Source organism: Cygnus olor, chromosome 1 (genome assembly GCF_009769625.2).
Source record: "Cygnus olor isolate bCygOlo1 chromosome 1, bCygOlo1.pri.v2, whole genome shotgun sequence".
NCBI lineage: Eukaryota > Metazoa > Chordata > Aves > Anseriformes > Anatidae > Cygnus > Cygnus olor.
In genome coordinates, this window is record NC_049169.1 from 192,604,915 (window position 1) to 192,893,272 (window position 288,358).

Consider the following 288,358-nt stretch of genomic DNA (forward strand, 5'->3'; position numbering starts at 1 on the left):
AATAAGCAGTTAAGTGTGGGGAGAGAGGTTTGTTAGTTTCTCTCTTCCCCTGGTAGAGTTGGTTTCTGAGAGTTGATTCTTGGAATGGCCATTAGAGCTGAGCTGAAGCGCCTGAATGAAGTAATTACTTTTCTTTTAAACGATTTGTTCAAGAACTGGTGCCTGTTTTCTTATGTGTATGTATGTGCATATGTAGATAATTGAAACAACTTGAACTTCAGATTTCACATTTATTCTAAGGAGGGTAGGCCAAGCTGGAAGGCTCTGAACATCTGCTTCTTCTCTGCAAAAGAATGATTCAGTTAAATTTTGAGGTTGTACTGGGGGAAGAATTATTCACACCGTCAGCTAAACTGACCTTTTATGCTTCCCTATTATGCCTGATGTAATATGGCCTCATATTGGTGTGTGAATAGACACTCCAAATGAGAGCTGTTCCAAGAAATGTTTGGAAAACAGAGCACTACCTCCTCTTCATGTACTTTCTCATATATTTATCAGCAACTTCAAAAATCAAGTGGGGAGGCTTTTGTCATCTGAAAACTGGTGGAATGCTTTCAGCTAGACCTCCTCTGATGGTCCACTTGCATAACATAGATCATCTACAGAAAAGATGGGGTGGGAATGCAATTTAGAAGCTCGAGCTGAGCAGGTCTCAGCTATTTACTGCACTAGTTCGAGAGGCATTTGGTTACAGGAATTACATTCTTTCAACTGAAATGAGGGACTAAGAGTGCACTTTGCTGATGCAAAGTGCACTGGAACTGATGTGGCTGAAACTGTGCATAGCTGAAAACTGAGTAGCTACAGCTGCATGACTTTCAAAACTCATTCTGTGTCCCTGGCACATCTAGGAGTGAGGAGCATGTTGCCAAAGAACTGCCAGCCAGTTCCTGTGGGATGACAACGGGGCCAGTGGCCAGACCAAGGGTGAAGTAGTTCTTCTACTTCTAATTTAGGAACTGGAGTCTGAGTAGGTGTGGGAGGAATCTCCCACCTATCCATGCACATGTGGCACAGCTCCCAGGGCGACCAGCAGAAGCAGCAGGTCTGGAGCTTTCCAGAAGTGATTTCTAAAAGCTATTTCTATTGAACAAGACTGAGTAGTTACGTCCAGAACAAACCTGCTGTCAGTAGTGTTCATTTGAACCAAGCTTTGACACGCTCTTAGAAATTTGGTCTTGGAATCTTTGCCATTATGGCAGCCTCATTCTCTCTGTGTGAGGAAAATAAATATTCCTTCCATCACAGAGGTGTTCTGAAGCTTAAGTTATTAGATTTGGAAGATGCAGAGAAAACAGCTGAAGATACATTAGCTACATACAATTTTAGATTCTATACATGATAGAGATGTGCACCATGCATCGCGTGCTGAGTTTGTCTTGGTTACCTTTGCTAGCCCTTAAAGACAACCCTAATTAACTAACATGATTACCAGTGAGGAAACTATTGAAAACATCTGTCTTGGGATTTTCAGAGTGTAGTTATTTGGAAATATTGCTACAGAATGTGACCACTGGAGAATGTTAATCTGTTGGTTCTGAAAAGAAAGACAGCAGGGCCTTGCAGAAGACGGAATTCATGGAGGGTTGAATTCTGGCTTCCATCCTCCCCCACAGCACTGAGCCTTTGGGCATGTCTTTGTGCTTCAAGATTATATAATTGTGGTACTGTGTTTCAACCCTAAATTTTGGACTGAGAAGTTGCTGCAGGGTTTGTATCCACCTGTTTTGTCTCTATCTCTGCAGAAATGGAGCTTACCCATGGCAGTACAGGTTCTAGCAAGTGATGTTAGAAACAGTTGTCCTGGTGGAAAGAGGGCATAGAAGGTACCTCCCTGGCTCACTGAAAGCTGGAGAGACTGAATGAGCCAAGATGTCCCAGGGAAAGTCCTGTCTGGCAGTTCAGAAACAGAATTAACTGCAAAGTGACAACACCAGATGTATAAAAAACATATTTCTCTTTAGCAGGTAAAGTGGAACCTTTCTTAGATTCTTTCTATTTTGATCCAGATTTCTTGCTCTTTCCATGTCCCACCAGAAAAAAACTTTGTAGACCTAAATCAGCTCATAGCCATAGCACCTTACAACATAGTCTAACTTTATGTAGCTTGCTAAGATTTAATGATCACTGCAACAATTCAACTAGTTTGATGAAATTTACCTGCACTAACAATTGGGCCTCTCCAGCAAAGAGTAACAACTATTTTGTTTTGATGACTCACACATGGCCTCTCCAGCATCTTGTATAGGAGAGAAAACAAGTGAAGATGCTGCAATGTTGTAAGGATACTTGTATGAGCTTAATTCATTCTGTGGAAAATAACAACATTTTCAGAGGGAACAGGATGGTATGCATAGTTAAGTTCCTGCACAAGTCCTTGCAGGATGAAAAGACCTGAACAAGTCTGGGATATCCCCTTGATGTTTCTTCTGATCCAACCCCTATGTCTCAGAGGGTGCGAGGGGGGCATTCTGTGTCTGTTCTGTGAATGACTTAGAAGTGCATTGACAAAACTGTATGTTGATAGCTTTGTTAAAATCCATAAAGGGCTGCTCACACCCTAAAGGACAAGGTGTCTTCACGCTATCCGAAACTACTTTAAGTAGTAGGAGTAGGTTAAAAATTAACCTCCTGACATAATGTTGTATATAGAATGTCTTTCACTCCTTGCTCCTCCCTCCAGTGATTTATTTTTTTTTTCATGTCAGTGAACTTTTAGTGGCGAGATAACCATGAGGAACTAAAAAAGAACTTTCCTTCTCAGCTTTTGCTGCTATTTTGCTTATCAAATACACCAAGCTTTATTATTTCTAGTTGATTGCAATGAAACCCACTGCATGGCTGGGAGTGCTATCAAAGTGAAAACATGAAATATACTCCAAAAGTTGATTTGAACATCTTATTTTCCAAGGAGAAAGTGTGAAAATAAATTCCAATTCCTGGCAGTGTTTGTGTTTCACTGCAACAGCCATTTCTGTGTGCTCACTGGGAAGAGCAGTGTCAAGGGGACAAAGCTCTTAATTTCAAAAGAGACTTTCATCTCAGGAAAAGTAGCAACTAAGTGAAGAAAATACCACTTCTATCTCCAGGTGTTTCCAAACAAACAGCTGGGAGCACTTCAGTATTTTATGAAAAAACATAACTGTGTGTCTCCTTGGGGTCGTATTGGAGTCAGTGAAGTTACACATGGATAAAATAGAGGATAAGTGAGAAGGACGTGAACTTAGGAAATCATTACTTCACGATCTACCTGATGAAAAATTTATTTTCAAGTCTAGCAAAATGACTGCAACTTTCCATGTGGGATTATAACACCTCTGCCACAATGCTAAGCAGTTATCCAGCAGTACCTGCTGACTCTCACTCCTATTAGAGGTGCGAGAAACCCACTGGTGTCCTGCTAGACTTTCAAACCCAGCTGGAAGTTTATCAGTGAGGTATCTCAGAGGTGGCTCACATTGAAGGAGATACAGTATCACACTCTTGCTTGTTAAACAGGCTTTTATATAACAGTTATGGTTTCCATAGAAACATAACTAAATCTTTCCTCCAGTATAATCCCAAAGGCTTTCACAGACCTGGAAAATATGCTGTAAGCAGTCAAATCATTTTTTATGCTGACACAAAGGATGCCACAGTTGTCACCCAGTGAAGTTTCTCATGGGGGCAAAATGAGTTTAAATCCCACATTGTGAAATTGCTTTGCAGCATTCAGACGTTTTCTGGTATCCCATTTCCCTGCAAGCTCAGTTTTATAAACCTGTTAATGAAAACTTACAGAACTACGTAAGTTATAGATGGGAAAGACCTTATTATTAATCCATCTTCCTAAAGCACGTTGGTGAGTGCAAAATAAATAAGAACAGAAACAATACCCATAGTGATGATCTTTTTCCCAGGTCTGTCTTGTTTCCAGTTATGCATTTTTTAGGTTCTTCATGTCTAGGGTTTAGATGTTCCCCTTAACTGTTGGCCATCCCACTACGTAACAGGGAGGGCATTCCACAAAATGATGGATTTGTCAGGCAGAAAGATTTCCTCTGCCATTCAGTCTACACTATCCTCGTGTTTAATTTAATCCAGATCTCTTAGCACTCTGTTCACTTTTCTAGGTCTTAATCGAGGATATTTACTGATACTCCTCCATGACAGAAATGGGGCTGATCTGTAATAACTCTTCCATAGCTTGTGGGCTTCTTTATGCTTTCAACTAAAGCAGAGACAAGCAATAAGGTGGATCCTGACTATTAGATCCTCCTCATCTTCATTTTGACAGATTTTTTTTTTTAATTTATTTTATTGCTATTTCTTTTTTAGTGGATGGATAATATGAAAGTCAAAGTTAAAATAACTGAGTTTTTGGACTCTGTGGTCTGCCTGCTTGTTATTTCAGTGCTGAGGTGTGCTGGTTTCATGCCAGCTGAACAGCCAACTGAAAGAAAACCATGGATGCTCAAGGCTTTACTGTCTTTGTGCTTCCCCAGTTGGTTTGTAATGTCTGTGCTATCAGGGTATTTGGAGAGGTCCTTTATGTACTGTTTCCCACCTATTTTCCTCCCCACTTAGTTTTTCTGACTCCCACTTTCCATCACTATAAAGCTAAAGAAAGTTCAGAAGACTGACACTGTCTGGGTAACTGAAAACTTTTTACACCATTTCTTCTCACCATTAGATCCCCCAAAAACTAGTGATCTCATCTGAACAAATCTGAATTCATTCTGAGGGCAACACTTGCTGAGTTACTGTTGCTAGATGCATTAAGAAGAATTTCGACATTTTGAAGCTGATTTAGCAAGGCCGTTTATCTGAACTTTGAGATCCCAAGCCATTTGTCATGAAGCCTTCCTGCTCTCCTTGTACTTCTCTATGTTTTTTATTGAGTTCCTGCAAATTTAGTGACTAATTGATCAAAAGAATATTTGAAATGGAGAGTTTGTACCCAACAGAGTTTTCACAGAAGACCTGCAAATATATAAGACCAAAAAATGTTGAGCTTGATGCTGTCTGTAGCAAAAAGCATGTAGCAGCATTCCTTGCTCAGGCAAATCCCATCCTATGGGGGAAAACCTAGGTTATAGGGAAAATCCACCGCAACAAAAAAAAACAACCAACCAACCAAAAAACCACTACTACAAAAAAGTGACGCTACTGGGTATGAGCTGAAGTGGGGGCTCTCCATGGGCTGCAGCCTCCTCCAGGCCACATCCACCTGCTCCACCGGGGGCTCCTCCACGGGCTGCAGCGTGGAGATCTGCTCCATGTGGGACCCGTGGGCTGCAGGGGGACAGCCTGCTCCACCAGGGGCCTCTCCACGGGCCGCAGGGGAACTTGTGCTGCGTGCCTGGAGCACCTCCTGCCCTCCTGCTGCACTCACCTTGGGGGCTGCAGGGCTGCTTCTCTCTCAGCTCTCACCCCTCTCTCCCAGCTGCTGTAGCACAGCAGATTTCCCCTTTCTTCAATCTGCTCTCCCAGAGGCCCAACCAGCATCGCTCATGGCTCATCTCTGGCCAGCGGCAGGTCCCTTTTGGAGCCGTCTGGAGCTGGCTCTGATCTGACCTGGGGCAGCTGCTGGGCTCTGCTCACACAAGCCAGCCCTGCAGCCCCCCTGCTACCAAAACCTTGCCACATAAACCCGAAACATCTGCCTATCCTGCACATTACTCTCCTGGAGGGAGCAGCCTCTTTTTCTGCTACCTGGTGTGGATCATTGTATTGTTGCTGCTCTGGAAGTTTACTGCATTTTCAGCTTTGAGCAGGAGCATTGCTTTGGCCATGTGCTCAGGCCTGCTAGAGGTCAATGGTCAGAAGATATCAGCATGTTTTACTTGAAATCAGTCTTTTTCATTCATTGCAATGTGAAGAGCATTTAACCAAGATTATGACTGTTCTTTTCTGAATGTCCAAGAGCAGACCTGCTACAGGGCTACACCTGTCACTGTTATTTCCCTATAGCAGTGCCTAAAGAACACCTACTTTTGCCATGTAGGTATGGTGGATACAATAGGAGCAATTAGGCATGTGTTAGGTACAATAGATGCCAGGTGATGTAGCTGTTTCACAGAGGCTGTGGTTCAAGTGGGTACAAAAGGGCAAGGAAGGAGAATGTGGGGACTTTAAAGAATGAGAGATTTGTATTACAATGAGAAACAGAAGTGTGAGCATGGTACTTACCTAAATAAAACCTCTTCTCATTCAGGAAAAGGCTGACTTGTCTGTTTACAGTAAGGACTCAAAATGGACTTCGAGGACCTTGAACATATCAGAGGGTCCATAACCCTTTATTGTAATGAGTGAACTCTATACGCAATCAAAAATGGCTTATTGTCCTGAAAAAGGTTGCTTCTCTGCTTATCTGTACTTATGAAAAACAAAACAAAACAAAACAAAACAAACACACACACACACAAACAAAACAACAACAACAAACCAGCATATTTTACCTCAAATTTTCCTTGTTTCACTTTCCTCTACTACATCTTGTCTTGAGGCTCTGTACAACTCTTCTGCTTCTGAGACTATGTATGTTGTTGTCTGTATATTGCTACCTTGCAGGCATGTGTAATCTGTGATTACTGTTCCATTTCTTGCTAATATAAATACAACTCCTTCAGTGTTTTTGTGATTTGTTATTCCCTATGTAAAACCAGAAGAACTATGTGGACTTGATTTCTTTTGACTTGAAATTTTAAAAATAGTTACAGTATTTTAAACAATAGTTTAAGCACCTCTAAAGCACACAAACTAACCTCAGTTCACTGCATGCAAAAATTTTGTAATAGCTGTCAGTAGACAATACATACCAATACCAATCTAGTGGAGCTGGAAATACAATCTTGTGCATTCAGAAACTTTTTGCACTCTGAATGTAGCAGGTTATAAAAATTGCATGCAGAAATAAGCATTTACTGTTGGAAAGATAGAGAGGCTCCTTATAAGCAGCCAGACCAGCAATTCTGAGAAAATTTGGGGACCAAGCTGAGATGAAGGGGGGCTTATCAAGGACCTATACATAACTCTGCCTGCTATTTTTGCTCTATTCAGGAATGTGAGCAGAAAGAGATGAAACTCTACAAAATTCAGACAAAACTATTCTGATTCATCTAACTAGCACTGTATAAAGATCCTTTTTTTATTTTTCCCCTGAAGTTTTAAATATATAATGCTGCTGCGCTTCAGTTAAGCAACTGAGGGTAGGCTTAATGCAGGTGCATGAATATTCCTGTCACTTTCAACACTTAAAATTAAACGCGATCCAATGCTTTATTAGAATCAGTCTAAATTTGCTAGCTAAAATTATTTACTATAAATGACAGATATCTGAATTACACTGCCTTCATGTGGAGTATACCTGACTAGTCACAGGCACCTGCAATGTTTGGTCCACACGCTCACGAGTGGCAATGTCCTCTGATCCTTATCTTCTGCTTCTGTTACAGGAACAGCATCTGAGATTTAGTAACAACCTAACCCCCTTCTTTGTTTAAAGAGGAAGACACAGCTCTTTCAGCTTGGTGTTTAGGTGATGTATTCCAGTCAGACAGAGAGAAATCTCCCGAGGAGCTGGTTCAGGGCTGCTGGCTGTGGATGAGCAGTCAGCACTGATGGGAACTGACGGCTTGGTCACAGCTCTCCAGATAGCGGAGAGCACTTGCTGTGCATGCCCTCCCTGCTGTGAAACAGGCAGTCTAGTCCACAGCAAGGAGCTGAGCAAGTTCAGAGCTGGGCGCAGACCTCCCAGACTGTGTACTGCTCAGCCTCATGTGGGAGTACGGCACAGTTGTCAGCTCTCGTTGTGTTCCCGTGGGTGAACCTGCTGGCTTCCCAGCTGGGCTGAGGCCAGGCTGGCTGGCGGGGACCCGAGGAACTGCAGCGACACTGGGGACTTTGCTTCAACACAGTGAAATCCCTCCCTGGTTAGCGATCTGTCTCCTGGGGGTAACACAGTCTCTTGGGAGAAGGCTGCTGAGAGGAGGAGGGGGGCGAGCAGTCCTCAGTAGAGACGGCTTCCTTCAGCCACAGTTAGAGCTGAGGCCTTGAGGAACAGCAGAAATCATCGAGGGAATTAGCCAGGCTTCAGAAGGGATCCAGACACAGTCTTGAAGCTAAACCAGATGGAGAAGCAGCTGTTAGATGAGCCATTGTTTCATGTCTCCATGCTTGTCTCCAAGTATAAGAGTTATTTCCTTAAACTTTATTTTTTATTTAAATGAACTCATTTAAATTGCAACTTAAGGCTCTTTGCTGTTAGGAGGCTCCAGGAAGACTGTTCTTTAGTACTGGTTTGCTCTGGCAAGGCCAGGGACCCCCAGGATCTGGTTGGGATCTCCCCAGGGCAGATCTACACTTCTCTGCATGGGCTGTGTACCTGCCAAGCTGCTGAGGTACCGGGTGAAGGTGCTGATGGAGGAGCTGAGCCCACTGCATGGCATGATCCCACTGCTCCTTTGGGCAAGCCCTGCCTTGAGCTCCTTCCATGTTGTGTAGGAGGAATGGCAAAGGACTATCCCCTAGATGGGGACTGGATGTTTGTGACCCGTCACAACAGAAGGAAGGCTCCTTCACCACCTGCAGAGTTGTAGGACCTCAGCAGATCCATGGTCCTGGCAACAGGTGAGCCCAGAAGGTTGTGTTGAGGAGGTGTCTGGGCTGGGTGAGCCTCATCCATACACTGGAGACAGAAAATTTTGTGTGTTTCAGCTGTGCAGCCAGTGTCCAAGACAGAGCTTAAGCTTTGGTAACTTCCTTAGACCAGTGAGGACAGCTGGGGAAAGAGCATCCATCTGAAAAAGTGGTGCAAGAAAAACTGTGCCAGAAGGCTTGCCAACCTAGTAAGTAGTGTAAACTGGAATTGTCAGGGGATGGTGACAAAAGTCCAAAGAGAGATGGATGAATCCATATATTTATTTCCATTTATTCACCTAGGACTATATGCTGACTTTGTGTACAGCCAGCTTTTTGGGGGGTTAACACAGGGTTCACAGATGCAAGGGCAGCACAAGCATGTATAGCATTTCCCACAGACACCTGGTAGCACTGGTATGAGATTCTGTGCTCCCAGTTAGCTCCTCTCCCCTGGCTTAGGCAGGGTCAATTGTGCTGAACTCTGTTACAGCTATAGTGGGAACTGAACGGTCTGAGAGTAGTAGGTAGAGTTACCCTGAAATGTTTAAAATCATTTTTAATTCAGTCCTATTTCTCAAAACATGCAATATCATGCAGAAAGCTTGGTGAGTTTTTGCCTTTGCGGTACCCAGGTGAGTATGCACGTACCTCACAGCCCTCATGCTCCATGCAGTGGCTAAAGGCTGGGCTGTGTTGGCATACAGCAAGCATATTCATGACTCAGGGCTGTGAGAGAGAAAGTAAAGAGGGTGCAGGGTGAGTGAGCACATGTATAGCATATCTCCAGCTCCAGTGATGGGTACATGATTCCTCTTCTGATTCGAGTGCTTAAAAGACTGGGAACACATTAAGCAGTGCTTCTTTTGTAGATCACCTGGAGGTGATTCTCAAGGTCTACAGGAGAGTAAATCTGTAAGAGAGTTCTGCTGAATTTGGCACAGCCCTTGGTGCCCTCAAGATGGCAGGCAGAAAGATCTCAAGGAGGCTGCTTAATAGATGTCCAGAGAAAGTGTCCAAGCATCCCCTCCAAAAGCTTGAATCTGATTCTGGCCCTTGGCTGAAAGGCAGTCAGCAAAGAGGCACTTGGTGATGCATCAGAAGTTGTTTAATGTCCACTTCAAGCCACAAGGACATGGTGAACAGTCATAGAGGCAGCAGTTATGCTCTGAGCATATCTTTACCATGACACTGGATTTCCAGAGATCTTTGTCCTTTAATATAAGTTGAGATTGGATTCATATATATATATATATATAATATATATATATGAATATATATATATTTTTGTAGTTGTGGTTTCTACAAAGATGGTAAGTATACATCCTGAGTGCTCTGGAAGTACTTGATACGTGTGCCCCAATGTCTAGGGGTTTCAAGGAAGCTGGAGCATGCTGCAGGAGGTGAGGGGCTTGTTATAATCTCAGTAGGGACAGTGATCTTCCTTTCTAAGGCAGATCAAGAATTTCCCTTGTTGCTCCACTCTTCACATGGGAAGGTCCTCCCTTCCTCAGCAGATCTTGAATGACCCTGAAGTCCTGAGTGTGACAGCAGGTGACATCTCCTCACCTCCAGACGAGATGAAGTGTCATCCAGCCCTGGCTGTTTGGGTCAGCAGAAAGGTGAGATCTGATGGATGAAGAGGTGCTGGGGCATCTCCCCTATCCCATGGCAGAGAGGTTGGAACTAGACTGAGTTTAAGATCCTTTCCAAACCAAACCATTCTGTAATTCTATGATCTGTGACTTAAACTGAGTCCCAGAGAACCTCCACCAGAGGATTCTCCTTTTCATAGCCATTATGAAACAGAATAGCTGTAACAACAGGTTTCACATGCTGACTACGGCTTTTTTTATCATTTCCTATAATGACTACCTGTCCCATTTGATGGTGTCATAAACATGCAATGTAGTGGAATGCACTTAAAAGCCTGCAATGTCTCACCTGGCTCTTTCCTCTCAGGCTGACTGAAACACAGAGACCTCTTGTGAGATAGTAGTGAAGAGAAGGCTGTGAGAGGATCACAGGAATTTGTCCCTGTAGCAGTCCCCATGGAAAGGAATCGAAGGATATCATGATGGAGGAAAAGAGACTCGAAAGTGACACAACACAGTCTGCAGCAGGTGCTAGTCCTGGGGGCTCTGTCATCCTTCCCTAAGCACAGAAAGGGAATCCCTCAGCCCCATCCTGCAATGCCAGCCTGCTCTCCTCAGACCTGGTCATCATCACCCTTCCTGTCTGCAGCTTAACTTGCTTAATTGGTTTTCCCTAGGAGATAGCTCTAAAACCCAAGAAAGAGTCATCAGCACTTAGGTCTTGGTCTGTGTGCATCTGGTCTTTAACTAGTAAGAATTTAACTCTGGGATATGCATTTTAAAAAAAAATCTTTTTCCTTTTTCTCACATCCCAGGAGGTAGTATGTCCTTGCCGTGATGCTAGAGAGACACATTCTCTCTGCTGAGCTCTCTGTTCCTTGTTAAATTTGGGTATTTATGCCATATGACAGTGGCTCCTCTAGTTGAATGCTTTCTGGCAGAAAATAGGGGAACTGTTAATGAGGTTGTATCTCTGAGACATACTTTTCATCTGACATCTCACAAAGCCACAAGAGTCCCTGGCTGTGGCTTGCTTTTTCCTGCACCAGGCACCACAGGATCTCCAAGCAGAAAGCCTAGCTGTCTGTACCACTACTGGCTTGCTGCCTCTCCTGCAACGTCACTGCCAGTGTTGAAGTCAAGGACAGTTTTCAGGGCTAATAGAAATAAGACACTTGCCAAGTTTCCATATGAAATGTACTCTAAAATTAATTACATCATTGTATTACTGTTCCTTATTTGTCTCATGAAATTTAGTTCCCCAAAGGAGAATTACAATACAGATAGCATGTTGTAAATTCTTATGGGAAGAGAACTCACGCTCTCCTTGGAAAGAGCATGGGTAACCATGCAGGTTAAACTGTAATTGTCTTTCACTCAAGCCAGGTCTCTAGGCTTCTGTCTCCTTAATGGTGACACCGTGGCCTCCATAGGATGATTCAGACCCACACAACTCTAGACACCGTCTCCTGTGTCTGCAGACTGAGCCCAGACTAGCCACTTGGCCTTAAAGTGCCTACAGATACCTGAGAAGAATGAAATCCTATGTGGTTACTTGGCCTGTAGTGTTGTTCTGGCTTCCCTGGAGTTTCTGAGTGCTGCTCCGATCCTAACAAAGAGGCAGCTCTGGTGTATGCATGACAGATCAGCTCCCATGCTAAAGCACGGCTTTTGCTGGGTGAGGTATTTGTCAAACTCTGATCTAATGTCAGGACTTCTAATTGTCAGTGACATTTTGAATAATAACATAAATTAACTACTCTGAATATGATCTCAATAGGTATGAGGCTGCCATTGTGCAGTGGAGGTTGACTCATCATACATATTAAGGGACAATGTTTTTCTGAGTATTTCACCTGTGTGCACTTATTTGTCCTGTCAGTGAGGCTGAGGCAATTCTAGTGATTATTTTGCAACTGGATTTTATTTTGATGCAAAGAGAATTTTATATTGCTGGCTAGATACTTGAAGGTGTCTGTTGCTGTTAGCTCATTTTACCTCCGTGGTTATTCTTTCAAGGACAACTGGAGACAGGTCATATATTAATATTTATTATATCAAGAATGAGAGTGATTGCAATGTTGGCAGCTCATCTATAGCTGCATTAATATAGTAAAACTTTTTCTCCCTGCTATGGAGATTTCTGTGGCTGTATTTTATCCAATTTTTGTTGTTGTTGTTGTTTTTCTGCGATTAATAATTTACCTTTTTTAAAAAACTATTATTATTATTTTTTAAAGCCTATATCCTTACCCCATCCCCATCAAGCATAATGGAAAGGAAGAAGATTCTTTTTGTCCTTTCTCAAGACAGCAATGGGTATTTTGCCTACAGAAAGATGGAAGAAAGATGCCATGGGTGGTAAGGTGATGGAATATGCAATATATCAACATGGATTATAGAGTATGTGCTTCTGCTATGACTTGTTGCATGGCCAGGGGCCAATGCCTTTGACTCGGGCCCTTGATAACATTCAAGTGCTTACCTTTCACCTGCAGAAATGCGATGGAGGAAGTGTGCAGTTGCTCCAGGCACATCCAGGTGTCAGTTTGTTTCTGTCCGGTCTATCACAGTCTTGGAAGACAACACCTAAGGGTTGTTTTTGCCAGAGAGGAATTTCTGCATCTGTGCAGGCATGGGGTGGTCAGGGAATGGAGCCTGTCTTGGCAGAGGGTTAGTGTCACTCATCTAATTGTCTTAAATTATTGATGATGGATTTCAGACTCTTGGCAGTGATGGTCAACACTGTTTATTGTCTGACCATCAAAAGCCTGTTGTGATGGCAAAACTTTCCGTTATCATCCAGACCTTATTCTCTTTGTTCTTCACTGCAGCAACCTGCTGCTGCAGCTTCTCTGAGCAGCTGACTGCTGCTCCATTTCTTTCCAATCTGGTAGGGTGACTGGTGCTAAACTAGTTAATTCGTGGCATCAAATTGTCAGAACTGACCTTTAAAATTCATACTTCAGTGTAATGAATGTGAGTGAGTGAGATGGGCTGGTCATACCCCTCAGACTTGTTCAAAGATTTTGATAAGCAACCTGGGAATAAAGTAACACTTGCTAATTCTTACAGCTACGATAGAAAATTTTCTCTCTCTATCTCTTTTTAATAAAAATGTATAACCTTGCCTATTGTGTCATATATAACACATAAACAGATTATATTGTTTAAATAACAACCTGTGGTCTGCATCCATGGCCATCCTCTTCCTCCTGCCTCCAAGATGGATACACATTCACAGAAAACACAGGCTCTTTTGTGTCTCTGTGTGAATTCTGGGCTGGATGATGGGGGTTAAAAAATGGAGGTCTTGAGCTGTTGAGTGAGAGGGATGTGTTTGCTTGAGATGATGACTGCTGAATTGGGGGTGACCATATCACAGTCACCATCTGTAACATTACTTTGCTTTTACTAGAGCAGAGACGTTGCAGACCAGTCTGCTAGACCAGACCAGAAATCCAAGTATTTTCTCCTTTAACCTTGCAGACAATCCAGAAACTTTGTAATTTTTAACAATAGCCCGTTTCTCATTCAGAATAATAATTGGAATATTGTATTCCTTAATAACTGTGTTATATTGCTCTTTGCTTGTAGACTCTCGGCAGTGGCTTGATGGCTAAGTTCATCTTTGTAGATTCTGCTCCCAAAGGATCACTGCTGAATTCAAGATGAGTTGCCTGGGAGACCAACTAATGCAATTCAAAATGCAATGTCGTGCAGACTGGTTGCATGTTGACTAGTATATGGCCAAGATTTTTTTCTACAGAAGACCTAATTTCAGAAATTCCTGGATGCTTCCTGCTCTTACACTTTTTCCATTGAACAATCTAATCACGTCTCAAGTATCACCTGTTTGGTGTCTTGTCTCTAAGAAAGGTGAAAGAGGTTTTCTCCTACCAGTGTATTTTTGTGTAGTTATGATTTTAATGGACACCTCCACTGGTGCTATCATCTTCCATTTTAAATGTTCCAGTGAAGATTTCCAGTGTTCGGTGCCATTGGAATCAATGAGAGTGACAGCTTTGAAAATATAACTCTTTAATGCATTAGCTAGACTAACTAGGGAAGTAGTATTACTTGTTGCTTACTAATGTCCAGAAATGTGAATAAGATCTGTGATGCATTGACTGGTATAGTATAAAGGCTAGGATATGTCATGTCTCGAAAAACTGACTATCAAAAAATAAAGCAAGCTCCATGGTCTTCTCCTTCCACTCTGCCTATCTGCCTTTTCTGCACGTAGGATTACCCCGTTTGGGATATTTCATCCTTTTCTGTCATTCTCTCTAATTTTTTTCCAGGTCATTCAAATGTGTTGCATGGGTAGAAGAAGAAAGATCATGAAAATCAGCCTAACCTGCAGGAGCAGCTCTGAGATGTGTTGGCTCTGCCAGGTTGTTGCCTCCAACCCCGCGCACTGGCATTTGGAAAAGAGGAGCATCAGCTCCTCGGTGCCAACAGCTGTCTCATCACGCACTGATTCATTTGTCAGCTGTGACTCTGACGGCTGGAGCACATTGGTGACCTATGAGCTGCCTTCTGCATGCATAACAGACTGGCTGCTTAAACTGACAGGAGATAAGCAGCAAGTATCTAACTTTCCACCCCAGAGCAAGATTCCTCTGTATTGTACCCCCAGAGAGGGTTGGGGGATCCTGAAAGAGGATGGACACAGTGTGCAAATAAAACATGCTTCAGACTCCCTAACCTGGCTTGAAATGGTTTGTTTCATTTTATCTGATAGCATAAGGCACACCACAGACTTCAACAATGTACATGACACATAGCCCCTGCAAACAACAATCCTGCCAGCTTCACCAGTTAATATCTAGGGAAGAACTGTAACAATTTTTCCTGAATATTGGCCAGAAACAAGCTTTATATTGCTGCTATCTGTATGGTCATTTCACTAGTCTGTATTTAGAGGACTGGGAAATGGTGTCCCTACTAAAAGCCAGGCTTAGTACAATCTTGTAACTCTTCTCAGGAAATATGCCCTTTAGGTCCTATTTCTTTTTGGCTTTTACTTAGGTTTATTGCATCAGATGAAAACAAACAACATTTTTATATTTCTCTATGTGCATCCTCATGCCCTTTCCATAGGGTGTGAGTGGTGGGCAAGACTGTGTGGCATCATCCCCACCCCACCAGGAAGCTCCAGGGGCATTAAGATACAGGCACACCAGCAAGATGTAATCAAGGGGAATGTGTGCAGGATGGAGCTGTGTGCCTAGGGCAAAACAGGAAAAAAAAAAAAGGGCATCAACAAATGAAGCCATCAATCCAAGTCACTAGCTGCCTCAGATCAGTGCAGACGTGCTGCAGGTCACTGTCACTGGCTGGCTACCAGTGCAGGGCTCCTTTGCAGAAGGATGCTGGTGTGGAATAGCCCTGTGAGATACGACTGGAGGAAAAAGGTCAAGGGGATGCAAATTGTATGAAAAAGCCTGATTTGGACATGATTGAGCTTAATAAGCACTGGGCTGTGATTTTACTGATGATGCTCTATGCCCAGCTCTGCAAAATGCAGTCGCTTGCTGCTCATTTGTATACAGTGCTCTGCTGTGCTTCTCGTTCCTTCTCCCTTAAATGCAGACCCAGCTTTCCCTGTGGCCTTTCTGGGTGAAAATGCTAGCAAGAGAGATGTGCATTAACTCTTGGTGTCCACAGCCGGCCTCCAGAGAGCTCCTCCAGCCAGCTCTGGCTTTGGCACGCAGGCTGCTGTGCTCCTGCCCCTCCTGTTGCTCCTCTGCTGCCCTGCTGCAGGAGTGCTGCTCTTTGCCTCTGCTTTTTGGGGGCTCAGACCTCCCTGTTCATTGAAGCCAACAGAAAAATCCCTGCCATCAATCAGATGTCAAGGCATGGACCCTTATCAGAGTCGAAGACATGGAGCAACCCATAAACCCATATACTCTTTGATTCCCTGCCTGTGTTTTACTGCTCATCAGCTGCAGGCATTTTACCAGCCATTACCCTGACCACAGACTGTAAAATCATGTATTTATGTGGGTATTTTAACAGCTCAGGCTTTAATTTGTCTGGGTAAGCAAATGTGATCATGTTTTAAATTAAAGGTTTGGCTCACAGAAGGTAAACTGCATGAACATAGCAAAATTTTTAAGGCATTTCGGGACTCTGTGATGTATTCCAACTGCAGCTAAAAGATGTTTGTGAAGAGCAGGTGAATTAAATAGATTAAGCCTGGGCTCACTTTTGGGCCGTGGGCAGCAGTGCACAGGGGGAGGTCCCAGTGTGGGGCTGTGCCTGATGGGATTCTCCAGATGCACCACAAGGTTTCCATCAGCATCCTCACAGCAAGGCTAAAATCAGCGAGCATAAGGAAGTTGTAGGTGAGGGTGGCATGACACCAAGCAGTAGTAGGAACTGCATGGCCAATCAGAGCTGTCAGGAGAATTTGGGTCTCTTCAGGAAAAATCATTTTTCCTCCCTCTTGTGCAGAAGGAGCCTTTGAGGTTGGCCACATGGTTGAGAGCACAGTCAGCCCGCAGGGCTGATGTGGCCGTGGGTACTTGGAGCAGGCTTGAGGAGGCCTGGTGGGAATTCACTGCCGAATCATGGAATCAAAGACCTCCAAGATCACCTGGTCCAACCATCCCCCTGCCACCAATTTCACCCACTAAACCATGTCCCTAAGCACCATGTCCAACCTTTTCTTGAACATCCCCAGGGACGGTGACGCCACCACCTCCCTGGGCAACCCTTTCGAATGTCTGACTGCTCTTTCTGAGAAGAAATGTCTCCTCATTTCCAACCATGCTGCATGCCTCCTGGACTATGGAGCATGAAGAAGAATGATCTGTAGAAGTTATCTATCAGGCAGGCTGGCCCAGGGTCCTTCCCTCAAGGTCCCACTCAGAAGAAACATTTGCTGAGAAGAGAGGATTTGCAGACAGCCCGCGTTCAATCCCAGTTTGGGTTGTCCGTGAAGGAAATGTGTAAGGGAGATGGTGGTGTTTTGGAGTAACTCTCAGCCAAATGGGGCCAAGGTTTTCACACCAAACCCACGGGATGGGGGACAAGCCTAGAAAGCAGACAGGTTGCCCAGAGAGGTTGAGGGACCCATCTCCCTCCTTGGAGATCTCCGAAAGCTGCCTGGACGTGGTCCTGGGCAGCCTGCTGTAGGTGTCCCTGCTTGAGCAGGGGTGGGACCAGATGGCTCCACAGGGTCCTGCCAACATCAGCTGTTCTGTGATGCTGTGACTCTGTGATTACAGTGACATGGGAGTCCATTGTCAGTCCCCTGTGAAATACTTGGAGAAAAATGAATTTTCTGCATGCCTCAAGGGAGGGATAACAAATAAGATTGGACAGGTGATTTTGTCTCTGTACGCATGGCATCACAAAGACCATGCTGAGGAACTGGAAAAGGAAGGGATTTAGATGACAATAAATTTGAGCCAGGTTCTCCTGCTTTCCTCTTGGCCACTGGAGGTGCCCATGGGAAGTGACACATTGCACTCCAACGTGGGCTCTGGGGTAGCTTGAACCTAAGACAATCCATAAATGTTCATTTCTCCCATGACTCTGGGGTGCCCAGAGTCACAGATACAGAGATGACAGTGTGCCAGGTATGTCCCACCCCAGCTGTGTGTGTGGTTTCAAGGGTGTAGAAAGGCTGGTGAAGACACAGCAAAGCCCCATACAAATGATGCAATGTTTAGAGGAAATGCTGCATTGTGTGAGCTTCAAAGAGTTTGGTTCATTCACGCTACTGGAAATAAAACTGAAATATAATTTCATTGTGACCTGCAAAACCTTTACAGGAAGAAAATATGGTTAGCAAATGGCTTGTTAAGCTCAGGACAGGGGAAGGTATAATGAGATCTGGTGTTTGGATGCTGAAGACAGAAAATTTGTGTGAGTAAAAATAAGGCACTAATTTTAATTTGGCACAACTTGCCACAGCAGTGGGCAATGGAGGAAGGAGCAGGCTCTCCACCTCCTGAGGTTTCCCAGAAATGGAGGATATCTCTCTGGAAGACAGTCTTTAGCTCTAGTCGAACACGAACTATTATAGGCTCAGGAAGGAGTGCAAGAGTATTGTGTAATGGCTGTGACAGCTGAGGTGAGGGATCCTACCATTCCCTGAGGGGCTTCAACTTCCTGATCAATGAGCAAAAGGATTAGGAGCTTATTTGGTCTCACAGCAGTCATCGAATGCTTTTTGAAACTCCCCAATTTAGATGTGTACATCAAGCAGAGGAACAAGCAACAAGGCTGGTTAGGTGCACTGCCTGTCACTGCAATAAGCAGAAATCCTACTGGAGTTATAGAAATGCAAAATCTATTTATTAAATTAAAGCAGTCCCACTGAGGTGCCAATAGACACCAGGAGTGTTTTTCAAAAGAAGACTTGTTGTTGGAGCTTCCATTTTCCAGTAAAAGTAGCCATCATGTGCCAAGTATGCCTTTTACAGGTACTCATCCAACCAATACTTGTTCATATAAAGAAATGGTCTGAGCGGGAGATGCAGAAAATAGGGAAGCCTCTTCGAAGGTAGGCAGAGATCACTGAATCATAGAATGGCTGAGGTTGGCAGGGGTCTCTGGAGGTGTGGTCAGTACAACGCTGTGTTGTTTTCAGCATGCAGTTGACACAGATGATGCAGGCGTATCACAAGCCTCGATGTTCCTACTATCTTGGTGACACCCTGCCACTTCCTGCTTGTCCCCAGCCCTGGGACTGTGCTCAGCTCTTTGCCAGGTGGGGGAATTCCTTGTCCATGTGCTGTGAGGGAGGTTGGCAGGGATTTACAGGGAGGACATGGGAGCACCATGGGCATTTGAGATGCCATATTTGCATTCTGGGCTTTTCCCCAGCATTAACCTGCAAAATATATCTGCCTCAGCTTTATGCCAGTGGCTCCTCTACTGTATCAAATTCAGGTAAGGACTTAATTTAACTGTGCAAAAAGGCATAGCTGTTCATCTGGAGATTCATTTGCTGCTCACTTTAGTTTTTCTACTGACAAGACATATGCAGTAATTTAAATATAACATATATATCAAAACTTGCAGGGCTATAATAAGCAAACCCATCTGAAATGATCTGACGTTCTCTGGAGAAAAGCTGAGATTGCTGTTTACTCTTTGAACAAAATCAGCCAAGGATTTCAGGTGACCCAAGCCACGAGTTCAGAAAATAAACTGCCTGTGTTATGCTGAGCCACCCCATTAGTATGGATGCCAAGAGGCGCTCTGCTCATCAGTTACACAGAGAACGAGTGATTTCACATGCTAATGCCCTCTTTCCATCAGTGTCCTACAAATGGAGTCGCAACAGCATCCTGCAGCCTTACTGGGATGCTTGCCTTGTTTAAGAATTACGGTAGAAATCTGCACAGAATCCTCACCCTGGCCACCTGAGAGGAGGGTGACTTTAAAAAAAAAAAAAAAAAGACCCACACCAACCTCACCAGCTCCCCTGGGAGCTGCAGTGCCTTGCTGCAGAATGCTATTATTTCCAGATGAGCTTACAGCAACTTGAATGAATATTTTAAGACAGGCCCCCAGTAATTACAACTACACCAGCTTAATTTACAAAACCCTGTAAATCTGTTGACGTGGTAATAGTGGTATTTCTTCCTGGTTCTGATATTAGATTTCTACTGCTTTGATACCTGTGGTGCCTTTCATTGCTAATTTCCTCCTAAGCACCCTTCCTTTTTTGAAGATGCACAAAGGAAAAATTTTCTTTGAGTCTCAGCTGTGTGGAAATGCACCATGAGAGCATACATATGAAGGTTTTCCTCCTGGGAAAGGGCAACAGTTGTATCAAATGTTTTGTATTTTCCAACGGCTGTGTATTTTAGAAAAAACTAAAATTCTGGGAGAGGAGAGGAGAGGAGAGGAGAGGAGAGGAGAGGAGAGGAGAGGAGAGGAGAGGAGAGGAGAGGAGGAGGGGAGGGGAGGGGAGGGGAGGGGAGGGGAGGGGAGGAGTGGACAGGAGACTCGAGGAGACTCCAGCAGACTCGAGTGGAGGAGAGGAGAGGAGAGGAGAGGAGAGGAGGAGAGGAGAGGAGAGGAGAGGAGAGGAGAGGAGAGGAGAGGAGAGGAGAGGAGAGGGGAGGGAGGGGAGGGGAGGGGAGGAAAGGAAAGGAGCGGAAAGGAAAGGAAAGGAAAGGAAAGGAAAGGAAAGGAAAGGAAAGGAAAGGAAAGGAAAGGAAAGGAAAGGAATGGGAAGGGAAAGGAAAGGAAAGGAAAGGAAAGGAGAGGAAAGGATAGGAAGGGAAAGGAGAGGAGAGTAGAGGAGAGGAGAGGAGAGGAGAGGAGAGGAGAGGAGAGGAGCGGAAAGGAAAGGAAAGGAAAGGAAAGGAAAGGAAAGAAAAGGAAGGAAAGGAAAGGAAAAAGGAAAGGAAAAGGAAAGGAAAAGGAAAAAGGAAAGGAAAGGAAAGAAAGGAAGGAAAGGAAAGGAGGGGAAAGGAAAGGAGGGGAAAGGAAAGGAAAGGAAAGGAAAGGAAAGGAGGGGAAAGGAAAGGAGGGGAAAGGAAAGGAAAGGAAAGGAGGGGAAAGGAAAGGAAAGGAAAGGAGGGGAAAGGAAAGGAAAGGAAAGGAAAGGAAAGGAAAGGACAAGGAAAGGAAAGGAAAGGAAAGGAAAGGAAAGGAAAGGAAAGGAAAGGAAAGGAAAGAAAGGAAAGGAAAAGAAAGGAGCGGAAAGGAAAGAAAGGAAAGGAAAGGAAAGGAAAGGAAAGGAAAGGAAAGGAAGGGAAAGGAAGGGAAAGGAAGGGAAAGGAAAAAGGATAAGGAAAGGAAAAAAAAAGGACAAGGAAAGGAAAAAGGAGAAGGAAAGGAAAAAGGAGAAGGGAAAGGAAGGGGAAAAGGTGAATGCGAAGGGAAAGGAAAAGGGAAAGGGGAAGAGGAAGGGGAAGGGAAAATAATCTACTTTAAGCAACAACCACTCAGGAATTTAGATGACTTGTAAAATGCCAAGGCTTGGCTGTACAAAACTCCGTACCCACAGATCCAGAAGGGAGCTAGTCACTCCTAGATAGCTTTGAGAGTCTGGGTCTGAAAGTCTGATTGGAGAAAACAGTGAATGAAAACCCAGGCTTTCTTTTGCATCACAGTTTGCTCATGGGGGAAACCAGCATATTTCTCAGTACTAATGAGAGCCATAAGTGGATCACATTGTCTGTTTTTGATGCTGTAGTTATTCAACACTTTCTTCAGATTAGTCATTAATTCCCCTGGAAAAAAAAAATAAAAATCAGGCCTTTATATGTTTGTCTTAAAAAATAATTATAATCTACTGTCACCACATAGTTGCTGTCTGTCCCACAACTATTCCTTTAGCAAGAGGAACCATCAGGCAAAGTATACCTGGCCTTACTGCTTGCGCTGCAAACACGAACTCCCAGAAAGCATCTGCAGAGCTCTGCCCAGCTGGCGGTGGTGCTGGGGCTCCCCTGGGTGAGTTTGTTGCAGGAGGAGGCAGCAGCAGTGCAGTGGCTGGGGAACTGAGGGTGACTGGAACATAATCATGAATAAAATGTATGGGAGAAATTTACTACATGATCCAAAATATTTTGAACATAATTAAATTGTGCTTGGAGCTTTCTCTGACATTAATCAAACAGGTTATTAAATGCTAATATAAGTGAACCTTAAGAAAATATGATGACCATAAAATCCAAATATTATAATGTATTTCCCTCCTAGCGCACTATAAACACCATATTAATCTTGCTGCACCGACTGCAAGCTATTTCTACCTTGGTGTTTTTGTCCCATCCCCTAAACTATCGCAATCCATCCACTACTTCAGCTTCCTCTAATGGATTGTAAAAAGTCCTCTGTGTAGGATGCTGAGTGAGTGATCAGAAGAATCGGACTTTTTTTCCTGCCTTTTCAAGATTTTCGTGCATTATCTCTAGTGACTCATGTGCCTCAGTTTTTCCAGGTGTGCTTCAGGGGAGAATGAAAATAACCCACCTCCAGCATACGAGCAGCCTCTCAGGAGAAACAGCAGCTTTTGGTTATTACTCTAAACAAGATTTTCTGCTGCGAAGGATCCACTTAGAGCCATCCCTGTTCCCTCTGTCCTCTGGGTAGGAAGTCTCTGCTCAGGCTGCTAATGGCTTGCTATTTTCTTCCTATGGAAAAACAAGCAAGCAAACAAATAAACAAGCAAAAGACCATAATCAGCAACACTGTTCTTATTACAAATTAAGTTGCCACAGGAAATATATAGATTTTCATATGAAAATTTCATTATATGTGTGTAGATATAAAGATTTTCATTCCTTTCCACATAGCTATTTGCAGATCTGCACTAAATAATGAATTTCAATGCCAGTGCTGTAAAAGTGTCAGTCAGCAGCTCTGTTGCTTCTGGATCTGATGGTAATAGATGGGCTAAGAAATCTGGACACGTTCATTTCGCCAAGGGACCGCGTGCTCCTGGAGGTAATGCACATCGGATGAGATGTCACACTCTCTGGAGAAGTGCAGAGGCATTCAGACAAGCCAAATTCTCTGCTGTTTATATTCTCCTTTACCAATCAGGACGTCAGGATGGAGGCTGAATTTATAAATACTGGAATGGGGTTTGTAACATGACAGAAACTTTTGGAGAAAAGAAATGTGTTAGAGATTTTGCCTTATGTCCCAAGGAAAACTGATTGATTATCAGGGAGTGTAGTGATAGGACAAGGAGTAATGGTCTTAAAGTAAAAGAGGGGAGATTTAGTTTAGATATAAGGAAGAAATTCTTCACTCAGAGGATGGTGAGGCACTGGCACAGGTTGCCCAGAGAAGCTGTGGATGCCCCATCCCTGGAGGTGTTCAAGGCCAGGTTGGATGGGGCTTTGGGCAACCTGGTCTGGTATGAGGTGTCCCTGCCCATGGCAGGGGGTTGGAACTGGGTGGGTTTTAAGGTCCCTTCCAGCCCAAACCTTTCTGTGATTCTATGCTCATAACTTAAATCAAATAAATATGTTTGGATGGGGAAGTAAAGAGATTTCAGGAAAAGAAAAAAGTGCTCCAAGCACCACATAGTGAGGGTAATTCTGCAAGAGAGAGGATTGCAAGGAGGAAAGCAGAAAACAGCATCTGGCTGTGTTTTGTGGGGCACAGGTTTGTGAATGCAAGAAAACAGTCTTAAGAATCCTCACCAGTGCTTTGGAGATAACTGTCTCCAACTAACACCAGTTCTTGACTCAAGTTTGTAAGCTGGTTTTGGGTCAGTGGTAGCTTCCTGATGAAAAAGAAAGAGGAAAAAAAATCTGCTCTGGAATTGGTGAGAGCCAGGGAGAAGGCTGTGATTTCGCTTTGGCTGTGGAAGCATGAGTAGCACAGGGAGGGGAGACCACGCTGGGATGCTGTTTTAGGTTTGGCTGTGGAGCCCGCGTGTTGCAGCGAAAAGCAGATGCAACATTCTGACGTGCATCTCATTTGCTTTCTGCCTTTCCATCTTTTTGCCTATCATGATCTAACTAATCCTTTAAATATATTTTGCATTCATTTCTCAAATAACCAGCAGACATATGGTGTTAATGAGAGCTAGAGAGGTTTTTTTTTTTTTTATTTTAATGAACAAGAGCAGCTGGTAAGCAGAACGTAAAATTAAAAATGGAGGGAAAAAAAATAAGCCCAGGGGGATAGATAAGGTTATTAATCACAGCAGAATTCCTCAGCATTCCCCTCTAATGAGAAGAATCATGTGGGGTAGGATACCGGTGACCTTGAAATAAGTAGGGGACAACCTGTTGCCCTCAGGTAAAAGTAAATGATGGATGTGCTTGGCTGTGTGATGGCTCTGCCCTGTCCCTGTGTGGGCATCCTCATGGGCAGAGGCTCCTCTGGCTGCCCAAGCTACCAGCCCACCACATGTCCCTGCAGACCAAGATGCTCAGGTGGGTTTATTCTACAGAGGGGTGCCCAGGCTGGCAGCAACACGTCTGAAAGGAAAACAATTGGAAATGGGAGAAAAACGCTCCATCACATCCAGGGATAAATTTGCCATTTCCAAGTGGTGCTGCATTGCTGTGAGGGTTTGTGGCAGATGCTCACAGCTTTCTGTCAATGAAAACCATTTCATTTTCTGCTATTTAAACATGTCGTCCCCACCAACACAGAACAACATGAGAACATTCCCAGGACGCACTGACTGAGAGGCAGCCGCTGTCTGAACACAAACTGCCTTTCTGCCCAGCAGCCCACTGTTACTGCTGCACTTATTTTTGAATTTAAGCCTATTTCCATTAATGCTTGAGGCAGACAGAGCCCAACTTACGGTTTGAATGCTAACTTACCTTCACCATGAAATGCATGCTTTCCAAGACTACTCTCAATCAATCTTCTCCTTCCACTCGCTCAACGCATCCTGTTCTCAGTAGGTAAAAGCCTGCCCCTGCTTGAAACCTCCTGCTCCCACAACTGTGGTCAGCCTGCAGTCGGGACACCTCTAAGCTCTGTCTCAGACCACTCCTAAACAAGGGCTGAGGTTCCTATATGCATCATGTGTTCTGTGAGATGGGGAGCCCTGGGCTTGTGGTGGCCCTGAGCACCTCCGGCTGCGTTGGCTCCATGGCTGTATTCGTCCCCTCTATCAGACCCTGTACTCCTCATCATACAAAGCTATGTGTATTGTAGGTGCAGATAACTATTAAGGCTGGTCTGGTGTGCCTATTGTCTTTGTATATGTTTGGCCATAAAAATAGAAATTATCTGGTACAGTCTTAGGTGTCCACATGCGAGCAAATCCCTAGGTTTCTTCTGTAGTCCAAGGACAGATAAAGGTGGTGTGACTTGTCTCCTCCTGATGCAGACATGTGAAGCTAGACAGATTAGTAGCTTCAGAAACTTTTCCCTACTGTGGCCAAATCCAGGACAAAGGACAATCCCAGTCCATCCGTGTGCTCACTGGAGTACCTTTCAACCCCAGTAGCTGTGGGGCAGAAATATAATTGAGGTCCCAATTCCCTGCTCCCCTCAGCAGCCTAAGGACATTTACAAACACTGCTGGCACCTTCAGAAGGTGGAATTGATCCTTTAGGTGCTGGGAATGGTGGGGAGGAATGGGCATAGTCCATGACATAGTCTCTTCTGACAGATTTACAGAGCAAAGCAGCTGGTACATAGGACAAGCATCCACATTGTGCACTTTTCACAGTTTTATCTTACTTCCTACTAGTTCTAGTCTGTCCCCAGGGACTGAAGGCTTACTTGCCATGGTAGTGCATTAGGTGCTCAGGTCCTGGGGTGAATCCTGTAGCTAAACCTTTATTTGAAAGGATCCAGTTCAGACCCACTGTGACCCACTCCTTGATGGCTGCCAAAGCTCAGACAAAGGGGCGACTGCAACGTGTGTTCTTGGTCTGAACTGAAGCACCTGTCTAGACACACCTCAAGAATATTTGCTGGGCTGCCGCACGAGCACTGCCCGTTGCTTGTTTCTATGGCACTATTGATCTCACTATTGTCAAGCTGAGAAATAATGATGATTTACACAAGACAAAGAGTCTTTTTTCAGAAAAACATCTCTGTGAAATTCCTAATCTCTCTAACTTTGTCCAGTGTCACATGGATGCTGCAGAGAAGCAGGAGCTGCTGCTCTGAGCAGGAGCCTGTGCCATGTCCTGTCCTCCTTGAACACTGTAGGCACCTTTAACTCCTCTGAGGCTTAGTAAAGGTTACTTTTTTTTTTTTTTTTTCTTATTATTGAGTAAAATACACATTGTTAAGGCTGCCAAGACACTGGACCAGCCAACATAACAAAAGATTAAGATTCTTTACAAGGTGAGATCATAAAAATCAGGCTGTATGGGAGAAAGCACTTGTTTGAACATGTTATTTGTAACAGTAGCAGGGAGAATATATGCAGCTGAATGACTGTAAGTGGCTTTCTCTGTACAGTGAAATATAAAAAAATCTGCCTAGATGAGCTGGATGAGCGATGGAAGTGCTCCAGCCCTCGAGGGAAACTCCCGCTGCCTTGCAGGATCGGGCTCCTTTTGCATCTGGGAAAGGAGAAATTGAAAAGATAACAGTGGGAGATGATTGCCATTGCTAACAGCAGCAAAGAATGAGTGCAGCTGCGTTGGGCTGAGCCCCCCGCCTGGTAGCAACCTTTCTAGGAACAAAGAGATTCTGTGCACTGTGGGATTTAATGCAGGAGGGGATGAAACTTCATGGCGTAGCTGAAGATGCTGGAGACAGAGAAGGGAACTGCTCCAAATCATGGATTGGACTTGGATCAATCCAAATTATGCCAGCCTGGGAAGCCTTTGGTGGACATGGGCACCTGGCATGCTGTGGCAACCCAGTGTTGTGCCTGTGTGCTCAGCACCAGCAGTCTCCTCCAGAGCAGACTGTGCATGACATGCTCACACCAAGGCTGAAAAGGTCTACTAGGGCTGTCTGTGCCAGAAGATTCCCACCAGCCCTAGTGGGGGATGCAGATTTCCAGGATATGACAGAGTCACTTGCATCTTATTCACTGCCCTGTGAGAATTACAGTGATGTTTTTGCTCCTGCATTGAGAAAGGTCACTCGGTGTGCCTGAGCATTGTACAGCAGCGTGGTGCTCTCCCCTGCTTCTCTTAGGCCCCCATCAATCTCTCAGCAGGGGGACAGAAGCTCACGTAAAAGGGATGTTTGCAATGATGTTATTCCAATGAGCAACGTACAAATAAAATGATATTTAGGCATTGCCTTTGCTTCTCAATAAAATTCTACAGGCAAAATTACCCACAATGGTACTTAAGCCTCCTCAGGGGGGTCCATCGCTGTTGGCAGTATTTTCTTTCCTGTCTGCTAGAGTTCAAAGAGAAAAATACTCCTTATCGTACCTGCATAGTCCACAAGCTTGCTGAACAGATGTGAAACACTTGTCTTAAGAGCACCAGGAGGAGGAAGAGACCTGAAAAACAGCAAAAACCTGCAAAAGGAGACATTTGCAATTATGCAAAATTCATCCCTATGATTTAAATGTTTCCATACCTTGTTACAGAATTCAGCATTTGCAAGCAAGAATAAAAGCTCGCTGCATTGAACAGCAGTTGGACAACGTGTTTGTGCAGAACATAAATATTCTAGGGGCAAAAATCAATACTTGGAGGGGACTGAATGGCTCAGACTATGGTTGAGCATATGGAGGCTGCTATGAAGAGCTTAGCACATTGAAATTGGCTCAGGTCAGTAGGAACAGAAACTAATTTCCAGCTGACACCTTTTCTGCGGCCATTAGTTAGAGTCTGTCAAGTTAATATGACCTCTTTTTCCAATTTCGAGAGGGCAAATGCTTCCATTTCCTATTTACAGTGTATTCACCACTGGGGCAAAAAGCAATCTTAGCTATTAGAGTGGGAAAAAAAAAATAGCCACAGGGATGGAAAGAGTTCTTCCAAGTCAGGGCAATTGCATATAGCTGGCAGAAATGAGAGGGAAATGTGTACAGCCACGATGATGCACTGGACAGCAGTGTCAAGAATAGTCACACTTGCATGAGCTTTTGTGAGCACAGGGTTTGCTTTGTGTGAGGGATGAATAAGTGAGGGAGTGGTGCCACAAAGCACAGGGAACAGGCTGCCTATTTTGCTTTTGCATCCACTTTGGTGTGGGGGAACCAGGAGAAGTCCTGGGCCTCCCCACCTGAGTGAAGAGCAGATGGGCATTGAGTGCAGGTGACCGATGTGATGCGTTATGAACTAGGAAGGCATGAGAAGAACATTGCCAAAAGAAGTTTAAAGAAATGGGATGTTTCTAGAAGTCCTTTGCTTTTTCTGACTGAAAATGCAACTGCTGCTGAGTGGGGACTCACTCACACTCTTTGCTCCAGTGTGGCCAGTTGCTGAACTCTTCAGAGGAAGAAAAACCATGGAGCCCAGCCTGCAGGTTGGATAGCAATTGCAATCGATCAGCTGCTGATAGTTTCAGCACATGCTGAAGCCAGGGGATTTTATCTAACTCTAACTGGGAGCTCGCAGGTGGTAAGCAGGTCTGTCTTTGCCTGCTGGAGGAGAGCTCCTTTCTGCCTTGCTGCAGCAAGATTAATTTATCACAAAAAGTGATGCTTCCCACTCAGAAGATCAAATGGGAAGTGCTGGCTGGGAGAAGTGCTTCAACCTGCAGGTCAGCTGTACTACTGCCTGGCCAAGTCAGACATGCCAGAAAGTTAGGGATGTGACTCATCCGGCAGTGTTTTGGGAGGAAGCCCATTCCAGAAGGGCTGTTGGGCTGTCAGCCCCATGACTTGCAGTACCACTGGGGTGGGAAGGGTGAAAGGTCCCTCTCTGAGCTGCCCAGCTCCAGTGGGAAGATGCCTGTGCCAGGTACAGCTGAGCTCACACGCAGTGGAGAAGGTCACTGGCACATCCTGGTCTCGATGTGGGTGGCTAAGTCATTAGATGTTGTGGGACACATTTGCTGAAGGACACAGAAACTTGTTAGGCTGTACAGGACCTCACGAGTGTGTTTCCCTTCTCCTGCTGAGGCTCAAGCCGGTCCTTTCAGATCCGAGGACAGATTTTTACACATTGGGTCATTTTGGTTTCTCTACAAATAAGCAAGTATAAACATGCTAAAATCCCTTTCCATGCGCTACTCAGGAGAATAACATAAGCAAACACTTCCACAATCTCTAAAGATTTACATATAGTGGTTGCTATTTCTCTTTGCCCACTGAGAAACCATTTGCATTTCCACGGGACACTTGTAGCCTCAGCCTTGACCTAACAGAAACAGCGGACAACCGAGTGTGTAGCATTACTTGAGTATTTTTGAGCCTTCCTCCTTTACTTTTGCACAGATAAACTTTAAATCTCTGTGACCTACTTCCAGCTCTGTTTATCTGCAGCAGATGAGAACTGCCCTGTGTTCCCTGTGCTCCTGCACTTGGTGGCTGTGGAAGCCCTGCTGACCCATAGCCCCGTGTCCCCTGTGTCCTCCCCTCTCACCTTCTGGCAGGAGGTGGCACCGCAGCCAAAATACAAATTAAAACATAACTAATACAAAAACAAAATTAATACAATCTGGTTGAGGGGATCGAGTGCACCCTCAGTAAGTTTGCAGACGACACCAAGTTAGGTGCGTGTGTCGATCTGCTCGAGGGTAGGAAGGCTCTGCAGGAGGATCTGGATAGGCTGGACCGATGGGCTGAGGCCAACTGTATGAGGTTCCACAAGGCCAAGTGCCGGGTCCTGCACCTCGGTGCAACAACCCCAAGCAGAGCTACAGGCTGGGAGATGAGTGGTTGGAAAGCTGCCTGGCAGAGAAGGACCTGGGAGTATTGGTTGATAGTCGGCTGAATATGAGCCAGCAGTGTGCTTAGGTGGCCAAGAAGGCCAACAGCATCCTGGCTTGTATAAGAAGCAGTGTGGCCAGCAGGACTAGGGAAGTGATCGTCCGCCTGTACTCGGCTCTGGTGAGGCGCCACCTCGAGTACTGTGTTCAGTTTTGGGCCCCTCGCTACAAGGACATGGACGTGCTCGAGCGAGTCCAGAGAAGGGCAACAAAGCTGGTGAGGGGTCTGGAGAACAAGTCTTACAAGGAGCACCTGAGGGAGCTGGGATTGTTCAGCCTGGAGAAGAGGAAGCTCAGGGGCGACCTTATTGCACTCTACAGGTACCTTAAAGGAGGCTGTAGCGAGGTGGGGGTTGGTCTATTCTCCCATGTGCCTGGTGACAGGACAAGGGGGAACGGGCTAAAGTTGTGCCAGGGGAGGTTTAGGTTGGATATTAGGCAGAACTTTTTTACTGAAAGGGTTGTTAGGCATTGGAATGGGCTGCCCAGGGAAGTGGTTGAGTCGCCTTCCCTGGAGGTCTTTAAAAGATGTTTAGATGTAGAGCTTAGTGATATGGTTTATTGGAGGACTTGTTAGTGTTAGGTCAGAGGTTGGACTAGGTGATCTTGGAGGTCTCTTCCAACCTAGATGATTCTGTGATTCTGTGAAATACACCACAGAAAAAGCACAGCTGGCACAGAATGAGGCTAATATCAGCTGGCTATATTAGTTTCTTTCCCGAGCCCTTGAAAAAAAAAAAAGCCTTCCTTTCTTTGCAAGCTGACTGTATGTGGTGTAGATTATATCCATCATGCTCTTGTCTGTATTACTCGCATTAATCTGGTACAGTGTGGGAAGAAAATGTGCCCCTGAGACTAAGCATGTACGTAACTTTAACTACCAGCTGCCAACGTGGATGCAAAGTTATATATTCCAACTAGGCATAAAACCCTGTGGATAGTGACACTAAGTAGCTATCTTGTATGCAACACAGGCATTACATTTGTGTTAGTGTGTTGACACATCATTATATTTCTCAACAAGGCAAATTAGAGCAATGATGTGAAATTTTGTCTTGAGAGCATGAATATTTTTTATGGGTCTGGGAACCAGCATTAAAACAGATTCTAAAATGGGATGTAAATATTATATTGATGAGTTATTCCTTCCTGCTTACTAAGAAGCAGCAGACATCATGGCAGAAGCCAGCACATCCCATAAGAATTATTTGCCTTATTTTTTAACAACTGTTGCATATACTGATTGTTTTTAGTTTGTAGGGACCAAAGGACATGGATCCCCAAAGGAAAACTCCCTTCATTTTGTACATGGGCAGCCACGGCTAGCCATCACCTCAGCTACATCCCTTTTTCTGCACTTGCCATGAAGATATCCATGTGAAATCTTCCTTTTCTATCTTTTTTTTTTTTTTTTTAGTTTTTACTTTATTTTTTATTTTTTCTCTACCACAACATATGCTTCAGGGTCTAGCCACATGGCACCTTGTGCTATAGGTGCCTACAGGGATGGATTCCCCACATCCTTCAGATTGCCAAGTGGATGATGCATGTTACCAGAGTCATTGTGGTATACTGTTGGGACTGCAAAACACTTCACCTGCCCTGACCCTCAGAGCTAGGGGCATCATTTTGCCTTGTGGCACCACTGCCTTCACCAAGAAAGAGGACTGGGATCAGGCAGGACAGCAGCCACCGTGCCACATTACCATTTTGGGGCACTACCTCCCCCTGCTAGTGCTGTCATCAAGCCATCTATTTTGATTAGCCAACAGGTCTCCTGAATGATTTCCTAAAATGCACCTTCACAGAAAGTTGAACAACCACGTGAAATCTGAGCAAGCAAATGTAGAAGCTAGTAGTCCAGAGGAGACCTGTTACCATGTGTGCATACCTGCTTGATTTTCCCTCCTTCTGTTTTCAAAGAGGTGTGTTTCAACAAGAAAATATTTAGGGCTGGGTCTCCTGAGATGTTCTTCTGCAAATTCATTGTGCCGTGGGCACTTGGAGTTTGGGTGGCTATGTTTAAGCTTCCAGGTTGCTGGATGTTGGCACCTGCTTGGATTGCACCCCGCTTCCAGAGGGGAATAAATGGGTGAGCACCTCCATGCCCTGTTTTTCACACAGAGAAAACATACAACAGCAGGGCATCATGCTGCGTTTTCATTGCTCACATAAGTGAAGCAATGGGATTTTGTCCTTACATTATTTAGTAGTAGTTTCTGTTCAATAAGTATTTCTGATACCTAATCTGACCTTCTGCTTCACACAGGACTCATTACTCACTTTGAACCCATCCATTTTATTTGATCAGAGTAGGACTTGTATTTTTCCACAAATAATGTTTGCAAAACTCATGCAGTCTTCATATAAAACCACAAAAGGAGACGGAACATACTGTTTCCCTTGGTCGTTTCTACTGTTGGTTAACCATTTTTGTTCTTAAAATTGTATTCCTTATTTCTCATTTAAATGCTTCTGACTTCAGTTTCCAGCTGCTGCAACTCATTTTTTCTCTGCAAGATGAAGGAGACCTATGTGAGAGGTCATATTTCCTCTGTGGTCAGGCCACCCTCCAGCCTTCTCTTTGATACAGGAACTACAAGGACTGCTTCAAGCCTAGTAAAGAATTTCCCTTAGCTCTCAAATCATTTTAATTAATATTTTTTTTGCATCCTCTCCTATTTTTATTTTTATGCTTTAGTTGAGCAGCATATTCCACCAGCAGTTTATGGGAATGGAAATGAGCTGAGGTGCCAGCTGCTGCCTGCTGCTGCCACCCCCAGTGGAACATCACTGCTCTCCAGTCTGTGCACTTTGACTCCTCACCCCGTGTGTTTCAGAAACCCTGCGGACTGCATCTCTTTTTCCCAGATACAAACCTTGATGCTTTACTGTTCACAACACTAAATTTTGTGGTTTGCTTGGTGATAGTTTAAGGCAAAAGCAGAAAAACATTTCAAGAAAAAGACCTTGAATCCAGGTTTCTCTCAATGTCTTCTACCCTCACTACTGGGCTGCAGGGATTCTTTGTTCATTTGCTTTTTGTTTCTTCAAATCCACCCTTGTGACCACAGGAGTCGAAAGTGATTCTGTGGCAGACCCAATGCCATTCCAGAGGTTCAGGTACTCCCTTGGGCAGGAGGAGGTTCAGTCTGAACTTATCCAGGTTGAGGAGGACTCGAATTTGTGTCTGCCCCTCTCTGGGTGATTGCTCTGACCACCAGCCTCTTCTATCACCTTCAGCTTGAACATAAGGAATGCAGGAGTTATATGTATGCAGCAGAAAGGGGAGCAGAATTTTGTCCTGGATCTCAGGCTCCCCTGTGCACCTTGGGAGAGAGGCTTAAATCTGTTTTATAGCAGACCTGGAGTATCTAAATCCCAAACTGAGATGCTCCCCTCCCCTTATTCACTGCAGAGGAGCCTTTGGTGACCAGCCCAGGTCTGTAACCCTGAGGCTGGTGGCCAGGGGTGCTATTTAGTTCTTTCATTGAGCTGGGATCAAGTTCACCACTTAAACATCCCATATTCTTTCTGTAAAACAGGTCTGGCAATGATTCCCCATCCCAGAGGAATGGTGCAGTATGGGATTTGAGATGTGTGAGTATGATGGGGTGAATTCTGCTTCTTAAACGCCATTTACTTTGTGTATAGAGAAGCTTTCAGCAAAAATCTTACATTGTACTTAACCCCTCCCCCCCAATAGTATCTTTTCACTTAATAGTTATTGGTGGTTATAAATTCTTAATTAAAGTAAATAAAACTGCAAAGCCAACGCTATATTCTCCTCTTGTGTGTCTCCATGTAGCTCTGGGGAATATAACACTAGTTCAGTGCTGTGAATGAACAAAATTCAGCCCATGGCTATTTTAGCTTGGGTTTGAAATGTCTTCCTTGATCTTTTGTTAGTTATTTCTCTGAGAGACATGCAAATGTTCCAGAGGTAAAAATGGAAAGACATATGAGTGGACAATACTGCTTGCAGAGTTCCAGTGTTCGTGCATTAAAGTATAATAGCCATTGTGCAGGCTGGCATGTCCCAGAAAATCCTTGGATAGCACAGCTAAGGTAGGTCACAGCAAACCCTGACAGATGACCCATTTGTGTTGTGCACTTTTTTCTTAAAAATGCCAAAATTGTGTAATTTGATTACAAAATGCAACGGAGATACAGAGTTCAGGATATTGAACCACATTTTAGAAAAATAATGAAACAAAAAGAATGCAGACCAGATTTCTAGATCATAGGACTTAAATGCAGTGGTTTTCAGCTATGGAAGCAATTTTTTCCTCCTAATGAGCAGCTGTTAAGACAGGCAGAACAGGAAAACCTTTCCTTTGAGTGCCAGCCAACATTTGATTTCCTTGCCCTTATAGTTCTACGAAAATTAGTTTTTAATCTAGACAGTTAATATCAATGAGTTAAACACTGCTTCCCTGTCTCTCTTCTAAATGACTTTTACATTTCTGACTCAGCCAAGGTCTTCTCAATGAAAAGCAGAAAAGAGTCTCTATCAAATAGCTGAAGCAACTTGTAATACATACATGAGAACTGTGATAAACACCGGGGTTGGTTTTGATACTAGCATTAGGTGAATATGTATCTGTTGTAAATAGGATCACTCAGAGGGATTCAGCTAGTCTGAATTAAGAAGTTATTTTATTACAGTAACTGCAAGTTTGTGTTAGAAAATTTTCAGATTCTTTCCACCATAGTTAAACAAAAAAAAAAGGAAGAGGTTATTGAGAATTTCCTTCACCTTCCACACAGTACAACTGGACAAGACCCGTAGGATATGGTCCATGACAGGAAAGCAGTCAATGACACCTAAAATTTATGAGAATGTTTCTAAGACAAAAGCAGAACAGAAAGTTCCAGGTTTTATTTTGTATGTCTTGTAATTCTCAAATATTGATCTCACCATTTATGGGCTGTCTGGCTCTTCACTCCTGAAAATTTCCTAAGTGCATACAGGGGCAGAGTTAAGTAAAAGTCAAAGCAATTCCAAATAAATAGATATTTGCCCTTAGCATTGCTTTTATTGTTCCAAAGTGAAAGTTTCTAGTGAAAAATTCTCATCAACAACAGCAACAATACATTGTTTATCACTTCTCATCCTGAAAAGAAATTCTTCAGCCCTGTTCGTACTGAAATCAAGGAGATTATATAAGGCTCAATGGATGCAAATCACTATTTGTGTTGTGTCAGCAGAACCAGACAGACCTTTCATTTGACCTGGTGTGTAAGTTTTTATATTCTTATTTAATCTACAGATGTGTTGAACAAAACAAGAAATATTATTTCATTTTGTCTTTTATTTATTTATATATTTTTTGGTAGTTCTGAAGACTAAGAAATTTTATGTCTGTTACACCCTTCCATGAAAATGAATTAGAAATTGCTGTATCATATTTTAAAAGAACCTATTTGTGTATATACTTTGTACATTATATGCAAACAAGAAAATCCATGCTTGAACAAGAATATTTGCTTTCTGTATCCATTAGCCATTATTCAGCATCCTCCTCCTGTTGTGCCATGCAGGGAGCAGGGCTGACATCACCTGACTTACATGGTCAATCACGCAGTACAAAAATCCATTGGCATACATCACAAATCATCAGCTGGCTAAAAATGACTCAGAAGTAATGGATTATATGGATTGTTTTGCAGAATTGCTAACTGAGGTAAGGGCCAGATTCACTGGGTGCATTTACTTATTGCTGGTGAAAAATCAGCTGGGGATTTTTGTGTTTTAAAATCGTTGTGCCTGGGGAAAGCTTCCTCAGCATATTGGTCATAGCAGGCTGGATCCATAGTTTTTCCCCATTTGATTAGGCTGTGGCTCATTCTCTCCTTTTGGCCTCTGCCTAGAACAGGCTCTTTGCATCTCTCTTTCTCATGAGATGAGGGTTTGCAGCCCAGCAGTCCCACACCACCTCTCCTGAAGCTGTCTTTTCAGATTGCGAGAAGTTTAAGTACACTTTTTTTTTTTTTTGCAAGAGATTTCACCATGAGCAGTTTGAATTTACAATTTTCTCTCCAGGGACACCCATGTAAAAGCACACCATGGCCAGGCTTTGTAAAATCTTAAAAAAAAAAAAAAAAAAGAAAAGATCCATTCCGGCTTTAACACAGAGCTGCCCAGCCTGCGACACCACTATAAAACACCTGCACACGATTCAATGCCTCATTGCCCTCTTTGGTTGTGAGTCCCCCGGGGAATGTAAAGCACTTCTGCACACAGCCTCTCCTCCAAGTCACACGTGTCTCCGGTCACTCCTTTTCTCCCTCCTTACCTATTTCAACAGTGACAACATCCTCATTTCTGCAAAGCTGATTTCTCTGCTCTTCTCTCCTGCTCGGGCTCCCTCAAGGTCTTGAAACCCCCCTAAGTTGCTATTTGTTGGGGTGTTGTGGTTTAACCCAGTAAGCAGCTCAGCACCACACAGCCGTTCGCTCACTTCCCCCACAGTGGGATGGGGAGAGAACAGAAAAAAGTAAAAAGTGCAAGAACCCATGGGTCGAGATAAAGGAAGCTTAATAAGAAAGGGGAAAAAGAATAAAAAAAAGCAAGTGATGCACTTGTGATGATTGCCCACCACCTGCTGAGTGATGCCAAGCCAGTCCCTGAGCAGTGGCCTCCCCCCTGGCTGGCTCCTCCAGTTTTATTGCCGAGGAAATTAAACTCTATCCCATCTGAAACCAGGACATGGGGACTTTAATTTTCTTCAGCAAGGGATGAACTTCCTGTGAGAATGTTCACTGACTACTGACTAGTTAGTGAGGAGCTCCCCCGAAGACAATTATATACCCAGAACCATGGTGTTTTTTTACCTTAGGAAACATCTCTTACATGGGTAGTCTTGAAAGCTCACCAGCCCTTCTCTGCTGGTCCTAGCCAGGTGCAATCGCTTCTCCTGCCACCTCCTGGGGATTTGCTTTGGTATGAAGCACCCCATGGAGAACACATGGTATCCACAGAAAATGCTGTAGTATAAAATGCCAAGAATTCAGGTGGTTCTTCAGTTCTGGTAACTTCTGTGCACTGTTCTGTGCTTCAGCCAGAGTGTTTTAAGCAGCTGAGTAAGATCCAGCTGGAGACTGGAGACTGGCTGAAGCACAAATTTTTTTAAAACTCAGTCTTTCTGCAGAGGAAGAGCAGCAGTTTTCAATTTTCAGTCCCTGGGACAGTTTTCATTGAAGTCAATGTGAATATGGCTTTGAATCTGCCCTCGCTCCTCCTTTAGCAAACACATGCCAGGAGCAGCTCAGGCTGAGTTTGATGTAACATTTGTTTTCCTTCATTTACTTGTAACAGGACCAGCTGCTCTAACATGCCTGGTTTGCCCATGACTGCCAACATTCACTCTGCAAAAGGAAATATCTGGCCAGAGGACACCCTTCCACCTTCCTACTGGCGACCGTGGTCACCAAATCCCTGCTTGTTTGGTGTACGCCAGATTAGTTTGTTATAAATGCAGCACTTTGCTTTGAAATCCTGACAGAATACCAGTTGGTTTTACTGAACAGGCAAACTTCTCACATTCCAGCCTCAGCCTTGGGCAAGCTGAAATAAATAAATAAGTCACACACATGGAAAAGCAAGCAGCATAGGAATGGGTGATACTCCCTAGCAATCCTAGCTCTGTCACACCACACAGACTTCCTTTTCTTTTTTCCCAAGTCAACTGCCAGAACTATTTCAAACAGCCATCCTTGTAACCTTTGATACTCCCCACAGATTTTTACTTGTCATAGAGAATCCAAAAGCAGTGCTCTCAAAGAAATAAGAAACCTTGTTTTCTGTAAAACCTATCTTCTTGATCTTTGCCAAGGGAATAGAGTGTAACTGTAAGCCTCTATTCCCGAACAAAATGCAGCTACTGTGACTCGAAGGTAACAGAACGAAAGAAACTTATCTTCTATACTAATTTTATTTTTATTTCTAAATATTTATAAATCTTCCTTTGTTAGCATCTGCACAATTGAAAAAAAAGTGAGAAAAAGCAATGTGAGCTATCTCTTGCTCTTGTCAGGTTCAACTTCTGTAAGAGTATGTGAGAGATCATGGCTCACCCAATAAAAGGTGGACAAGAGACTTGGATTCCCTTAGGTGTCTGCCAGTGGATATCAGCTCATTCACTTTGGACACCACACTCGTGTAAGCCAGTTCCTTCGTGCAGCAGAGACCTGGCGCTCACACAGCAGCCAGGAGCTCGGCGATGTGTCTCTTCTGAAGGACGGCCTCTGGCCAACACTGCAACTTCAGGTGCTGTGAAGAAGCATTGGTTCATAGTGCCACCTACAGAACTGGCATCTCCACTCGGTTCTGAAGTAAGGGGACAAAGTGTGGATTGCCTTTGCTTCCTTTCTCTTTTAGAACATGTAACTCCATTCAGCAGTTTCAATAATATACACCTAAAAAGCTGCAGTCTAAAGGATACCTGTGACAAAAATTTCAGGGACTGGGCTAGTCCAAGAAGGAGCTTGGACTGGCTTTGGTGCATATAAAAGTAGAAGCTGTAGTGGAGAAGGCTATCTAAGCAGCATATTATTATGAAATCTTTTGCTTACTGTCCTTCAGCCTAATAAAAACAAAACAAAACAACAACAACAACAACAAAACAAACAAACAAACAAAAACAACAACCAACCAATAACAACCACATCAACACAAAATAATTAAAAGGAATAGACTGGAAAATAAAGGGAATTTTGGACTTCACATGTCTCCAGATCCTTCTGCTGTTAATTTATGCTTTCAAAAATGAAGACTCCAATAGCCACTGCTAGGATAGAAAGTAAGTAAATAAATAAATAAAAATCATGATCCATCAGTTTTGTTTGAGAAACTTAATGCATCACCAACAGGACAGCCTTATATATCACTTATGTGATCAGCTATTTTTGTGTCAAATGGGAAAGAGGTGTGGCTTTTCCCAGAGATAGGTTGATGCATATGAGAGAATGATTTCAGTCTGGGGCATGTTCTCACCATGATTCTGTTTTCAGTGACAGCTTACACACACAGGTAGTGGCACAGCTGCATGAACATAGAAATGAAGTATAGTGAGGCAACAGAAATTGCTTCTTGTTCCAGGCCAGGCTCTGAAAAAGGGGTAAGCTCTGGTTTAGCTGATTTTGCTCTATACTTCCACACTGCAGACCACATCCTGGAGTTAGTACTCCTCTTGTGTTGGAGAAGTCCCATCTGTCTGTCCAAAGGACACTTCCCAACTTCTTGCATCTATGAATCTACAGAGTCCTGGGAAAACTAATCTGAACACCTCTGAAGAGGATTAGTTGAAAACAATTAAATGCGGAGTCAAAGCATAAAAGAGTTTGAGAGTACCTTTCTGCCAAATGTTACAATTGGAGAACATTTTAAAGTGATTATGGAAGCTCTAGCAGATGAATTAATCAGTGTATGACTCCTTCCCCCATAGAGAGTAGTGCTTGAGTGGGAAATTATTTAAAACTGGCAGAATAGAGTAGATGTTATCAGTCTGACTGTCATTCTGTTCAAATCTTACTTGTCCCTAAGGAAAAAAGATTCACATTCCTTGACTCACTCTGTGCTGGTAAGAGGTGATATATTTGAATTACTGGGAACACGTGTTATATTGGGTAGATAGCAAGGAGAAGGAAGAGCTCCCTTAGTTAGCATCCCACTTTCTGCAGTAGGGCTTAAAATTTCTGAAATAGGAAACAAAGACCAAAGAACTGAGAAAGACAACCTTCTCACCCCCTCTGTGAGTAGCTACAAGCTGCATTTCTACAAGGGCATCAATTCTTACACCTTTTATGCGTGACCTTTTTAATAATAAAGGCCACGATCAGTTCCTTTGGTTTGAACTGCTTGGCTTAATATATGACCAAGTGTAATATCAGAACACAGAATAAAAGGCTGAATTAAAAATACCCTTTTACTGCTATAACACAGAGTGAAGTTGTATATTTCTTTTCATGTTTGCCCTTTAGTTTCTGATGCTCTTTAAATTTATGGTGGAGTGCTGGCCTAAAGTGATAAATGGTGTATAGATACTGGAAAATGGAAATGCTGCTTGTCAGCTTGCATAATATGAGCAACCAGTCTGTGGAAGTGATTCCAGGTTTAAATGTACTTTTTGATGCTTCTTCTTGCCCTGTACCTTTTCTTTCATGCCCCTCTCTGAGACATTACCTTGCAAGGAGGTACTTGCTATGTATTTATGTCTATCTCTGTTTAAGAAAGAATTCTGACTGCCTGGTGGTAAGGTCTGTTGAGTTTGCTTGTGACTCAGCATGAAAACATGATGTTTGACCTTTCCACCAGGACAGTGACACCTTTCTTTTATTCCAGTTTTTTAACAGAATTACAAAAAGCATTTAAAAGAGCCTTTTCATATTGAAAGGATATTGTAGAGCATACAAAAGGCCTCAGTTTTGTCCTGGATAAAAATGTGGATTTATCCTGTGGGCAATGTTACCCAAATACTTCGAAGGTTTGAAATCTATCAATCATCTTGTTATCATTACTACAGGCAAACAAATACATTAGCAGTGTATTTTCTTCCTGATATGGTAGGGATAGATAAGAGAGAAGTTGCTAAACTATTCTGTTTTCATTTTTGATTGTAACTTTTCCTCTGTTTTCTTTAGCATGTAATCTAACAACTGTAGAGGGATACCTATCTGATATTTTGTCTTGGCCACCTGTATATTGGGTGAAATTCATCTGTTTTTGAGGTTCTCTTCTACAGGATAGGAACATTTAAGTTTGAGATATAGATCACTTTTACTGTCAAGGGAGAAGAATGGACACCAATTTTATGGACTTTGAGTGTAACTGAACACAATAGATGTCTACCACTATTGGAGATAAGCAACCCTTCCTGGTCCACAGGTGCCAGTTCAGTGGGATGTGTTTCCCACAGGTCTTACAACACAAGTGGCAGCTTCATGTGGGTGTCTTGGTTATCCTGGGACATCTCCAATGGCAGATTTTTTAGGCTTTTATTCTTTTGATTATAGGGAGAACATGCAGTCAATAAGTAGAAACACATCTTTAGCAAGTACAATCTTTAGTGTGATCACTCTTGACTTACATGAGAATCCAAACACATCAAGTTTCCTTCTAGTCACTTCAGTGACTCTTTAAAACACTGGTCCTTTCTCCTGATTATCTCTATTTGCTAGATGTGGTAACATCTGCTGGTCTTGATATCGAAATGAAAATCTGGTTGAGATAACTGCCCTGTTATATGAAGTGTGCTGAGGAAGGGGTAGGGGCTGTCCTGCACAGTAGACAGCCAGTAGGGTAGAAGAATTTGTCAAGGTGATATGGAAAGTACATGGGAGAGAGGGAGAGGCCAAAGTCATTCCCATGTAGAGTGGTAGAGACCCAGTTCCCATGAGCTAGAGGAGAGTGATTCAAGCCAAGTGCCTGCATAACATTAAGCCTGAACATGGGCAACAGCAATGGTAAAGGCACAGATGTAATACAGGAGTTCCTTAGTTTCATTTGCCTATGAGGCTCAGCTTAGCAGTTTTTTTAGGCTTTTTTAAGCAGGTTTTTTTTTTTCATGATAGACCACATCTATCAACCTCTGCAGAATTACATCCTATACAAAATTCAGCAGCAGACAATATTTCTTTCTACATCAGAGAGTGGATTTCTGTGTGTTATGCAGTTGCTTTCTGTGTGGATATCTTGCTCATGCTGGGGAAATCAGAGGGATTCCTTAGAGGGATCCAATCTGCATTTTACCCTTTGAAGGAAACTGTTCTAACTACCAGACTATAAGCTCAGCTGTGGAAATTACTTTCTATCCCTCCCTGAAGCTATGTACCTCCATAGAAAAACACTGCAACTTAATTGGATCAAAACCTTGGAGCATGAAAGTAAGGATGGTTCTGTTGCTAAATAATCAGATCATTAAAAAGGAGAGGAAGAGTCTTGAGTTTTGGTTTTTGCACTAAGGCCTGTTTGTACATTTTACCCAGAAACTGGGTAAAAATGCATAATAATGTAATATAAACCAGAAACTTCCTGGTGCAAAGACCAGGGCTCACATCCCTCCACTCCAAAGTTAATTCCCATGAAGATGTGGAGTCATGATTTTATAAGTGAAATTCAAAAATACATCATGTAAGAATGGAGCGTCCTGATATGACAACAATGGTCATGGCTTTGATTGAGGAAGCCTGGGCTCAAGGCTCCTTTCTGTCTGGGCCAGAATTCAGTTGTTGTGAAGGTCAACCACATCCTGAGGATATATTTTAAGTGTCAGAACTGGGGGTGGATTTTTCTCATCTGTCCTGGTGTAGCTGGTCCAATTTGCGTCAGTACTTGAATGCTTCTGGGGCCAGAGAACAGACATGAAGATCCAACTTCTTAAATCTCATAGATAGGGCACTCAGTCTGGGGGAAAGGAAATAATATCTTGTATTCAGCCTGTATTCCAAGGGATCTGTCTACATCTGTGGCTGAACATCCCATAGCATCTGTCTTCAGGAAGCTGATTCTCAGTGCAGCTGTTTCTCACAGTTCAAGACAGAATAAGTCTGGTGTGAATCTCAGCCAACAAAAAAGAGTTGGATTGGTTATGTAGAATTAATGTAATTATATCCCAAACTTCCTATGTGTTCTAGCTTCCAAAGGTTCTGAAATAAGAGGGTATTTGTGAAAGTAAAAAATTATGAAAGAATTATCCTTTTTTTTTTTTGCCAAAAAAAGAGGAAGTATTAAATCTCTAGTGATCGGTTATTTGCATACTCTTGAAAACATGAAATGTTTTGTTAAAAAAAACGCCATTTCTAAAATGTTGAAATTTCCAAAACATTTTCCTTCTTTTGGGGGAAAAGAGGGCATGCAGAGGGAGGGAAATGTGAAAACAACATCTTCCCTAAATCTACATAAAATTCCATGTTGATGAAACTGTGAAACGGCAAGTTTAGTAATTAACTGTGGTGGTTTAACACCAATGGGCAGCTAAGCACCATCGTGGTGCTCTCTCACTTCTCCTCAGAAGGACAGGGGGAGAAAATGTGATGAAAAAAGCTCTTGGGCTGAGACAAGGACAAGGAGATCACTCACCAATTACCATCACAGGAAAAACAGGCTCAGCATAGGGAGATTAATGTAATTTATTGCCTAGAAAAGTGAGAAACAAAAAGCAAACTAAAAACACCTTCCCTCCATCCATCCTCTTCCACCTCCTCCCCTTGAGTGGTGCAGGGGAATGGGGAATGGGGGCTGTGGTCAGTCCATGGCACTTCATCTCTGCCACTCCTTCATGGAGCTCCTTCACACCGCTCCTCCCCACTCCCAAATTAAAGAATTGCACAAACTTATAGCTAAGAAAATGACATGCAATTAGTGTTTATCAGGCTCCTCTTATTTGCCTTCAGGTTTTCTTCTGTGAGTTTGTTTACAAAGAACTTGTCTTTGCTGAGACCGAGTTGACCAATGGCACTTTAGATCTTGTAAGAGCAGTCCCAGCACTTAAGCTAATGGAGAATTTTCATTATCTCTCTCTTAAATTACTGTGTTGAAGAGCAGTGGGAAAATGACTATTAATCATCTGTCAGCAGCAGCAGGAGAAATAATTTTTTTTAGTTTTCCTTTTTTTTTTTTTTTTTTTCCCTCCTTAGGTATTTAACAATAGGAGGACAAAAACACCAGTTTGGAAACTTCACCTGGACAGATTGCTCATCTTTTTCCTTTTATTTTTTTTTCTTATACAAATGTCTTGGGTGCTTATTGGTCTCAGAAAAGAGAATTTGCTTTGGAGATGCACTAGTGGTAAATGTGCCTGTGTGTAAGGTGGGTTAGGAGAGAGCAATGTCGATGTTGGAGTAAGGAGAGTGCATGTTGAAGACGGGTCCTACCAGCAGGAAGATAGCAATGAATTTTGCCTCCAAGGGGAGTCGGGAGGTGACCAGCTGGGTGGCTTGAGGACAACAGGGATGAATTATCTGGAAGACCGCTGGCAATAAAAAGCCTAGCCAGAGGACTAAATCTCCTCCAAAGAAAAGAAGGGCAAAAAGAGGTAATTTGGATCCCAGAGGAGTCCAGAAAGGAAGGCTGATATTAGCATGGTAATTCTTAGTAAATATTAAAGAGGTATGGGGAGAAAAAAAAAAGATCTGAGGAAAGTGGCCAATTATGTCCTACAACAATTATATCTCCGACTTGCACTTTGGAGGGCAGGCACCCCTACAGCCCCATGCAAATCCCTGGCTTCACTCCATCTCCCATGGCATAGCATAATCTCCCTCTTCACTCAGGAGAATCACTGAGTTCCTTGTGATTTGTTACCTCTCTGGTCTACCTGAGCTAGTGATATTTTTCAGTATATTTTCCAATATGGAGCCATCAGAAACATTCATAAATGACATATTTCTTTTGTGCCTTATTTTCATCAAACTTTGATCAAACCTGTACAGAGAAGATTGAGGTAGAGTTGCCCTGAGTACAATCACATGTTCTATCCATACCACAGGATTAGTAAGAACAGAGATTTCTGCAGTCATAATTCACTGAGTTCATGAGAAGAAAATATGACCAAAGAGTTCAAATATGGTATTTTTGGCTGCTTAGGACATCAAGCTGAGATATTTCTTGAAAATGGCCCTTTTGTGCAGAAGTCATCATTTTCTACAGGCAAGGTAGCAACTCCTTTTAGTAGCAGACCTCACTGTTATTTAACATGGATGTTCCCTTGGGGGTCTGCAGAAGTGTAAGTATCTGTGTGGGATGTTTCTGAGTGGGATGGAACACATCTTGTGTTTCCTGAGCAGCAGCACTGTGATGCAGTCAAAAAAATACTGCTCTAAGGAAAGCTTAGACTATACAGTACTATCTGTGCCCAAATCCTGCCTGTCTGCTGGGTTTCCAACCTACCCTTAAAAATGTTCCCTAATGGAGATTCACCCTAGACAGCCTATTCCAGTCTTTAACTACAGGTAGACATTTCTTACCTTGCATCAATGTAGACCTGCTCTCAACTGGGGCCTGTTGAAATGCCTTCTCCAAGGCAGCAGTGGGGTGTACCCACCTTCCCATCTGCCCTAGGTATGGTGAGCAGCTCTTGGTGCTGACACCCATTGCCAGGTGCCTAGACATAACTCCCTGACCAACTGCAGCTTCGTGATATGTAAGGCTTTTAAAACGACACTTAAAAGAGTCCTATTCTATCCCTCTGAATAAATTAGTCCATGTGAGCCGCTCAGTTGTCATGAGCTCTGTCACATCACTCCAACACGTATGACTAAAGAAGAAAGGCAAAAATTCATACACATTAAAACATATTTTATGCCTAATGTAGACATGAGCTCGTGGTGATTTCCAGCTTATGAGTAGCTGCTCATGTTAGGCCAAGGTGCCCTAGCACTATTTTTAACTGGGGTGCTTTGCTTTTTCTGCCCTTGCATGGGAATGATGTGCAGGTTTAATGACAGACCCCCCTCACTCCCATGGGCTGAGCTCACCTTGTTGCAAACATGACTGATGCAAGGCTTGTTGGTGACTGCAAGGCTTTACCTTGTTCCCTTTCTCAGCCACTCATTGTCTTTAAACTTGATCCTTACATGAAACCATTCACTTTCTATAAGTTACCAATAAATCAATTTATAGTCATATATAAATCACCTTTTACAATATTTTTAAGTGAAATATGATTAATTAAGTTTGGGTTCTCTTCTTTCCAAGTAGTTTAAATACTTATGAATTGAAATTTAAATAATTATAGCCTTCTCAGATTGTTTTTTAGAAAGATCTATCAAGTACAAAGTTGAATTTTCAATGCTTCATTTAGCATACTGCAAAGAAGGAAAAGAAAGATATTAAAATATTTGGTACTAGAGCTTTAGAATTAAAAAGAGAGACATAGAATTCTGATTACTAATTAAGTTCACATTTAACACAAATAAAGCACCTAGGGTTGTAGGAAATTTTGACAAGAAAAGGCCTACAGAGATTCATATATTTTGTGCTATAATTATACTGATATTTTAATATTATTAAAGCTATTAACTTGTGAATACTCATGAAAAACCATACTAAGTTGATATGGGTCATATATATATATGTTTGTGTGTGTAAAAATGTGAAGAATTGTAAAAATATTGAACCAGATTCTGATTGTACACGATCCCATATCCTCCAACCACTTAATGGTAGCTACTACAGCATGAATTTTACCCTGTGTGTGTGAGCAATTCAACAGAGGTCAACTTGGGGAGAACCTCACTCATGGCTACTTACCCTTCAGCTCCCAGGACTTCCACTAAAATCACCTGCTACAAGCAGGCATGCCAATTATTGATTACAAGCCTGGAGGCTGATATGGGTGTTGAACACTGTAATACTGTAGGGACATTGGTTTGACTTACAGATCTCCACCCACCAACTGTGAGCACAGTGTCTCCTGAGAGATTCTTCACCATTGCTCTTGGCTTCAGGAAATGTACAAGAGAGAACGAAGCTGACAGAGCAAAGTCTGGTGTTGCTTACCATTCCTTGCTTGAAAATGTGTGCAACCATGGACAAGTGAAGCTTGGAGACTGCAGAAACAGCCTAATCATTGTGGTGGTTTTACCGTGCTAGGCAGCTGAACACCACAACTGCTCTCTCACTCCCCCTCCTTAGATGAGGAGGGGAAGAAGTAAAGGAAAGAACAACTCATGGGTTGAGATAAGGATGATTTAATTAAAGGAAAAAAGAAATAATTATTAAGGAAAGATTACTATTAATTAAACAATTTAACTAAACAATTTAACTAAACAATTAACAATTTAACTAAAGGGAAAAAAAAAAGGAAAGGGGAAAAGGGAGGGGGAAAGGGAAAACTAAACAAAACAAGGAAAGGCTATGTGGAAGTGCAGAGGAAAGAAATTACTCTCTACTTCCCACAAATGAGTGATGCTTGACCACATGCTTGAAGCAGGGCCTCAACGCATGTAGCCAGTGTTTGGGAGGAGGACAGACGTTTTCACAATGAGAGCCTACCCCTCCCCTCTTCTTCCTTTTTCCAACCTTTATTACTGAGTGTGACATCATATGGTATGGAATATCCCTTTAGTTGGTTTAGGTCAGCTGCCCTGGTGATGTTTCCTTTCTCAGGTATTTTTGCCCACCCCCTAGGAGGGTTAGAGAGAGTCCTGATGCTGTGCCAGCACTGCTCAGCAGCAGACGCAACACTGGTGTGATACCTCTGCTGTTTTAGCTACAAGTGCAGAGCACAGCACTGTATGGGCTGCTGCAGGGAAAGTTAACATCCGAGCCAGACCCAGTACAGTCATAACCAAGCTGGCTCCAGCAGTGCTGTGCCAAGATTACCCTGATTCAGCAGAGGTGAGAATTGATCCCACTGTGTCTAACATGTTGCTATTCAACAGTCTTCATCATTCTTGCCACTGTTGGTTTTTGTCAGTGCAGAATTTTATTTATTTATTTATTTTGTTGAAGAGGACAAAATTGATTCTCAGGCAAGGCAAGCCCCCATTTTTCAGAATGGACCAACAATGATTTTTAATACATACACTTGGATTTTCCTAGAAAGGCTTTATTTCTATTCTTGTTTGGATTGCGGTATTAAAGTTCTCACTGAGACTATCATCATGCATTTACAAAGTTGCAATGACATGAATGAAGGATGAGGAACACTTTAACTGCATTAGTTGGATAGTGCTGATCAATTACTTGAACTGAAGTTAAAGGCTAACTGGCATCTGGAGATTAATTTGGAAATGGTCTATGCATTCTATTTTCAGACACATCGATGCATTTAAAGAGTGAATAAACACAAACCAATCAAGAAAGAAAGCAGAGGATTGGGGAAGACAACTCTACAATATTATAATATTAGCATTACACTTTCAATATGAGGCTCCCATAGGGTGTATGCAAACCTAGTGGGATTTAATTGAAGAGTTTGTGCATTCAAGTCAAACCAGGTCTCATTTACCCAGCTACAGAAGATGTTCCACAGTATGAGGCTTCATTTACCAAAATTGCAGGAGAGACTCCCTGTCTGCAAACCTGCTCTATCAGCTTCTGATGAAGAAGCTGGCCAAGCTCTACTGGGTATTGGCCTTTCTGCACATCAGGAGAGCAGGGAAGGCCTGTAGTGAGGAGCTGATCAGAGTTAAAGAAAGACACTACTCAATAGCTGCTGTTGCTTTAAAAAATCATAGTTTCTTGGTATCTGGGACTCCAGGTAATTTGCAAAATAAATGAGAATATGCTAATGAATAGTAATATTCCAGTTCTTTCAACAGTGGGAGTTGTCTGTTACAGCCTGCACTTACTTTTATCCCTGTTTTCAAACAAAAGGGAGAAAGTTAAGAAAGATCTAAGCAAGCAATGGGAGAAGCAGGGCCTACAGCAGAACATGTGCTTGGTCTGCTTTTCACTGTTGGCCCAGAAATAGCAGATCAGACTATATCAGATTATTGTCTTTTTATAGATTACAGGAAAAGAGAATCACAGCATCAGAGAAAGGCTGAGGTTGGCAGGGCCCTCTGGAGGCACCTGGTGCCACCCCTGCTCAAGCAGGGACACCCAGAGCAGGCTGCCCAGGACCACGTCCAGGCAGCTTTTAGAGATCCCCAAGGAGGAGACCCCACAGCTTCTCTGGGCAGCCTGTGCCGGGGCTTCGTCACCCGCCCAGCACAGAAGTGCTGCCTGGTGCTCAGAAGGAGCCTCCTGGGTGCCCGGCTGTGCCCATTGCCTCCTGTCTTGGCACTGGGCACCGCTGAGCAGAGCCTGGCTCCGTCCTCTCTGCAACCTCCCTTCAGGGATTTATACACATTGATAAGATCCTCCCTGAGCGTCCTCTTCTCCAGGCTGACCAGAAATTTTATAAAATCTCAGCTCCTGCTTGCCTATGGCTTCCTGTAAGTCTTCTATCAACCACACTGAGGCCCTTCCCTGCTTGACTCTGGTGGGATGAGGATGTGCCTAGAAGACACTGGCTGGGTAAGCTGCAGCTTCAGTGATGTGGGAGCCACATGTATGTTTGCCTGAGCTGTGTTTGCCAGCAAAATGAATTGGGTTGGCTTTTAGGAGGGCACTGTGGACATACATGGGTCCTGGTGAGTATGGAGGGCGCAATCTAGGCCATAGCTGCAAGGTTGCAGACACAAAATGGTTTTGTTTCCAGATAAAAGCATATAAATACATCTTAACCAGCACTATGTACAACTGGATCACTGAATTGACCTAGAGTGATTTATGGTGTGATTCACTTCAGTAAACAAAGGTAATTGACATAACTGAAGGTATCAGAGACAGCCACGTGAAGTTGACAGCTTCATCATTATATCCTTGTAGCAGTGGGTTGTGAAGTGGCGACTTTTTCTCTAGACAAAAAAGTCTTGTCTGGTTCTTGGGACAGCCTATATCCCCAGCTCTGTCCCTACTTCTGATATAGTTATGGGCATGGGACATATCAGCCTGCCCAAGAATTCCTTTCTTCCTTTCTTCCTTTACCCCTCCTATCATTTAGCTCTATCACAGAGCAGGATATCCAGGGGCTCCAAATTTGGGGTATGTGGAGCCCCCAAAAGACATATTTCTGGTCATTTTCACATGAACTATGAGCTCCTGCATAATGTGCAAAGGTTACTCTACCCTTGCTGGCTTTGTGCATGTCACTTACAAGTCTCCATGTACCCCCCTGCTCATGGCCACTCCTGGCCCTTTTACAAGAACCACAAGTAACTTTATGACCGTAAGGGACATCATCTAAGCCTACTGATCAGATATAATACATGAAAAGTATCCGTGCAGCTTGACCAGAAGATAGACTAATGCCTTATGGGGGTGATCACAGTAGACAGCATTTTGGCATAGACCATATATCACAGTCATCCACATCTTAAAAACAAGAAACAGTGTAAGCAGAAGAATGAAGGAAGACTGACTTTGCACAGTTCTGTGGTGGCTAGTAGTGTATGAGACCTCAGTGCTCCCATCACCTTAGGGCAACCAAAAAATTCTCCCTCTTCTAACAAACTTCCTTTTTCATCAAGCCTTTGTGTGCATTACACTTCATATTTGTTTAAAATTGGCCAATGGGTTCAGAAGTCACTGAGGAGACCTAGGGAGGTTCACACAGACAGTGTAATAGCATATGCCACACCTTCCTTAAAAAACAGGCTAATAAAAATGTGATTACTGTAACATGCAAAGCTCTTAGATGAGATTTCAGAGTTAAAAATCTAGTTTAAGACTTTTTCTTCCTTGTGGCTCAAATGAATGATTTTGATGGCATGATCTGTTTCCTAAGGTGTGAGAAGTCTGGCCAGCTTATTGTTCTAAATGTGTTGGCTATGGATTATTACCCGTGTGCTATTAAAATTTAATGGACGGAGGGTTCAGCCCTCATATCATCTCTACGTACTCATCCATCTATTCCAAATGCTGCTCAAGGCATGAACTCTTGAGGCATTGGAACTTTTGGTCTTGGGAAATCCAGAACAAAATCTCTTTGGTGAAGGAATGTGCTTGGAAAACACATTCTTGTTCTTGCAGTAGTAGTAGACAGAAAATAAGGTGTAAGTCTTCTTATATCATATGTGGCTAGCATTGGTAGCTATCTCCACTATGAAATTCTCAGGGTCTGCCTTCTAGTCCAACTTTGTGAACCTTCTCAAACTTACAGTTCCTGTCAGCCTGTATGGTCAGGTAAACATGTAGTGTGCCACCACTGTGGTCCATAGAATCATACAATCATAGAATATCCCGAGTTGGAAGGGACCCATAAGGATCATCAAGTCCAACTCCTGGCACCGCACAGGTCTGCCCAAAAGTTTAGACCATGTGACTAAGTGCACAGTCCAATCGCTTCTTAAATTCAGACAGGCTTGGTGCAGTGACTACTTCACTGGGGAGCCTGTTCCAGTGTGCGACCGCCCTCTCGGTGAAGAACCTCTTCCTGATGTCCAGCCTAAACTTCCCCTGCCTCAGCTTCACACCATTCCCACGGGTCCTGTCACTGGTGATAACGGAGAACAGGTCACCTGCCTCTCCACTCCCCCTCTCGAGGAAGTTGTAGACTACGATGAGGTCCCCCCTCAGCCTCCTCTTCTCCAGGCTGAACAGGCCCAGTGACCTCAACCGCTCCTCATACGTCTTCCCCTCTAGGCCCTTCACCATCTTTGTCGCCCTCCTCTGGACACTCTCCAACAGTTTAATGTCCTTTTTGTACTGTGGTGCCCAGAACTGCACACAGTACTCGAGGTGAGGCCGCACCAGTGCAGAGTAGAGCGGGACAATCACTTCCCTCGACCGACTAGCAATGCCGTGCTTGATGCACCCCAGGATACGGTTGGCCCTCCTGGCTGCCAGGGCACACTGCTGGCTCATATTCAACTTGCTGTCAACCACAACCCCCAGATCCCTCTCTGAGGGGCTGCTCTCCAGCGTCTCATTGCCCAGTCTGTACGTATAGCCAGGGTTGCCCCGTCCCAGGTGCAGGACCCGGCACTTGCTTTTGTTAAACTTCATGTGGTTGGTGATCACCCAGCTCTCCAATCTGTCCAGATCTCTCTGCAAGGCCTTTCCACCCTCATCTGAGTCCACAACTCCTCCAAGTTTAGTGTCGTCGGCAAATTTGCTCAGAACACCTTCTAGTCCTACATCCAAATCATTTATAAAAACATTGAAGAGGACTGGCCCTAAAATGGAGCCTTGAGGGACCCCATTAGTGACCATCCGCCAGCCAGATGTGGCCCCATTTACCACAACCCTTTGAGCCCTGCCCGTCAGCCAATTGCTCACCCATCATATGATGTTTTTGTTTAGCTGTCTGCTGGACATTTTGTCCGGTAGGATCCTATGGGAAACCGTGTCAAAAGCTTTGCTGAAGTCCAAAAAGATCACATCAGCTGGTTTCCCTTGATCGACTAGATGGGTGATCTTATCATAAAAGGAAATCAAATTTGTTAGGCAGGACCTACCCCTCATGAACCCATGTTGGCTGGGACCAATGACTGCATTGTCCCCCAGGTGCGCTTCAATAACTTCAAGGATCATCCTCTCCATAATTTTACCAGGCACTGACTTGAGACTGACAGGCCTGTAATTGCTAGGGCCTTCTTTCTTACCCTTTTTGAAAATTGGCACAACATTTGCCAGCTTCCAGTCCAATGGGACCTCACCAGATTCCCAAGATCGTTGAAAAATAATTGAGAGAGGTCCCGTGATGATGTCTGCCAGCTCTTTAAGCACCCTGGGATGAATCCCATCCGGACCCATGGACTTGTATGGATCCAGGTGGAGCAGCAAATCCCGCACACATTCAGGGTCGGTTGGGAGTTTGTCATTCCCACCGTCATGGTCCTTCAGCTCAGGGTACCCTGGGTCCCGAAGCCCATCATCAGCATTGAAGACAGAGGCGAAGAAGGCATTAAATGTCTCTGCTTTGCCTATGTCATTGTCTGTGAGGAGACCCTCCCCATCTAGTAGCGGACCTACGTTTTCTTTGGTGCTCCTATGCTTTTTGGTTCTCCACGCTTTCTTTGATCCTCTCTCAAAGCCCCAACCTCCTGCCCCAAGACTTTGTAAGATGTTGCAGGGTGAATTAGAAGAAAAACATTTTTCCCAGTGATACCAGAGCTTGTCAGCCTCGGTTCTGAGACATCATTTGAGGCTTCTCCTCCATCAGAGGAATTATGTTCCCCATGCTCTTATCCATGTTTTGCTGATGTGTCAGCACAAAAGTCTAATAAGCAACAGATGCTTAGGCACTCAAAACACTCTCAGACAAGAGAAAGGTGCCATTCTGGAGACCATTTATAGTGTTTTTACCCTTCTGGGCAGCTGAACTCCACCACAACTGCTGTCTCACTCCTCAAAGGAAAAAGGGGGGAAATATGATGGAAAGGGCTCAAGGGTTGAGATAAGGACAGGGAGATCACTCAACAGTTATTGTAACAGGCAAAACAGACTCAGCATAGGGAAAGTAATGTAATTTATTGCCTAGAAAAGTGAGAATTTGAAAACAAACTAAAACCATCTTTCTCCCATCTACCCTCTTCTATCTTCTCCCCTTGAGAGCCACAGCATGGAGATCTGCTCCATGTGGGACCCATGGGCTGCAGGGGGACAGCCTGCTCCACCAGGGGCCTCTCCACGGGCTGCAGGAGAACTTGTGCTGCATGCCTGGAGCACCTCCTGCCCTCCTGCTACACTCACCTTGCGGGCTGCAGGGCTGCTTCTCTCTCAGCTCTCACCCCTCTCTCCCAGCTGCTGTAGCACAGCAGATTTCCCCTTCCTTCAATCTACTTTCCAAGAGGCCCAACCAGCATCACTCATGGCTCAGCTCTGGCCAGCCGCAGGTCCCTTTTGGAGCTGTCCGGAGCTGGCTCTGGTCTAACATAGGGCAGCTGCTGGGCTCTGCTCACAGAAGTGGGACAGAAAATTAGCACAGAGGAGTTTGTGGAGATCTGGATGTGAACAGGAACTGCACAGGAGGAGGAAAAATGATCGGTTGGAAGTGAAAACCATGCTGGAGAGACCATTTAATTGATTTTTGTCCAGGGAAGAAGAATTCCCCCAGCACAGAGAGAAACTGGAACAAATGTAATGGGAGCAGCTCGTGCCACAGTGGCTAACAGGACTGACCCCTGCCTTCAGCAAGCAAATGCCTGCTGGCTGCCCTTGATTTGTTCTTATGCTCTGTCAAATGGTATTTTACACGTTTAGAGCAAGACAGTGAATTGTTAAAAGTTACCCTAGGGGTTTGTCATGCTGGACTATGCACCACAAGGGGCAGAGCTCTGCTTTCACCTGACATCCTCTTTCTCAAAAGCATGACATCAGCCTAACACATGGTTGTGAGTGGCAGGATGATGGCAATGCCTCCCTCATTGTTAATGCATTTGCTTTTCTTAACTCATTGCCAGTATAGTTTGCTGACTGCTGCTGGTAGCTGGTTGGCTTTATTTTTATTAATTCCATGTCAAAACCAGGTAGGAGTGAAAAGTGCTTTGCAGAAAACAGCCAAGCACAAAGGTGAGAAAATAGCATCTCTGGCCAGTTGCAGGGAGTTTTGCTGTGATTCATTGTGCTGCTGCTGGACTTGCAGCTCTCTGCTGATTTTTTAGCTGCTGCAGGCAAAAGCCAGATCAATCTGTTTTAGGTGTTTGTTTCATTGTTGGTATTCTGCACTCTGTCAGTCACAAAGGCAGAGGACACTCACCCAGAGACAAACAGATGATGGTAATTCATGGCATGCCAGACAGGGGTGTATGATTCGACAGTGAGCAAAACTGCTAACTAGAAAGGCAATCAAACAGCAAAATATCTACATTTGCCATATGATTACTTTCTTTTAAATCTCTGCCAGACAAAAAGATCCATGAGCATGACATCGTTTGCATTTTGGAGCATTCCTCTGCCCAACAAGGTACCATTTTTTTATGTGAGCCTTTCTTGGAGGCTGGTACATGTGTTATCTGCCTGATTGAGACTTGGGTGAAAACCCAGCAAGATTTTGGCACATGTGAACAATACCTCCTGATAACATGCTTTCTTTCAGGAAATCTCACCTGACTAAGGAAAATTAAATCTCTGCTTTTGTTGCAAGAATTTATGAAGGCTAAACATACCCTTTAGCTTTGAAACACCAAACTTTGGCAAAAAAAAAAATTTAATCCTACTGTGTAGAACTTAATCTTTCTTCCTTCTGATACAGATATAATGGATTCAGTTTGCTTTTCACACTTTTGTATAAGAGCAAGTCCACTATTACAGAGAGATTGTTTCCAGGTGACACTTGAGGAACTATGCCCAAGGGGATGGAGTCAAAGGGCTGTCATCATCTGAATCCTGCAGACACCGATCCTGTTTCTATGCCCAGACACTAAAGACCGGTAGGGACCAGTTCTCGAGTTCTTTCACCATTATGGCTGCATGGCCATGACTTTCTGCACCCTCACTGGATCTTACTCCAGCAGGTCTCCAGCCCAGGGAGATGACAGGAGCATGTGGTGACCGGCACAGTTATGGAAGCCTGTCTGTCCCTAGCATGAGTTTGAGTTGTAGCTGGAATTTCCATCAAGAAATACTTTCAGATCTGGTAATATGGATACAGTGCCAATTGTCATGGTTGTCTGTGAAGTTACTTGCACTGTGTCCTATGGTGCTGGATGACAGCCTGACCAATGCCTGACTGCCTTTCTCATGGCAGAAGTCCCTTTTGTGTGATGGTCATTATAATCTGTTACGTTGATAAGGTTTGAGGCTTAGGCCTGTTGTTTTTTAATTAGCCACAATACTCACAGCTCCATGTGAAACTCTGAGAGTCCACAGCTCTTGCTCTTGGAGTCCACAGCTGGCTTTCCACACTACATGTACCACAGTGGGATTCTGCCCATGTGCAATTCCTGGTGACTACCTGTCCTCCTGTGCACCTCCCAGGGCTGCTGTGAGGGACAGCGGCATGGGATGTGGCGGTTTCAGGTTCCCCAAGGGCTCCTTTTCTCCACAGGAAGCAACTTGAGCTGTGTCCTTCCAGAGCACACAAAAACAGGAGAACGGAGCAGGAAAGTTTCACCTGGTGGCTCGGAGTGACACCCCACCATTCCAAACCAAGCTGTGTCAACCTCAGGCTGTTGAGGCTGAATGGGGATGAAGCAGAGGAGATGAATTTTGCTCCAGCGATACTGCTTCCCACCAGTTTTTGTTTAATTGTTAGAATTAGGGAACAGTAGAGCTGCTGCAGTTTGAACATCTGCAAGTTCAGTAAGCATAAGCCATGGCACAGTGCAGAAGCCCTCCGGCAGCTTTCCTTTCCATACTTGTCATCAGTCTCTGTATGCAAGTGTTGATGTCAAAACGTAACATCTACAAATGGTCAAAATATTGTTCAATATTTGGCATTCTTCCAAAATGTCCTTGTTTTCACTTACATAGAAATTTTAAAAATGATTGTGTCTCAGACCTTATCCTCTCTCAATATTGACCACAATAATACTGTGTGTTCGTACTGCTTCTATTAAACTCATTACAGGTTATGTAGGCTTGGGTAGTTATATCTACATTGATCTATAATGCCTCCTGAGGCATTATTGTAATTTTTTTTTTCAGTTTCTACTTTAGTATCTGACTGCAGTAAATTTAACTTTCTATTACCTAAGAAACATACATAATACAATATGTTAGGTGCAGAGAATCAAAATCTAGTCTGTGAGCTGGAATAAGAATCCACAGAGGAGCTGTCACTATCTTCATGGGGGATGCATACAAAGATGAAGAGAGGAATCTCATCTTTGCATAGTGGTTGGGAAAGGATCACCTCACTTAATTACAGCTATCTATGGTATAAGCATTTACAATGAAACGAGTAACCCTAGGTTCCTTTCAGAGTTGATCAAGAGAAGTAGGTATTTTCAAGAAATGATTCACTTGACCTATTTGTAGCCATCTATTTTGGGATGAAATAATTCCCCCCTTCCTGCAGAAGTGCCTATTTCTGTGCATTGGCTATAAAGAGCAGTGAAGGTGAAAGGCAAATGCCTACATTCCAAGCTTTTGCTTTTGGCCAAATGAATCAGTGGAGGTTTAGCTTCTACCGTTACTTATTTTTGACTTGCACCCTCACACTATAGTATTCGGGGTTTTGGGGCAATATACTCATGCCAAGGACTGCTCTGTTGCTGCCCATCTCATCACTGTTCTCTGTATCTTCATTTTCTGTTTCTCTTTTCCCTTTCTTTGTCTCTTTTCTCTGCATCTATTTTCAGTCTTTTCTTATTTTATTTCCTGAAGATGTTTTCAATGAAATAATTAATATAAGCCATTCAAATATTAAGATTTTGAATTTATTTGAGTTGTAACAATGTCATACACCTTTTGCTGTGCCCTCAGCAAGTCTCTGACTTCCAAGTGGATAGAAAAATATTGAGGATTTGACACATGCTTGGTAACTGGTCACGTTTATTTTCTTTTTACATAATGGGCTCTCAAAGAAGACTGATCTTCCACATTGCTGCATGCTGCATGGTCATTCTTGCTTCCTAACCTCCTATAATGAATAATAGAATTTTGCAACAGAAACCTTTATGTTTCTGTGCATTTCTTTTTAGAAGAGAGTTCTTGGAAAGTTTTTGCTGCTGTACATATCAATCACTTTCTTCTCCCAGAAGGTGAGGCCTGAAAAGGAGGTCTCCTTGGCTGTTGGGATGAGTAATGCTACCACCATGGGATGCCATACAGTGTGTCTCACACCAGTGGGCAGCCCTCGTGGGAGAGGCATGTGATGTAAGGTTTGTGGAGTTCATTTGACAGCTGCAAAGGTGCAGAAAAGCTGCTGAGCAGGGATGGGCAGAAGTCCTGATGTTCTCCCTACCTCTCCTAGAGCTGAAGTGATAGCCCCCCAGTTTACTCCACTGCACCAAGCCTGGCAGTGTGAACCAGGCTGCAGGGCAGCTGGGAACTGCAGTGCCTGTGAGGGTGCTGGGTGGGTGGCTGGAAGGTGCTGGGTACTGGGACAGGCAGGGGACAGGCATGGCCATGGCAGGGCAGGCTTGCACCCCACGAACCCCATTAAAGCATGAGCAGCCCTGCTGAGACCTAGCTCTAACACAGAATCAGAGAATCATAGAATATCCTAAGCTGGAAGGAACCTACAAGGATCATCGAGTCCAACTCAATGTGTATCATCAGCCCTGGACTGTGATGTTGAGGTGAGCAGTGATGCTCCCTGATACCTTGGGAGCTCTTCTCCCCACCATCTCTACTCTCTCCTCCAGGTTTGAAGGTAAATATTGCTGCTTCTGACATTTTTCCTGCAAGTATAATGGCTTGTTGGTCTTCTCATTCTCACCAAGGTTATGCAAACTCTCCACGGGTCTCCCCAGCAGTAAGATATTTATAACCTCACCTTTTAAAATTCTCTTGCTCTCATGTTTATGATTCTGCTGTTCCCAGTAGAGCTTGATTTTCCTTCTGTTAGTCATATTTGTTTTCTTACCTGGAACAAAAAGCACTCAAAACCAATAAATCCCCTTCCTCTGAAATAATAAAACTCTATTATTAGTGTTGTCTTCAATGTAGAGTCTTATGTATGCATTATGCACATTGGTCTCTCAACAGTGAAATAAACCAAAAGATTTCAGTAGAAGAAATGAAGAACACAAATCTTGTGGTCCTCTCTTAGTCAAATTCCTGTTTTAAGTCAAAGAAAGCTAAGGAAGAGTGTAAGACTTATAATGTTGACTGAAGTTTCCTTTGCCAGAATTTGCTAGCAAAGTGAAGTTTTATACTGTTAAATTTCTTAATGTGGAATTGCATACAGCTACTCAGCTGTATGTAATGATGGGCAGTTTGCAAGAAGCAGAAATTTCCTTGGAGTGACTTCTCATTTCATGTAAAACCAGAATCTTTCTGGATCTTTCAGTAATATCCAAAGAAGACATGAAAAGTGAGCTTGAAGTGGGCAAGTTTTAACTGGCAGAACTTTCTGCTCTGGTAAGTCATATATCTATATTTGAATCCTTTACCTGTCCATTTCTAATTTGCCTCTTGTGACATTAAATCTGTCTCTGTGCCGGTCTCTACCACCTACATTTCTGTTTCACCAAGGCTGAAACTTCTCTAAGCAGTCTCCTCACAAGACCTTTCACACTATTTAAAACCCAATTACCCTGAAAATTCTTCTCTTCCCAGATATGTCTCAAGTGTTCAGATTATGATGAAACTGCTTTGCTCCATAATAACAGGAACACTTGCCTTACCAATAGGAGAATAAAAAGCACTTTGCTGCTGTTTTATATGCCTGTATCCTTATATGAATCAAGATTTTAATGTTTTTAATATTTAATGACCTGTATGTTGACTTTTTTTTTGGTAAGTAAGGGTGAACAGAGCAGGGAAGGAAAGGATGGGAAGAAGAAGGAAAAATTTTGGCATTTGAAATGTTTAAGAATAACTGGCAGCAGCAGACAGGGGCTACCACAGACAGTAGCACAGTGCTTCCATGAATTATTTCCCAGCTTTAAAAAGTTGTTTATTTAGGAACTTTTTGGTTATGCTAATGTTAACTCAACTTTATTTATTTCTGAAGTTTCTTTATTTTCATACAAATGGCAATGGCAGTGTTTCTTATTTCAGAGTTACGGTTATCTTTCTTCGTAGAGGCTTGTATGATTAACTCTAACCCAGCCAGAACCACAACATCTATTCATGTCTCTATATTTTCATTTAATGTGATTTCACATTTTTCTCTTCCATTTTCAAATCTTATCCACATTAAGCCATTTCAATTCATTTGGGGCAAGTAAAAAGTAATTTCTGCTACATAATGAACTGCATAGTTTAATACCACAATGCCACAAACATTTTCCTACTTTTCATCCGCAAGTTCAAGGTGCTTCTCAACATCCAGGGAAATGCTCACCATTTGAGGTAGTGTGGATGTTTTCAGTGTTAACCTGTTTCCTTCTGCTGCAATGAATTTTAATTGTGTTGTGTTTGTATTCAACTAACACAGAAATTGCTTTTTTAACATTTTTGACACCTTATTCATGTTGAATCATATAAAGGGTTAAACTATTGTCAATAGATGGAAAATTTGACACTATCTGAAGAAAAACCTCATGCACGAAGACAAAACAGCGTAGTGAATTTGAGATGTTGCAGCAGGCATACATTTCAGTTCATGGTAAAAACGGCATGATATTTTACAGGTGCTTCGTATTGTGCACGGATTGGTACTAAAAATAGTTCAAGCCAACTATATTAGTACTTTCTTTCATTTTTTTCTTTTGAATCAAATTCTCACTGCTTTGCAAAAGATATTTTTCACTTTTGTGGTTTGACTTTAGCCAAAATAATTGTGAAAAACTGATTTTACAGCAAACTTTAATAGACAGGTGACCAGAACTGTCTTGTTCACTCAGTTTGCAAACCAGGCACTTGGGTGCACCACCACAGTGAAAGGTTAGAGCTACTTTGTCTTTTTAAGAGAAGTATTCCATAAATCTAGCTTACCCATTGGCTTTAACAGCAAAATGTTAAAGATATTCTCTTAAGCCTCAGTTCCATTGTTTCAGGCCCTTAATGGCACTTTGCAGTAAAAATACTTTGCTCATTTGTTCTATTAATTTAAAGAGAACATTTTTTTTTAAAACATTATTCCTTTAGCAGTAAGTGTTGTTTGCAGTTAGACTTTATTTTTGCATTACTACAAGCAGTTGAATTCCTATTATAGCTATATTCACCTTGCCTGTGGATTTATTTATTTTTTTCCCATAAAAATGTTGAGTCTGACTCACCCAGGGACTGATTCAGAGAAGTCCTAAGGTCCTCCGGCAAGGTGCTGAGTGCCTCAGACCATATTGGTAGCGATGAAAACTGCTTGCTGCCTATTGGATTGGGCCCACAATGCTTTTAAATCCACCATGAAATCTCAGATGTTTGCTCAAGCTTATTCACATTACAGACATTTGCTTTGTAATTGCTTGCAAATCGCATTGAGAAGTTTGTAATGAAGCATGCTATGAAAGTGAAATAGTGATGTTATGGCAAATACATTGCAGCTCCCCCAGATGTGTGATTCCCTCATAGTAACCTACCTTTGTCAGATCTTTTTGCACAAAATAACTTGAGAATCAAATAAGAGTATTTTGTAGAGAAAAGATTTGTGCTTTTTTTCCCCATATTTTCCTTTTCTTTTGGTCTCCCCCCACCGTCTCCACCGCTCCGAACATTTTAGTCAGTTCAAACCAAATTTTGAAGCTAAAATTATATATATCATGAAAAAACGTGGGTTGGAAGGGACCTTAAAGAACATCCAGTTCCAACCCCCCTGCCATGGGCAGGGATCCCACCCACTAGACCAGTTTGCCCAGGGCCTTGTCCAATCTATTCTTGAACACCTCCAGGGATGGGGCATCCACAGGTTCTCTGGGCAACTTGTTCCAGGGCCTCACTACCCTCTGAGTAGGTAGTGTAGGTAAGTTCTTCCTAACCTCTAATCTAAATCTCCCCTCTTTTTGTTTGAAGCCATTCCCCCTTGTCCTGTCATTGTCTGCCCGAGAAAAAAGCTGTTCTCCACCTTTTTTATAAGCCCCTTTTAAGTATTCAAAAGCTGCAACAAGATTACCCCTGAGCCTTCTCTTCTCCAGGCTGAACAGCCCCAACTCTCTCAGCCTTTCTTCACAGGAGAGGTGCTCCAGCTCTCTGATCATCTTCATGGCCCTCCTCTGGACCCGCTCTAACAGCCCCACATCCCTCTTGTGCTGGGGGCCCCAGAACTGTATGCAGGACTCCAGCTGGGGCCTCATGAGGGCAGAGCAGAGGGGGACAATCACTTCCCTCCACCTGCTGGCCACTCACCTGTTGATGCAGCCCAGAATGCAATTGGCCTTCTGGGCTGCAAGTGTGCATTGCTTACGTATATATATGTATATATATATTTGGTTCCACTTGTGTTAACATTGAAGATATATTATTTAAACCCTCTCAGTGTATAGCTTTCCCATTAGTATTCATGCTACTCTCTGCAGAGAAATATTCCTCAGGGACATGATGATCTGTTTTGCAAAGAACACAAGAAACCTTGAAATATGAAATTGTGGTGCCCTGATGCTAAGTAACATCAGCCAGAGTGACAGTGTTCTGAGTAACACAAGTATTCATATTTGAAGGTTGCATTCCACCACTAAAAGAAAGTGACAGGAACCAAATGACAGGAAAAGCATTTACCTTAGTATTTACCTGTAGCCATGTTATAAGGAGTCAAGTGACAGAGAAGAATGAGGAAGAAGTTCAACTAAATTTTCAAGAACTAAAAATGCAAGAAAACAGAAGAAATAGACAGATGGATTCCTGGACAGATGCTACAACTTCAGTCACCAGATTTTGCAGCTACTGTAAAAATTTCTCTAGAATATTAGGATTCTTTCTCTACAAGTAGCCATGACATTAACAGGTTAGACAGATGAACATCTGGGAAGTTCCTGAACACCACTAAGTGCTTAAAACCATGATGCAGTGCTAGGTTAGCTTGGCAGTTACAACCTTAGTTGTAAGAATTTCAACCTTAGTTAAAGAGGCTGGAACAGTTCTACCAGCATTGTAAGGAGCAATGTTCATTTGGAAACCTGCTTGCAGAAATTACTTTTCCATTCATTTGCCATCTCTGGGTGAAACAGAATAAATTTTATTTCAATAGACTTTATCTGGAAGCTCAACAAGATTTTTTTTTTAATTTGGACAACATTTTGGCTAACTTTTTCAGGGAATAATACCACATTGGTAGATACTGCATATATTTTTTATTTCTCGTGTACTGTTCAAATTGTTTCTTATTATCTAAATCTATAGGTATGAGCACATTCTCCCTCTCTCTCTCCTGTTGCTGAAGCTATATATAAATAAACCTCTTTATTCCTTTTTGTGCTTCATGGGAGCAAGTCATTGTATACCATTTATTAATCACTTTATCCATTATAGGATACAAAGAAGCTTCCAAGAGATATTGTTCCCACTTGTTATACATTACGAGGTCTCACTTTTAAACAAGTCTGGGTAAAATATTCTGAGATTTCCTGTCATTAGGATAAGAAAGAAAAAGATAATCTAATCAGACAAGATGCCAGTGTGTGTTAATCTTAGACCAGTTGGTTAGAGAACATTAATGACAAGGATACACATTTTGTCATTTTTAAATTTGAAAACATCTAGTAGAAAGTATCAAATTGTTAATAGTGAAATGATGAAGTGTAAAAACAAACAAAAAGGTAACATTTGTGGAAATGACTAGCTTGCTCAGATGACACTACGGAAGATGCAGTACAACACTGTACTATATACACTGGTTTGACCTCCTTTGGAAGGCTTTGTCGGACTCCCAGCCAGGTCCTGGATGAGCTAGTCAAGCAAACCCTCCTCATACAAGCTCTCCTACTGGCTCATCCTCTCCCAGATACTGTGCAGCACTGCTTGCCCTGGCAAACTACTCCAACGTCATTCCCCCTGTAATCAGCTCTGGTGAGGCCGCACCTCAAGTCCTGTGTTCAGTTTTGGGCCCCTCGCTACAAAAAGGACATGGAGGTGCTCGAGTGAGTCCAGAGAAGGGCAACAAAGCTGGTGAGGGGTCTGGAGAACAAGTCTTAGGAGGAGCGGCTGAGGGAGCTGGGATTGTTCAGCCTGGAGAAGAGGAAGCTCAGGGGCGACCTTATTGCACTCCACAGGTACCTTAAAGGAGGCTGTAGCGAGGTGGGGGTTGGTCTATTCTCCCAAGTGCCTGGTGACAGGACAAGGGGGAATGGGCTAAAGTTCCACCAGGGGAGGTTTAGGTTGGATATTAGGAAGAACTTCTTTACTGAAAGGGTTGTTAGGCATTGGAATGGGCTGCCCAGGGAAGTGGTTGAGTCACCATCCCTGGAGGTCTTTAAAAGACGATTAGATATAGAGCTTAGTGATATGGTTTAGTGTAGGACTTGTTAGTGTTAGGTCAGAGGTTGGACTAGGTGATCTTGGAGGTCTCTTCCAACCTAGATGATTCTGTGATTCTGTGATTCTGTGATCAGCTAAGGTTCAAGCCCAGTAAAACCTGTTCAGTACTTTGTGACTGCCCTAATTTTCCCAGGACCTATGTGCTGACTCCTTGTCTCTACTTCCAGGGCTGGCTGATGCTTTCGTGTCCTATCCTCAGCCCAGTGAACACCACAGTGCTACCTGGAAGGTATTATGTGCTGTGTGAAAGACCACCAAAGGGAATTTCTACAAATAAGTTAGAGCCCTGGGACATGAGGGGCAACCTGTCTCATGGGCATCAACTCTGCCTTCCCACAAGAGATGAGCCAGCCCAAACAGACATTTCAGAAAACGTGGACATCTTGGACATTCAGCCTCTGCCTACGACACAAGAAATTCTCAAAATCCTCGTGGACTTGGATTCTTGTGGTCTGTGAAGAGTGCAGGGAGCTGCTCCAGGAGTCTAGAAAAAATGTCTGAACTCCCAGTACAATACAGCTTTAATCTCACATGTAGCTACTATTATATTTTCATTGGTCTAGTCTGATTGATGACATCAATATCCTCAATAAAAACTGTCTGTAGCAGGCAATCTATCTGGAATAAATGTGGTTGCAAGGGTGAAAACAAGTGACTTCTGTAGGAAGCTCTTCTATAAATAGTGGCTTGACTAAGCTACAGAGTGCTGGGCTGAGGTGGCTGTAGACCATGTAGTAGCCCATCACCATCTTCTTGTTTTGCAGCTTTAAACAAATATTGGTGAGGTTCATAGGTAACTCTGAGACAGAAGCCACTGTTACCTGCTGTTCTCAGGGTAAAAAACTCAAAATACACAAGAGCTGCTAATCAAGGAAAGGTTCAATTTACCTCACCCTGTGTTGAATTCAGTAAATCTGGCTCTCTCTGCAAGTCAAATGGAAATAAGAGGTTGTGAGTGCCACGCTGTATTTTTTCTTTTACAATTTATAAATTTTTAAGTCTGAATATTTAGTCATCTCTGTGTTCCTTCTAGACAATTAGTTGAAGCTGTATGCCCTCAGAAATTCTCCCTGAGATTTGCAGTCTCAGTTTGATTTAATCATTTGAGTCAAAGCACTGTTATTTGTGCATTCTTTTTTTTTTTTTTTTCATTTGCCCCCCCTGCTCACTCAGCAGTTTTCTCTGCCATTTTTAATGAAATAAGAGAGCAAATGAAATTGATTCTGAGTAACTTTGTCTTGAAGTTAGATTAGGCAACAAAATTTTCCCAATTCTGCTCTTGATCTACTATGTAGTTTGAGAGTCATGGAATCACTCACCTGTACTTTCTTTTCTCATTCATGAGATTTTAGAGAGTGCTAAGACTAGGGTGTTTTATGACCATTAAGGTCCAGATTCTGCTGCCTTCATTATGTAGGATCTCATCCCACAGTACAAGATTAATTATATACTCCTTCAGTAACACACTGCAACATAATGGACTCAAATATACCTGATTACTAGAACATCAGCTTTCATCAATGTGAATCCACTCTGTCTTGCAGATGAACTTTATTTCTGAGTAGCTGAAACATAAAATTGATCTGTTCTTTAAGCCAATCGTAATTCAACAGATCATTAATGACAAATGGCAGAATGCCCCAGCCGTCCTTCCAGGCAATACTCCAGATGGAAGTCATTGGATAGAGAACAGAAAGGTTTGGCAGAATGTGAAAAAAGAATAAATTTGCTACACATCACTCATTTTGCCTGACTGCAATAAAGTAATTGTAATAGAATGTTGTCACAGGATAATGGTCTCCTGCTGCTTTAGAAATGCTTTGCAAAACAGATGTTTACTTTCTCAGTGGGAGACATTGATCCCGGGACAAAAATCTTTTCTATTAAAGGAAAATTAAGTACTTATATGTTCAGCAGTATTATAAAAAGATTATTATAAAAAGACATATAATATGCTAGATGAAATGATATGACATATTTAAGTGATGTATGTGATATATGCAACTAATCCCTAGGTGGGATTCATTGAAATAGTTTCTTCCGCCAGCTCTGCAACTAGCATGTCCTTAAAAAATTCAGATAGGACAATGAAACACGCTATGATGAAGTTGCTTTTATCATTTTAGTTGTCCAAGGCTTTTTGAACAGCAGAAAAACAGCATTTGAAAATAAAAATGAAATCAAAACTCCAGCATGTGATGCTGGAGAGAAACTTCTGGTGAGAAATGTTGACTTAATAACAAATAGGTAAAAATCACAAATAAATAACGACAAAGTAACATGTTGGAAGTTAAAGATGATGTGTTTTATGTCAGGTCTGAACACAGTCTTGTGAGTATTGCTTACTAGAACCAAGACAAAAATTTGAAAATAGATAAAAATTTAGAAAAGATTTGTGCGTTAAAAAAATATCTTAGAAGCTATCATATGGTAGAGATTTTACAAGAATTAAAAATATTCATATTTTTCTCTGAGCTGTCTGCAAGACATGTGGGACACATAAATTGCATTCTGTTGTGATATGATAGAAAAGTTTTATAGGCACTACTTCGGTGAACCTTATCCATTTTACAGACACATCTGCTATTCATCCAATAATATGCCAACTGCAAATTTAGGCTGGTAAGACATGTATAAAAGAAGAACATTTGTTCTCTTACGTGCTGTAGCTCTCTATGTGCTGTCAAAGGCATTTGACTATCTGACGAAGCAGCCCTCTGTGGTATTTAGCTTTTGCCAAGGTTGTATCTTGATCAGAAGGAATAAAACGAGAAAAACTATCTAGGGTCTCAGTGACTTGTTGGCCTGACAGGCTGACCTCCAGGACCTGGATCCATCATCTTGGATCTTCTGCTGTCCATTCCTCTTTAGCTCAAGACATCTCGTGATGGTGTTTGGTACTTTTCCAGCTGGTGTCTCTAACAGATCTCATGTATTTTAAAATCAGGAATCCCAAACAGAGTTGCAGTAGGCAGATTGCTGACATATCTGACTGCAGCAGCTAGGTCTTCCAGGAGTGCTAAAGGCTAAGGCTGAGCAAAATAGACAATGAACAGCGACACTGAGTCCAGGCTTAACCAAAGTGCTGCTTCAGCTGGAGCAATCGAAGCCTTGGAGCCCTAATTGCATCTTTTACTCTGAATGGTCAACTCCAGTGTCTAGATGCTGAAGGGAAATGTCTTTTATATTCTTGAAATGAATTGCTTTGGTACATGAGTGCATTCATTTATAATAATCCTGACCTCAGGAACATTCACTGAAGCAAAACATTTCCCTTCCCATTTCAGGGTCGCCACATTACAGACACCAAAGGAATATGGCCATGAGCGGCATGAAGAAAGTCATTTTTAATGCTGCAAGGGCAACTCAGAGTGCTGTCAAACACCAATGATAAGTTGCACTGGGAAGTGCTACATTAAACTTTGCTCTGAGAAAAAGTGGAAACGGAAGGCTTAAAAAATGTCAGTTTCGTCTTCTTGCAAGCGTATTTCCCCAGGGCTGAATAAAATGCAAATATGCCCACGAGCAAGTTGCTTACCCTAGTCCTACAGTTGAAGTACTGCACATGGAACCAGTTGACACTTTGGTATTTTAGCAGTTTAGACTTATAAATATGCATTTGCATTTTCAACACCAAACCATGTGGCTCTTGCCCAGTTTTCCCTGTCACTGCAGCCGCCAGGAAACCAGTGGAAGCTTGCTTTGCTGAGGACTGTATGATACGGTCTACCAGAAGGAAATATGTTTCATGGAATTTGAAGCATGAGAGGGAAGTTATCACCTCAACACAGAGCATCCCGTGCTTGTTTGAGTGGTTAGCACCAAAAAGACACCTCCCAGCCTCTAAAAAATGCTGAATCCTAAATGGCCAAATTCTCTCCATGGCAGGAGCTTGGATGGAGGACTGGCAGGGCTAGTGCATCCAGGCCTCATAGAATCTGGCAGAGAGAGCATTTCTTTAGAGGGAAGATGGAAAAGACAGAAAAACTTGTCTTCTATGGGCTAAGGTACCGATGAATATTGTTACTCACTAGAGAGGAGGAAAGACAGAAGAGGACAACAGATCAGAAGGTTCATGTGGGGATTAACTTTCAAGTGGAGACATCTCTGATTCCTGTCCTAATGCTGCCCAGGGCATCACCAGGACTGCAAAAGAGAGCCTGTCTGCATCCCAAGTGTAATATTTATAAGAGACCAGAACGCAGCACGGACCACCCTGGCTTTATTATACATGCTTTCAAGCTGCAGGCTTCAAGCTGCAGAGATTTAAAAACTGTGCCATGGCAAAAGGAGACCCATTGTTTCTCTCACTCCATATATATTCCTACAGAAAGAAGAAAGTTGAAATAGAAACTGGGTGAGCCAAGAGAACCAGGGATGATGACACTGAAACACCCCAGAGAGGGCTGCCTTGTCCTAGTTAAAAGCAGCTTGCTCAGCCACAGCCCTGCATCCCTTCTGGATGCAGACACAGGGTTTGTGCTGCCTCGGGCCATGCTCAAGGCTGCTCCATGCCTATGGAGATCTTCCCAGTCTCTCAGTGGGTTTTTGTTTAGGCTATGCTCAGACATTTAACAGGATGAGGTGGTAAAATGTATGCCCTAATGTAATGGAAAGGTAGAATAAAAACCATCCTAGAAAGATTGCCTTTTAAAACAAGATTTGTTTAACTGAAGATAAGTCAGTGATGGTCTGGATGGCAGGTTGAACCACTGAGATCACATTTCCTTGCAGCCTTTTGCCAAGAACTACAGTCATGGGACAATCACGGCTGCTACAAAACTCTCCAGGTTCCTTCAACCTGCCTGCTTGGGTAGGGAAGGAGACCCCTTGTATTGTCTTTAAGGGTGTCATCCTACATCCAAGCTCCCCTGCTTAGTTTCCTCCACCACTCTCATTTTCCCTCTCGTAGCACAGAGCTGCGGAAGGAACACAGTCCCTTCTTTTTCGGACACGACCCCAGCGTTAGCAGGGATAGGCGGCAGGAACTTTTGCCACTGAAACCTGACGAGCGCGCTGCAGCCTCCCCTCTTTCCCAAGCCGTGATTTTCCCACGAAAAGCCGCTCCGAAAAGTTGTCGGGCGCGGAGGGCCGGCATCCCTCGCCCTCGGAGGCGCCGCCAGCCGGGGCTCGGGGAGCTTTGCAGGGAGCTGTCCAGCACCGCCGGGCCGGCAGGCGGCGGGGCCGGGCTTGGGGTCGGGGCCGGGTTTGGGGTCGGGTTTGGGGTCGGGTTTGGGGTCGGGATGCCCGCAGCGGGAGGGTCCCGGGTGTCTGCCAGCCCCTGCGGGGGGACATCGGCAGCGAGAGGCGGGGAGGGGGGAGGCGGGAGGAGGAGGAGGAGGAGATGGAGGAGGAGGAGGAGGAGGAGGAGGAGGAGGAGGAGGAGGAGGAGGAGGAGGAGGAAAGGGCTCCAAACAACACGTGATCCCCGCGGAGCAGCGAGGGAGCCGGGGGAGGGGAGAGCGAGGGAGGGCGGCGAGGCAGAGGAGGGCAGCGGCCGCCGCTTTAAAGCCTCCCGGCGCCGCACCCGCGCTGCCCGCGGCCGAGCGCGGAGCTGGGAGCGGGGCTGAGCCGGCCCCGGCCCCGACCCCGGCCCCGGAGCCCCCCCAACCGGGGCCACCCCGCGGCCATGCGAGGCGGCCGCCCCCGGCGCCCCGCGGCTCGGCGCTGCTGCCCGCCGCGGCTGCCCGCCGCGCTGCGCTGAGCCCCGGCGCCCCGCGGCACCATGTCCCGCCGCAAGATCTCCTCCGAGTCCTTCAGCTCGCTGGGCTCTGACTGCCCGGAGACCAGCCCCGAGGAGGAGGGCGAGTGTCCCCTGTCCCGCCTCTGCTGGAACGGCAGCCGCAGCCCCCCCGGCCCCTCCGATCCGTCCCTGGCAGCCGCATCCATCTCCATCACCGCCGCCGGCTCCGCCGCCTCCGCGGCCAGCGCCGGTGCTCGCCGCGCTCCTCGCCGCCGCCGGGTCAACCTGGACTCGCTGGGCGAGAGCATCCGCCGCCTGACCGCCCCCGCGGTGAGTGCTCCGCGACCCCCCGGCCCTGCCACGCAACCCCCCGGTGGCTGCGGGGCTCCGCTCGGCTTGTCCCGGGCTGCCGGAGCATCCCCTGCCCACGGTCGGGCCCGCGCTGGGTTGTGGGACCGTTGGAGGATAAGGGGTTTTTTGGGGGGAGAGGGGAATGAGGCACGTCCTGGCAGCCTCTTGATGCATTGAGGAGGGTCGCGAGAACCTCTTGTCGCGACATGGTGCGAGCGACAATTCGGGGTGAAAAGTTGCGTGCGTTTACACGGTGCGTGGCGTGCTCGTTCTTCCTGCACCATACAGGAGACGTGAACTTGGTGCGTTTACAGGGCTTTTCCACACCGAGCGACGTAAAAAGAAAGTTTTGACGTGCCGATCAGAAATATTTCAGCAACAGATTGCCCTGTGCCTCACGGATGCACAGGCATTCCTGAGGGATCAGTTTCTTGTAAGTGTGCTTTGAAATCCATGACTCGTGGTTATCTCGATAGCTACACCTGTAACCGAGAGTCAGTGAAGCATTGTGCAAGCTAAAATAAAGAGTGAATTTGAGTTGAACCCGTCAAGTACGTCGGCATTGCTTTGGGAGACTGAAAGCAATGGCTCAGGAGTCGTGGTAGTTTCATGGAGAACAAACAGAAGGTTGTTCTCCAGCCCTACCATCACGGTTGTGCTACACTCCTATCTGTACCTCTGTGACCATCGCTACATTTCCCTAATAAAGTTTCAGCTGCAACTGAATGCTTGCTGCTTTCTGAGATAACATGTTAAGCCATAAAACGTTAATTGCAACAAGTAGCTTAATCTGTTAGACAGCTGCATCTGCTAAATTTTGTGGCATTGGAATATCTTTTGGCATGTTCTTATTCAGCTTCAGAAATTACTTACAAGTCGAATCACCATCTGCTATCGGTTTGCTTTGGTTATAATGTACACTTTTCTGTTCAGCCTTGCTTGAACCAGCTAGATCAGGGTAGACAAGCAGGGTAGACAAGGGGAGAAGTTAGCAGTGCATTACATAGCTAATAGTTGTCCGGTTTCAGTAAAGACTTTTCTTTCCCATTGATTTTTTTTCTCCCTCTACTGGGAATCTGGGCTTGTAGTGCTGAAATTAATAGACGATATCTCAGGTGGCTTGTCTTGTTTTAGTACAAAAAAAAAATGAAGCTATTTAATTTGATAATAATACAACAGTATAATTAGAGCATGTGTTACCCAAAATATTTGAAGTATTCTGAAGTAGCTCAGTGCAGTATTTTTAGATAACCTTAGTATTTGTATTTTCCCAGCTTTGACTGTTACCTCCTGTAGGGAAATGCTATAAAAGACAACTACAGCTTTACAGCTTTGATGCATTATTGAATTTGTCTGAAAAATAAACACATTCTGTGACTTGCGAGATGGGAACAACTTCAATAGGTCTTACAGTCCTCTTTCCTTTGTGCTCTCAGAGAAATTTCTTTTAAGAACGCAAAAATTTCTTCCAACCTCGCCTTGATGTCCCAATCAACAGTTTCCATTGGCTTCCCTGAGAGATAATTATAACAGCCCATATTGCTGAAATCTGCATATTTTATTTTATTTTAATGTGTGATTCATGTGATACACATTGTTCAAAACCTTCTTTTTTGTCTTGGCATTGTAACTACTGCTTCATTCCCATCTTCCACATTTTGGCATAAATTAATGTGATTCAAGTCAGAAAAGTCATGTTGGCACAGTGATGGTGTAAGAAAAGAATTGGTCCCCCATCTTTTTGTTCTTGACCCTGAGAAATCACTTTTCAGGTGCTTTGCTATTTTGGTGCATTTTTTTCCTTGTTGAGAATCTTTTCTGTGCTGCTGAATATCTGCCTTCTTGCAACAAGTCAAATTACCATCTGTCTAACACTTCAAATCTGATTATTTTGTCGCATCTGCTAATATAAATCAGGAATAACTTCAATTAGAAGTTAAAAAAAATACTTTTCCTATAAAATTAGTGTCAAATGAGAGTCACTCATTATTTTTAAAATTAAAAGGCAAGTCTGAAGGGTGCAGTCACATATGTTCCTTCTGAACGAACCGCTTTAATTCTTTTCTATAGGTGTAGATATGTTTTTATTCCATAATTCTACAAAAATAGATTTCTTTTAAGTATATAAGCATGTACTGATGCACATATGAGTGTGTGTGTATATATGCTATATATATTGCCTGCAATGGCTTGATGTGTTCATTTCCAGCATTAATGCTGCAGTAATCTGTCCCCATCCCAGTGCTGAGCACTTTCAAAGTTGAAGGATGCTACAGGTTCCTGATGTTTGTACTTAGCCTTAATTTTGTGTATTCCTTTGCTGATGGCTAGGACTGAGGTACTGACTAAAATTACCATTTGTGTGTTTTCACTGATAAAAAATTCCCTGTGTGTTTAATACTGCAGAGGTGACGTTGTTTCAGTCTCGGTAGCAGGGGCTACTGAGAGCTGCTCGGGGATGCTCAGAGCCTTGATCTGGACAGGAGGAGCATCCAGGAGGTGAAGGAGTTGTACTGTAAGGGATGTCCATGGGACAGTGTGGCAAGAGGGCTGTGCAAGAGCGCTAGGTCTTATGAGGAGCGGTGGTGCAAAAGAGTGTATGAAAATATTACCTTCTGTGCAATGCATTCATGAGCATGAGTACAAACACACTGTCAGTGGAAAGGCAGATTCTGTAGAGTAAAATGCCGTAACGAAGTATTTGAGATATTTTATACCCAAATACAGTGAAAAGAAGTTACTACATTCTGTATCACTTGCAATCTTGCTCTCAAATTTAGGTGAGCGTGACTGCACAACTATTACTTCTGGTGGAACAATGGGAAAAAAATTAAAAAGTGAAACCTTAGGTTTGCAGGTTTTAATCCAGCCTCTTCTGCTTGCTCCTGGAGGACAGCTTCTAGCACTTTCCAGCACATGTGATTTTCCAACTTTTCTCTTAAATGCATTTTTAGAGATTTCCCTGCCGTGGTTATTCTAGAGGATGTAGGGGCCTGACCCTCAATCACCACAGGTTCGGTTTACATTCCCGTAGATTCTTAAAGGTTTTCTGACATGCCTGGATGGCTGAAGGATGGACGCTGTTCATTTGGAACTTGCTTACCCCAAACCCTGTCTTTTTTAATAGCCAGAAATAGGAGGATAGTAAGGTTCACCTCCCACCAAAGCAGCTGCATAATTTGGAGAAGCGTATTTGGTGGTGAGGAGGATGAGCAGAGCTCCATACGCACCCTACCGCGGGCGTTCACGAGTAGGGCGTGCAGGGGAAGGGCAGGCAGAGCAGTGTGGATGTGAGGAGGGAGGCAGCTTTTGTCCACAGCCTCACCAAGCAGGCAAGCTGTACACATACCAAACAGTGCTTGGAGCTGCTGCATGCATCTCACCTGAAGGCCAACTTCACTGGGCGAGCCGTGGCACTCAGCAGGAGGGCTGAGGCTCGCTGTGCAGCTGGGAGCCGCAGCCCAAAGACTCAGGACAAGCAGCCGTGTCTAGCATGGGCTGTGCTCGGCACCTGGCTGGGAAGGTGATGTTTTGTGGGACCAAACGTGGCCGCTCAGCATGAGAAACCCCAAGTCCGGGTATTGCACACACTCTGCTCTTGTGACTCCTTTATCTCACGAGATCATGGCCAATGCATATTGCTCAATGTCTGGCTCTGCCCTCTAACAGCTTTTCATCCCTGTGATGTTCCCACAAAGCGGACCCTGTAATTGTGTAGGCAGCTCCTACCCACCCTAACGGCAGTCAAGCACCTAAATCATGTTCCTGGCTGGGCAGACATCCCTGCTGTCCTCTGTCCTCTGAACCACCGCCACCGAAGGATCTTAGCTTTTATACCCTGTCAGAGAAATATGAGGCTAGATCCAGCAGCCGTCAAGACAAGTAGGTGCCCTTCTTACGGGGCTACGTTCGCATTTTTGGAGATAAATAATAAAATGCTAGGAACTCGGTAGGTACACTGATTTATGCCCTTGTTTTTAAGAAATCGTCTGCCATAAATAAATGTACATCACAAGAGAATTTAATGATATAGTTTTCTTTTAATTCCAGCTTTATTGTTGTGTTCTATTTTAAAGGATGAATTTTACACCCGCAGTGACATAAATTTTGATTAATTATAACTAGAGATGATGATACTTTCTCCTGTTTATTCTCACCCTCAGTTTTTCTGCCTTTAAGGGCTCCACTATATGGGAATGGTATCCTGGCACCAGTGGACGCAGTTTTATTCTTTATAAATGCCATTTATTATCTTACTAAATTCTAGTTCATTGCAGCAATTTTCACATTTGCTCCAGTTCTATCTTGACTTGTATCCAATACCAGGCTGAAAATAGAATCAAATTCAGAAAAAAAAAACACAATTTGTCACTGAGTTGAAAAGTCAAATACTCTGCTCCCATCTGAGGGGCATGGACTACCCTGAAGGAGTAGAGAGTGATTGGGCATGCATTCAGAGGAGACTGTGTACCCCGAAGCGCTGTGCTGATCTTTCTGGAAAGAGAGTTACAGCATGACACAGCATTAGACAGACTTACATTTCTGGTTGATTTTATTTTCTGAATGGCCTATGTAACATCTCTCTTAAACTGTAAACATTATTAAGTGGAAATCACTTCTGGTATACTTTTCTGTTCATGCAGAATTATTCCTGATATCCTTTAAAGGCTCAGTTGAAGACACATTAAATTAAGAACATTTTTTTTCCTGTTTAAATTAGGAAGCTGCTACTGGCTTCTGCCAAATAGATTGAATTTAAGAATTGTCTTTTTGCTTTTTCCTGATAATGGGAGAAAAAAAAGAACATAAAGACTATCATTTAGGTTCGTGTGCATGCTATTAATTCTGTCACTGCTGAAACTTCAAATTGTTTAATTGCAAATGAAACCTCCAGTGAGCGGAGGTGCGGTTTTGGTGGAGAAGTGCAAATGTAGCAGCTCAAATCAAGCCAGGTTTCATCATAAGCCTCTACCACTTACTCTTAAGGAATAACTACTCTTGTTAGTATCAATAACAAGTTGTTGCCACTAGTACAAGATGTAGTGTTGATTTTTACATGAAAGTTTGAAAAAAGATTGCACACGTCTTCTGAGCTCGTCATGACTCACATTAAGTCATCAGGTATACCCAAGCTTTACTGTTGTAAGAATAACTTCTGCCTAACTTTGTGAATGAAGTAGGATAATGCTAATGATATCCATATCAGCAGTGTGACTGGCTTATTCACTTAATAGCCCATGTTGGATGAGCTTTACGTGAGTAACATCCTTCTCAGGAAGATGGGTGTGAAGGAAAAAAAGCCTTGAAAATGGTGGTGAAAGACACATCCAATGAGAAACTCCTAGTTTCTAATTTCAACAAGCAAATAGGATTAAGTTTTCAAAATAAAATAAAGTCAGACTTTTGCCCAGTAGCTTTGAACTTACCAGAGGGAAAAAACATTCATACATGAGGTCACATGTGCAGCCTGTAGCCAGTCAATTTGCTATTTCATAGCGTGGAACAGAGCCGGGGAACATTCTGGGAAATGTTATTAATATTAGAATCATGATGGGTTTTGTTTGTTTGTCTTGTTTGGTGGCTAAACATCTCATACATCTCATCTCAGCCTTAGCAAATAACATATTTTTTTAAAAATTAATTTAGCTGTACCCAGAGGACTGCGGCCTTCTATTGACCTTGGTGAAATTTTGTTTAGGGTGAACTTGAATATTTCACATCTAGTACTTAGACTGTCCATAGTGATAGCTGCTTTCTTAATGTTTGTATAGTCCCAGGCTGAAATCTTGACTTTGCAGAGCATGGAAAAAAACGCTTCTCTGAAAACATTCATACTTTGCAGGCATCTCTCCTGCCTGAAGCAGATACCATATCAACATATGCCCCTAAATTGCAGTGTACAGTCATAGCTACATCAAAACAAGGGTGAATATCCGTCATCACAACTACTTGAGCAGAGAGGTACCGCTTCACAGCAGCTCAGTGTAGTCCTGGTGAAACTTGGAAAGCCAACACAGAGACAAGCCCTCCTTTCCTCTTGTGCTAATGTTAAGGGCTGTTATATTATGCTATGAGGAAAAGAAATAGATCTCATATCCAAGTCCTTTCTAGACGTGTCTGCTTGCAAACTTTTAAAAAAATAAAAAAATAAAAACATGGTTCTTCCATACAGCTCAAAGCACCTTTGCAGCTGAGCATATGAAATTAGGCCCGGTTATGCTGAGGACAGTCGGTTTGTGCAGCAGAAGAAATTCCTTTAGAAGCACTGACATGTAAAGCCTTCCATTTCCTACCTGTCTCCTAGCATAGCACCAATGATTTTATGTAGTAGATGTGAGTTGCTTTAAAAATCAAACAGGTGGCATTGGAGGTAGATTATCTATTATGCTCTCACCTAGTGAATGTATTCTTTCTGCAACACAGAACAGATCTTCTATTCATCCCAGACATGGCTGAACTTCAAAAGATGAACAAAGTGATCCCAGACGGTATTATAATGGACAGCACGCTGAGATATTTATCCTTCACTGTCGAGGAGTTAGACTAGATGAACTAATAGGCAATTTCCATCCATAATGTCTGTGGTGCTTCTAGTTGAAAGGCAGCTGGGGATGCAGGAGTTATGATTTCTAATTATTAGTTATTTCTGTTTTATTTCTTTGGAGTGTTTGCATTGTTATTGCAATGAAATAGTATGAGGTAAAATTATTGGTCTCAATGTTTATTTATTAAATTAATGTGTTTTCTCTGATGTGAACAAGTATTTCACTGTGAGACTACCCCAGTTTGTACAGTTTGTACTGAGGAGCAGAATGGTCTCAGGTTTCGATACCAAGTGACCCTGAGCTCCAATGCTGTACCTTTACCTCGCCCCATCTGGATCACTGTGTGCTGCTGTAGTCATGCTGGTCCACAAGCAATTGGTACTTTTATATAAATCACAAAATTCTGGAGTCAGAAAGCTGGTTTTCATGAAGAAAAAATAAACTTCTAGCTTGCATAGTTACAGAGAAGAAAAGCAAGTGCATCCTAATGGTTCAGAAGCTAGAGAGCAAAAATAATATATTTTTCCTGATTATTTAAAGCACTGTTAAACCCCCAAAGATGATTCTTTTAAAATTTTCAAATGGTTCCTTATGTTGGGTCTCAGCTTCTCCATTTCTGATTTTCGTCTGGGCCCTTTCATTCCATTCTGCAGCTATTGGGAAGATGATTGGGAGGGATCCTGCCTGTACAGGATCTGTGAGGACCTGCTAGGGAGCCTGCCTCCATTCTGCATCATCAATAAAAATTGTCAGATACCAAAGGAACTTTCCTTTCATTTTTCAGTTCTGTTTTTCCCTAGTAGCAGCAATTTCAATACTTATCTCTGCATGCCTGGCATTTGGGAAATGTTGATAAATGTTTGTCTTTAACTGGAGCCTTGATTCTTTGTTTACTGCCTCTTTAACGTCAATATTTGGGTGACCAGAAGAACAGTGAAAGAACAGCTTTCCACTGCTTTCATGATCCTGGGGTAAATATTAAAAAAAAAAAACAACCAACCAAACATACAAACAAACAAAAAACCCTACAGATATAAAACTGGCTATTTTTCCATTTATTTCCTTCCAGATGGGCCAGGTGCATACCAAATCATATGTGCTTAGAGCTCTGTAATCACCTATGCACAGAAACTTCACTAGAGCTGGTTTTGAAATATGAGAAGTGTTTTTCATTAATGAGAGATGCCCAGCAGTGAAGCTGACAATTAAAATCTTACACATCTGCTGAGTTAGTGATTGAACATTACAAATTTGAAACACTTAAAGCTTTCAGCATCCAAGTGCTGATTTGGCTGAGGTCTGTGGTAGCTTGTCTCTCCTGTATGTGATGCCTCTAGAAAGGACATTGCAACTCCCCAGGGCAGAGGAGTCTAGAGGAGCCCCCTGACTTTACAGACTTCCTTGAAGAAATTCTGATAGAAGTGAAGTGGTTTCTAGCTGAGACTATTGCGCTCTTCAGTGCAACTTTCATGTTTAAAATTTGTAGAAAATTTGTAGCACTCAAGTTCTTAAGAGCATGACTGTTAAACCACTTCTGAGGTTCAGCTAGGAGCCACTTAGCTTTTATCAAGGAAAATCTTTGAGGCCATGTTAGGATTAAGGAGAAACTGTGTGTTTGGCTGTTCTCTCAGCTCAGACCTCCCCATTCCATACAGTTCCTTTCTTATCTGGTACTACCTGGTCATCATAAGATGCAAAAAGAATGGGATGGAGAATACGAAACTGCATTTATGTAAATTTAAACTGAGTCATCTGGAATACTCTGTGCAGTACTGTCACCGCATGGTGGGGTTTGTCTGTCCTCACATAAGCATTTAAAAGATGTGTCAGTCTACAGCAATCACTCAACATCCTACGTAGACAAAAGAAACAGGTATTTCCAAAGACTAAGTCTTGTATTAGATACCAACAGTAAAGTGAAATGAGTCACTTTGGGTACCTACAGTTGGGCAGCACTTTGGGTACCTAGAGTTGGCCATTTATTTCCAAAGGCGTTGCAATCAAGTGAGAGACATTTCAGAGGCAACAGGCTATGGTTAGGGAATAGGCCAAAGTCTCTGTCCTCAGAGAAGAGATTGGAAAGCTTAAATTTGATTGCCTTGGGAAAGACATTTATAGCAAGGGATGCAATTAAAGTGGAAGCCTTTTCTCCTTTGTCTCCAAAACGTGAGGCAATGAAGTTGAAAGAAGGGAAAATTAATCAAAAAAAAAGTTTTTTTTTCAGACAATGTCTGTTTAAACTAGAATTCTTTTTCAAAGGAAGTTGCCTGAGTAAGAAAAATCAAATTGAATACTTCAAGATCATTTAGACAAATATCTTCATAAACATTTTCTTCAGATAGTCTTAAAAACACCTCTGAAGCTATACCCCTAGTTTCAGGTCTTGGACCAGTTTCGCACTACTGTAGAACAGGGTGAGGTCAAGCGAGAAGGGCAGGTTTTCCTCCAAAGGCATCCTGCAAGGCGGGCACTGCGAACAGAGGGGACTGGTGGAGTCACAGTGGCTGTCGCAGTGTCGTGGCCAGAATCCCTGCCTGCTGCTGTGCAACAGCATCCTGCTCTGGTTTAATTGCCGAGTTGCCAGACAGAAGAGCTGTAGGAGGTGGTGAGGGGGCTTTGTAGAGGTCCTGCAGAGCCAAGAGCCTGAGCCCCATGTTGCAAGGAAAGAGAAACAACTAGAGACAATCCTTGAGGGTCAGGAGTGGAAACTCCTAAGATGGGGGAGGCTGGAGGCTTATTACTTCTGGCCACGCACCTAGGCACCCTTTTCCACCTGTGGTTCAGCAGTTATGGAGCAAATGCAGTGCCCTGGGAAGAGGTGGGAGAGATGACCTACCTTGCCATGAGGCATCAGAGCCAATTGAGCCTCAACTGCTAGAGGCTCCAACAAAAAGGAGAGTAGTAGTTATCAGAAACTGTCTCCCGAGGAGACAGAGGCATTCATCTGCCAGCCTGCCCTGCTGCCTCAGGAGGTCTGCTGCTTGCCAGGAGCTCAGACATGATGTTGCAAACAGGCTGCCAAGACTTGTCTGGCCTTCGACTATGAACCCTGCTGCTCGTCCATGTGGGCACCAACTATGCAGCCAGGGGAGACCTTGAGAATATCAGAAGTGACTACATGGTTTTGAGGGCAAGGGTAAAGGGCCTGGGGGTCCAGTTGGGGTCTCTTTAATCCTGCTGATGAGGGGGAAAGGCTCAGGTTGGAGTGGACACATTTAGTGAGGCAGCCCCTGTGGCTGGTGTTGCTGGCAGGGCTTTGATCTCTGTGGATGTAGGGCACTCACTCTCTGAGGAGTAAAGACTACTGAGCAAGAAGGGATTTATCTGACAAAGTGGGGTGAGGATGTCTTTGACAACAGGCTTCCTGATCTTGATGAGGGCTTCAAACTATGTTTGTTTGCAAAGGGTCTACATTGTCTGAAGAGAAGGTGGTGGTGGTGGTGGGGGGGGCAGTGAAAAATATCTGGGGGACAACATGGTGGAAGAGGTTCATGTGCTTACTTTGTGAAAGCAAGATGACCAGGGGCCCATTTTAAGGAACAAATAGGTGACACTGAGCTTGGACCTCATGCGTTAGCACACACATCTTGTGTGGGATGGCTTTCAGGACAGGAGTGCTGCAGGGAATGGACACAAGATGTTCATGACAGACAGGCTGGGAAGGTGAGGAGCACGAGCAGCGCTCTGTGCAAAGGAGTGACCAAAATGTGCAGACAGTTGTCTTTTGATGGGGCAAGTTGGCCCAGAGCTTGTGGTCAGGAGCAGAGGATGGTTTAGCAGAGGTGGTGTGTTGGTACGTGTCTGCTACACATTGGCTGATCAAGAAGTGAAAGTAGAGAAAAACTTCAGACAGCTGAGACAGCTGGAGGGAGCCTCAAAACTGCAGGCCTTAATACTCACGGGGGAATTCAGCCAATTCAATATCAACTGGAAGGGCAATAGAGATGCAGGAGATCTTTGGAGCTGATGGGGCGGGGGGGTGGGGGGGGGTGGGGAAATACTCTGCTGGAGCTATTGCTCAAAAGCAATGAAGAACTGGTTGAAGATATAATGGTTGATGGGAGCCTTGGCTACAGTGATTATGAGATGCTGGAGTTCAAAACACAGAGAGAAGTGGGAAAGATGAGTAAGTGGAATCACAGCCTCATACTTCAGGAGAGCAGATTTTGGCTTGTTCATAGATCTTGGCAGGATCCAACGGGCAACTAGCATGGATGGTAGAGGGACACAGGAAGTTGTTTGATCTTTGGGGACCCTTTTACACCCTCCTCAAAGCTCCAGAATGGTTGATTATGGTATGCAGAATGTCAAAAAAGCATGGAAGAAGGCCAGCATGTGTCAAGAGGTACCTCAGGACAGAGCTCAAATGCAAAAAAAAGATGTCTACAGAAGTTGGAAGCAGGGGTGGGCTGTCCTGGAAGAGTACAGAGGCGTTGCCTGAGCATGCAGGGATGGAGATAGGAAAGCCTCCCAGTCATGGCAATCAGGGGAGGTACCTGATGACTGGAAAGAAGCTAACATCACACTCGGCACTAAGAAAGATGAGGATCCAGGGAACTATGGACAAATCAGCCTAACTCTAGTCCGTGGGACAGTGAAGGAGCAAATCATTTTGCAAACCTTTTATGAGAAAAAAAAAAAAAAGAAAAGAAAAAAGGACAAGGTGGTGATTGGGAACAGCCAGACCAAATTTTACCCCTTTACACCCTTTAATACCCTTTGTATGCTTTTATGCCCTTTTACAAGGATGAATTGTACCTGACCAACCTGATTGACTTCTGTAATGAGATGACTGGCTCAATGGATGAAGGGATGTTGTTCACCTTGCCTTTAGAAAGGTCTTTGGCATGGTCTCCTATAGTGTCCTTAGAGCCAAACTGGTGAGATATGGACTGCATAAGTGGATGATAAGGTGGGTGGAAAATTGACTAGACCTTTGGGCTCAAAAGGTGGCAATCAGTAGCAAAAAGTCAAATTATCAACCAACTACCTCTGCATTTTCTTCAGGGATTGATAAGGGGGCCAGCAAAGGACTACCAGGATGGTTAGACTATGGAGCTGGTGACATCTGAGGAGTGGCTGGGGAAGGTGCATCTGTTCAGCTTTTAAGAAGAAACAGTTTTGAGCTGTATTGCAGTCTACAGTTACTTGTTCATGGGAAGTAGGGAAGATAGAACTGGACTTTTCTCAGGGGTGCACAGTGCAAGAATGAGAGGCAGGAAAGCTGGAAAATGGAAGTTCCAAATCAATATTAAAAAAAAAAAAATATGAGGGTGATCAAACACTGGCACAGGTTTGGATCTCCATTGTTGGAGGCACTCAGAACTCATCTGGAGAAGGATCTGAGCAACCAGTTCTAACAGGTATGACTCTGAGCAGGACATTGAACTATGAAACTTTCAAAGGTTCCTTCAAATGTATATAAACCTGTGATTCTGTGATTTTTTTACAGTTTCCTTTGACACATTAGGGTTAGCCATGGCTTGCTATCTGGATTCAGAGTTAATTCAGGGAAGTCCGATAGCCTCTGCTATGCAAAAGATCAGTCAGATTATTTTCAGTGGTTCCTTCTGCCTTATATTTTATCATTCCAGATGGAGCTTGGACATGATCTGGTATGGCAATTTTTGGATTAATTTACATGTAACAATAGCAGTACTGTCATGTCTAAATTTGGATTGCCCTTAGAAACCTGAACTGATGTAACTGTTTCGCAATGCAGATAAAAGAGCAGTAAATCATTATAATCAAAATAAATCATTAAAATTTACTGTTTTATGTAATAAATGCTATTTTACATTTATATATATATATATATATTTAATTTTAAGTGGTCAAGTTTTAAAACTGCTTCAGTAAACAAGGGCCACTGGGTACCTGCATGGCATAGACTTACATTGCAGCAGAGGAAGTGCATTATTATAAGCTGTCTTTTATCTTCCCTAACAGCAGAAGCTATGCTTCTTTGAGAGATGATGTGTATTATGCTACTAGGAGAAGGTTTAGTTATTTTGTCTTCATGAAGTCTTGCTGTTGGATGCAGAAAAGAGATGGAAATGTTTTCCTACCCACTCTCTCTCTCATAGGCAACGCAGAGTCAGTAGCGGAAGAAGTAGAACACCAAACTGCTTGTGTAGGCAGCTGTAGGCAGGTGTCATTTTTCTTCTCTCCCTTTTATTTAGTCATGACAAGATGGTCATAGTGACAGAATTACAGCTATAGCAAAGGTACATTCACCACTGATTACAATAAACTGAGAAGGTGAGCACAGTGGCTTTTTAACCATGCACAGTGACATGCCATTCTTGTCAGAAATGGAGAAAGACTTTGTGACTCAGGTTGGTTTTCATATTAACTATGGGCACAATGCACAGAGCTCTGTTTATGACCAGTGTTTTAATCTGAAATCCTACTTTTTGCTTTCATATTTTACTAATATTTGTACTTACTTTTTAATTATTTTCTAATATTTGGAAGGATATGCCAGTAAAAAGGTGTATGAGTGTATGGGATTGTATAAAGTTCTCTGACAATACTTAGGCAGATGATTTAGCTTACAGAGGAGAGTTAGTAGTACGTGAGCTATTCTTATTTCATTCAGCACTGTGGGAGAAGGGAGGTGATTGATGAAATAAGCTCAGGACTTGGAGGTTGCTTATATGGTCAAATCTTGAGGTATTCAAACAGGTTTTTCCATGGGTAAGAAGTGCAACATCTGTGCATCAAGAATGAGAAGGGGAAAGACAATCCCCAGAGGACTGCTTAAGTGTCATGAAGCTGCGAAAGTTCTTGAGAACAGAAAAGTGCTATTTTTCTTCCTCTCCACTATGGAACCAAGCATTGCTGCCTTCCATACGCTCGCTGTAAAAGTACTTTGGGGGATCCAGAAATGAGATCTAATTCAACAATCAAAATTTTCCAGTGTTCTATGTTTCATGTCAGAGGAGGTCCTGGTGGAGTACTTAAGTTCTGTGTGTAGGAGTGGGGCTGAGGGAAATGCAGTATGGAAATAGGAGATGGCAGCTGTCTAGACCTCTTTATTTAAAGCCATTTTACTTTGCCTGGTTGGTAGAGTGGGAATTTTCTATATGTGAAGAATGGATTTTTGTGCTTACTGAGCACAGGAAAGCTTTTGAGTTTCTGAGAGAACATGCCGTGAAATACGTTTGTAGCCCATCAGGCCTAAGGACCTCAACACCTCCCATACAACCAAGGAGGGATGAATTTTTGGTATGTGGTGGTTTCATTCATATGACACTTCCACTGTGTTTTGCAAAAGAACACATAACTTTTAATGCCCTTTAGCACAGGAAACCTAGCTCCTGCAGAGATGTGAAGTAATTATCTGATAAAGTATTATCAAAAAATAATAATAATAAAAAACAAACCCAGAAAAACTATTTCAAGGTTGACATGTATTTTGAGCTTATTTTTGCAAATGCATAAATTTCTACACATTTGAATTCAAAATGGAAGACAAGTTCATATAATATGGTATTAATATTTTTTTTTACAATTGCACAAACCTGGTATAGTCTTTTGCATTCCTGCCATCATCAAAACAAATACCTCTTTCTGCAAACTCACGAGCAACGTTAGGAAGAATGGTCAGGTCTTGAAGTGCTGAATCTGCACAGCAGACAGCAAAATCTGAGACTTTCAAAGCTGATGTTGGTTTGAATGAAATCACCTCAAATTGTGGTTTTTCAAGAATGAAAGAGCTCAAATTAAGGGACACTTCAACTATTACTTTCCAAAATAATTAGGTGTCTTTTTCAAAAGGTAGAGAAATACTAAATGTCTATAAAATTTGAGTGTCTGGTGCTTCTGCTGAGTCTGATCAGAATATCCCTGGGTGCCTTTGAGAAAGAAGGAAGGATACTTAAAGCATACTTAAATCCAAGTTGGGTACCTTTGTCTGATCTCTGTCACCAGGACAGAATGTACAGGTGAAAAACTTCAGATTTGGTACAAGCCAGCCATTCTGAAAGAAGGATGTTTTGTCATAACGTCTTGAAGCTGCAACAGGGGTGGTTCAGGCTAGATATCAGGAAAGCGTTCTTCACTGAGAGGGTGGTCGGGCACTGGGGTAGGCTCCCCAAGGCAGTGGTCATGGCACCGGGCCTGCTGGAGTTCAAGAAGCGTTTGGACAATGCTCTCAGACACACGGTCTGATTTTTTGGGTGGTTCTTTGGGGACCCAGGAGTTGGACTTGATGATCCTTGTGCGTCCCTTCCAACTCTGGATAGTCTATGATTCCGTGATTCTGTAAGTGACTTGGAACATTCCAAAGAGAATAACTTGGATTTTACATTTGCTTGATTTACCTGAAGATCGCTCATGTATTAATTCAAAAAAATAGGAACAGCAGCACTGGCAGTAGCAGCAGTATTAGTAGCAGTAGCAGTAGTAGTTGTAAGGAAAACAGACACATATATGAACATATGTATTTTGGTGATTACTGTAGTGGTATTAATAATGAAAATAAACACAGATATGCACATACATTGCTTGGTGAACACCTGTTAAAATGGAACAGCATATAAATGCTTGAAGCATGTCATGATTTTCTTTTGATGAACTTGAGCTTCCTGATGATTTAAAAGATAACTTGGGAGTTACAACTTGTCAGGAAAGCAAGCCAAAATAAATTATGTCTTTATAATCTTCTTTAATGCAAAATGCTCTAGTGAGCATACAAAGTTTAAAAACCCAAATGGCTTTTCCTGGATATACTTTCAGCACAAAATAATAGCATTTTCTTGCAGACTATTTTAAATTAATTATTTTAAAGTAATGAGATAATTGGTAGGTGATAGTTTGGGAGAGCTATTAGTGAAGTGGCTTCTTTGTTATGCACAAATAGTCTTGTTAGCAGTATAAATTATATGTCTTATTGTAAAGTTCATTCTTATTTAAATGGTGAAGTAAGATACAAGGAACGAGTAATATTTCCTATCCATTGCCATGATTGGCACCTGACAGGTAGATAATCTGAGGAGTAAAACTGGGGCAAAATAGTGTATTGGAAGATTTGTTAATTAAACTGTGCTATACTTCCATAATCTTACTTTTTTTTTTTTTTTTTTTTTTTTTTTTTTTTTTTTTTTTTATTCTTCCATAGCCTCAGACTATTCGGCAAACTCTTCAAAGGACACTGCAGTATTTTGAGCATCAAGTTATTGGGTAAGTGTTAATGTGAGGTAGTGAAAGATGCACAGAGTGTTTTCCTTTATGCTTTCAAAGCTATGGCCTTGACTGACAAGCTTTTTAATTTTTCTCACAAATTCTTAGGGAAGCTCTGGAGTAGCAGTACACATTAGAGATGTTAGTGATAAACTGCTGTTCAGTCCTGCTTTCATTCAATCCCATCACAGCATGACTGCTCCTCTAACAGTGACATTTCCTATATAAGGAGAATTAAGGAATCTTTTTATAAAAGTATAGGATCTACTCCAATTTGCTTTTTGTAGAACCACATGAGATTTCTGGAAAATGTATTTATGCTATGACCTGAGGCCCCAGTCTTGCAAAGCCCTACATCATTTCTTGTTATATACATGCGTAAGATTGCATACCATACTTGCAGATTTTTTGCAGAAGCAGGGCAGAAAACCACCTCCTAAGAGTTCAATAAGAAAATTAAGAGATGACTAAGGAGTAAAAGGAAAGTGATAGCAATTATCATCATGAAAACCTGAGCCATTCTCCGAGTGATTGAAATAATCTCCTCTCAAGCTTTTTCTTACCTGCACAAGTATTTTATTGTCAAAGACAGCCCACGTTTCTCATAGAGTCAGAATACAATGGCTGCATGTCTATAGCCCTTAAATGGTGGTGCTATGTGACAAATGAAGAATGCTGTCCTCTGAATTTAATTACACAGATGTAAGGGATTTTTTTTTTCAGGCAGCGCTCAGGGTCTTTTCAGAATTTATGACATTGTTTGAAGCTCAGTGCACTGGAGGAAATTGTCCTTGCATGTTTCTCAATGTTTGGTTAAAATTCAAAGGGTGCCCTAGCTTGGTAGATGACATTTGCAATGTTAGCGCATTTGGCTGGCACCTGAAGGCAGTGAGGGAGCCAATCTTGGCAGATAATTATGATGTCCACCACAGGACAGGCAAAGGGAGAAGCCTTTTGGCTGCCACTTTGATCCTAAAAAAATTGCTTGAAGTCTCATGTTAGGAGACTTCAGTGGGTGAAACAGTGCCTTGCAAAAAGCATATGTGCAAAAACAATGCAGCTTCTAATTTATGGCCACATGTGGTTTACATATCCTTATTTTAATGGACAAAGTTTAAAAATGGGACACTCCGGAAACCTGTAATTCCCGTAACTTATGGCACACTTTGACTCAAGTTTTTGAATGCCAATGTAAATTTAAGTACAACTCAGTGTTGTACAGTCAGTGAAAGTCAAAATTGTCTCTTGACGTCGTATATTTGTCCTGTCTGGAGATCCATACTGCGTATACATACTGTGGTGGGCTGACTTTCGTCAGCTGCAGGCCTCACCCTGCTGCTCTCTAACTCTCTCTCCTCAACAGGGCAGTGGGGGGAAATAAGATGAAAAAAGCTTCTGGGTTAAGATGAAGACAGCAAAATTCTTTCCCAGTTACCATCACGGGCCAAACAGACTCATCTTGGGGCAAATTAATTTAATTTATTGCGAGTGGAAATAGAGTAGGATGGTGAGAAACAAAGACAAAACTAAACCACCTTTCCCCCAGCCCCTCCTTCACAGGCTCAACTTCACTCCTTCATCCCCAGCTCCTTTTCCTCCTCCCTCCATGTGGTGAAGGGGAATGGGGGTTGCTGTCAGGCCCCAATAGCACCTCTCAGCTGCTCCTTTTTCCACACACTTTTGCTCTGCTCCACCATGAGCTGCCCATGGCTGCAGTTTGTTCAGGGCATACCCATCTGTGCCAGCATGGGGTCCTCCCCTGGCTGCAGGGTGTGCAGCTACACACTGGTGCTAGTGCCTGGAGCACCTCCTTCCTCTCTTTCTTCACTGCCCATGCTGTTCATGCAGTTGTTTCTCACACTTTTTTGCCTCATCCCTCACACCTCCATGTGTTTTTTTGCCCTTTATTAAACACGTATTCTCAGAGGCACCACCAGCATTGCTGCTGCACCCAGCCATGCCCTGCGGCAGGGCCACTGAGGCTGGCTGGAACTGGGTGGAGTGGCTGGAGCCAGCTGGGGCTGGCTGGAGCCAGCTGGAACCACCTGGAACCATCTGAGACTGAGATCAGGGTGGTGAAGCCCTGGAACAAGTTGCCCAGAGAAGCTGTGGATGCCCCATCCCTGGAAGTGTTCAAGGCCAGGCTGGATGGGGCTTTGAGCAACCTGGGCTAGTGGGAGGTGTCCCAGCCAATGGCAGGGGGTTTGGAATGAGATGATCTTTAAGGCTCCTTCCAACCCAAGCCATTCTACGATTCTATGAAATGTTCATTAAATCTCCTGTCCCAGTCAAGAGCAGAGGTGAGGTATGGCCGTGGTACCATTCCAGGAAGCCTGTGGTATTTATTGGCTGTGGAGGCCTGCCCACCTGGCTTGGTTGTGGCTTTGGGCTCTGGCTTTGAGCTCAGGCAGTGGGTCAGGATGTGGTGTCCCTCTGAAGCAGGATAAAGTGTTTTTTTTTTCCTGCAACATGGCTTGGTGTCACCAGGGGCCAGTGGTGAGTAGTCACTGCAGTGTGAACCAGCAACCTTTAACCTTGCTCCACATGGAAAACCAGTTTGTTGTTGGAGTAACCATATGTGCAGTCTGAATCCTTTCTAGCCTTTTCCATGGGTGCTGGCAAAACAGGCACTTGTTTTTTTCAGAAGTTAGTCAGATGAGGAGTCCAGTCCTTAAAACTGCTATTCATGATTTATGAAGTATAAACAAAGTATGAAAGCATAACAAAACTGTTAATAAAATGCTCATTAAAAATCTTTGTGCATTGAGCAAAATCAATTATACATTTTTCCAAGTGCGTTATAACTCTGTTGTAACACTTTCTTCACTTGTGTTTCCTCCTCCATCCTCGTTATCACCTGCATAAAGCTTTGTATTAAACATAGTCTGAGCTTCTGTTCTGTTTCTGTTGAATTAAGGAAAACCAATGCGGCAAGGCTAAATCAAATAGAATAATTTAGATGTCAGCTGCTTCCTTGTCAGTCTGAGCACAACTCTGTACCTTTCAGCAATTGTGGGATTTTTTTTATTTTTTCTTTTACAAGCTATAACACAAACTTCATCTCTTCAGCAGATAATCCACAGAGAAAGCTAGGTTTTATACTTGCAGTGCTAACATAATGTGGCATGGAAGATTTCTTCTTATTAGATACTCTCCATTGCCTCATAAACATCCTACTTGGAGCTTACTGTAAAACTCTGTTACAGCATCCAAATGGGAATGAAGTGTGACAGATATGCCTGATACCCTTCCCTCATGCCTGAATCCTTTGGTACTTTTTTTTTTCTTTTAATTCATTTATTCTCATTGCAGATAACGTTCCAGATTCTAGTATAATGTTACTAGTACGCAGGTTACTAATGTGTCATCTGTGTGGGAATATGTATGAAGGGGGTGATGGAGAGAGAAAGCGGGAAGAGACAAGGGAGGCTAGAGGCATTATTTACTACCATTTCTGAAAGGTATTTGTCTATCTTGCGTTTGTATAAGGAGATGCCATAACTTCTTTATTTTTTACTGTAGTTACAGGGATGCAGAGAGGAATTTTCACAATATATCAAACCGATGCTCCTATACAGACTGCTCTGGCAATGAAGAAGCTGAAGATGTCTCAGGAATTCTCCAGTGTACAGCTAATGTACTTGGTATGTATTTTTTCAAGGGAATTTGTTACCTTCAGCTGAAAGGTATACTGACCATCTTATTACCAGCAATGAACCAAGGCATTTTAGTTCTAACAAAGGAAATTTAGGATGTAGGCAGCTACATATCATTGCACTGATATCTTGTGTCTCCTTTTTAACACATATTTTCTACCTTTGAGACAACACAGACTGATTTTTCAGTGGAGGTGCATTCAGTGAAGATGCATCAACTCGGGTTGATGTCAGTGATTGGGGAGGTTTCACAGGGTTTGAGCTGAAGTGAATTTGCATCTGTCCAGGCCTGGGTCTTGGAATTATTTCAAAAAGTGTTTTAAGATCCAGTGATTTAAGAACAACAGATGCTCTTAGGGTCTATGGACCTGATGTGTAGAGGTCCTGAGAAACACAGAGCAGGATGACATGAAACATTTTGGAAACTGACATTCACACTGAAGAATGCTTGCTGCAAGAAACTTTTAGAAATGTTGCATGTCAAGATGGTGTCATCCATCACTGAAATGCAACTGTCTTACTAGGGTGCACCAACAATACACAGCAAACTCCTGAAAATTACCTGGGGAGCCTTAGCTTCCCTCTGTAGTGTCACAGGAAGCCACCTGTTTTGTGCTGATAGCTCCAGTCAGGTGTCAAGGCTTCATTTAGCAGTGCTGGTGAGTTGTATACAGGAGCTAATGAAACAAGTACTTGTGCTTTCAAATTGTGGTGTCAAAACTAAATGGCTGGCTATTTGCATTCACACTTATTATATACCCAAATAACTCTTCTTCCCTAGTTGTTACTAAGTTTTACTGGTTTTCAGTCAGACCTGTGTTGCTGATACAAATCTACCAAGAAAGACAAAAAAAAAAAATAAAAAAAAATGCAGAGCTCAACACTGAGAACTTAAATTTTGATTGGGGTTGTTTTAACTGTTTTAGTTCTATGAAACTGATCATCTTCCTTGTTTTAGAGTAAACTTTACAGCTCAAGCTTTAACCATTAGGCATTTATCTATATTTTACAGGGATCTGTAAGGAGGAAAAGTAGTAACTGCTTTTAAAGTTAATTGTTTGAAAGCAGAAATTCCTGATTTATTTGTGATAGTCATTTGCAAAGTAGAAAAGCCAATGTTACACAGCGCTACTTCCAGGACTGCAGCAATCGACAATAAAATTTTCATTATGTTTTAAGACATGAAGTGGTCTTATATATGAATTATATACAATCATGCCATCTACTACCAAGAAAGTAATACCAATCTTGGTCATGTTGTTGGTTGATGTGAGTTTATCAGCATTATGTGTGTTTGGGCTCAGTCCGGAGGTCAAGTAACTCACCCATTTGCAACACAGTGGCTGAGCTGTTGTAGCTGTCTGTGCCCACTGCTGTCTAGTGTCATTTGTCATCCACTGCTTTCATGGGAGTCTGAAATGGAGAGTTGTTGATGATCCTTCTCTGCAAACAAAGCCCTGGGGGTCCTGATGGGCAGCAAGTGAGTCCTGATAGTAAGTCCAGCAGTGAGTCCTGGCAACAATGATGGCCAATGGCAGCCTAGGCTGTGTGAACAGGGGCAGAGATACAGATTGAGATGAGTGCTTGCCCCCCTCTACTCAGAACATGTTAGACCACATCTGCATTACAAAATCTGGGAGCCCATAAACATGGGTAAGTTAATAAACTGAGGGAGTTCAGTTGAGGCCCTTGAGATGGTGAAGCATGGAGCACCTACCTTGTGAGGCTGGGGGAGCTGGGCTTGTTCAGCCTGGAGCAGAGATGGTGTTTGAAACCTCTGTAGCCTACAAGGTTGTAGGGGAAACAGCCAGGGTCTTCACAGTGGTGCAGAGTGAGAGACAATGGCCTAGATTAAAACTGGAGATGGACAGACTGACTATTCTTCCCCATGAAGACCGTCAGGGAGTGGCACAGGTTGCCCAGAGAGGTTGTGCAGCCTCTGCCCTTGGAGATTTTTAACCACAACTGGGTGAAGCCCTGAGCAACCTGGTCTGAATGACCTGGTAACTTCTGGGATCTCTCCCAGCTTGAAAACTTTTCTGATTCTGGCCCAACACACAGCTAATAGGAAGCAGCTGCTGATACCATGATGACATTTTTGCTAGTTGAGTACTGAGCTTTTTTTCTGAACTTTTATATAGCACTCAGAACACTTGGGACAGTACTTATAATGTCTAAACTCTATTTGCTTTTTCATTGGAGGCCTCAGTAAGCTGCTGAAATTAGGGTGGAAGGTGCAAAAGATGACATTTTGGTTCATTGTAGGTTTCCTCTGACCTGGTAATATACAGGATAAACCTGCAGAATTTTTATGGCATTGTGCAACTGGAGAGTCTTTCTTCAGTGATGCACAGGACTGAAGTCTGAGCTTGTATGATAATTAAAGATGTGATATACCTTCATTGTCAGGTGAATACTCTAGGTCATATTCTGCCCACAGAAAGTCTGGACCACCATGTACTACTGACAGAAAAAATCCTTCTGGATTTTGTATTTGTATATGATTTGCATGTCTATCTTTTCTATCTCAAACTGTTAATCAGACTTGGTACACTCTGTGAAACACCTAACATATTCTAGTTTAGAGATGACTCTGCTTTCCTGTTGGTCAAAGTGCTTTTTCCTTTGTCAAGTGCCTTATCCTGCAAGATGCTAAGGACTGTCAGGGAGGTTCTGAGTGCCTTTTGCTGCTGATCAAAGCCATGGGAAGAGGCTGTGCTTGGCACTTTCCACTTTTGGGTCACTGAGAGAATTAAGAACACATTAAATTGTAAATATATCCAGTATTAGTTATAGAATATTTTGTTTGCATTTTTTAATAACTCAAAGCTAACTCTCAGAAACAAGCGCTGTGAGTGATAAGGCAGGACTAATACAAAATAATGACTTTTCGTAACACCATTTATGTATTAATGCTATTGATAAAACCTGACAAATTAGATATTCAGTACTCACAGCACCATGAAGCAAAACAGTGTTCTAAAAATAGTTATGAATATGTTTTTGTCTTTAGAATGCTTTTAAATCAATATGTTAGTTGTGGTCCCTTAGCATCACTGAGTGATGTTCAGCCTGGTTTTTCAGTGGTTTTCTCACAGTCTATGCATGTCAGGGACAGAACAGACTGAATCACAGTGTAGGAGTAGGAACTAGGCATTACTGTCTTGGGGAATTATTAAAATTGATTTTGTTGAAAATAAGTTCATAGAGATTTACTCTTGGAAAACCTCACATTTTAAAGACCAAATTTGAGTTCAAATTAAAAAAAACAAAAAAAAAAACAAAAAAAAAACCCTCTGTGAGCAAAGCACTAACATAATTTAAAAGCAATACTTTCCTTCTCCCTTATATGGGACAAGAACATAAGGAAATGAGCAGTAAAACCAGCTTCCTCGTTTTAATTGTTAGCTCCTATCACAACAGTAAACAGTTAATGGAGGCTGCATAATTAATTCTCACGTTATTCTTTTGGTTGAATAAGGATTAGTAAGAGATTTTTCTATGTAAGAAGAACATAACCACGTAGATGTGAAATTGGAGCAACTGGCATTCCTGAGACTGGAGACAAGAATGACTCTGACTGTGACAGCAGCTAGTGAATCTGTTGAACCAAATCTGGCTTTCGATTTATTTATATGAGTGGTAACAGGGATTTGCTGTCTAGGGCAGCAAGGAGGTGTTTTCTTAAAGGTGCTTGGCAGCAACTTCATGATCTCTTGCCTTAGATAATTTCAACATGAATCACCTCTCCTGACCCTCTAACTGCCTCTAAAATAGTCATTTAGCATTCCTTATTCATCAGAAGACAGTGAAGGCTGAAGTCATTAGTAAGCCTGGAAGACTGTGAGCAGATGCTTCGCACCATGGTCCTGGTGCTTACACTGCTCACAGCACAGTACTGACTGCATGCTGTACACTCAGTGTGATGTGTGTGGTTTATCATGCATGAATACTGGAATTTTTCTCCTGTCAAGTCGTCACTAAAGTGTGACACTATCTTCCTGCAGTGGATGAGCCTGATTCTTGTCTCCTTGGTAAGTTATTCCTGCTACAAGTCCATAGACATCAATAGAAGTCTTTCTGCTTTAATCCACTGCAATTAAGGGAGCCAAGTCCATCATGCTCAAAAACTGTAAACCATGTTTGATATCAGATCAATGACACAGCTTTCCTTTGTGGTGACAGCTTCCGTGGCTGGAATATTTAATTCTGTATCCTTTTCAAAATAGTCCGGACAGCTTTATGACAAGCTCTGCTTTAATTAATTGGTGCATGTGTAGTTTTTTCAGTGACCTCCATAAGCATATCATCCAAAGGAAAAACAAATATAAATATATTGGAAGCTGGGCAAAAAGAGAAGAGAAATCCTAGTCTTTAAAGGGGGCCATTATAAAGTTTCTAGTCTGAAATAGTATATTTCAAAGAATAAATGCTGGTATGTTTTATCCTGTTGACTCAGATAATGCCTTTAGGAGGCTAGCTGTACGCTGTTCTGAGCAGATTTGTGCTGTTAGTCTGAAATTAATTCAGAAATAATGATAAGAAAAAGATTCCTATGATGAAGTATATTATCTGGATGACTACTGCATTTCTATATTAAGTGACTATAAATTTACACTGAGGTACGTTAGAGAGAAAGAGTGTATCCAAAGAGATTTCTTGTTTGACCTTAGGCAAGTTTTTATTCTTTCTGTGCCTCAATTTCCCATCTGTATAGTGGAGATAACAATTTCTTTTTAATCCTTTAAACCATATGTCAGTGCTGGTTAGATTTTAACGTTCTCAAAGCAAAGATGTTTTCATACCATTTGTACATTCAGCATTTTAAGCAATGATGGCCAAATCTTGTTTGGGACTGTTTTTATCCCCATAATTTAAAATAATTTTATTTCAAGTGAGAGTGCAGCATGCATTTGGACTTATTGCAGCTAGTCAGAGAACAGCAGAGGACTTTCATGGAGCTGCAGATTGAAACTTTGGACACAGGAAAATAAGGATGAAAATGTTTTTAGTAGTTAGTCTGTATAATTCCTACTTAAGAATTTATGTAGGGAATTTTTGTTGTGATAGAAATCCTTCCTGACCTGTCTTCTGCTTATCTGTTGGACAGATATTCTAAGCAGGTATGTGTTACAGAGCTTTGTGAAGCAAGAGAAAAATGCCCATTTTTTTCATTTTTCATCCCCATTGTGTAGTTCTGGTATATCACAATATTATTGAACATCCCAATTGCACAAACTAGATACAACAGCCTTCACCTCATATCCCTGAAGCACTCTTTGCAAACACTGCACGCAATTAATGCAGTCTTTGTGGACATGAACTACACTCTTATTTCAAGCCTTCACAAAGCGAAGGGGAGTTTCATGGAGGGACTTACCTGTTTTCCTTTAAATACCACCAGTATTTCCTTTGGAGCCTCTTTGCAGGAACTGTATAATCTGTCATAACTTTTGATATTAAAGCTAATAGAAAGTAACCTAAATGCATAAATATCTATAAAAATTTGCCATCTTGTGCAAAGTTTACAAAGTGGAAGTAGACGTTCATACCCAGTCCTTAATGACACGGAAGAAATGTTGTCTTTAAAGTCTATTTGCATATTAGAGTACAGTATCTACATTGTATGTACTGCAGCACTGTGCTATATATACTGCATAATTAACACTTTTGCAACACCTTGGGCACAGAGCCTGAAGTTAAAAATGCACTAGTATCAGATAGTTGTTTCAACAAGGAGGCCTGGAGAAATAATTGCAGCTATTCACCTTTTAATTGGTTAAGATACAGAAAAACAGTCTTCCTTTTCTTTTATTCAATATATTAATTTATGCAAAACAATTCTTTTTCATCTATTATAAAAATTTAGCTTCTAAACTCTTAGAACAATAACCTAATTTTCCTTAAAAAATGCACAGCGTAAATCAATGACAGCTACGTCAGCTCCATGCATAGACTTAAATGTATAGCAAAATTTTTTCCTGTTAGACATTTTTAACTTATAGGTTAATTATAATGCTCTCCCTCTTGGTTTTGCTCCTGAGAGTGGTGTGAAGACCTGGCTCCTCTGTCATTTCTAAGTGAATATCTTTTTGGGCATCTTCCATTTGGAGTATGACATGCCATGGAGGCAAGGATTCACAGATGTCCCAGTGATGTATGTGAAATCCTACCCCAGAGCCCTGTCCCATCAGGTAGATAAATCATTCAGCCCCAAGACACTGATGAAGAGGTGGAATCTGTTGTTGGTGCAGGGGTTTAGAGAGCTCTTTCTCTGGGTGAAATTTGCATGTCACCACCAAAGAAGATAGGTGCTGTAGGCAGCTTTATAATGAGTGAATCACTTCATCCCTAAATACATCTGGCAGGTCTGTTCCTTAGTGCAAAGGACATAATTCTATAAAAGTCTTTTGTTCTTCTGTTCAATTTGTCAAAATTGAAGATCTTTGTATCTGAAACTAAGAAAGTTTCAGCTTTTACCCATATTTTCTTGTTACAAAGAAATAAATTCTAGATATTCCTGGTAACTATTTAATAATAATGGTTTGTCATTGCTGAGAAATGATACATTTGAGGAGAAAAGAAATACATTGAAAAGGAGATGCCAGGGCAGATCTCAGCCTACAGTGAGATTAGACCAGATGATGTAACTGGAAACGATAATAGAATCATAGAATCACAGAATGGTTTGGGTTGGAAGAGACCTTAAAAATCATCTCACTCCAACCCCCCTGCCATTGGCAGGGACACCCCCCACCAAACCAGGTTGCTCAAAGCCCCTTCCAATGTGGCCTTGAACACTTCCAGGAATGGGACATCCACAACCTCTCTGGGCAACCTGTGCCAGTGCCTCACCACCCTCACAGTGAAGAATTTCTTTCTTTCTAATCTAAATCTCCCCTCTTTCAGTTTTAAACCATTCCTGTCTTTAGTCTGCCCAAGCAAAGAGTTGCTCTCCATCTTTTTTATAAGCCCCCTTTAAGTAATGAAAGGCCGCAATGAGGTCTCCCCTGAGCCTTCTCTTCTCCAGGCTGAACAGCCCCAGCTCTCTCAGCCTTTCTTCACAGGAGAGGTGCTCCAGCCCTCTGATCATCTTCATGGCCCTCCTCTAGACTCGCTCTAAAAGCCCCACATCCTTCTTGTGCTGGGGGCCCCAGACCTGGACGCAGCACTCCAGGTGGGGCCTCACAAGGGCGGAGCAGAGGGGGACAATCCCCTCGCTCCACCTGCTGGCCACTCCTCTGTTGATGCAGCCCAGGATGGTGTTGGCCTTCTGGGCTGCAAGTGCATACTGCTGGCTCATGTAGAGCCTTTCGTCCACCAGAACCCCCAAGTCCTTCTCTGCGGGGCTGCTCTCAGTTAGTTCTTCTCCTAGTCTGTGCTCCTTTCTGGGATTGCAAGATGGAGAAGGGTTTGGCACAGTGACTGCTCAGCAGGTGCCTGAAAACTGTAAATGCTTATATATTTAAGGTACATAAATTAGTATCAGTTTCCATTTGCTTTCAACTAAGAAGTGCAGATAGTCATTAAAATGCAACTAATTTAGGATACACAGCCTTATTTATAATTAAAGTGGTTGGTTTACAAATGGTGTAAAAGGAAACGTTACATGGCCCAGAGGACTGGCAATACTAATGGATTTTAATAATACTTGGAACTCCATCCTTTGGGGGGTTCTAAGCTATACACACAGGGCTCCTATTATTTAGCAGATGTCACACTACACTGTCAGTGGAAAAGTAGTCTAAACAAAAATCACATAATTTATGTGATTTTAAAACTGAGATGAATACATCTAAATTAGGAAAGAACAAATATTTATATCAAATGGCCTTAGACTTCCCACTCTCAAACCAGAACTATTTATTGTTACAAAGCAGATGAACTAGCAGTAGATAGTGAGCAGTTTCAAGATATGATGTACATTAATATCTTGTAGAAGTCTATTTATAAAGTAGAGGACATTTTGGGCATGACTCATTGACTAACTGTAGGAGTTTGCTGTTATTTTAGCTGCTGTGGGGTATCTGGTGTGGCCTCTGTCAAGCCCTCAAAAATGTGCAGGTCTTATTTAAGTCCTATATCCTGGCAGAAGTAACTATCTATCAGTCCTTTTGTAGATGTCTTGGACGCCTTATGAAGTCTCAAGTAGCACTGGATTTATATATTTAATCAGCTGAATTGATCCCTTTATATATGTGAATAACTATGAAAAACAATTTTGCATTTCACAGGAAATGTTTTTAGATTTCATGGCAATTTTATTCTTTCCAAGAAATGAAGTTCTGCTCCCTATGTGGATTCAATTACATATATATTTAATGCAAAAGCAAATTTAAAACTCATTTTTTATTGCTATTTGATCTCTAGAGTTAACATGAAACAAAATGGTTCTGCCTTACTTTTAGGAATCATCAACATACTGACTGCAATTTTCTTTAGATATACTGTGTGCAAATCGAAGTAGTGAAGTTTCCAGTTCGAGATGGGGGGTATCAAATGATGATTGTCTTGCTTCAGACAGCTTGCTTTTGCCTGCAGGATTGGCTGCTACTGAAAGTGCTGGATAGTGGAAAAAAACCCACAAAACAACATTGCCTGTTCTTTTTAGCTCAGCTGAGCTTCTTGTGTCAGTAGTTTGGAGCAGAATCTTTTACACATAGCCTGAGTACAGGTGATTAGAATGTCACCGAGAGGTGGTAATTATAATGATATTTCTAAGCATAATTTATTAGAGAAGAACCTGAGTTTAACAAAGAAAGAAAACGCCTCATTAAAAATTGGATTAAGCAAGTATTATAAGTGTGAAGAATATTTTTTCACAATAATTCTCATTTTTATTTTATGAAATGTAAGATGTGGGCTCTGTATGGTGTTGTAAGAGAAGTGTAGTACAAATTTTACAGTTGTGTCAAAGGCATACGTAAAGGCATAAGATGATGTTATTGTGTTTATATAAAAGCACTAAAACGGTAGTATGAAAAATACTGTCTGGCTTCCTAGAATGACATAAATTCATCATGATAATCAAGTAAGATCAAAGCCCTTTCTACAGTAATTACATACTGGTACTAGGCTCACTTACAAGCCAAATGATCCATCTAATGTACCTTCAGCATTAGCCTGTACACATCAAAGCCTTTTTTATTGAGAAAATAAATGCTGCTTTTCCTACTGTCTTTAAATTATACCTTGGAATCCTAAACTGCCACCTGGCTTTCTGTCCAAAAGACTGTTTAAAGAAAAGATTATATTCATGCCAAAAATCTGCTAATCCAAAAACATTAGGTTTTTTTTTTTTTTTTTTTTTTTTTTTTTTTTTTCTATAATTAAAGGTGGCAGATTCTGCTTTTGTCCACAGTATGAGTTCTGGACTTTCACTTTGAATTGTTCTATCCCCTTAATATTTGACATTTATATATTCTTAATGGGTATCCCAGGAAAAGGGTATTATTCTATGCCAAAGCTTTCAGATGCTGTCCACTTCACAACCATTGTCTTCATGATTTACCTTAAGGAATAGTTGGATGTCTTGTAATTGCTTCTGTGTGGACTGCAATGGAATTGATTACTTTGACATTTTTATCACATCATTCATCTTCTATTTGTTTCTGAAGAGACTATGATTTGTGATTTCCTTTATGGGAACAGATTTCTATCTAATTTCTCCAGACAGTAATGTACAAATTGCTTAGATATACTACATTAGTTCCTTGGCATTAGTTCCTTGTTGTGACTTCACAGTTTACAGGAACTACTGAAAAGAAAATGAAGAAGGACCTTTTACTAGCATGGTACCCTGGGATGAAGTCATCTATTTTTGCTCCAGTTCAGTGGAATACTTAATTTCTGCTTTGATCCTATGCTTAAAGACTTTGGTCATTTTTGATCTGGCTCACAACTATAAGATCTTTTCTCTAAGTGTCATAGAGCCATAGAATCATAGAATGGTTTGGATTGGAAGGGACCTTAAAGATCATCTAATAAACCACCTTTGAGACACATTTTCAAAGGATAACAACAGACTTTTAGAACTTTTATCATGGGTCTAAAAATAGTTTGTAATAGGGGACCATAGCTGTGCCTTCATTCTAAAGTTGCTTTGCCTTTTAATTTCCTTCTAAAAAGTGTATATTTAATTTCTCTCCACTACGGGCTAGAGTAAAAAATGGCATTTTAAGAGAAAGCAACAAAAAAGAAACTGCTATGGAAAAAAAAAAGTATTAAAGTTCAGAATATGATTTGTCCTCTTGTAGAAGTGGTTTAAGTGGTAGGAACACAGTAGATCACTTTCAAAGAGGAAAGTAAATTAGACTGAAGAATTCGTAGAATTTCATTGAGTATACCAGTAGAAGGCTGGTAAATAGCAGAAGCTCAACATAAGACCAAATGGCTTCAGCTGGGAAACAGAAGAGAGTAATGGGATGAATTTTGGTTTATTTTGTATCACTACTATTAAGTGTCTTGGTGAAAATAAAAGAGACTTTTATTTTATTTTATTTTATTTTATTTTATTTTATTTTATTTTATTTTATTTTATTTTATTTTATTATTTTTTTGCTTACTTAATGATTGCAGGCTTGCACCCATTAGGAAGCCCTATCTGTGTTGATGGGGGCCACCCACAAGGCAATATAGAAGTGCAGTGGCCTCTGTAATTGGAAGTGCTGGGCACACACACAAATCTCAAACCAATATATTTTTTTCTGGGTAGCTGAATATATATATATTTAATTAGAATGCCAGAGTGAAAAAGAAAGAATGAAAATACTAGCTTTTCAGAAAGGGATAGTAAATCATACTGAAAAATACTTTCCATTTTGATGAATGGAAAGTTGACTCACATTTACAGGGCCATCTTCAATGTGAATTACCCACCTGCAAACTTTAAATGAAAACAAAATGAAGATGCACAGAAAGAATATCATGTGAGAAGGGTAAAAAGATTAGACTGTTTATGCAGACGGATAACTTGAAGGTTATAAAGAAGATTATTTTGAAAATTTTATTTGTCTTTTCTTAAAATAAAAGAAAAAAAATCAGGAAATACTGAATATGTTGGAAATGGAAATCATACTGAATGTATGATTCATTTTTTAATGATTTAATTTTTAAAGATCACAATTAGCTTACGGAAGTCTCCAAACATAGTAAAGCATGCACTGTAGAGACAATGAATTCTGTGGATTTTTCTTAAAAAGTGGGATCTTCTATAACAGATAAAATTATCTCTTGACCTAGTAGCTCCCTCCTTTTCACTAAGACAAATATTTACTGTAACAGGAAGGGAGAAGCTTCCTCAAAAACATGTTTGTTCATGATCTTTCAGCAGGTTTCACTTTTTTTTTTTTTTTTTTTTTTTTTTTCTGTAGCGTCTGATACCAGGCACTGCTGGACAATATTTCTGAGCAGCTGCATAGCAGCCTGGTGTACTCTGACGTTTTCTCTCTTCGTAATGATGATCATTTCTATCGTTTCTTGTAGCTAAGCCTATCCAGTCAGTACAGAGAAAGGGGTGGGGGGGAAAATACACAGAAGATACTCAAAAGATTAGGATCATTTTTATTGTACCAAATAAAAAGTTATGATGAAAGATATCTAGAGTTAATGTTTTATGTAAGGTATGTCTGTGCTTCTATTCATCATTTTTTCCAATAGAAGAGTCAGGATTGCTTCACTGAAAATACAGATAAAGTATTTAGTGCAACTTCATACAAGCACAACACTGAAACCAAGAGCAAACAGAAAAAAATAGTTTGTGTTTTCTTGTATAATAGGAATTTAAATAAAGGTTTTGATTTTTAAAAAAATCATCATCCTTCAGGCAAAAATTTACCTCCAATTGGAGAGGCTTAGGGAGAAACTTCCCCAATTGGTAGGTTATACTTGTTTGTTTTAGAAGGTGGTTTGACTTTGTTTAATCTTCTCAGTGTTTCATAGTGTCTATTATTAGAGATAAAATTCCTGGCTAAGACAGACCAGCAGTTTCGTCTGGCTTGGGCATATCCATTTTTCTATTCTGAGCTAATCTAATTTTCTGCTGGTACTGTGTGTAACTGAATTCAGAGCTAAAATGTTTTTAAAAGTAGTGGCACGTCCTCGAGCCAGGTCATTGACATAGGATAATTCATGTTGCTTGGAGTCAGTATGTTACGTCCAGATTGAACAGCCAGTCCTCCAGGGCAGACAACAAGACCAGTCTAAGACAATCAACAAAATCTTAGGCTAAATACTAGGATACAACTCCATTCAATGATAGTAAGACAAGGTTTACATGCGTAGCAGTGAACTGCAGGGTATCAAGTGATCAGTTCTGCATACCCTATTTTCAGTCAGTGGTGCCAGGGCAAGTTATGATTTTATTGTAATGTTATACTTGAAAGACAGCTCCACCTACACTATTGATCTGGCATGTTACATAGGTATGTTCCCATACTTTTGGGGCCTCAGCAGTCTTAAAGCCTTGGGTGCCCCTGCTAAAGTCTTGTGACTGTTCATGTTTACACACATACTTCTAAAGCTATTCAGTTCACTCTACAGAACAGTAAGATTTAACAGCATGTATATGTGTTTGTGTATACGTATGAACATAACTTTTTTATTCCTTGTTATTAATATTCAGTGATGACAATGTTATTGGTATGGGTTAGAATTTAATTCCTTTTGGGTTATAGTGAGCATTTTTAAGGAAGATGTTACACTACTGTTATGCAGATGTAGTGATAATGAATCAGAAGTTGGCACGCTGTCCTCTGAGTCAGGATATTAGGGGGGCATTGTGTACCAGAGGTACTTACTTTTGGCTTAGCTGCAGATTTGACCATCTGTGGTCATAAAAGATCCTGGGAATATTATTGTAATAACTTAGTTTAGTGACCAAATTTGATTATGAGTAATGGCATTCAGATGAACTTTCCCAAATTATTGCTATTACTTCTTTTATAAAATATGCTTTGTCATGCTGTCATGTTGTCCTATTTATATATGTAATTTTATGAATTTTAGTCTGCTATCAATCATGTTGAAGGTCCAAGCAAAACTGTAATTGCAGATTGTTTGCAAAGCCATGGAATGCTCAAATCCCTCGCAAATATTGTTATAACTATGCCTATGCGTATAGGCAGTTCAGACACTGCCTTGAGATGATCAAAGGTTATTGTCTGCAAACAACAGATGAATGACTTCTTCTGTCCCCCTGTTATACCTCTTGGGCATGAAAGTCACTCATTAAACTGTTCTTCCAAATTGCAAAGTCTACAAGCAATCTAAAAAGTGATAAGTTTAGTGATCCACTGGGATCTTATTGATGTTATAAAGCATGCTGAATACATATTAAAATAAAGGTCCTACTGTGCCCTTTGGAGATAAATAATTACTCTTCATTTCTGTTAGAATTCAGGATTGATTTTAAGGTGTTTGACTTGTTCACTACATTGAAAATTAGATTTCAATACACTGGAGGAACTGTATTATTTATCTCTTGTTGAATATTTGTAATTCACATGCAGTTGATTCATATTTCTTTTTCTTCTATCACAGCTTAGTACAACACAAACATACCTGATGAATTTTGTAACTCTGTTATTTGATATAGGGATTGTATCAGATGAGACTTAACATAGCATATCCTTTCTAAAATAAGACTGAGGAAAATGTTTAATAACCATCTCAAAATTATTTTTTTTTCTAGTTTATCTTTAAAAATGTAGATAACAAACTGGAGTAGCATTTGATACACATTTAGATCCAGAGACTTCAATTACAGATATTTCCCCCCTCCTTGTGCAACACCAGCCTTATCACCACTGTAAATCAAACCCTTTTGAATTTCTCTGATGGAGACTTGAAGTGACATTTAGAGCTATCACAGGTCTGTCCCATCTAATAGCAATTTAGAAAGCTCCAAGGGGCAGGGATTTTTCGGAAGGTTGATGAATGTAGATGCCTAAAATAGAAAGGCTTTGCTCTCATTTTTAGGCAACAAAAAAGAAGTAATTATTCCTTTGTATCTTCTGCCAGCGCCCAGTACCTATAATGAGAAAAGTATTCTGTCTGCAGAAAACAACAACAAAACCAACAAAAAACAGCTACTAAAGTGTGAATGAATTGTACAGCTTTACGCTACTTATTGAAAGCCAAAGGCCTGACTTTGCACTTTTGATTGAAAACCAAAGGCCTGAGTCCCAGCAGCTTCTTTTTCAAGCTGGTAAGAGCTAGATGCCTTTCAGAGGCAGTGATGAAAGAGGCTGTAAAAGCAGAAGCCTCATCCATATCTAAGTCAGCCATGGCAGCTATTCACCCTTGGCTGGGTACATTCAGACAATACACTGCTTGTGACACGCAAAAATTAGGGAAATTATACTACATTCTGGTTTTCATCAGGGAAGAGGAGACAGGTAAAAGTATAAACCTCACATATAGCTGGCTAGGACAGGGAGCTGAAACCACAAGGAATTAAAATAGCAAGAAAATACGGCTGCTGGAATGAAGCAGTGTGTTTCAGGCACCCAAGGGTTATTCTTAGCCACTGCAGAAAACAGAGTAGGCAAATATCCGGTGGAAAAGCCATTTTCAATGACTTGGAAAAATACTGGGCAAAATGACAGCAAAGGGAAGATGTGACATGGTAGCAATATTATGCTGTTGACGTGAGTATCTCATTTTCCTATAGGTTTGAAGTTTGAGGAAATGCAAGAAAAATTTGGGGAGGAATTCTTCAATGTCTGCTTTGATGAGAATGAGAGAGTTCTTCGAGCAGTAGGTGGGACCCTTCAAGACTTCTTCAATGGCTTTGATGCTTTGCTGGAGCACATTAGAACTTCATTTGGAAGACAGGCCACCCTGGAATCCCCTTCTTTCCTATGCAAAGAGCTCCCTGATGGCAATCTCATGCTTCATTACTTTCACCCACATCAAATTGTGGGGTTTGCAATGATGGGAATGATAAAGGCAGCAGCAAAGAAGATTTACCGCTTGGAAGTGGAAGTAGAACAGGTCACTAATGACAAGCTATGTTCAGAGGGGACAAACCCAGGTAATTGCAGCTGTTTGACTTTCCTTATCAAAGAACGTGAAAATGCAAATATCACAAAAGCACTTCCACCAGGAACTTCCCAGTCCCCCTTAGACCTGAGGATTAGTATCAGCACCTTCTGCAGAGCATTCCCCTTTCACCTGATGTTTGATCCAAACATGCTTGTTCTTCAGCTTGGAGAAGGTCTAAGGAAGCAGCTCAGATGTGACACTCATAAAACCCTGAAATTCCAGGACTGCTTCGACATAGTTTCTCCTAAGATCAGTGCCACATTTGAACGAGTCCTCCTCAGATTATCTACTCCCTTTGTCATTCGGACCAAACTTGAGGATTCTGGCTCTGAAAGTAAAGACAAGGTAAGAACATTAATTTGGAAGGGCATGTGTATATGTGTGTGAAGGGAGAGGTTATTTGTTCAGAGAGAAGCAGCTCAAGTACTGTGTACTCTGGAAAGCTCACTTATGCTTTCCAAACAGGGCTAAGTGGTATTCCCCAGCAGAGTGAATATTTTCCTAAATTATTTATAAGCTTTGCCTATGAAGTTGTATCAAATCATGACATTGCCATTCAGAAAACTCTGTTTTGTGGACTTACATGGTACAGTTTAAATCAAAAGGGTGAGGAATTTTACAAAATGCCCATATCTAATCCACTCCAGCTATATTATGATAACAATAATAGTTATTAAGCCATTTGCTGGGGAATAGCTTTCACTACGTTTTCTGAAAGACTCTAGCTGCAGGGTTCACACTGTTACTTTATTACATCCTGCTTCCCTGTTTGGAAATGCTGCTTTCCTTTCTGTTTCCTCTTATCTCTCACCCTGCTCTCAAGGGAACCAGAGCTGTAAATGATACCAAGTATCACTTATGCCACTTTTAATGCTTTCCAGTCATTTAAATAAGTATTTGTCCTCCTACTCTGCCTCTTCCCTCAATGCTTTAAAAGAGAGTTACCTAACTAGTGGGCCTTGTGTTGATTTCAATGCATCCCAGGTGAGTTAGATGAGGTCTTCTAGATCTGACCTCCACAAAGACTTGAATGGCATTTGCCTTATTGTGTATCCTTGAATTATGGGAAAACTTTTTGGTGCAAAGCCAGATTCCAGCTTTACCACCAACGCACTTTTACTTTGTTTTTACATTGAAAGCCGATGCTTGGGTGCCCTGGAAATATTGCTGTCCACGTGAAAAAATTATTGATTTTCAAGGTTTTAAAGACTAAGTGCCCAAGAACAGTCAATTTTAATCACACTGGACACTGAGACACCTAAGTTCTGCCTACGGGTGGCTCATAGGCAATTCAGAAGAAGTGGATATGGCTAGAGAGGTTCCACCTTTGTTTTGCGGCCTACATTGGGACAGAGCCAGAATGGCTCCTGTGGTAACTGCATGTTCACTTCTGGTCTCTCTTCAAAATAGAGCACTTCGATCAGCAGTATTTTTTCCATCTTCTCTTTGGCACTGCTCTTCGGCACCAATAAACAAGTTTCTGCTGCATTTCTCCCTGGAAACATGTTCCCCCAAGCGAAGCAAACTAGTGCTTCTCATTTTGTATGAACTGATGTGATTCAACCTGCTTAAAACTGAGGAGTTTATTTTTCAGAATCTGTTCTCAAAATCACCCTAACTTGTAATTACAAAAAGGAAACATTGTTTGAAAAGTGCAAAGGTGTTGGTTCTGAGCTACTTTTTGGCATGGTAATGTCTTTTGAAAGAAGCTTGTGCCATGCTCCTTCCTCCCCTGAGCCATCCCTCTCAGGTGTCTTCTCCTGCCCGTCCCAGCTCTTTGTCAACCTTCTGGTCTCCCACAGTCTGCTGTAGATCACTTTGAAGAGGAAGGAGAAGGTTTCTGGCAGGATGCATGTCTGTGCTAACTCATAGCTTTCCTAATTGCAAGTAAACAAACAGTTTTATACACCTGTGGCTTGCTCCCAGGAGAGGTGGCAGGGAGTGGAGCTTTCTGGAGGTGGGTTTTAGCAGCAGGCTTAGGAAGCAACTCAGATTTCAAAAGCTTCTGTACCATTGAGCTGTGCTGACTTGAGTTCATCCTTGCATCATTTCCATGTTTTGTACCATGTGTATTTACAGGCGAGTCATGCATTGAATCAGCAGTGCCACTCAGGAGAGTGACCCTCTCTATCTTAAAGTCATGTGTAGAGACAATTAAAAGGCAATATCAGTAAAGGAAATCCTTTGTCTGCCAGTAGTTATGAGAAAAATTGTGTATTGAATAGTAAGGTGTAAATAAAAATGTTGATAGCAAGGTGCAGAGGACCTGGGGTAAATGTTGGGCTGCAGGCATGGGAATTAATTTGAGAACATCAGTTTAGAGATATTTTCTTCTGAGTCACTCATTTTATAAGTACTTTCCAAAAGTTTCTGGGAGTAGTTATGCAATTAAACAAAGCTCAGTATGTGATGCATTTTGCTAGATACCTTTTTTTTTCTTTTCATTTTTTTCCCCAAAATGAGAGGTTGCACAGATTCAGAATGGTCATAATTGCCTTGCTTTCATAGATTTTGAGCGGAATGACATGGCAATACCTCGTGCTCAAGTCCTTAATTTTCTCTTGGATAAAAAAAATAAAATAGACTGAGCTTTGGAAACTTCATCCTGTGCTGTTTTCCCAGAGCTCAGGGCACTCAAGAAGCTCATTTTAGAACTTTTCAATACTTGTTTGGAAGCTGAGTGTTGGACCAGTAGGCCAGTGCTGTAAGCCGGGTCACCATAAAAATCGGCAGTAACTGGTTTAGGTATTTCCCTATTTTTCTGTCACACATTTATTCAGTTCTTACTGGAGTTGCATCCCACTTACAGCTATTTATCTTTTTTAGAAAGTTCTGACTCTCCTCTGACCTCAGCAAATCTCAGACTTGGTTACTTTAAATACCAGTTGAAGGGATGCAGCCCAGGTGACTGCTCCAGTTTTTAAGCTGCTCAGATATGTCAGTAGTTCCTCAAGAAGAAAAAAAAAATGTTTCAAAAGGCTTTGTGATGAACACAAGACCTTTCAGCTTCTCTTCAAAGCACTTTTATCTTCATTTCAGTACATAATTTAGATTTTTTTTTCTCAGGTTTGTAGGGAGAAAAACAGAATAACAAAATAGTTTTCATTTAGTTCTGACTCCAGCTCTGCGTTCAGATGAAAGTAAGTCACAGATCGTGATCTTTCCTTAACTCAGCACCTGGAAGACAAATTAAAAAAAACACACCTGTCCTGACTTTCCGGGTGCTTAGTGCTTGTCTCATGTATACAAAGGGTACTTTGATTCACTGTTATTACACAGAATCGCAGAATGGTTAGGTTGGAAGGGAGGTCATGTGTTACAACCCCCAAGGTTTGAACTGCTGAAATAAATGGCTTGGATTGCTAAACCTCTGAGCTATGGCTTGTGAGCTTTTGGGGTGATGGGTTGCGCTTGCTGCTGAGTTGCAAATGCACCTTTGCAGAAGCACAGCCTAAGTTAGTCATTGCAACAAAGAAAGCAACAACAAGAAGGAAGGCTAGGATTTCATCTGATTCTTAGAGGGTTTTGTAAGCAGTGATTTATAAATCATGAATAAAGAGGACAAAGTAAAGATGGCAAATGTTTTCAGGCTTAAAACAGTGATTCCTGCATCTTTTTGTTGTATTCAAAATTTACCCATATATCTTGTTATCAACATTAGTTCACTAAAAAAATAGTTTTTTTTAGAAACATATTTTATTAAATTTCTCACCAATCAGTACTATTTTTTTGCTGTCTTCTAGCAGCTGATTCTGGAGAAAATGCAAACTTCTTCCAGCCTAAAAAAAAAATCTTAAAAAAAAACTTGCAGAATTATGCATGAGAGTTGGGTTTAGCTCCTCAAGGTATTTGATTAATTGTATTGTTTCACTTGTGTAGATGCAATGTTACTCATGGCAAAAAAGTGTTTCTAGTCTTTTAAAGCATCCAACAGCGTTTGTCTGACTTTTCACAACATGTTGTATTTGGCAAGTGCTCCATTAAGAGACTTTTTTTTTTTCTGTTGTAAATTTACTGATGTTTTGTTTCATTGTTCACTGTATTCTAATATTATGAGATAAGAATTTTTAACGCAGTGTCTAAACTCTACTCAGGATTTCACAGAGATATTAAAATGCATCAATATCTCAGCAAAGTTTTATTAATTTTATGTGTCACCAGCTGTTCCTTGGAGCTCTGAGCATTTAAAAGATCCCATTGTTGAAGGGACCAAACAGAAAAATGAACTATCCACCTGAAACACTGTGGACACTATAGCTTTAATCCCAGTTTTCAACACAGTCCATACTTCTGGGTGATAATTCTAATATTTTGATGTTTCTTGGCTGATAATTCAGCCTCCATTATACAATGGACACATTTAAAGGACATGTGAATAGTGAAAATGTTTATTCTGTAAAATAGTAAGCAATTGTATAAATGTATTAGGTCAGCAGTCTCACTGACTTTGCCTGAATTTGCAAGTAAACACCCTTGTAAGTATGTGGAGAGTAACAGAATAAGAACCGAATCATACCAATTAATCCAGAATAAGACAGAATGTGATGGTTTACTTCTTTCTTCCCTTCTTCTCTCCTTCTATTTTGTTGTCTGCAGTGCTCAGGTTACTCACACTGATGCTTTGTTTTTCTTCTAGATCTTATTTTGCTCAAAATTTGCTGTATGAGCACTTGTGACTGTCTTTAGATCGGATTTCCTGGTATACATACAGCTCTTTAGATGTATAAGAACTTATGTGATTGGCCTCTGAGGTTTCCATTTTTCTCATGAAACAAAATTCTTATTGTTGTTTGGTATTTATGATATGGTACTTCCCAGGTGCCAAAGGGAGTATTAGGGCCCTGTTGCTCTACTTGCACTAACATTCTGTTATTTTTCACATTTCACACTAATTTTTACTCACTATCTTTTTGTTTTAAACTGGAGAGCTTCACTTGCATGCAGTCACATTTTCCATGTTATTGTCCCTAAACAACAAGATCACAAATATTGCAGTTTCACCTCTCTAAGGAAACTCGTTCTACACCTCTCTTTCTGGGAGCTATCATTTATTGCAACAATTCAAAATACATTTTTGAATTTTTGCCACCTTCCTGCCTAGCCCTCCTTGGGGCCCTCCTGCCGAGCGGCTGGCTGGTACTCACACAAAGCACAGGGGGTGTCTGCACCCAGGTCTCAGACTAACAGCCCTTTTCCGTCTTTCATATAAGGATACCCATTGGCCTTTGATTTACTGTTAGGGCTGCATACTCTTTAATTCAGAGAACTTGTATAAGAATAAAGCTGGCTCATAAAGCTGTGTTACATAAAGTGGCCAGAATTTTTCTGGCAGAATGTTTTCTATTTGAATATGCCATTTTACTAAAATGACAACTTCCCCAGGAATTCAGAAAAATGTTGTTCTGGAAAATAACATTTTTTTTTTGGTGTGTGCATTAGAATATTTTGTTTAATTATTTTAGACTTAAAATATTTTTTATTAGGAAATGTATTTTTTCATTATAAATTATAACACAACATTTAAAAAATGAAACATTGTTTTTGACAAAAAACATCCTCTGAAAATTATGTATCAGAAGAAGTTCCACATACAACGTATTATTCAGATTTTCAAGAAACACCAACTCTGTAATGATAAAATGTCCAGCAAAATGGAAGCATCAGCTTTTTATAGCTCTACCCATCACGCAGGCTGTCCAAGCAAGCACCTCACCTGTTGTCAGTGGGGAGGAGATGGCTGTGGTAGATGAGCTAGACTGCACCAGCAGGAATTTGTCCCAGTGTACTGTTTTAAATAAATTCATAAATAGATAAAAATAAATCAGTCCAGAGCCAAGATTGTAAATATATATATATATCCAGAAAGTTAGATTCTAAAATGCATAGATAGACATGCAGTAAATGGCCAAAATTTTTAAAATGTTGCTTAACAAAAAACTGTTAATTTTAAAATTTAGGCTGATTCAGTAGAGGTCAGCGGGAATTTCTCCCATTCATTTCCATTGTCCTGTTCAACTATGGAGTAGTTCTAGTCCTTCCACAGTATGAGGAATTACTGTCTTTAGGTCAAGTATTTCCTTTCAGTCACTCAGCTCTATATTTGCTACGTGTGATCAGATCAAAAGTCCATCCAGTCCAGCAACCTGACTCTCAGAGTGACTGTCGGATGATGCTTAATGAAAAAAAATAAGAAAAAGTTCAAGCTTGCAGTGTTCTTTTCTTTAATACACCTTTCCAGCTTTTAGCTCTCCAGGGATGAAAGCACATCCTACTGCAGTGGCATCCAGACAGTGGTGCGTGATAGCTCTCGCAGGACTACTCCTCCATAATTTTCTTTAGCCCCGTTTGAACCAGGGGAAGTTTATAGTGTTGGCTCCCATGGCATCCTGTGGGAGTAAGGTTTGATTTACCAGAAACTATATGAGGATGAGACCTCTCTGGCTGGTGGCACCAGCCACCTTCAGCCAGGTCAGTGGGGACACTGCATGCTGGAAGTCTACTTGCCCATTGCTTCAGCACAGCACTTTCCTTTTGTGTTTGTTGACCATTAGAAAATGTCTGTAAAAAGTAATACTTTTAAAAATCAGGAAGTACTTTGTCCCCTTTTTTTATATTAAGTGTCTATTCTTTATCTGCTACTGTTTATTTATATTCTGGACCAAGTGGATGAAATGAGCAGTCCTGACATTGGGAGACTAATTTAAACACCACCCTGCCCCCCCAATCTTGAACTGTTTTGCTTTTGCTCTATAACAGTGTTTTTCCTCCTCTCCTAATGAAATTCAAATGAAGTCGCCTGAAAGTCATTCTAGCATGAGGGACATCTGTCACTTATGATCTAGAAATTCTAATTTTTCACAGAGCTGATTTCTTCACAGTCAGTCAGCCTTTGACACTTAGCTCCCATTGCTTTGCAGGCTCCTGGAGCTCTCAGAATCAAATTGCATCTTCACTCTCTTCTGAAGCTAATATCCCACCCGTTTACTTGTCAAAATGTGTTTAGACTTTGATGGTTTCCAAGATGAATTGGATTGGCTGTCTTGACAGCTACTAGGGACCATGATGGGTTATGAGAAACAACAGATGACATGACTTTCTTATCTAACTAGTGGCTCTGCATTGGAGAACTTTAATAACACTGTGAAAGTGGCCCAGAGTTTTTAATATTTCTTTTTGAATACAGGCCAATGAAAATGTCATTTTAAAAATGTTTTCAGTGATAGGACTGAAGAAGTATAACTGTCTAAAGATAAAATTCTCCCTTCTCCTTTCCATTAGCTGAAAACTAAAGAAGCTGGTTCGAAATTATTTCTTGGAGTCAAGAGGCTATTAAACCAATTTGACTCCATAGCGAACTCTTCTCTCTTATGATTTGCATTATTTTTTCGTGATAAGGAAACTACTTTTACATGAAAATGACCATCTTTCTCTAATTGATAGAAAGCTTTTGAATGGGTTTCTAAATTACACAGTGTCATAACTGAAAAAAAAACCATTTCATTAATTTTTACATTATATAATCAAAATACTCAGGCACAACTTCATTTGATTTTCAGGAATGCATTTTTTCTACCTGTTTCTTCTAGTGACTAAAATGAATTATTGGTGATTTACAACGTATTTTTATCCTTTCTCTCATTTTCTCATATGAGTTCTAGAGTGACTGTGTTTTTCATGGCATCACAGTCCTCTAATCTGGGTAGGTGTGATGTTAAAAAAAGCAATTTTCCTTGGCATAGTTGAATCAGCGATGTTCAATCACTCCTTACGTTCCTCCATTCTGCCCTGCCTGTTGTAACTGGACAATGTGTGTTGTCAAGCAAAGGCTCCTTTTCCAAGTCTCTTTGCAAAGGCTGAAGTGGCCTTAAATATGTGCAGCCCAGCCAGGCAGACCAGTGCTAGGATGCCTGTGGATTTGCTGCTGTGGGAATGTCCATGCATCACATGTGGGTTTCTAGGATGTGGTAAGACAGAAAAGACAGAAGTTATCTCAGTAACCAATGTATTAGATGTAGGAGTTGTATAAACCACAAAAGTACTGCTTAGAGGGAATACAGGGTTGTGCTGAGATTTTTTCTGCCTGTGCTAGGCTGTCATAGGCAAAAAAAGAATAAAAATAATCCAGAATTCTGTCTTGAGGTTTACTTGATTTTTTGTAGTTTGTCTCAATCATGTGTTTGTGTTTTTTTTTTTAGTCTGCTTTTTATAAGCATGCATATTCATCTTCTCTTCAGCCAGAAATATCTGATATGGTTTCTTCTAAAACGTATATAACAAAAAAAAAAAAAAAATCAGTGTCATTTTGGTTAAAGAAAGTGAAATCAGTTAACCTATAAAACAATATGTATCTTGTTTCTGAAATCAAATTTTGGCTTTTATGAGTGAGGATTTAGAATGAGTATCTGAAAAGAAAATCAAATGTCCTTTTTCCACAGACCCAGGACAAGCATGTGAGATATTCCTAAGACATATTTTTCCCCCTATATTGTTTCAAAACAGAATGAACTTGTTCCTCTTTGTGAGTACAAGCAAATAATAAACATTTATTACTTTCACACCTTGGACAGAGGTAAGCATTTTAAAATTCAATTTCAGGTGAAGAAGCTTTTAAACGTTATGTTGAACACTTTGACCAATACAGTTCCTATCTCCCTTGTGAGAATAATTTATTTTATACTTGACACTGTTTCAAAGAGCTGGAATTGATCTGCTTGTTCACGCTGTACAGCAGCTTTTTGGTAAATATTCTCAGCTGTGGGATCACTAGCAGAACAGGGTCTATGCAGCTCTAACAAGAATATACATGTTATTTCATTTTCATTTTTTACATCACCTTTCTTATTCTTTGAAAATTTAAGGATTGAATCCTTTTTGCCTTAGTCATAGGTCCAAAGACATTGTACTTATAATGGACTTTTGTAAGCATATACTTTGATCTTCATAAAAAAGGATTTTAACAAGTAATTGCTATGTCTTTCCCACAGTATTTTCTTATGAATATGCCAGTGGTTTTAGTAGATCGTTTTTGTGACTGGAGTTGGTAGGATCTGATCATGTCTCAGTATTTCAGTCTAGTACTTCCCTCAAATTTTGAGCTGGTAGCTTTAAAATGTCTGTTCTGATGAAAATATAGCTCTAGTGGATCCTCCTTAAGACTGCATAGGTATTGTTATCAAAGTCTTTAAAAAAGATGGCTTATGTTGACAGGTTACAGAGATAACTGTTCCTGAAAATTCATAAAATAAAAGCTTAAAGTATAAAAATGTTTGGCTTTTGCTGTGTTTGAGAGAATTTGGAGAATGATCCTAAATTTGCAAGGAGTCTATTAATAAATCTGTTCCTTAAGCAGGTATTTTACTGGGCGAAGAATTCAAGTGGCGATAACTTCAGAGACCTATAATAGTGTCTGTTGAAGGGCCAATATGTCAGTCACTTTTTGAGTGTGACCATCCAGACAATTCCTTACCCACAAAGTGGGTCCATCTGTCAAATCCATGTCTCTGCAATTTAGAGACAAGGATATCATGGGGGGCATTGACAAATGCTTTGCACAAGTCCAGGTAGTCAATGTCAGTTGCTCTTCCCCTATCTACCAATGCTGTAACCCACTGCAGAAGGCCACCAGATCTGTCAGGTATGATCTGCCCTTAGTGAAGCCATGTTGGCTGTCACCAGTCACCTCCTTGTTTTCCATGCGTCTTAGCAGAGTTTCCAGAAGGATCTGCTCCATGATCTTGCTGGGCACAGGGGTGAGGGTGACTGGCCTGTAGTTTCCCAAGTCTTCCTTTTTTCCCTTTTTAAAAATGGGAGTTATATTTCTTCTCTTCCAGTCAGTGGGAACTTCACCAGACTGCCACGACTTCTCAGATATGATGGACAGTGGTTTAGCGACTTCCTCTGTCAGTTCCCTCAGGACCACGGATGTATCTCTTCGGGTCCCATGGGCTTGTGCACCTTCAGGTTCCTTAGCTGTCTCAAACCTGATCTTCGCCTACATCATTCTTCAAGTCCCTGCCTTTGCCTTCTGGGGCCCAGGCCATGTGGCTGGAGCTCTTGCTGGTGAAGACTGAGACAAAAAAGTCATTGAGGACCTCAGCCTTCTCCACATCACAGGTGACTAGGTCTCTTGTTTCCTTCCAGAGAGGGCCCACAATTTTTCTAGGCTTCCTTTCATCACCAGTGTACCTATAGAAGCCTTTTTGTTGCCTTTGATGTCCCTGGCCAAATTTAATTCTAGCAGGGCTTTGGCTTTCCCAGCCTGATTCCTGCATGCTCATTGTCTCTGTATTCCTCCCAGGCTGTCTGTCCTTGCTTCCACTCTCTGTAGGCCTCCTTTTCTGTTTGAGTTTGCCCAGGAGCTCCTTGTTCATCCATGCAAGCCTTCTCTATATATTTACTTATGTATAAAAGAGCTTATGCTTTTTTTTTTTTGCTTTATTTTTTTTTTCCAAAACCCTCAGTGCTTTCTGCTTTGTTGCCTAAAAGCTTCCAGCAGAGGGAATGTTTGAATGGGTTACGCCTGGGGATAATTCTCGGCTGCGCTTGCTGTGGCTCTGAGTCATTTGCAGTGCAGGCTTTTGGATGACTCCCTGTTGAAAGTACTTTCTGCCTTCATGGACATTTCACCTGGAAAAAGTCAGGCAAAAGGAGTGGAGAGATCCCCTATTCCCTGAGTTTTATTATGCCAATTAAAGGAGAGCTACCAAAAAAAAAGAATGGGAGAGTCTGTGCTTATTTCAGCTCCACTGAAACCTAAGGGGAAAAATACTAGTGCCTGGCAAATATTAAAGGAGATACTTGGTATTGAAAGAACTTTTTTTTCAATGAATTGCATTTGTTTTTTCATTCTAAAGTAAAAAGGTGCTGTAAAATACTGACTATGGCAATGATGTGAGTGCTGTACAGTATTGTTCAATTTTCACTTGGAAGAAGCATAAAGCATATCATTAAAAGGGCATCAAATTTTCTCGTTCATCTCAGTAGACTGCTGATTCAGTCTGTTTCCTCTTTGCTCATGAAGGCTTCAGATTCAGTTATTGGATAACTTCTGTTCTGTGTCTTGAACATTGAGTTTCTGGCATTTGTTCCTGGGAATATGGGGATAAAATAGTCGAGAATATTTTCTGTCAGCCAAAAAGTGCAGAACTATCTGAGAGGTTTCCTAGCTATGTTCAGCAGCATCAGAGGGTCCTGAAAGGCTTTCAGAGCCATTTTGGGTGATGGGGAACTCCGCAGAGAATTCTGGGGACATGGGAATAACACTGACAAATCCATAAACAGTATTTAAAAATAGCTGACTTATTTGCTCTGATTGTTTTTTCCCATGGTGTCATATAATCATATATGGGCTCACTGACGGTGGTCAACACACAGGGGTATCATATCGGACTAGCAGGACTGGCAGGATCATCCTGTCAGCCTGCCAGTTGTGCTGTCCGGAAATTCAAATTTGTTTTTAGTAGAATATTCTGTGGAACTACTGTAACGACCACAACAAAATAAACCCTACAAATCATTTAGTGCGTGTTGGTGTAGTGAGGTTTGTCAAAGAGTAAAAAGCAAAGAGAAGTGCCAGCAGATGTGGTCAGGATCTCCTGACTCCTAACTGTTAAAATAAATCAAGTTAAAATTCTGATCTAAGTATATTATACTGATACTGTTAGACCAAAATCTGATAGCTTTGTGTGGGATAAGTAAATTTTTACTTCCTGATTTGTCTTACTGGTTTTCATAAGCCTGGTTTCAATACGATTCCTTTGGGAGAAATATTATTTTGAGTAAGGAGACCAAAATACAGTCTTTAATTTGATGTTAAATTGCAGAAAATAAATTTGGTGACTGATCCTACAAATGTATTGAGCATGGAACTCTTTTGGTAACAGAAGCTGTCCATATGGTGTGTTCAGGGAATTAGATTTTTATTTCTAAATAGGAGGCTTTAACTTTGTTAATATTGTATTGTTTTTTTTGTTTGTTTGTTTTTGTTTTTTAGTTTAAAAGAGGTTATTGTAAATAATTTAAAAATTAAAAAACTTCTTTTTCTCTACAAATTCATTTACCACTTAACAAACTGTGACTTAAACAAACCTATAAGCTTTCTTTTTGCGTGTGTTAATTTGATTGACATTTTAAGATTCATTTCTATAGTCACTGCGGAAGTAGAGTTTGTAGTGTTCATTTTGGGAAATGTCCACAAAATACCAATGAATTGACAATAAGAAATGACTAACACATTGTTTTCTACCTATGACAAAGTACAGCTCTTCAAAATTATGAGGTAAATGATTTTTCATCAAATGTTTATTTCTGGATATGTTTTCAGCTTCAAATTGCTATTTGTAGGGCAGCCAAATCCTAGTCTCCTTTCACTGGCAGGATTTACAGTGAAATCATCAAATGCTGTTCTGAGTAACCACTGGGTCAGAATAAAAATTTTGTGTGGAGTCAATGAGAATTTGACCAAGAAATGACTAAGAAAATGAGACAGATCCAAGATATTTTAATCAAAGTAGTTACTTTTTGTTTGCTTGTTAATATTATCTTAATGCAAATATTAATATCTCATTTTACAAAATAATTTTTAAAGTGCTTGTTTACCTTTGAAAATATACACAGAATTAACCTGCAATCTGTCAAGGGAAGCAGACATTGAGCGAGGAGCCTGAGTTCATGAAATGACAATATCTTGCAGAACGTTTGATCTGTTGCCACAGATAAAAATGTCCTTTACAAAATCTTCAGTGACCAAAGCTCTTGATATTAAATCTTCATTCAAAGAAGGTATTGATATGGGGATAGTCTTGCTGGGTGAAACTTTAATGCCCTTTCCTCTTGTGTATTGAACTTTGTGTTGTAAGTATTGTCCAGAAAGGGCATAAGTAACTCCAAAATACCCTGCAGGGTGTTTTCTGGAAAATGTGGATGAGCTCGAACTCTAGCCTGATCCGGCCTGGCCAGCGGTGAGCAAGGAGCCAAGTCACTGCTGCTAGTGCTACTCGATGCCCAAGCCTTGCTGGTGCCAAGGGCTATTTGTGGCTGAGCAGTGCTGCAGCTTTCCCCTGCAGTGGGACAACAAGCCTGTGCAGTGTCAGCAGGAAAGCAACCTCCCAAGGGTCCCTGGGGCATGTAAATTATCCAAAATTCTCCCACAGCATGATCTGCTGGTTTAGAGTTAATGCCATTACAAAAGTTTTGCTGCCTCCACACTGATTACAGAGAAAGGGATGTTGTAGATCTGGATGAACTCTTTTTTCTCATCAGACAGCTCTGTTTCAGAGCTCAGCCTTCTTTGGTATCTCAGCTGAGTGAGGACCACTGCTGCCTGCCTAAATCTTGCAGCAGCATTGTTGCTTTCTCCAATTATTACACAAATGCTTCTGTTCAGCTCTGCCAGTCCCAGCCTTGTTGCAGCTGAGCATTGCTGAAGGAAATCAGTCATCTTCTGTATGAGCAAATAGCTAACTCTACTTCCCTTTAAAAGACAGAGCCGTGATGGAGAATAACTATATGTTGTAGAGTATTCTTATAAATGACTGTATTAATTAGTAAATGATCTGGCTATATGTAAAACAAACGGCACATCTGTCTTGTGCCCTGATGGGACCATGCGCCCTCCTTCTCACCCCTTCTTGTGCTCTCCTCACCTGCACGACCACCTCTGCAGACCAGGATACTGACTTTATTCTTCTTTTGCCATCTGCTCTCCAAATCTAGTCCACCACAACCCCATTTCTAGGTCTGCAGGTGGACCGTGGAGGTCAGACCACATAATCACTGACTGCGTGTTGGCTAGAGAGCTGGGCACTGACAGGAAATGTTCAGAGGCTCTGTGAAGCAATTGTTTGTAGTCTTAATTGTGAGATGCTCCTCGGCATGATTTTGGCTACTGCCAATTAATAATCTCCCAAACTTTTCCTGGGTGAGGGTCAAGAGTTAGCGTGGGCCGGGGACATTTCCCAGGAGGACTCTGCATGTGACCAGTCTGTTTGGAAAGGTGAAGGAGTTCAGTCGTGTGGATCCACGAGTTCCTGCAGAAACACCTGGAAAGACTGGGACCAGCAGCCCACACTCAGATCCTGCAGATGCAAGAGGCAACCTGCTGTTCTGCAGGCAGGTTTGTGCAGGCAGGGATGTCTTTTCCGTATACCTGCCTCTCTGCAGGTGTGCTGCTCTGTGCCCCTGCACTGCACCCACTGAAGGCAGCTGACACAATCTGTTACCGTCTATCCTAGACATCACTTTTAGCTACTGCACTGTCATTGCTTGATGCTCACACTCAGGAGTGTCAGCTCTTCAGTCGTGTTAGTGTGGTATCGGAAAATGACTGTTCTGTGGCAGCGAGTCATCTGAATTAATGAACACACCGCTGTAAATTTGTACCTCCTTGTGAAGTCTTCACAGTAACAGATACCGAGGAGGCTTCTTTAAGCATGGGCACTTTCCTGCTTTGGGTCCTTTTCTGAAAGGTGACTGCAGTGTGACACTTTTCCTGGCTGGGCAATATTCAGACAAGTGTCAGAAATAGCTACCTGCCACATTAGAGACAGCCTCCTGCTTCCCTCTGTTAATTGCTTTCTATGGTGTATTACTACAGCAAACGTTGGTGGTTGCTGTTGAAACAGAGCTTTTGCACATGACTGGGGAAGCAGAAGGATTACACGCAGAGGAAAAGCAGATTTCATTTTTTAAGAAGCTGAAATGTTATTAACATTTTTAGGGTGTCTTCATGTGTTTGTGTATTGCAGACGCTGAACTGAAAATTGTACAGATGATCAGTATTCAATAATTTGCTGTAGAGTTAAAAAAAAAAAGTTTATGATCCCTGCATATATTAAAAAGTATACGAGATTTACTTCTTTAAAAGAAGTGCTGTATGATTCATAAAAAAAAAAATGCCTTGGGAGTTCAAAGCTTAACACATCTTTTCCCATGTACTTCTACAAGCGTTTGTATTTGTAGGGAGTAATCCACCTAAAGGCTTCCTGGTGCTTTCCCATTCGAGTGAGAGAAAATGAACAGAAATAAGTCATTCTGCTGAGCAGTGGGTTATAAAGGACTTCCAGTAAACCTATCTTCCCTTTAGCAGAAGTAAGAATGAGAAATGAGTTTAATTTTTATGTTTATTTGCTTTAAAGAAATGTATCAATAAAGGATATTTGCCAATCTTCTACTGTGGATCTGTGAGGAGAGCCTAATAAGATAACTCTCTGCTCTTGTTCATGAAAATGATCTAGATTTAAAATAACCTCTCCCAGAGGAATGGATGGAGGAGGATTGTTTTAAACTGGGATCAGAAACAGCCTGAAAAGTTTATCTGAATGCCCTAGTTACTGGGACCTATTTACTGTGAATAGGTTTGCTACAGAAATATTTTTTTAAAACAACGGGATTTGGGTAGAGCTAAAATGCTGTAGGAAACAAATGAGCTCTGACATAGACAAACAAGAGGCTCAGATAGCCAAACAGAATCTGGTACTTGACATGGCACTTGAAGAAAAAATTGATGCAAGCTATCATCAATTGTAATTGATGCAAGTGATCTTTGTAGGTAGCAAAGTCCTGTCTCCACTAATTGAGCAGAATTTGTGCAAATGACTTCAAAGGAAGCAGCATTGTTTCTAAGGTATTCAGTAAGATGATTACAGACAAAAATGCATTGCTTCAAGTAGCCTGCTGCTGGAACGAAAGAAATACTGATCTATAACGCAGAAAGTCAAACTGTAATTCAGAAAGTCTGAGTTTCTGTTACCTTGCATTTTGTTTCAGAGATAAAGGACAGTTATTTAGTAGCCTTTCTTATCTGCTCTGCACGGAAGTCTGAAAAGAAAAGGTGGAGAAACATAAATATATTTTTGCTCACACAGTGTAATGCTGTTGATGCCCTGTCAATGTACTTATCTTTAAGAGTACCAGAGCGCTTGATTTTCTTTATAATTTATCATTGAAGGGTTTGCATTTTCTACTTTTAAAATGTCTGCTAAGTAAATAGGAACACATCACCAAAGTCATACAGCACACATTGTGATTATACCACCATTTATATTTGGAAATTCAGATTTTTTAAACTTTTTTTCTTTTTCTGATTGAAGAATTTATAAATCATATTAATATAATATTTGAAAATTGTAGTTTGGTTGATGTAAAATATGGCATATGGCCGTGTTTACTTTTAGAAAAAAACATAATATCTGCAATCAGTGTTTATACTATACCCTTTAGGTAATCGTAACATGTGTACACCACAACACCATGCACCTTCTGCAGATATTCTGATAATGCATGAACAAACTGTACACTGGACTCTGAGACCACAAACATAATTATTAAACATGCTTATATTAGGAAATGCACTGATGGAGATGTTGTGAGTTCACATTGCAGGGATGTGTAGTGTAGCTGTGTCCTGTTTAGACATTTGCAAACAATTATTTTTGAAGTGTTTCCCTGTCAGTGTTAAATGAAAAAATTCCTGTGCTATCTTGCTAAATAGAATCCTATTTATTTCCTATATATTTAGAACATCAAAAGCCATTTGAGATGTACTTCATTGTAAGTATTCTTTAGATAAAATAGAATATTACATATCAGTAATTTAGATTTTTGTTCAGGATGGTAGGCCTTGAAGGAAGCACTCTTGAAATCTAAAATTGCACTTGAAGTTTCATCATTAGCTGGCATACAAGGCTGGTTTGTATTGATATTGGTATTCACTGGCAAATTTCCCTAATGCTTTTACAAGGTGGGTTTAATTAGAAACATAAAATGTTTTCTTCTCTGTTATTTTTTAAAATATGAATCTCTTGACTCGTATATGCCATTTAGCATACAATTTTCTTGTAGAATGAAGTTCTTGATAGAATTATGTGTATGTCACTAACTGGCTGTTTATATTAGACACTGCACCACACTAAATAGAGTGGAGCTTTTATAAGTTTATTTTCAAATCTAAATCACGATATAAACAAATATTACTTATGTGAAAAACAAAAACAAAAAGCCAAAAAAACCTATCCTGAGCCTTTTTATATCAATCCTGACATCTTTTGAGCAAGGACTGGTGAGAGAAGAGCTCTAGCCCTTTGGGGCAGCCCATGGTCTGTAAGGCATCAGGTGTGAGGATTTGTTGAGACTTCAACAACACTTCAGTCCTCATGGCTGCAGGCACCTGCTAGTGCATCACAAATTAGAAAGCTGAGCCTTGTGAAAGAGAATTTTTTTTTTTTTTTTTTTTACTTTCTTATGTCCATACTACAGGTCTGACATAAGTTGCCTTGTTGTGCTGTGTATCTTAGAAGTTTCACTGACCCCTTAGGTAAAAATTCATTGATGCAGTTTTGCTCATATAACTTAGGACTGAAGTTATAACATTTAATATTTTATGTGTTTGGTCAGTTAGGATGTGGCAGTCCAAGTGTTATTTGTATATTAAAGGACTCTTTCACAAAGAAGATAAGCTATAGTAATAAATATGTTACTGGGATGATGTGTTTGGCCATTTCAGAAATCCAATAAGAACAAAATGTTTGCTTTGTTTTGGTATGACATTGTTGGCTAAATACAACATCACGTGATAAGCCATGCTATGTGTTGACATAAGGCCAAGCCAGCAGTCCTGATATCATTTTCACAGTCCAAACCATTTATAGTTTGTTCTCAGATCCAGTCAACAAAGACCTTGAACTGAATCAATTTGCTGGGACAATAGAAAACCCTCCCAATAAAAACTCTTAACAATATCTATTAATACATTAAACATGGTAAGGTTTGTTTATATATATATATATATATGTATATATATATATATATGTATATATTTAAAAATAACCTTTAAGACTCAAAGGACAAACAACAATTGAAAAAAAAAACCAACAAAAAACAAAACCAACCAAACCAAGCCCCCCCAAAACAACAACAAACAAACAAACAAACAAACAACCCAGAGATGTTGTAAGGCACTGATAGACCTAAGAAGCACAAGTGTAAAGCAGTACCACATAAAGAAGCACTTCAGCCAAAGACAGACATGGCAGTGGCTGAATGCGTTTTATAAAAGTGGCTGCTGTTCAGAGTCATTCTTTAGAATTTAATCTGTCAAAAGAAAAGACAATAGAAAACTAAACAAAAATGCATAATAAAATTGTATCTAAAGTTTTCAAAATCCAAAGCAGAAATAGTCTCTGTATATTGCATTTGCAGGTTTGTCTGCAAGGGCAAGCCTTTAAAAGCTGAAACACCATCTGAAATCATGATCAGCATAGCAATATCCTATTCTGTGTTCTTGCATGAATATTTGGTCTAGTGTGAGGAACTAATGATGTGGAGTGGCACAGACATATGTGCATCCTTTTTTTGTCCCCTTAACAATTTAGTTCTTAATCCTCTGTCTAGATTTATCCAGTCTAGATTTATCATTTATGTAGATAAACTATTATCTTAACCCATGCTTATCTCATCTTGCATTTTTCTCACAATATCATTGATTTTGAAAGGGATGAAGAAAGTGAGGAAACAAATAACTTTTTTTTGTTCATGGATTAAAGTAGCTCAGCTTTCAATTTGCACCGAGAATGCGAAGGGCGTGGGCTAATCCCAGCTGTTTGCAGGCTTTATGGGCAGGGACCCGCTGAGACAGCCTCTAACAGCTCCTTCTTAGGGGGGGTCTGTTTTGTTCTCACAGTGAGGTTGAGTCTTAGAAGTATGAAACAAAATTCTGCTTGTAGATATTACCAGGGTAAGTCTGAAGTGCTGGAACTGAAGGCACTCCTTTAATTCTTTGTTCAAGTTGAATTGATTTAATGAAATACAGAATATTTTTGAATCATAATTAATGACTGCATGGAGCATGATCCATTTCAGACAGAGTGCAAAGGAACAAATAAAATTTAGCATAAAATTATGAACTTCATATTCAACAGAGAAAAAAACATAATATGGATTTTTTATTGTTTGAGGCAGCATTATCTTTCTTCTCTGTGTTTATATAACACAACAAACACCAGTCTAAAGCACCACTGTTTCTTAGGCACACTGAAGAGTCAAAAAAAAAAAAAAAAAAAAGAAACTTAATGAATTAAGCCACACATTTACTAGAATCAAGGAAGGTATCATCCATAGATTTTGTTCAGAATTTCCATCCTCATACCAAAATTTACCAACGCTAGCAGTGTAAGCTGGTTCTTGACTGCTGGTATCAGCAAGTGACATTATGGGGTGCTAAGTGAAACCGTTTTCATGGGGAATGCCTATCAGGATGGTGGTACTCTGCTGACATGCCTACTCATTTGGATTTCATTTTATCACATTTGTGACTGCATTTGAATCTGTCTTCAAAAGAGTATTTATGACTCTGTCATACCCCCGTTTCAGGAGCTATATGGCCTGGCCACATTTTTTAAAAAAAAAAAAAGTCTCACTTTTCCTGGCTTTGAATTTTAGGATACTACATTGCTCTTCGTAATGTCAGTTGATGTAGAAGAGTTTTCCCTTTCTTCTTTCCAGGTGATAAAACACTCACCACGCTTTCCATGGAAATCTTTGATTTAAATTGCATTTATGGTTTTAGTAAGGTCACTGCGTTTCCCCTTTTAAGAGATTTTTTTTTTCATAATTAGAAGTAATAATACTTCCTTTTAAAATCTGGAGTTTTGGTTTAAATTTTCTCTGTAGCAGATAGGAGACTGATGGGACACCTTGGAGACATTAGCTGCTTTTCAGATCAGCTCTGTCTAGTAAAATGGGTATTAGTCCCACTTGTACTTAACAAAGCTGTAATTTGGAGAGAGTAAATTAGTTGCTCAGAGCTATGAGGTGAGTAAGTAACATATCTAAGAGACTGTAGTATTATGTTCAGCTCATTTCTTTATCCTTTGGCTATATTCAGCTATTTTAGTACCTTTATTTAGTCTTCCTATTATACCAATCTGTAATTTACTCCTTCTCCAATGTTCCAGGTGTTTTAGTTTTCTATTTGATCCTCTATAAAAATTCTGTTTCTTCAATACTTCTGACTTTGATAAAATGATTTTTTTTTCATTTTATGTTTACTGTTTTTCATTATAATTTCAGTAACAGTGCATATTTTTAGGAACTCAAAGGGTCCAATTTCCTGTGACTGCAGACAACTTTTTCATAAAATGATCAAGTGGCATTTTAAATCAGTTAGATTTTATTTTACCAGCCATTTTCCTATTTGCAAGACTTTTCCAATACTTTATGCCCCTGACAGTCGGAGATGTTTTTTAATTTCCTGTTTACATGTATTTGTTGTTAGCTTGCATGCATTTATTGTTGTGCAGAGAGTGTTGAAGGTACTCCTAACCCACAGTAATCTAGATCCTGATGGCTAGGGAACTCTCTTAGGAGATATGAAATATGAATGGCCATGCTGTGGGCAAAGGAAGATTTCATTAATGTAAAACATTGTCAGATGATAAATGAGACCAATGGGGATGTTTTCTTTTTTTTGTCTTATGTTTAATTGTAGCTTATTCTTTACTGTTTTTATATCACAACTCATTAAGCCTCTGGAAAGCTCAAAGCTTTGAGAATGACATACACAGAAATTGAGTATCACTGCGTGAGTTTGCCATTCTAGATGGTTTGCTTTAAGCATGTGACTGATTGTGTTGTTTCTTTGGCTGCTACTGCAATGTTTTTTAAAAGCCACATTCCATACATAGATTTATTTTTTTTTTTTACTAGGAATTAGCTTAAAAATTTTTACCCTGACGTTTAAGTTGGTGATATTCAGGGTAGCTCAAAAGCAAAGAAATTTGATTTGACGTGCTCTATATACAGGCTGAAAATCTCGGTTTGGATTTGAGGTGTAATTATCTACAAAATTTAAGGCTTGGAATAGACCCATTTTAGAAAACAAAGAATAATTAAAATAAGTCTTTGTGATTAAAACTAATTCCATATTTACAGTCTGAAGAACACATCTTTGATTTTGTATTGATTTTATAACAGTATGACTGCTCATTTCAGAGTAATTACTCTGTTTTGCATAAAATGTACATAATACAAAGATCAAGCCTTTAATGTAGGTCTTACTACTGTGTCAGAAAATATTGCTGACTGAAAGTCACATAACTTTAGTTTTGATGTTTCCAAGGAAACACAGCTTGCTTCCACTGCCAGTTGGTTTCACCATGTGTGGAAGATCTGTATTTTTCTCATTGTGTACTCCTCTGGATTGCTTTAAAATTTCCTTCTGTGATGACTGCATATTTCACTCTGCATCTGCAACGTCTTTGCATTGAATTGAACCACGCTTTCATTCTAATCTTGATTTGCCTGTGTATTGGGCACCCTGTGGTGCTGTCTTCCAGTCATAGTACATTGTAGCTGATTTTACATTTCAGGGCTTTTTATTTTATTTATTTATTTTCCCCACTAAATGCTTCCATCACTCAGGCTCTTTTGCTCCTACTTGCTTCTGCAAAATGGTTCCTATGGTGATACTGCTAATTATCTTTCTGCGTGCCTTGCATTGCCCTGTCATCTTTGCCTTCAGAAGATAAGGTGGTATCACAACATCCCATCCACAATTCTTTCGTAATAAGGCTAAACTAACTTTTTTTGGTGTATTTATATTTTTTTTATGGAGCATTATTTGTGCATTTCATTTTTTATGTAAGAAGGGTCTTAATTAAATGGCAGTATGCATGAATTTTCAGTTCCTGTTCAGTTTCTGTTTCTCTGCCCATATTTCTTCACCTCTGTAGAACTTGGTTTGGTTACTGCTCTCTGCCTGCAGCGCCTGACACTTCTGGCACAAGAGGCACACTCTACAAGCCATGCTCTTAACTCTAAAATGTTTTCGAGGCTTTATTACAATTTGAGTAAATGCTTCATGTTTGTGAATATTGTACTCATACATATTTATATTACTTTAGGGGCCATAGTAAAAAGGTACAAGAATCAGTTGCATGATGCCATGAATCAACTTCATGAAAATATTTCCACAAGGCAGCCAGTATTGATTTGTAGGGCATACACTATGCTAACTTGACAGTTCACCTGAATACTGCTACTGTTTGGGAAATGTCAAGTAACTTGGACAACTTGCGCTGGGAATGATACCTTAGAATCACTGAAAGGTAAAACATGGCCTCCAGTGTAGGTTACGTTATGTCAGCTTGCTTTCTTCGTGGTAAATTTTTATGATAATCATTCTTACACCGACTTGGCTCCAAATGTAATGCTTCCATTAGTTTGTAATGCATTTTAAAAGAGAGAATTCTTAATAAGAGAGAATTCTAATGCATTTAAAAGGGAGAATATTCCTCCAGCAGCATAATAGCATGACAGTTTTGTTTATCTATACATTTTCTTTTCATTCATTCTCTTCAAAGAATTCACTCATTCATTCTGTTTTTCAACTTTATTTAGCCATCTTTCGTACGTGATTTCTATTTAAGATGTATTGTGGTGCTGATAGCATTGCACATGTAAATCATTATTCCTACTGATGCTTGCATAAGAACTTTGGAATAGTTTAAGTGCAGCACAGTTAACTTTTCAGTGAAAGTTCTGTCTTTTTTGAGAGTGATTTCCTTTTTTTTTTTTTTTTTTTGGTATTTGTTGAAACTCTTAATATAGCAGGTAACTATATATAGTCATATGTATATAGTCATGTATAGTCATTTATATTATATATAAGACTGCTTCTGGAGTTTGAACTGGTAGTGGCTTTTGTCAATCAGTTGGAAAAAGTGGCTTTCTGTCTCACAACATAGTTGGTACTTTTGCAATCAATGTAAGGCTAATAATTTCTTTCATTTCTGTATTTCAGGACTGAGAATTTACTACAAAGGGGCATAGCGTCTATCTAACATAGGGAAAATCTTGAAAAGAACAATGTTTTTGTCAAATTTCTCAAATATTGTTATGATTTAGTGTTTTCAGATGGATCATTGCTGTAATTAACTCTATTAACCCAATTTCCTTGAAAATTAGAGTTAAAAGCTTGGAATTAATGTAGGTCCTTAATGTGCCTTTGCAAATACTCTTAACAGTTCTTCATTTTTGCTATTCTTGCTAATACATCTTGCATATTTTTGCCTGTAAAGATTTTCAATAAATGACTTCAGTCTGGAATGCTTTTGCCTGTAAAGTGATAGAAATTTGAAAGCTAGAGCACTGCCTGGTTAACTACCAAATATATAAATAATATTTGCATATGTTAAGAACAGATGCTTGCTGCTGAGCATACCCAAGATAACTGGGGTCCCTAAATGAGTTAGAAATATGCCTTACAAATACCTGCCTTGGGAAAGAGAGATTTTATCTCCTCTGTATACTAATAAAAGAGATTCTGTCTTTATTTTGCCTCTTTTTTTTTTTTTTTGTCCAGAAGGGTAGGTAGTGACAGCACAAAGTAAGCAATCTCCCAGCAATGCCTGTAGCATCCCAGAGCTGGAATTGCAGGTAAATATCTGTTCAACCCTTCACTACAGGAGCCACAGAGCATACATTTGCTAAAAGTTGCTACCAGCTGTCTGATAAACACATTCTTAAAGGGTCTTTGCTTTTGTTAATTTGGATGAATTGACACAGAATGGCAAGACCACATGCCCAATACAGATACTTATGCTCTTATGCACAGAAGTACTAGAAATTACCAGTGTAAGATTTTTGTTTGTTTGTTTGTTTGTTTGTTTTCTCTACTTCATTAGGATTGGTTTGCTTTAACATTGGTCACTTTTTTTTTTTTTTTTTTTTTTTTTTACTGCCCCAAACCATTTTGGTCCAAATTCTCTAATGCCATGATGGCCTGAGGGAGACATTAGAAAAGGAAAATTTCAGCCTGAATTGTTCAAATATGACAAAGTTTTCATGGAAATGGGAAACGTTTGTAATATTCAGTAGTAAAAGAGGCTTGTAATATTGCTTATGATGCAGACAGAACAGCTTCTAGACACTGACTTTTAACTTTCTCAAAATGTGAAGGGTAATGCAACTGAAATGAGATGACATTGGCTCATGACAGCAAACAGTTCTTTACAGGTATAATTAAGCAGATTATGGCCTTTGCCATCTGCTTAGGTTACATTTATGAGAAAAAACACTTTCCCCGTGGTGCAGGGAAACAGATAATTAGGTGTTGATAGCTCAGTTGCATGTTAACGTTTATACTTGGAATTCCTCACTTAAAAAAAAAAGTCACCAGCAAGATAGCATGTGCATCTATATGTAATATATTCACTGCAGTGCCTTAATTCTCTGAAGATATTCAATGATCTCCATACCTGAACCTGTGATGGCTTTGTCACTGCTTCTGACATTAGCTTAAAATGTCTGCCTGAGATGGGAAACCTGTCTTAGAAGGTGATACTGAGGAGAAAAACAGATGAAAATCTCCCTGAGGCCAAAGATGATGACTCCATCCATATTGCTCTCTTCCTGTGGCATTATTTGTAGGAAAGACCCAAAAACCAGTGGCTATAAAGTCTAATGCTAAGCAGTATTATGTGGTGCCTAGTGTCAGGTGGGATGCATGTTCTCTGGGCCTCTCTGAATTGTGTGCCTGTCACACAAGTCTCTGCAGTTGCGAGGTCTGAATTCCTGACAGTCCTTTTCAGTCCAAGGTTCCTGGGATTTCTCACCTCCCAATGAGGGTAATGCCAATATTACTGTAAATCTGTCTTATGAATACCAAGAGGACACCTGGAAGTATCTGACTTGTTGGAGCATCCTTAGGAAAGATTACCGGGCATTTGTATTTTCATTTTGCATTACTCTTTTTTCAGGGGAAAATACCATTATGAAAAACAGCAACAAGTACACTTCTGAATCATTTGACTCTGCTATGTAAATGGTCAATTTCATCCAGGATCTTGTCTCTCTCAATGACAGACAGCATATAAGTGGAGACAGTTAAAAGGTGGAATGTACATTAACATATTCACTGGGGAATTTTTTTTTGATTTTCCATCTAGTGCAAAGTGTCAAGACTATCTAGTATGAATTAACTGGGGATGTTTTCATTATCCATATAAAGGACTAAATGTTTTCTCACTTACTAAAACCTTTGCCTGGATGATTCTTTATGAGAGTTGAACGAGGTTATTGTTCACTGTTAAATAAAAAGAATATCCCTCTTCTGATTTTAATTCTCTTTCTTCTAATGCTGAATATTGCCTTCCTCCTTCATTATGAGATAGGAGCATTAAACTTACAAGCTCAATACCTTTAATGTCTATATTACAGATCCCCTCCAGCTTTTCTGGCTGCTTTACTTTATAGTGTTTAACTATAAGTTTTGACACCTCAACATCATTGCGTTTTTTGTTGTTGTTGTTTGTTTGTTTTTTAGATTATGAAGAAACAAATTCCTTCCCTTACACTACTTGTGAACTATGACAGAATAGTACCCTATCCAGCAGTTACACATCCTTATTATGTTCTTATGAAAAACTGCCAAGGGCTTTCTAAATATTACATATGCTTTCTCCTTTTGCTGCATGTTTATTTCAAAAAGGTTATGTTTTCTTTGGGAAACATTGTCCAATTTACTTTGTTATACCTCTCAAGTTGTACAGTAGTTCTATTTTACTCACTTCATTATGAATGAACTGGTCTAGGACAGAAAAAAAGCTTCACTCACCTACAATTCTTATAGTCAAACACGAAGCTTTATAGCTGATTGAGCTGCTACAAAAAGGAAAAAAATAAATCAATTTCTTCTTGAAATCAGCTGAAAGTTGGTATCTTAACAGTTACAGAACCCCTGACTGGGAACCTTCCCAGCCTGCTGACTGTTGTTATTTAATCATCCATTTTTTTCCAGTACCAACTCCTCTGACATCTCTCTCTCAGTCTGTGCTTCTTTCATCAGGATGTTCTTAGCACCCTTTGTGTGAAAGAAATTACTACAAAGACATCATCTTACTTCCCTAAAAATGTCCTTACTGTCTTTGGTGAAGAGTTTTATATGCTTTATACCACATGCTGGTGTGGTAGACCTACAAATTCATTGCTCCTTCCACAAATAGAAGTGTGAGAGAATGAAGAAACTCACCTGGGTGATTTGGAAAGCTGCCTACCATCTGGTGTGGGCATACCTGGCTGTGGGAGCTATGATGGCAAGAAACCTTAACATGTCTGAGCTCGCCTGGGTCTCCTGTAGGGCTGCAGCAGGTGGAGTTGACGTGCAGCATGTGTTCAAAAATCTAACTACTTCAAAAATGGCACTTCATGCATTTAGGAAAATGAACTATATCATGTGATTGTCTCCAGCAGCAGGGAACTGGGCAAAATTAAGTGACAGATCCTTAATGACCTGTGAAGTAAACTAATGAAAAGGACTACAAAGTGCACACAAAATGCCACAAGCATTTTATATCCACTCCGCCTTAGTGAAATGCACTGTGAGAAGTAGACTGTCTGGTTTTAAGTCTGAGTCTTCATAAGGAAGCATAAAAGCATATGAGACAATGAATTATAATTTCTGTTCTAGAAATCATTTTTTTGAAACTTATATAGATTACTATTACTGAAAAATAAACCTGTATGTGATGTGGAAAAAATATTCTGCCATGTCTCAACTTAATGCCTTGCCAAAGGGCTGAAATATTAAATACTGAATGCCACAGGTTTATAATGGGCTTCATTATAGTTCAGGAATTGCAGAGCTTTCTGGCTTTCAGGAGATAATACCAACTACTTTTATTATTTGCAACCACAGAACATGGTGTGACAAATTGATACTTGAAGGTAAGGACCAAAATCTATATGCTGTGTGGCAATGCAACAGCATTTTCAGAAGCTGCTAAGTTAAGAACAAAGATCAAACTGATGCATAATAGGAGTTTTACTCCTAAATATTTTTTTTGAAAATTCTACCTATAGTTTGTGTTGTGAAACTAACAGAAAGCAGTGATCTGAGATGGTTTTCTGAAGCAGTTATGTATTAGTGATAGGTAAGCAGTACTAGCTAATGGCAGCTGACAATGTGATTATTTGACAGCCAGAAATGATGCAGGGCCTGATTCTCAGTGCTGCAGATCACTCATGGCCATTCAAACCTGGGCAAAGTGACATTCAGCCTGTCAGGAGTGTGCTGCATTCAGTTAGCATTTGAATGAGATGATTGTTTGAATTTTTAGGCAGGAAAGAATTGGGGTCATGACAATTACATAGCTGGTTTCCAAGTTTAGCTTTAGGTACATATGCTAGCAAGTTGGCCTAAATCTAGGCTTACATAACTCAGGAGGTGTAAGTAGCATGCCAAAAAGGGCATGTACAGTTTGGTATACATGAAATTACCTTCCAAGATTATTCATGAATTTTACTCTAAGTGGCTTTTACTCTGGTGGCTTTCTATGATGGAGTGACTGCATCAGTTGACAAAGGAAGACCGACCAATGTCATCTATCTGGACTTCTGTAAGGCTTTTGACACAGTCCCACATGACAACCTGGTCTCCAAATTGGAGAGAGATGGATTTGATGTGTGGGCCATTCAGTAGATAAGGAGTTGGCTTGAAGGTCACACCCAGAGAGTGGTGGTCAATGGCTCTATGTCCAAGTGGAGGCCGGTGACAAGTGATGTCCCTCAAGGGTCTGTCCTGGGACCAGTGCTGTTTAATATCTTTATCAGTGACATAGATGGTGGGATCGAGTGCACCCTCAGCAAGTTTGCAGATGATACCTAGCTGAGTGGTGCAGTTAATACAACACAAAGGGATGGCATCTGAAGGGACCTGAACAAGCTTGAGAAGTGGGCCCACGTGAACCTAACGAGGTTCAACAAGTCCAAATGCAAGGTGCTGCACCTGGGCCAGGGCAATCCCAGACATGAAGACAGACTAGGAGAAGAACTCATTGAGAGCAGCCCTGCAGAGAAGGACTTGGGGGTTCTGGTGAATGAAAGGCTCGACATAAGCCAGCAGTGTGTGCTTGCAGCCCAGAAGGCCAACTGTGTCCTGGGCTGCATCAACAGAGGGTGGGCAGCAGGTGGAGAGAGGTGATTGTGCCCCTCTGCTCTGCCCTCCTGAGGCCCCACCTGGAGTGCTGCGTCCGGGTCTGGGGCCCCCAGCACAAAAAGGATGTGGGGCTGTTAGAGAGGGTCCAGAGGAGGGCCACGAAGACTATCAAGGGGCTGGAGCACCTCTCATAGGAAGAAAGGCTGAGAGAGCTGGGGTTGTTCAGCCTAAAGAAGAGAAGGCTCCAGGGAGACCTCATTGCAGCCTTTCAGTCCTTAAAGAGGGCTTACAAAAAAGATGGAGAGCAACTCTTTGCTCAATCAGATAATGACAGAACAAGGGGAGATGGTTTTAAACTAAAAGAGGGGAGATTTAGATTAGAGGTTATGAGGAAATTCTTTACTCAGAGGGTGGTGAGGCACTGGAACAGGTTGCCCAGAGAGGTTGTGGATGCCCCATTCCTGGAGGTGTTCAAGACCAGGTTGGATGAGGCCCTGAGCAACCTGCTCTAGTGGGTGGCATCCCTGCCAATGGGAGGGGTGTTGGAACTGGATGATCTTTACGGTCCCTTCTAACCCAAGCCATTATATGACATTCTACGATATAAGCATTGGATCAGTAACAGAACCAGTCGTGAGAGATGACTATGTACACTAGCAATCGCTGCTGAGCACTAGAAACAGGCCTAGAGAGTGAAATGATTAGTGTTGTGGTCTCAACACCTACATTATTTGTATTTCTGTGGGTTTTACTGTGGACAGACTTTAGCACAGTCCCATGGACTGGTTGCCCCTTGGAGGCTGGAGTTTAGCAGCGTACCTTCTGGAGAGCAATCTGCTCTCCAAGGCTGTTCTTTCAGGGTTTGCTTCTGAAGTGCAGTCCTGATTGAAATTAAAACACTATTATAGACCCGTCTCATCTGATTCTAACATTTTACTTAAACAATTAAATGATGCATTCATTTTGCTATTACTTATTGAACTATGAACTTTTCATTCTTTTCTGTGCGGGGTTCCAATTTCAATGTGAAAGTTGCAGAAAGTTAGTTCAAACAAACACTGATCTTTCAAGAAAATCTGTGAATGCTTATTCCTGAATCCCGAAACACCTTGCTAGAGTGTCTGCAAACAGGAGAAGTCTTAAATTTCAGATATACCACTGCTCCTAGCAGTCTAGCTGTATGTTTAATATGCAGGCTTTTCAATTGTCTTCTCCAGACGTGCATCTTGCCAGCTCCTATACAGATAGATGGGCACCCAGGGCTTGATTCAGTTGTCCATGCTGTGTCATCTGGTATGACTGTGGTACTCTAAAGCACACCAGAAGTCCTCACAGGGCTGGCAGGAAGTGTGGGAGACCTGTGCTCTTTTGGAGCAGCAGTAGGAAGCCAAGAGTGATACCACAGAGCACCTCAAATGTTGTTAATACCAATGCGTCATCCAGTGAATTAAACCTTCTCATCAGGTTCTGAATGCCTACATTTTATGCTTTGTGGCACCATGACTATTAGATATGTAAGTCCTTGCTTATACATCACCCTGAAACTCATACAATTAGCAATGCTGAAAACAGTAGTGTATGACTGTGAAATACGACTGCGTGCTACTGCAACATAAAATAACACCTTATGGTGATGAAAGTTCATGCAATCAAATGAGTGGTTAGTAGGGATTTGTCATATTCACAACTGCCAAAGTGTCTTTTTTACTTATGCCTTTTTTTTGTGTATCCTCTGTTGGTAGCCATTAGCTGTTATTATTACTTTTTTGTTTGTTTTTTTTTCTTAATAAAGGAAATTTCTTCTCCCTCAGTTTGATAACCCTTCAGTAACCTATACATTCATACAGTCTTATTTACAGTAGCATAGTTCTACTGTTGGATTCTGAGTCTTGCCTACCTCTTTTTTATTTTTTTTTTTATTTTTTTTTCTGGTTAGCAGCAGTTTACTGTTTTAAGAAATGTATCTATTCTATTAAAAATGTTTTTTTTAATATAATGTTATTAGTATTCTGTTAAAATTAGGGTACATTTGTTCCCTTGCTAGGACATTTGCTTCATCAATCAACTACTGAGATACTGAGTAATAGCTTTTTAGTGTTTGTAATAATCAAAAATAAAAGTATGAATATCATGAAGATTGAAGACTTCTGTGATGCTCTTTGGACATCCTTTAGTGATATAAGAAGTCTGTACAAAGATTTTTTGGACATGTTTGATCTTTAAAATGTGTTTTCTAAGAGCAGAACATCCATTCATTTGCTTCAGTTTGGCTTTTCCTCAGTCTAGTATTGATTTTAGTGAAGTACTGCTACCCATCAGTAGATCTATTAGATTTAAGTACCTCCTTGAAGCTTGGCATATGCTTACATGTTTCTCTGAGAAGGGATGAATTGTCCTGAATACACCAAAACTTAAGGATTTGACCACTGATAATATTATTTCCTCTCCAAAAATATATTCATTACAGAAAGGCGGTGTGTTGACTCTTCCATCAACTGGACAGATCAGAACATGTTTAAATTATTTCCTACAGAAAAGATAATAGAATTTTTGTTATGACTAGCAAGTGATAGGCTCAAATCACTACTCAATCTTTGTTATTAATGACAGAATCAAACAGAACAGCATGTTTGGAAAGTGTCAGGCTAGCATATTTCATTTTCTATGAAGAGTAAATGGAGTGAGACACTTATTTGCGACATACTTCACTTCCACAGCAAATCCAAATAATGGTGACATTTAAAAAATAGATTTTTGCAATAATACCATTACAAAATCATCTAGGATTGATATGAGTAGCAGAGGCTATAATAAATCCTTATTGTTATCTATGGGAATATCAGATTTGTTTTAGAGGAGATAAACTGCAATACATTTGTTAAATGTACCATAAAAGCACTGTTAACCAAGGTTTTTATTTTTCCTTTGTAGCAGCCTGGTTTGATGAATTTTCTTGGTTAGCTCAGGAGAACTTTATATTAAAATTAGGTGAGTCTTGCAAGCAAAGCTAGTAACATGCTCAGAGTCATTACAGATTGGTTAATATGGGGAATTAGCAGATCTATCAGCTAGGAAGAGGTATCATTTGCTTATTTAATTTTATTTACCTCATACCCAAGATCATGGTAACTGGCTCATTAGTGAGCTTAGGAAGAACTTATCATTGCCAAAAATATGTACTTTGTTTTGTTGCTCGTCCCATGCTTGCTATACGTTTCCTCTGCTGTACGTGCACATGAGAGCAGAGCCACCACGCAGAGTCACTCCCTCACACCCTGAAGTGCCCACATGGGAGTGGGCTGCCTGCTCCACTAGGGGAATGGCAAAGTGGGTTCTGCCAGCCCTGACCTGCTCTGACAGGTTGTCAGAGGGATGACCTGGGAGAAGTGCCTGGGCTCCCGGGGAGAGGAGGCAGAGAGGAGTCCAAAATGAGCCCTTTGTTGCAAGGCTGAGAAGCAATAGGAAATGCAGACTGCAAGGGCATCATTGGAAATGTCTCATCTTTCTGGAAGGGAGGGCATAAATCAGGGCAAGAAGAGAAAAGACAGAGACAATTTGGGACCTAGAAACCAGAATTCCCTTGGAAAGACAGATGTGAATTTAATCCCTATGGACCGATGACAGCTAGAACCCACATCTGTTCAGGCAAGCGTACAGCAAGAGTGCTGTGTAAAACACTGCATAACAACCACCCCTGCCATATATTTCAAATAGGGGTGTCTGAGAGTGAGAAATCAGTGCTGTCCATGCCAGCAGGTGTACTCGAAGGGCACCTGTCCTGTGAGGCTCTGTAGGGTTGGAGGCTGGGCTTTACTGCTTTTCTGCTTCCCAGTGTGTCTTAGGTTGGCCACTATGGGTCCCGGCCGGAGCACCTCTGGGATGTGTACACAGGCACCTGCAATGTGTTTAGGACCAACAGGGAGATGTGCAGGGAGCTTATAGGCTCCTGCCTACTCTGTGACCCCCGACCTCCTAGCTTGCAGAGTAGGACTTGTGCTGAAGGGATGATGAAGTCCTCTTTTAGGTATCTAAATCCTTTCTTTGAAGCTGGATCTTGATTCTGTCTGGCAAATCAGAATAATAATCAAAGAATCACAGATATAATGACTTTGTGTAGATCACTTCTCAAAAGCTGCACTCTTTGTGGAATGGAGAGAAAACGTATGCTGACAAAAACCAACTTGGTTCAGTTCTCTAAATCAGTGACAGCAGGACAACAAGGGATGTTATAATAAAATCAGTGTGTACTTTGTAATACAGTTCCCATCATGCAGCCCATACTATAAATGGCAGGCTACTGAATGACATTCTCCATGTTGTCATGCATTTTAACTCCCTAATTAGGCTATTCAATTTGAACTACAGAACCAGCAGTCTCTGGATTTTTAAACCCCTTGGCTAATGGAATAGATGGCTTCAGCACTGTCCTAGGAGACAAAAGACATGCTACAGGCTGTGCCAAATTAACTCCATTTCTTTAATTTAAGGGGCACACACTTGCTGCTGTATGAAACCTAGTATGAACTTGGACATGGTTGGCTAACAGTAATGATATAATTTCTCATTTTTGCTTTATTATGGCTGCTAAGTACAAATTTACCTTCAGAGTTCAGTCAAGAGGAAAAATATCGACAACATTAGCATCTGAGGGAAAGTATACTTGTTCTTTTAGCAATTCTTTTTCTTCATTAGTTGCTTTTTGAAGAGACTTAGTTTAAAGAAAATTAATTGTTCCTCTTCTATGGCTGCAGAGATTATATTTTATAATTTTTCTTTGAAGATTTATAATCTTTTAATGGCTGTTTTTTTCCAGACAATGTGACAATAATTGTTAGATTAAAAAAAGAACAGTTTGATCAAGCTTGAATGCTGGTTTAATCCTATTTCCATTGAAGTCAGAGAGACATCTTCAATAAGAAAAGAGCTAGAGTTGGAATTTGCTCTATGATTGTTTTCTCCTGCCAAATCCTCTTTCACTCACCCAAACCAAAGACGAATTCCACATTCAATCACAGTGCTGTAAATCTGGCATAACTGCATTGACTGAGTGGGTTTATATTTTTTATAGATCTGTATAAATGAGAGAAGTATTTGTCCTAGTTTGATTAATGCTTCTTGTTAGGGAGGCAATGTACTATATAATTGGCTCTATCAATAAGACTTTCCCAGTATTAACTTCTTTTTTAGTCTATGTATGGAAACAGATGGAATATATCATATTCTCTAACACACATGAAAGGTACAGTATCCCAGAAAAAAATGTTTTGCTTTGGCTGGAGCTTTTCATCTTTCATCCTGAAATTAAAAAATAGTAACAAAGTGCTAATGGATATTGCTATCCATTGCTCATTTTCTGTTGCTTAACTGTCCTAGGTGTTGTGACCGCTGACAGAATCGTAACTGTTTGAAGGGTTGAATGCTAAAATAAGAAGCATACACAAGGTGTTGTCTATTTTTTATAGCACCCACAAAGTGCTATAGGTAGAAGGCCTAGAAACACATCATTTGCATGTTAGACAACTCACAGTTGTCTAATAAAGTGGAAAATGAAAAATAAGAAGATGATAACAGATCAAAGAACAGCAAAATCAGTAAAAATTTCCATGCTCATAGTTACATTGAAGGTGGGATTTTTGCTTGAAAAAAAAGGTATAGTTTAGATAACAAACGTTCTGTTCTATAGTCCAAAAAAAAAACAGAAAAGGAGAGGGTCTTTTCTGGACAGAGGAGAGTGTCAATATAAAATCTTCGAAAGAACCTTTATATTGTTTAACTTTGTGGAAAATCAGTTTTGAGTGGGTGCTGTGATAATCTGGGAGCTCACAGGCAATCTTATTTACTACATTCTAGAGCCAAGAACTTACTTGGCATGGATTTTTCATATGACTCTTGACGTATTTATTTTTACTGCAGTATCTCCAAACAAGAAGGGATCATGCTTAGACCATGCTTAGAAATCTAGAATATATTTCAACAATAAAAAGGGACAAGGATAATTTTGTTCCGGTAAGTTCTGATATGCTAAATAACTAAGGGTGATACTGATTTTTCTTCTTCACTCCTCTTTCATGTTTAGGCAGATTTCTCTATACTTTATATTTTATCTCTTTTGTTCTTTTTCACATATATGCATGTGTTCCAAGAATTTGTGCAACGTTAATTAAGTTTGTATGTCCTTCCTGATGTTATCTGTGAGGGAAGAGCCATTACTGCTTATTATTTAGATATTATAACACTTTCAGGAAGTTTAAACTATTCATCTTTACAAAAGGAATACAAAATTTAATTCTGATTTGAGCATACCATTTCAAACCACCTTGGTTCTCATTAGGGTTTTGATAATCTAATGTTAGATTCATTACCATCTAAAATTATTGCAATCTGCTGCCTTTTGTTTTGATTCAAAGTCCATAATTGTGCCACATGATGTCAGTAATTACTGAGGCTGCTTTGGGAAGATATGCAAAGATATGGGAAGAAAAGATGATCAAGACAAGTTTAGATTTGTTACATGGCTGTACAAGTGCGTGAGAAACTACATTTTATTAGTATATCTGTTTACACTTGATATTGCGTAGGTTCCAGAAAAGGAGGAATTATGCTGGAAGATTAGGAAAACAAATTAAATATATTCTTGAATCATCCAAGATAGAAAGGAAAGGACTCCTAGACACATAAGCTGAAGCTTCTATTGTGTTGAATCCTTCTTTATTCCACTTTCTTTTAAAGACAATATGTGCACTTCCCTGTATGGAACCTGATCTTCTGTGGAAAACAGAATAAAACAAACACTCATACCTGCTGAAAATGAAAAAAAAATATGTTACTGACTCCAAAGCATGTTACAGATTATATAATTTAAAACACACAAAAATGTTTACTGTTCCTAAATAGAAATCCAATTTGTTAACTTTGTCTCTTCTTAAATGAATAAGACAGTCTTTCTGCCCAAAGAGGAAAATAAAGAAAATAAAGTAAATTTCATTTCTACTCTTTGCTTTCATATTCCTTATCATGACCATGTCACTCTTGATATGAGATTCTGCAAAGAGTATAAAGGTGAAATACAAATCCAGAATAATTTGCTAGAATAATGTAACATTACATCACAATGTGATCCATCATTAAAAATATATATATGGCATTTAGGCAGCCTGAGTCCTCTAATCAGACACAACATTGTGGGTAAAGTTGTGTATTTGTTACTTTTTGTAAGGTTAAATAAAACAGTGGATATGACGACCAAGCTATGCAGGTGTGATGGTGAGTGCTGAGCATGAAGTATTTGAAAGGCCTTAATTTTCATCCCATGAAATTTTATTTCTATTTAAAAGCTCTGGTATTGATGGCCAGAAACAGTCACTTTTGAGAATTTTGGTCATTTGCTGATTTTAGAGATTTATTTTTTTTTTCCAGTACTTATGACCATCTTCCTTTCAGAGGCATGTGTTCTCTTGGAGTCAAATGAGACTTGTTCTTAGAGTAACTGGAAACAGTCTCTGGCTAGAGAAGCAATAGAGAAGATCTTGTTCCTTTTAGTTGCAGATCCACTAAAAGGACTTTCTATGCTCTGCAATTGGAAGTACGAAGAAGTAGGAGAATTCTGTAAAATGTCAGAATTCTGAAGAACATTCATACTTCTCAGAGCACTTAAAATTAAGGATTAAAGAAAATCAAGCTGAAACTTGGTAAGAAATGTTTTTCCTTTTGTCTTTTGCTTGAAGAAAGGAAAAAGCTTCAAGTCTGATGGCAGTTCACAGTCAATTTGTGGAAGGGGCTATAAATCAAGTGCTGCTTTATTACACCACTGTACATTTGGAATAAGTTGGATTTCTGCAGTGGGCAGTATTTTAAATTCATACTGCTGAAAATGAGGTCATGACTTTTCCTGAAATCACTAGCTTAAGAGGAAAGATAGAATTTAATAATATGAAGGAAAAAAAAAAAAAGAAAAAAAACACATTTAAATCAAATGTCAAGAGATTACAATAAATAAACTAGGATTACTAGTCTTCTTTAGTCCCGGTTTAAGCGCTGCCAGTTATTGTCAATGATATGAAAAAAGAAAAAAGGAAAAAAAAGAATCAAGGCAGGCTCTGGAGAGAAGTATGAAAACTGAATAGTGTTAGAAAAGCAAGTTCCCTTTCCAGATTAAAGAGTTTTTTTGCCAAACAATACAGACAGCAGATTGTTGTTGATTACCAGTATTAAGAAAAGATATTTGGAAATTGGCCTCGGATCACATGGAGAAGTCAGTAACCGAAGACATGAAACTAGGTTTTCTGAAGGCATTAGGAAACCCTGAAATGCTATGAGCCAGAGTAAAAACTCTTCACTTCCACTGTTGAACAAAGACTAACAACAGTAATCTCACTGAAGAGTTCACCATCTGCTTTTATAATAAAGGGGAAGCAATTAGTGGCTAAATCAGAACCAGATTACAGAAAATCAGAAAAAAATTACTGCTTTGAAGCAAAGTTGAGAACCTCTCACTGCAAAGCTTAGCATGGGGAAAAGACCTGGGTGTTGCTGTGCCAGAGCTCCCCCTGTAACTTTGTTGTTAGCATCCCATGGCTGATTATTTTGTTTTCTACCTATGTCACTTTGAATTCCTGATCTCTTCCTCCCAATCTCAAGCAGCAGCTTTTAAGACTTCTTCAGGATAGCCCTCAGAAGAAAACAAACAAACAAACAAAATCCAACAAACTCACAGAAACAAGCACTTTCCCTCAGCAACAAAATACATCAGCAGCTGTAGGGACTTAGTCTGGACTATCTGGTATTGATTGGTCAATAGCAGATAGAGGGCACAGGAGTAGGAGGACCACAGGCTAATCTAATACGGCAAATTTCGTACAGTAATTGCTGTGTTATCACAGTATCAGCACAAAAGAACCTTATCAGTCTCTTTTTAAAAAGAATACATAGTATTCTAAAGATGATGTATAAATAAGCACAGGAAAATCATTACTTTTGTGTTAGGATATTGGCCTGGCTTGTCAAAAAGCGTGTAAAGCTAATACAGCTTGCCAGAGACAGGCTGTTCCTGGCACTGACTGTTTAACCAGAATAACAGCACGGTGGCAGCAGCACGAGAAAGCGTGTCACGTAATGCTTCTGGTTTGACTAAGAAAAGTATAGTCTGATAGGTGTAGGTGTGGAGGTGAACAGCGGCCAAGATGGAGCGGAGGAGGGGGAGGTCACTTTGGTGTTGCATCGTGTAGCTGAAGAAACCAAGTCAGGTCCTGTTAGCAGTATGGCAATAAGGTTTGCTAAAGAATATCCAGTGAAAAGGAGTGTCCAGACTTAGATGAATTTTTGTAAGCATGCTGTGCTCTATCAGGAAAGAAAAATTTCTGTTCTTCCTGGCCCAGATATCGCAAAACAAGATTTAATTAAAACATTTACAACCCAAACTTAATTTCAACCTGATAATATCAAACTATTGGTTAATTCAATTTTCTTAGCCTTTATTTATTAGGAAATATGCATTCAGGTAATACAACATTTCCACTTTTTTTTTTTTTTTCACTATAACTACTGAATAGGAAACTATTTCTATTAATCACAGCTCAGAGTATAGTGCCTCATGTGGACAGTGTGACTTTTTAACGACCCATCTTTATCAAAAATAATCCAAACTTCAAGTTCCTTAACCAGAGTGAGTTCTGCCATTTTGTATTTTTTTTCTTCAAAAGCTAATATTACAACTTTTTTTTTCAAATTTTTGAGACAAACAAAAATTACTGCATACAGTGTTTTCCTCTCAATAAGATTGAAAGTGTTTGTTTCAATAAGGATAAAGCTATTTGTTTTAATTTTTATCACTTTATTTATACTCATGATGGAATTAAAGAGCTTTGAATTTGAGTCCGTGTGGATACATATTTTATTTCAGCATTTGGTTTAATTAATGTATACCCATGAAATACTTTGCTTTCCTTGAATGTCCTGACAGAAAAAGATATAATGCCAGGATATTTATGACCACCTTCTGTCACTGTGAGCATTAAGGATACACCTACCAGCGTTATCTCAGGGATGGGCTGTATTTGAAGGTGACTGAAGAGTTAGTTAAAGTCAGCATTTTTCGATCTGTGTAGCTGTAACAGCTTTGAATATGAAAATATCACCAAATGTGACAAAAAGTGAAGTTAAAAATATATTTCTCAGATATATTGCTGATTACAATTCTCACTCCAGAAGGATTAGTTTGCAGGTTGATTACTAATGAACTTCGATGTTAGGGTTATTTCTAGAAGATTTAGTCTATTGCAAACTAAAATATTTGTAACAATCTTGTAGCTCTAAAACTTATCCTTTCTTCTGTGGTCTGGTTTTAGTACAAGATTAGGAACTTTACTTTGTCTAACAAGTATGTCTTGATAATAGCAGGGTAAATGTTTAGGCACTGTAAGCCAGCTATGTTGTCCTTTCTTCTTGTGTGAAGCCCAGACAATTCTCCTGACTGTGGTGATTTACGCACGTGAAACTGAGATTCAGTGTTGCTCTGCAACAGAATTTAGCTTTCTGGTGATCTGAAGTTAGCAATACAGCTCTGGGAATATGAAAGCTCTTCTCTGGCAAGCTTTCACAGAACAGACTAATTTTTCTGTTGATTTCACTTGTTAGCTGCTTGTATGAAATACAAGCATTAGGACGTTGTAAACCTTTGTGATAAGCAGAGATGGTGCATTTTATGCATGGTCATCAATGTTCAAATAGTATATAATCTTGTAGCACAGAGAAGAGCCTGTGGTAGACTTTTCTCTATTAAATTTGTCTGTTTAGCAATTTATGTCAATAGGTCAGGATTTTTTTACTGTGAGAACCTAGCTATAATTGAAGTACCTTGGTGACCTGTGGTCATTTAAAATATTTCAGATGTGTTTGTGTGAAAAATAAGGGTATTTAGATTGATTGAGGGGCCATCAACCAAAGCAGAAGGGAAAAAAAGAGATTTTATTCTTTCGTCTTTTCACAAATCACTAATCCTTCAGAATGAGTTTTGGTAAACAATAACTTATTTTTTTGCTCATTGAGCAAATGGTGTTATTTCCTTTGTGTGGGAAGAATTGGGGGGAAAATGGCTAGTTACACTGTTTAGCTATCACAAATGTTATGAGAGAGTTGTTTATGCCAGACTATTTCAATTTATTATAATAAACTTGCACAATGTATTCATATTGCATATATCGGTAGATATAACCCAGAATCTTGTTTCCTCCAATAAAATGAATGAAATACAAAATACATGAATGTATTTTGATCATTTGAGAAAGGAGGGATTTTCCACTTGTTTACAACTACCTGTCCTAGAATGTGCTGCCATCAGTAACAGCCTCCCCATTAGCTTCATCCAACTCAGATTAGGTCTTTTCATTGCTACGGATCAGGAGCACCTCTCCCAGAGAGCCAGGCATTTTTAAAGCTGTTGGAAACCTTCTTTAAACAAAAGGTAACATTCTATCTTGTGGGAGCATTTGTGTCTTAACAAAGAAATAGACTGTAGTTGGCCTGCTTTTCTGTTCCATTTCTTCTTACCTGAAACTGGGAAATTGTCTTCATTTCCTCTCTTCTCCTCAGTGAATGTGAACTGTCTAATTTACAAGACATGTTAATACAGGAACAGTTTCTCCTTTTTTAAAAAAAGTCAGATGATCTCTGAATAATCCCATTGATTTAAATCAAAAGACTGCTGCAGTGTGATTAAGAACTACTAAATTTTGCTGTCACTTATTTTGGTGATTATTCTTTTGATGGAATACTGTGCACGAATAGATTATTTGGGAGAATTAGCTTATTTTTAAATAACTTTATAAATAAACCATATGATCACACACAAGAAGCTGAGGTCCTATCTTTTGTATTCTCGGTGCATCAACCAGTTTTATTTTATTTAATAGAATCATCACCTTCAGAATGCAATAACATTTAATATTGCTTAAAGTGATGTACATACTCTTAATGCTTTAGTAAGAGATCATGCAAAATAATAAAATGACTAAAATTTAACATTCTGAAGGACATCATGTCTAACCAAATATTGTAAGTTACATTTGAAAACTAGGGAAAGATTTCTATTTTTTGTGTTTGTGTTATTTTGAGTACCATAAAATATAAATGGTCAATGCTCAGAAGAGACTATGGATTGGGATTTCCATCATAAATGTAGGAAAAATCTACATATTACAGTTTAGTACACCACTACAGTGTCAGTGCAAATTAATTGAAGACAAAACTGTGTATTACTAGGCCTTGTTGCTTGTTGAATCCAAGTAGATCATGACTTCTGCTCAAGGAGTTGAGTGTTTATGAACGTGTCTGTGTGTGTAAATGAAATAAGCCTACACTATGTAATTTTATGTGAGTCAGTGTCAGGCTGTGTAAAGCAAAACACAAATAAAGAATGAAAATGCAGTGCAGCTAGTGAAAACACATGTGCCAGAAGTAGGTACCATAGAGAGTTACAAAACAGCCTTATGGTGAATCATCATCACAGAAGGCTGCAGACTTGCAGGTAAAAACTAAGGTAAATAAATTTCCAATAACAGTATCCGTTTTCTTTCAGACTCTTCTCATGGGGTCTTTTTCATGAGAGATTCTGGGACAAGATCCTTTGATTTTTCTTCCAAGAGCAATTAAAGGAGGAGCTGCAAAGAGCCCCTGCTCCTATGACCAGGATTCAGTCTGGGTCTTTAATAACCTCAGCAAGGAGTGGGGAGAGGCCCTGGGGGAGCTTGCTGGTGACATTGCAAAGCACACGCTGCTGGGTTACAGCTAAGGATGTTGTTAGAAACCTGTTTTCTGCAACAACATCCCAGGACATAGTGCTGGTTTTAAACAGCATGATGAGCAGGAGGATCATCAGCCCTCTCCATTTGCATCAACAACACTACATCTAGCCTGGGTATATCTGGAAAACTTTTGTCAGTCACTCTTCCTGAGTAGCCCATGCCATGTAACTATTTGTGATGTTGCAAACACAGCTTTCTATCTCCATCAGACAGCATGGAGGACTGTTTGTTGAGTTTGGTTGTCTTTGTTGAGATGAGGTATGTAATGAGCCTGCTGAATGTGGAGCAGTAATAAAATCAGCGCCCTGCTCTCAGCAGTGGCAGAATTACTTCAGCTCCTAGAGGAATTCCCTTCAGATTTTCATGCACTTAGACTTCAGAAGGATCTCCTTACAATGTTTTTTATTTATATTTTATTTTATTTTATTTAGTTTATTTATTTTATTTTATTATTTATATATATCTATATAAATGTATTTACAACACGATACAGTGGGACCTGTTTAAAAACTTTCTAACCAATAGTGTGGGGGACTTGGCAGTTATGAATGAGAAGGGAAGTGCTCCTGACTCTTCTGAAGGGAACAGAAATACAGTGAGTGAGTTTTTGAAGGGCACCTTGATCCTGTTCTTAAAACTGACTTTTGACATCAGGATTTTATGCTTAAAGGCTTTAATACTCAAAGAATCGTAGAATGCTGATTGGAGTGCTCAAAATTAGCTCCAAATTAGGTGCAGGTCAGGTTTTGCATACATTGCATGAAGTTGGTCCTATCAGTTTGTACAGACAGCTTCAAAATAGCTTCACTTAGTCTTTCAGCCTGTGAATGGTAAGCTGGCCCCGATCCAGAATCCAGGTAGCTGTATTAGCATCATGCTGTGCTTGAGCAAATATTTTCTGCTTCTCAGCAGGGCTCTTCAGCTGGGGCAGAGCGCTGTGCTAAGGCAGTCCTGTGGCCGCTGGGGCTGGGCTGGCTGTGGTCTGCCCACTCACAGCAAGTACTGACCAAATGTGCAAACCTCCCCTGAGGTATCTGTGGACAAATCTGCAAGGTGACTGGGAGCTTCGTAAGGCAGCAGTTCTTAACATTTATAGGCTGTTCACTTCCCTCCTTTCCTCTAACAGCTGAACCTCCCATTTGCATCCATACACTTGCCCCATGCCTGTGCACCTGAAGGACCAAGCTACCTCCAGGCTTTGGTGGCCCCTAGGCAGCAATACTGTGCAGCTAAAACCTGGGGACAACTTTGTGTTTCTCCCTCCCTGTCAGCCTGGGTCATAGAAACTCGCTTTAACTGCTTTCTTCATCTTGCACTAGAATAGTAAGGCAACTGAGACTGTCTTGATTTTAAAATACCACCTTTCACATAATTAATTTAATTTCCTTTGTTACTATTTCAAGTAAAAATGAATTAATTGCATTGAACAAAATGGAAGCTAAGCAAATATTTTAACACATAGAGATGTGCATATTCACTACATCCTGGTTGTTCCTTCTCGCATTCCATATTCTATTTATAATTAAGTTAAAGGCATTTGCTTTTTATTTCTTGATGGGTTATAAAATAAGTGCATTGTGGAATTTTGGAACTATTAATGCATTCTTCCCAAATTCAGATCTTTTACATGGCCTGAAAGAGACTCCACCTGAAGATTATGTTTTACTGGTTCAGGTCAAATATAGTAACTAAAGAAAATTGTGGATGAAAGGTCGGCTCATGGTACAATGCATTGTGTTGAACATGCTGAAAGAAATTTAATCATTTTAAGAAAAATACAGAAAATTTAATTTTAAAGGTCTGGTACAATTCCTACTAAAATCAGCTAGATGTGTTTACAGTGACCTCAATGAAAGCTGGAATGGCTCTTTCTAATTATATCTAACATTAGAATGATTGGACTGGGAAAAGCAGAAATTTCTTGTCATGGTGTTCTGAAAATGCATACTGCAACAAAAGATCAGAATTGATTCATCTCAGTATCAGATTCTAATGATGTAGTCTTTTATCAAAGCTGCAAAAGTACTTGATATATGGAGTAATAAAGAGAAAAACAAAGTAAAAATAACATTAGATAACTCCACCTCTAATCAGTTTCTTTGGTGTGGTGCTGGCAGGAATTTGGAGCAGATTTATATATTTAAGATGAAATAGAACAGGGAAGGAGTTGGAACATACAAATCCTAAAGGAGAAAAATGTCTGCAAGCTAGAAATTGAATGGTCTAAAAGATCTTTTAATCACAGGATTTTAAAGATACCTAGGCTGGTGATGAAACTTCACATCTCCTAATGGTTGCTATATATACCTGTTCTGCACAGATCAAAGGGGAAAGCTACTTCTACTGCTCATTGTCTGCTGTTCTCATGAATACACGGATATTCTCATTTAACCATTTCCCTACATTTTGATAGAAAACAATTTCTACAAAGAAAAAAATTAACCTGGAAAGGAAAGATATTTAGCAAAGGATACCACAGAATGAGCAGGAGCACTTTCTGATAGCAGGTCAGCTTAGATAGCTGGGATGGGTCATGTTCAAATGAGAAGCTTTTGCTAGGAGCTGCAGACCACTAATGGAACGATTAGGTGAAGGACTGATTTGTGCACCCGTGTGGTGGTTTTACCCTGCTGGGCAGTTGAACACCACCACAACCACTCTCTCAATCCCGCTACTCAAAGGTAAAGGGTAAGAAAATACAATGGAAAGAGCTTAAGGGTTGAAATAAGGACAAAGAGATCACTCGACAGTTGTTGTCATGGCCAAAACAGACTCAGCATAGGGAGATTCATGTAATTTATTGTCAAATGATAACAGACTAGAGCAGTGAGAACTAAAAGCAAACCAAAAACACCTTCCCCCCCCCCCCCCCTTCCAACTCCTCCCCCCGAGCTGCACAGGAGAACGGGGAATGGGGGCTGCGGTCAGTCCCTGACGCTTCGTCTCCACCGCTCCTTCATGGTCACTCTCTGCCCCTGCTCCCCGTGGGGTCCCTCCCACGGGATGCCATCCTTCCCGAACTGAGCCTGGGGGCCTGCCCACAGGCTGCAGCTCTTCAAGAACTGCTCCCACACGGCTCCGTACCACAGGGTCCATCCCCCAGGAGCGAACTGCTCCAGCACGGGTCCCCCACGAGCGGCAGCTCCCCCCAGACCCCCTGCTCCTGCGTGGGCTCCTCTCCACGGGCTGCAGCTCCGGCCCGGGGCCTGCTCCTGCGGGGGCTCTCCATGGGCCGCAGCCTCCTCCAGGCCACATCCACCTGCTCCACTGGGGGCTCCTCCACAGGCTGCAGCGTGGAGATCTGCTCCATGTGGGACCTGTGAGCTGCAGGGGGACAACCTGCTCCACCAGGGGCCTCTCCACGGGCCTCAGGGGAACTCGTGCTGCGTGCCTGGAGCACCTCCTGCCCTCCTACTGCGCTCACCTTGGGGGCTGCAGGGCTGCTTCTCTTTCAGCTCTCACCCCTCTCTCCCAGCTGCTGTAGCACAGCAGATTTCCCCTTTCTTCAATCTGCTCTCCCAGAGGCCCAACCAACGTCACTTATGGCGCGGCTCTGGCCAGCAGTGGATCCCTTTTGGATCTGTCTGGAGCTGGGTCTGATCTGACCTGGGGCATCTGCTGGGCTCTGCTCACAGACGCCACCCCCACATACCCCCCTGCCACCAAAACCTTGCCACGTAAACCAAATATACAAACTGCTCTAATCTTGTGGTGAAAACTGTGGGAACTAATCCCAGAAGTAACAATTCTTTGGCAAATGGGAGCCTTTCTATTGCCTTCAGAGTGCACTGGCACATTCCTCTGTAATTGTGCTTGGTTGACATTGATAGGTATCAGTAAAAATCTGTCTTTAACAAACTTACAACTAACAGTTGTCAGTTATAAAGGCCTTTGCAGGCATAAATTAATTTAAGTTTTGATCACATGAATGCATGAAACTTTTCTGGTTTCAACCAGATAGATAGTCTTGGTGGTGTTACTTGTATCATCCTGAGTGTAAAGTCGAGAATTTTATACTGTAAATTCAGTGGAAAAGGAATGGTGCGATTTGGCATGTCTGCGCAACATTTAGAAAGAAAAGGCCCAGTTCAGAGTAGGGTCTCCAGCATACTTTCATCTCCTTAATTTTTTTCCACTGGCATGACTGTACACTGCTGTATGGCAACTGTACCAGTAAAAAAAAAAAAAAAAAAAAGAAGGCCTAGATGTATGGAACAGGATGAATTTTAAGCTGTAGGAAGGACTGAGCCCCTCCTTAAGTGTCTTTCAGTCAGCTACAACTGTTGTTGCGTAGTTCAAATATTCTTAACTTTTTGTTAAATAGTTCAAAATGAATTGAAAGGTCTTTGATGCTGGATTTGAGTGATGCAAACGAAAGATAAAAATAAAATGACGTTTGTTTCAAAACCCCTTTGAAATGCAATCAAATTATTCTTATTAATTTATATTTGACATATATCAAAAAGATTTCTCTGTGAGCGCTTTTACCTTTTGTAAAATTGTGTTAAGTGGAATGTACTGGGTATTTACTTTGCTCTGGGTGCTGGTCACTACACTATTCTGTGTGATAATTTCCAAAAAAAAAAAAAAGAAGAGAGATGGGGTTTTAAAGAAATAGTTGAGAAGACAATGGTACTTAATGATGATATCATCTATTCTGAAGTGGAATTTTTTGCTCTTAATTCAGCACATCCAGAGCTGTCTGTTTAAAGGTAGATGTGCTAAGGAGCTGCTGAACACAATCAAAGCCAGAGGTGAGCCACAGCCTTGCCATTATGTGTGTAAAGTTTACCCCCATTGACACCCACCCAGGTGCTGGCCGGGCTGTGGTACAGCTCTTGGATTTGCTCCTGGGGCAGGAGCTGTGGAGTTTTCACATCCTCTCCAGGAGTCAGAAAGTGAAACCATGGTTCCTGGCCAAGCAAAATATATTAATATGTTGCTATGAGGCTTATAACTTTATGACAAGATTTACCAGATTTTCTTTTGACTAAGTACAGTTTAGGAGTTACTCACAGAAGAAATCTTTGGAAGTCAGGGAATGACTATTATAAATGATAATCCATAAAGTTCTGTTAATGTTCTTCAAATAGAAGTAGGAGAAGAAAAAAAGACAAGAAAAGCATTGTATTAGATACCATACCTATTAAATTGGCATAATTATTTCAGGTAAACTAGTTGCAACAAGTATGATTTTTACCTCTGTGAATTTGGCAAACTGAACATGCATTTATATGTCATCCTCCACCTCACTGCCTTACCAGACTAACGGAGATGTGTTTGAACTGAAGAACCAACTTTCCAGAAAGCTTTAATGACTTTCTCAAATGCTATGTTCTTGTTTTCTCATTCTCCATCCCTTTTTAAAAATGGAAAGAAAAATGCAACAAAAATAACCCATTTTTCCCTCAGGAAAGACTTATTATACCAAGTAGTTTAACATACATTCATTGGAAACAGTTTAATTCTATTCCATTTATGTTACTTAAACACAGAATATTAAACATGAGAATTTTCCCTTACAATTTTGTTGGTTTGGCCATGTTGTAACCAAACTGTGATAGGGTCATTAGTACAAAAACCTGCATTTTGCTTTGGTTGAAATGCAAAATTAATACAAATGTGTGGTTTTGAGGGTCTCCTGTTTGGAACATGTTTATAGCTACCACAGTTCTGAGAGTTCCTGTTGAGAAGTAGGGCTTCTGGTTTTCTGGAGTTGTCTTAAAAGGCTTTTGGCTGACTTAGAGTTAAATGAAAAAATTGTGAAATAACCCGTAAATTGGAGCCTCCTCAGAATCTACAGCTGCTCACAGCAGTTAATCCTCCTGTCTATAAACTTTATGTCAAGAATATAAATCTCACTGAGAAGTTGCATGGGGCTCCTCAAGTCCATAACTTCAGGAGCAGTGTGCTGGTCTAAGAGCAGAATCCTTACAGTTTCTAAAACCATGATCCATGTAAAAGCCAGGCGAGCTCCACTGGGTTGCTAAGTGCCCAAAAAAATCTGATCAGAGGATTTGGAGAAGAATCTCATGCTAAACAAATGGGCATTTCCCAGAAAATTGTTTTCATTGCTCTGCTCTTGACCAATACAAAGAGATGATGATGATGATGATGATGATGATGATGATGATGATGATGATGATTATTAGTATTATTATTATTATTATTATTTAACCCTGATGCTGTAAGTTTGTAACCCTATCTTGTTGGAATAAGGTGGATAGCACTACATCTGCATTGCATATCCTGGCTTTTAATGAAGTAGCTGAGAGATGTGTTATTGATACCTGAAAACCTACTATGCTAATCCAAGTGTGTGTGACCTAACAGCGGTTTTAAGGGATTAAGTAATGTTTCATACTTTACAATTAAGTAAAGTTTCATACAAAGTACAACATTCATGCTGCCATTCTATATTTATGAAGTATCTAACACACATAAAATGTTAAATTTACTCCCTTTGGTTTGGGGACTGTTGCACATTACGTAACACCCCAGGGACTTCTATAAATAACCAAAAATTTTTAACAGTCACTTTGCTGCTGTGTGGAATCATGTTCTTTTGACAATGCATTGAGCTGGAAATCCAAGCTCATAAGCAAATGCTCAGGGTTCTGCTTCAAAAAGAACCTGAGAACCTCCTGGGTTGTGCTGAGCAAACTCTGCCTCATTTATGCAGTTGCATTAAGGCTCAACTGAAAACATTTTTTTTTTCATTTCTGTGGAGATGATATATATTTCTCTTTGCTTTTTTCAGCAAAAGATATGTGTATTGGAAGCTGGTATTTTGTTGTGATTCATTTATTGAATTTAGATGCTTTGTGCCTACAGATAAGATCCGGTTTTCATTTGAATCTGATTTTTTTTAAATTCCCATGAATCTTTCTCCACAGTTAGTTCTACTGTCTGTTACTTTGACTTACCCTGCTCTACAAGCAGAGCTAGAGTATTGGGGAGGTTGTAATGACTTTTCCTTGTTCAGATGGCTTTTGAATATTTCCAAGGAGGGAAACTCCACAACCTCCCTGGGCAACCTGTTCCACTGCTTCGTCACCCACACAGGAAAGAAGTGTCTCCTGATGTTCAGAGGGAACCTCCTGTTTGCCAGTTTGTGCCCCTTGCTTCTTATTTTGTGACTGGGCACTGCTGAAAAGAGCCTGGCTCCATCCTATTTGCACACTTTTTTCAGGTATTTATAGACATTGATAAGATCATGCCTTACCCAAAGCTTCTCTTCTCCAGGCTGAAGCATCCCAGTTCTCTTGGCCAAATATAGAATCATAGAGTATCCTGAGATGGAAGGGACCCACAAAGAAGGGTCATAGGAGAGGTGCCACAATGTCTTCATCATCTTCGTGGTCCTCTGCTGGACACTGTCTGGTTTGTCCATGTTTCTCTTGTACCGGGGAGCCCAGAACTGAACACAGTACTCCAGGTGTGGCCTCACCAGTGCTGAGTAGAGGGGAAGGATCATCTCTCTCAACCTTTTGGCAGTGCTCCTCTTAATGCAGACCAGGGTACAATTAGCCTTCCTTGCCACAAGGGTACATTGCTAGATCATGTTGACCGTGGAGTCCACCATGAACACCAAGTACTTCTCTGTAAAGTTTTTCCCATTGGATGTGTAGGACAGTCTGTCTTCTTTGCATTAGCTCTTACTATGTTTGCAGAATTTCATATCCCAATGCCGAGACTTTTTTTCTTTAGGGTAAACCATCCTATTTTTTTTATGTCATATTTTCTAGACATTTCATCAAATTCACCAGACTATCTCCAATTGATCCATCTCTTTCTTTCTTTCTTTATGTGTTGTACCAAACATGAACAGATTCATCCATCTGGGACCTGAACACTGATGGTCAGAGGAGAATTACTTCCTATGTTTTGCAAGCTATATAATTGTTTATAGAGCCTTGTAAAATGTTTTCATTCTTAATGACAGCATGACTTGTTGGCTTACATTCTTCTCTTCTACTCTGTAGACTCTGAGCCATCTTCTTAGGAACTGTTATTCTGCATTCATTTTTGTATTTGATTATTTCTGTCTTAGTTTATTCATTGCCCTTGTTTGGAATTCTGTTCTTAGCCCATTTCTCCAATTTAAGGGATTTTTTGAATTTAGTTGTCTTCATTGTAGTTGCAGCCATTCTTCTAGATGCGTCACCTGGAAACATGCCAACCAGAGTCATTATTTTACTTTTGAGAAGTTACTGTTTGCCTTGTCCAGTGCTCACAAAATCCCCATAGCCCCTAACTGCTTAAATACTTTGGAATATCTTGCTGTAAATGTTCACAAGACACTGTCATGTATCCAAGAGGGCATTCAAAGAAGTGAACACGGCTGGTTTAGATTTTAGGTTAGCAGCTAATTCACCTTTCTAGAAGTTACCCTATACTTTCATCCTCAATATGAAGTAATGCTTTCTTTTTTTTATGAGCTTATGTTATTTTCTTTGTACCTTGAAATGTGTGATGGTGTCCATGCTTCTTTGTCATAAGCTGATTTTCCCCCAGTTCCCCCAATCCTCTAATTAATAATATGCCTTTTAAACAAGAAGGTCTGTTATTGTCATTGATTTTATTCATTGAATGAAGTCAAGCATGTGAGTGCAACTGTTTACAAAAGTGTGACACAGCACTCTGAGTTTCCTAACCCACTCCTAATAAAAAAAAAAACAAAAACAGAAAGCTTTTATAACAATTCAGGAAGGATTATGTACTGATCAAAGTCAGAGAAGAAGCTCCACTGAAATTTGTGGGAAGATTGCAGAGGTTGCAGAATACATGGGCCAGGCCTAAGAGCACAGAAAATTAACTCTTAAACCCTCAAATCTTTCTCAAAAATACTGCCTCATGTTCCCATTAGTATTTTGCAGAAGATCCATATTAATCCTAGTGTGGTGTGAACCAAGAGCTTGCAGAGCTGGGATGATGTGTACCTGTTGAAGTAGCTGGTGGTATACAGCACAGTAGGAGACGGTCTCATGTTGTCAAACAGCAGCTTTGGTCTGTCAGTGTTCCCTGGGTGGGTCTTTTGGGAGAGGAAGGCAGGAAGAGTCCTGGGGCATCAGGGACTTTTCTGTGTGCTCCCTTTTCTTTGCAGTGGGTTTGCAGTGAGAGTAAAACAGCAAATTTTTTATTATTATTATTTTATTATTATTATTATTTAATTTCCTGGAGCTACTTGGGATTTCACGGCAACATAATCCTGTAAAACATAAGATGCAATTGCTCATTTCAAAATATTCCCAATTCCATTACACCACTGTATATCAGAAAATGACCTCTGAAAACAGTGGAATTATTCTCATTTTATTCTGTGAGAAGATAATTAAAGAGACAGAAATGCAATAAAATGTTGCAGTAATGAAATATAACAGATGACAGAAGTGTTTCAATCTTTCCCTGCTTACAAGAAAGATAGATGATGTAATCCTGATTGCCTGTAGGTTTATGGTCTGGGTGTAGAGCTGGACAGCTCTGGTGAGCTGCCCAGAAGTGCAACTTGCTATGGCTAGCTCCAAGAAAACCCCATGTTCCATTTTGTTCAGTTATACTTCAGGATACAGAGAAGAGGCGAGACACTCCAAAGGGAAGAAAAGGAGATTCTGCTGAATCATAGCTCCAGTTCAAAGCTCACTAGAATAGGTCCGAATCATCTCTGAAACTTCTTTGGAAGGGAGAGGACTTTGTAAAGGCTGAGCAGAAGGATGTAGTCTTTGCTATTCTCTGTTGCTGTCTGTCTTGTAAGCGTGTTTCCCCAGGTAAGCTGGGACAACTTTTTTTCTGCTTGTCCTCTTGAAGAGGTTAGCAGGTTAGTTTGGAAAAAAAAAAAAAAGGAAAAAAAAAAGAAACAACCAACATCAAGAATCACTAAAATCAGTAATATGACATGCAAAGAATGATAGAAAGTATCAACAATTCCTGTTAAGCAAATGTTAAAAATCTTCAGAGAGTAAAGTCTAAATAGCATTGAACATTTGACACTGTCCTGTTTCAGCTGAGATGGAGTTAATTTTCTCCATGGAGGCTGGTATGGTGCTGTGTTCTGGATTTAGGAGAAAAATAATGTTGGTAACACACCGATGTTTAGCTGTTGCAGAGCAGCGCTCACACAGAGCCAAGGACTGTTCAGCTCCTGGTGCTGCCCTGCCAGCGAGGTACCTGGGGGTGCACAACGAGCTGGGACGGGACACAGCCAGGAGGGGACACAGCCAGGAGCTGGCCAAAGGGATGTCCCATGCAATGGAACAATAAAACTGGGGGGACTGGCTGGGGGGCAACCACTGCTCTGGGACTAGCTCGGGATCACTCAGCAGATAGTGAGCAATCGCGTTATGCATTACTTGCTTTGTATATTCTTTATTATTATTATTATTATTGTTATTACTATCATCAGCAGCATTATTATTATCATCATTATTATTATTATCATCATCATCCCTTCTTTTTCTGTCCTATTAAACTATCTTTATCTCAACCCATGAGTTTTACCTTTTTCTCTTCCAGTTCCCCATCCAACTGCGGCTGTGTGGTGCTTAGCTTTCTGCTGGGTTAAACTGCAACAGACACTTTTAGGAAACTGAGCAGTTCCTTTGCAGATGTTTCTCAACATGCTGTAGAAACCCTCAACCCTGTTTAGGCAGGGGCTCAGCTCATTTGGGCAGAGGAACAGGCTATTATTAGTTAGGCATTTTACAGAATTGCCCTTGTCTTTCACTGCTTCTCACACAGAAGTCTTGAAATGTGTTATAGGGAGGTCGATATCATTGTTCCTGCTGTGATGAAAGCACAAATAAGCACTTAGAGTTGATAATTTGCCTGGGGTTACCCAGAGGCAGAGCAGAGGACTCCGGAGTGCTTGCTTACTGCGTTAGTCACTCGATCAGTGTTCCCAGGGAAGAATCCACTCGGGGATGGTTGGCACAATATATTCACACAGATAGAGATCACATCAAAGAGTTTAACACCTAAAATTGACAAAAGAGAAGCAGGAGCACAGAGGGGTGCATTAATTTTCTTCTAGTCTCACAGCAGGTTGTCAGGAGAAGCACGGCTCCAAGCCAGGTGGCTTGCCTGCTGACGGGCCAGGCAAGCCAGGGGCCGTGGTCACACTCTCACCTCCCGAGCTGACAGCCTCTTTTCTCCTGGAGGTGGAAGAGAGAAGTGATAATATGAGGTACATTTATTTTGTACACCAGTGATGTTCTGGACATAGGAAAAAAGAAAAACTCTCTGGAAAGGGTGAAAAAGTAAGAAGAGAATATAGAAATGCTATATTATGTATTTCACATTTAGCAATTTGCACTTCAGAGTTAAAACAATTTCACGTGTCCTTTGACAGCATGAGGCTGCATGCATGAAGAAAGCATCTATTTCCCTTATGTGTTAAGAAGGGAGTCATATGTTTTAAAAATTAAAAAGAACAATTAGTCTTGGAGTAGTAAATCTGCCCAGCTAGATAGCTGATCAGCTTTCTCCCAGAGATTGCTCTCCCAGATCAGAGTTGAGGAAACAAGGTTTAGAAATGTAGATATTAGTAGGTATGTGGGAATATAAATTTGGAAAATTGACAATTTTAATTTCTTTTATTTTCTTGCATTTGCTGAGTTCCCAGGCTGGCATCAGAAGCTGCATGTGCTGCGTTGCTGGCAGGATGGGGTATGCTTCAGTGGATGGGACATGGGGACAGGATAGGCTTGTCCTCATATTGGCAGTAGGATCTGCAATAACAGCACATTACTTGATGTAGAAAATTCCTAATAGAAACAGGAGCTCCTCTAGATCTCCCCCAAACATGGAAGGTCCCATGCAGGAGTAGCTGTCAGCACAGCAGGAGCTTCCAGACCTCTGGATGCTTAAATCACATTGCTATTACAGACACTTCTGGGTTCTCTGCCTGAGGTTTTCCTATTTTGCTTGGGAGGATTATGGATGGAAGGAGGGTTAAATGATATGTTGAATCATGTGAGGATGAGAAAATGTCTGCATGAAGCATGAAATTGTGACTGGAGGAGACCTTTTTGTTTCAGGAGGAATTTTGTGGAATATAAAAACACAGAATTAAGACATTATGGTTCCTAACACTTTAGAGAATTCTTTGCTTAGATGCAAAAGGTTTGTTTGTTGCATCTGTTTTGACTCTGAGATCCTTGATCTGAGATCTCTTGGGTTAAAGACTGTGGGTTTTTTTAGGTCACCTAGTGCAGTATTGCCCTGCTCTTTGTGTACTCCTGGAATGAAAACATTAACAGTTAATGTGGTTCATGGCAGAGCCTATGAGAGGCTGTGTTTACAAAGATGGCTACTTTATCCTATTTAATTCTTTTCTGCTTAAGCAAAACATGTTCATCTTAGTTTTTTTTTTTGTTTGTTTGTTTGTTTTTTATACTATAATCAGGTGAAAAATAGTGCTTTAACTGACAATTTTTCTTGTGTGACCTGAGAAAGTTAATAAAAATCAGAATGTATGTAGCCCCAAACTTGAAATATATCACTACAGTTGAGTTTCAATGTGCATTTCAATCTGGTATTTTTGTGCTGAACTGCCGTCCTGGTGCAAGAGTTAATGAGCCAGGATCTCATTCATTATCAGCCACTGGACATCATTCAGAAGTTGGGACACCTAGCCATTTAACAGGCAAATGTAAAATTGGTAAAACAGTGCAATGGAGCCCTTGATCTTTTCTGATACTCCTTTCCTACTGTTCCTCCTTCTGTTCTGCAAATACAAATTATACAGATCTGTATCAGCAAGAAATCTGCAAACTCTAACAGAATGTCACCCTTCAGGTACTCTGCATATACGAGAAGGCAGATGGAAATAGGAGCACTGATGCACTTTTTCCGTGCCATTCATTATTTTATAGAATTCTTTCTCATGTCTGTTCTTATTTGACTACTCAATGGCATGGCCACATTTGAATTAGTAGCTGTTTGCTGAAAAAGAACTGCTTCACTATTTAACTGGTCTGCTTTCAGATAGTTGTAGCTTCCTTTTCATTTTATGGTTTTAGAATTTGTATCTAATTAACAGAGAAGAAGCTAATTTGGAATTTGGATTTAAGACAGGTACATTCTAGGAGCAAAACTTAGAAACAGTATTTATACCGATTCTGAGAAATACATGTAATTGTGATTGCTTTTGTATTTAATCGGGCTGGAATGGAGTCCAACATCTGATTTGGGAATATTTTTGTGTGAGTATAGGATATTTTATGACTCACCTTGGTGGGTAGACTATTGAGTCTCATTACTTGAATAGGTGGTATAAAAGGCTATCATTCTATCTGAAGAGTAAATAGGGGGAAGGTAGAATGGAGATCCACCTATAAACTGATTTTTACTTTTTTAAACTATTCTTATTTTTATTTTTTAGGTGATGGAAATTAAAGGACAAATGATTCATGTGCCAGAATCAAATTCAATTTTGTTTCTGGGGTCCCCCTGTGTGGACAAGCTGGATGAACTGATGGGCCGAGGCCTCCACCTTTCGGACATTCCTATCCACGATGCTACTCGCGATGTCATATTGGTTGGGGAGCAAGCAAAGGCCCAGGATGGCTTGAAAAAACGAATGGATAAGCTGAAGGCAACGCTAGAATGCACACACCAAGCCCTGGAAGAGGAGAAAAAGAAAACAGTAGATCTCCTTATTTCTATTTTCCCTGAAGAAGTGGCCCAGCAGTTGTGGCAGGGGCAGCAGGTTCAGGCCAGGAAATTTGATGATGTCACCATGCTCTTTTCGGACATTGTTGGCTTCACTGCCATCTGCGCACAGTGCACACCCATGCAGGTCATCAGCATGCTGAACGAACTCTACACACGCTTTGACCATCAGTGTGGATTCCTGGACATCTACAAGGTAACAGCTCAAGCCCTAAGTTAGCAAAATCTAATTGAAATTGAGATATAAAAACTTACCAGTAGCCACCTTCTTAAATTACAGACTTTGCCTATAAAAATGGGAAAGGCAGTTATTTGTTTCACAGGAAAAAAATTAAATTTGAAATATGTCCAAGATCAAATGCTTTGATGCTGAGATGTCATTGTGTTTCCCCCATGGGAATATATGCCATATTCCTGTTTTCTTACAGGGACATACACCTCCTGTGTTACAGTCTGGTTATATAGTCTGGTTTCCTTTAAGTGACACATTGATCATAGTGTACTAAGGGTGCTGAAGTCGATAATGATTATCCTAGGCTAAAACACATCTCCTGGAAGGCACTCAAATAATTTCTGTTTCAGCGGAATCCTGAATGTTTTCAGGTTTAGACACTTATATTTTCAATAAATTAATTTTATTAATTTATTTTTATTAATTTATTATTAATTTAATATTTTTTCATAAATTAAAAATTTCCGTAAAGAACAAGGCATTCACTTAAAAAGAGGGTAATAAAGGATTTAACCTTCCACTGAAAACAAGGAAGAAGACAGCTGTTGTCCATTTTATTGGTTTTACCATGCGTGGCAGTTGAACACCACCACACTCTCATTCCCTGTCCTAAAAGGAAGATGAGGAGAAAATATGAGGGAAAGGCCTCAAGGGCTGAGATAAGGACAGGGAGATCACTCAACAGTTACCATCACAGGCAAACACACCCAACATAGGGAGATTAATATAATTTATTGCCTTTGACCGGCGGACTAGAGCAGTGAGAAACAGAAAACTAAAAACACCTTCACCCCTGCTCAGAAGCCAAATGCCATGCTAGAAGAGGGCTACAACGGAAGGTAGTGACCATCATTTGAAAATGTTTGTGGTGTTATAGCTGGAAAAGATTGGAAGTTTGATCTTGGTTTGTATTAATCTGTTAAAGCACTGTTTCTCAAGCCAACTCTGAGAATGTGACTTGAGAGACTTCTGACCCACAGCTGACAGCCATATCTAGTGACCCTGTTTCACATGCTGTATCTGGTACATGGGTGTAGTTAGTGTTTTCCCAGATGATTTATTTTAGTTAACTGTTTTGAGGCATTCAGGACATTTTTTGTTAAAAACTGCAGTTGTGTAGCAATAGGAAGTAAAGTATCTCATACTCTCTGACCTGTTTGGAAGGAAGGTTGGCTGAGTCCTGTGAGAACACTATGAAAGAATATTTTTACATAACTCACAAATATTATGCCATTTAGACCATGTATTACTGCCCTTCACCTAGCTTTCTTTGCGCCATTTTGGATGAAAGATGTTACTGCACAGCAATATTGTCCTGACCAATGAAATAATATGGTGGCTGCTCAGATAGGCAAAGTAAGATTTATGCATCCCAAAACGGTACAAGTACTCCAAAAAAAATTAGACCCCCCATGTAATTCTATGAGAATAGGAATAAACAAATCCTATTTTTCTATGGAAGGGTATCTAACAGCCTTTCTCCAGTGTTACTGCCTTAATACATCTAGTTCTTCCTCAGATCACTTCATCCTAGGTTTTCATTCATCACCCTACTCCCCCATGCCCCTTGAGCATCCCTACAGCCCCGCCACCACTGAATTTGCTCCACAGCCCCCCTCCCAGTGAGCAGGGTGGTGTGTGCTGTCGTTATTTTGGAGCTGTGTGCACCTGCCCTGCTTGCTGATCGCTGAGCCTGGGATGCCAACGAGATCGTGTTGCTGCCAGGCTCACATGACAGTCAGTTCCACCGCTGGGGACACTGTTCTGAACCTCCCACATCCATCCAGTCATGGATCTTCTCCCAGCCTGTGGGAACTTGGTCTTTGAAATCTTTATTTTTTTTTCTTCCTTTTTTTCCTTTTTCCCTTTAACTAGGAGTCTAAAAAAGTTACTGTGGGGCTAGGTAAAAGTGACTCAGTTAAGCATTACAGAAAGACAGAAAACCCGGGCGTTGAACCCTCTTTCATTTCCTTAGAGAAACAAGCTTAAAATAAAATGACAATTCCTTTTGAAAAAGCATTTGCATTTTTAAATAAAAATAGCTCATGTGTTTATAATTTTCATTTGTTTCAGATGATATTCTGGAAGCTAATTTTATTAATAAGTATGATCAACACCACAACTATAATTTTAGAAGTTATTGTCAAGCAATGAATTTTAGATATGTAATCACCAGTGTTTGTACCCGCAGCCTGCCTCTAAGATATAGTCCTGTAACTAGGCTACAGAAATTCATCATGTGACCTATATTATATATACATCAAAACACAACAATTTTCAAATTTGCTTGTGTTGAAGCAACATGGAAAGAATTATTTGCAAAGATTATTTGGAGAGTACTTCTGAATACCAAATTCATCATTTTGTAAACAGAATATTAAGCAAAATTCATTAAATAGATTCCATGCTGTAAATTATTCACCCAGCTTTACTGTTACAGCATTTTAAATTCAGAACCTCAGTGCTTCTAATTTTGGAGTCAGACAATGAACATAATGAACATAATACTTTTCAATTGTCTCATACTATTCATTCAGGAATATGTACAGAGAAGTATGACATAGAAAGAAGAACAAAGATGCCTGTATTTAACAAAGATGCCTGTATTTAACATAGAACATGGAGGGCAAGCATAATGATGTGTTGGTTGAAGAATAAGAAATGTTTGTTGAGGGCTGAAGGGGGATGAATCAGACTTTGAAATACCTTGGAAATGAAAGTATGTAGCTATAACTGATGAGACAGGGAAAGGGTATCCAGTGGAATGATGCGCAGGTATGAATGACACAGGCAAATGATGGGCTCTGAAAATAAACTTCACAGCAGAATTTTAAATGGATACGAGGGATGACAGATTACATTCCTACAGGCTGAAGGAGAACATCACAGTAATTGAGATGCATCGTGATACGAGCCTGGGTGACAGTTCTAGAAATTTGTGTTTTAGAGAGTGAAACTTTAGAAAGAATCTGCTTACATATAGCTTTGATAAAAAGATGAATAGGGACAGTCTTGGGGTAATCACAAAGGAGAGAGGATGCGAGAGAACTGAGACCTGGCAATGCCTTTGGGAACTGGTGCTGCTGACTATCTGAGCTAATCATGTTTGGCTTGGTACTGAGGAGTGGGAGAAAAGGATGCTGTCAAGCAGGGAGTGCAAATTATAGCAATGCAGTTGCAGATTTGAAGACCTGAGCTGCTTGGTAAGTCAGTGTCTGTGGACATGCAGATAGAAACATGGGCTCCAGGAGAAAAAGCACTGAGAAAGATAAGATCTCAATAAATTTGAAAGCAATTGCTTTGGGTAAAGTATATACTGGTTGACTTGACTGTATCTTTGTTTTGACCTGTTTTTCTCTGTATCTGAATTCCTGTCATTTGTGAGCCAAGAGCTGGGAAACAATGCTTCAGCTAAGCCACCTATTTATTAAAAAAAACTATTTAGATATGCCACAGCCATGGCTAGCATTTAAAACTTATCCCTGCAGGCTGAAATCTTCTATGTTCAAGCTTCCTGCAGCCTCTGTTTCTCTCTCTAAATAATGTCTTTGATATAGGCTCATTTTAAATACTTTTGTTGTTGAGTCTTTTTGCCTGGGTAGGCCTGCTTTCTTAACTCTTTTCTTTCTGAAACAACCCCATTTCTCTTCTTTGTCCTTTAACTGCTGCATACAGTAAAGACAGCATGTGCTGTGGCTGGTTTTTTGGTCATGCATTCATTGGCTGGGTGGCTGTGTATGTTGGCTGGGTTTCTTTGTCCTTTCTCTGGACAGTGCAATATTCATTGCTGAAGACATTTCTTCAAGGTGGATTTTCTTCTAACCCTGAACTTCACTTTCTGTTAAGTGATGAGTCCCACTTTTCATAACTGAGCACAGAGTACTAAATGTTTTGGGCAATGAATTATTGTCAGCTGGCAAAATTTCTTTGCTGTACATCTTCTGCTGTATAACTGATTCTGCTGCATTTTCAACCAGCAGAAATCAGTATTCATTTTTAGTTAAAACAAACAAACAGAAACAAAAAAGCAATTTAAGTACTTTCCTACTTCCTTAACTATCCTCCTTGGTGTAAGATATTTGTACACAATCACATATAAGTCATTAAGTTTATTGTTGGTGCTATAATGACTAAAGAATACTGCAATGACAGGGATTCATGAGCTTCAGACTGTTCTGAAGTTTTGCAAGCTTAATGTTCCGTAAGTTAAAAAGCATAATTTGCAAGTTTTCACGTAAAACTTATGGCCACTACTTTTGTCTTCTTTCCATCACTTCCTTGGTTTTAACCTTGTGTGTTCAATGCAACTACTTGACTATGTTGGGAAGGATTCAAATTCTTTTAGCTTCAGCTGAGGCATCTACAGAATGAAGATTGTATGAAATGCAATTAAAATATGTAAACTATACCGACACTCTCCTATGAGCAATAGTATATACAGAAAATACTATAGTATACCTATTTAAAGATAAATTGATGCAAATTTGGGGATTACCGATGGAACAAGTGTTGCTTCTTCTTGTTAATTTAAAGTCAGGTTAGAGTGGATAATAGAATAAAATCCCCATCACGCAGAAACTCTTCTCTCCATGGTGCCACACAGCTGTGTAGAGCTGCTCTTTAGCAGGCTGCTCTGTTCAGGTCCCACCACAGGGGGCTTCTGAATCTTCTTGCTTTTCTTGCTCTGAGCAGGCTATAGCACTGACTTTCTCCAGCCTGTGCATGGACTTTGCTGTCACACAGAGTGTCTCACTCCATTATGGAGACAGGGCAAAGCTGGGGCGCCAATATTTTTTGGGGAAATCAGAAGTGTTTTGGGGTTATATTTAAAAAACAAAACAAAACACAGAAGGTTCCTTTCTGTCTGAAATCACCCTGCACATCTGCGTTATTATCGCCAGAGAGCTCCAGTATATTTCAAGACTTCCCATTACTTTAAGCCTGTATTTGTTTTGCAGCCTTGTGGTGGATTTACACTTCTTGTCTTTAGGGAGATGTACAAATGAGGTAAACAGGTATGCAGGCTCCAGAAGAGTCATTCTTTACTTTATAAACATACAGACCTGCACAAAGTGCTAAAACATCTGTGCATGTTCCCCTGCTCTAGGCAATTAATCACCCAAGAATCCTCTTAAGAGTCCAGGACTTCTGCTTCTGTGTATGATTTCTTCAGGAATATCGTGCTAGTATATATTTCCTTCTCTCTCTCTTTAGTCCGTCCTTCCACTTTTCTCTTACCTGAGAAGCCCTCATTTGTTTATGTGTCCTGTTACATTTCTCTCAGACTGCCGGGGAGCCTTAGAGCTTAAGTCCAGCTTGCTGGTTGTGCAAGTGCTTCCCATGTCCACAGTTTGTGTGTGAACACTGGCTACATCCTGACATTTTGTTTGGGCAGCACCCAGAAGTTTATCCTCCTTTGGGGCTCCCTGCTCCATATTGAGAAGAAAGCCCAGTTACAGTGGCTAGAAAAGAACCATGGCCAGGAGTGTGCTCTTTTACAGCATGCAGGTCTTCATCATGCTATGTTTTTTAAAACCCACCATTAATACTTAAGTCCTTTGTTTCCTTGTGTCAGGTTTTCAGCTGTCTAAATTTTAGTTCTTCTGAAGGACTGGAGAATATTGATTTCACTTTCCATCAGCCTAAGCTATTTCTGTGTTAACAGTCCAGTATTGTCCCAGGCCTAGAGGATACTTAGCACAATTCTGACAACTTAAGGCTGGCCTTTCATATACTTCAGCCCTCCGTGATGCAGTGTTTTCATTCTTTCAAATAGTATTCATAAGTTGTACTCTAATTTCTGAAATGAATGTGGAGGATACTTAGGGAAGTTAGGAGAATATAGAAATTTCAAGACAGATAAATGAAAGCTCATATAATCTTGATGAGGTTGCTGTTCAGTGGTAGTTTTAATACTAGGGGTAGCTACAGCAATCTAAGACCCTTCTTACTGCTGGAAAACTCCTATCACATTAGACTGAAATGTGTGTCTTAAGTCATACATGATTATTTTAATGGTTGCTTGTTTCGTTAGACAGTTCTTTACTTTGACATTGCAACTACCTCACATAAGGCAGAATGCCAACCAGAGTGTTTTTTATTCGTCGTAAACATTCAGTATGATTTTTGCAGTTTCATACTTGCCTACAAAAGAGAGAAATCATTTATGCACTATGACTTATGTGTTCCATGACTGTTGTGTGCAAACCTGATGTTGGCATAATGCAAACTGTAATTCTTCTTGCATGTCTGTATTTTAACTAGTGAAAAAAAAAAGAACAAAAACCCACACCCAAATTTTAGAATACTAGATGTTGTCTACACAGTTAGATCCATTTGTCTATTTTCCTTTCATAAAGAAAACAGCACTCTGTGAAATCAATGTGTAGATAAAAGAATTCCTCCATATGCTGGATACTGTAAGATTTATGCTTAAGACTGCTAAGTAGGTGCTATAGAAAGAAGTTTGAATAAAACTCTTCTTGTAAAATGCTCATGAACTTGCCAGCATGTGGCATCATTAAACTCACTAAAAATAAAATGCCCTCAGGCCTGGTAAGAGCAATTGATTCATAATTAGACTCTTGGGAAAGGAGCTGGGATTTGTAGTAAGATACTGTTAAAAATGAGCTTTACCAGATGAACTGAACTTCATAGACAGGCACTTGTAATCCACTTCTCCTGACATGGGGGGGGGGTTTCCAAAAAGCAGAATTCAACATCACAAAAGCATTTCAGAGTTACCTTGAAATTGAGGCATAAGTTTTCATTGCTTAGGAGTTAATTTTGAAAAGTCGAAAGGCAGAAGCTAAGAGAGCCAAACACTAAGATAGAAACTAAAGAAGATTCCTGAATGCTATTTTGAAAACTTTTGCCGCCTTTGAAAAATGGGATTTTCTTAAAGTATCCCAAAGATTTGGGGAACTCTATAAATGATAGTGTATCCAACATGTAGAATTCATTTCTGGAAAAACAAACAAACAAACATACAAACAAAAAAACAGCCCAAAGTACTTTAATCTAACAGATGTTTTCAAGGTTCACAATGTCATACAATTTAACTGTATTTCAAAGCTTTTCAGTGCAGTGGAAAATCATATAGAAAACTTGAAAATGCAAACAGACCTAAGCTTTGGTTTCTATTCACACATCAAGAAAACACATGCATTTGGTTAATTTGGAAAAGGTCAGTATTCTATCTTTGTTATATATACAGATAGAAATGTAGGCCTAGAAGCTACCTCAGGATCAGAGAATGGCTGAGATTGGAAGGGACCCCTGGAGGTCTGGTCCAACCCCTGCCCAAGCAGGGACACCCAGAGCAGGCTGCCCAGGACCATGTCCAGGCGGCTTTTGGAGATCCCCAAGGAGGAGACCCCACAGCCTCTCTGGGCAGCCTGTGCCAGGGCTCCGTCACCCGCCCAGCACAGAAGTGCTGCCTGGTGCTCAGAGGGAGCCTCCTGGGTGCCCGGCTGTGCCCATTGCCTCCTGTCCTGGCACTGGGCACCGCTGAGCAGAGCCTGGCTCCGGCCTCTCTGCAGCCTCCCTTCAGGGATTTATGGACACGGATGAGATCCCCCTGAGCCTCCTCTTCTCCAGGCTGAGCAGTCCCAGCTCTCCCAGCCTCTCCTCACAGCAGAGATGCTCCAGTGCCTTCATCATCTTGGCTCTCCTGTGTTGGGCTCTCTCCAGTATGCCCAGGTCTCTCTGGTACTGGGGACCCAGAACTGGACACAATACTTCAGGTATGGGATCCTGTGGGATCCTCCAGGATCAAGCATATTTAGACCATTCTCAGTAGCAGCCTTTCTGAACTGCGTTCCAAAGAAAGAGCACACATGCATTACCTCTCCATGAAATAACCTATCCAGTTTCTCTCCAGTCTCCAATGTCACTTTAACATTTATTCATGAGATTTGTATTTTAGATTGACTTGTTCATATCTTTCTACCATAGACAGCCCAAAATACTTCACCTCTTTCCTCCTTGCGTGACTGATTTAATAACATCCTTGACCTGCATGCCAAAATATGCATGCCAAAATACAGGATTTATTTATTTATTTATTTATGTTAGCTAATTGGGATCTTGCTGTTGCTGCTGACAGACAGTATCTCAGCACTAGCAGCCAACACACTTGTGCAATCTCTTTTCTGTTACAGAGTACTTTCTGGGGGCAGGAACATTCTGTAGTGCACTTTGAAAGGCACATGGTGCATGAGAAGATAACAGCTCACCCAGGGTCTTCTGAGAGTTTCACAAACTAAGTCATCCAAGTCTTTGGCCATCCTGGCTCAGGAAAAAAAAAAAAAAAAAAAAAAAAAGATGATAACATAGGAGCAGTTTTTTATATTACACTGCAGGCTGGGCATGGAAGCAATTAAGTGAAGACATGAATTTTTGTGTCCTGCTGTAGTAAATGGGTAAAACGATGTTTCTAGACTTCAAAATGGAATGAATCATGCCATGGAAGTTCATTTTTCTCATCACTGACAATAGAAAGATTATGATTGAATAGTTAAAATTAGAGGCTTGACTTTAGTGTGACCAAAGCTAGGTAGTACAAGTCCCACACTGAATGACAATATTGTAAGTTCATTACTGATTTACAGGGATGTATTTGGGAGAAGGATATGGGTAGAAGGACATATGGGGAGAAGTCAATGACATAGAATATGGATATTAAATAAATTGCTGTCTGTGGTGAGTGCTGAGACTGTTGCCTTAATATAAAACTGGAATGGTGAAGATCTCCCTTTTCTTCGGTCTTTGTCCCATACCAGTTAAAAAGGTATTCCATTTGCAACAGAACTAGAAGTCACAGACAGGAATAATGAAATCCGAATGAAAAGTGTGGAACACCACATTGCCATATACCATAGCCTTTCCCTAAGTTTACAGATCTACAACTTAGGGCAGAAAACAGATGAAAGAAAAGCCCACTGGGAGATACTGATGACTTCAAAAGTTTCTTGTAGAGTCAAATGCAAGAATTTCATCTTAAGGATGAATTTTGCAGTATTCCTTTAAATGGAATACATTTCAGCTTTCATAAAAGAAATATGTCGTTTCAAGGTACTTTGTAATTTAGTCTTGCAGTTGGAATGAAATACGAGTAAAGAGGATAATGAAAAATGTGGGAAGGCAGAGGTCTGTACTGCAGTAGCTGAGAACACTTCCCAGATTCCCATTCCAGGTGCATTCCCATCCTGAATCCTGGTCCCATGGGATGGGAAATAAGAAACAACCTCCTTAGATATTTGTACATTCCCTCAGGAATGCAAACTAGTTGTGCAGGAAGCAAAGATGTGCTCCAGTAAGCCCAGATTGAGGAGTATGCACAGAACTTAACTCTGATGAAGAGACAGCCGGGGAAATACCTTGACTGTGCTCATTATTTCCAGGTCTTCAAAACAAATTAAAAAGCTTGAAGTTACTGATATTTTGTTTGTTTGTTTGTTTTGTTAGTGTAATCATAGGAATCACTTAAACTTCATATTCTCCAATAAGTGTTGTTTTGAGCTTAGATTTATCTTTGAGTGGAAAGGAGCCTGACATATGGAGCATATGCAGGTTTTGCACTTGTTCATCTATATTTCTAGAGATCAGCTTTTTTCACTTGTTTATCTGTATTTCTAGGGATCAGCTTTACTAAAGGACTGTTTGGTTTCCCAGCACTTGCCCTGTCCTGCTTCTAAAACTCACCTGCCTCTGTGACCTTCCATGTTCAGCCTGCCCTTCTGCCTCTTCTTCCCATGGTCTTGTTAGAACCTTCTCTTACATTGTTCTGAGACAGAGAAGGTGAAACTATGCTATTTACAATAAAGAACTAGTCATCTAGACTATCCTCACAGTCAGCAGAGGAAAGTATGATTTTATAGGGTAAGCATGAATCTTTTTTAGGGTGAGATTCATCTTTTTAGTGTGAGATTCATCTTTTCCCAAAGGAGATACTTAGCACAGGTCAGATGACTGTTAGAATCCCCACTTCTGTCCATGGGTTGCACGCTGAACAGAGAGAGAATAACTGTCATTACATTATAGATCTCTCTGGTTAGGTGAGCCAAATCTCACCCACTTAGTGCTCACCTTATCAACTTATCTGCAGCCTATGTGCTTGAAATGTTGCTTCTTCCCTGTTAGTGCCATCTACTTTTCATGTGATTTATTGTTATGTTTTTTTAATCATGTTATCTTCCTTAATGTAGTGTCATATTCTTTAATGCAAGGAGTGTATTTTGATTGAGTAAAATGTAGTTTCACTGCATTTTAATTTCTCTTATGCAATCATCATCAACCCAAATTTATGTTTTTCCAAATTTCATTGCTTTATGTTATATTGACACTGGAGTAACTCCCTTCACCACTGAGCATTGTTCTGTCTCTCAGTAGGGTCCCTTAGAATACTTGACAGATTAGTTCAAAGCTTGACTTTCCATGACTTTTACAAATGGAAATGATGATCTTCGTGCAAAGAGGTAAGTGCTGCATACTCCTGTAGGAACAATCAGTAATGTCTGGGATTGACTGTAAGAGGCAATGGAGTATTCAAGGGTCCTTAATGTTAATGCTGATTCTGTTCACTTTTAGCTAAGAAGAGAAATATAAATTGTATTTCATCAGCCAAGGAAACTGAGGTGGTAATTTCACTGACAGTCATTAGAGAAAGATAAAGGCTGACATTCTGGCAGATGCTAATATGCTGGTTGATCACCAGGGAAACCAGTGTGTTGCAGCTCCAAGCAATGCAACTCTGTGGCTCAGCTGAGCAGTAAAGTTATCTGTAATAAAATATGCAGATTTTTTTCTTTTCTGACTAAAGTCCTCTCCTCTCCTCTCCTCTCCTCTCCTCTCCTCTCCTCTCCTCTCCTCTCCTCTCCTCTCCTCTCCTCTCCTCTCCTCTCCTCTCCTCTCCTCTCCTCTCCTCTCCTCTCCTCTCCTCTCCTCTCCTCTCCTCTCCTCTCCTCTCCTCTCCTCTCCCCCTCCTCTCCTCTCCTCTCCTCTCCCCTCCCCTCCCCTCCCCTCCCCTCCCCTCCCCTCCCCTTCCCTCCCTCGTAATGTGAAGTTACAAATCAGAAACAAACAAATAAACAAACAAACAAACAAAAACATCACCACCTCCGAACAACAACAACAACAAACAGATTTCATTATTGCCAGTGAGGGAAAAATAAAAATATTTTCTGTTACTTTAAAGTTTCTTTGGGCAATTTAAACATTACATCATGAAAAGTAATTTATATAGCAGATTTTTCTTTCTGAAATTAGTAACAAAGGGAAAAATCAGTGGCTACACTATAACCTCAATTATCTAATTGTCAGGGGGACACTATAATGGTCCATCTTTGACAGTAGTGAATGTTGAAACTTGAAGAAGAGCAAGAAGCCATAATAGCTACTTATGAAATATGGCAGACTTTTTAGCCTTTCATTTTGAAATTTATGCCATGAAATGCAAGGTTATGTTCTTTATGGATGCACCTAGATCAGTGTGTCTGTATATGGGGACAGAGAGGAAACATGAACAGGCAATGGGTGAAATGAGAGCCAAGTCTTTTAAGATGAAGAATAACACTTTTGTGTGGGGAAAAAAATTACACCCAAGCAGAGTTAGTTTTCTCAGTGAGAAGAGTCAAGGGAGAAAAGGGAAGAACATTAAATTACAATTATCTAAGTCATTACGCCTTTCCCTGCTGCTTATTTCTTTATTTTCATTTCTCAAGCTCTTTAAGAGGAAACTGATATCATTGCAACTGCTGTTCGTTATTATTTCAATCTTATAAAATGAAACTTTATAGAATATCTTCCAGCAATAGGAGACTTTCTAGCTATTGGCAGACTGCTCATAAGTGATAAGAAACAGTTTAGTAATAAGCTTCCCTTCAGCTAAATATAGCATATACAGTTTAAATGCTGTGCCTGTAAACAGGGTGTGCAGTGTAGAGAAACTGTTTAATATTCCAAGTTTACTGCCAACTTAAAATCATAAAATACATACTTAAGCAGAAATAAATATTTCTGGTGATTAAAATAACAGAAACACATGAGACCATAAGCAGGATTTGATGCATTTAGAAACATAACTGAATTTGAAAAAGTATCTGTTACTCTAAGGAAGGAGGATAAGAAATCAAAGACCTGGAAAAGGCTGAAGAATACCTATGTCTAGTTACTCTATTAGGACCTTGTTAAAAGTGGCACGGGGTCTAAGAACAGAGAAAAAAAAAAAAGGCTGCTTGAGGACCTCTTACACCAGTCTTTTTTGTCATTCCCAGTAAAAAAGTAAGAATAAGTAGGTGGAAGAAAATGGGCTTGCCCTTGCCTCCATTCCTCTTGGTGGACATTTTCTGTGAGTTTTTTTTCATGAGTTACTGTGCTTTGACTTGAGTGGATTAGCTCTGCTCAAACAAGTAAAAGAATTAAATGAATGTAAAAATGAAACTTAGATTGTCTTTTTGCATCATCTGATGAGGTATAGGCAGTGTTACCCACCAGAATTAAACAATTTGCTGTAAGCAGGCCTAAAGTATTAAAGTCTATAGGTGTGATACAGTAATAAAAATTATATACATAAGTTATTTACTTTTAATTTATATTAATTTACTTTTAATTTATAATAATTTATAATTTATTACATATATATAGTTTATTACATAAATTATATACATAAGAATAAGCCAAATAAACTTTGAACAGCAATATATTTTTCCTCATACATGTGACACGTAAAGGTTTCTTTTGCTCAAGAAAGAGTATCCTTGAGCAAAAGATGCTTATGAAATATTTATGTATACACTATCCAAAGTAATCTTGTACACATTTGTTCACCTGTGTATAACATGAAGATATCCAGGAGTATTCTGTAGTTCTTCATCCTGAATTGCACAGTAAATTTTAGCAGTCAGTTTTGTCTCAAACGGACAGCCAGCTTTAACTAAAATCAGTAGTGCAACTTGCATTGAGGGCTTTTATTTCTGGATGATACTTTGAGGTAAAGACAGTACTTCAACTGTGTTTACCTCTAAAGTGAAGGCAAGATGACTATGCGTTTACCTCTAAAGTGAAGGCAAGATGACTATTTGTTTCCAATTAATTTATTTATTTGGAAAAAGAGAGTGTAACAGTCTGTACAGACACTGGCATGGATTATTTTAGGGTGATTATTTTATTTTAGATATTCACTGTGGAGTGATACAATAAATATGTACACACACTTGTGTGTATGTAGGAGATAGAAACAATAGTACACAAGTACCCTTCAGAGGAAGATAAAGGATCTACAAGGGGCAAGCTGCTAAAGGTAGATGTTCTTCATGAAATAAAACAGCAATTTTTGAACTTTCATTCCCATTCTTTTATGCATAGTTAATTTTTCAGTAATCTGTAGTAATTTTTACTAATCATAGTTAATCTTTTAATCGTGTAATGCATAGGAACACCTGCCCCAAACACACACGTTACTTTCAGCTCTTAAATAAAATCAAGGTGATGAGCACTCCACTGTAACAGTTATAATCCAAATTATCTATTAAGCTTTTACAGTAAACCTGCTGAGAGAGACAGCTCTACAACTAAAGCCAGTTCTCCCTCCACCTGCTTCTTTCAGTGCATTTAATTTTTGTGATTGCTGTAGGAATTTGCAATCAGAATTGGCACAAGAATGACCACCAAGATTGCATTTTTGATGCTTATTTTCAAGCTGTGCTTTGAAAAAGGTGCTAGTAAGATTACTTTGAGTGTTGGGATTCCTGAGTATTTTAGATGAAAATCTTATACTTGCCATTACAGGTTTTGCTTTCAAAATGATCTTTTGCCCCACCTCCACTGTGTGTGTAAGACTGAAATAATGTGTGACACTTCAGAGCCTTCACTGCTTTGAGAAGTTCATATATGTAATTCCCGGTGCATCTTCATTTATTCACGAGGAAAAGTACCACACTTTCCCTTCTGAACTGTCATTGATCAACACCCTGACTATATACCAGGGGGACATCATTTAGCTACAACTTCCAGTTTTTCAGTTAACGTAACAGAAGGTTTAGCTCCTGGTAGTTAGAAAAGACCCACTGGAGTTGCCCCAGGGACAGTCTATTAACCTCTGTTCTCTACTAACATTATTGGAGAAATTATATTCTGCCTGCTGGACTCCTAGGTTCATCTGCAAATCATATTCCATCTAAAATCCATATGAATTAAGGATAAGTAAGTGACTGTAAGATAATTACTGTAGAGCTCAATCTCTATAAAATGTACTGTTCATATCTGTAACAGGCAAACTGTATCTGCAGTGAGTCTTACGCATTCTCACTATACAGTGTTCAGCAGTCTGAGCATATCTATCAAGAAGCAGTTTCTTAACTGTAGAGTGCACACAATTACTTCAATTACTTATGAATCTTAATCTTTGATGTGTTGTGGGGCCTGACTGAAAATCCTTTGGCCATCGTCAACGATTTGGCAAGGAGTTACAGAAGGCTTGAGAGGAGACCTTTGTATAGCAGTGTAAGTAGCTGCAATGATTACTGGCTTCTTTCATAGTTAATTAAATATAAAAATGATATCCCATATTTTTTATAGATTGGTCTAATTTTGACATCTAAGTTCAACCTCCCTTCTCTTCTGTGGTATAATATATATTATTCCCAATTATGAAAAATCCAGTGAAGCTGACAGAAGTGAGTGTAAATTAGTCATAAGGGATGAAAAATGATTAACAGTAGGCCAGGCTGTCAATGAATGGCTAGAAATATTAAGACTATTAAGAAAAAATATTTAAATAGAACTAAAATGTACTCAATCTTAATAAAGGTAAAGCTGTCAATCATATGCAAAAAATGGCTGAAATATTCAACGAGGACATTTTGTTTTTTAAAAGAAACAACATATTGCATGGTTGCAGTAGCAAAATACCCTTGCCCGTGTACCTGTCTATAAGGATATGACAATCAAATATATTAATGCATTATAATATTCATATTACAAAGCCAAAAACTCAGAAGTTAGTTTAGCATCAGGTAGAGATTTCCTTTGAAGTTTGATTACTGTGCTTAGTTTGATTAGCATGATATTGGACTGAGAGCAGCCCTGAGAAGAAGGACCTGGGGGTGCTGGTTGATGAGAAGCTTGACATGAGCCAGCAATGTGCACTTGCAGCCCAGAAAGCCACCCATATCCTGGGCTGCATCAAAAGCAGCGAGGCCAGCCAGGTGAGGGAGGGGATTCTCCCCCTCAGCTCTGCTCTTGTGAGACCCCACCTGGAGCCCTGCATTTAGCTCTGGGGCCCCCAGCACAAGGAGGACATGGAAGTATCCAAACGAGTTCAGAGGAGGGCCACGAGGATGACCAGAGGGCTGGAGTACCTCTCCTATGAAGACAGGCTGAGAGAGCTGGGGTTGTTCAGCCTGGAGAAGAGAAGGGAGACCTTACAGTGGCCTTCCAGTACCTAAAGGGGGCCAATGGGAAAGCTGGGGAGAGACTCTTTGTCAGGGGATGGAATGATAGGACAAGGGGGATGGTTTTAAACTAAAAGAGGGTAGACTTAGATTAGATATAAGGAGGAAATTCTTCACTCAGAGGGTGATGAGGCCCTCGCACAGGTTGCCCAGAGAAGCTGTGGATGCCCCATCCCTGGAGGTGTTCAAGGCCAGGTTGGATGGGGTTTTGGGCAGCCTGGTCTGGTGGGAGGTGTCCTGGCACATGGAGTTAGATGATCTTTAAGGTCCCTTCCAAATCAAACCATTCTATGATTCTATGATTCTACAGTTATCTTGAAGAGCATCAAACAGAGCTGAATGCTGCTATTTTTAGCTGCATTGAGTAGTACCTTCCTTTTCTTCTAATGCTATTGACATTTACTCTGATCAGGGAATTATAAGAAGTCATGATGCTTTTTGAGAAGGGATTGGGAAAAAAATAACCGCTGAGAATCGGAAAATTTGCCAAACCTGATTTTGAAGGAGGACTGAACCAAGGTTAAAGTTTGGTTAAGATTCAGCATGGAAATTCCAGTTTAAATACTTAGTCGGGGAAAATCTTAGTAGAGACTGAAACCAGTCACAGAATGGTAAAGCATTGGACAATCTTACCAGTAATCATCACATCTGGCCTTAACTAGCAGTTCAGTCTCAGCAGTCCTAATCATTCCCCTGGTACTCCAGTATTTTCATCAGAGGAGTTTCATAGGGACATACACTTTAAAAGGTATCCTTCAATGGTACTACTATAATTTTTAATAATTTTTTTCAGAGTAAAGTTAAAATGAGGCAGCTGGATTCTCTTTTTCCTGGTAGTACTCTGATATATATGATGCAATTCTGATGATGCTACTCATTCTGTGAGTGCAATTTAGCTGTTAAATTGGCTTACATGGTTACGGAAATTTCTGAAGGGGAAGATGCTAACAAAATAAGCAGGTCTGCCTGAATATTGCAGGAACAGTATGTGGTCTCAAATCTATATTTACTTAAAGTGGTGTAATGCAACAAACTTTAGTAGAAAAGTCATTCTGAAATTAAGTCATTCAACAAAGAGTAAAATTTGTATTTCATTTTTGTATCTGTCATCATAGATTCAGCTCTGTGTAATGCATTAGTAGTAATGCATTAATTTCTGATCAAATTGGTTATGTTCATCCACAATTTTAAGGTTGACAATGTCCACCTATTTGGATTTCTGTTAATTCTTCCTTCTGTAGCTGAAAAATTTTGACCATCCATTTTTTATCCATCTAGAGTGTCTTTTTTATCTTGATACTTTTTTCTCATTGTGATCATGTGTTTTGTTCTCCAGTTTGTACATTTTCCACCCACCTATTGCAATGTGCTTGCCCATCCATCCATCTTTGAAAAGATGACCTAAACTGCAGGGATTTGTCAGTCTCTGCTTCTCATGGACAGAGATCCTGACATATAGACTGGGTAAAATGGGCAGGCAGACAGGGGTATTGATTGCTCCCACATGTTTCTCTACATGCAAGTACTATTAGGAGCTTCTAAAAGTGAAGATGGCTAGCAGATGCCTCAGCTCTCAGTTCATGAGAAATCCTGAGCTGCTGCTGTATATCCTCCTGTATGATCACCAGGAAAGACTAAGGAGTTAAACTTGGCAATGGGCTTGTAACAGCTTCTGACTTGCTCATACTGCTGTTCTAGATTCCTGCTCTGGATACATTTACATATAAATGCTTACTTTTCAAGATATTACCTTTAATTCTACTTCTCAACACTGGAAATTAATCTGCAAAGGTCCAGGTCTACTACTATTAGTAGAGTCCCCGCAAAAAGAAGAATCAACTGTATTTGTTGAGTATCTCCTTGCTTAATGCACGCTTCTTTCTCACCCTAATCTTCGCTGAAGCCTTTTCTGCCATTCCTATAGTGTTGTGGGTAGGGTGAAAGCCAAATTAGTGATGTAGCAAAAACCAGACTAAACCTTGAGGGCTGAGTCTGACTGGGCATGTGCTCACAGACTTTGTGCGGAGCATGCTGCAGATGTGAGGGCAGGCAGACTACAAAACACAATGCTGTCAATAAAGCTGCAGAACTCAAGGGCGTCAGTATTTCTCAAGCTTCCTTCATCCAAAGCCAGAGGGCTTCTGTAATTTCCTTTGTTCCTGCTTCCTCCTGAGGGACAGCTTTCTTTAAAGAAAATCTAGGATGAGTGATAGGTAAGGCCTGTCTGAAGAGACCAGAGGGAACAGTCTGCTGAACTTGATGCCTGAAGGTAGGGAGTTCAGAGTCAGGTAGCCCTCACAGTAGAGAGAGGCAACATTTCTTATTTGAAAATAACAGAGACAGATGCAGTCAAAAGTCTGTAGCAATAACATCCATTTTTAAATTCTTCCCCATACCAGAAAGAGCTCCCTCCTAATGAGAAGTCATAGACTCTCGACTGTTTTTTATGGTGACATTTTGCTTCTTCTAATTCTCTTCCTAATGTACTTTTCTAGCAGAGCAAATAATAATTATGAGTTATAATCATGTGGTACTATTCTTACCAAACAACAAACTCAACCGGAATAGTGCCAACCAAAGCTGCAAGCAATTTCTCATTTAGGAAAATAGAGTTTTCTGCATTACTGCTATGGAAAAATGTCATATTTCAGCTGATGGCATACATTGTTCTAGACGTAATGATCCCCTTTGTTTATAATGTTGATGAACCACTATGCAACCGCTTGTCAGGTTTTGACTGCACCTGTTTGCAAACTCAGGTAATTATGCTCCGTTGTCTAATTGCTTATTTTATGGATGTTTTGCTCACATGTTTTTAAGCAATGCTACTTGATTGCAGATAACTAATGGTAGCGATCTCTTCTCATTATCGTACTTTAACATTTGATTTGTCTGATTGCTGCAGGTGGAAACAATAGGTGATGCATACTGCGTTGCGGCAGGGCTCCATAAGAAAAGCCTTAGTCATGCTAAAGCCATTGCCCTGATGGCACTGAAGATGATGGAGCTTTCAGAAGAGGTCCTCACTCCAGATGGGAGCCCTATTAAGGTAACCCCTTTGCTCTTTATTCTCAGCTAGTCAGTGGTACATTGGCCTGATTAATTCCATTGTTTTCTGTTGGTAGAAATCCACTGCTAGGAAAATTTGAACTTGCATTAAGATTTCACAATCTTTTTGTGAGCATATATTTCACTGGTGCCCGTCGACAATCACAGCTACTTTAGCAAACACAGCAGATGACACAAAATCAGTAGAGACCTAAAATGCACATTATGCACATTTTGGTGAATGTAGCGATCTACTTTGGACTAGCTGTCACTTTGTCATATGCATTGAATGCTTATCTGTAGCATTATGCACAATTCGGTGCACTCCTGGAGCCTTTCTTCTAGTTCAATTTAGTGTGAGAAGACAGTTCACATGCTTCCGGACTGTCCCATGCTACAAGCCAAAATGTGTGATGGCATTTGGAAACACATTTCAGAAGTAGGCTCCTGATCTGAACTTCAGCACTATTGTGAAGGCACTCAGTTCTGCATCTCTGAGGGGCACATGTCTCTTTTAAAAATAGTTGATCTGAATAAAAGAGTGTGTGGACTGCCTGCTCTTTCTTGGTGGTAATGTACTTGCTTCCCACACAACTCCAGTTCTTTCTACTAGATTGATATGGGAGGCAGCAGGAGGTGGAAAAACATGTCCATTTTGTACCATTTTAAAGTTCCACTCTGCTCTTCTGCTGCTTTTGATCTTGCACTGACCTTGTAGCTGCTAGCATTTGGAATGAGTGATATTGAAGTAAAAGATGGAAATTCAGTGGGGAAAAAAAGTCCATGCATTTCTTTTACAAGGTTTGGATTACATATTGTCTTCATTATGTGTACTCACTCCTGTTTCTGGTTAAATTGTTCTTCCCTTAACGCACACTTTTTGTTTTCAGAGGAAATGGAGGGATTATTTAGAACAATAATTCAACACTGTCTAAAGCCTATAACAAAAGCCATATGTAGCTGGATAAGAAGGCAGGACAGAGTTCCCATGGGATAATTTATATCATTGTTGAGCTGCACTTTGCAAACTGCAATTTCTCTTATCTATTAAAAATGAGGGTTGCAAACATGGATTTTTTTTCCAAGAATTCGAAGACATTTTGAGGTTTTAAAACTTGACAGAAAATAGATAAAACTCAAAAAAATATTCAGTGCTGCTGAGATGCTTCTTGAGCAATGAGATTATATATTACTAAATTCCAACCTTTCTCTATTAATTCTCTATTAAATCAAATCTTGAACTATACTACTTGAACTCTTTGTATGTGGTGAATCAAGAGAGCTTTAATCCAAATGAATTGTTATGCCCTGAAAGGAGAAAGGAGAGTGTGGACACAACGCATCCAAGCTAGAAATTCTATGAAATATGGCAACACAATATAAAAATGAAAATATATTAAGTTCTGGATTAAATATTTCCATTTTTTAGTATTGATGGTTTGGTTGATTTTTATTTTTTTTTAATTCCAGAAGAAATATTTATTTGATTACTGCAAAATGTCCACATATCCAAAAGCATAACTTTTTGTAAAAATTCCTTGGACTATGGATGTGGAAGAAAATTTCTGGAAAAGCTCACATGTGCATTTATCAAACACAGAATAAGCATTAAAAGACAAATGTTTTCTAAAGACTGAAGAAGAGATAACATTTTAAGTTTTGATGTAGCTAATCATTTACCAATTTATGAAACTGGTATTCATTTACTCCAATCAAAATAGATTTTCTAGATTGTTTGATGATTTCTCTATTTTTCCAATGAGTATAGCTGATTAATACATTCTATCTAAACTGTCATATACTGCCTTCCAGATCCTCTCCAACTTCTTACTTTCTTATGAATGATTCCTGCAATCATAGGGAAATTTTGAAGGTGTATGTTTTACTCTTAGAGTCACAGTTTGTGGCTGTTTTCATTACTACTGTAACTTTTCTTTTGGAAAATTCTTTATGGTTTCAATGACTGCATAAGAAAACCTATAAAAGAAAGACTATGAAGGCAATGCATAGCAAATATGCTTGCATAAAGAAGAAAATGCTAAGAATAACTGCATATGTTCAAAAAGTCCTAATGAACTTCCTTTTGAATTCAGAACTATCAGTTCATCATAGCTTATGCTGAAAGTAGAGGTACTGAGAAGGTCCTCAGTCGGCATTAGTTATCCTGTTTTCAGTTTTAAGTGTGAGTGATTTCAAAGCTGGAGGGCTGGTGATACCAACTCCAGGGTGACAAAAGCTTAGGAAGTTATTGTTGCCTTTCTAGTGAGCCTGTTAATTCATGTTTAAAAAAATGTATCATTTAGAAAGGCATCTTGATTAGATTTTAAATATATCAGGGTTAGGATTCCTCTCACCTGGATTTCTACTCTGTAAAACTATAGAAATAAGGACTTTTGGAGAAGTCTACTCTAATTTGTCCTAGTTTAGGTATCTACTCTTGTATGAGATGAATCACACCCTAAAATGTGTATTTTCTCAGTTGTCTGTAAGGGAAGTCTGTAGACCTAGCCTAAATGTGGCTGTCTACACTGTAAGCTTCCACACTCTGTCAGATGAATCCTCCTACAAATGGCAAAGAATGCATAGTTTCTTGCTGATTATGTCAATGATCGTCACAGTTAAAAGCATATGTACTACTTCTAAATTGAATTGGCATGACTAACTTCCAGCCAATGCTGAGTTGCATAGAGTGGTCCCTGTATTCATTAGTTTTTCACAAAACTGTGAAGGTGTCCATTGTGCCACAGACTCCTCTTAATGAATACACCGTGTGGATAATCCACCTGAAGTTTAAGGAACCCCTAACTGTAAAAGTTACAATGGTCTCAGCTCAGGACCATTAATAGGAAACTTATTGCTTCACACACCTTGCAATTAGGCCTCACCATTAAGAGTTGAAATTTTAACTATTATATATAACATTAACTGTAAATGTGAAGTATACTCTATGAACTATGAAATGGCCTCACTTCTAAACAGTGAACTACAATGTATTGTAATGTGGCTACTTTGAACTGGTCCTGTTGATGTGGATGTCAAAACAAGTGCAGTATTTTGACTATATTTTGACCTTAATTCATATCTGTGATTCATGTTACTGAGATCAATTCGCATCCCCTGAGTCCTTGCCAAGAGTTTCAAATATAGAATACTGATTCAGGTTTTGTTTTCTTGTATTGAAAAACCTGTATCAGTGTTTGGATATTTGAAAACTTGAAATCAGAGGGCACTTTTCCTCATGCTGAACTTTCTTTTGATATTTTTGACAGTTTCGTGAACAACTGTGACCTTCATTCTTCGTGATGGTTTACTAGCTATTTTGAAAAAAATAAAACAATTACTTCACCAACTCTGAGACAAATTTTCAAAACATAATTCCTAAAAATAAGGGACCTTCTGATCTCAGGAGTAAGCACAGTGTTCTCAAGTTCTCCCCCCAAAACTGGCTGATAAACCTTAACTGAATAGGAGGAAGTTATTCTCAGCCATTTTATATAATATGTGACACCACAGTAACTTGAAGTTTGATTTCTGTTAATAGGCAGATTATTATGGAACAGTTATTCTGTTCTGACTGCATCTTCTAATAAGTAAACACGCTATAGTCTTGTTGGTGTTTGCACTGGATTTCTTTTCCAGAGGCATACCTCTTGTTTAAGTTCTCTGAGATCAGCAATGGAAAATGAGTTCAGAAGTTGTCCCTCAGCTTAGTGGGTGTGACTGATCACCATGCACATTTAAGATGGCTAATTTATTACATATGCAATGGTTTTTTTAGGCAGACTCAAGTTATGAATCTCTTTGGGTTGTCCTGCTTGCAGAGATTTCAGCTCTAGGGAAGCCTAACACTGCAATTATGAAATGTAGTGCTTTTTATTTGATGATAACTCAATTAGATACATCTGACTTTATGATTATGGTTTACAGAATATATATATTTTCTAAATTACTTTGATGAATATATTTTGTTGTCATCTCAGAACTGAATTTGCCATAATGTAAATATTTACTTTTTTGTACTGCTTGAAATGATCATCCCCTGTGATAACAGCTTATTGACATCTTACTGAATTACACTTACAGAGCCCCAGAGAGGGACTCGGGAAGTTAGGGAGAAAAAGTAAATGAATGAATGAAAAATACTGTAGCACATAAGTGGGAATTTAGGATAAGATTTTCACCTGTAATGTGCATTAGCAGACAATCAAATTAGGTTTGTTATCTGGGTTCACAGTTACCATCTGAAAGTATTCATTATACACTTTATGAAAAATCTGCCCCTTAGAGCAATACGTGTGTGAGTAGCAATGCTGATGGGCCTCAGGATGGTGCCAAGGTGTATGAAGCAGGTCTGGTTTATATCCAGCCCCTGGTCTCACCCTGTGAGTCAGAGCTCCTAGCATGCTGATGAGGGCACTGTGGTATGCAGCTGACATGTACTCCAGCATTTATCACTTCCAGCATAGCCAAGGGCAGTGGAAATGCACAGGCAAGAATGAAGACCCCAAGCCTGCACTCCTTATACCAGCGTGAATAGCCTGTGATTTGCACAGTAATGAAAAAATTTTTGCAGAGAGAGAGTGGGATATATTATAGCAGCCTCCACAAGTCCTATCATCAGTGTTGTAACACAGTCTGCTCTTTTTGAAAGAAATATTCGTAACAGAAAATGGGCTGACAGTTCTCCTGTGCGTGATGGAGGATACAATATTTTTTACTCAGTTCTATTTGAGGCAAAATCCCATTACTATAACATGAGCTAAGGCCTTAGTACAAAAGAAGGACTTCTGGCTCAGAAAATGATTGTAGAATTGGATGTATGTTTTATCCTTTCGGCAAAATGCATTTTAGTCTCGCAGCTCTCATCTGATTTAGTGTCTGCACCACTAATTATATGTAGTGCCCTATGACTGTAGTTTGAAAATATTGATTTAAAATTCCCTTCTACATTTAAATGAGCATTACTTGAATTTAGGATATTCTTCATATTTTACTGGATTTCTTCAGATAAAGTGGAAGCGTGTTAATTTTAATAGCTAGAGATAATGCTGTAAGAAGAATTCTCCAGAGCATAGACCTTTAGAGATAAAGGTCACAAAGCGTATCTCATTTAATGTGTTTAAACCCATCAGATATTATCAATGGCATCACTTTTTATCATGCTTCAAATCCTGCCCAATTATTTAATAAGCAGTGTGTATCCCAAAGACACGGAAAGGCCTCCTCTGCAGTTTGTTGTTAAAAGGACTGGCCTGGCAGAACATACCTAGTTTTGACTAATGAGATTTTCCTGAGAGGTTATTCTGTCAGATTGCCAGCTTTTTTTTTTTCCTTTTTTTTTTTTCCTTTTTTTTTTTCCACTGTGTGAAGGTGGTCCTAGTAGGGCAGTGAAGAGATACAGAACAGGGAACACACTGAGGAAAAGTGAATGATTTAACATGAAGCTGGAGAAATTAACTGCAATTATGTAGATTTGTTGTATACAGGTGATCCTAACTAAAACATACAGTTTGGACCATACCACAGTAATTCAAAACATGTTTTAAAAGATGTTCCACGACAGCAGAAAATTGTCATGTATATTTCAGATTCTCGTGTTAATAATAACATGAGAATTAGGCCTGTAAATGCTTTAATCAGAAACTGAAGCAAACACATACCCTCAGTTTCTCTCTGCTTACCTGCTAAAAACTAGTTCATGAAATAATCTAAAGTGGAGGAGGTTTTCTAGCTGATGCTGGCTTCAGTTGGATTAATTAATTCTCAGGTGAAGTAGATGGGACCTTGTGTTCACTGGGATTGCAAGGCACGTGGTCTAGTCCTTGGCTCAATTGTTTCCTTGTTATCAAGATACGCTGCATTTGCAGCTTCTAACTTTCAGATGTGCATTGCCAAACCTGTTTTCCTATTGGATTTATAAACTACACTCAAACAATTAGTCTGGTACTAACACTATCAACACAAGAGCCTGTCTTTGTCTTTCAGATAGCAAAAGAAAAACAGCATGGCAGAGGGAGATTTTCATATTGAGGGTGGGATTAACCTCATCTAATTTCAAATACTGACAGTGTAGGAAAATGCATCAAAATAGCTCCCTCTGTAAAAGGAGAGAATATAGGTATTTTAGTATTCATCTGACATGCTTTCAGTGTCTACTTCATAATGAAATATTTGAATAAATATTTATCAGGTAAGTCCTACCTCCATGGTGAGCAGGCTAATGAGCTCTCAGATATATGGATGATCCCAATGGAGGGAGCTGGACTGAAACACAGGTTCAAATCTTTGTTCAGTCACAGCCTTCCCATTTGAGTTTTAGATGTTTTCCAGGCATTCCATAGTTCAACTTCCTAAACATACAATGTAGGTGAGAACTAATGCTTTGCAAGTAAAACCATTTCTGCAGCACGCCTAAGTTGTCTGACTTTACAGCCACGCCACCGCATTAGTTTGGGTTTGTGGTGTCTGTTTATATGCCTGTGTTTGTGATGACTGGAACAATGAAAGCCTGATTTTGATAAACCTCTGATCTCTGCTTCTGAAGTGGTAACTATTAATGAGCATGAACTCTGGCTCCTGAGTAAAGGTGTGAAGAGACAAAAGGGCTCTCTGTGCTGGAATGGTTCATGGCCACAGTGAGAAGGACACATGGCAATGGCAATGAGTTTTAATGTGTGTAGCATCTTCTGCCTGCCCATTAAGTGTTCCCTTTTGCATTATGGTAATATGGCAGTTGGGCCCAGAACACAAGTAGAGTGAAAGCACTGACATTTGCTTGAATATATGCTTTTTATGAGTTTCTAAATGAAGCAGCCATTCCCAAACGTACAATGAAGGAGTGTACTTCAGTGAGCGTTATCTGTGTAATCCTTTTCAGTGCATCTTGCCTTTTTTAAATTTAGATTGTGGCGTGCTAGTTAGTGGTCCTCACCAAATGTGCATCTTTACGTAAGCAGTAACAGGTTGTCTGCTTTGTTTTAAGTTGTTGAAAGGATGACTGCTGATGCAGGCATTCTCATCAGCCGTGTGTGAAGAGCTGCGGCGTTACTGCAATGCTCCTTGCTCCATCTGTGGTCTCCTAGCAACTTCGCCTTGTACCTAATGTCTAAATCAGCCTCTATAATATCCTACTTCAGGCTGGATAGCCTCAAATAACTAATTTCATTGTGTTAAAAGAAAAAAAATCAGAAACAGTTCCACAAAAGAAAGACTTTCATTAAGAATATTTTGACTAAAAATGGATGAAGAAGCCAGTGCAATGGTGTTTAGTTTACAGGCTTACCAACATTTGGGCAGCATTACTCCTTTGGGGAGCCTTCAGAGCTGCATGTTTCAGGGCAAAACTCAGTGCTTTTTCTCAAGAGTGTGCATTGGAAATGGTAACCCTAAGCCAGCTCTGGAGACAGTTCCCTGGACTTGAGTAGAGTTTCAGTTCCTGCTCCATACCTGCCTTTGGAAATGCAAAGTGAGAGAAGCTGGTCTCCATGGCTCTCTAGGCTTCTGGGAAATTGCAGAAATTGCAGGTTTTATTAGGCTATCCTAGGGGAAAAATTAAACCTTCCTCAGTCCTCCAATCATTTTCACTCAAGTGTTTCCTTTTGCCTGATTTTAATAATAATCTTTATTATTTCAAAAACCACACCCATTATTTTCAACTTCCATTCTTTGGAAGGGACTTTATCATACCCAGTTATATATTACACCCACTGTATGACAATGTTACTGAATATGTGTTGCAATGACAAGGGTAAGTGGGGTTTAATATAACTACTAGGTGCACAACAGCAGCTTTGTGGAAGAGGTTGGTCTGAAAAATCAGACGGATATTTATTCTGCTGAAGAAGGATGTTGCCCAAAGGGTTGGTTGTTCTTTCAGATGGCATGCATTTCTTGCTTTAATCAGGTAGCAGAGTAAAATCTGTGGTAGATGATAAAGGTAGACTTTTAAAGCTACCAGGGCTTGATCCTCCACAGCACGAGTGTCAGCCTGCTGTGGTTGAAATTGCGGGGCACAGAACATGATATCAGGATTGGCAACACAATGTAAGCCCAAGCTGAATGAATTAATTACAAGGCCATATATGAAGATATTCTTTTTCTGACTGCTGGGAGGAAGAGACCTGAAAGATGAGCAGAGAGCTAATTAATAACATGTGGATCACTGGGAAGAGAATTTGCCTTTGGACCTGGGCATTCTCCTCTCATGCATTGCTTTCTTTGACATTCTCTCCTAAGAGCAGGAATCACAGAATCATTAAGGTTGGAAAACACCTCCAAGATTATCTGGTCCAAGTGCCCCCCTACCACTAATATTATTCACTAAACCATGGCCCTAAGTACCATATCCAACTTTTCCTTAAACCCCCAGTGATGGTGACACAAAGCCCCATTCTGTCTACTCTTGTCTCCATGGCAAAAATGAAACATACTTGTAAAAAACAGGGTACGTACCCAGGGCACCTTGTGGACTTTTCTATTATTAGTTCACAGTGACTACTCCACATTCACAGCAGTTTGTGATTCACAGGATTTGGGTTTAACTGACTACAGAAATGCATCTGTAATTCAGTCATATGTCCTGTTCACTAAGGCAGGCAAAACCCTGCTGTGATTGATGTACCTAGTTCACAAGTTTGTCCATGTACCTCACAGTGAGCATTCATTACCTCCTCCACTTGACATAACTAAATGCAGAAAGAAGACCAGAGATGGTTTAAAGATTTAGTTCCTGCATGGGATTTGTGGCCACAGGATGTGCAGCTGGATTGTGGGGTTAGGTTTAAGGTCACTGGTCTGATTCTCACGGTTCAGCGGTTGTTCCAGACACAAACGCCTCCAAGTAATGTACCATATGTCTGGCTAGTAGTAGAGCTGGTTGGGAATTTTCCGTGGAAAGCAGTTTTTGGCTGCAAACACTAAATTATCAAAACCAAAAACCTCCATAGAAATGCCTGGCCACATTGTCATAAGTCAAGAATATAGAATTTTTATTTTATGAGATTTTTTTCTTTTGCTACAGAACAGCAAATAGATTAGTGACTAGAACAATCAACTGAAAAAGAAAAAAAAAAGGAATTAAGACAGAGTAAAGGATTGAAGTAGTGTCCTTTGAAAAAAAAAAAAAAATGTTTTCTTGGCTATCGAGGATGGAAGATATCCCACAAAAAACATTTTGTGTTGGGGCAGTTTGCACAGCTATGAAATTGCACATTTTGGTTTAGACTTGCTCCACTCAGTGGTGTACTTCCATGCTGAAGCTGAAATTTTCAACTCTTACTATTGTCATCAACTCAAACTTTTATTCAGGCAAAAGAAACCAAGCAAACAAATGAAAAAGCAGGAATCAATACAACCCACTAGGTTAATAAATAATCAAATCTGAGATGTACACTGGAACTTTAGGATGTTGACATTGTTCTGTCTTCAAAAAAACAACAATAAATGTTTACAAAGTGAGAATCACCACGTGTATACTGATATTATGGATTTGTAAAAAAAAAAAAAAAAGGTCAAAACATTATATAATTTAAAGTTATCCATGAAAATTTAAAGAATTGGGCTAGGGAACCCAGGATGGCTGAACGCTGAGCTTTTATTTCTGCTAAGTCAGGAGTCTACGTCCCTGAATATCTGATCTCTTCTTCCCTCAAGTGTGTCTTTCTGTCATATAAGACCTAAAAGTCAGGTTTCCGGTATCAGCTACGAGAGTATTTTTCCTGTCTCCTGAGATGGAGAAGAGATGGAAAACACTACACAAAAAATAAATCAAAGTATTGATAAGACAAAATACACAAGCGCATGAAAAGTCACAGAAAGTAACTAGTAGTACACTGAGAAGCAAGCACAGATTTTTGCATACAAATAGTGCTGTATTGGCTTTTGTGGAGTCCAGCCACATACGCATGAACAGAAAATGCTGCTAGTTTTGAATTGCTTCCTCACTGAATTAAAAGGCACAGGTGCTCTGACAAAGACCTCTGAGTGGGAATTAGAGGGGAAAAGACTTTGCCCTTTACAGCTGTAGAGGTGGTCTCTACCTGGATGTCTGTGTTTCCAGCTGCTGAGATACTGCCAAGCAGCTGCTGCCCTGTGCTGTATTGCTACAGCATCTGCCTCTCCTTGTGCTTCAGTGTCCAAGCTGTCTGCACCTGATTTTTGGTCTGCTTCTCTTAAGGAAGCCTCTTCTGGCCCATGCTACTGATAGGAATGAGGAACCTCCTTTACTGTCCTCTATCAGGTACGTCGTCTTTTCCAGGCTGTGTAGTATTTTATTTTCAGAACCACCAGTACTTCACCAATGTTCCTTCATTTTCTTTCTTTCTTCCAATGGTCCAAACAGTGGAGTTGCCTAATCCAATTGTTTTTAACTGGAGTCATACAGTGCCATTAAATTGTGTGTTTTAGCAGGCAAATCAGCCTCCTTCTTTTATCTGACCCTACTCTGTAAGCAAAAGATGGTGTGTACCCAGGAGCCCTCCGGTGTGGAGAAATAACACATCCTCCTGGATAATGCAACTTGGGCATTCATTGTGCTAGGTGACAGTGCTAGCATATCTCCCTCCTCTTTCACCCTCATGCAGATAGGAGAAAAAGACCCAAGAAATGTCCTTTTTTTCCATTTTCTTCTCCCCTCTCCTTTGTTTCCTACTGCATGGATACTTTTGAATGAGGTTCACTAGAAGTAAAAAAAAAACAACAAAAAACGGAGCTGAGCTGCTCCATGCCTACTTTTTTTATACTGCATATGTTCTGTTATGCATTTAAAAGGTGTAGCTCTTGTCTATTCTCCATGACTGACTAGTTACCTTGTCCCTTTGTCAGGTTTCTCCATCTGTTAATATAATTTTGCTGGGAGGACTATGCTCGCTGCAGAAAAGGGCCCCCACCAGCCCCCCCAACAGAAAGATTTTCCATCTTGCAAGGAAGAGCACCTCGGTAACCCTTGTCTTTTCTGGCCCTGAATTGACAGCAGAGCCTTGCAGAGATTCCCAGAAGAGCTGCCTTGGGTTGTGTCTTTCTCAGCCCCACTGGGTAATCCTGTAGATATGTTAACCTTTATACAGCTCTGGCTCCATACTTTGTTGTCCACAGTTAGGGGATTTTTAGAGGCAGCTGCTAGCATCCCTTTGCAAGACCCAGGCAAAGCAGTTGTATTTTTTAATGAGAATTCACTACTTTTCTTCCTTCATTCCCTCCACACACATACTTCTGAGAGTAAAAGTCAAAGTCTGCTGTTTTAAGCACCATTTAGAAACCTCTATCACATAACTGTTGTCATTATGCTGTGCTAAACAGTGAGTCATGATGCTGTGCTATATTTGAGCGAACAGTTCAGATGGGCGGTGGATGCCAAAGGATAATACTTGGCCTTCTGTTTGAAGCTGACAAGTTCAGAAACATTGTTCAACTGTTTTAGAATAGTTTCGTTCCCTGAGGAAGAATGTATTTCCTGTCATAAATAAATCCATAAACTAAACGTTTAATGGTATTTCAGCTTCCTTTCATATGAGACATAGAGCATTTGGAAAAAATGTCAGTACTTCAGAGGAACTTGCGACAGCTTCTTCTGTTCAAATGTCGTCCTTAAATTTAAACTAGAGTAAAAGTCATTCAATGTAAATAAAGTGCTTCAAAGACTTCATATTCAATAACCTGAACTTTTCTGTAGACAAAATGATCTGTATGTTCTGGTATATCTCATGTCTAACTTGGTTTTGCATTTATATTTGGGAGAGAAGAGGAGAGGAGAGGAGAGGAGAGGAGAGGAGAGGAGAGGAGAGGAGAGGAGAGGAGAGGAGAGACATTAGTTTTTAATGGAAAAGAAGAAGAAACAAGACAAAATACTTTAAGGATGCTCAGTTAATATAGGGGCTTTTTAGCTTCTTCCTAGCATGTGAGCTATTTGATTAAGGGAATAAAAAGGAAGATGATGGGTTAGGTTGTACTGGAATTTCTCCCAGCTGGCAGAACTTGGAAGCATTCAAGAGATTATTATCCAGCAGGAAGACATGATTCTTATGTGGGTTTGAAGCTTTCTTACAGGAAAAAGAATTAGCCCTGAGGCGGAAGATGAGAAGTGGTAGATTTCTGAGATCTCATTTTTCATTCAGGGAAAGTAAATATCCATACCAGCAAACACAAGGCACTGGATAATTTCATTCCTATTCTTACTGAGATGTAGTTTTCCTAGAGTGAACAAGATAATCTTGACATTCAGATAAAGATTATAACACTACTTAAAGTTTCCACCATTATCTTAAAATTTAAAGAGACAGAAACTGATTAAAACAAAGCTTATCTAAAGTGATGATATATTTCTTTTCTTGAAATTTGGTGTTCATCTGGGAAACATAAGATACTCTTTATAAATGAGTATACTTCCAGTCTTCTGTGGAAGTAGAGACATCTCTTACATCAATTGGAATGGAAAGTGAGTAATTAAATCCCTAAATGCCTTATTAAAATAGTGTCTTTTATGAAATATTGTTTTTATCTCCATGACAGCTTACTTGGTAGTAGGTGATGCATTTAGAAAATGGATGAAAACAAATAATAGCTACCTTTACCAGAAAAAAAAAAAGTCTAAAAAATAGGTATATTTTTGACTGTGCAGTTTCTAGAATTCTTTTGGTGAGGAGCTAACTGCTGTTGTTACTACTTTACTACTGTTATTTCTACAGGCTGGTCTTTTAGAAATCACACTGTGACCACAAACAACTCCTTACAGAATTAGGTTTGTATCTGTTGTGAGCGTCATTCTGTTTTACTTAAAAGACACAGATTGAACCTTACCTTCAAGAAGTCTTTTCTGTTTTTGTGGTCTGAAAATCAGGCCTCTGCAGGGCATCTGAAGTAGGACAATTAAAATCCCTACCCACTCCAAACTGTGTATAGTCAATTGTAAAAGGTGTTTTATGATGCGTGGTTATAGGATTGTAGTCTGTTATTTATTTGTGATTTTTTTTTTTTTTTAGCTTGTGGTTGACTTTTTATCTTTTCCAGTTTACAGAGCTTTTTATACACCAACTTCAGTAACTAGTTATTGTACTTTATTCCCAATATTATTTAAAAGTCATCATCTCACAAAACACTGCTTGCCTAAACTTAGAAAATAGCATTGCTGATCAGTTCTGGGTTTGATCACAATTCCTACTGATTTTATCAAAAATAGTCCACGGGTTATAAGTATTGGAAACATTTTAAACTTGGTTAGCTACCTATACATTTGTGCATCTTAGTGGTTTGGGACCTGAGCTCAAGTCCTTTGACTTGAGTAGAAAATCTTTACACTTATCTACCTTTGTTTAGCCTTTGATTTTTTGAGGTGAAGCTGTTTCTGAATATCAGTTTGCAGATACTGGAAGACATATATATAGAAAGACTTAAAATTTTTGTATCTGTATAACAAGTATGTATGTGTTCAAGAATTTACACAGTGTTAGAACTGTATCATCTTGTAAAACCAAAAACGTGTGGAATGTCTCTTAGGCATTAAAATTGGCATGAGCCATAATTGCTCTGCAAGTCTCTGCATTTCTCTTTTTTCTCTCTTTTACTTTTATGGGAGTAAATAGATGACTCTGAAGGTTTAATCCAATCTGTGAGAGCTTTTGCTTATAGGATACTTGACTATCTGAAGTGTTGAGTATGTTTTAAAAATAAATTTTATTTCAGTTGCGGATTTTTATTCAACTATGAATACATTTAAGGAATTTGTATTTTGTAAGAACTACCATAGTCATGTTGAATTAAAAAATGATAGACTTGCATCTACCAAATCACTGCAGACTTTCAAACTTGTATGCATTTCGCTGATACTTGTCTGCTCTAAACTGGTCTATTTTTGATTCTCTTGAAAACATCTATCTTTCTGGACTTACTGAAGTGAATACTAAGAGATATTCACCTAAGAAAATTAGTTAATAGCCAAGTCCATGTCCCACACATAATTATATTTAGGTTTAGGTAATAACAACAAAAACTCTGAATCATCATAACAAACTGAAGTCGTTCCTTAAATATATGTAAGTATTCCATATCTATATAATATATAGGTATTTAATGAAAGGCCAGATTCAGAAATCCTATGTGTGACTGATCTGCACCCACATGAGCAGTTTATAGCCTTACAGACTAGTGTTATGGTTAATAGTAAGAATGATCGTTGAATGTCTAATTTTGCCACTTTTCAATAGCTCATGTGTTTTATGGTTAAAAGAGTATGCTTATATCAAAGGGAAGTACAAATCCCATAACATTAAAATCTAGTAGGGAAAATGTATTTCAGTAATCCCTTGAATCTGTATGAACTGACAAGGACTATAATCAAAGTTTATTGGATGAGTTTGCTTCAAGACACCTACTGTACGGAACTTGCCCTTAACATATCATGCTGGGAAATCTCTGAGTAGCTTTACTGCTCAGACACATAGCAGTAGGATAATTATATTTTAAAAAAATAAAAATAAAAGTGTTAACTTCAAAATACGTTAGAGGAGCTACATTTTATAAAAGAGAAGCCAATAACTTGTGTTCAAGAGAATGGGAGTCCAGACAGTTCAGACAGTGTTTTCAATTTTGATGTAGCTTTTGGGATAATCGCAATGTCAACTGTAAAGCCTATGGAAGCCTGAGAAACCCATACAGCTTCAAAAAATACAGTGATGGATATTTTCTGTAGATGTCACTACTTTGTTAGCTTCTGTGCACTGAGGCAACATGAAAATGTCTCCAAAATTAATAACTGAGTCTTTTCCTATATAAACTTTCGACACATACTAATTTTAATACGGACAAGATATCGTGCACACTGAAATATTGTTGTGGGATGAAGGCAGTTCCATTATTTTTAACTCCAAAACACCAGCTTCCATTTCAGTGGGCTACCTGTGCATAAGAACTTTCTCAAAGGTGAAAATTAAATATGTTGTGGAGTTTAAACTCAGGGATTGTTGTTGTTGTTGTATTTTGTTTGCTTGCTTATTTGTTTTTTATATTTCTCTATGTGTTACCACAAAACCTCACATCTCTTAGGAAAGTATTTGATATTCAAATTTACAGTCTCGCTTTTCTTAAATTTTTGGGGAGAACAAAGCATGATTATATTATGTTTGGCACTGTATAAAACATTTTCTCTGCCAAAATGAAAAGAAAATTTTCACAGGCTCCAGTGAGACTTTCATTTAACCCCATTTGTCTCCAGGGTACTGTCCCTGCATACTGGGCTCATTCTTCAACTGTTGCATCTACTTTCATGGCCACAGTATTGGACTAGATGGTCTTTTGGTTTGATATAGTACAGTTGTTTTTATATTCTTATCTAATGTCTTGCCTACTCCTAGTCACAGACCTCTGCAGCTAAATGTCAACTTGTTTTTCTGAAGAAATGACACACTTTATAGCTAGGATATCTTAGATAATAAAAATAAAATAAAATAAAATAAAAAATAAAAAAAATGTGTGTGCTGTGACTGAGGTCATGGCATCTATTTCAGTCTGGTTACCCTTCAACATTTTATGGTTGCTTATGCACTGCCATTTCCTCCCTGATGGCTTAGTAGAAAGCTTGTGAAATTGCTAATTATAAATATATTGAGGAGACTATGACATCCTTCTTCAGTTCACAGAGCTTTCATTATTTCTGAGCATATGCCAAAGAATTTTTACCCTTTTTGTTTTTCATGAGATCTTCCTTGATTTTTTCCATTTGTTGCATTGTGTGAACATTGTGAGTATTGGTTACCTAAATTATGTGACATCTTTTCTCCCTGGACAGAGCAAAACCTTCTAGTGCATGAGAATGAATGATAAAAAAGCTAAATAAAGACTATTCTTGTTCACACACAAGCACTATTGTTTACAGGAGATGAGATTAATTTTGTAAATATCTGTTCACCAGTAAAGTGTTTAGTTGTGAGTGTTCATCACTAGAAAGAAATGAACTGTCATTCAAAATCAAAACGATTGTTTGTAAAAATGTAGTTTTTTGCAGAGTGAAGAAAGGATATTCTCATAGTAGAACTGTCTCTCTAGTTATGGCTACACAAATTTATAAAGCCACACTCTATAATCTACAAACTGTAATATACTTAAGAGTTTCCAATCTAGTTTTCAATGAGGCTTACCGTGGTATTCTGCATAGTCATCCTACAGAGCTCAACATACCTTGATGTAGAAGCATGAGTCAGGCACCTCATCCTTTTTCTGTTTTTTTGACTTTTCTGTAAGTAGAGCCAGCTGAAGCTGAATCCAGCAAAGAGCCACCAAGATGATGGAGGGCCTGGAGCACCTCTCCTATAAGGAGAGGCTGAAAGAGCTGGGACTGTTCACCCTGGAGAAGAAAAAGCTCAGGGGGGATCATATCAATGTCTATAAATACCTGAAGGGAGGCTGCAAAGACGATGGATCTGGTCTCTTTTCAGTGGTGCCCAGTGCCAGGACAAGAGACCAAGGGCACAAATGGAAAGACAAGAGCTTCTCTCCGAACATCAGAAAATACTTTTTTTTTTTATTTTATTGTTTTGGTTTTTTACTTTGAGAGTGACCGAGCACTGGCACAGTTTGCCCAGAGGTGTTGTGGAGTCTCCCTTCCTGGAGATCTAGTTAGAAATAAGTGTATATTTGAGAACGTTCTCTATGTGTAGGGGACATCTTAAACCCAAAAAGCTCTCTGCAAATGCCTTTGTTTGGAACTAGGACCAGATAGCAACAGACTGCTTTTAATTTGGTCTTCTGAAGACAGAAAAGTAACATGGAACCCTGACAACTTCCTAAAAATTATTCTCTGTACCCTCCCCCCACTCCTCTCCAAAAAAACAAAAACAGAAAGAAGCCAATAGGAAAAATTTGGTTAGTGGTTGTATACCTCTGGAAGTGATTTCAATCCGTGTGCATAAGAATCATGCAACATCAGTAGAAAGCACTGAAATTCGTGGAAAGGGGTTTATGCTACCAGTTTTGCTGCTGCTTCCTTTCCAAGAACACAAGATCAAATCTTTAACTAGACTTGTGTTTTCCTCGGCAGGAAGTGGGGGTGATGCAGATGTGAGTATGGTTTATTTTGCCATGGAGATAAAGCACTCATTTTAATTCATTTTGTTTGCAGACATTTCTAAAAGTCCATCTCTTGATGTGTCTTGCACAGTAATGGCAATATTATGAATAATGCCCTCACATCCTGATGCAACTACTTTCTGAATATACTTCCAATTTAGTGGGACAAGGTTCCAAATTGAGGAAGTGACTGATAGGTTCTCCCATTACTTTGGGCTAGCAGAAGATGTAGCCTTTATAGCCCGATGTCATTATAGCCATTATACTTTTCCTGCATTTGCTGTGACACATCTGGAGGTCTGGTGTGTAAACGAGTTGTGCATCTTTGTAGTTGCTCACAAGTTGCACTATGGACTTAGACTTAAAATTTAACTTAACATTGGTCCTCTCTCTCTACACTCCTCCTCTCCCAAACTTTTATTTTGTTATGTATTGGAATTTTATTTTTGAGGTGTTTTCTGTAAGCAAAATTCTTGTTTACATCATGTGATTATGCCCAGGCACACAGGTTATAGTATTTAGGTCTTGGAAATTCCAGCATTTAAAATCTCCATAGATTAATACGGATTAACAGGCTTTGTCATCCTTTCTATGAATGCTGTGAAAGAGGCCTGTGTTTTATTTTCTGTCTTGTGCCCTTAACTGCTACAACCTCTCCTCCCTTCCCTATAGCTGTTCTCCGTAAACTCAGGCATCGTAACCAGCCCCCAGCATACTGCCCACTCACCAGCTTGCATTCCTCTCTGCTATCCTACCTTTTCTTTGACCCAAATAATTTCTCAGACAAACTTTGTGTCAGTGAAAGTTAATTAAAATAGTTCAGACACTGTTTTTATGCAATTCAGGAGACCTGCTGCAGTGTGCTGTCAGCTATTGGTGTCAGCATGGGGCTAACTGGGTGGAAATGCAGTCAGCCAATTCATGTGATGTGATGGTACCTTCCATTTTAAACTTTGTTGAACTGGACTGAGGTGATGTCAGAAGTAACATTTGTGACCTCCACAGAAACAGTGTGTTATCAAAACTGCTTCTTTTAGAAAGAATTTTGGGGAGGCTTTCCAGGAGTCTCCAGGTTAAGCAGAAAAGGTTCTGTTCCTATAAAAAGTATTTAAAAATCCATTGTATGCCATCTTTCTAGTGAATCAGTTTGTTTAAATAATTTCAAGGACATGTAGAGGGGACGAGGAACTCTTGCTGCTGAGTCACATTTTAAGGACAGTTTTATTATCATCTTGTCCTTACAGGTAGGATGGCAGACTAAGGAAAATGGAGCTGCAGTGAAGTAGGCTGGGAGATGAGTGGTTGGAAAGCTGCCTGGCAGAGAAGGACCTGGGAGTATTGGTTGATAGTCGGCTGAATATGAGCCAGCAGTGTGCTCAGGTGGCCAAGAAGGCCAACAGCATCCTGGCTTGTATAAGAAACAGTGTGGCCAGCAGGTCCAGAGAAGTGATTGTCCCCCTGTACTCGGCTCTGGTGAGGCCCCACCTCGAGTACTGTGTTCAGTTTTGGGTCCCTCGCTACAAGAAGGACATGGAGGTGCTCGAGCGAGTCCAGAGAAGGGCAACAAAGCTGGTGAGGGGTCTGGAGAACAAGTCTTAGGAGAAGCGGCTGAGGGAGCTGGGATTGTTCAGCCTGGAGAAGAGGAGGCTCAGGGGTGACCTTATCGCTCTCTACAGGTACCTTAAAGGAGGCTGTAGCGAGGTGGGGGTTGGTCTATTCTCCCAAGTGCCTGGTGACAGGACAAGGGAGAATGGGCTAAAGTTGTGTCAGGGGAGGTTTAGGTTGGATATTAGGAAGAACTTTACTGAAAGGGTTGTTAGGCATTGGAATGGGCTGCCCAGGGAAGTGGTTGAGTCACCATCCCTGGAGGTCTTTAAAAGATGTTTAGATATAGAGCTTAGTGATATGGTTTATTGGAGGACTTGTTAGTGTTAGGTCAGAGGTTGGACTAGGTGATCTTGGAGGTCTCTTCCAACCTAGATGATTCTGTGATTCTGTGATATGCTGCCATTAATTAGTGCCTGTGGTCTACAACAAATTGAATCCAATGAACTATTGAGGAACCCACCCTCTGCATAGCTTTGAAAAAAACTAACAAAGACAGAAGACCAGAAATACACTGGCAATTAAGGGAGAGACAGATATCAAAAGTTGTGTGTTCCAGGTTTACACCAGTTAGCTCAAGTGTCCATGAGAGTCTAGTGAAAGCACCACAGGATATGCACTCAGCAGAGTTGATTTGTCTTTCACCTCAGAAGACCCCATGTCACAACAGGTTAAAAGCAAAGAAACCTGAAAGGCATCCCTTTGTGCTTGCCTTTTTCTGGTATTTTTTCATAGGTGTTGATGACTGCCATGGTTTAAGCCAGGACGGTAGTCTTTAAGGCCATTTGGGCTGACCCAGTTGCAATGCCATGCTTTTATGGTTATATTGAGGCAAGCATACCTTAAGAAAGTTTGCAGTCTCTATGACTCACTGAAAACTTAGAGTGCGGGCTTAGCTTTAAAGATATTCCTAATAGAAGAATAGCTTTTCTTGGTTTGTAAAAAATAAAAAACAAAAAAGAGTTACAAAGATCTCAAGTTTGCTTGAATATATTTCTTTTGATGACTATAAAAGTGTACTTCCTGGTCAACAGGTTCTTCACACTGTTGTAATTTTTAAAAAATCTGCATGCTTTTTGAAGTGCTATGTTCTATAATTTAAAGGGACATTAATTAAATGTACACTTTAAAGGAGATTTACTTCTTTTTGCTTACATTCACTTATTAAGTTCAGCTACATTATTATTATTTTTTTATTTTTATTTTTTTTTTTTACTTTATTCACACCACAGTTGCTGGTGTGAATAAATCCCGTTTACTTTTATAGAAAATAATTAATTGACTTCAGAGAAGAGAAAAGAAGTTTTCATTACTCTTCCCACATTTCTGCTATAGGGAATGGTGTCTGTGGAACACGTAGTCTGAACATTATTCATCTTTCCCATGGGGATTATTAGAAGTGCATTAGGATTTTCTGAATTTGCTTACAGACCAAGATCAATTTCTAAGTAAGACTAAAGGAAGAAAAACTGGTGAGTTATCAGACACAGTCCACTGTAGTAGCTACGTTATAATGAGCTTTGAGACACACCATAATGCAGTCTATTGTTGCAAGTATCTTTTGTACTCACACTGCCTACCTTTTATAAAGTAATTAGAATTTAACATGCAACAGCTTTGAAATGTATGAAGCCAAACCCTTAATGTGGGAAGCTTCTGGGATTAAACAATTTTGCAGAGAGAAATCTTAAATGTGTTTTGACTAATTTCATTGAAGGTTCATCTACAGCATTTTATATAAGTGAATCTATTAATTTTATGGGCCTTACAACTCTAATTAAAGATGTCATTGTTTTCATTTTACATTTCAGTCCTGAACATTTCTAATACAGCCATAACATTTTTACTTAGTAATGAAGTAATTGTTATAAAATGTCAGTCGCTGATTTGAATTTTAGAAAGTACATTTTTAAATGCGTGATCACAGGCTTGGCTGACTAATATTAGGTAGTTAGTTTTGGTCTCTTGCCCCTGTCATTGATGATCCAATAGGTTTGCCTGCTCATCAAGTAGCTCAGTGCAACAGAAAAGGATTAGTGTATGAAGCCCTTACATTTACACTCAGTGTATATTTTGGGGGTTTCACTTAGACTAATTTTTTTTCTTTGACTGAATGCCTCCACTGTACGTGATCTGAAAGTCCAAATGCGGATTTGGACCCTGATATGCCCATAAAAGGTTTTCTTGCCTTTGGTGTACACCTTGAGCACAGCTCCTACTTTAATTTCATCTGACAAGGATCTGGTTCACAAGCACATAAACTGCTTGTTAAAATGAAGCAATGTAGAGTAAGAAGGGACAACGGGGACACTTCCTTCAAAATTGCACTGTTTTGTTGAATGAAACCGCCTGTAGGATGTAGTTGAATTTTACTTTGGAAGTTGCTACCCTTTATTGAGGTGATCCTTTCTCTCATCCTCATGGAGGATAAATGTACAACTCCCTAAATATTTCCCCTCAAAAGGTTTATTTTAATGCTTTTCCACATGAAGCAGAATATTAACCATTAAACTACAGTTAAACTGTGACTGTCTGTGATGAGGAACAGAACAACACCAAAATAACATGACTAGTTCAATGTAAAATTGCAGTCTTTTAGCAGAAATGACTGTCTAATTCCTAAAGGATGACTGTCCAAAAATGTTGTTAATTTTCCTGCCTGACAAGATTGCACTCATTTATTATACATGGTGTACTCAATACTGAAAAATATGTTGTTAAACATTGATCATCATCATATTATTTTAAAGAAATGTTAAAAATCAGAGTAAATTTTCTAAATAAAATCTGATCAATGTAATCACTATATTCTCCATTTTCATCTCTAGTCACTAAATTAATCTTATAGCCTAATCTGATCAGAAGTTTTTTGCCAAAACAAGTTTTTGATTCAATGACACCAAAGATGTCTTTCAGCATGAGTTTCAGTGAACATACTGACAGCTTTCTTGATGACCAGTGTAGATTATAGCTTTCCAGGGATTGAAAGCCTCCTATCATTCCCATTTCACCTACCAGAACAGTTGTCTACAAACACCCAGTTCATATCAAAAAGTTTTAGGCTTCAAGTCTCCCTGCTGTGCTCCCATGCTCTAAGACCCAGCTTAGATGCTCCCCAGTGTCTCTGAAGACACCCCTTTGCCCACTGAGGACCCGAGAAGGTACAAATCTTGTGAGAACTGGTTCTGCTGAAGGTTCTGAGTTTGGGATCCATCTGTTTTCCAAAATGCTTATTTTTTTTTTAATATTTCCCAACCTGGCATCTGCTAAAAGTCATAAATTTATTTTCTCAGAAAAATAAAAATAAATGTGTTCCTCTTAATATTTTCACACCTTCCTATTACCATAGAAATAGATGTTCCAATATTGGGCACCACTCGGTATCTCAGTGACTGTTTTCCATTACTTCTGAGTGTTCTTTGTACTAGGTTCAGAGCACTAACTTCATTTTACATAGATTTGTTCAAAGAGATAAAGCGGATTCTCAAAGTTCTTTTGGAAGTATTTTCAAAATGCTAAACCCTAGTTCAGCCCAAGTGTTTAGACTAAATTAATATGAAATTCAAAGGAGAATGTGAACAGAGTTACACTTAATTTCAAACTGATGTTCAAAATTCTGCTGTCTCTTTAAGCAGTTTCAAGGTATTTAAAAAATCACCTAGCCCATCTGTTATTAAGGATGACAGAAACACAGACTTTTCGGCAATCATTTGAAACCCTCAAAAGTATCACCACTTTTTAATTAGTTGTTCTTAAATGCAGTATGATGCTGGACATCATAGTTAGGAAAGACATCTATTAATGCATCCTGTCCATCTTACTGTCAACATTGTTATGATGTTTTTTGTTGTTGTTGCCCATTTGTATGTTTTACTATGTTTTACTAGTGTCTTAAAGAAAAGACCTGTATGATATAGCTTAACACACTTGCCTCAGGAGTCTGCTGACATTCATACAGTCTCTGTAGAGCTAAGAAAGCTTCTCTGGATATTTATCTGTGTCTTCATTTCCATTTTATTATTCTAGTTATGTCCTCATTTGCCATATCTCTCTCTTTGACAATAACACCTTGTAGGTATTTGTAGATGATTATCTTGATCTCCCTACTGAATAATAGTTAGTCAGACTGTGAATATTTAGTGGGTTTGGTTTTGTTTTGTTTTTTTTTTTTTTTTAGTTTTCCTCCTTAAACAAATCCTTTCAAGGATTTGAACAGATTGTTGATCTTTTCTGAAACCACTCCTGTTGACAGTACCTAGGTTTTAACTTAATATACTCGGCATAGTTGAACTGGAATTCTGAAGGAAGGAACTATTCAGTGTGTAATATGATGCTTATAGCTGCATTTATTTTTTTTATGTGACCAAATTGGATGTTAACTCGAGTTCATTTTGGTCTTCACTCAAGAGACCTTTCAGACGTTTTTTTCAATTTTCTCTCTTGAATTGTGTATTTTTAGTTTGGAATATATTCTTAGATGCATTCAGTTTGCGTGATCAGTAACCTTAAAATGTATATTATTTATTGCAGGTCATTAATGAACACATTAAATAAAAAATCTGCATGATTTATTTTTATTTACTAGGTACAAGTACAAGCAAGATAAACTTCAGGCATATTTCATGTACTTTATTTATCCACTTAATTTCAACTCAAGTCAAATACAAATAAAAATGATTAAATTGGCATGGTTTAATCTTCATAAAACCACAGCTACAGTCTCTGAAAAGTCTAATGATTTCTTTCTCTCCAACTGTTTTCCCTTAATTTATTAAGGCTAAAAGAAGCAATAACATCGTCTAATTTTCTTGTTTTTCCTTTCTAGAAAATCATAACTATATTTAGCTTTCCAGTGTCATTTCTGTTGTTTATTAATTTTAAAAGTACTATTACTTTATTAGTAAGATTGGTAGCTAAATTATTTATTTGTTTAGGCCTCACGTTCTCTTCAGATGAACTACTTCATAAACATTATCATACAAAAATGTCCATATTAATCTCAGAAATTTCCATTTGGTTTAACAAACCTATTAATGTAAAGATTACTTGCCACTCATTCTTTTTTCCTCTGTTTTTCTACTGTGGGGATAACACTTTATTTCAGGTGATCGAATTTGTTTCTGCTTCTTTTCTCAGATTCATTTGATTATATATCATCTGATAAAGGCTGAATTCATTTTTAAAGAAAAATATGTTATGTTGTTGTTGTTTTTTAGCAATTTAAGGGAGAAGGATTGTTGAGTTTGTTGCTCTTTTTCCTTGCGGGAGAAGAATTTGTATATTTTACTCCTCTTTTTCAATTATACTAATTACGTACATGATGTGTATGTGCGGTATGACAAATTCAGTGCACCAGAGAATAAATGGACTCTTTCTGAGAGAACATATGTGCATCTGGGAGGAAAGGAGTGAAGAATAGGATGAAAAGATAAAAGGAGTTAACAAAGGTTGACCCAAGAGAGATGGCTTTGGTGGAAAAAGTTGACTGAAAAAGTTCCAAATAAAGCACAATCAGACATGCAACAGCAGGAAAGAATCAAGGTATGATACTGCTGGTAAAGCAAAATCCAGGGCTAGGCATCTGTGTCCTTCTGCTGCCAAATTCACCCAATTAGCAGCATTAAAGGTTGGCTGGGCAGCAGTGACAACAATGAGGTTATAGATATGCCACACTATCATCTGCTTCTGCATTCAAAACTAAATCAGTGTTTAATTTGTCTAGCATTTTTCAAAAGAACATGCAAGGATAATTGAGGCTTAAACTCCCTTTGTCTTTCTGTTTTGGTCTTTTGCACACATACAAATATGCTTTTATTTGTGTGTGTGTGAATGCTTGTGTATTATAGAAAAATTAATTTGTTGATAAAAGCTTGTGCAGATGGTCAGAGGTCATCTTGACTAAGCATATTAACATTTGAGTTTTTGTACTTACAAAATTCATAACATCTAAACAGAAATTTATAGTTCTTATATATGTATTATAATTGCTTTTTTTTTTTTTTTCATAGAACACACATGCTAAAACCAGAATTATGTTCCCATGCTTTGTTCTTTTCTCCACGGGAGAAATTTTCTCCAAGGGAGAAAATGTTTCATTTCTCCAAGGAGGGATGAGTGTGAGACAGAGAGGGGAAGGGCACTGAATGAAAGGAAGGAAAGTGGTTAGATTGCATGTTGAAGTCTTTCCTTCCCTTAAGTGATTCACCTTCATCTCAGAGCAATTTTTTTCCATATGTTTAGATTTTGTCATATTCTTTACATCATCAGGTCTTCTTTGCTAATTGCTTTGAAAAAATAGGTTGAAAATAAGATTGAAATCTTTTCTAGCCATGAAAAGACTGAAACATTCAAAATTATACTAAATATTCATCTAAAATTGCAGTGCAGTTGAGTATTTTATCTGAAGCAGTTGAAATAAACAGTAAACTGCTAGTTCATTTCCATTCATGGCACATCTGAGATACAATCATCATCACACATTGCTTGTAGATTTGCAACTTAAACGTAGGAGTAGAACCTGTTACACTTTATATTACTTGCACAGTGATATTTCATTGATTTCACTAACCATTTTAATTACAAATTTCTTCTCTAACCTAGGTTTTCAATGAAGGTAATATAGCTGTACAGAATACTATGTGAGTTCTGATGCTAGTTGTTATTATATTTGTTTTGTAGTGTCAAGAAAGCTTGACTTGTTGAAGTACTGGCTATACATGAATCAAGAGTTTGTGAATGCTGGACTAAAGTCCTCTGTTCAGTGTAAAAGAGCACCATTTGGCTTCATACTCCTTCCCTTCGCTCTTTTGAAGTAGTTTGTCTCAACTCAGTGGCTTTGCCTGTCTGAAAGACTTCAAAAAAAAAATCATCATATAAGAATATGTGTTTCGATTTCACTGAGGATGAAATTCACTTCCCGTACATAAAGCTGAAGCTCTGTGGAGGTGAAGCACAAAGGCCAATAAAGACTTCTAATAAACTCCTTCCCAAATACAGTCAAGGTGAAGGCTTGGACTCTTGTTTGTAGAATACATACGATCACAGAGCCTCTTTCTCTTTGTATGCAATAGCAATTGCCTTCTAGGCTAATCGTTAGCTGCCAGCTGTGGAGAGTTGCTCCAAGCTTAAGACGAGAGTAAATTCTACTAAAATCCTCATTGTCATCTAGCTCTTATATTGTCTTGTGTTAAGTTTATAGACATTGAAGTTCAAAACAAACAAAGGAACACAGAATCGTTATTGTTTTAGAGATGGGTGATGTGTGTAAGGGTAGTCTAATATTGTGAGATGTTCTAACACTGGAACGTGCCCAGCATAAAGTAACTGTAGGCCCCAGTTGTCATATGGAAACTTCCTGTAGTTCAAAAGCTAATTTATCTTTCTTTTAATTTATCTTTGGGAAGAAACTTAATGCAGACTCATCATTATTGTACATAGACTGATAAGGTTTCTTGTCATAATAAAACTACAAGATTCTTACATGTCAATGGTTTATGTAGATTTAAAACCTATTGTGCAGGAGATCCTTGCTGATAGGTTCCAAGCTCCTTGCTGATAGGTTCAAAGCAGATCGACATGAATGTCATCCATGCAGAAAAGCACATGCTACAATCAAAACACAGAGTAGGTCTTTTCCATTGAAAAAATAACAAAAAAGAAAGATTGCAGGCTAGATTCAAAGACCATTGTGATTAAACATTTGAAGAAATTTCTGCTGTTCTATATACAGAGTGATCTTCTGACAGTGTCCTATCCATCAAAATCTGTTTCTTTGATCATTTATGAAAAGAAGTGTCACTCATTTTAAGCAAGCAAGATGTGTCAACTTCATCAGTCTGAGAGCTGGATTCACCCCACTTATCTTTAGCTATGTGTCAGGTGTTAAGGCTAAACTCCCTGTTGAGTGCCCCTCCCTGTTCCACCAAAAGAGTTAGGCACCTCCAGGAGTGATTGATCCAGACCTTCCTAGGTGCCAGTTTTGGAATGTAAAGATCTGCATCCTAGAGATCATTTACCATATTAGTTTAGAAGGAGTCTAGAAATCTAATTTAAATGAGCTTCATAACTTCAAGGTTGTTGAAATTGGATGAAATCTACCTTAAGTGACAAAATTAGCAAAAGTAAGGAAGACTGTTTCTTAAGGTTCAAGACCTTATGTCCAACTTTTCTTTTAGTATAGATTATTTTTTTTGTTCCCTTAAATATTTTGAGCATGTGTCATTTATCTTCATTAAAATATCACCCAATCCATTCAGTGTATGTCATATGATGGCACTGTGGGACAAAGATGTCCTCCTACACTAGGAATCAAACAGAACTTTCTGATGATTTTTTTTCCTTTTTTGGATGTCAGTGGAGAGGAGGCTGGGAAAAAATCCTCCACTGCTATGTGGGTTTACTTGAATGATTAGCTCTTTTTAAGCGCCTGAATACACAGATTCACATAGTAATTAAATTCCTGCTGTGAAAAATACTATTAAAAACAAAACAATAAAAAATGGTTTTGATTAAATCCTGTGTCAACAATGAAATGCAACATTCTATTGGTGAGGGAGAAGTAGCTTATGAAGCACATTAACACTAATGTCTCTTCTTTGTTATCTTAGGGGATGGATATAGGTCATACTCCTCTGTTCAGAATGCGAGAAATTCTCATCTACACACTTTATCTTCCCTGTGCCACCGTGACCACCTTGTAGTAAATCATTTCAGGTCAGATGTCTTCTTAACAATGACCCAACTTCTCTTCTAACGGAGAACCTGAGAAATCCCATAGTGAATTCAGGTAGTCACTCAGGACAGGATTTGGCTCTAGAACACTTTCCCCAACATAATCTTGGTGCTAGAATTAATGAGCCCCTGAAAGTCTAAGCCTTTGGTTTTGAATTTTGCTTCATGTAATTATACACCATGCTGATGATGAGCACTCATAATGATATAAATTTTCATTATAGGGTGTGAAATATAAAAAAAAAAAGTTGTTGTTGGGAACCTCTAGAGGTCACCTAATCCAACCACTACTCAAAGCAAGGCTTACGTAGATTGTAGCAGAAGAACATAAGGGAATGAGAAAAGAAATTTCATCCTTCAGATCGGAGGCATCCTTACAAAGCCATGCTTCACAGCTCCTTGTTCCACATTCAGTAGAGATGGCTGTAAGTAAAGATCATAGCCCAGGGATGTACATATATTGTGTGTAGCATGCTAGTTATAAAGAAATTGTGTCCTTCACACAAATCACACTTGGTTTACCCATAACTATTTAAAATAGGTTTATTGATCCCAAGGAATTCAATATTTGTTAATTATTATATTTTCATTTCCCATGTATAATTTTCTGTGTCTTTTACTTCAGACAGGCTGAATAATTATGTCTATGAATAAGAAATCTAGGAAATTCTCGTTAGAAAAAAGCTGTGTTCATTTCTCCTAATGCTATTCAAATACAGGGGAAATATACCCTGTAGTTTAGTTCAATAGAACACCTTGTGAAATTAAAAAGGATCTAAATTTTCCTCTGAGCAGGTCTGTTCCTTGGCAACAATTCTGTGGTGAGCTGTGCTGTCATATGTCCCTTTCCAGAAAGACACTGTGATATTTATAATTCTATCTAAGAATACGGATAACCCACACACTAAAGCATATGTCACGGCATAGCTGTCAGTCCTTGTCAACTTGCAGTTCTTTGAAGGAGCGGAAAGACACATCGACTCACCAGTGCATGGCCCTGATTTTAGAGCTCTGAGCTTTGTAGAGTCTATTTTGCATTAATACATTTTACAAATAAATGTCCCTGTGTAAGGCATTTGTTGAGGTTCAGAGTTAGAAGTGTTGTTAGAAGTTGCTACAAATATTAGAGAAGATAAGGGCTTACAGAATTTGCCATTTTCTGTTTGAAAGGATCTGGCAGTGGGTCACGGACTAATACCTAAAACACTGTGAAAGGTGACTTTCTCCTTTCTGAAGGGGACTACAAGGACAGAAGGTAGAAAGTTCCTGCTTAAACACTGAGTATCACTCAGTGTGTTAGGGCAGAAAGTGAGGAGTGCTTTATTTGTCTGAGAAATGGTAGCATAAAGATACTGGAATTGACGTTGAAAATTGTGATCCAGCAGAACACTTACAATTGTGTTTAAAAGTTTGCTGGCCTGGGACGTCCATATGCCTAGACATATTTTCATGCAGGTCATGCCTCTTATTGGCCCTGAGCTCTGCTTCCAGCTCAGCACAAAGTCTTGAGTAGCTGCCAGTCGGTCACATTGTTAGGGCCTGAAGTCCTCTGGGCTGGCTGAGTGGGGGATTGCTCCTACCCATGGCTGCTTCTGAAACTGTGTTACCTACTTCCCAGCCTGCCCGCTCTTCATCAGGATCTGTGTAAGGCAAGCGGTTCTTTGAAAATGGATTTTGAGTCGTCCTGGATGCAGTTAACCTGACAGGGAACCTGACACTATTCTTTCTAGCCCAGGAGTATATTTTCAGAGTGTGAGAAATGTGCATTAAGGTCCTTTTCTGTCTGTGTGTGGTGGGAAGTATGTGTACATGTACTGTTTATTGTAACAACTACCACTCCCAGGAAATATTATCATGGTTCCTATTTGAGGATGAACTGTGAAAAACAAACACCTTTCTTTTGAAAAAAAAAATATCTTTTGGCTCAGAAAATAAAGATTACTGGTTACAGAGATAGTATTATTATTATTATTATTATTATTATTATTATTATGTTTTTATTATTTTATTTTTAAAATCATCATATATTTTTGCCCTGTGCTTATCAGGAGACAGATTACATGTACCATGAATGAAAAAGTTTGAATGAGAAAGTCTGCTTGCATGTTACAACATCAAGTATTCTATACTGGTAGGCAAAAAGGAAGATACCCACAGACTTGTCTTTTTCCTGCTCTGCCTTTCAATACAGTCCAAAAGGAGCCTTTATTTTCAGCTCAATATTTGTTCTTCCCTTTCATGTCCTCAAGCAATTCTTCATGCTGTCACCTACCAGGGAAGATATCTGGTGTTCTCTGATGTCTCCTTTCTCTTCTTCTGAATTAAGTGTAGGTCTTCTTGAAATAGATTAGTGAGCCCTTAACCAAGGTCTGCAAATACTTTTGCACAGCATCATGTACTTAAGAGGCTTAACAAATAATTTAAAAAATAGTTAATTTTCCTTTCAGAAATCCTTACAGTTTGAGACATTGTTTTGTCCTCTAAATAATAAAGGAAGAATTTTTAAGTCTTGTAATGAAATGTCTCAGTTTTGACTGAAGGGAAAAGATTTTAATGTGTTCTCTTACTTGTCAGTGTGCAGACATGTTAGACAAAATCTTAGATTTGAGGAGGTTTTATAAAATGTTCTGGAGGAGAAAAGCAGTATTTCTTGAACTTGCTTTTAAATATCAACATTTTTTTCCCTCGTTATTTATGTGGGGAAATGAGGAAATGGAAAGGAGAATGTGTTTTTCAACAATTTGAAGAGAAAAAACTCAAGAGCTTCGAACATTAATCAAATGATTGGATTTGCTTATTGTGAACAAACTGATTACCAGAGAAAGCTATTTAGGAATTAATCAGCAATGGTAAAATTCAGTTCAGGCATGCCACTGCATTTCTTTACTCTTTGTAAATACTTGTGCCTCTTCACCATAAAATGACCACATACGGGTTGTGAGTTTTCAAGGTTGCATTTATTTTGATCTAAGCTGCAAGATGCTGCATTATGATGGAAAAGTGCAGGTTTTGCTATGGTACCTAAGAAGGCACTGGGACTTTTGGAAGTGATGGAAACTGCACAGCAGTTAAAAAATAAAATAAAAATTAGCACTTTTATCTTTAAGAAAGAAAAATCATGTTCTGAGAATGAGTTGTAAAGGTGTAACAGCTTCTTAGATGTAGTATGTCAGAAAAACACATTAACAGAAATGTCTACTTTCTCAATTCAGAAAATAAACAAACAAAAAGAGATGTTGGTCATCCCTGTTCCTGTTTGTTCCTGACTTTTCTCTCAAACCAGTCTGGTCCGTCAGGTCTCATTGATACCACTTCTGGCATGTTTCCCCATCAAACTGTCAGAGAATGACCATGGCTCTAGCGCTCCTTGTCTTTCCATATGAACCTTTATATATTAGTCACTATTATACAAAACCACTATACTTCCTGCCACTCAGGTATTATCCTCTTCTGGTCCCTCTGTCGTATCTTGTAGGCAATATCCAAATATTGCTACGTTTTCTTTAAAAATTTTGGAAGCTTGTTTTCCTTTCCACATAGCTATGATTTTATTCTTGTCCTGCATCAATCAGCACAGGCTGCTTTTCTTCTACACCTCTGACACTCATCATCAGCTTATCCCCACTTCACTATTACCACAGCTGCTGCAAAGATGGAATTAATTAATCTTTCTTCTCCTTGTCATTCTCCACTCTAAATCTTTACATTGCAGCCAGTTCAAGTTGATTCTTTTTATCTAAAAGGCCTCTTACGAGTCTCTTGCTCTTTTTCACACCTGTTCATGTTTCATTTTTCATTGTGCTTCCAAGTGTTCTGCTGTAGAAATGTCTTTTGCCTTTGTCCATCTCTTCACTGCTCCTTAACTATGGGGTTTGGGGTCTGTTTTTTATCTTTTTTTTTTTTTTTTCATGGCTGTCATTTCTTTGTGATAGTTTCCAAAGAGCTTTCTTTCCATTCCTATGTGGAATGCCTTTAAACTTTCAGCCTCAGTTATATGCTGCCAGTTTATCATTAGCCAAATAATCAAGGACACATAATGGAGCAGTCAGCACAGATGAAGAGCATATATTTTATTAAAACCATTCAACTTAGGTATAATATAGCTAATCAACGTATAATGTATATCACACAAACATAATGTACATAAATGAATAAATATAGCTATGATGAACAAATAAAGCATCCTAATGTTGCCACCTAATTTCCATTTCATATGTTGTTAATAACCTTAATGGTAACTGTTATGGAAAAGTACTGATAAGGGCTGGATATATGATGTAGCCTGGGAACTATAACTGTATATACATATAACCACAATTATTGTTCTAAGTCAAGTTATTTTGCAGATGTTATTTTGCTGCAAAGTTAATGTGAGAGGCTGATGTGCCTCAATAGGTGCCTTGTTGCTAATAATTTGATCACACATTTTCTTCCTTTGTAGAAAAAAATCCTTAAATTGTTAACACAACAGTTTTCAGCTCACTGAGGGAAAAGCCAGAATAACTTATTCACAGATGAAATAAAATCCTGAAAAGGCATTGCTACAAAAAACATTGTTCACTAAAAATAAAATATGACCAATAGAAGTGCTAGTCTTGATACACTAAGGGTTGCCTCATGGCAATAGCATCAGTGTTGCAGGCTTTTTCTTGTAAAAATCCAAATAATGAAGCATAAAAGGAGTTTTATTTCAAGAGATCCTTTTGTCTTGTATCAGACATTTATTGGTATGGTTTAATGAGAAAATATACATGAACTTCCTTGCACCTGATAAAAACTTCAGATTTGGTAGCTGTGGTAGCTCTGTGTAGTTTAACCTGTGTTTGTGAAAACATCTATATTTTTTACTGTAGGAACATGTTTTTATTTAAAAAAACGAAGATACTACAGGATGGTATTTTTCTTCATTGAGTCTAAGTACCCCATTCCTTACAGCTAACAGCATTTTAAATGGTCACCAGAAGTTAGGCAGACAAATTCCTGTACAGGCCTCTAAAAAGTTTGAATACAGAATGTTATTTATTCAGCCAAACAGACAAGCTAAGTTGTTGTTATTGTTATTGTTATTGTCATTATTAATAATAATAATAATAATAATAATAATTTATGCATAATCTCTTTAGGTACTTACTATATTAAATACAAAGCCCTTTCCTTTCTTCTCCTGTCCCATTCCTTCTGAAAGTCAAGCACTTCACAGAACATCTAGCTTTTTTTTTTTTTTTTTTTTTCCCAGTGGCAGCTGGCATGGCTTTAAATTCATTCACCTAACATTGCAAAGGAAAATATTTGATATTAAGAGTTGTATACCACATTAAATTCACCAAGCCTTACACTAAGGTCTGCAACTCGTTTCCTTGGCACATGCAGAAAAGTCATTTCCCCAGTGTCTTTTTCAGTGAAACAATCATAAGAAAGGAAGTAAAGATCTTCAGATAACTTACTGTGTGAATGGAGTTTTGGTTCTTCAGGACACTTTTGCAACTGAGAATTTTGAAATCTCAGCTAAAGTCGGTTGTTACTTAAGCACTGAATGATAAAAAAAAAAATATGTGGACATATAAAAGGAAGCACTTGAAGAGTGAAAGTGGAAAACTAACCACCAACAACTTTATCTTTCACTGCATATATTGCAAAAGCTAATTTTATTTTATTAGTACATTTTCTACTAACAAGGTTTCCTTCCGGTCTAACGTATAATCTCATCTCAACTTTCCAACAACAAGAAAAACAAACAAAACTATAACCAAAATAATGTAGATGGGTTTGCACAGATGTTGTTCACAGCCAAAGCAAGTCTGTTGGCGCTTCCCAGCTCAATAACACAGAGTAGTTGAAGGATTTCAGTAGTTGCCTTCCAAACTATAGTAAAGGTTTGAAAGCTCAGTGAAATTCAAGTGCTATTTGTTCACTTTTTTTTTTTTTTTTTTTTTTTTTTAACATGCTAGTCATTAATTAACAGCATTATTGTGAGGTGCCTGTGGGAATGCTGAAAGTTGTATCACACAATGCAGAACAATGTGTTACTAGGTTAGGCATGGCTTTAGTGTATGGTAGATATAAAGTCATACCCATTGTCAGTTATTTGTAAGAGAGGAATGGAATTAAAAGTATATTTAGCTGCATGGTAAAAGTCTTGGACACACAGGAAGAGCTATAGTCCATGAAATAATGTGGGACCTACATGTTCATAGAACTTTAAGAACATCAAGGTTATAATGCTAACAATGATTTTTTAACAGCATATTCTGGTATGTAAGCAAATTAGATAGTAATTTTATTTTTAACTTTGTATTTGGGCAAACATTTACTATTATTAAGAAAAATAGGGATAGATAGACTGTTAATTGAGTAAATCAAAGGACCTGAGAGTTGTATTAATAGGTCTGCTTGAGTAGGTATTTATTTTTCTGCATGTTATCTCAGTACAGTTGCTGTGAGTAAAAGTATCCTCACAGGCTATAAATATAAATATCTTCTTTTTTTGAAATGTAATAAAGTTAACAAGAAAAAAAGAGTTTCCTATTTATAAAAATGATTTTCTTGGCAAACATAATTGGTTGCTAAAATTTATGAATAAATCCTCTATGTTTGTTTGTTCACTCTGAAGGAAACTGGGAGGGTGACCCCAAGCTTTCCAGATCAATGTAATCTCCACACCTCAGACAGTTTCAGGGGAACAGACTTTTTTTTTTTTTTTTTTTTAAACATTTGCTGGGGATTTATTCCTTCATATTGGGGGAGGGGGGGAGGTTGTAAAATGATTTTTAGAAGCACTGATGCCTTGATCGTCAGCATCTTCACCATTGCAATCTCTCTCAGACTGGCAAAGAGAGAAAAGCAGCCATAGACTTTGAGGAGAAAAATAAATAATAACAAGAAAAAAGTACCATATTCATTCACTCTACTTTACTGCTCTTCATGACAGTTTAAGAAAATGTGGGTCTTGGTTTAAAGCCTGTATTAGAAGTAGCGGCAAAATTAACACTCTGTATTGTGTCTGTGTGAAATTAGGTAACTGATATTGCAGTAACACCTGGTCATCCTGCGCTGTTCTGTTTGCGATTCCTGTTTTGACTGTGGTAGTCTCCAGGTAACATGCACAGAAGCAGCAGACGAAAATGGTTTTAGTGAAAAGATACCATGTTTTTCTTCTTCCTTTTTATAACTGCATCTGATTTAAGCTAAAGGAATGGCAGAGCTTTTTTTTTTTTTTTTTCCACCCTTCCTTCTTTGGTTTATTATTTCTTTGAAAGGGGAGCTGTGACTGGCTTGTACGTAAGTGCTAATGACATTAACACAGGCAGCACAAGAGAGACAACTGACATGGATCTCATGTTTTTCCAGATGAGGATAGGCATTCACTCAGGATCAGTGCTGGCCGGCGTTGTTGGTGTAAGAATGCCACGTTATTGTCTCTTTGGAAACAATGTCACCCTTGCAAGCAAGTTCGAGTCAGGAAGTCACCCACGCCGCATCAATGTCAGTCCAACCACGTACCAGTAAGTGTTGCTAGCCTTTTCATACTGTTTTTTATTTCAGTTTGTTTTCAGCATGATCTTATAGCAGGCACTGCCTTCACTCAGCACATGAGCTACAGCAGAAAGTCAGCAGGGTGCCAGGATAACTGGAAAGAGGGACTGCATGGGGTTCTCAGGCTTTTGTTTGCAGGCTTGCATCAAAATGTTCAAGGAAGTCAGGCAGTGGAGGCAAGGGAACACAACAGGATGGGCAGCCATGGCTGCCTATAAAAAAATGTGTAATGGAAGTGGGCAGATGACACTAAATTAGGAGGAGCTGTTGACTCCCTTAAGGGTACAGAGGTCTTGCAGAGAGATCTTGACAAATTAGAGTGCTGGGCTACCACCAACTGCATGAAGTTTAACAAGAGGAAATGCAGGATTCTGCACTTGGGAAGGAGCAACCCTGTCTGCATGTGAAGACTGCGGTCAAGAAGCTGCAGAGCAGCCCCACAGAAAGGGATCTGGGAGTTCTGGTTAACAGCAAGTTGAACATGAGCCAGCAGTGTGCTCTGGCAGTCAAAAGGGCCAACCATACCCTGGGTGCATCAGGTCAAGGCTAGCTGGTCAAGGGACGGGATTGTCCTGCTCTGCTTTGTGCTGCTGTGGCCTCACCTCAAGTATTGTGTGCAGTTTTGGGTGCCACAATAAAAGAAGGACATAAAACTAATAGAGAGTGTCCAAAGGAGGGCTACGAAGATGATGAAGGGTCCAGAGGGAAGACGTATGAGGAATGGCTGATGTTCCTTGGTTTGTTCAGCCCAGAGCAGAGCAGGCTGAGGGGAGGCCTCATGGCGGCCTGCAGCTCCCTCATGAGGGGAGCGGAGGGGCAGGCGCTGAGCTCTGCTCTCTGGGGACAGCGACAGGACCCGAGGGAATGGCATGGAACTGGGACAGGGGAGGGTCAGGCTGGGTGTGAGAGAAAGGTTCTGCACCCAGAGGGTGGTCGGGCACTGGGACAGGCTCCCCGGGGCAGTGGTCATGGCACCAAGCCTGCAGGCGTTCAAGAAGCGTTTGGACAGTGCTCTGAGACACATGGTCTGATTTTTGGGTGGTCCTGTGTAGAGCCAGGAGTTGGGCTTAGTGATCCTTGTGGGTCCAACTTGGGATGTTCTCTGTTTCTATGATTCTGTGATTCTGTCTCCCACAGTGTCATCATTTTATGCAGTTCATGAAGAGAAGCGTGGTTCCATTAGCTCAGGAAAGAGTTAATTTTGTGAGTGCAGCCAAGCTTTCAAAGACTTTTTGTGCTTTCTTGGAAACAAAAATTCTTATTTAGCACTGTGAAGAGACACTTAATAGAAGTTTTTTCTTAATATAAGAAAAAAGATTGAAAATGGCAAAGCATTATCACCACCTCTTTGAAGAAATTATGCAAATAGAGAGAGGGCTTGATTAAATCGGGTCATGAGGAACATCTAAAGTAAAAAAAGGTGTTCCTTATTGTTCAAATTTGACAGCTTGATAATAAGAGTTTCTTCTGTTTGGATTGTGACTGATGCATTCGCTTTTTTGGCAGGAGATCTAGATCTTACTCTTTTTTTCTACATTCTGTATCTCAAGTAATTTTCTGAAGTACAGTTTTGCTCAGGTTTTTGGACTCTGTTCCTCTACAGTAAATCTGTAAGCAATCATTCAAACAATATTCTTTTTCTTTTTCCTTTTTTTTTCTTTCTTCCTTTTTTTTTTAATACAGAACTGTGAATCTCCATATTTACTTTTTCCCATAACTGTAAATTAAAGTTTCAAATGGAATTTCTTCATCCAAGAATTGAAGCTTCTGATATGCTAAAATACAAAGCAGTCAGAAATGAAAGTTAAAAAGTAATTAAAACTAGTGTATAAAATTACATTCATCTGAAGAGCTCATTCACTTGAAGTCAAATTTACAGAATAGTGCAAAGTGGAGTTAATTGAACAAGAGGCAGAAAAACTGAACAGACTTTGCAGTGTGTACAGAAGCAGGTTCATATAGTTTTCTGGTAACGTGCAAGAGAAACACAGACCCAAGCTACTATCAGGCATAGAAAATCTGTTCATTTAAATAAAAATATTTTCTATAAATATATAGGATATATATATTAATTATATTGACCTAAAGCATTCTCCACTGCCCATGGGGAGGTCATCAAGTAGATGGAGCCAGGCTCTCCATAGTAAGGCTGGGTGGGAGGACAAGGACAGCAGCATAAACTGAAACAGAAGAGGCTCAGCCTGCATGTAAGGAAGCACTTTTTCCCCATGAGGACAATCAGGCAGCGGCACAGGCTGCCCACAGAGGTTTTGCAGTCTCCATCCTTGGAGGTTTTCAAGACCCGACTGGATGAAGGCCTGAGCAGCCTGGTCTGAATTCAGTGTTGTTCTTTTTTTTGAGCAACAGTTTGGACTAGAGAGCTCCTTAGGTGCTCTCCAGTGTGAATTATTTTATAAGTCTCTAATGTGTCCATTTATACATTCATCCTGAATGCCAATTAATTGAAATTTTAGACCTAAATGAAGAAATTAATAATTTGTGACATTGACCTACACATTCTACTGAAAAGGAAAAAATGTGCTGCTTGTTGCTGCAGCATCAACCTGTGAATCTAGAGTAGTTTCATATATTGGGTATACTTCTGACAGTTTTTGAAGCTGGGTAAATAATAGTGATTTTAATTGAGTAGAACCATTCTTTTTTGCAACAGTCATAGTCGGAAAAGTAAAAAGCAAAAAGACAAGACCATGCTTTAGTTCTTCATACAAAGTTTGCTTTTGAATAGTCTTGGGTTTTAATTTTCTGGTTCATCCCTAGAAAACATATACTGATTTCACAGTTCAGGCTTGTGTTATTGGTGGACTCCTTGAGTGTGAAGGACTCCCATGGCCACTTACAGGCAAACAAAAATTTATAGAGCAGTCAGGGAGGAGCCATGCATCAGGTGACATTTTGGTATATGTGGGAATGTCTTGAATCCACTGGGTCATTGATGAAGGGTCCTTTTTTTTCAGCATAGCAAAACTGCTTATTTTCTACAAAGCTACAGATTTTGACAGATGCTTTCAGAAAAGGAAAGGTAGTAGAAAAGTTACTGATGATGCAGTAATATTATTACATGAGACTGCAATACAAAACACAATAAAACACGAAATTTTTGCTATGTGTTATCTGCATTATTGTACTACGTAGAAAATCTGCTGTTAAGTGCTGAGCAAATTCAACAACAAATTCAGGGCTCAACTCAAAAAGCTTTAAGTGCAAGTAACAGGCTAAATGCATGATTACAAGTAAAGGAAGTAGAAATAATAAGAAAATGTTCAAATGTGGACAGTTATTCAAGATGAATGGCTGAAAGTAACGATTGAACTAGTTTCTTCGACATGCTTTTTACAGAAAGCATTTGAGAAAATAAAATGAATGTGCATGGGGCTACTTAGAAAGGCTGTTCCAAACCATACTTTCTGGCATGGTTGAAAGCATGAGAACTTTTAAGGGAGAAGTCAGGAAATGGCACGGCTGACAGTGGCCAGAAGAGACTGCAATTGCGAAATATTCAATAAAGCAGAATAATTCATGGCTCCTGAAAGCGATCTAGGGGGTTTGAACATAATATAGCAGTACTATCCAAGTAAACAAGTAATAATCTGATGCACCTGTATACAACTTTTCTTACACAGAATTTGCATTAATATATAATTTGCTGTGTACAAATGAAGTGATTCATTGCAAACTGAAATGTCTTTATGGCTGACCTTATCTGCCATTTCTATTTGATCATGCCATGCTGCTGTGTACTCACTTAATATTTTTCTGATCCAAGCAGCAATGTTTTCCAAAGTAGATAATTCTGCAATCAGTATGAAAATAATAGAATTTTGATTACTTGAAACTCCTGGCATTTATCATTATGTGTTTGTGTCTACCGTGCTCCATGATGAAAATTCTGATAACATGTTTTGTGCATACAAAGTATGTAGACACTGGAAACGTATCTAATACTTATCAGCTTTCATTTTACAGTACAAATTATGCGTTACAAAATGTCATCAGTGTTCAAAGTGATAATCACACTTCAGAATGCCTATTATTGGTTTCAGACACTTCCCCATGAGCCCATAATATGCCTGTGTAAGAAGCAGAGTCTAAAATATAAATATAAATATAATATGTGGTGTTGCTTAGCAGCAGCCCTGAACCTGGGGCAGCCTTGCTCCCAGTTACACCTGCCAGGGAAGAGCTGTGCAGTGTAAAACAGTGCCTTTTACGAAAGTGTCCTTTGAATGTACTGGGGATAAAAGCTCACTTCTGTTCAAAATACCTTTTTCTCCTGACTCAGACAGGTCTATTGACAGAAGGACTACAGAGCCCTGGTTGCTTTGAATCATGGAGTATTGTAAGATGAAAGTGCTGAAAAGCACTGGTAAAACTTTCAGCAAAACACATGGAAACTGCAGAGGGAGGAGAGGATTCCATACTGGTCCCTGTTAAACATGTGGCCAGGAAGGAATAGGAGAAGAATTACACATTCCTTTAGTAAACTGGCATATCCAGCTATAGGTTTATTTAATTCATCTATATTATCCTGAATTGAATAAAATTACTGTTTTCTGTACTCAGGACGGAAACACAGTCAGATTTTTGAGCCTCTTCTTCAGCACAGAAGAAAGATTAAATATTTTTAAATTATTTGTTTCAGCCTCGAATAATGATGTCTATCTGATATTAATATAATATACCTACATTCATCCTGTTTTCCTAATAGTATTGAAATACAATGCCCTGGGATCTCTAAGCAGTTTTCAAAAGCATGTATATATAGTTGTTGCTATTTGTCAAGTAACTATATTTAAAAAATACTTTTTGCCTCTTCTTTCCACCGCTGGTCTTTTCTAGTACATATTTAACGTATAGAGAAGGTACTTCAGGCATCAGTTATGGGGTATAGATAATTTCCTTTATCGCATGTGAAGCAATACATTTGGGACCTGAGCTTAGGCAAAGATGAACAGCCTGTACCCCACCTCCTTGTTTGATTAAGACAGAGAGAAAGCAGGGATGCTTCTGCATGGAGCTGGGTGAAGTCCCTCCTGGTTCACCTGCCTGAATTGCCCCTCGGCCTTTAGAATTGATTAAAAAGTGCATAATTTGAATATTTATGTCCTTGTATGGAACGAGTTGTACTTTTAGGTAATTAAGAAGTACATACATCTCACTTTATCTGTTTTTTATTAATAATATTTTTATTTTTAATTAAATCTGTATACATTTCTTTAAACTTTTAATTTCAAGTTATTTTTCCTACTAGCTGTATGTCTGTATTTTTCTACATCACATGGACAAACACATGGATTTGTTCTCCAAGAGCTTTTTCAGATTATTTTAAATTTTATTTCTGACAATCCTTTAAAAAGCTATTTCTTTTTACATTGCTCAGTTCACCATGTGTGCTTCCATGAGACATATTATTGGACAGACAATTTAGTTGTGTGGACAAAAAGGGAACACAGCTTGTATGTGGACACACAAAAAAATCAGTTAGTCTAATTAAAGCATTAAAAGTCACATCCATACACATCAGTTTATTCCTGTTTTTCTGTTTCCTTTTATTCCTAAAACCTGTGTCATCTGCCTCCACGAGGCTGCACTCCCGTAGTCACTCTGATTTATGATTAAGGTCCTGGGCCTCTGTTCCCCACCTGTGCCTGTGCTGCATTGGGCTACATTTTCATCTGAGGATTATAGGTAGTTCGCACTACACAGAAGGGCTTGTTAGATCACTGTCAGGTAGGTAACAGTAGATGTTACACCACGTAATTCCACACAGCTAACAAGTTATTTTTGCAATATGACTGATAGACAACTGGTAAAACTAAAATAAGTTCAAGGCTAGGCAAATACAGGCAAATCCTGAGGCCAGCACTATTAGGTCAAGGCAAAGGCTGTGGCCTTTCACTTGTGATGCCACGATCCTATTCACTGAGCCTAACTCTCTAATGTAAAGTATTAAAGGTCAGTGACAGGCACTTACCACGCAGAGCTGCATGTGATATACAACATATTGCATTAAAAAAAACAGGATGAGTCTTTTCATAATCTTATTAAAATTGGTCTGCGTGAAGGAAAAACACTGATACATGAACTTCCATAAATTCAAAAACAGTAAAATACAGCGTGAAATGAATTAGAACCAGACATAGTCAGTTTTTTCTCAGTCTCATTTTCTGTTTGCTGCTATGTGGCAATCTGTGCCAGCCACGTCCAGCAAGCACTACTCAACATTTTATAGGTTTTCAGGCACCATATGGGCAGTGTGTCCTCACAGTGAAAAGTATTTGAGCATGCTGAAGCCTAGTCACATGCTTCCTCAGCACTGTTGCTTCTCAAAGCACCTAGAGTTGAATTAGCAGATATGGTCATCATTTCTTTTGTTTGCTTTGGAAATAAAGTTCTCAAGGAAGATAATCATTTATATTTCCAAAGGACTTGCTCTTTCATATTTCCAGAGGAATTGCTATTCCAGTCTGCTAAGCAGCTGCTCCTCTTACCATCTTATTCCTCCCTTTGGGCAGAGGCTTCAGCTTGTGGAAGTGTCTTGTTTGGGAGGGAATGGAGCAGCTTAGTTTTTCACAATAAATAAATAAATAAATCATAAAATATTTGCAAGATGGTTGTCCTTGGGCTCTCCTTTCTGCTGAGCCTGAGAGCAAGCATAGGTACTTTTTCAGCTTATTAATTAATCTTCATGGCATCCAGTGATAAGGTCTGGCATCTCTCACAGATGGAGACATAAAGAGGTGAAACTGCTTCCCAATGTGCACAGAGAGAGAAAGAATCATGGTGGAAAGCTTGCCCTCAATGTAGAGGGCCTTGCAACAGATAAATCCATACATAGATAGCTCATTTTCTGAGTATAGGCTCTTGCTGATGAAGATGTAACTATTTCCTCCCATAATAGTCTGAAATATAATTCCCCTATCATATCATCTATGAAAAAAAAAAAGAGCTACATTTCAGTTTCAACAAAATTCCCATTAAGTGTGATCCCAATTTTAATTCACACAGACCTCCTTCAAATGCTTCCTGTTTCTACTAGAAAAAAATGTTTCCAATACTGACACCTTTTTCATTTTTCCCCTTTCCTTTCCCATCAGGGAAGGGATAGAACAAGAAGTTAGACTGTTCTGGAAGATTTCTGGTTAGGAGGGGAAGCTGTCATATTAATCAACTACAAATCAGTGTTTAAGAAATTCTTCCTCTTCTGAAACATCAACAAAAAAGACAAGCTGAGAGCAGACCTGGTTCCAGGCAATTTATAGGCATGCTTGAGTAGCCTGACCCTCACAATATAAGCACTGAATTGTAAATTGTTTATCCAACTACTTGAGTGGAAACCAGAGTTCTGACCATGTGAATAACTTACTATAGGAACGTCCCTTGCAATAGTGCTCTCAAGGGAAACACACAGAAGTGATGCAGGAAAGACAGCTGAGACAAATGCTTTGGAATAGTTTCAGACTAGTTGTTATATGCATATTCCTGAACTGCTGGGGCTGTGCTACTTCAAATCTAGCTGTGGGATGCTGTGGGGATTTGAAATGCCTTATGTAGAGTTTAAGCCATCATATAATTTCCTGAAGCTGAAGGATACATTCTGCTCTCAGGATCAGGATAGGCTGTGCTCTCAGACTTTCAGAGCAGGCAGTCTGACTTGGTCACAACAAAATGCTCTGAGAATGATCTGCAAGGTAAGACTAACAACCGGACCCAGGTGTCACCACCCAGTTTGCCGTCCAGATGAGGAGGTTTTACGCTGGTTCTTCCCCAGAGTCAGAGGGGAAATGCAAAAATTGACTGTGTGGCTCAGTCTTGCCCTCGATGCGGATCTACACTATTCATTCAGCTCTTGGCAGAAGCATCTTCTGGGGCTCCTTGTACCCTTGAAGAGGAAGATAAGAAATTTAGCAAGGGCTGTAGATCTGGGCTGTGGCCATCAACTGGTACTCTTTTCTTTTCAACATCATCAGTACCCTAAATATAGGAGGAAAGATTACTGGAGACAGATGTCCTCACTGCTAAGCACTGAGGACAAGTAGATAACTCCTTCTTTAGTGTATACAGAAAGCTATAAGAAATCTGAGGCAATTTCTGAAACCTGATTTCATTAACAGTCTGAGAAACCAAGCGCCAGGACCAGTATGTTTAGGGAATCCAAAGAACCTGTTCTTTAGGAGAGGACTGAAAAGAGAAAATGTTTGTCCTGTTTAAAGTCTTTCTAATAAAAGCCAGCAAATATATATATGTATATATATTTCTTGAGTGTAAAAAGTAAAGTAAGAAGCATAGAATATGATTGCAAGTATCTTCCGTTAGTATTTGTTAAAGAGGAAGATTTCCTGCTGTGCTTGCTTGGGGGCTGAAATCTTATCACAGTAAAGGTCAGTTAGACAATTTCTGAGGGTGAGAGGCTAATACAAATAGTGCACCTAATATAATGATGTGGACTCTATCACGAGCCATAGCAGTGGACAAATTTCCAAATAGCTGTACAAGGACATGGGTTAGTTACCCATCACTCCTGGCACCTTTGGTACTGTCAGAGCATTTCATTGTGACCAAGTTACAATTCACAAAACAGGTGAAAATAAGGCCTTTAATTAATTTATTGCACTTTGGTCCAACGAGGAAAATAGTGTGAAAATATCAATTAAACTCAGTGCCAGCCCTGAACTAAATCTATTAATCTATCTATCTATCTATCTATCTATTACAGTTTCAGACTTGTGTAACTGTCATTACAATTAGATAATGTTGGGCTCTGGGAGGGAACCATTGATTTTTAGGAAGGTTAGATGCTCTATAGTGAATAGTCAGTTTGGGGGGAGAAAGACTGCAGTGAAAGCTTATGGATTTAGCTCTGAAACCTCAAAGACTTCAACTGTTGCTTGCAAAAATCTACTTTTGGAAGCAGAGAACAGTTGCTTCAGTGTGTTAAACCAGTAGTTTTAAAATACAGGATATTTACTGCAAGCATTGAAGAGATGAAAGAAGAGAAGCTTCTCTGCAGAGGCCTCTGGAAACTCTCACCCAATTTAGAAAAGATTATAGTATTTCCTCATAAAATTGACAGCCTGGAAAATAGGTTATGACACTCAAACCACATGGTAAACAAAGACCACCGTGAAAGTTCAAAGGCAAAAACATTGTTGGACTTAAAAAACATCTGATTATTTAAAAGCTGGGAAGAAAATGCTTTTATATTTCAGTGAGTTGTATGGAGTTCACATGGATTCCCTCAGCCAAAAAAAAAAAAAAAAAAAGCCAAGAAAAAAAATCAGCAAAGGAAGTTCCATTAAACGTGCTGAGAATCTAGCAACGGGATTCATTCATTCATTTACTTCTCAGAAATCAGTTTTAGAGATACTAAATAAACAACCTGTTATAAAATCTGCTGAAGGTAATAAGGTTCTTCCCCCTGATGTTTTTGAGTTTAAAATAGTACTGATTGAGAGAAAGAATAAATATCCTGGGAGGGGAAAAGACTAAGACTACTTTCATATATCCAGCTGTGCTCAGAATTTATTATTACCTCAAAACTTCTCTTTTCAGTTCTGCAAGAGAATGAAAACCCCTAACTTCATTTACTGGAAACAAAAAGAAAATTGTGTAGACTTATTTTCTTTATTTAACAGCTCCAGATGGTTTCAGGGAAGATAATTGGTGAAGAGGCCCCATACTATCAGATCTAGCCAGACAGAGATTTTTCACTGTGGAGAAAGGCTACAAATGGCAGTAGGCAGTATAATCAGGCTGTGACGTTGTACCACTTGCGTAGCATGGCTGGAAGAGAGTGGGGATGGCTTCATGCCTCCTATGCGCCTGGATCCCTTTCTGACCCCAACCAGATGTCCCAGGTTAATATTACTCGTATTACTCATTTTTGCTGCGACGAGGAAAATGAGTAATATTAAACCCACAGGTACTTTTGGTGGATAGTAGCAGATTTCAAATGTATCTCATTGAAGCTGGATTTTCTGGTTTTGGATCTATTTTATGAATACAATACTATTAAGTATGAGAAGGGGTCAAACTGATCACCCTGCATGTGAGAGCTCCCAGACACTGTCACCTTCGTTCCTCCGTTCCACAAGGAGACCTGATGGTAGTCATCAGTATGTTCATTTCTGCACAACTGGCCAGACCAGAGTGTTTTAAGTGAGGCAGTTGATATGTTATGGATAACGGCTGTTATGAATTTGCTTCCACTTCTGGCACATGGCTTTCTGAACGCTGACACTGATTTTTGGAGATTGGGTTTATTTGGGCCATCTCTTCAGCTGATCTCAGTCAACAGAGGTCCTCGAAGTTGATGATGTTAAGTTAATATGTATTGTCTGGGGATCCTGGCATAGGGTTATTTAGATGTTACATAATAGTTTTAACTCAGTTTTTTATTTGGGATCACATAGGACCAATTTCTTTCAAAGAGGTGTGTCTGTACTGTGTTTTACATTTTTTTTTATATCCCTCTGTTTCCTTTTTTTTTTTTTCTAGGCTTTTGAAAAAGGAAGAAAATTTTGTTTTTATCCCTCGTTCCCGTGAAGAGCTTCCAGAAAACTTTCCAAAGGAAATTCCTGGGATCTGTTACTTCCTCGAGGTCAGAAGTGGTCAGAAGCAGCCAAAACCCTCCATCACATCTGCCAGAGTGAGAAAAGTTTCTTACAACATTGGCACCATGTTCCTCCGGGAGACTAGCCTATGAGGCCTGCTGCAGATCAAAGACTCATCAAAAAAGCACAAGCCCAGAACTGGGTCACGACAGGGGAGTTGGAGGTTCTTCTATTTCACTGCCTTGTCCTGAACAAGCAGTAAAAGCTTCATGTAATGTCAGGCAATAATCATTTTAAAAGGTGGGTGACTGCTGTCAGTAAACAGAGTGGAGACGGAAAAAAAAAAAGGTCAAAAAAAAACACATTTAAAAAACATACTTCCACATTCAGAGGAATTTCATTCATAAACTTGAGTCTGGCCCCTTTATGACAAACAAAATCAAACAAAACAAAACCCCCAACTCACATTAGAGGTTGGTTTTGTTTTGTGCAGAAAGGGTGATGGTTCTCTGTAGATTTGCACCAGCTAAGCAGAATTGGGAGTCAGTTCTGATTATGCATTCCTACATTTAATGTGTTCTTCAGTAAAGTAATGATGTTTTTTAACTTTATGAACAAACATTTCATACATATACTGTAGAGCTGTTGTAACCTTCCTGGCAGGAGGAATTATAATTCAGTATAAATGTTGTAGGGATTTTACCTATTTTTATACATATTTCACTTTCTGGATAATTACATTCCACATACTGTAAGCTGAGTGAGCTTAGATAGCTTTTCAGAAGAAGCTACTGTATATTTCATATATTCTACCTATCAGATCTTATTGTTATACGAATAAGAAGTCATTTTTTGACTTTTTGGCAGCAAAATATCAATATTTTAAAGAAGAAAAAAAAACACTTTGGTAAACCTATTTACCTGATGTTTGTGCTAAAGCTTTAGATGAGCATTGTCTTGCTTATACAAAGTAATGTTTGGTATTTGTCCTACAGTCTTGTGTGTCCAGTCTTTCCAGGACAAAGCAACCAAAATGTAAAAGATCAATTCGTTAACAAACAGAAAAATTCTGTTATACACAGTGGAGCTTGTTTCCCACAGAATTAGCAGCCAAACTGATATTTGGTAGAAGTCCTGGACCTTTATTAAAAAATTGATCTTGTAAAACCTTACTCTGAGAGTGTTCAGCAAACACTGGAAGCTCTCTGGGTACTGGTTTTCCATTTTTTAATAGGACTTGTGCTCCTATTCCACTTAGATTATAAAAATTCTATCTGTTATTAAAATGCTATTTTGGAAATTGCCTCTGTTGGTGAGGATGAAAGGTCCCCTGGTTTATCTATTGTAGACCAAAAATCACTGAAAATGGTGAGGAAATAATTCCCTAGGTTTAATGCAAATGGCAGTTCAAGATTTAGATGCATCAATATCAATTAAAAGATTAAAATAAAATCAAACTACAGCCCAATTCTTTCCTGGTGAAAATTAATATAGCTTTATTTTCTTCAGTGAAACCAACAGAAACAAGAAACAGGATGTAGATCTGTTCCCCAGTAGACACATTTTCAGGCAGTGTTTATTTCTTTGGCTTTCCTTTTCAAAAATAATGGTAATAAGTTTTCTTCTGCAGGTGTACTTCCCTTTGGGTCCTACTGAAATGAGCCAATATTTTTCTGTTCTACCTTAGTAGACAAACAGAGCAGTGATTTGAAAGTGGCTTAGCTTTACATGGGCCTGCTCAAAGCTCAACGAAATCAAAGTCAAGACTCTCAACAGCACCAGAAGGCATAAGAAACTCAGCATTTCTATAATCCAGACCAGAAATTAGGATCTTACTTATGGATTTAGTAATCAAAACTTAAAGCACCTTTTGAAAATGAGTAAATACCATTCTCCATGGTTCCAAATTATCCTTTTAGATCTTTCTGTGGAGGCAATGACAGTGCTATATTTCTCCCCTTTAACCCAGTTTGGAATGGGAACAGATCAGTATGGCACCACTAGCCTGTTGCTGAACAAATTTCAGGCTTCCTTTCCATGAGGACTGTCTGGATGAGAAAGGACTATCTTGAACCTATGCAGACTTCAGCATGTAGAGGAAACCTGAACTTATTATGCAGTATTTTTTCTTGATGAAGAGGGTAGCTGCATGGGCCTGTCAGGGGGACTGGAACTAGATGATCTTTGAGGTCTCTTCCAACCCAAACCATTCTGTGAATATTACTTAAATGGAAATTCCCTTGCTTTCTAGAGGAACTGATGTGAAAGATTTCTTCCATAGTTATTACAGCATCTTTGTGATTGGAGGAGTTTTTCTTCTATCTACCTTGATAAACAGCATCTGCAGCTCTGCTATCTGGAAAAATGACTTGATGAAAACTGTTCAAGCTTGAGGTTGCAGAATTTCCATCCAAACTACAGATTCAAGAAGTTTCTACATCGGGTGACAAGTTTTTAGCCTATAACCATTAGTTTTTGTATACACAGGATGTACATGCATTTTTTCCAGTGAACACCAGTGAGACCTGGAAGAATTATAAATGGAGCAAAGTTGCAGTTTGACCATGGGAACTGGAACACTACTTCCTAGCTAATAAAGCTGTGGTTTTGATGTCATTAACTAATTCCCTAGAGTGATTTTTTACTTTATTTTTTCTAACAGCTATCAATACAATGAGATTTCATTCTTACTTTACTGGCACATCCTCATTGTTCAGTAGGTGTTGATGTCAGATTACTAATCTCTCTGGCCAAACTCTTGTTTCTCTTCTCACCACCCACAGTCCTCTGTGAAGAGAACAAACACAGAGAGTCATACCAAAAGCATATTTATTGCTCAATATCCCTTCTCTCACAGTTGCCAACAGGAAATGTCTAGGTTAATCCTGTGAGTGATCTTGGTAGATCCATGGAAACATTTTAATGAAAAATGGAGGTTAAAAGGTAATTCAACTAGTAAATTGGAGAAGCAATCCAAAAGTCTGTAGCACCATCCTCATCCTCTCAAGTGACTGTTTATTCTGTAAGGGAATATATAATCACAGAGATCACTGAAAAAACTAAAAATTGGTATCAGCATCACCATGGAGACAAAGACAATGTTTGCCAATAAATCAACTGGCTCCCCAGATTAGAGTAGATTTATTGTATGAAAGTATATGGTCTCTGCCTTTTATAAGCTTGTGTAAAGGTAACACATCCAAAACTTCAGCACTGATGCCATGTATTGTGTTATTTGCTTCTGTGTTATGACAAGTGAAGTTAATGGAAAAGTGTAGGCTCTCTAGAGGCATTTTTCTATCTCAGTGTGAGAAAAGTGTGAAAGATTCTCAGCATTGTTTAACAGCGGTTGTATCTGCTGCCTGTAATATTAGGTTACAAATTTGTTTTGTTGGACACCTTTATGAAGTAAAATGAAGTTCATTAGCAAGATTGATGCTGTGAAGTCAGTCAGATCATAGTCAAATTAAACATTTCTCCAACACTACTTCTTTTTAGTCATAGAGAAAACTGTCTTGTTTGCCTGGCATTGCCTTTATAAATAAAAGGGCTTCCAGGGTTTTTACCTTGGGATGATGAGGTGGAGAGGACAGAGGTGCTGAAATGGATGTAGAAATCACATACTGTAGTTGGAATTTCCTTATGATATTTTCTTTCCTATAAAATAGATTTTTTTTCCTCTGATTAAGAAGTTACACACCTATGTTTTTTTCACTTAGCTGCAAGTAGCAACACCTGCTGGCTCGAGGTTTTGTAAGAACCAAAACCACCCTCTCTGAAGATTGAGGGAAGAGATCTATTGCAAAGTGCCTGTATGGGGAGGAGGTTGACAAGGACCCTAGCTGGGGTCATTGGTCCCTGTGCCACAGACTTGTTCTGTGCACCTTCCCTCTGCTCCAGGCTCAGGCTGCAGACCAGGGACTGACCACAGAGGCAGACCTGGTGGCCAATTTCTAGTGCAAAAGTTGTGAGGCCGAAGTAAACAGAGGCAGCAGTTACTCCCTCAGAGCATTTTTTAGAGATTTTCTGTCAGATTTCTCAATCTTCTTGAAGCTCCCCTTCACACAGCCTTTTCTGTGATGCACTGCATAGAGGTCAGGAAGTCAGAGTAAGAGGGAAGCAGTGATGGAAATGGTAGAGGGGTGGATTAAATTTTGTTCAGTATTACTCTGGTAATATCAGCCGTACAGAGACAAAAGCCACTGCATGGGAGAATTGCTGGTAAGCTAGGATTCTAAAAGTGTGGTTGTCTTGCAGAATCCCACAGGATTTTGCTGTTTTAATTCCAAAGAGCCCATAGTCATTAACTGTGTTTGTGGGTTTGGCTTTATTGCTCATTCCCACATCCAGTTTCAGATGCGAGTTTGTTCGGAAGGCTGTTCTGGAGCCTGGAAACAAGCCTCTGCAAACAGAAAACCAAAACTTTTGAAACTTTAGAAATATTCTGTGGGAATTGCCTCTTCAGAAGAAGAAATCCTTGCAGTTGAGTTCCAACAGGCCCTGCTGCAGTTCCTATGTGTGCATGTGCCTCTTCACATTGCTGTCTCCTCCTATGCTCATGGTGGTCCCTACCATGCTCAGCGCAGGCGTCAGGTGTATAGCCACCTTTTCTGTTTTCCACTAACATTCCTCTTTTTTTTTTTTTTTCTGTATAAAGCAAACAGTGCAGAACCATGACGCATTGCATACATTTAAATGTATCACAGCACTGCCCTGAGACTTATATCGTGCTAACTGATTTCACGTTATCTACTTCTTGCTCTGAACAGATTCTTCTCCCTGCAGACTTTAAAATGAAGGGAAAAGATAAAAAAAAAGAAAAAAAAAACACACCACAAAACTACTATGTTGAATTGCAAATGAGTATGAAACCTGTGTCAGTCGTTGGGGCAAGTGTAAAAGGTTTCAGGTTCTTCACCTTCCACAAGCTGTCAAACATGCTTACCTCATGCAGTTTGTCCTACCAACATGTCTAATCCAACAGCAGCATCACAAATTTCTGGCATTTTCTGGGTTCTCTTCCAGCCGGAGGCTACTACCTCACCTCTGCTGAGTGCTGAGAGCTCACTGAGGAGAGTTAATTCCCTGTCCTAAGTCTCAGGGCTTCTGACTCTGTTTTTGGATTCTGGTGGTCTTTTGCAAAATTATACATTTGTAATATTGGAAACAGCAACATGCTTAAATTAGCAACAAAAACAGAAACATAAGAAAGCTTGTCAAACCCAGAAACAGTTGGTTCCCTTCCTTCAAGAACTGGGTTTAAGGATGCCAGTGACAGGCTTAAGAATAGCACTGGGTTTAAGGATGCCAGTGACAGGCTTGCAGGAACTGATGCTGACTGTGCAGGAGACTCGAGAGGCAGGAGCTGATCTGCTGCTGCTCTTGTTCATACTTCCATCACCTTGCATGCTCTTTTCTGCTCTGTTCTTCAAAAGACCTCCACTCTCCTTTGGTTTGCAGCCTGTATGTGGCATAGATAGTGAGTAATTCTTATTATTGTTCTTATTAGCATCTGTTGACATGGCTGCTTATATCTAAAGAATAAGTGGGATTAAAGGGCTGATCTTAGTCGTCTTTGCAGCAAAGACAGAACTGCTACAGTGACAGAGCAGGCACACATGTCTGTAGAGAGTGGGAGGACCACAGTGCAAGTTTTCACTGGGGGATTCAGGTGAAGTCAGTGCAGTAACAGTCTGCTGCATGTCTGTCTTTAACTTTCATAAACACTAAGTTTATCCATGCAGCTAGAAGTTATTCCTCAACAATGTTATTAATTCACAGTGCATGAGCAACCCTACAACAAAAATCTATAAATTGTTTAACCTCGTATATATGTTTGATCTTTTGTGACTTGGCTATTAATCATGCATGAAAGCAAGCAAAACAGTGAAGCTGGGGAATGTAGCAATTCAGTCATAGGCCACAAATTATTCACCTTGGCACATGCTTACATGTTCCTGTGGTTTAGGAAGATTAACCTCCAGCTCTCTGTGGTCCAGGTTAGTATCCCAGCACGAGTGCTTCCCTGGGGGCTGAGGTTCGCATTAGAGGGGCTGATACAGTAAATGGTGCAAAGTGGCAGCTTTGTTGGCAACCTTAGCAAAAAGATCAGTGCAGGCAGATGTTAAACTGTCCATCTGCTCCTGGGGTTTTAGTTTCCAAAGACAAAGTGAGGCTGAATGTGTTTCATTTGGGGACAAAGAGAGAAGACACTGGTTGTCAGAGAAAAAAGTGTCATACCTGCTTTATGGTTAGAAGGGACAGAGCGGAGTGGAGCACTGGGATGCAGCAAGGCTTGCTTCTGCCTTCAGCTCCTTGACACTCTTCTGCTTTAGCATTCCAAAAATCAGGTTTCCTCTGAAGACTGGGGGACAGGTAAGTGCTTCAGGTACTTGCCCTCTCTCTTCTAGTCACAGCATGAGGCTGCCTAAATCCCCGAGTGTGCTTGCTTTCTACTGACCACAGATAGCTGATTTAGACTAGAGATCTATTTTTTAAGATATCCAAGAGAAGTGAGATTGATCCCACTGAATTAATCTCTCGAGCCCAAATGCCGTGTCTCAAACCTTTCGGTCTGTGCTGCTTTTCAGAGTTCTGCATTGGCCAAAATAAACTGAAACATAGTAAGTGGCAGAGGGATAGATAAGTGTATTCCACGACAAATAGAGGTTTGATACGGTAGTCATGGTGACTATCAAGAACAGGGGCTACTGCGGTGCTGGAAATCTCTTCCTTCCGATGCCTGAACCATTTACATATGATACGAGTGCTGCCAGTTGCAACTTCTGGATGCCACTGTGAATGTTATTTAGAAATGCTCTTGAGCTTTGAGCTCGTAGCCAAATTATGCAAAACATCTGTGCCATCTTTACATGAAATATATGCCAGAATGCCTATATAAGCCTTGTTAGTTATCCTGTTGTAAAGATGACAATACTGTATATAAATTCTAAGGGACAGAGGGATAGCTGCCAGGTTATCATTAATGTACATTTTTCTTGCTTTTGTGAGTTTGTAGGCCCAAAGTTAACTTTCTATTAGCAGAAGGTCATGCATTGAGCTACCTGTTTTCTAGACAATAGTCTTATTCCCCAGCAATACTTTCTCATGACTACTCTTGAAGCAATAAGTTAAGCCATGCTAATCTGTTCTGTGTAGGTTCCTGTACAACACCTATGGCTTTAACAAAGCACCTTTTAGCAGAACATGGAATGACACACTAACAACCTGTCATGTATTGTTTGTCTTTTCATCCTCATCCCCAAGGGAGAAGAGTATGTAGTGCAATAATTTGATTTTGTGAGGTGTCGTCTCTTTGCTAGTTTTCTAAAAATATTTGTTGCTACTTAAGCAAGGGCAAAATCAGAACTAAGGACCAGACTTAGAAAACACTTTCAGTTGTAAACAGAGTACCTTAAAGACTGCGTATTGAGTAAGACAGGTCTCCCATCCTACAAAAAACAAACAAAACAAACAAACAAACAAAAAAAAACCAGTACCATATGTGAGATAAGCCCAAGAATGATAAATATCAGCAATAAAATAGGTATAAGTAATGGATAAGTTCTGCTTTACACAGCAGTAAATCGATGTTAAGACTGAATAATATCTAGAGAAGAAGAATGCTGCTTAATCCATTTTAGCATTTGTTTATTATCAGCATACCTCTAAGGTATTTTTTTTTCCTTCCCTAATGAGGCTGGAACACACTATTGCATGAATATCAGAGTTTCTGAGCTTATTGCAGAGGCACATGCTTAGAAATGAATAACTATTAAGGAGAGATTTTTTTTTAAAGTGAGATCATATGGGAAAGAGAGAAGAGTACAGATGTATATTTGTTGTAAAGGTTTATGTGGCATTTCTGATTGATTAAAATCATTCTGAAACTGTATAATTAAAGCACAGCTGCCTGGTTTAGGTTTTTTGCATTTGTAATACGAAGGTAAGATTTACAAAAGCTCAAGGGACTTACTCCTCAATCCCATTTTCTTTGTTTAAACACAACTTCTTTCTGAACCTAACTTTGCTCAGTATCCCAAGGTTCTGAATGCCTAAATAAGTGTAGGAATTGTGGATTATAAATCTGTATCATTTATGTTCCTTTGAAATACTATTCATAATGATGTATGGAAGCAAATTCTAAATATCCAACCATCTACAAAAATGCATTTTCCTAGTGCTAACCTCTGCTGGATGATGAAATCTGGAGTTCTTGCTAAGCTATGCAGTATTTTACACCTTTCTGCAAGATGATGCTCCAAGATGTGTTGCTGTGAGCATATAAATGCTCTGGTCTTTGGTGGAGATGAGGCTTTTTACCCACCTTTATAATATTCTGATGAACCCTAAGGGAGAGAGCTCTGCCCTGCCAGCTCCATCCAGCTTAGCTCATCTACTGAGGCAGTTTGGAGTAAGCTGAGTCTGAGATTTACTTTCCCATTACATCTCAAAAAAAAAGTGCCAAGTGCTTGCTAGTGTTTAAGTGTGTAAGCATTCCTCTCCAGAATCTTCTCACAGGTCCTGAGAGTGTAGGGGTAAGAAAGCAGCAGGGAGAAAGCATCTGAGGAAAGTGAAGGGAAGTATGTGTGTAGGAGAGAGCTGCGGTGTGCTGCTGATTCTCAGCTTTTGTGTATTTGGAAGTTGGATGACCCAGAGCATATTCTGGGTATGTGGCAAAATGCAAGAATGTGTTATACATAATGTCATGAACTCTCATGGCATTAGGATGAGTTTTAGAGTTGATTATTCTTAGAGTTTTAGTGAAGTTGCATGAGAAATGTGTTATTTTAGGAAGAAAGAAAGTTGCTTTATATTTAAATTAGAGTTCAGTCTCTAGCTGCAGAGAGAGGTTGTGGGGAAAAAGGAGTCTAAAAATACTAAATGCAAAAATTAATGATGAATGTCCCTCTTTTTTATATCATATGACTTTTCTAAAGGTAGGACTCCGAATTCCTCTGTAAGTTTAGACGGTGAACGCAAAACCTGTCAGTAGGTGTAAAATATTGCAGCTGAGGTACTTTGCCAAGTGGTATAAATTTGGAGATGATAGTAGGAATGCCTTTAAAATGTGTGTAGGGGTATGGTACTTAAACGTTAAAACTTAAAAAAAAATGAAGCTTTTATGCTTTGCTAGTAAATATTGTTTAGAAATGTCTAAACTGCAAGTTTAGAAGTGTTGTATCAAAACAAAAATATGTAAAGCCTATGACATAATCTAGAGTTCACACTCTTTCTTCAGAAACATTCCTGTATATGGAGTTTTCAAAAGCACTTGCAGCCAAAAGTCATTTATAGCTAATTTCAAAGAGAGAAGTACTTCACCAAGTACCTTCTGTAAAAATGCCAGGCAGATCATGTTAGGTAAGGCCAAGGTTGAAGATTTAACTCAGTTTTTTTAGGGTGTATAAAGGAGAGATGCCATCCCAATGCCAGCCTTTAAACACACTCCTAACCTGTCAGCATCGTGCCTTTTACTGAAGCCTAAACAAAGCCCAGTCCAGCCACAACTCCCATCCCAAGACATGGCATTTATATAGCCTCATGCAACACTTAGCAGTGCACTAAGTTGCAGCCATTAACACCTTTGATGCTGGAATATTGCTTATTATCCTTGTACCTCACTCTGCCCACTTTACACTGGGACCCAATAGGCTTTAGAGCACCAAGAATTTTGGGAACTGCTGTGAGATTGAGTGAGGTTCTTCTAACCTAAATTTAGGTATTTAAAACTTATGTCCAGTCTGAGCTAGTCCAGCTGGCTCCCTCTACAGTCAGTGCAGACATCCTGGTGGCTCGGAGGTGATAGTTCCCAGATAAGATGTTTGCAGTGAGATAAGCTGCTGCCTTTCGTGTGCTTGCCTCTCTCTCACCAGTGATTGCAGTGTGGAGGTGGAGGACTAGTTCAGACTAGGAGGACTGGTGGGGGACTACTTCTGACCAGCTGTCACACTGCAGGTGAGATGCAATCCCCTGCTGATAAGAATGGGAGGATGTAATAGGATAGAAAAGCAGATATACACACAGAGAGAAACATGCCAGGGACAAGGGCCAGGCTGCAGCCAGAGGTACAAAGGGTCTTGGGCTGAGCGCTGAATCAGAGGTGAGTGGGAAATATCAGAGCTGCTGTGCTGCCGTACAAGTCCCATACTTCTCTTTTCTGTTTGCTATCACCGTGCTGATCCTTAGACATCTGTGGCGATTTCCATTGCAGTCTTGGTTTGGGAGGCCGTGGGAAAGTTCTTCTTGGGAAGAAGCAGTCCTCTGCACTGTGAACTGTCACTCTCTCCAGAGAAAAGGAATTACAAATAGTATTGTCCTCAAGAGCTGAGAAAACTTGCAGATTTTTCATGTACAGTAAACAGTTTCTATAATTACCAGGAAAACAAAACAGAGAGGCAAAGCTGTGCAGCAGGGGCATCCCATCTCGTACATGCTGCTGCGATAATGAAAGCCAAACCCCACAGAACTGCAGGCACATTATTCTCACTTACTTTAAAGGTCAGCTAAGAAGCTAATTTCTCAAATGGGCTCATAGCTCTGAGACAACGTAACACTAGTCATTTCTTCCAACAAATTGCAGTTGTCAGAGAAACCGGATTAGTAGCTCACGGAGCTAAAAATAGACACTATATGCTTGCCAGAGAGGCATGAATTCAGTAACAGAGGTGAGGTTAAAATCAAAATGTCATAACGTGGAGAAAAAGCAACAACAAAATGCTCAACACAAAGCAAGTTAGCCATAATAATCTCAAAATAATCTGAGTTGCCAATGGGAAGAATTGACAGGGCTTAGTACTGTTTCTGTTTTATTCACCTTCCTGATCCAGCTCGTAGTGGCTGCTTTATCAGCTCAATCAGTGTGGACACAGCGTTTTCAAAGTCAGGTACCTCACGTTAGGCCACGAAAGTTATTATGTTAAAGGCATTTTTTGAATATTGAGAAAGAAGATTCTTTGATGTAACATTTTTATCTTCTGAGGAGAGAAGGGGAGAGGGGGGGATAAGGGGTTAGTTTATCACTAAACTTATTCCACTGAAAAATAAAAATTAAACTCCCAAATCCCAAATCTAATAAGAGAGCTACAATGAAAGCAACTTTCCAAAGCTCAGCCTATCTTTATTAAAAAGTGGATAATTATTTTTCATTACATCAAACATTTGCATTTTAAATAAGTCTCTTTTATGCCATGATTTTGCAAATTAGTATTACTACCTGCTTGGATTAAAAAAACGGAAGGGGGAGGAAGGAAGGAAGGAAGGAAGGAAGGAAGGAAGGAAGGGAGGAAGGGAGGAAGGGAGGAAGGGAGGAAGGGAGGAAGGGAGGAAGGGAGGGAGGAAGGGAGGGAGGGAGGGAGGGAGGGAGGAATTCTTTATTCTTAATTCTTCAGTTATTTAATTTCTGTAGGAGAGCAATTCCACTGTACTGCGTGTGACTCTGAAAGAGCTGCATCCACTGCAGAAAGGGAGCCTCAGCCCGTATAGCCAAGGTGAAAAGTTTTGCAAGGTATAGGCTGGGTCTCAGCTGAAGACAGAGCTGGCAGTGGCTGCATGCAGTCTGTACTATGACTTAAGCAATTCTTTTTACTTTTACATTCAGAAGCAGATCTACTTATAGTTCAGGAATAATTTTCACCACTTTCTTTAGAACTTTTTTTTTTTTTTTTCTGTAGTATATGTGTTTTCTGCACACATTCTATAAAATCTCTGCATTTCAGATCTCATTATAGGGTATAAATAACTAATGTCAGTGAATGAAATCACTGTGAAAAATACTAGTAAAGTATTTATGCTCAGTGTCTTTTAGATATAAGCAAACACAGTTCTTTTGTAAATTCTGTGCTTGCAGCAGTCTTTGGTCATCATTCTAAAAGGGGCCAAGATTAACTTTGATTTTAGGATTTAGTTAGCGTCAATGCCATTTGCCTGAAATTCACTGTGTACCAGAATTACTGCAGTGTGAAGGATCGATTGTGAAATAGAAATGTCAGGACAAGCAGCACCAGCAGTTACCTACATTGCACGTCCTACACATTTTGCACACATTTCATGGCATTTTTTATATTATAGAACAGAATATGACAAAATAGACAGAGAAATAGCTAGTAATAAAAAAGATACACAATATGTGGACACTGCAGTGTCTGATAGCTATCTTGAGATACTAGATGGTTTTATCTCCTACTTTTGGGATTGCTCTGAACTGTCATGCATCCTTGGCATCCATCCTTGCTTCAGTGGGAGATATGGTCATCACTAGCCCTAAAGCTGATAAAATTCAGGTGTAGTCAGAGATTAATAACACAGACAGGATGTTTTCAGCCAGCTAAGAGAACCGATGCTATTTTATTTTATTTTATTTTATTTTATTTTATTTTATTTTATTTTATTTTATTTTATTTTATTTTATTTTATTATTTTCTTTCTGAGTACAGTGGGTTCTACTTCTAAGGTTGACATTCATCTCTTCTTGATTTGATTTTAACCTTTCTCAGGTTACTATGATTCTGCAGTTCCTCTTTGCAGGGTTCCACAGAGTGTTTAAGAGACTGTGTACATCTGGTTGCGTGATCCACTGGTGCAAGACACAGAAGTTAAACTGTCTTACACCACTGGAGTCCTGGAGCAGAGGACACCCAATGTGTGGAGTGCAGCCAGTGTTTCACAGCCACAAATGATCTCCTTATTCTCTTTGCCACTTTGCTCACCCCCTACAGGCAACTTTAGAGAAGTAACTGGATGCTACTGATAATCTTCTTGTGGTTTATATTTCTTTCCATGGGATAAATTCATGATTGTGAGACTTTTGCAAAACAAACCAGTGTTATAGGCACGAACTTCACAGCCTGAGCCCATCAAGTCATAGGTCAGACTTCTCCCAAAGCCTCTGAGAACAAATTGAGCTCTGCATGCAGTATCTCACCCAGAAGAACTGATAACAATTTGACAGTTGTCTGCCCCTGTGATCCTGGCTCCCCCATCTAATGGAAAGCCCATGAATTTTATGAATCCATGAATGGAAAACCTCATGCTTCTGCTACTTGTTTAAATCTTTCACTTTCCTCCAGGAGCCTGATGCTATTCTGAAACTGGAGATTTAAATGGCAATTCATTCAGGCTCATCTTAGTTTCCCCTGCAGGTAATTCTAGAATGATTAATCTTCGATGCCTTAGAGCTGTATCATATGGCTTTTCCCTTTGATTTCAGAGTTACCAAGGTAAAACCTGAGGGTAATTGTCTGAGATGCTCACAAACATCTCCAATAAAAGGACCAGACATGTAGAGGTAAGGTGTAGTGATGAGTAAGAAACCTGGATTCTTGTAGGAAGGGGGACGTTCACCTGAGTCCATGATGCTCAGTTTTAGTAGGATTTTTTAAGATTAGGATTTATCAGCCCCATACTGGTTGTCTGTTGTTTAGCAAAGGGAAGGAACAGCTGAGCAAAGGAAAAGAGCAGTTCAGTTTTACCCTCAGCTTTCTGAATGCTGAGAATTACTTCTTGTCTTGTTTCTAACTTCTCTGTTTTGCAAGATGGATAAAAATATTTGTTCTGCTAAAATGTGAAGACTTGACCAGATCAAAGTCTGCTCTCCTGTGGAATGGGCCAATCTTCCCTGGGTGCAAATGTTTTTTGTGTAATTCTGTAATTTTTGTGTGTCCTATAAAGTTTCTCTACAGAAACTTGTACCGCAATTCTACAAGAATTCTGCACTAAATAATGAGATTACAACCTTGCACTGCCAACAAAGGATGCTTACCATAAAAATAATATTGGATATCACTAAATAATACTAGCACTCTGTCAGGGTTTGGAGCACTGTGATGTCTGTGAACTGAAGCAGTTTGTATAGAATTTCTTATAGAGATGAGGATAACCTAATTAACAGCAGTATTTCCATTTCAGTAATATGCAGAGGAAGTAGGGTTGTGGATCTGGATGTTTCTGCCAACGTAACGGTTAAGAGATCAATTTTAGTACTACATGAATCCGGATATTATTTTAAAACTTCACCCTGCAATCTACTGGGAAAGGATGTGGCAGGTTATACTTCTACTGTGAGCTCACATGGACAGAAAAGCTCAGCAAATCCAAGATCTTCCCATGCTGAAGCCATCAAAGTAACAGCAAAATCCTGTCTGGTTACTTTTCCTAGTTTTCAGCAAATGAATCCACCTGCCAAAAGAAGCAGAATCCACACAAACCATCTCATGCTGCATTTCAGTTTCCTTATTGCGATTCATTTGGCAGTCTTAGTGGTCTGGAAGTTACAGGAAGTACCTCTGGTTGAAAATTAGCATTTCAGTTATGATTGCTTCCCCAAAACAACTGACTTTATTACTAACCAAAGACTTATCTACTTGAAAACAAAACAGTAAAGTTTGGTTTTGTCATTTATGTCTTTGACTGGGAACAGTTGAAGTGCATAAGGTATGTACTAACCAAACCTGTGTTGTGTCATTGAGCAAGAACTATTCAAGGCTGCAGCACCAGTGTAACACAGCAGAATTCAGTATTAATCCCTCTGCGGGAACATAAGTCTATGTAATAAATTGATGTGCCATATGTGTAGGCCATGGGAAAATTGTGTGTGCTGTGAATTACATACGGTCTTAAAAGCTTTAACGTTTGTACTGCTCTTCCTATAACGGAATGTATATCTTGGTAGCTGTGACCCTTCAGGCTTCTGAAAAATATGTAATCTAAAGTTTATTCTTCTTGTTTTAAAACTGCCATTTTGTGAGTTATTGTTTACACAGGCCTCCACAGAGCAAGGGGTCTTTCTCCATGTGTTGCTGGGAAACAGAAAAGCAGATGCTATCTGTAAATCTTGCAGGCTGGAGAGATCAGCGAATGTGTCCTGAATCTCTTCCTGATGAGTTGCTTCTTTTTTCTAGCAAATGCAAACAGTGCCAAAAGCCTCGGCCTTCTTTAGAAGAAACAAATCATTGGTTAAATGGCCTTCTTCTATTCAGCTTCTGTTGATACTTAATTTTCTCTTTCTGCTTCCTCTCACTTAGGTAATACGAAACTTGCCAATTGTAAGTAACCGAGGGCAGTTTGCCTTCTTTACTCTTCCTTTATCCAGAGCCACTAAAGGCCTCAAACAAGAAGAAGAAACTTTACAAAACTCATGCAGACATGTTGTTAACAGAGAGTAGAAGGCTAAAATACCCTTCTAAGAGCACTCCAAATTATCTTTTAATGACATGCCTGCACTGTGTTGTGACTTCACATCTTGCTTTCATAATGTGACCTGCTATAATGTTGTTTGTTACAATAAGGTCCTTTTAGGTTGTCCTAAAAAAAATTACTGTTTGTCACCATATTAGAAACATAAGGTACACTCTATAAGAAAAGCAATATATAATATACTATATACATCTTCTATTTCAATGACTCTAGTTTTAGGCTAGTATTCATATAAATGTTTATAAACAAAATACAGGTTTTATTGTTCTTCACAGGACCAAGCAAAGAAGTTTTGCCTTGTCTTAATACTAACAGTTGTCTAAACACTAACAACATTTCTATTCAACAACTACTCTTTTCTCATGCTTCTAGTTAACTTGTGGTGGGCTCCATCCTACTCTGAATCCCCATAAATGCATTTGAAAGGGAAAAGTAATGAGCTATTTTAGTGCATGACCTTTGCACAGTACCTGATTCATAAATAGATCTAAAATCTCATTTATGAGTTAATAGTGACCGGCAAAACAACAAAAGTCCCCTTGAAGTTCAGCTGAGTAAGTTCTGAAGATCCTTGCATTACTTAGTTTCTCAAAATTTCCTGAGTCATTATAGCAGACAAATTTTCTGAAGCTTTTGCCATGGATACTGGCACCAGCCTTCATCAAAAATTATTCACATTTCTGCTTCCCGCTTTATCTGGAAGTCTAATGTAATGGAGAAATTATCTGGATTTAAAAATAAATAAATCACATGATTTTCCTTCAGGGCAGTTTTTGCTTTATTTGACCTAGTCTTCTGGTATATAGCTCACACTAATTACTTTTTGCCATATTAGTAATATAGTATTCAGTTAAAAAAAATATGTTTTTCCAGAGAAACTACACTAAAGAACATTTTGTTCCTGGTTGTGACCAGGATAACTCTATTTTATATATCAGAGATAAGTCATTGAAGTGATGATCAAATAAAACAATAAATAAATCCAGAAATTTTAAACGCACACAAATACAATAGGGAAGTTATTAAGTTCTTCTTTTCTTTTTTGTTAAACTGTGCTGAATCATATAGCAGTCCCCCATAACACATTTGTTTCTTCTCTCACATTCTCACATTTTAAGCCAATAGAGCCTCAAGAAACAACCCCCCCTCCCCACACACACAGAAATCCCAAACTTACCTGGTTGTTTTATCCAATCATTTAGTAAATGCAATTCAGCTGCCAGGTCCATCCAAACTGACTTTTAAAATGTAGCTTATTCTATGGAAGTCATTGACAGTGCTTAGTTTTCTAAGCACTGCAATAACATGATCTGAAAAGTAACACTTCAGTTACACTGCCAGGTGCTCAAGATACTATCCAGACTGTATTTATTATTATTCTCCCATCATTTTAAAAGCAAATAGTTAGTGTAAGTCTATGTCTTTGCATTACAGGTGGAGAGTGTCTGGTAGTTTGTTGCAAACTTGCCTTCCCATGCTACCAAATGAATGAGTGGCTGCTTTATTACTTTTGTGATACCTTTTTTTTGTCTGTTTGTCCGGATTTTTTTGACATTTCTTCAACCATATCAATACCTCTGACTGGGCTGCCAAATATCTGGAAATCCTGGATAAATGTCACACTATAAATGTGCAGAAAAATTCTGTATCCCAGGTGAGAAGAGTTTTGTATGGGTACGCTGGGTTTCCTGCTAGTAGCAGACCAACTTTGCAAATGCACTCAACTCAGCTCACACAGTGGAGTTGCTGTGTATAGGCACAACACATGCTGACATATTGCTCACCTAGTGCAGATACATGGCCATGCATTTCAGTTGACAAATCCTGGGGGTGAAAAGAAAAAAAGAAGTTGCATCATTTGGAATTTCAAATGTTGGCAGGAGTACATGATTTCTACCATGTACTTTCTGCTGTTTTGTGAAAACTGCCTGGAACAATAAGATAAGGAGGAAAAAAAAAATGTTGAGGGTGATTGTGAGGTAGAGCTCATTTGTCAAAATTTATGTTCTCTTAAACCTCGTTTGCTGTCTCCACATGTGGAACTAACACCATTAAGATGCAGTGGTCAACTCTGATCATCCATCTCATAGAAGTTGTATCTGTGAGGTAAATATTTACTGAGTAGCTATAATACTGCCATGGGGCAGGAGATGACTGTCCTTTTTAATAAACGTTGTTCGAAGATTCATTGTTGAAATGATCAATACCCAAATACCCTGTTGGGATTCATCAAGCAACATTCTCCAGCAACATTTTGTGGTAGGTATTCTGAATGTTATTGTGCGTCAAGAGTGATTTGCGGTGGTCCCAATCCTCTGCTAATAAATTAGATTATTACAGCACAGTCAAAACCATCCTCAGTACTGCCATGCCTGAAACCTGGTGTTCTGAACAATTGCAGACTTCCACCTCCGTGCTTGCAAAGAAAAACCATGTGGCTCATGTTATAGTCAATAGGAGTCTTTGGGCTAAAAGTCTGCCAAAAGCTTTGAAACCACATCCCACACTCCTTGCTGTGCAAAACGTCAGTGGTCTGATTCTGCAGATGTTATATTTGCTGGGTAATGCTTAGTCTGCAAACAGAACCATAGTCCGGCACATTGATGTGTTAAGCACTCCATGTAGGAGCAAGACAGCTCCTTCCCCTGAACTGCACCTGGATTTAAAGCTTAGTCACATGGGCCACTTAGGCTGCGGTCCTGCATGTGCTAAAGCAAACAGGTAACATAAAGGATGCTGAAGGCCGCAAAGTGTGTTTTGGCCAGGCCTTCTGCAAATGTTGTGAACAAGGGTGGTGGGACTGTGGCCATACCTCATCGGATGGTTGTGGATGGGAGTTGCACACCCAGTACCTAATGCAGCATTTCAGATATCTAAGGACTTATTTTTCCATACGTTCTACACACATTCATACACATTTTATGAATCAGGTCTGTGATCAATGTTTTGACCAATTTGTTTGCTGCGGTTTCATGGGGTTACTATCTCTTTGGTTTGCAATGTAAATAATATTGTACATCTGCTATTTTATGATACAAATGCCATGTGAATTGCTTATTTTTAAAATGTTAAAGCTCTGTTATGGTTTATTTACAATGCCATCTTACAGTATTGGTTTAATATACAATGTACCTGTATGGCATGATTAAATTGCTTATGTTTTACAACATCAAATATTTTATTTTTGTTTTCTAAAATTACTACACTTCATCCTATGCAGTTTCATAAATGTTTCATAAGTGGCTCATTATGTCTGGAAATATTGCTTCCATTCCAGTAGTGCAGGCATAAGAACCAGTATTCCTGATCAAAATCATCAGATATATCATCTAGCAATTTTGGATTAGAAATATATGTACAAATATGTAAGCATTTATAGGTAATCTGAACATCTACTGTATCTTCCTTGCTTTTCATGCAACGATGCATTTTAATCATTTTGTATACATTTTATTTGTAATTATTTGTGTGTCACGCACAGTGTAAATAATATGTTTCATTACGCAAGATTTCTAGGTATTCAAGATTACAAAAAAGGTGAATTTGTATATGAAAAGAATTTGACTGTAGATTGGAATGACATAAAATAAAGTGGTGATTATTATGTTCTATTTATACTGTTCAATTCCAAACTGTCTGTTAAAGAAAAAACATTTCATTTGCTCTTTAATGTCCAACCAGTTATTTGCAGCATATTTACATCAATAAATCATGCAAAAGTCTATTAAAAGTCATGATGAATCATTGAAATTTTCGCTTTGTCTGTTGACAGCTTACCCATGAAAAGCAGAATTAAAATATAGTAAAACCCAATTCAGTGGAAAGAGTCCCAGAAGTCAATGAAGATATTTGCAGAAAAAGAACCTGTTTTCACCCCTATCTCTAAAACCTCACTTTTGACCACAAATCCAAATGTATTGTTAAACAACAAAAAAAGAAAAAGGAAAATATAACAAAATACTTAAATACACATTGTATATATCTCTTGATATGAAAGCTTCCGTTTTCATGATCATTGCCACATAAAAACCTTACCAACGCCTTTGTTGACTGAATTTTTAGAGTTTGAGACATAGCTGCTTAAGAAATCTAACAGATTGCTGGAAAGGAAGTGTCTGGTTTGGGTGATACTATAACAGCTGATTTCTTCCCATGACTGTTCAGTTCTCGGTTCGGTAGAAAAATGGAAAAGAACCAGATTTAAGTCCTGAAGAACAGAGTTTGAAATCAGGTGACATTACAATGAAATATCGACATTAGCTCATTGGTACCCACGCAAGAACAAAGGAAGCTGGCACACTGTAACGTCATCAGCCTTACAAATGCTACTCGTGTTGCCCATTTTTTCATTCCTTCTTCAGCTTTTCTATATCCCCAACTGAGAATATGACTCATTCAGCTCTGTTATTTTTATTTATTTATTTATTTATTACTGAAGACCATTAACTAGAATTAGTTGCAATATTTTTCTGTGGAATGTGTTCCTGGGAGAAGATGGAATTTCAGATAATTCAAAATGTTGGCGGGGGAGTTTGACTTTGATATTTCAGTACTGAATGTTTGGCTTTAAGTAGCTAAGCTAAACCTGAGAAAGGTCTAACCCATCCTCGTATTTCAGAGTTCTTTGCACTTTGTCACAGCTAGCTTTAAGGCTGGGGAACACTTTCCAAGAAAGAAACTGATGATTTCCTATTCTTGTCTTTAAAGTTATTCCTTAAAATTATTCCAAAATATGTTAGAATATTTAGTTGAGAATGATATGTGGGAGTCAGTTCTGGATCACCATAGCTTAGGGAATACTGCGTCCCAACCAAGAAATTATGAGAAAGACAATTCTCAGATTCTTCCTGGCTAGGGAAGTTACTCTTCTAGTCTCATAACATTGCCTTTTGAGATCTCACTTTATGGAATGAAATACATTTATGATACTGTATGAATGTAAAGTTTGCCTTCAGCTTAAAGCTGCAGTCCAGACAATTACAGCAGAGAAGGATATGATAGGAATAAAAAAAGAGATGCAGACAAAGACAACAACAGCTATGAAAGCTGTTGCATATTTTCCAGAAATTAAATAGACAGGAATTGCTCAGGTTAGAAAAGACATGGCTAAGATAAAGGTCTCTGAGCGCTATGGTGAAAATGGATAGAAGATGATTATTGTGTTTCTTACAATGCCACAATTAGAGGGCATTTAATGAGGTTACAGGCAGCAGATTAAAAACAAGTAATGTAAGAGAAAGTACTTTTTTCACAGACTGTGTAATCAAATTGTGACTTTCAGTGCCAACAGAATATTTCAGAGACTAAAATAGAAGCAATTAGAAAAGTTGATGGAGGGTAGATTCATCAGCCGATTTTAAACACGTTGAACTGAATGCTATTGCCAGCTCAGTAAGCCACTAATGCTTGAGTGCAGGAGTCTCAGAGAGTGTACTAGCCAGAGATCTCGTGATTCTTGTTATGCTATCCCTAGAGTAGCATTCACCACTGGATGTTGTTGCAGACAGGTTGCTGGGCAGGTGAACCTTTCAAGAGATCTGAAAGGGCTGTTTTCATACTCTAAAGAGTATATACTCTTATATGGGGTACACTGGGAGAAGAGAGGCCAGGATGAGCTGTTGGCTGGGGGAAGAATAGTAGGAAGAGAATTTGAAAGTCATACCAGCACCAGGATGCAATACCATAATGTACTGGAAACTTATTGTTAAGAACAATACACAGACTGGACATCAGCATTGGTCGGGGGAAAAAGAAGTGGGCTGTCTTCTGGGAGCATGCACAGAATATTGGCTGGAGTAGGAAAGACTGCCTGATGAGTTCATACGAAGACAAATCAAAACAGCAGATTTCTGCTGAAACTTCTCAATGCAAACAAGTTTCATGCAATCTTTGACAGACTTTTCCCTGTTCCTGGGAAAGAAAAAAATACGCGGACTAAGAAGATAAAGACAATAGGGCAAGACTGGTGTTACAAGAAGGACTTGGGGCTGTTTCAACATTTTCTTGTGGGAAACACTTTTTGGTGTGTTGGTTCTACCGGAGTTCCTGGAGCACAAGCCTCACAGGATTAAGTCTGAGATGTGTTTAATAACAGCTCTAAGCAAAAATGATTATTTAAGTTTTCTTACATCCTCCATTATTTCAGTACACAGGCAAGGAAAATTAAAAAATAGTTCTGAGTAAAAGACCTACTCCTGTAGGTCTACACAAGCAAATGCTTTTCTTCACTCTGTATATACCAGCATATCACATACTTTAATTTTGTTTTACTAGCCTCCTAATTTATAGGCATGTGTGAGATGCACAGGCTAAGTGGAATGGAAACTGAAATTGAGGACCAGTTTTATTCAATATCTTCATTAAAGATCTTAGTGCAGAGGAGGAGTGATTATATCTGTTGATGGCACAAAAATGGGACTTCTTATCAACACAGTAATAGCCAAATGAAATAAGGGAAGAATGGAACAGCCTTCAGACATAAAATAGAAGTAGGATGAAAGGATAAGTAATGTGTGCCAGGATTAATTGCAGGTATTCCTGTAATAACTGGAAACTCATAATTTAGAAATGACAGAAGAAGAAAGAGATAGAAGGGTACTGACTGAGAAGTGTATGATTATAGCCACTAATGTCATATGAGAAAATCAAATGCAACCACAAGAGAGATGTTTTTGATAGATATAAGGAAATATCAGTGCCATTGCATGAGGTACTTGTGGGATCATATCTGGAATGCTGTGTATAATTCTGATTATTTGCATTCAGGAAAGTAGTATATTCCTGTGACTCATGGCAAGGTAAAGCCTAAGGGAAATATAATTCATTCATTGACCTGTTTCTGTTCCAGTAGACCATGCATCTTTTAAAGAACATATATAAAACATTTTAAGTGTATCTGTTGAAATGGTATGTCTTTGAGCATAGAATACAGTACCATCAAAATGTTTTAAGGGCTTGCATTGCTTGCTGCTTTGCTAGACTAAGGAGGCAGAAGGTGATGCATCTTAAGAATATAGCCAAAAAATTAGAAATGACTGAGTTGCCATCTAGTGTATCTCCCAGTAGATCAGGGTTGTGATTCTCTGTACCTTTCCTTGTTTTATGTGGTGCTAGAACTAACAAGTAAGGGACCTTCAGCCATCACTTGTATACTGACTTTTCTTAAAAATGTGAGAAAGAAAGTTAATTATCAATAATTGTGCATGGGATACTGCTTTGGCTTCCTAAACACAGACCTTTTCTGCTTTTGAGATGCCCTGGTTCATCTTGCTTGGCCTCTAGATTCTAAGTAGGGAAAGGTCTCCTGTAGATCCTGGGCCACATTTACCAATGCCACATCAATCTCTTAGATACTATAAAAGGATACTGTATTTGGGCAGCTGAATTAGTTATTTCATGCTGAGGTTAGCATTGACTTCCCAGAAAAAAAAAATCACACTGTTTGAAGGGGAAACTAACCAATCATACTAAGATCGGAGGGCTTGTGTTTTGTCAGTGGACAAGATGACTTGTACCAGAGTGCATTCACAAATGATAAAACTTTACATATGGTCCAGAAAAATACTAAAAGAAACTTGAATAACAAGCTGCTAATATATCTAACTTTGTAATACAATGATTTGAGTATTTATATTAGCAAGTGAGAAGAACTGTGATCAGATTTATTTCATTTGAACCTGAAAATGTCTCTTCAAGTCCATGGAAATAGACAGAATATTATATTATTTGCATTTTTTTCCTCCTATCTCTGTTACTTCTGGTAACAGTAGCCACTTGCTTTTTTTTCTCATATATCATGCTGTATTGTAATTACTTTCAGAAAATCAATATAATCCTACAGTGCACAGATCCAGATAGACTGCTTGTCCTATGGAGACAGTGAAAGAACAAATAGTGCTTTTATTTCAGTTGTCTGTCTGGAGCTGTCAGAGTTTATTATGCTGCACATAAAATTGGTGGTGATCAGAAACCCTTGGAGCAGTCTGGTAAGCTGAATGCAATGCTCTTCAGCCAAAAAAAGACTGGCTGCTTTCTTCTTTTCGTTGTGTTATTGCAATCTTCAATTCTCTGTCACAAAATCCTATGACTGACAGCATGTGACTGCTCAGGTCTGAGTCCTGTGAACCTTAGATGGTCCCTCAACTGTGCCGGCAGCCTGGCCATGAGTCAGATGAGAAATAGACCTGTTGTCACACACTTGAGTCATTATAGGGCAGGTTCTGCACGCTGTTAATGGCATTATTTATACAATTCTTCATATAGTAATGGTGTATTTCAAGAATGGTGCACGAAAACAGTCTTAAGCTAGAATCTAGAACAGATCTCAAACTGAAATGAGCACAAATCCATCTAAAATAGTGTTCTAGAAAAAAAAGGAAAATGGAAGGAGATGCTAGGCTAGGTAGGACCTCCTAAGGGGATAAGAAGAAGACAGATGCTGCTATTACCTGCAGAAAACCATTCAGAAATCTATTGTCATGAGATAATGAGCTTCTGTTTAAATCACAAAAGCATAATATTGTAGCCCATTATATAAATACTCTGCTGAACAACCACTGATAGCAGTAGTAATAATCTTGAATTCTAGGATAAGTGGGGTTTTAAAATTAGCTTGAGCATTGGAGACTGTAGTTTATAAGGAGAAAAGAATTATTTCTTGGTGTCCCTTCCTGGCATTCAAAGAATTAATTTTTTTCTGCCACCAAAGAGGAGATTATTAGTAGAAAAAGAAAGGATTATTCTTCAGTTTAGGGTGATTCATTTTACATTGGAATCAAGAAAAATTCTTCTCTAACTCAGAAAAATCTATGAATTTCTCAGATACTTTGGAAAATCAAAATGGACCTCATCAATTGTAATTGTATATAGTAGGTCACTACACTGATGCATCCCAACAAAGAGGAAGTTGGGCAAAAACACCAGGAGGCCTGCATGGATGAATAGGGAGCTCCTGGGAAAACTCAAACAGAAAATGGAGGCCTGCAGAGAGTGGAAGCAAGGACAGACAGCCTGGGAGGGATACAGAGACATTGTCTGAGCAGCCAGGAAAGCCAAAGCCCTGTTAGAATTAAATTTGGCCAGGGACATCAAAGGCAACAAGAAAGGCTTTTATAGGTACATTGGTGACAAAAGGAAGACTAGAAAAATTGCAGGCCCTCTCTGGAAGGAAACAGAAGACCTAGTCACCTGGGATATCAAGAAGGCTGAGGTACTCAATGACTTTTTTGCCTCAGTCTTCACCAGCAAGAGCTTCAGCCACATGGCCTCTGTCTCAGAAGGTAAATGCAGGGACTGGAAGAATGAAGAACCACCCAGTGTAGGAGCAGATCAGATCTGAGTCCAGCTAAGGAATCTGAAGGTGCAGAAGTCCATTGGACCTGATGAGATACATCCATGGGTCCTGAGGGAACTGGCAGAGGAAATTGCTAAGCCACTGTCCGTCATATCTGAGAAGTCGTGGCAGTCTGGTGAAGTTCCCACTGACTAGAAGAGGAGAAACATAACTCCGCTTTTTAAAAAGGGAAAAAAGGAAGACTTGGGGAACTACAGGCCAGTCAGTCTCACCTCTGTGCCCAGCAAGATTATACAGCAGATCCTCCTGGAAACTCTGCTAATGCACATGGAAAATAAGGAGGTGACTGGTGACAGCAAACATGGCTTCACTAAGGGCAGATCATACGTGACAGATCTGGTGGCCTTCTACAATGGGGTTACAGCATTGGTGGACAGGGGAAAAGCAATTGACATCATCTACCTGGATTTGTGCGAAGGCTCCGGGGAGACCTCAAAGTGGCCTTCCAGTACCTAAAGGGGGCCTACAGGAAAGCTGGGGAGGGACTCTTTGTCAGGGGGTGTAGGGATAGGACAAGGGGGAATGGCTTTAAACTAAGAAAGGGGAGACTTAGATTATATATAAGGAGGAAATTCTTTACTGTGAGGGTGTTGAGGCCCTGGCACATGCTGCCCAGAGAAGCTGTGGATGCCCCATCCCTGGAAGTGTTCAAGGCCAGGCTGGATGGGGCTTTGAGCAACCTGGTCTGGTGGGAAGTGTCCCTGCCCATGGCAGGGGGGTTGGAACGAGGTAGTCTTTCAGGTCCTTTCCAATCCAAACTGTTCTGTGATTCTATTTTCTATGATCCCACAGCCACAACCAGTGATATGGTTTCACAGCATGATTTTGAGGCCAAGAAAGCAAATTTTTACACCACATGAAGTATTTTGTTGACCACTAGTAAGGTGTCGACTATGGGGCAGATTGTGCTTCTATAGTATCCACAGTACCCTGAGCCAGTGGGTGCTGAGGCAGCACCATTAACAGAAGGTGAGTGAGCCCATCTCAAAACAAACGTGCCTGAAGCAATGCAACAGATGCAGTGTGATCACGGGAAGGTTTCAGCAATGCTGCTCATCCCAGGTGTTGATGTCAAGGCAGACAGTTGCAAAGCAGTTCCAGTGGCTGCCTTATGCCAAGTCTGTGGGGGTATTAGCAACATGAACAGTGTCATGTTGCCTTTTCTAAAACATGCCATGCCAAGTCTCTTCTGGCTTTGTAGCACCTGGCAACATTATTTGATCAATATCTCCATCCCTGGGGACATCATAATTTCCTTGCAGAACAAAGTCTGTAAGAGCAAATGCTTGTTGAACCTTAAAAATGGCCAACTAATTGCTGACAGGAACACCACAGGGAGTTCATGTGCTTGTGGAAGGCCTCACTGCAGGTTGCTGTGCCTTCACATGCAAGGACAGGATGCCCAGTGAAGCATGGGGAACTGGGAAGTGATGAGTAGTATGAAAGAGTGAAAACATGATGGGTGTCAAGGAAGATAAACCCCTAATGTCTGTTAAAGCCAACAGTGTGGCTATAACTGCCCCAGAAGAAGGCAGGCAGAGGCCACAAGGGCTGGGCTGGAGTGGTTCCACTCCTGCTCTCTTACCCTTGCAGCAGCAGCGGGTTGAAGCTAGTGTTTCTGTCTTCATCGGGGGAACTAGGGCCTGATTTTTTTTTTTTTTTTAAATATAAATTTATCAGCTTTAGGGCTTTGATTTATTTATTTATTTGTTTGTTTGTTTATTTGTTTGTTTTTGGATTTGTGGAGAAGACCCAAAGGACAGAACTTGTGATTCTTAAACCAGGAGAACAATAATGCCCAATTCACTTTAAAACTCAGTTTGATACTTCTGTTAAGGAAGCTTTAATTGTCACAGCTGTTATTATTTCTGATGCATTTTTAAAATCTAGATGAAGTGTGCTGACACTGGTTAGTGGTTCATTTTGCCTTTCCACAGAGTATCAGCACTCCACCACCATTTTTATACCTGTTCCTGGGCCTTGAAGGGAAGGTCATGTATCTTGGAAATAAGACAGGACAAGCATGTACCTGGAGAAATCACTGATTTTTCTCACTCAAACCCTATTCTGCTGCACATACAGCATGTCCCCAGACAGGGTACCAGTCTGCATGAACCCTCAGGCTGACCCAGCAAAGCTGTTCATAGGTGCGTGCCCAGGAGGACCCCAGAGATGTTTCATCAGACGTCAACAAGACAGATGAGAAAAGCAAGAGGAGCAGTAGCACCATGATGCACCCAGGCAGAGCTCAGCCATGCTGCTCCTGGGTACAAAAGCTGTCATTTAGAATAAACACCGAGCTAAAGACAACTTTTTTTTTTTTTTCTGAAAGACACTTCTCACTCCACTGTCTCTCCTCTCCAAAAAATTGTTAGAGCCACAACATTTGTTTGATTAAAGAGGATTCAAGCAGCTACTATTCAGAGATCACCACAAAATATAATGGTGGATTCACTACTGCCCACACATGAATAGTGCAACATACTCCTTACAACCTTTGTTGTTAATGAAATGCAAGCAGGTAAATTCATTGCCTGTCTCACTGTCCAGTGGGAACTTCTCTGCATTAATTGTAGCAGTACTCCCACTCATCTTCTCCCCTTATGCAAATTATTAATGTCATGAGAGTGCAGTCCTTCTTTAATCTGTGTGATGCAATTTTCAATGTCACTGCATAGTTAGGATCTTAATTCCTTAATTAAGCTCCAATGTCATCAATTTTGAAAAGGGTGGAATCTCACTCAGAAATGAACTAGTGCAATGACTCATTGATGACACTTTAGGAGTGTTTGTGAATTCCTCCTCCCTCCCTCCACGCTTTTGTAGAAGGCATGGTAGAAGTGGAAAAATGGACCTAAAAACCAGTGGTCTTAAAAGGAGAGATGTGGTGGAGAAATCTAGTAAGAAGTAAATCTAGTAAGAAGTAAATATTTATGTAAATGGTAGAAAAAAACAAAATAGCTTTGAAAAAAGAGGAGGGAAGGATCCAGTTAACCAAGGTGAAAGAATACAGAACTAATCAGGACTATTTGAACAGTGTCTATTGAAGGAATTAGAAAAGCAAGGAGATAGCAAGGAGATGTACAGACAGCAAGCAAGGAGAAGGCAATTACCCAGTGAGACTATTCCCTGGTCATGTTGGACTGAGGAAAAGTGATGGGGAGATAACATGAAGGCAGGGAAGGCTGCCCTCCTGGGGAAAGGAAGTCCATGCTTTGTTCTGTTGTGTAGATTAATTGTTTTTTAACACAGTTTCGTTTGCCATTTCACACAGAACTATGATGTTCATAATTCAGCCTTTTTTTCTTTTTTTTTTTTTTTTTTCTGCTGTTCATGGTCCTGACTGAGCTGAGACTATTTAAATTTTTCTGTAGCAACTTCCACCAAATATATACATTACTTTTATTATTATTTAAAAGGTGACTTCTTGACTGTTCACAAAACATTCAGACCAAGACAGTCCCTGATGTTTTTTGAAATGCTCATGACTACACAGTTTTTCAACTGGTAGCACAGGAACACAGTTTGACTCATTTGGTGACCTTTTCTGGTACAAAATAAGTCTGCCGGAGACAGTTCATTTTTCACAATGGGGAAAAACGGAAAGCTTCTTCTCTTGGCATACTCAGAGAATGAAAAAAGGTATACAGAGGAAGTCCTGGGATGAAGAGAAAAAAAGAACTCAAGAATGAGGTCCAAAGAGATGTAGCTTTAGCCAGTGAAAAATAGGGTAATATAGCCCAGGGGAGCCCAGGGAATAAGAGAGCAATGAGGAGCAGAGCACATCAGTTTGTGAAAAGTAAACAGGAACAACAGAACTCCCATCATGACTGGTGGCTTTCACAATGCTACAAGTTAGGAGGTGCCAAAGAGGCAATTGGTTTAAACGTGTTGCATGAGATTCTAGAGTTTGATGCAACATTTCATGAAACCTTGCCAAAAGAGCTGACTTGCATGAAGACAAAATAACTTAAGAAAAGTTCCAGAGCACAAATTCACCTTTTAATGTACAGTAAAAGGTGTTGGAAGTTTTGGTGCCTTGGGAGCAGACCCATTTTTCCCTCTGGCTTTGCCAGCAGACCAGCAGGGAAGTTATCTGCCTAGGGGACCATATATGGGACCTTTTCAGTTCCTTACCTTGTTTCTGTACTGTCAGCTCATTTCCAGAAGGCAGACAAACAACACTGGGCTGCTGGGTAGATGCAGCAGTAGGAGATGTCAGCAAAACCCAAAGATATCACATGCTTTGACATCCTCACTGATTTTTACAACAGGAAAATCCATTATTATCACTTAGTCTGATCATCACAACTCTCGATGCAAATACCCCTCTAGCAATTTTTGCATCAAGACCATATTTCCCTTCTCAGAAGAAAATGACTTACAGAAAGAAATCCAGGCTTGATTTAAAGCTCTAGCATGGAGCTCTGCATGTTTAATTTCCTTTTTCTAGAAAACAGCCCCATATAAACACTCTAATCCCAAACCTGTATTATGGCAGGATAATTTCTGCACTCACTCCACTGCAAGATGACACTGGACCTTTGGGAAAAAAAAAAAAAAAGAAAAAAAAAAAGCCACTGCTCTGTGGTCTCAACCTGTTGAACAGCATGTGGGTCTGTCAGGTTTTAACCTGGAGCACTTAATTGTCCTCCCCTGCAGATCTGGAGAAAGCCCATGCACTGCCTTGAGCCCCAGTAGGAAATAATTATACTTCAGGCTTCTTATTGCAATAAACAAAAATATAAATAGTGGAATATTAAAAGCATGTAGCAGGCACTGTTACGTTAGCAGGTTTAATAACTTTCCTGAGATATTACTTTGTTATAATTGGTAAGATGACCATGACCACTTCAGCAATGTGGGTGACTACTGCGTTGGTGAGATACAGCTATTGCAGCGCACATTTACTGTCACCACGGGCTCGCAGATAATAAATTATATATATATTATAATTATAATAATTGCCTCCACAGTACCCGATGGTGCTGCTCCTCACATAAATTATTTTGTGGTATGCCTCTATTGTATGTCATGATCCCATTTCAGCACGGTATTAGCTGTGCTGTAGCAAAGCCGTGGAACCATTGGTGCATCTCCAAGAAGGTTTCAGCCATTTATTGAGCTCCAAAAAGTGAAAGACTCATTTCTAACTGGAGCTTCAGGAAGCTCCTCGGGGTTTTGTCTTGGTAATCTTGTGTAATGCTTTCCCTATACTGCATTGAATAGACAGACTTATAGAATCCGATTTACACTTCTAGATTTACACATATATCTGATCTACACTTCCACCCCCTCTCCTGGGACAGTCTAGAGAGCTTTGCAGGATAGATAAACAGAAGAGTATCTTAAAGGCTGCACTTTTCTGTCCAAAGCTGCTTTGATGTTTAACACCCTTTGGCAACAGTCCTGAATCTGGCTGCATCTGGGGGAGAAAACTTCGTTCTTTAAGGTGGCATGAGTCCTTGGAGAAACAGCAGTGTGTCAAGTATACTCAACTGGAAACTGAAGAGCACAGTCTTGCACACAATGCATAATACCAGAAAGCAGTTAAGCAAATGTCAGGTTAGCTGCTCTCTGGGAACACAGCGGCTTTTGGGGGATTCCTTTCATCCTGCTGCCTGGTATTACATTCTTGCTCAGACCCATCCTCCCCTAGTCACACCAGCAATATCATTTTCCAGAGCTGAGATGGAGATGCACCCCTATATTAAATCTGGGGTTAAGCCTATTTCTTGCAGCTTAATGCTTGTTTCTGATAAAGGGCACATCTGACTCTTTATATATTAAATCTCTGGTTGATGGCAGTGCTCTTGCCTTGCTCTTTATCAGTGAGGGGCTGATCCATCTCCTCTGTTCGATCTCTAGCCTGACCATCATCCATTTCACAGCAGCATCACTGGGTGTACACCAGGCCTTACCTGATAGTGGTATGAAACATGGGGAAAAACAGGTTGGGCCAGATGACCTCCAGAGGTACCTTCCAACTCAAATCATAGAATTGTTAAGGTTGGAAAAGACTTCCAAGATCATCTGGTCCAACATCCCCCTACCATCAATATCACCCACTAAACCACATCCCTAAGCACCACGTCCAACCTCTCCTTAAACACCCCCAGGGACGGTGACTCCACCACCTCCCCGGGCAACCCGTCCCAATGCCTGACTGCTCTTCCTGAGAAGAAATGTCTCCTCACTTCCAACCTGAACCTCCCCTGGTGCAATTTGAGGCCATTCCCTCTAGTCCTATCACTAGTTATCTGTGAGAAGAGGCCGATGCTGCGATTCTGTGAAATCTCATCTTCCGTGCCAGTATGTTGACTACCTTCCTGAAGTGCTGCTACAAGGTGAGATTAGACTAGGAAGGTTTGCACATAATTTGTGCTATGCTTCACCAGACACCAGCCTGGTGTCTATGGACTGGTCTGTGGAAAACAGACATCATGCTTGCCCTTGAAGGACTTCTTAGAAAAGTCCTTTTCTTCAAACTACCTAATATTCATCACAGGACACATTCTCAGTTTGTGCTTCTCTACTGCATTAAATTCTTTGAACTCTTCCTCTTATCTCTTGTGGGACTTTTTACACTTGATTTTTGCTTTGTGAGTCTTTTAACGTTATTAAGAGTACAACAGTTCTCAGACAGCTGCAAAAAGGAAATCTCTGTTGACATAAACAGCCCGGGCCCATTCAGTTCAGCCTGTGAAATGGCTGTCTGTGTGTTTCTTTCAGTGGTCTGTCTTTATTGTTTAAATTGATAAGCCAAATCCTAGTTCTTCAGAAATTATGCAGGTGTGAAATTATGCATGAGCTATAGAACAAGGGAAACAAGGCAAATAAAAACATAGTGGGAAGAAGTAGTGGCTTACTATGCAGGGAAATAAATAGCACTTTAAATTGCAAGAAGAGCTGTGAGATATTTATTTGATTTTCCTTTGCACTGGCATAAGCAAATGCATATTCTCTTCAGATCTGTTCACCAGCAATGGGCTTGTGTTGGGGTTGCATCTTTTCTGCATTTCATAATGACAAGAAAATTCAAAAATAAACCTGAGGACAATCTCAGAAATCAAAGCATCCTGAGGGAGACTGAATGTCATTATAATACTGAAATATGAAATTTGTGCTACAGTAATTTAGTAGATTGAGTCTGACAAAAGACCTATTGATCTCTGTCCCTCCTTTGAAGTTCTGTTAACCAAATATACCTACTGGCACAAGAGTTACAGAATTTAGCTTATAAGTCTGATAGGAAAATGAAATTGAAGTTTGCTGTGTGGTTATAATTGGGATAGCAGGGACCCACCTGCGTACATTGCCAGTGCTCTTAGTCACTCATTCCCTGGCATGTCCAGGAACTCCCCAGCCTCTCTCTGTGTAGATGAGACACGGGACTGATTTGGTTCAATGGACTGATGTGCAACAAAGTGCTTGGCCAAACTGCTGCTGGCTTTACTGTGAAGCAATTGACCAAATTTGACAGCTGGTCTTCAGAGGGAGATTTTGAGCAGCCCTCCAGAGTACCCTTGAGCAGCTGCTGCTGCATAGACCAACCAATAGGCACCACTGGCCTGCCTGGGTCTGCTGAGTGACATCCCAGGTGGAGACTCAAGGCTTCCCAGAGACTCCCTGAGGCCATTCCTGAGGCAGAACTGACCAAACTGTATGTAAACAGGGTACCTATGTGGTCAGTCAAAACTGTTCCTGCAGAAGAAGAAATGGTCACATAGGAGAGGCTTTGGTACATATTTAAGACAGAAAAGGCTTTTGCATAGTTTAGTAGCAACTGATCTTGCTGGTGTGGGAGTGATCATGTAGGACCATAACCCATCTGGATAGAAAAAATCCCCACGACAACAGTTTGGGGTGTCTCACCTGATCCAGCTGTTGCAGTGCCCCTTGCAGGCCCCCAATGCCAACCAGACAGCAGCTGACTACCCTGTGTGAGAGATTCAATTTCCCTTGTGAGTATTATGCTGTGTAAAGGTCTCAATAAATTAGTTTATATAACAAATGTTCTGTCTGTGAGTGTGTGTGCATCACTATGGCAGAAGTCTTATTTTCACATGTAGAAAACTAATAAGGTCTTTACGGTGGAGCACTAAAAATAACTAGTGTCTTTCAGAGAGGCAATAATCATCTTAAAATAATTCATTTCAAAAGCCTTAGTAAATAACAGTGGATGCTTTCTTTCCTCACAGGTTGTTAAGTGATTCTCTAGTTTTACAGCAGAGAAACAGTTCCCTAGTAAGTCTAATTATTATTTCGATAATTTCTTCCACATTAAGCTTCATAATATTCATATAGTAATGACAAATACCCTGTTATAAGAAACATCTTAGTTTTTGCCTTGCTTTTAAAAAGCATAGACCCAGTTTACAGTTTACTTGAGTTGAAATGTGTTCTCCCTCTTCACACAGAAATCTTGAAGTGTCTATCACAACAAGAAGTAGGCTTCAGTAAATTTTACCCTGGAAAGGGGCAGTGCTTGGAAAATACACAGCCAGTGAGCATTTCAATGGTTTATATTACCAGGTTTTACTTGTATTGTAAAGTCTATGAAAAGCCTTTGCTTGACAAAATGATATGGTCATGCCATTAAAAACAAACAAACAAACCCTCCTGTTGATGATGGAATAAAATGTGAATCAGTTGCTTGGGGTCATTCAGTTTGCAGATTTGGTTCAAGCTATGCATGCTGGGAGTGTCCTAAAATATATATATATATATATATATTCAGTTATGATGAGGTTTAAGTCTCTAAGCTGTAACAGCCACAAAATCTTCACAGAGAAGTTACCATCCCAGATGAAGCTAAATACTTGGCTATTGTCAGCTGGGATGGGATAAAAGAAATGGTGGGATAGCTGCCAGAGAGGCTAGGATGACTGTCACTGTTTAATAAGAAACTTCCTAGCAAATGGTTCCTGAAAACTCCTGATGAGGGAGATGAACTGACCACAAGAGACACCCAACAGCTGGAGTGGGAGGCAGGGCTATGGAGGTTGTCTGGTGAATAACGAGATCTCATAACTAATTTCTATTCCCTCACCCTTTCATGGCCTGTAGAGCTTTCTTTCAGCTGTAAGATGGAGGAAGGTAATGTTGTCAGGCTCAGTGAGAAGATTACCAAGCAGGACTGAAAGCCTATATAAACTGGATTGGAGAGAAGGAATTTCAGAGGCTGCTGCAAGGAATCATTCCCCCATTATATCTCTAGTCTACCTTACTGATTGTATATCCACAGATCCTCTCCTTGCTCTATGTTATCTCCTACCCTTCTTTCCAGGCACCATTCCCAAAGGGCACTTGAAAGTTCACCACCTCTCTAGCTGAAGATAGGCTAGCAGTCTGATCATAAAATCACTTCCAACTGGTTAGTCCTACTGTAGAACCTAGGGTGGTGTTCTGGGGGAGAAGGGTGAAGGGCAGAAGTTTTCGCTATGCTTTGGGGCAGTCCAGTGAGACAGGCAATCATAACCGTTCAATTCAAATCATAACCATTCAACTGGCAATCATTGCCAGTGAGACTGGCAATAGGGCCAGTGGTTTCACCAGATAGGCAAGCATGGGTAGAAAAGGTAGAGATGACAACAATATGAATCACAACTAGCTTGGATAACTATCTCTGTCACAATATCTGCTGGCTCTGGGACCAGAATAGAATCTTTTTTTTTTTTTTTTTTTTTTTTTTTTTTTCCTGCTATGAGAATATGTAGTATATCTGGAGATCCAAAGTGCGGGTGGAAAAAAATGGTGTGAGCTATGGGCAATTAAAGTCAGCACTGGAAATAGTACTGACATGTGGAATTCATCTCCATGAGTCCAAACACTAACGTGTGTGTCTTCCATAGCTAATATAGATATCACCAGAAAGGATGAAAAACTTCTCATCTTTTATTTGATCTGGTTCTTCTAAGAGGGTTTGATGGTGTAGTCTGATTTCACCTGCACCAAGAAATCCTGTAAGTGCAGACAAAAACCTGGCTTAGCATTTGGAAGACCTCTGAGAATGTATCTAATCTTGTTCCTAAGGATTCGTATTGATGCAGTATATTTTTCAATCTACAAAGAACCCAATATCCTTTAAAAAGCATTGTTTTCTCTTTGAAAGAACAGCAGTGACGTAAAACCTATGAAAATCCTTCCCAGCTAGGATACAGCTCTCAGAAATTTGTGTTTTATTGTTATCCTTGGTAGTCAATTCTTAGGTTATTTCTCAAGTGATGACTAACAGTAGTCACACAGTTGAGCCTGAAAAGGACAAATTGGCAGATGCAGTGTTCATACATAATAGATAAAATGAGTTTGTGTGAAAATACTACAGTCGATATTAGCAGTTGTGCTACAAATATGAATTGTTTTAGATTATTTCTGTTTCAGTAGCAATAAACATTGACATTCTGTGCTAATGTCTTAGAATATCACCAGATGGAACAATGCTAAAGGAAGAGGTATATTGATTTTAAAATACACAATATTAGAGGCCTAAATTTGGAAATAGAATGGGGGAAAAAAAAAAAAAAGAAAAGAAAAAGAGAGAACTAGCACAGAATTAACTGTGACAATTTTCCTGTAAGTTTGCATGATTTTAATGTAGAGACAGTCTTAATAGACACAAAAAAAAAAAAAAAAAAAGCTTTGCAGACTTTTCCGGGAAAAAAGTCCCATAGCTGTGTTGCCATTTCCTCTTCTGAGGAAGCAAAGTGAAGACTCATCTCTGTGTTAGTCCAGTGTATCTGCAGTTTTGGTGGAGAATCTATGAGGAATTTCAGTGTATTTTAACGTCTTCAGGAAAGGGTTTGCAGAAGCATTCAAAGTTTTTTTATTTTATTTTTTTTCTCAAAAGTTAGGAGTTTGCTCTCAACCTTCTGCTGTTTTTTCCACAGCTTCTTGTGGCTTGGAATTTCAGTTGTGTCAAAGGCCTTTTCGCTAGAGACCAACCAAATAGCTGGTTTCTGTAATATTGTGTAAAAATGAAATGTTATTGTTATCCAAAGAGCATACACCACTTTACCCAGCTCCCTAAATCCTCTTCCTAACTTAATCTGATGAGCTCAAATACTGTGGCTGATCAGTGTGTCCTGGCATCATCTTCAACTAAGAGCTTTCAGTAGTGGGCACCAGTTTTGCTTCTTCTGCTATGTGTGAGTGAGTTATGATGGTTTTTCAGGTGATGGGAGAACATCTGCATTCCTAGAAACATCTGGGACCCACATTTCGAAGGTGGTTCACCCTTCTTTTGCATACACACAGGCTTTCTGGTAATTGCTCCCTGCCAGGCCTGCCCTGCCCAGCTGTCTTGGTACTGCACTCCTGGTGTGACACTTGAGATCACATCCTCTGGTGCTTCATGCACTACCCAGCGAGAGCCTGCACGTATCCCAGTTGCAATAGCAGTGAGGTGCGTGGAGGGATGCCAGGAACACCTTGTGGTGCACTTCACCCATTCCTTCTTGCTGTTTGTGTAATACATGCCAGCTCCACCATATTCCCTCAAAACACTATGATGCAGCTTGCCTTGCCCATGTCCTCATGCCATGCCCTGAAACTCCATACAATATGTATATTAAAAATAAATTCCACATAGAAGTAGCAGATAGAGCCCTTTCACCCTGTGCAACCTGCAACGAATGGTAGAAGACACAGTTTGCTGGTACATTTTGAAGTGGGAATAAAGTCTGTTTGTCCTTGTGAGCAAAATGTGCACAGGAACACAGGATTGGAAAAGACACCCACAAAGGATATAATTATGGGCAGTCACCGACCAGATTAACCGGCAGAGCCAGAGCTGAAAGGGTGAGGAAAGGACCCAGTGGCACCACAGGTTTCTGGCAGCTGAAGGAAGAGAACAGGATATACCTTTTTCTACTGTATGTTTTTCTGGGGCTAGCAGAGCAGGACTGCACCAGAATTAGAAGGGAATGCAAAAGGAAAGTATGGGGTTTAGCTACATTAATGGCTAACCGGGCCACAGAGAGGTACTTTTTTGGCTCAGGAGACTGCTCTCTTCTGTCTCATGCTTGACGGCCACTTACAACCTAAAGTTTGGACATGTTCAGTAAAGACCTAGCCCAGTGCATCCTAGGATTTGCAACTAAAAGACAAATCCAAATTCCTGCATAAAATTAGACAAAAGTGATATGAATTAGGTCTCTGACATGTTTACCCAGTACACAGCTTCTCCATTGTTAGACTGCCTTTAGCCTCTGAATTTCTGTACAAGTGGGGATTTAAGTCCTCAGTGTTAATTCAGGGTCTTTCATGTTTCGTTGCCAGTCTTGGCTGTAGAAGCCATGAAATTGTGGAGCTGGGGAGAGCCCCTGATAGCTGGAGCAAGTCAGAACATCTCCTGTCTTCCAAAAAGGCAGTTCAGAGGACTATGGGCTGGTCTGCCTCACTTCAGTCCCTGGGAAAACCATTGAGCAACTCCCACTGGAGTACATTTCTGGGAAAACAGAAGACAAGAAGGTGGCTGGGAGCAGTAAGCATGGCTGTCGAGGGTAAATCAAGCCTAACCAACATGTTTTCCATGATAATATAACTGGATTTTTGGACAAGAGAAAAGCAGTGGATAGCATTTATTTATCTTGACTCTAGCAAGATAGTTTTTCACAGCATCTTCTATCCCTGTTAGGATGTTATGGTATGAATGGGTGGACAAGGAGATGGGTAAAGGATTGGCTGGATGGCTTAGATGAAGACAATGGTTGATGAGATGCCTCTGCTTGGAGACTGCTAACGAGGGGAGTGCCACAGTGTTTGTCCTGGGACCTGTCCAATTTAATTAATCTTTATCAATAGCCTGGAAGACTACAGGGATTGCATAAGGCAATCCCATTCAATGTGTACAAGGGCAGGCCTTCTATCCAGAGGGACACAGATAAGCTGGAGGAATAGGACAATGGGAATCTCTCATGGGATTCATCAAGAACAAACACCAGCCACTACTGCAGGGAGGAAAGAGCTCCCTGTACTTTACAGACTGCCAAGTGACTGCCTGGGGAGCAGCTCTACAGAAAATGCCCTGGGTGTCCTGGTGAGGAGCGAGCGAGACGTGAGCAAGCAGCGAGTCCTGGCAGCAACGATGGCCAATGGCAACCTGGGCTGTATGAACAGGGGCAAAGCCAGGGATTGAGTGGGATGGTCATCCCCCTCAACTCAGTACTTGTTGGATCACATCTGGATTAATGAATCCACTGTTGGGTCCCCCAACACAATAGTGTCTGTTAAACTGGACTGAGCTCAGGGAAGGCCACTGAGATGGTGGAGGCTTGAGCACAGGACCTGTAAGGAGGGGCTGGGGGGTTATTCTTGGTCAGCATGGAGCAGAGATGGCTTCAGGGGGACCTAACAGCAACCCCCAGTGCCCATGTGGAGGTCATTGAGGAGACGGAGACAGGATCTCCAAAGTAGGGCTGGGTGGGAGGACAAGGACAGCAGCATAAACTGATATAGAAGAGGCTCAGCCTGCATGTAAGGAAGCACTTTTCCCCCATGAGGACAGTCAGGCAGTGGCAAAAGCTGCCCACAAAGGTTGTGCAGTCTCCATTCTTGTGGGTTTTCAAGACCTGACTGGATGAAGGCCTGAGCAGCCTGGTCTGAATTCAGTGTTGCTCTCTTTTTGAGGAAGAGTTTGGACTAGAGAGCTTCTGAGGTGCCCTCCTGCCTGAGTTATCCTGTGGCCCTATGAGAACAAGGTTAACCTCTGCATGGCTGCAGTCTGTCTCCAACTGTCCTGGTTTCAGGTAGGACAGAGTTAATTTTCCTCCTAGTAGCTGGGTGCTATGTTTTGGATTAGAATGAGAAGAGCGCTGATAACATGCTGATGTTTTAATTGTTGTAGAGCAGTGCTTACACCAAGCCAAGGACTTTTCAGCTTCTCGCTCTGTCCTGCTAGCGAGCAGGCTAGGGATGCAGCAGGAGCTGGGAGGGCACAGACCCAGGACAGCTGACCCAAACTGGCCAAAGGGGTATTCCATACCATCTGACGTCATGCTGAACAATATATAGGGGTGGCTAGCCGGGGTGGAGGGGGGGGGGGCCGGCTGCTCGGGGATAGGCTGGGCATCGGTCAACGGGTGGTGAGCAATTGCATTGTGCATCACTTATTTCGTACACATTATTATTATTAATACTATTATTATTATTATTATTATTATTATTGTTATTATTTTCCCTGTCTTAATAGACTGTCTTTATCTCAACTCACAGACTTCACTTTCCCGTTTCTCTCCCCCATCCCGGAGAGGGAGGGGGGAGGGTGAGCGAACGACTGTGTGGTGTTTAGCTGCCAGCCGGGCTAAACCACAACACCAACGAACCCTTTTCTCACTACTTCACTTACCAACCTTCTTTTCTTATATGCTTTGCAATAAACTTGCCTTGCACTGTTGTGCGCATTTGGGTACTCAGAATTATAACACTTGCAGAGCACTTGCAGAATAGGAGAGTGGTTAAGGTTGGAGTGGAACCTGAGTTTTATCAATACAGAGAAGGACTCTGCTGCTATTATTGTTATTACTATTATCACTTCACCGAGAGGATGTACATAGAATGTTATAGAGCTTGATGTTCATACAAATACATTTACCTGTGGGAGGGAAATGACTCATCTCTGAATTTTGAAAATGGAAGTGATGACTGGTTTGTTTTTTGGAGATAGGCATTTACACCATCTGCAATGCTGTCATGTTACTGTGAACAGATCCAAAATGCAGTCAGAACAACACTGCAAAATAGACTTATGTGAGAAATTCCATTGACCGTACTGTGGGAATCTTACCAATAGCTGAAAAAAATGCAGTTTAATGAAAAGTAAAGCCTGATACTGAGAGCCTTCTACCTGTTCCCAGCAGTCAGAGACTTGGTTTAGACCTGAAAACAGAGGTTTTGTTTTCTCTGACATTCTTCCTGGCATTAATGCATGTAACTCTTCAAACTTCATTCAGCCTTGCAAAATCCTTGACCTCAGTTACACTTCCATCAATGTATTTGTTCCACAGTCCAATTACATACTGTAGAGAATGGATTTTACCAGTTTCCATTTTGATGACTTTAGGGTCTCTCTCTCTCTCTCTCTCTCTTTTTTTTTTTTTTCCCATATCCCCTTGTTCTTGCACTACAAGGGAGGAAACAGAAATTCTCCATCTGCATTTTCTATCAAATTCCTTTATTTGGTATGGTTATTTCTCATCTCCTCTTATTAATTTCCTTTCTAAAGGAAACAATTCCACTCGTTTCAATCTCCCTTTAAATGTTTTTCTGTGTTCCTAATAATTATGCCCTTCTCTTGAGCCCTCTATAATTCTGTGCATTTTTTTTTCTCAAAAAATGGTGACTGGTATTGTAAAACTAGCAAAATAATTGCATTATTTTCATTGTATTATTCCCTAGCCCATTTTTTTTATGCAGTCTGACATCTCATTTGTTTTTTTTTTTTCATCACTGTAGTGCATTAAATAGAGGTTCCAGTGATCTATCTGTAATGATAAGCAGCTCCTTTTCCCCAGGTGATAAACCCGACAGACTTCTAATTCATCTGTTGAAGCAAAAGTACTTGTGTGGGTTTTTTTGTACTTATCAACTTTACATTTCACGTCAGTATATTCTAAAGTTCTTTCCCCTATTTTCGTGTTCTGAATAGCCTAAATAACTTTATCAGCTTTTGAATTTCATGGACAGATTCTGTAGGTAGAATTTTCCTCATTCTTTTGTGTCATTCTTGTTCTGTGATAATGCGTTTTTTCTCATGCATAGCAAGACTTTAATTTTGGTTTTCTTGTGCTGGGAATGTTATCTTCCTCCTAAAGTGAGTAGACCTACCAATTTCCTCTAGTTCCTATTTTCCACAGATTCACACACAAATAATACAACTTGCAGAGAGAGAATGGAACAAAGAAAGGGAACTAAATGTATTTCCAGCTAAGTCCCCTGCATTTTCAGATTACTATGTACTAGACATTAATTCAAGCATTGTCTATAAAAGCATCTGTTCTCCATATCTTCTTCCCAGAAAGACCAAATTTGAAGTTTGTAAAGATTTTCTAAATTTGGAATTTTGCTTCTATTGCAAATAAAAACTCTGAAAAACACTAAGATAAAGAGCAGCCCTGTTTAAAGGCATTGATAATTGCTATCACACTGGGACACTAATAATGCCAAAGCACAGCTTTAAAAGTGAGATTTTTATTATTATTATTAATATTTATTTTAAGTGCTATCTGTATTTCACTAGAAAAAGAAACAAGAACTCACCTGCAAGTTGTGGAGGGTTCCTGCTTCATACACTTGATAATATGGGAGAGGATTTACTAAGAAACTTATTTTTCTACCTTCTCCCATGCACATAGATCAAAATACACCAGAAATGTATGGCAAAGAGTCATGGTGAATGGAGTTAAATGCAGTTGGAGGCCAGTCACTAGTGGTGTCCCCTAGGGCTCAGTGTTGGGGCCATTTCTCTTCACTGTCTTTATCAATGATCTGGATGAAGGGATCGAGCGCACCCTCAGTAAGTTTGCAGGTGACACCAAGCGCGAGTGTTGATCTGCTCGAGGGTAGGAGGGCTCTGCAGAGGGATGTGGATAGGCTGGACCCATGAGCTGAGGCCAACTGCATGAAGTTCAACCAGCCTAAGTGCCAGGTCCAGCAAGTGTTGGGGCACAACCACCTCATGCAATGCTACAGGCTGGGGGAAGAGTGGCTGGAAAGCTGCCTGGCAGAAAGGAACCTGGGGTATTGGTCGATAGCTGGCTGAATATGAGCCAGCAGTGTGCTCAGGTGGCCAACAAGGACAAGAGCATCCTGGCTTGTATCAGAAATAGAGTGGCCAGCAGGACTAGAGAAATGGTCATCCCTCTGTACTCGGCTCTGGTGAGGCTGCACCTCAAAATACTGTGTTCAGTTTTGGGACCCTCACTACAAGAAGGACATGGAGGTGCTGGACCATGTCCAAAGAAGGGCAACGAAGCTGGTGAGGGGTCTAGAAAGCAAGTCTTATGAGGGGAGGGAATGGAGTTGAGGCTGAGGGAATTGGAGTTGTTTAGCCTAGAGAAAAGGACACTCTGGGGAGACTTTATCGCTGTACAATTACCTTAAAGGAGGCTATAGAGAGGTGGGGATCAGACTTTTCTCCCAAACACCAAGTGACAAGATGAGGGGAAATGGCCTCAATTTGCACTGGGGTGGTTTAGGTTAGATATTAGGAGAATTTTTTTTATTTAAAGAGTTGTGCGGCATTGGAATGGGCTGGCCAGGGAAGTGGTTGAATCACTAGCCATGGAGGTCTTCAAGAAATGTGTAGCTTTAGAACTTTGTAGCATGGTACAGTGGTAGACTTCAGTACTAGGTTAAAGGTTGGACTAAATGATCTTAGAGGTCTTTTCCAACCTGAACGATTCTATGATGCTGTGTCTCACACACACAAAGACCTTTAGAGGATTGCGGTGCTTTGATTTCAACTGGCTGCTTGAAAGATGTGTACTGGCAAACTGTATAGATGACACTTACTTGCTGCTACTAGGAGAACTTGCAGTAAGGACAAGGGTTTACACCTCTCAGGTGCCATTGACCTTCACTGTCTTCCCACAGTTTCCCTCACTTGTCCATAACAATTGGACATTTTTACCAGCATTTATTAGGGAAAATGTATTTACATATACTGCTCCTTCAAGAAGCATGAGATTGTCCATGAGATTTCAGTGGAACTCTTGGGCAAATAAAATGATAAAGCGTACTAATTCAAAAGAATAAATTCAAATACAGGACATAGATTCATTTTATTATAAAGATCATATTGTAAATCAGCAAGAAGTCACAGCTTTAGCAATTTAAGAACATTTCTAGGTGCTTGACAGGCCTGTCTGGCATTTCTAGGAATGAGGTTGAATGACACAAGCCATCCAAAACCACCTTTCTACAGCTCCTTAAAACCTCTATAGTTCTTAAGACCTCTATTGGGCTTACATGGCAAGGTCTTTTTTTTTTTTTGGGGGGGGGGGGGGCGGTGCAGATGCAGGGGTGGCCTCTGTGAGCAGAGCCCAGCAGATGCCCCAGGTCAGATCAGAGCCAGCTCCAGACAGATCCAAAAGGGACCCGCCGCTGGCCAGAGCCGAGCCATGAGCAACGCTGGGTGGGCCTCTGGGAGAGCAGACTGAAGGAAGGGAAAATCTGCTGTGCTACAGCAGCTGGGAGAGAGGGGTGAGAGCTGAGAGAGAAGCAGCCCTGCAGCCCCCAAGGTGAGTGCAGCAGGAGGGCAGGAGGTGCTCCAGGCACGCAACACAAGTTCCCCTGCGGCCCGTGGAGAGGCCCCTGGTGGAGCAGGTTGTCCCCCTGCAGCCCACGGGTCCCACATGGAGCAGATCTCCACGCTGCAGCCCGTGGAGGAGCCCCTGGTGGAGCAGGTGGATGTGGCCTGGAGGAGGCTACGGCCCATGGAGAGCCCCCGCAGGAGCAGGCCCCGGGCCGGAGCTGCAGCCTGTGGAGAGGAGCCCACACAGGAGCAGGGGGTCTGGGGGGAGCTGTCAGCTGTGGGGGACCCATGCTGGAGCAGTTTGCTCCTGGGGGATGGACCCCATGGTACGGAGCCGTGTGGGAGCAGTTCTGGAAGAGCTGCAGCCTGTGGGTAGCCCCCAGGCTCAGTTCGGAAAGGACGGCATCCCGTGGGAGGGCCCCCACGTGGAGCAAGGGCAGAGAGTGACCGTGAAGGAGTGGCGGAGATGAAGCATCAGGGACTGACCGCAGCCCCCATTCCCTGTTCCCCTGCACTGCTTAGGGGGAGGAAGGTGAGGAATCAGGGATGAAGGAGTGAAACTGAGCCTGGGAATAAGGAGGGATGATGGGTATTTGGTTTTCATTATGTCTCTGTTTTTCACTTTGTTACTCTATTTCAATGTGACAGTAAATCAAATTAGTCTTCCCCAAACTGGGTCTGTTTTGCCTGTGACAGCAACTAGTAAGTGATCTCCCTTTCTTTATTTTTTCATCTCCCCTTCTCCCCGTGCCCTGTTGAGGAGGGAAGTGAGAGAGCCCCTGGGTGGGACCTGGTGGCTGGCCAAGGTCAAACCCACCACTGACCCTCCCTCTGTAACCTCAACAATCTTGACATCTACCAAACACATACTTTCCAATAAGAGAATAATTTTCACAGCGTGCGTGGTCTCCAGTTCACTCAGTACAATGCTTTTATTCAAATGCAAAACCACCATGCATAGCCTCTTCCACAAAGGGGATAATCCTCCATATATTGTCCTCTGCATGTGAGCACCCTGGTGTTACCTATCACAGGCCTTTGTGCAGAGACATTATAAAAAGTTTCTAGCCATGAATATCCTGCAGGAGGTTGGAGGGCTTTATCTTTTGATATGACTGGTGCCATACACAGCTGTGCAATCATTTTTATTTCAAAGTTCTGCCTGTCCCTGAAGCTGCCAACCCACAACAGCGGCATAAGCAGAGGGACTGGATGGCCCTGAACGTCCACAAAAAGGTCTGAAAGAAGCATAACTTTTAAGGCTCCTGGATATGAGTCTCTTAATGAAAAATGATGGGCAGACTTTTCTTTTGCTTCTCAGGTGGATGAATTCCTGATGAAATTGGCTGCTACTAGACTGACCTGCTGATACTCAGTTTAAGATTTTTAACACCTTCTAGATGTACCTTTATTTATTTATTTTACCATGGGCATGCTGTTTAGAAGCTCCAGATGTCGAACATGTCAGGGAATGAGGAAAACTAACTGAAGAAGTGAAAATGAAGTAGAGAAGTGAAAGTGCCTGCTCTTTCCCCTCTTTTTGTAGACTAGCTGACAGAGTTGACAAGTGTATCTTCAATACCAGATACTAAAATCTGAGCACAGAGATTTGACCTACCAAGAAAGAGCAGAAGCTCAATTTCTTCTGCCTTACAATGGTATGAAACAGCAACGCAGGATCTAAATATTTAGAAGTCCTGACTTCCTCCATTGCCCTTTTTACTCATACTCATTTGTTCAGAACCCCTTGAAATACACCAAGCAGCCTGGAAGGATCAATTTTCTGCCAAGAGAACCTGACATTAGATTAGACTGGCTACACAGAAGAGTGGTAAAGCAGAGAAAATCAAATCACAGAGATGCATCTGAGAAAGAGGCAATGTGTGGTGTGAAGTGTAGACAGCTAGCAGAACAGAAAGGGCACTCAGACTGAAAACACAACCTGTAAGGCACATAGAACCTGTGACTGCTGATGAAGCAGCTATACACTATACATGTGTACATATACATATACATATGAAGCAGCTATACACCGGCTTACACTGGTACTGAAATAAGGAGATAGAAAAGCAATAAAACAGACAAGGCTGATGGCAGTAAGCAGTGAACAGGAAAATCATTTTCTGTTCTATAAGTTGACGAGGAAAAACTGAAAGCAAGACCAAGGAAAGAAGGAAAGGGTTCAGATTAATTTCCTATAAAATATTTCTTTCTAAAAAAAATATTAACTGTGGAGAAGGTATATGAACTATCCTGCAATGGCTGTTCATGCTGAAAAAAAATGGTCTGTAGATTTTACTGTGTTGCCACTGGAAAATATTTTTTTTTTCTTTTGCATGCATTGCATGAATTAGATTCAGCTTCTGAGCCATGAAAAGTAAAAATCTTTTTAATATCATAGATGATCTGGGAGGAACATATCTTCTGCTATGCTGAATAGCAAGCAGTAGACTAGAAGAATGTATGATTGCAACAGGGATAAAACCTTGAGATAACTGACAAGGTTTCCGTATAAGACTGAATTTGCCTTTTCTTCCACACTATCACAGAATCACACAGAATCACAGAATCGTCTAGGTTGGCAGAGACCTCCAAGATCACCTAGTCCAACCTCTGACCTAACACTAACAAGTCCTCCACTAAACCATATCACTAAGCTCTATATCTAAACATCTTTTAAAGACCTCCAGGGATGGTGACTCAACCACTTCCCTGGGCAGCCCATTCCAATGCCTAACAACCCTTTCAGTAAAGAAGATCTTCCTAATATCCAACCTAAACCTCCCCTGCCACAACTTTAGCCCGTTCCCCCTCGTCCTGTCACCAGGCACTTGGGAGAATAGACCAACCCCCACCTCACTACAGCCTCCTTTAAGGTACCTGTAGAGAGCGATAAGGTCACCCCTGAGCCTCCTCTTCTCCAGGCTGAACAATCCCAGCTCCCTCAACTGCTCCTCCTGACTTGTTCTCCAGACCCCACACCAGCTTCGTTGCCCTTCTCTGGACTCACTCGAGCACCTCCATGTCCTTCTTGTAGCGAGGGGCCCAAAACTGAACACAGTACTCGAGGTGGGGCCTCACCAGAGCCGAGTACAGGGGGACAATCATTTCCCTAGACCTGCTGGCCACACTGCTTCTTATACAAGCCAGGATGCTGTTGGCCTTCTTGGCCACCTGAGCACACTGCTGGCTCATATTCAGCCGGCTATCAACCAGTACTCCCAGGTCCTTCTCTGCCAGGCAGCTTTCCAACCACTCATCTCCCAGCCTGTAGCTCTGCTTGGGGTTGTTGCGCCCCAGGTGCAGGACCGGTCACTTGGTACACTATGTATACACTATGTATACACTATGTATACACTATGTATACTTATCCTCTGGAGGAACTTTAAAACTGTAGCAAAGTTCAATTATTTTTCACCTAACGTCACACATTTTATAGAGATATATTTTGCTACTTAGAGACATCTCTCCATACCTCAGAATAATTTATCCTTCTATACTAGAGCTCGAAAGTCACTCTGACTGGAAGGTATTTGGGGATATTTAAAGCAGAGATGACTTTAGCTAAAGAATAATGTAGAATCTCTACACAATTTTCCTATTTGGAGGAGAAATCTGGCTGTAGATCTGTACCTACTAGGTTTCCAGCATGTCTACACTTATGACCATCTGTTGGGTGGCACGGTGCCCATTCTCAGACACATAATACAAGTTTCAAGGAGGAACAGGCACCAGTCAAAGTGGAGCTGACAAGGATAGCCTTCACACCTGAAGACAGCCCTTACAGCAAGCTGCGTCAATTAGCATTATAAACCTCTGCAAGATGTTACTTCTGTGATCAGTCAAGACTTTTCCATGTGTCGGAGGTAGAGGCTGACAAAAGTTACTGGGAGCAGTAGTGGACACTTCCTTCTGCTGCCTTTTGATGATGCCTTCTGAGCTAGTTTCTCTCTGGCACCCTACTATGTCTGTTTTTTCCCTTAACTAATAATTTCCCTTTACCTAATTATTTCCTAATACCCTGTAAACAGCAGGGAAATCAGTGAAAACCTGTTTCAATGGAAATAAGAAAGTTGCAGCTCATTTTGTTGTAACTCTGTTCCTGAGCTTCTTCTGAGTTCCTCTTAAGACTCTCTACCAAACAAGCAACCTTTGAAAATGCTTCCAGCATGGTTGAGAAGATACTGTTTCCTGCATATGGAAAAACAACCTGATTCCCTAAAACTTGGAAAGAAGACCTAATGAGTCATGCTTTAGGAATCTTTTGAGTTGGCTACCAGGGACAGAGCTACCTCCTACATACCTCACACACAGGAGACATGAGTTGCACACTTGGGAGGTTTCCAGGCTGAGGATTCACTGGGAAGGAAATGCCAGCTGACCAGACCCCGAGGCTACTCCAGATTAAAGTACGTGGATTGTTTTGAAAATGGCAAACTTCAAGCTGTGGAATGAACATTGTAAGTCAGATGTCCAGCTGATGCAAATTACGTTAGCTGAGAATCAAGTTTTTCTTTAATAATTTAGCATTATTGATTTGATTATTATTTTTTTTGCTCTGAAGGGTTACTTTACCTTAACTGCATCTGGGTTGGGGCAATCCCAGACATGAGTACAGACTGGGAGAAGAACTCATTGAGAGCAGCCCTGCAGAGAATGACTTGGGAGTTCTGGTGGGCAAAAAGCTCAACATGAGCCAGTAGTGTGTGCCTGCAGCCCAGAAGGCCAACTGCATCCTGGGCTGCATCAAAAGAGGGGTGGGCAGCAGGTGGAGGGAGGGGATTGTCCCCCTCTGCTCTGCCCTTGTGAGGTCCCACTTGGAGTGCTGTGTCCAGGTCTGGGGCCCCCAGCAGAAGAAGGACGTGGGGTTGTTAGAGCGGGTCCAGAGGGGGGGCTACAAAGATGGTCAAAGGGCTGGAGCACCTCTCCTATGAAGAAAGGCTGAGAGAGCTGGGGCTTTTCAGCCTGGAGAAGAGAAGGCTCTGAGGAGACGTCATTGTTGCCTTTCAATACTTAAAAGAGTCTTATAAAAAAGATGGAGAAGGCCACTTTACTCAGGTAGATAATGATAGGGCAAGAGAGAATGGTCTTAAACTAAAAGAATATAGATTTAGACTAGACATTAGGAGGAAATTCTTCACTGTGAGGGTGGTGAGGCCCTGGCACAGGTTGCCCAGAGAAGCTGTGGATGCCCTATCCCTGGAGGTGTTCAAGGCCAGGCTGGATGGGGCCTTGGCCAACCTGATCTAGTGGGTGGCATCCCTGCCTATGGCAGAAGGGTTGGAGTTTGATGATCTTTAAGGTCCCTTCCAACCCAAGCCATTTTATGATTCTTAATTTGGGTGATGACATGGCCTTGCCTAGACTTGAAAAGCTGTGGCCAAATAAATAGTAAACTGTATATAGTAACAAGAGTTAACTTTTTTGTCTGCATGGAATTTTAATGATAAGAACACTAAGGACTCAATAAAAAAAATTGAAATGACGGCACTAAAAGGCTTGTCTTTATGAAGATGAGATAAAGAAACCATACCAATAGTTCACTGAAGAGACTCTTATGCACCTTATGAATTTGGATTTGGATGTCGATGTCTTCTGTGTTCTTATCCCAGTGGTTTGAAATCTGTGGATCTGCTGAACTGTGAGAATGTTTTTCCTTTGAGTCCTATGATTTTCTTGTTCTAGCTTGACAGGCAATTGTGTGAAAATAGTTTCCTAAATTACATGAGTTCTTCCACTGTTGGGAGGAAAGACATCCAAATTATGACACAGTAAAATGCCTTTAGAACCGAGGTCTTATGGTAACATGGTAACTCTTTTAGTATTCAATCTGACATTTTTCCAGTTATACCAGAGCAGTGGTGTACCATGTTCATTACTGTCTGCCATCCTATCATCTGATCTTCATTCAGACACCTGGTAAAGTATTTCAGTGACAAAAGTCTGGTGAAGCTGGGCTTGACTCAAATAGCACCCAGCTAGTGACAGGTCAGGGGAAAGACTGTTATTTAAAGACTTGTGATTTCACATCAGTCATAAACACTTAGACCCCAACACATTCATATATGGTACATTTTGACAAATTAATATTCTCAATTGCTCACAACTGATTAACATGCAGTGCCTGCTGGCTTCTGGGAGCATCAACCCTTTTAGGAAGTAAGAAGGAAAAAATAATCATGAGCTGCCAGAACTAACAATGCGTTTGTGAATTTGTAATTGAAATGATGAAAAGAGTCAAAAAGGAATTTTTAATTATTTACTAATTGTTTCAGCCAGCAAAATAATTACAGCAAATTATTGGAGGTTGCTTTAAAGTAGAGATACTTCAAAAGTTTTCCATTTGGCTCAGAGTAACTTGAAAGAAATTCACAGCAGTCTTTGCATTACAATGAAAGAAGGAGACACTTAGCAAAACTGGACTGCTCTGAATTGCCTCAGTAGCTTTTAAGAAGTGTTCTGCAGCTGGACTGGCACTGTGTGCATTTTTTTTCTGTCTGGTTTACATGTATGCTGTCCATCAGACCTGTGGCTAATCAGCAAGATTATGCCACATGCTAGTGCCTTGTGTAATTGACAGCTTTGTATCATGTCCTGGTTAGAAGACACATCTGAAAGTGAATAAAACTAGAGAATTTGAAAATAAAAAACACCAACAAACACACTGAAAGATGATTTTGCCTTAGCAAGTGTGATAGTAGCCTTGGATCTAGGAAGTTTTTTGTTGTTCTTGTTTTCACAGTCATAGAATCATATCATAGAATCAGAAAACAGCTTGGATTCTTAAAGAGACCTTAAAGACCACCTAATCCCCACTCCGCTGCCATGGGCAGGGATGCCACCCACTAAACCAGGTTGCCCAAAGCCCCATCCAGCCTGGCCATGAACACTTCCAGGGATGGGGCATCCACAGCTTCTCTGGGCAACCTGTGCCAGGGCCTCACCACCCTCTGAGTAAAGAATTTCCTCCTAACATCTAACCTAAATCTCCCCTCCTTTAGTTTAAAACCATTCCCCCTTATCCTGTCATAGTCTGCCCAAGTAAAAAGTTGCTCTCCTATAAGTCCCCTTTAAAAGCTGCAATGAGATCACCCCAGTGCCTTCTCTTCTCCAGGCTGAACAACCCCATCTCTCTCAGCCTTTCTTCACAGGAGTGGTGCTCCAGCCCTCTGGTCATCTTTGTAGCCCTCCTCTGGTCCTGCTCTAACAGCCCCACATCCTTCTTGTGCTGGGTGCCCCAGACCAGGATACGGGACTCCCAAATGAGGCTTTATGAAGGCAGAGCAGAGGGGCACAATCACCTCCCTCCACCTCCTGGCCAATCCTGTGCTTATGCAGTTGGATGCAGTTGGCCTTCTGGGCTGCAAGCACACACTGTTGTCTTATGTCAAGTTTTTCACCAGATGAAAACAACCTTCCCATTATTCTTTGCATCCCCTGCCAAGCTCAGTTCCATCTGTGCCTTGGCTTTCCTGATCCTGTCCCTGCACATCCAAACACCATCCCTGTGCTCTGCCCAGGCCACATGTTCCTGCTTCCACTGCCTGTGCATTTCCTTCTTGCGCCTGTCTGACCAGCAGGTCCTTGCTCAGCCATCCCAGTTTTCTGCCCTCCCTGCCTGCTTTCTTACACAGAGGGATGGAGAGTTCTAAGAAAAACATCCTTAAGGAGCTGCCAACTCTGTTCAGCTCCTTTGTCCCTAAGGACAATGTTCCAGGGGATCCAGTCAGTTTTCTTAGTCCCCTTCTCATTCACTACAGGTCCTTACTGTCAATCACAACCATAATGAACTGGACATGTGGTTTTTGGTTTTGAAATTGAAATTCTTAGGTAATAGAATTATTATTGTTGTTATTATTATTACTGTATGAGGAATTGTTCAAGATTCTCATTCACTTGTGGATTTAAGGGCAGTATTCAGATCAAGGTTCAGGCACCTACAGTTATGTGACACAGTGCTGGTCCAGCTGGAGGCCATTTTAGAAAAGTCATTAAAGCAACTTGGGGTACTCTAGTTCTGTGATGTACTATGGCTGCTCTCTTTCTAATTATAGTGCAAAGACTGCTATTAACACCTTTAACCTCTGAGCCAGACATCTAAACTCCCGTTATAATCAAGGGAGATCTAATCAAGTCAGCCAGTGGAGTCTAGAGAGCTATTTACCTGACCAAAAGTAGGCATTTGCTTCTAAAGGAGATAAACTGCTCTCCAGAACCTCTGTCTGTACTGTCCAGACCTCTATTGGCCATCATCAAAGCTTAAATTTCTGGCTTGCATGCAGATACCTAAATTTAGGTGTTTAAATCTTCAGCTAATTTGCATTCCAACCCCTCAATATGGTAACGAGTGATATGTTTGATTTTTATTTACACCAAATAAACATTTTGACATATAATATTTGAAAAAAGGAACACTTTTCTCTGCAGCATACACTATTTTTTTCAGAGCATATGGAAAAGGTTTCTTCAGTAACATTGGAGAGTCCCAGGCCAAGACCAGGAGCTGTTGTGCTCAGCAGCATTTGTAGACATTACAAATAAGAGTGCACTGTACGTAGATCTACATATAAATAATGCAAACCTGAAGATGCATTAAAAAAAAAAGAACAAATCTTGAATGTTCCTTTCATACTTGCTAACCTTTATTGAATCTTTGCATGTACATTTATCTGAACAGTCTTATGATTTTTAAGATGGCAAGAGGTACTTTTGTTTGCTTGTTTGTTTTTGTTTTTTGTGTTTTTTTTTTTTTTTGGCCATCTACCCATAGGGCTACTCACAGGCTCAGATCACTTTGTTTCTCCCAGAAGCAGAATTGTACCAATTTGAATGTCAACAGCTATTTCCTGTTGGTGAGCTTTGCTTACAGATTTGAGTTACCCTCTCAGATCTGTGATGCATTTAATTATTATCACTTTTTTTTTTTTTTTTTTAGAAGGCTAAATATTCCCATTGTGATTTTAAAAACAATGTATGCACTTGCTGTAGAAAAGCAATGCCTTTTTTTTTTTTTTTCTAGGCTGTCACCTTGTGTTTTCAACTACCTATTGTAGTAGTTCTTTTTTATTGGATTGCAGTGTAATTGCTCCTCATTGGTACAGTGAAATGTGAAAGTATAATCATCCTGCTGACATTTCTTTTTTGGTTGTTTATTAAATAATAATGAGAAATGTTGGTAATATGATGCAACATGTCTGTTACAGTTAAGGATACTTAAATATGTGACAACAGAAAGAAAGAGAATAAGTGCAACCTTGTAAAAACCTGAAGAACACTGTAATATATATTGTTGCTCAAATGCCTGAAAAAGCACATTGTATTACACAACTACAGAAATGACAGTGTCAGATAAACTACTGGAGTTATGCTGATTCCTGAAACTCTGGAACATTTTGCTAGGTATTATTTAAATACTCGATCAGATTTATGTATTTGTTTTACAAAGAGCTCAGTAAACCTGGCCAGACATGACTGAATTGCTAAGTCCCTAGGAAATTATGACTCTCTGAGTTCAGGTTTTCGCTCAATTGCATGTGAGTATTGGGAATAATAGCTGCAGCCCTGTAGCTTTTTCTAGCAGGAGGAATAGAGGCTGCTATTTCACTGGCCATCATGCTAGGAAGGTCTAGCTCCTCTTTAGCCATCTTCCAAGATGAAAGTAAGTGGAAGATCCAAATGAAACGAATATTAGAAAATAAAAGAAACAATGAGAAAAGCGTATTCCAGGTAGCAAAATTTGTAAAACATCATAAATTTACATATTTCAGAACATATTTCTGAAAACAGAGATATGCTCCCTTTTTAAAGGGAAAATCTGTTTTTCTGAACCTTTGCTCATGCAAGGAACCTTCTTCATTTGCATTTTCCCAGTGAAGTCAGTGCAGCTTTTATCAATAGTGTGCAGAGCTGTTTTTAGATTTGACAGCTGCAAGCAGAGTTGGCAGTGAAGAAAACAGAAGGTAGAAAATTTATTGTGGTCTTGGTCTGGCAGTAGTCTTCAGTGTGTGATGAACTTAATATTTACACACACACCTGAGAGAAGATTCAGGCCTCACTATATCCTTATGGCCAATTTATGCCCTGTAGAACCTCATTACACTCACTTAGTTATCTTGGTGATGTTTTCAGCTTTAATCATAGAATCATAGAACCATTAAGGTTGGAAGAGACCTTCAAGATCATCTGGTCCAACCATCCCCCTACCACCAATATCACCCACTAAACCATGTCCCTAAGCACCACATCCAACCTTTCCTTGAACACCCTCAGGGACGGTGACTCCACCACCTCCCTGGGAAACCCGTTCCAATGCCTGACTGCTCTTCCTGAGAAGAAATGTGTCCTCATCTCCAACCTAAACCTCCCCTGGTGCAATTTGAGGCCATTCCCTCTAGTCCTATCACTAATTATCTGCGAGAAGAGGCTGACCCCCAGCTCCCCACAGCTTCCTTTCAGGTAGTTGTAGAGAGCAATAAGGTCTCCCCTGAGCCTCCTCTTCCTCAGACTAAGCAACCCCAGTTCCCTCAGCCACTCCTCACAGGACTTGTGTTCCAGGCCCTTCACCAGCTCCATAGCCCTTCTCTGGACACGTTCCAGGGCCTCAATGTCCTTCTTGTACTGAGGGGCCCAAAGCTGAACACAGTAAAGCAGCTAAATTCTTTCTCACAAAATACTTCTGATGCAGCCTTTCCTGATTATGTCACAATCATCTCTTTCAGTAAATGATGGGAAAAATTCTTAGTTCTTTTCACAGGGAAATGAGATAAATAACCAATAGACCATGCTTTATAGGATCTCTTTGGAAGCTTTTGTTAGCTAAAGTATTTACTACTCTGGAGAGCAGCTATAGTCTGCTTGTTTTACATGTACGAGGCTAAAGGGAGCTTGTTTCATTCTGCAAGAAGGTGTTATCTGCGAGTTAATATTTTAGACATCAAGCTATAGGGAGGCCATATACCTCATTTTCTCCAGGCTTGGTTAGGGTCCATCCCAATGTGTACAATGATAAGCGAAATCATTGGGAGGTCTGCAGAGATAAGTAGGGATCTCATAACAAACTCTAAAAAGAAAAAGAAAACGTACAAGAGGCTGAAGCAGGAAGAGGTGAGACAGAAGGGATACAGAGACTGTCCAACAGTGCAGGTACAAGGAGAGGTTGGAAGGGACCTCTGGAAGTCATCTGGTCCAACCCTCTTGCTCACTCAAGGCCATCTAGCACCACTTGCCCAGGATACCATCCAGACAGCATATCCTGGTGCCTGGGATTGTTTCTCCCCAGGTATAGGACTTTGTACTTTTTTCGTTGAACTTCATGAGGATCCTGTCAGCCCATTTTTCCAGACTGTTGAGGTCCCCCCGTAGGCAACAAGACCATCTGGCATATGAGCCGCTCCTCCGTTGTGTGTCATCTGCCAACTTGATGAAGGTATGCTCTGCCCCATTGTCCAAATCATTATTTAAAATGTTAAACAGGACTGGACCCAGTACTGACCCCTGGAGTACGCTGCCTTCAGGAATCCCAGACACTTGAAAACAATGGGAGGAAAAGAGACTTACCATGGCAGAAGAAGATTAGGTCTGGGTGCATTTAGACAGAACTGTACATACACAAGTCCCTGTGACCCAATGGGGTGCAGCCATAAGTGTTGAAGGAGCTAGCTGATGTCACTGCAAAGCCATTCTGAATTATTTTGAAAGATCATAGTGAACAGGGGAGGTTCTTGGGTACTGGCAGAAAGCAAATGCCACTTGTATCTTCAAGAAGGATGAGAAGAATGATCCAGGGAACTACAGGCTGGTCAACCTCAACTCAGTCCTGGAAGAATCCTGGAAGACATTTCCAAAGATATGAAAGACAAGAATGTTATTGAGAGTAGTCAGCATGGAGGCACAGAAGAAATCAGTCCTTACCAATATGATAAAGTCCTATGACTAAATGACTAGCTTGGTGGATGAGGGGAAGGCAGTGGATGCTGTTTGTCTTGACTCTAGCAAGGCTTCTGACTTTTTCCTATAACATCCTTACTGACAACTGATTCTGTGATACACATGGAATAGACAGTTTTTGACCTTTAATGAATGGAATTTGTTTTATGTGTTTCTTACTGGATGTGTTCCCATGTAGTAGTTCACAGGGTAGGAAAAGTTGTAACACTCTTCTTTCATGTCCAATGAAAAGCAAAGGGATTGCACCAGGTCTCCATGTGCCAGCACCCGCCAAATTAACTTAAGAAAATATTGTGATCCAAAGTCAGATTGCTCTCGTTACTATAAATTTGCAGATGTGAAGGTCTGAAGTAGCCTGGATTCACCAGCTCTTTTGAAAACTGGTTCATTTGAGAAAATAATCAGTTCCAGATTTCAGAACCTGAATGTAGGCACACATCTTTTGAAAGTCTTGGCCATGGATTAGGCTTCTACTTATGCTTAATTCTCCCTTCTCTTTTAGAGTATTTTAAAACATATGGCTGAAGTTATTCTGCATCTTGCTAAATGTGTCATCCAAGCAACTCTGACACTTAAAATGTTAATCAGATGGTAGTCTTCTATTTGACAAGTAGGAATATGACATTGTGAAACTCATGGTTTCTTAGATGCTACTAAGTATATGAAATATATTGTGACTTGATGGGAATTTCAATTTGCAATAACCATATATTGCGTGAGAAAATATAAACAGATGGGTCACCTTGTGATAACTAGGAATAAAATAACAAATGGGGGAGTTATTCTGCTTTTATAGCACTATAACAGAGCAGAAACTGACTATTAGGGCATTTGCTGTCAGGCTGAAGCCTGGCCAATTGCACTTCAGTTGCTGACTGCATGATGTACTGTGTGGGACAGCATGTTGCTCTAAGCAGTGGAGCTACTGAAACTCACTTCTCATGGATTGTGTCTTATATCCATTCCCACCTGCTCCCTTGGCAGTATCCTCAGGTTTTCTGTGTATTCCCCAAATTCCCATGATTCCATTTAGTTTGTCACATGCCCGATATCTCTTTTACTCCCCTTACCTATATACTTTACTGCTGTGTTCCATGTGTGTTTTCTGTTTTCAAGGCAAGAAACAACCATGTCCTGTAGCTAGGTTGGAATGATGAGTACACTGACCGGCCATCTGGTACTCATGGCATGTTGGTCAGTTGTCTATTACCTCAAAATGGATAAACAATGAATTCTGCTCTCCTCTCCCTCATTATCAACCATCTGTTGATTTTCACAAAACTTGTTTGTGCTTGGTTGTCATGTGATGCATCCCCCAATCTGACTGTATTTAAATTTAACCAATAGGTTTAGAGGTTACAAGTGGAGTGGGACCTCAGTGGAATAAGAGATTGTGTTCACATAGCTCCAGGGATCCCTTAAAAATGGTTTCCATGAGAGGAGACTAAAATCAAAGCATAGCAAAGAAAAATGTCTGCATATTTTAAACTGTAGCTACTGGCAAATGTGCTTTTCAACCCAGAGAGTTAGGAAGGATATTTTTTTTGTTTGGGTCTTTCTTATTTCTTCTTTTCTTTTTCTTAACATGAGCCAGCAGTGCACACTTGCATCCCAGAAGGCCAACTGTGTCCTGGGCTACATCAACAGATGAGCGGCCAGCAGGTGGAGGGAGGTCATTGTCCCCCTCTTCTCTGCCCTCAAGAGCCCCCCACAAAGTACTGAGTCCACGTCGGGAGCCCCCAGCATAGAAAGATGTGGGTCTGTTAGAGCAGGTCCATAGGACGGCCACGAAAATGATCAGAGGGCTGGAGCACTTCTCCTGTGAAGAAAGGCTGAGAGAGCTGGGGCTGTTCAGCCTGGAGAAGAGAAGGCTCCAGGGAGACCACATTGCAACCTTTCAGTACTTAAAGGGGGCTTATGAAAAAGATGGAGAGCAACTTTTTTCTCAAGCAGACAATGACAGTACAACTTCAACTGTTCTGTGGTTCTGATTTATTTTGCTACAAAATGTATCGTCAAAGAAAATAGATATTGACTGATGTATCTGCACTTCGTAATGCTTCTTTCAAAGTCATTATCCATTCTCCTGCCAGACATAGTGCTCGGGCAGTGAAAAATCTCTACAAATTTATATGCAAGAACTAAGATAATGCAAAGTTGATTATCTTGAAAATACAATGTTTACTGCTGATTTCCTAAGTGTTTTCACAACCAACAGGAATGTGTAGGGGAGCACGCAACCACCTTGCAGTAGATGTTTAAACAACTTTTTAAAGTTGAATTACTCGACGCCTTCTTTGCCTCAGCTTCTTCAAAGCTCCCCTGAAGGGCTTCAGGTAGGAGGAGGATGACCAGCAGCAGACGAAGACTAAGTCAGGGAATGTTTGCAAGAACTTTACCAATGTGTATTCATTAGACTTGACAGGCTGCATCCAAGGGTTATGAAATTGCTGACACAGTTCTTGCAAGGCTGCTCTCCGTCATCTCTGAAAGATCCTGGAGATGGGAGGAAGCTCCCCAATGACCAGAGGAAGGCAGATGTTGCACTCACATTCAGAAAAGGCTAGCAAATTGTGGTGGTTTCATGCAGATGGCTAGCTAAACTCCACCACACAGCTCTCTTACTCCCCCACATGAAAGGAAAAGGGGGAGAAAACACAATGGGAGAAAAAAATCTCAAGGGTTGAGAAATGAATAGAGAGAGAATGCTAATTACTGTCATGGGCAAACTAGACTCAGTGTAGGGAGATTAACATAATGTATTACTTATTACTGAAAAAGTAGAGCAGTGAGAACTAAAAGTAAACTAAAAACACCTTCCCCCCATCCATCTAATTCCACCTCCTCCCCCTAAGCAGTGCAGGGGAACAGGGAATGGGGGCTGCGGTCAGTCCCTGACGCTTCATCTCCGCCGCTCCTTCACGGTCACTCTCTGCCCCTGCTCCATGTGGGGTCCCTCCCACGGGATGCCGTCCTTCCCAAACTGGGCCTGTGGGGACTGCCCACAGGCTGCAGCTCTTCCAGAACTGCTCCCACACGGCTCCGTACCACGGGGTCCATCCCCCAGGAGCAAACTGCTCCAGCACGGGTCCCCCACGGCTGACAGCTCCCCCCAGACCCCCTGCTCCTGTGTGGACTCCTCTCCACGGGCTGCAGCTCCGGCCCGGGGCCTGCTCCTGTGGGGGCTCTCCATGGGCCACAGCCTCCTCCAGGCCACATCCACCTGCTCCACCAGGGGCTCCTCCACGGGCTGCAGCGTGGAGATCTGCTCCATGTGGGACCCGTGGGCTGCAGGGGGACAACCTGCTCCACCAGGGGCCTCTCCACGGGCCGCAGGGGAACTTGTGCTGCGTGCCTGGAGCACCTCCTGCCCTCCTGCTGCACTCACCTTGGGGGCTGCAGGGCTGCTTCTCTCTCAGCTCTCACCCCTCTCTCCCAGCTGCTGTAGCACAGCAGATTTTCCCTTCCTTCAGTCTGCTCTCCCAGAGGCCCACCCAGCGTCGCTCATGGCTCAGCTCTGGCCAGCAGTGGGTCCCTTTTGGAGCCGTCTGGAGCTGGCTCTGATCTGACCTGGGGCAGCTGCTGGGCTCTGCTCACAGATGCCACCCCTGCAGCCCCCCCTGCCACAAAACCCTTGCTACTTAAACCCAATACACAAATCAATCTCAAGAGCTATGGGATGGTCTGCGTTAGTTTAGTCAACAGGAAAATATTAGCTGAGCACATGGATGACAAGAGGATAGCTGGGAAGAGTTAGCATTGATTTGCCAAGGATAAATCATGCCTAACCAATCTGATTGCTTTCCACAATAAAATGATTCTATGATCACTGGATTTCTATGAAAACACAAGATCACAGTCTACTCTGCCAGCAGTAAAAACTTGAGGTTTTAAAGGTTTATTTGGGCAAATGTCGACTCAGATAAGGATGAGGCTGCTGAACAACTTGTAGTTTATTGGGAGATACTTTTTGGAGCAGATCCATATTTCCTTATGTAATCTATGTCTTCATGTAACAATGACCTGAGGCAGTGTGCCAAAGACTTGTGTTACCTCTTTTTTTTTTCTTTTCTTTTTTTTTTTTTTTTAATAGCAACTGATGTATTTTGTGTGCTGAATTTTAAACATTCTGATATAGCTTGAATACCAGCATTTTTTCTTACAGTTAATAGAAACCTGAAACCTGAGGTGAATATCATGCACAGCTAGAAACAACAGATGAGGAACAAATTACCTTAATCTAAACCCAGCAGATCTGCTGCTTCTCTTCCTATCTCCCCCTAACATGTCCACAAGGAGTGGGGTGTCACCCGTACAGGTTAAAGCAGAGAAAAAGACTCTCCTTTATTCATCATCTCCCCTCTTCCTCCTTATGTGAATAAATACATCTAGCCACCTAAACCCAAAGAAATTGCTTATCTGTGTTTTCCATTCTCTGCTTAAGTCTTGTGTTTAAGACTTACATACACATCAAAAATTCTCAATATCCATTGCTTCAGGGAAACATACAGAATGGGATAACATTATTTTTGTTCTTTCATAAGCAGATTGGATTGACTTGCATGTAATATAGCTTGAAGCCTTTCTCTGGTTCTCAGATGAGAACACTGAAGCTCCTGATCTTTGCTCGTCACATTAAGTCCATGTGTTCATTGAAACTGGACCAACTAATTTGTCCTTAATTCAATTTTATTTTCCACTTAGATCTTTCTACAAGATCCATTACTTCATTTTCATTTTAATATTATTTCTCATGAGATTTAACAGGAAAGAAATTCTTCTAAAATTAAAACCTCTTGCTGCAAAGTTATTTCCCAGTATAACTCTTTTATTGAAAATGGATTTATTTGATTCCTGTTTAGAAACTGTCCTGCTACTCAGGTATTTATTTTATATCTATACATATCTAAAATACCAGAAAAAAAATACATCAAAAAAAACACAAAAAACAAAAAACAAAAAAACAGTTGAAGCATTAACAGCTGAAGTAGAGATTGGTGCAGCTATATGAAATGACAAATGAAGCTCAGAGGCCCATCATGAAATAAAGTTATGGTTGTTTCATTTGTAGCACTGTAGCAATACTGTCATTGCTAGTAATGGGCCGCCGCGTTTACAGAGAATTGACAGGGCTTTGTCTGAACTTTTCTTGACCTGCCTAGAGCTTTGTTTCCATTTGATTGCAACATCAATTTTTTTAATGATCAGTTGGTCAAGTCCAACTTTACTGTTGCTTACTTATATATAGTACAGCTATAATATTTATATAGGTAGTAGTAGCAGTTTGTCATTTTGTGTAGAATGAAATATTTATCATTGTGTCAATCATGTAGTGTGGTGAAATTCTAATCTGTAAGATAGCAGAGGTTCTGAAAAGCGAAGTTGCACGATACACTTGAGAGGATTGCAGGCATGAGATGTTAAAAGATGGGATACGGTCTGTAGATACCATGGCTATATACAACTCTCCAATATCTACTAAAGAAATGCAGATCCAACACTGGACAAAACTGGTTTTAGGGTAACAAAGAACAATCACCTAACCTATATAAAATGCACCATATACAATAAAGTCACATGTTACAAGGCATTGCAGAATGATGAAGAAGAAACAAGTGTATGGGTGATTTAACATTCATATAAAAATGACCCCAAGTCGATCCTAAAGTGAATAAACAGAAACCATCACCACTTCTCCTGGTGAAGGACTCTGGATGCTGACAACTTGCTGAACCCCCTCCGCCCTCACAAGAATGAAGCCGTCAACTTAGTAGTCAGACGGGCAGTGGTAACCTGAACATAGTACCAGGAAAAGGAGTGCTGAAATAAAACAAGGGAATGTGTATAAAAATTTAATTGTTTTATTACTATTACTGACAATTTTCTCGTATAATAATATTCTTCTCACTATATTTTTCTCTCTTTTATATAATATTTAGGTATGGACTAATAATGTGTTTTGGTTTGTTTTTTCATTAAACAGTATTGATGTCAATTACACTGATAGTAAATACTTGACTTTACATATTATATACTTTTTTTCTCTTTTTTTTTACATATTACATACATATTTTTTGACACCATCCTCCATGTTATATTTGCCATTGACCCCCATGATATCCTTGTCTCTAAATTGGAAAGACATGGATTTGACAGATGGACCACTCAGTGGGTAAGGAATTAGGTGGATGATCGCACCCAAAGAGTTGCAGTCAATGGCTCAGTGTCCAAGTGGAGATCAGAAGTGAGTGTTGTTCCTCAGGGGTCAGTACTGGGACCAGCACTGTTTAACATCTTTGTCAGTGACATGGACAGTGGGATCAAGTGCACCCTCAGCAAGTTTGTCGACACCAAGCTGTGTGCTGCAGTCAACATGCTGGAGGGAAGGGATGCCATCCAGAGGGACCTGGACAGGCTTGAGAGGTGGGCCTGTGTGAACCTCATGGGGTTCAACAAGACCAAGTGCAAGGTCCTGCATCTGGGCAATCCCAAGCACAAATACCGGCTGGGTGGAGAATGGATTGAGAGCAACCATGAGGAGAAGGCCCTGGGGGTGCTGGTTGTTGAGAAGTTTGACATGAGCCAGCAATGTGCGCTTGCAGCCCAGAAAACCAGCCATATCCTGGGCTGCATCAAAAGCAGTGAGGCCAGCAGGGTGGGGAAGGGGATTGTCCCCCTCTGCTCTGCTCTTGTGAGACCCCACCTGGAGCCTGCGTTCAGCTCTGGGGCCCCCAGCACAAGAAGGACATGGACCTGTTAGAGACAGTCCAGAGGAGGGCCGTGGAGATCATCAAAAGGAGCACTTCTCCTAGGAAGACAGGCTGAGGGAGTTGGGATTGTTCAGTCTTGGAGAAGAGAAGGCTCTGGGGAGACCTTACAGCAGCCTTACAGTACCTGAAGAGGGCCCACAGGAAAGCTGGGGAGGGACTCTTTGTCAGGGGGTGTAGTGACAGGACAAGGAGTAATAGTTTTAAACTAAAAGAGGGTAGATTTAGATTAGATATTTGGAAGACATTCTTTACTCAAAGGGTGGTAACTGGAGGTACTGGAGCAGTGTTTAAGTCCAGGTTGGATGGGGCTTTGAGCATTCTGATTTAGGGTAAGTTCTTCCTGCCGATGGCAGGGGGTTGGAATTAGATGATCTTTAAGGTCTTTTCTAACACAAACCATTCTATGATATGATTCTATATAAGCACTGTTTCCTTTTTGGCCATAATGGGATTTGGTGCATAACATGTATCACAACAAATATTGCAGCAGAAATACTTGGAGCAAAACCTGAATGAGATCTGATGTATGAGCATCTTGAGTTCAGAATTTTGCAACAAGCCTTTGCATTAATTTCCAAATGGAAAGCAAGCATGTGCATCCCTCCCTGCCGAAAGACAAGGGTCCCAGATTGCAAGGAAGGTAAGAAGGGAGAGCAGAATTTCTGAGGGTTTTCTTTTTCTGGGAACTTGTAGTTGATGTCTTCACTCGTGTGTATTAAGACAGTACAGCTCATCTAAACTCTCACCTGCAAAATAGGAGATTAGATTCAGTGGTCTCTAAAGTCTCATCCATGTCTTTGTTCTCCTTTGTTTAATTTAATATAGTGTTATGAAAGGAGCTCCTAGCTGGTGATGATTCATGTCACTCAAAGCCTTTTGTTTAGAAGATGAGCTATACTCAAAATCATTTGGAAAAATCGGTATCATGGTGCCACAGGCTCTGAGATAAACTGCAGGAAACAGAAAAGGAGGCCTCCCTCAGCCTTCATAACTGCATTTGGTTATGAATGCTTAATTATAGCTTTAATGCTGTGTTTAACCATCACAGTTCCGGGACAAGTGTATAAGTATAAATAAACTAATCTGAATTAGGAATAAACTCAGCTTCAGGACTACTGCTGCACTGCCATTGGGAAAACGGTCCAGACAGAGCTTAGCCCAAATCTTAGTGTGCTCCCAAATACAGATCCACAAAACCTTCTTGGTACCTGAACCACCAATTCCTTCCTTACCACGATGTGTAAAGACAGCTCAAGGTCCAACTGCCTACAAATCCTAGGTACCTCTGTGGCACGCAGAGTTTGGACCATGTGAGAAATATTTTACCCCTTATTTGCCTGGCAGCTATTTAATGATGTGACGGAGGCAGGGGGGATATCCAGTGGACAGACTGAGCATGGTTGTTGCAGACAAACTCCAGCAAAATTATTGCTTGTGCCCATGTTAATGGGTAGAGCAGACTAAAAGTTTCTCTTCTATTGTTTCTCAGAGGTCCTCTGTGTGCCTGAGCAAAGCTTCTGTCCCCAGTGCAGCTAAACAGCAACTCCATACTTCAGTGTAACCTGTGTATAGTGTAAGTGTGCCTGAATCACTGATTTTTTCATGTAGCTGGACACTAGTAATTCAGGCCAGGACATTTGGTTTGGATTTCAGGAATAGCCTTCACCTTCAGCAAAGCTTCTCTGCTTTGATTTTAGGAAAGATGGGAAGTCTTGGCAGATACTTGCTCATTTGCATTTCTTTGTTGCTTGTGTCAGTTTAGCAGCAAAAAAGACCTTAGGAAAATGCATCTTTGTTTAGATGGAGTCAACTTCATACTTTTAATTTGCAGAAATGAGGATCATTTTGTCTTTGAGAGTAGGGTAGAAGGAGGAATGAGAGTAAGCATGTTTATAATGAAGACACATAACTGACATAATTAAAACCACTGTGAAGTAATACAGAAATTGCATCTAGCATTTCCTCAAGTCAGCATACAAAATCTGTATCAGTGAAACACGGGCTTCAGCAATGTGAAGCATGATTTCCTAGAGTGAATGAGCTAATGCAGAACATGACATCTGCATCCTGTGTTACAACTGATTTACGCAAATTTACCCATCTCTGATTACATCATCTTCCCACCTTCCAACCAACGCTTATCTATTTATTCATCTGTCTGACATTGCCATGGGCCGAGCAGTGTCTACACTCTAGATGACAGGACTGTCGGTGGGGCTCTTTCCTCTGGTGTGTACTACAGTAGCTCTTGTTTGCCTAGTACAGTAGTGCTTGTTTAGCATTCTTGAATGCCACTGAAAATAGAAATAGTCACATAGTGTCTTTAACAGCAGTTAGGAATCTTGAATAGCAGCATTTAGTTTTGGCCAGCCACTGAACAGAACACTTTATGCCCTGACTAGTTACCATGTGGTGGTGCAGAGATTCAAGTGGGGGAATAAAAGGCACAGAGGCTGTGAACATCTGTTAGATCAGTATGTAAGCAACAAAGACTGGTGCTTTTTCACTGCTGTTGAACACTGGTTGAGAGATAGAGTTGTGTTTTTCATAGAACAAATTCATCATATGGTTCATTCTCCCCTCTTGGATCACACTTTCATGAGTGTGCCAGGCAGCTCTGTGGTAAGAAATAAATCATTATTTCCTTACTATGACCAGGGCTGAAGGATCTGTCTGTGATACTTAGGAAGCTGGCATTGCAGGACCTACATTTTTGTGAGAGCGCATTATTACTAACTGCCTGCTTCATTTCAGGTAAAAGGTGAGATTTCCTCCTGTCATTTGTGGATCATGATAATATTTACCCATTCATTGGTGTCAAGAACAAAGTTCCAGAAGAAAGTTTTTTTTTTTTTTTTTTTTTTTTTTTAATACGGATAGCCCACCAGCTCTTGATTTTGTGTGTTTTGCTAGTCCCATCTGAAAACAAATCTGACTTCTCCAGTCCACAATTTTTTTTTGATGAATTCCTAAGAGGTTACTTTGGTTTTGCTCCGTGTAGGTACTTTAAAAATGATCCAGTTCTTCAGCCAGAATAAGCTTCCAGCTTATTAAAAGAGGTTGAGATGACTTTTTAAATCTCCTTTCCTTCTCTCCGCACTTCTCTTGGAATGAAGCTGAAGGGGCTGTAGAAGCTTACCCACAGGAAAAGAACTCACAGCATTTCAGGAGGCCCCTTGGGTAGTGTGCAAAGCAAATATCTGACACCATAACTATCTGCAGTTGCCAAAATTTAGGTAGAATTTCCGAGAAGTAGAACACAAAAGCAAAGAACACAAAAGCTCACTGTGTTTTGAAACAGCAATCTCTTTGCTGGTCAGGAAAGAAGAAAAAAAAAATCTTCCAGTCTTCCTGTTCACAATAATTTTGTGGTGAACTGGAGCTAAAAGCATGGGTTAAATGATAGGTGTCTGATCCAAGGATACAGCTCCGTGACTCACACAACCAATTAGACTTTGAACTCACCCAGAAAAAAAATAAAATTAGTAATCTGGTAGTAAGTAAATGTTTTTTCCCTTCTCTTCAGTTCTTCCCTTGACACTGAAAAGCCCTTCTTATAGACATCTGGCAGATAAATCGAGTTACAAAGCTACGCTGAACCTATATGATAGGAGGCAGATGGTTTCCTTAGCAACTTTGAAGCAAATTTTAGAGCAATTTCTCCCCACTCTGGTTTATTCCAGTATAACATTCAGCACCTGCTGGCAGGAAAACAGTATTAGTGGCCATTTGAATTAGCTAGTCATAATCAGAAGATAAAACACAGGAGTCCTGAACTGACTTCTTTAGGGAATGAGCTCATGCATGGAGGTACCCCAGACATAATCCTGAAACTTCCCTAATCTCCAGTTCTCTGATATTCTCTGATGAAGTGGTGCCAGGACTGAAGGTCTGCCAAACCCCTCTGTTGTGTCCCCAGTTGTGTCTGTAGTGGAAGTTGCTTTTAGACAGAATTTTGTGGGTTTGGTCACCTACTTCCTAAAAGTCAGATTTTAAACATAGCAAAAAGTTCATCACTTTCTGTTCAAATTAAAGTAAGCCTATTTAACAGCATTTCAGTGAAGACATGAAGTCAAATGAGACAATCAAATCTTTTTCTGAAACATTTAGAGGTAAACTGGAAGAATCACTTGGACTTCAAAGAGCTTTTAGGGAAGCCTGGGATTTCAAAATTGGCTATGCAACCTGGATATAAAACTAGCTATGTCTTTTTTTGTTGTCGTTCAGAGTAAAAATTTGGAAGTATAGCTACTACATGACTCTTATATTAACCTGCCTTTAGGCATATTATTGAAACCACCTTCTCAGACATGAATTTGTACAATAGCAGAAAATGATTCTTGTCATGATGCTTGATAAGGTCAGAGAACAATGCAATATAAATACTGTATACGTAAAAGGCATGAGGTACACTTATGCTTGTCAATATAAATGAGATGAGCAAGGAACTCTTCCTATTGAAATTCCCTGCACACTGCTGCATTTATTATTATTAAAATTATTTCTGAAGCCAGAAAATCCTTACGAAAGACACTTATAAAACATTAACAACTTTCTTTCTTGAAAAAAAGACAAATAAACATGATCATGCACATCCATTTTAGTTAAAATTTTCAATTAACAATAATTAAGTATGCATAATAGAATTTATGTAAGAAACGTAATAACATTCGAACAAGATTTATACCTTCCATTTTTACTTGATTAAAGAGTGTAAACCTGTGTAGTGTCAAGCTCTCCTGTTTACATTCAAGAGAGAAATAAAGTCTGCATGATCAAGCATGGGAAATTATACCAATAGACAAAGCTCTGCCCTGTAC

General features: G+C 40.3%; 1 protein-coding gene across 1 annotated transcript; it reads left to right on the top strand.

Moving 5' to 3' along the window:
• Positions 1 to 68,363: 68,363 nt before the first annotated feature.
• Positions 68,364 to 229,520, top strand: GUCY1A2 (guanylate cyclase 1 soluble subunit alpha 2). Its single transcript, XM_040544124.1, has 8 exons — positions 68,364 to 68,953; positions 84,644 to 84,705; positions 88,228 to 88,349; positions 103,033 to 103,751; positions 157,513 to 157,998; positions 176,392 to 176,535; positions 211,269 to 211,423; positions 221,970 to 229,520. The coding sequence occupies exons 1-8, from the start codon at positions 68,666 to 68,668 to the stop codon at positions 222,175 to 222,177; spliced, it is 2,184 nt and encodes a 727-aa protein (XP_040400058.1). The 5' UTR covers positions 68,364 to 68,665; the 3' UTR covers positions 222,178 to 229,520.
• The last annotated feature ends 58,838 nt before the right edge of the window (positions 229,521 to 288,358 follow it).

What these genes read in the sequence shown, in the direction of transcription:
- GUCY1A2 (XM_040544124.1), top strand. Translation starts at nt 68,666, where the DNA reads ATGTCCCGCCGCAAGATCTCCTCCGAGTCCTTCAGCTCGCTGGGCTCT. An exon ending in GTGTACAGCTAATGTACTTG is followed by an intron (nt 88,350 to 103,032) that starts GTATGTATTTTT and finishes ATTTTCCTATAG; the next exon opens with GTTTGAAGTTTGAGGAAATG. An exon ending in GTCAGTCCAACCACGTACCA is followed by an intron (nt 211,424 to 221,969) that starts GTAAGTGTTGCT and finishes TTTTTTTTCTAG; the next exon opens with GCTTTTGAAAAAGGAAGAAA.